General features: G+C 44.0%; 9 protein-coding genes and 1 pseudogene across 18 annotated transcripts in view; 8 read left to right on the top strand and 2 right to left on the bottom strand.

Moving 5' to 3' along the window:
- Window positions 1–16,713, top strand: part of LOC135527968 (FYVE, RhoGEF and PH domain-containing protein 3-like) — a 137,312-nt gene extending 120,599 nt beyond the window's left edge. The window contains exons 8-19 of the mRNA XM_064956677.1: window positions 1,764–1,902; window positions 2,634–2,692; window positions 3,850–3,996; window positions 5,672–5,776; window positions 5,919–5,998; window positions 6,176–6,206; window positions 7,555–7,659; window positions 9,902–9,955; window positions 10,638–10,739; window positions 10,900–11,034; window positions 13,263–13,409; window positions 14,586–16,713. Coding sequence (XP_064812749.1) covers window positions 1,764–1,902; window positions 2,634–2,692; window positions 3,850–3,996; window positions 5,672–5,776; window positions 5,919–5,998; window positions 6,176–6,206; window positions 7,555–7,659; window positions 9,902–9,955; window positions 10,638–10,739; window positions 10,900–11,034; window positions 13,263–13,409; window positions 14,586–14,831 — 1,350 coding nt within the window. The 3' untranslated portion in view covers window positions 14,832–16,713. The remainder of the gene's footprint in view (window positions 1–1,763; window positions 1,903–2,633; window positions 2,693–3,849; window positions 3,997–5,671; window positions 5,777–5,918; window positions 5,999–6,175; window positions 6,207–7,554; window positions 7,660–9,901; window positions 9,956–10,637; window positions 10,740–10,899; window positions 11,035–13,262; window positions 13,410–14,585) is intronic.
- Window positions 16,714–64,721: 48,008 nt separating this feature from the next.
- Window positions 64,722–73,667, top strand: LOC135527965 (uncharacterized). 2 transcript variants are annotated; one of them, XM_064956667.1, is made up of 5 exons: window positions 64,722–65,236; window positions 66,794–66,982; window positions 71,624–71,771; window positions 72,042–72,206; window positions 72,344–73,667. In XM_064956667.1, the coding sequence occupies exons 1-5, from the start codon at window positions 65,149–65,151 to the stop codon at window positions 72,696–72,698; spliced, it is 945 nt and encodes a 314-aa protein (XP_064812739.1). In that variant the 5' UTR covers window positions 64,722–65,148; the 3' UTR covers window positions 72,699–73,667. The 2 variants fall into 2 exon arrangements, with proteins under 2 accessions (XP_064812739.1, XP_064812740.1); XM_064956668.1 differs by having other exon boundaries at window positions 64,723–65,236; window positions 72,042–72,182.
- A 19,307-nt stretch (window positions 73,668–92,974) lies between these two features.
- LOC135527529 (caspase recruitment domain-containing protein 19-like) lies at window positions 92,975–97,259 on the top strand. The gene is made up of 6 exons (XM_064956028.1): window positions 92,975–93,115; window positions 94,516–94,673; window positions 94,994–95,153; window positions 95,357–95,425; window positions 96,023–96,088; window positions 96,424–97,259. Exons 1-6 carry the CDS (start codon window positions 93,109–93,111, stop codon window positions 96,534–96,536), a joined length of 573 nt encoding a protein of 190 aa, XP_064812100.1. The 5' UTR covers window positions 92,975–93,108; the 3' UTR covers window positions 96,537–97,259.
- Window positions 97,260–97,782: 523 nt separating this feature from the next.
- Window positions 97,783–198,023, bottom strand: LOC135527969 (ninjurin-1-like). Of its 2 annotated transcripts, XM_064956679.1 has the most exons (5): window positions 197,837–198,023; window positions 163,364–163,485; window positions 103,222–103,465; window positions 99,845–100,020; window positions 97,783–98,612 (listed from the first exon to the last, which is right to left on the bottom strand). In XM_064956679.1, exons 3-4 carry the CDS (start codon window positions 103,412–103,414, stop codon window positions 99,878–99,880), a joined length of 336 nt encoding a protein of 111 aa, XP_064812751.1. In that variant the 5' UTR covers window positions 103,415–103,465; window positions 163,364–163,485; window positions 197,837–198,023; the 3' UTR covers window positions 97,783–98,612; window positions 99,845–99,877. The 2 variants fall into 2 exon arrangements, with proteins under 2 accessions (XP_064812751.1, XP_064812750.1); XM_064956678.1 differs by having other exon boundaries at window positions 97,783–100,020.
- On the top strand, window positions 127,849–194,516 carry LOC135527966 (serine/threonine-protein kinase WNK2-like). 4 transcript variants are annotated; one of them, XM_064956669.1, is made up of 31 exons: window positions 127,849–128,178; window positions 133,652–134,437; window positions 156,390–156,562; window positions 156,901–157,121; window positions 157,244–157,401; window positions 163,418–163,506; window positions 164,051–164,270; window positions 167,679–167,949; window positions 168,191–168,306; window positions 168,701–169,654; window positions 170,605–171,972; window positions 172,199–172,237; window positions 172,634–172,795; window positions 173,521–174,027; window positions 177,139–177,468; window positions 177,808–177,857; window positions 178,471–178,633; window positions 178,715–178,831; window positions 182,388–182,558; window positions 182,764–182,815; window positions 183,387–183,485; window positions 183,771–184,540; window positions 184,922–184,973; window positions 185,106–185,167; window positions 185,377–186,023; window positions 186,361–186,581; window positions 186,835–187,053; window positions 187,763–187,861; window positions 189,769–189,813; window positions 190,435–190,733; window positions 190,886–194,516. In XM_064956669.1, exons 2-31 carry the CDS (start codon window positions 133,808–133,810, stop codon window positions 191,204–191,206), a joined length of 8,625 nt encoding a protein of 2,874 aa, XP_064812741.1. In that variant the 5' UTR covers window positions 127,849–128,178; window positions 133,652–133,807; the 3' UTR covers window positions 191,207–194,516. The 4 variants fall into 4 exon arrangements, with proteins under 4 accessions (XP_064812741.1, XP_064812742.1, XP_064812744.1 ...); XM_064956670.1 differs by lacking the exon at window positions 173,521–174,027 and having other exon boundaries at window positions 127,851–128,178; window positions 186,361–186,593; XM_064956672.1 differs by lacking the exons at window positions 172,634–172,795; window positions 173,521–174,027 and having other exon boundaries at window positions 127,851–128,178; window positions 186,361–186,593.
- A 160-nt stretch (window positions 198,024–198,183) lies between the features above and the next one.
- On the top strand, window positions 198,184–212,414 carry LOC135527967 (peregrin-like). 3 transcript variants are annotated; one of them, XM_064956676.1, is made up of 16 exons: window positions 198,184–198,513; window positions 199,824–200,596; window positions 201,425–201,614; window positions 201,777–202,064; window positions 203,540–204,057; window positions 204,167–204,365; window positions 204,726–204,857; window positions 204,995–205,123; window positions 205,210–205,627; window positions 205,773–206,081; window positions 206,239–206,508; window positions 206,665–206,812; window positions 206,960–207,093; window positions 208,601–208,716; window positions 208,872–209,026; window positions 209,740–212,414. In XM_064956676.1, the coding sequence occupies exons 2-16, from the start codon at window positions 199,869–199,871 to the stop codon at window positions 209,921–209,923; spliced, it is 3,918 nt and encodes a 1,305-aa protein (XP_064812748.1). In that variant the 5' UTR covers window positions 198,184–198,513; window positions 199,824–199,868; the 3' UTR covers window positions 209,924–212,414. The 3 variants fall into 3 exon arrangements, with proteins under 3 accessions (XP_064812748.1, XP_064812747.1, XP_064812746.1); XM_064956675.1 differs by having other exon boundaries at window positions 204,167–204,407; window positions 208,604–208,716; XM_064956674.1 differs by having other exon boundaries at window positions 204,167–204,407.
- Window positions 212,415–226,088: 13,674 nt separating this feature from the next.
- LOC135527964 (uncharacterized) lies at window positions 226,089–239,781 on the top strand. Of its 2 annotated transcripts, none has more exons than XM_064956665.1 (17): window positions 226,089–226,623; window positions 226,835–226,850; window positions 227,018–227,134; window positions 227,363–227,460; window positions 227,542–227,625; window positions 227,747–227,861; window positions 227,964–228,148; window positions 230,062–230,130; window positions 230,286–230,352; window positions 234,219–234,415; window positions 234,501–234,548; window positions 235,028–235,073; window positions 235,252–235,403; window positions 235,703–235,771; window positions 235,878–235,929; window positions 236,051–236,158; window positions 236,784–239,781. In XM_064956665.1, the coding sequence occupies exons 1-17, from the start codon at window positions 226,507–226,509 to the stop codon at window positions 237,758–237,760; spliced, it is 2,517 nt and encodes an 838-aa protein (XP_064812737.1). In that variant the 5' UTR covers window positions 226,089–226,506; the 3' UTR covers window positions 237,761–239,781. The 2 variants fall into 2 exon arrangements, with proteins under 2 accessions (XP_064812737.1, XP_064812738.1); XM_064956666.1 differs by having other exon boundaries at window positions 226,090–226,623; window positions 227,973–228,148.
- Window positions 239,782–240,753: 972 nt separating this feature from the next.
- Window positions 240,754–261,995, top strand: LOC135527963 (interleukin-17 receptor C-like). Its single transcript, XM_064956664.1, is given in 18 exon segments — window positions 240,754–240,856; window positions 241,064–241,471; window positions 246,265–246,289; window positions 246,406–246,534; window positions 249,377–249,487; window positions 249,675–249,781; window positions 249,931–250,039; window positions 251,878–251,919; window positions 256,344–256,483; window positions 256,589–256,645; window positions 256,785–256,842; window positions 256,944–257,182; window positions 257,286–257,336; window positions 257,464–257,515; window positions 259,033–259,128; window positions 259,286–259,324; window positions 259,564–260,208; window positions 260,211–261,995. Coding segments are annotated over 17 exon segments (2,223 nt in total). The 5' UTR covers window positions 240,754–240,856; window positions 241,064–241,354; the 3' UTR covers window positions 260,417–261,995.
- Window positions 261,996–265,760: 3,765 nt separating this feature from the next.
- LOC135527962 (protein disulfide isomerase Creld1-like) lies at window positions 265,761–277,967 on the top strand. Of its 2 annotated transcripts, XM_064956661.1 has the most exons (11): window positions 265,761–265,949; window positions 272,609–272,751; window positions 272,949–273,031; window positions 273,537–273,647; window positions 273,791–273,882; window positions 273,976–274,155; window positions 274,277–274,372; window positions 274,878–274,961; window positions 275,472–275,567; window positions 275,741–275,881; window positions 275,965–277,967. In XM_064956661.1, the coding sequence occupies exons 2-11, from the start codon at window positions 272,635–272,637 to the stop codon at window positions 276,183–276,185; spliced, it is 1,221 nt and encodes a 406-aa protein (XP_064812733.1). In that variant the 5' UTR covers window positions 265,761–265,949; window positions 272,609–272,634; the 3' UTR covers window positions 276,186–277,967. The 2 variants fall into 2 exon arrangements, with proteins under 2 accessions (XP_064812733.1, XP_064812735.1); XM_064956663.1 differs by lacking the exon at window positions 273,537–273,647.
- Window positions 277,968–286,484: 8,517 nt separating this feature from the next.
- On the bottom strand, window positions 286,485–288,046 carry LOC135527423 (uncharacterized; annotated as a pseudogene).
- Window positions 288,047–288,358: the final 312 nt, after the last annotated feature.

Raw genomic sequence — 288,358 nt, 5'->3', positions numbered from 1 at the left:
CAGTAGGCCTATTAACAGTACTGTGTGTTGTATACCTACAGTACAGTAGGCCTATTAACAGTACTGTGTGTTGTATACCTACAGTACAGTAGGCCTATTAACAGTACTGTGTGTTGTATACCTACAGTACAGTAGGCCTATTAACAGTACTGTGTGTTGTATACCTACAGTACAGTAGGCCTATTAACAGTACTGTGTGTTGTATACCTACAGTACAGTAGGCCTATTAACAGTACTGTGTGTTGTATACCTACAGTACAGTAGGCCTATTAACAGTACTGTGTGTTGTATACCTACAGTACAGTAGGCCTATTAACAGTACTGTGTGTTGTATACCTACAGTACAGTAGGCCTATTAACAGTACTGTGTGTTGTATACCTACAGTACAGTAGGCCTATTAACAGTACTGTGTGTTGTACACCTACAGTACAGTAGGCCTATTAACAGTACTGTGTGTTGTATACCTACAGTACAGTAGGCCTATTAACAGTACTGTGTGTTGTATACCTACAGTACAGTAGGCCTATTAACAGTACTGTGTGTTGTATACCTACAGTACAGTAGGCCTATTAACAGTACTGTGTGTTGTACACCTACAGTACAGTAGGCCTATTAACAGTACTGTGTGTTGTATACCTACAGTACAGTAGGCCTATTAACAGTACTGTGTGTTGTATACCTACAGTACAGTAGGCCTATTAACAGTACTGTGTGTTGTATACCTACAGTACAGTAGGCCTATTAACAGTACTGTGTGTTGTATACCTACAGTACAGTAGGCCTATTAACAGTACTGTGTGTTGTATACCTACAGTACAGTAGGCCTATTAACAGTACTGTGTGTTGTATACCTACAGTACAGTAGGCCTATTAACAGTACTGTGTGTTGTATACCTACAGTACAGTAGGCCTATTAACAGTACTGTGTGTTGTATACCTACAGTACAGTAGGCCTATTAACAGTACTGTGTGTTGTATACCTACAGTACAGTAGGCCTATTAACAGTACTGTGTGTTGTATACCTACAGTACAGTAGGCCTATTAACAGTACTGTGTGTTGTATACCTACAGTACAGTAGGCCTATTAACAGTACTGTGTGTTGTACACCTACAGTACAGTAGGCCTATTAACAGTACTGTGTGTTGTATACCTACAGTACAGTAGGCCTATTAACAGTACTGTGTGTTGTATAGCTACAGTACAGTAGGCCTATTAACAGTACTGTGTGTTGTACACCTACAGTACAGTAGGCCTATTAACAGTACTGTGTGTTGTATACCTACAGTACAGTAGGCCTATTAACAGTACTGTGTGTTGTATACCTACAGTACAGTAGGCCTATTAACAGTACTGTGTGTTGTATACCTACAGTACAGTAGGCCTATTAACAGTACTGTGTGTTGTACACCTACAGTACAGTAGGCCTATTAACAGTACTGTGTGTTGTATACCTACAGTACAGTAGGCCTATTAACAGTACTGTGTGTTGTATACCTACAGTACAGTAGGCCTATTAACAGCACTGTGTGTTGTACACCTACAGTACAGTAGGCCTATTAACAGTACTGTGTGTTGTATACCTACAGTACAGTAGGCCTATTAACAGCACTGTGTGTTGTACACCTACAGTACAGTAGGCCTATTAACAGTACTGTGTGTTGTACACCTACAGTACAGTAGGCCTATTAACAGTACTGTGTGTTGTATACCTACAGTACAGTAGGCCTATTAACAGTACTGTGTGTGTACTATCTGTACAGAAGCAGGATGTGTGTGGGAACCTGACTCTCCAGCACCACATGTTGGAGCCTGTTCAGAGGATCCCTCGCTATGAACTCCTGCTCAAGGACTATCTGAAGAAACTGCCTGACGATGCACTGGACAGGAAAGACACAGAGAGTACGTCTGTGTGTCTGTCTGCCTGTCTGTCTGTGTCCGTCTGTCCTTCTGTTTGTCTGTTTGTCTAGGTTTAGGTTTATCTGGTTGAGGTTGATCTGTTTGTCCCTCACTAACCTTCCTAAACTAGGGCTCATTACAAGCTCTATGTCTTGTGACCTTACTATAACCTTGTACTGTACATTGTCCTTGTTTGAAGTAGCGTCTAGGTAAAGCCTACAAAGCCCAGTGTTGTGGGTCAGTAGTCTGTCTCTGTGAGGCCCTGCGCTCCTAGGCCTGGTCATGTAGAGGGGAAAGTCAGCTCTGTTTATGTAGTTTGTGATTAAGATGGCTGCTGCAGGTGCACTCCCACATTAGTGCTCTGCTCCTCTGGCTTACAGTCACTTTAATGCAGTGTGTGTGTGTGCGCGTGTGTGCGTGCATTTAATGGATAATGTGTGTCTTTGACGTTGGGTAATGTACATGAATGGTATGTGTGGCCGAACACTTTATATCCCTGTCTGTGTAACACAAACACACACTGTTTGAGGTGTTCATTGTGTGTGTTTGATATATGGTAATTTACAATAGGCCCATAGTCTGATGATGCACAGGCTGGCTGCAGTGAAAGGTTGGACACTAGCCGATTTCTAACAGAGTATTCAGTTGAGTGTTTTGCCAAATGTAGGCCTGATGCATAGTTATGTAGAGGTTCTGTAGACAGGTCTAACAGTCTGTCTGTGTGTGTTTTACAGAGGCATTGGAGCTCATATCCACAGCAGCCAACCACTCCAATGCTGCCATCAGGAAAATGGTACAATTCTACTTACTTATGCTTGGAGTCCTCTCTGTTCCCTCCCTCTCCATCACTTTGAAACACCTTGCCTCTCCATCACTCTCTGACATGCGTCTTACTTTTTATGGTTTTTAAGGTGATGGTGATGTAGCTCACAACAGTGTATGAGGGAAGGAAGGAAGGAAGGAAGGAAGGAAGGAAGGAAGGAAGGAAAGAAGGAAGGAAGGAAGGAAGGAAGGAAGGAAGGAAGGAAGGAAGGAAGGAAGGAAGGAAGGAAGGAAGGAAGGAAGGAAGGAAGGAAGGAAGGAAGGAGAGAGAGAGAGGTAGCAAGGGAGGGAGAGAATTAGGGAGGTATGGAGGGAAGAAGGGAGGTTGTGAGGGCCCTGGTTGGTTTAGTACAGACAGGAAGTTGCTGTTTCCTGCCACTAGTTTTACAGTCTGCAGAAGAGTGACAGCTGTCTCTGAGACACACACACACAGTCCCACTTCAAATCAAATCAAATCAAATTTTATTTGTCACATACACATGGTTAGCAGATGTTAATGCGAGTGTAGCGAAATGCTTGTGCTTCTAGTTCCGACAATGCAGTAATAACCAACGAGTAATCTAACCTAACAATTCCAAAACTATTACCTTATACACACAAGTGTAAAGGGATAAAGAATATGTACATAAAGATATATGAATGAGTGATGGTACAGAACGGCATAGGCAAGATGCAGTAGATGGTATCAAGTACAGTATATACATATGAGATGAGTGATGTAGGGTATGTAAACAAATTGGCATAGTTTAAAGTGGCTAGTGATACATGTATTACATAAAGATGCAGCAGATGATATAGAGTACAGTATATACATATACATATGAGATGAGTAATGTAGGGTATGATATATTTTTACATCAATTTCCCTTATTAAAGTGGCTGGAGTTGAGTCAGTGTGTTGGCAGCAGCCACTCAATGTTAGTCTGATGGCCTTGAGATAGAAGCTGTTTTTCAGTCTCTCGGTCCCTGCTTTGATGCACTTCTGCCCCCTGGTGTGGCGTGTCCTCTAGCGCGTCTAATACGGCCTCAACCATTTTAGTTCAATAGCTTTTTTAAGGCTCCACTGACTTCTATTCATGCATCGTTTTATCTGCTCTCTGTGCGTTTCTCATCTATGGTGTTCCTCAGGAGAAGATGAACAAACTGCTGGAGGTCTATGAGAGACTGGGGGGAGAGGAGGACATTGTGAACCCAGCCAACGAACTCATCAAGGAGGGACACATCAAGAAGATGTCTGCCAAGAATGGGACGGCCCAGGACCGATACCTCTACCTGGTGAGTGGCAGGAGGAGCTGGAATGAAGAACGTGTAGGAATGGCATTACTATATGTGACCGACCTCCTCGATTCGGTCTTATGTAGCAACATTTGAAATTGTGTTTTTTACATTGGATGAAAGTAGAGACTCATAGATAGAAAATGGTATATCATATACTGCAGTTGAGGAACAATGGAAAGTAATTCTGCTTCGAAAGAAGATAAACTTGTAACACCACTTTTGAGAAAATGACACTTGAATGTTTTGGTACACCTACTGGAGAGCTCTTCTTTGTCTACACCCATTCAGCATCTTTCACCACCCTCTTAAGCCTTAGCCCCACCCATCTCTTTAAGGATTCACATGTGAAGCCATGTGGTAAACACACTCTATATCAAATACAACTTTATTTGTCACATGCACAGGATACAGAAGGTGGAAATGGTACAGTGAAGTGGTTACTTCCATAGTAGCAATATCAAAAACAGAAAGTGTCCCGATAAAAATTTGTTATAAATATGTGATGGAAATGCTATAACCACCCCCCAGCCACATCGAGCTAAGTGGATGGGTCACTATTGTCTAGACATGTACACATGTTCATGAAATACAATACATGGCCGTAATCACCCCAGACACACCTGGCTAATTTGATGGGTCATATAATAATCCGTCCGAAGTGGAGTCTTTTGTTTAGACATGTAGCTAGCGAGCTAGCTAAACAACGAACTGGCATAATCCCAACTCACAGTACTACCAATACAAACATTGTCATAATAGCTGTAGTATCAATCTGCAGGTAGCTAAAGCTAACAAACAAGGTTAAATGTTAGCTAGCTAACATTAGGCTATAACTAGCAATGCAAATGGTTTCTGATTCGAATAATACACTACAGAAAAGCGAACGTTTGCTAGCTAACTAACTGTATGCTTTAACTCAAAATGACTTTCTGACTAAATTAGAAACTTCTATCTGAAAATATATTTAGACTCTTGCCCGCCGTATACATGGATCAACACTTCACGGCCCGGGAAACATTTAACTCTGTTTTGTCTGTAGCTACATCTTGTTTGGTCAGCGTTGTGTCAAGTCACTCTGACTGGTTCACACTGACCGTGCATCATTTTTTCTAACTGATCTGTCGATAGTACCTGCTAAATTCAGGGAATCAATGTTGTTGAGAAAAGTAGCAAAACTTTAGTAGTTCTTGAAGGCTAACATTATATCTATCAAAAACGGTGTGGTAGAAAGGACTGTCAACACATATGGAACAGATCACGTTATCGACAGATGCATGCTACATGGCAGACCAATCCAAACTCATCTCCCGGCATGTCCAGCCCATCGATTATCTCAGCCAATCATGGCTAGCGGGAAAGTTCCTGTCTTTTTCTGTTGCAAAACTAACTAAGCTCGTATTGTCACAATTTTATTTGGATTTATGGATGGGGTACAGTTTTGTTATTAAGGCACATGAAAGTTCACATGTTCCAGAAGGCATTCCCACCAAAAAACGCATTTTGATTAAAAAAATTATGTTTACGTTAAAATTCCACTCCTGTGAATTAGTGACGTGCGACACATGCCTAGTTTCCTGAAACTATTCACATATCAAAGTGTGTGTGTATTCATCTGTTTATTATACTTATCTGTTTCCCCCTCTCTCTCGCTCCCTGTGTCTCTGTGCTGCAGTTTAATAACATGGTGCTGTACTGCGTTCCCAAGCTGAGGTTGATGGGTCAGAAGTTCAGTGTGAGAGAGAGGATCGACATTGCAGGGATGGAGATCAGGAAGGAGGTAATGGAAGCAAGGATACAACAAATTCAACCTAGCTTCCTTTTCTGCTGAAAACCAGATGTGGAAACTCCTCTCGGCGTATTTTTACTCCTGCTACATTAGGATAGAGGTAAAGTGACACTGTTCTCCTCTGTGTCTTCAGGTTCAGGAGAATGTGAAGCAGAATCTCCCTCTGACGTTTGCCATCATCGGCAAGCAGCGCTCACTAGAGCTGCAGGCCAGGTAAGAACTAAGGAGCGGTTACATGGGACAACTGTAGAACTGTGCATTTTGTAATGGGACACAACATTTCAGGCACAGCTAGAATACATAGTAGTATTTATAGCTATAGAGAGCCTTAATATTGGTGTTAAGTGTTGCAGTTAATACTATTGTTGAAACCTTCCATCTGCTTTTCAGCACGGCAGAGGAAAAGGAAGACTGGATACAGGTAAGGAATACCATCTCGACAGAAACACACTAACATGGAATGAGAGGGTTTGCAGAAGGATTTGTGCCCCCACAGTTTCAGTGTATTATGGACAGTATTAGTATTAGGGAGGCTTTCCTCCACACTGCCATTCTGTGAGTTGGGGAATTGTTTTCCTCTCATTATAGCTCATTTAGCCCATTAAAGCTGACTAAAGCTGATTAAAAAGGCTAATAGACAGGAGGGGAGGAGTGTGTGTCAGGCAGGGGGGCTGGGTATGTGGAAAGGACTGGAAGGGCTATTCAGCAATATGAAGACACAGGGAATGTGTGGTGTCACAAGAGACTTTGAAGAGGGGGGGAACAAAGATTGCACACACGTACATACACTGTCTATTTTTTTTGCATATGAATACAGAGCTCATTATTTGCACACGTGCACACACACACACACACACTCTCTGTTTAGTGCAATAGACCACTGGGCTGGATCAGAGGTTTGTGATGCATTTGGCCCTCTGGTGTCATGGATGATGTCATCAGTGTATAGCAGGGTCAGTCCAGTCTACAGCCAGGCACAGTATCTCTCTTTGTTCTCCTCTCTCCTACTTAGACAGGCAGAGGCCCCCTTTCTCTCTCTCTCTCTCTCTCTCTCTCTCTCTCTCTCTCTCTCTCTCTCTCTCTCTCTATCTCTCAATTTAAGGGCTCTATTGGCATGGGAAACACATGTTAACATTGCCAAAGCAAGTGAAGTAGATAATAAACAGTAGTGAAATAAACAATAAAAATTAACAGTAAAGGTGGTTGTAGAATTTAACGGCTTTTTTCTGGATTTTGATCATTAGTGGGTATCGGCCTAATTCTTCTCTGCATGCATTATTTGGTGTTTTACGTTGTACACAAAGGATCTTTTTGCATAATTCTGCATGCAGAGTCTCAATTTGGTGTTTGTCCCATTTTTGGGGATTCTTGGTTGGTGAGCGGACCCCAGACCTCACAACCATAAAGGGTTCTTTAACTGATTCAAGTATTTTTAGCCAGATCCTAATTGTTACGTCAAATTCTATGTTCCTTTTGATCGCACAGAAGGCCCTTCTTGCCTTGTCTCTCTGCTCGTTCACAGCTTTGTGGAAGTTACCTATGGCGCTGATGTTTAGGTCTCTCTCTCTTTCTCTCTGTCTCCTTGAGGCTGTAGATTGCCGTAGGAATGTTACTGTTGTAAAATCTGTTGCTTTACTTTCTCCCTGTCACTGCCTCTTGACTTTTATTATAAACCGGTGAAGAATATGATGGCCGTATGTAACTACAGGCCTTTATAAAGCGTTCAATCCCTCTCTGCTCTCCCTCTCCCCCGTCCCTTCCACTCCCAGGTGATCCTGGCCACCATAGAGAGACACAAGCAGAACAGTGAGACCTTTAACAAAGCCTTCAACAGCTCCTTCTCCAGGGAGGAAGACCACACGCCAGACTCACCGGTCAGTCTGCCTGCCTGTCTGTCTGACTGCCTGTTAGTCTGTCTGTCTAGCCATGAGTCAACGTGCACTATGAGTGTATATATATTCATATAAGAGCACTGCAGCTTGGTCAGAGAGTGTATATATATTCATATATATATAGTGTGTACAGTACCAGTCAAAAGTTTGGACACACCTTCTCATTCAAGGGTTTGTCTTAATTTTTACTATTTTATACATTGTAGAATAATAGTGAAGACATCAAACGATGAAGTATCACATTTGGAATCATGTAGAAACCACAAACAATAGTTAAACAAATCAAAATATATTTTAGATTCTTCAAAGTAGCCACCCTTTGTCTTGATGACTGCTTTGCACACTCTTGGCATTCTCTCAACCTGCTTCATGAGGAATGGTTTTCCAACAATCTTGAAAAAGTTACAACATATGCTGAGCATTTTTGGCTGTTTTTCCTTCACTTTGCGGTCCAACTCATCCCAAACCATCTCAATTGGGTTGAGGTCAGGGGATTGTGGAGGCCAGGTCATCTGATGCATTACTCCATCACTCTTCTTCTTGGTCAAATAGCCCTTACACAGCCTGGAGGTGTGTTGGGTCATTGTCCTGTTGAAAATCAAATGATAGTCCCACTAAGCACAAACCAGATGGAATGGAATATCGCTGCAGAATGCTGGGGTAGCCATGCTGGTTAAGTGTGCATTGAATTATAAATAATTCACTGACAGTGTCACCAGCAAAGCACCATCACACCTCTTCCTCCATGCTTCACGGTGGGAACCACACATGCGGAGATCATCCGTTCACCTATTCTGTGTCTCACAAAGACATCCAAAAATCTCAAATTTGGACACATCAGACCAAGGGACAGATTTCCACCAATGTAATGTCCATTGCTTGTGTTTCTTGGCCCAAGCAAGTCTCTTCTTATTGGTGTAGTGGTTTCTGTAAAGCAATTCGATCATGAAGGCCTGATTCACACAGTCTCCTCTGAACAGTTGATGTTGAGATGTCTCTGTTACTTGAACTCTGTGAAGCATTTATTTGGGCTGCAATTCCTGAGGCTGGTAAATAATTAATGTATCCTGGGTCTTCCTTTCCTGTGGCGGTCCTCATAAGAGCCAGTTTCATCATAGTGCTTGATGGGTTTTGCGACTGCACTTGAAGAAACTTTCAAAGTTCTTGACATTTTCCATATTGACTGACCTTCCTGCCTTAAAGTAATGATGGTCTGTCATTTCTCTTTGCTTATTTGAGCTGTTCTTGCCATAATATGGAATTGGTCTTTTAACAAATAGGGCTATCTTCTGTATACCACTCCTACCATGTCACAACACAACTGATTGGCTCAATGCATTAGGAAGGAAAGAAATTCCACAAATTAACTTTTAAACAAGGCACACCTTTTAATTGAAATGCATTCCAGATGACTACCTCATTAATCTGGTTGAGAGAATGCCAAGAGTGTGCGATGCTGTCATCAAGGCAAAGGTGGCTACTTTGAAGAATCTCAACTATAAAATATATTTTAATTTGTTTAACACTTTTTTGGTTACTACATGATTCCATATGTGTTATTTAATAGTTTTGATATCTTCAAAAATATAGAAAAACCTTGGAATGTAGGTGTGTCCAAACTTTTGACTGGTACTGTATATATTCAACTTTTTTGAGTTGGCAAACAAACTGAAAGGGTGCACACTGTCAGTGTGTTGTTTGAACAGCTGTAAAGCCAAAGTAGGCGATTTACTGCCAACTGCAATTGTGGAATATTTCCTCGTGAGTATAATAAATTGGCTAATCTCTCCTGGTGAAGTCAATGGAATGATGTGATTCTTAACCTATAGGAAGTCCCACTAGTTAACTATTTCAAAATTGTGAAAGTCCTCAATGGCGCTGCCCATACTAAGATGGGAGATTCCTCTATCTATCTGTATGACTGACCCACTATGAACCTGGACACAGGCCAAACTAGAAACACATGACAGACTACTACTGTCTTTCTCTCAGGCGTGGCTGCCATCTAGTGGGAGTAAACACACACTGCAGCTTTAGGGGATATTCAGTGGGTTGTTCTCATTCTCTGGCAATGTGGGAGAATGCTTTGTTAGTGGTTTGTTGTCACCTGACATGAAGTGCTATCCGTGTAATAACAAGGGGTGAACTTTCAATGTAACTCATACATCTCTCCCAGGGTTAAATACGTCACTCTGATCCTGTATTCATGTTCTGCTCTCCTCAGGGTCCCTGGAGCACCATATCCATAGACTCAGACAGTGAAAGACTGCATGAAAGGGTAGGTGTCAAAAGTCATATTACAATACATTTCCTCCAGCTCTATTACCTTTTGTGTGATGTTATGGACTCAGCTTTGGATTTCAAGACCATTGATCTCTCTTTGCTACAGCGCCAATGGCATCGCCCAACATAATACTAGAACCCATACAATGGGCAATAGAATGTGAATACATTGTACCATGAATGTCTGTCTGAGTTCATAACCAGAATTACATTGATCTCTCCTATTCTAAAGCCTGAATGTCTGTCAGTCTGGTATTACAATGGCAGTGGCTCTATAATCCACACAGTAGTCTGCAGTCTGTAAAATAGTAGGCAGTCTTCTCAATAACATCACTATCTCACTCTCTAGTAGCAGTGAGAGGTGTCTGTGGAAAGATGAGACATGATCAGGGGGTACATTTCACATTCCCTCCCACAATGCATCTGTGCTAAAGGGCTGGCAGCTGAAAAAGAAACGGGAGCGACTTTAATTTCCATTTTTCTGTTATGGAGGAGGGAAAAAATAGGGGAGATAACAGAGCAAGAAAATGGAGTGAGGACATGGCAAGATAGAAAGGAAATATTCCCCTTCACCCAACTATTTCAGGATTACTTAAGGCATTACGTAGATGCATTGAGATAAGATGACCTTGTGATTGGACAGATTTTGATAAGTTGTTTGTTTCTCTGTTTTCCAGAGAAGTTCCAAGAAGAAGGAGAAGGAGAAGCAGGCATGTAAAGGCTGCAACGAAAGCTTCAACTTCACCAAGCGCAAACACCACTGCAAAGCCTGTGGAGCGGTGAGCACGGAGAGGGAGAGGAGGGTGGGGGCGGGGGCGGGGGCGGGGGCAGTTAGTATGCTGCATTTTCGCCAGTGGATGTCTTGTATGATTGATTTTCAGTTGTCTAAATATCTTTCTCTCCCTCCATTTCTCATTCTCTCTTTCCCTCCCTCTGCAGGCCATCTGTGGTAAATGCTCTAAGATGTTGGAGAACAAGACGTGTCGACTGTGTCCTGAATGCTTTGAGACGAGCCAAGTCCCTGAAGGGCCTGCAGGGGCCCCAGGAGAGATGAAGAGGAAAGCTACAGCCGAGGTGAGGACCGTCTGACTCTCAGCTTATAGAATACAATAGAAAATAGTAGAATATAACTTCATTTAAATGAAGCTTCCCCTCACAAGTATCATAAGACAATCACACAGAACACTTATTGTATATGACACAGTGTTGCTGAGCAGCTAACATGGACAGGAGGGAGATGTGGTGTGTAAGGCTCACCAGAGTAGGTCTGGGGGGGGGGTTGAGTATAGAGGTTGGCAGTGGGTATATTGTTTCAGTGCCAGCCTCTGGGGAGAGCAGAACAATCCTGTTAGTCACCCCAGCATGGCAGAGGAGACGGAGCCCTGCCCAGACAGCCCCAAAGAGCGCGGTGCACCTCTTTCAATCTCACACACACACGCACTATAGAGACAAAAAGTGGTACACACAGTCCATAGTCCAGCAACACATCAGTAACAGTGGGGCTCCAGCAACACATCATTCAACGTTGATCTCCAGCATCACATCATTAACAGTGGGGCTCCGGCAACACATCAGTAACAGTGGGGCTCCGGCAACACATCAGTAACAGTGGGGCTCCGGCACCACATCAGTAACAGTGGGGCTCCGCCACCACATCAGTAACAGTGGGGCTCCGGCAACACATCAGTAACAGTGGGGCTCCAGCAACACATCAGTAACAGTGGGGCTCCGGCACCACATCAGTAACAGTGGGGCTCCGCCACCACATCAGTAACAGTGGGGCTCCGGCACCACATCAGTAACAGTGGGGCTCCGGCACCACATCAGTAACAGTGGGGCTCCAGCAACACATCAGTAACAGTGGGGCTCCGGCACCACATCAGTAACAGTGGGGCTCCAGCAACACATCAGTAACAGTGGGGCTCCGGCAACACATCAGTAACAGCGGGGCTCCGGCACCACATCAGTAACAGCGGGGCTCCGGCACCACATCAGTAACAGTGGGGCTCCGGCACCACATCAGTAACAGTGGGGCTCCGGCACCACATCAGTAACAGTGGGGCTCCAGCACCACATCAGTAACAGTGGGGCTCCAGCACCACATCAGTAACAGTGGGGCTCCAGCACCACATCAGTAACAGTGGGGCTCCGGCACCACATCAGTAACAGTGGGGCACCAGCAACACATCAGTAACAGTGGAGCTCCAGCACCACATCAGTAACAGTGGGGCTCCGGCAACACATCAGTAACAGTGGGGCTCCGGCACCACATCAGTAACAGTGGGGCACCGGCAACACATCAGTAACAGTGGGGCTCCGGCAACACATCAGTAACAGTGGGGGTCCGGCACCACATCAGTAACAGTGGGGCTCCGGCACCACATCAGTAACAGTGGGGCTCCGGCAACACATCAGTAACAGTGGGGCTCCGGCAACACATCAGTAACAGTGGGGCTCCGGCAACACATCAGTAACAGTGGGGCTCCGGCACCACATCAGTAACAGTGGGGCTCCGGCAACACATCAGTAACAGTGGGGCTCCGGCACCACATCAGTAACAGTGGGGCTCCAGCAACACATCAGTAACAGTGGGGCTCCGGCAACACATCAGTAACAGTGGGGCTCCGGCACCACATCAGTAACAGTGGGGCTCCAGCAACACATCAGTAACAGTGGGGCTCCGGCACCACATCAGTAACAGTGGGGCTCCGGCACCACATCAGTAACAGTGGGGCTCCGGCACCACATCAGTAACAGTGGGGCTCCGGCACCACATCAGTAACAGTGGGGCTCCGGCACCACATCAGTAACAGTGGGGCTCCGGCACCACATCAGTAACAGTGGGGCTCCGGCACCACATCAGTAACAGTGGGGCTCCGGCACCACATCAGTAACAGTGGGGCTCCGGCACCACATCAGTAACAGTGGGGCTCCAGCAACACATCAGTAACAGTGGGGCTCCGGCAACACATCAGTAACAGTGGGGCTCCGGCACCACATCAGTAACAGTGGGGCTCCGGCACCACATCAGTAACAGTGGGGCACCAGCAACACATCAGTAACAGTGGGGCTCCAGCACCACATCAGTAACAGTGGGGCTCCAGCACCACCGATCATCACTTTGAATTAGGAGTAGAGCAAATAATGAAAGTGAGCTCCCGTTCCAAACATTGTTTTTTTAATGGGTTAAAAATATAGTGTATTTCTCTGAATATTATGTGAGTACTGGCTCCCACTGCAGTGGATCAACATTGAGATTGTGCCTTTAACTCTGCCTCCTGTGTGTGTTTCTGTCCCTCCAGAAGCAGGTGTCTCCGTCTCTATTGGGGGACAACTGTCTGCAGTGTGGCCAGCTGCAGGTGCAGGAGAAGGGCAAGAGCTGGACAAAAACCTGGGTGGCCGTCACCAAGACTGAACCTCTAGTGCTGTACCTGCAGACCAGCGGACAGGTAAGGGTTAACCTCACACACACCTGAGGGTCTCTCTCCTGAGGGTCTCTCCTGAGGGTCTCTGTCCTGAGGGTCTCTCCTGAGGGTCTCTCTTGAGGGCCTGTCTTTTGACGGTCTTTCTCTTGAGGGTCTCTCTCCTGAGGGTCACACCTGAGGGCCTCTCCTGAGGGTCACACCTGAGGGTCTCTCTCTTGAGGTTTTCTCCTGAGGGTATTTTTCATGTGTCTGTCTATATCAGTGTCTTTGTGTGTCTGTCTGTCTGTCTGTCTGTCTGTCTGTCTGTGTCTATGTCTATGTACTGCTGTCTTGTCTACATCTCTTCTCCCTGCCCAGGTCACATGTATAGACCTGTCTGTATGTGTGCTTTACCTTACATTAACATTTGAGTCATTGGGGTGGCAGGGTAGCCTAGTGGTTAGAGCGTTGGACTAGTAACCGGAAGGTTGCGAGTTCAAACCCCCGAGCTGACAAGGTACAAATCTGTCGTTCTGCCCCTGAACAGGCAGTTAACCCACTGTTCCCAGGCTATCATTGAAAATAAGAATTTGTTCTTAACTGACTTGCCTGGTTAAATAAAGATAAAAAAAAATTGAGCAGACGCTCTTATCCAGAGCGACTTCCTAAGTGCGTTCATCTTATGATAGCTAGGTGGGACAACCACGTCATAGTAAGTTAATTTTTCCTCAGTAAAGTAGCTATCAGCAATCTTTTCACGCCCTGTAATGTACAGCATGTTCCTACTGTCTGTACGCAAGGTGTAATTTGAACCAAAGAACTGACCTTGTGTCTGTTGCTTGGGGAAACCTTTACCTACTTCTCCCCTCTCCTGAGGGTGCTTCACCAGGCTCCTTTATAGGATAGGTGTAGTGTGCAGGCATCTCCAGGGCTAAAACCCAGTCACTGTAGCCAGCCCTCCCCATTCCATTTTAGTGACCAAAATCCCATCTCTGCAACAATCCCAGGCAGGCAGAAAGCTGACATCCCCTGGCAGAAGATTAGGATTAATGATTGTTAGCATTTAATGATTAGATAGAAACTGGGGAATGAGGAGGAGAGGAGAGCGATCATGCACGTGCCTTATGAAATACAATCTAGCCCCCTGCATTAAATGAGAGAAACACTGGACTGTTATGCTTCCTCTTGATTCTGATTGGCCTGTTTGTTGTGTCACTTCAGGACTCTCGTGGGGTACGGGCCATACCCCTCCCGGGGTTTGAGGTGAACATGGCAGCGCCATCGGCAACAGAGAAGTCAGAGCTCAAACACGCGTTCCGGCTGAGTAACTCCCAGCAGGCTCTGCTGTTCAGCGCCCAGGATGCAGAGGTCCAGGACCAGTGGGTGGAGCTTCTCTCTAGAGCCGCCCGCGGGGAAACAACCACAGTCCCGCCCGTCAGCCTGACAGAGCACAGGAAGAGCCAATAGGGAGGCTCCGTTGAGGCCACTGGACCCTCCCCCTCCTTCCCACCTCTCCTGTGGACAGAGCACACATTACTTGAATTCACTTTACCTTGGCACTTTTTTTTTTGTTTTGTTTTCTTTGAAGAGAGGGAAGAATCATCTCCTCTCCTGCCCTTGCCTCCACCAGACACACACACACACACACACACACACACACACACACACACACACATTCACACACAGACTCGCTCTTTCCCTGGCTCTCTCGATCTCTCTCACTTACACACATACACAAGCACACACACATACATATGCACACACACACACACACACACACACACACACACACACACTTGTGCCACCAGTCCGACACCGTTGTATGCATGGTTACGTTGTATTTCTCTCAGTGTTCTCTGCAGTTCAAGAAGAACAGAAGACTCTTTGATTTAATATGTGTTGTATTATAGCCGAAGGCATTTATAAGATGAATCCTGTATGATTTTATAAAACAATGACGTTTGTTGTACATTATGTGACTGTGTTGTGAAGCATTAACCCCTGTTGGTCTGTCTGTCTGTCTACCTGTCTGTGTGTTCCTCCTGTGTTTTATTTCACTATTAAATGTTAGCGTATTGAACCCCAGACACAGACGCCACCTTTCCCCACCCCTGTGGTCCCTGTGGCCCCTGTGGTCCCAGTGGCCCCTGTGGTCCCAGTGGTCCCTGTGGCCCCTGTGGTCCCTGTGGTCCCTGTGGTCCCTGTGGCCCCTGTGGTCCCTGTGGCCCCTGTGGTCCCTGTGGTCCCTGTGGTCCCTGTGGTCCCAGTGGTCCCTGTGGTCCCTGTGGTCCCTGTGGTCCCTGTGGTCCCAGTGGTCCCTGTGGCCCCTGTGGTCCCTGTGGTCCCAGTGGTCCCTGTGGTCCCTGTGGCCCCTGTGGCCCCTGTGGTCCCTGTGGCCCCTGTGGTCCCAGTGGTCCCTGTGGCCCCTGTGGTCCCAGTGGTCCCTGTGGCCCCTGTGGTCCCTGTGGTCCCAGTGGTCCCTGTGGTCCCAGTGGTCCCTGTGGTCCCAGTGCCAGCTCAGTGGTGGTTGTACAGTATGAATACCAAATTGTGTCATTAGTATAAAGAGATCCATTTAACTTAAGAGACGTGAACGAATGCTTGTGGCTGGCCACCTGATGCTCCCACTATCAGCCCCCAACTCCTCACAGCCCTCCTACCAAACACTCCCACCCTCACCCCACTATCATCCCCCAACTCCTCACAGCCCTCCCCCAAACACTCCCACCTTCACCCCACTATCATCCCTCAACTCCTCACAGCCCTCCCCCAAACACTCCCACCCTCACCCCACTATCAGCCCCCCAACTCCTCACAGCCCTCCCCCAAACCCTCCCACCCTCACCCCACTATCAGCCCCCTAACTCCTCACAGCCATCCCCCAAACACTCCCACCCTCAACTTACTATCATCCCCCAACTCATCCCCCTGTCTCCTGGATGGGCTCTTTCCCTCCCTCCTCTCACTATAAACTCTGAATATACTAGAATATACTACCACTTCCTGTTTCTCCCTCTTACCTGCTTCGCCCCCATCTGGTCATGTGATAGAAACCTTAGCAACGATACAAGTACTGTACGATTGTGCGTTCTGCCTTGCCCCCCTCTACCCCCAACCCCCTGGCACCAGCTTGTAAAGAACCAGAAGATTGTTTAGTCATCTCTATGTGCATGTATAAACTTACTGATATTTATATACCGTGCTCTGAAAGCCCCAGCCCCTCTCTCCTCTGTAAAGTGAGCAGACTCAGTATTGCGTGTTTTAACCCTGGGTTGTGCACAATGGATAAGTAGTCAACACATCATCAATAAAGATACATATGGCTCACTCAATGTCATACTGTCCAACATGATCCTTTGAGTGTCATTTTGTGTTCACAATTCTCCCTAAATTCTCTCTCATCTCTGTCTATATTTATTTCATTCTCCTGTCTCCCACACAGACATTCTTTGAGTTGTTGAAGACCTTGGCTCTGTAAATGTGTTTCTTTCTTCTGCTATTTCTATTCCCCAACTTAATGACAGTGTTTAATCCGGTATGAATATTGCCAAGTAGGTATATTGTTGTGGAAATTCTTACACAGCGACACTCAAAGTCAATGTTAAATGAATCATTGTTTATTGTCAGCTCGCTGGAGAGGTTCCAACCAACGTAATGCACCATAGTGAACGTCTGACAGGAGCTCTGCTGGGGCAGTCCCGGCAGTTGTCTTAAATACTGCTATACACAGACAAGTTCTATTTGCATGATTTAGCATAATTCATTCATCATTACTGTTTTGTTTCATTCATGTGACCGACCAGTACTGGTTTATAACATGTGACAGACGAATACCTCACGAGGCTTCTCCTCTCTAAGTTGAGACCTTGAAACTGAGATATCTATCGTTCTCAAAACACGGTCTGGTGCTACTGCCAAATTGCAGATACTGATAAGTGAAGATTCGTTCAGTCAGTCACTTGCATGAACACAGAAATTGGTTATTAGAACAGCACATGAATAGAAAACAGAAATTAGTTAAAAGAAAAGCACATGTATAACATTTTCATCACACACTAATAGATGAAGAGAAGTACTGAATACTTACAAGCAAACAATGCATCCTTGATGTAAGTGACTTCTAATGTCTCTGGATTTAAGATGTTTATCGTGAGCGTAAAGTAATGGCCCAATCCTCTTGGGCTGTCCAAGGCCTGGGATGATAACTGAAGTAAGATCCTGCATTGACTGGATTAACAGTCACTCCTATCAGTGATATCATACATCAAACATTCATCAGATATAAAATGCCAGCAGATATTTGACCTTATCGTTGGCTAGGATGCCGAAGGATTAACTACTTTGTTCTGAAACCACAAAGATAGAATGATAGAGAGACAGTAATTTCTCAGAGTTTCTCTGCCTCAGTGTGTGTGTCCCTGAGAGAGTACTAGAGAGCAGAATGTCATGAATGACATCACTGACAGAATGTTATGAATGACATCACTGAGCAGAATGTTATGAACGACATCACTGAGCAGAATGATATAAATGACACCACTGAGCAGAATGTTATGAATGACATCACTGAGCAGAATGTTATGAACGACATCACTGAGCAGAATGTAATGAATGACATCACTGAGCAGAGTGTTATGAATGACACCACTGAGCAGAATGTTATGAATGACATCACTGAGCAGAATGTTATGAACGACATCACTGAGCAGAATATTATGAATGACATCACTGAGCAGAGTGTTATGAATGACATCACTGAGCAGAGTGTTATGAATGACATCACTGAGCAGAATGTTATGAATGACATCACTGAGCAGAATGTTATGAACGACATCACTGAGCAGAGTGTTATGAATGACATTACTGAGCAGAATGTTATGAATGACATCACTGAGCAGAATGTTATGAACGACATCACTGAGCAGAATGTTATGAATGACATCATTGAGCAGAATGTTATGTACGACATCACTGAGCAGAAGGATAGGAACAACATCACTGAGCAGAAATATAGGAACAACATCACTGAGCAGAAATATATGAACAACATCACTGAGCAGAAATATATGAACAACATCACTGAGCAGAATGATATGTACAACATCACTGAGCAGAAAGATAGGAACAACATCACTGAGCAGAAATATATGAACAACATCACTGAGCAGAATGATATGAACAACATCACTGAGCAGAATGATATGAACAACATCACTGAGTGGAAAGATATGAACAACATCACTGAGCAGAATGTTATGACATCACTGAGCAGAATGTTATGACATCACTGAGCAGAATGTTATGACATCACTGAGCAGAATGTTATGACATCACTGAGCAGAATGATATAAATGACACCACAGAGCAGAATGTTATGAATGACATCACTGAGCAGAATATTATGAATGACATCACTGAGCAGAGTGTTATGAATGACATCACTGAGCAGAGTGTTATGAATGACATCACTGAGCAGAATGATATAAATGACACCACTGAGCAGAATGTTATGAATGACATCACTGAGCAGAATGTTATGAACGACATCACTGAGCAGAATATTATGAATGACATCACTGAGCAGTGTTATGAATGACATCACTGAGCAGAGTGTTATGAATGACATCACTGAGCAGAATGTTATGAATGACATCACTGAGCAGAATGTTATGAACGACATCACTGAGCAGAGTGTTATGAATGACATTACTGAGCAGAATGTTATGAATGACATCACTGAGCAGAATGTTATGAACGACATCACTGAGCAGAATGTTATGAATGACATCATTGAGCAGAATGTTATGTACGACATCACTGAGCAGAAAGATAGGAACAACATCACTGAGCAGAAATATAGGAACAACATCACTGAGCAGAAATATATGAACAACATCACTGAGCAGAAATATATGAACAACATCACTGAGCAGAATGATATGTACAACATCACTGAGCAGAAAGATAGGAACAACATCACTGAGCAGAAATATATGAACAACATCACTGAGCAGAATGATATGAACAACATCACTGAGCAGAATGATATGAACAACATCACTGAGCGGAAAGATATGAACAACATCACTGAGCAGAATGTTATGGCATCACTGAGCAGAATGTTATGAACGACATCACTGAGCAGAATGTTATGACATCACTGAGCAGAATGTTATGACATCACTGAGCAGAATGATATAAATGACACCACTGAGCAGAATGTTATGAACGACATCACTGAGCAGAGTGTTATGAATGACATTACTGAGCAGAATGTTATGAATGACATCACTGAGCAGAATGTTATGAACGACATCACTGAGCAGAATGTTATGAATGACATCATTGAGCAGAATGTTATGTACGACATCACTGAGCAGAAAGATAGGAACAACATCACTGAGCAGAAATATAGGAACAACATCACTGAGCAGAAATATATGAACAACATCACTGAGCAGAAATATATGAACAACATCACTGAGCAGAATGATATGTACAACATCACTGAGCAGAAAGATAGGAACAACATCACTGAGCAGAAATATATGAACAACATCACTGAGCAGAATGATATGAACAACATCACTGAGCAGAATGATATGAACAACATCACTGAGTGGAAAGATATGAACAACATCACTGAGCAGAATGTTATGACATCACTGAGCAGAATGTTATGACATCACTGAGCAGAATGTTATGACATCACTGAGCAGAATGTTATGACATCACTGAGCAGAATGATATAAATGACACCACAGAGCAGAATGTTATGAATGACATCACTGAGCAGAATGTTATGAACGACATCACTGAGCAGAATATTATGAATGACATCACTGAGCAGAGTGTTATGAATGACATCACTGAGCAGAGTGTTATGAATGACATCACTGAGCAGAATGATATAAATGACACCACTGAGCAGAATGTTATGAATGACATCACTGAGCAGAATGTTATGAACGACATCACTGAGCAGAATATTATGAATGACATCACTGAGCAGTGTTATGAATGACATCACTGAGCAGAGTGTTATGAATGACATCACTGAGCAGAATGTTATGAATGACATCACTGAGCAGAATGTTATGAACGACATCACTGAGCAGAGTGTTATGAATGACATTACTGAGCAGAATGTTATGAATGACATCACTGAGCAGAATGTTATGAACGACATCACTGAGCAGAATGTTATGAATGACATCATTGAGCAGAATGTTATGTACGACATCACTGAGCAGAAAGATAGGAACAACATCACTGAGCAGAAATATAGGAACAACATCACTGAGCAGAAATATATGAACAACATCACTGAGCAGAAATATATGAACAACATCACTGAGCAGAATGATATGTACAACATCACTGAGCAGAAAGATAGGAACAACATCACTGAGCAGAAATATATGAACAACATCACTGAGCAGAATGATATGAACAACATCACTGAGCAGAATGATATGAACAACATCACTGAGCGGAAAGATATGAACAACATCACTGAGCAGAATGTTATGACATCACTGAGCAGAATGTTATGAACGACATCACTGAGCAGAATGTTATGACATCACTGAGCAGAATGTTATGACATCACTGAGCAGAATGATATAAATGACACCACTGAGCAGAATGTTATGAATGACATCACTGAGCAGAATGTTATGAACGACATCACTGAGCAGAATATTATGAATGACATCACTGAGCAGAGTGTTATGAATGACATCACTGAGCAGAGTGTTATGAATGACATCACTGAGCAGAGTGTTATGAATGACATTACTGAGCCGAATGTTATGAATGACATCACTGAGCAGAATGTTATGAACGACATCACTGAGCAGAATGTTATGAAAGACATCATTGAGCAGAATGTTATGTATGACATCACTGAGCAGAAAGATAGGAACAACATCACTGAGCAGAAATATAGGAACAACATCACTGAGCAGAAATATATGAACAACATCACTGAGCAGAAATATATGAACAACATCACTGAGCAGAATGATATGAACGACATCACTGAGCAGAAAGATATGAACAACATCACTGAGCAGAATGTTATAAACAACATCACTGAGCAGAAAGATATGAATGACATCACTGAGCAGAATGTTATGAACAACATCACTGAGTAGAACGATATGAACAACATCACTGAGCAGAAAGATATGAACAACATCACTGAGCAAAATGATATAAATGGCATCCCTGATATTGTGAGTTTTGTCCATGTGCTTTCTGCATGGTCTTTATTCATTCTAGTACAATACTGTACTGTACGTGACTGTTTGTATAGTGTGACTGTTAGTCTCCAGGACTCATCTTGTGTACGCGCTTCTGCTTTCATACCAGAAGACAAGTGAAGGTGTCTGGAACTACCACACAGACTGAGATGAGGGGAATGTGGTTTCAGTCAGAAAGCAGAGGGTGTGTGGTGATAGAGAGGGACAGCTATAGATAGATCGTTTAGATTGTTTAGTTTGGCACTTTAAAAAAATGTAGTCTAGTCTTAGTATTTTTGACTCAAATTGAATTAAGTCACATTTTTCTCAATTGAATAATGATTTAGTCTAGTTATTGTCAAAATGACAATAACAGTGGAACATTTTAGTCAACCTAAATTCCCTAAAATGTGGAAGACGCATCACATTTGTATTGCCTCGTTAACCTATATTAAACATAAATCACTGTCTTCCATATGCACAAATAAACATCAATCAATCAATCAATCAAATGTATGTAGAATGCCCTTTTTACATCAGCCGATGTCACAACGGGCTATACAGAAACCCAGCCTAAAACCCCAAACAGCAAGCAATGCCAAGTCAGACCAAAATATTTGATTATCTTTCCAACAGCCAAATTGTCAGAACACATTGCTCAGCAGCCCCTTGACAGGTCTCCAGGCTAACGTTTCCCCCAACAACGTTTTCAGTTGGTGACACCAGTCCATGATTTGGTCGCACAAATATTTTTACTGGAAAAAAGTAGTAATCACCTTAAAAAGTAATTCTGTATAATAGACTACTAATAGACTACTGAGATGTAAATAAATAAGGTGTTGCATCGAACATGTCCAAGCAGGAATGCATGATTCAAGATATTTTGATGTGCAACCTAAACCAGTGATATGCCATTAATTGTGGGTCGAAAATAGGGTATTGTTGATATATTTTCCTGTTAAAATATGGCTCCATTTTTTACATTTTGCTTTTCAATTGAGATGAATTTGCACTAATATTATAGGTACATTATTTTTGGGGCTAATTCACCACATGAGGAAAAGAAAACTCTAAACATATTAGCTAGATTGCTAACAATAATACCCACTGCTAGTAGTCATATATTAATTTAACAGTATTTTTTATATATTTTTAACTTGCAGTTGTAGCATGCTACCCTATGCACTCACAGTGTGATTTACATCCACCCACCCCCTATAAATACCTCAGCTGTCAAGCCCTGGCCTTAGTTATCTTTATTTTCTTTATTATTTTGATTAGGCCAGGGTGTGACATGGGTGATTTATGTGTTTTGTCTTGTCTAGGTTTTTTTTGTAGATTTATGGGGTTGTGTTCTTTTAGGTGTCTAGGTAAGTCTATGGTTGCCTGGATTGGTTCTCAATCAGAGGCAGGTGTTTATCGTTGTCTCAGATTGGGAGCCATATTTAGGCAGCCATATTCTTTGGGTATTTTGTGGGTGATTGTTTCCTGTGTCCGTGTTTGTGCCACATGGGACTGTTTTCACGTTTCTTGTTTTGTAGTTGTGTTCATGTTGAGTTTTTCTATTAAAACCATGGACACTTACCACGCTGCGTTTTGGTCTGCCTCTCCTTCACAGGAAGAAAGCTGTGACATCAGCGCGAGGCATCATTTCCTCGAGACTACAAGGGAAATGACATCTGGACTAGCATAGTCCCGAGCTCATAGAAATCAAATTTTATTGGTCACATACACATGGTTAGCAGATGTTATTGCGAGTGCGAATGCTTGTGCTTCTAGTTCTGACAGTGCAGCAATATCTAACATGTAATCTAACTCCACGACAGCTACCTAATACACACAAATCTAAGTAAAGGAATGGAATAAGTATATACATATAAATATATGGCTGAGCAATGACAGAGCGGCATAGGCAAGATGCATACTACTGGATTTATCGCAGTAGTATGGCATTGACAATCTTCTCCCTGTCTAGACAGAAGCAGAAATACAGATGTCTTACAGAACAGATAATTTGTTTAACACCCAATTAATACAATACTTTAATACCAGGTGTAAGTATAAAGTAGTTCTGTTCTCAGGGCAATATGTGAATTAAGTAATAATATATTCTATGGATATCAGAATATACTCAGGAAATTCCACTCCCAATCCCCAAAAGGTATGGATGTGAGGATCCAGACTCAACTGACACAGTAACAAACTAGGTGTGAGGAGAGGTCCTGAAAACAGACTGGCCAACTCTCATGAGATTAGTGAGGCGTGTGTGTGCTGATTCTCTCTCCGGCAAAAGCTGCAGCTCGAGCCAGTAAGAGAGTACGCTAGCTAGGATTCGAAGTCTGGACTTTAAAATAAGTTATTTTTCGTCTCTCTGTGTTTCATAGTTTTCCTTAAATTCGCAAGAGGCTGAATGTTTCTCAACGGAAAAAGCATCCGAGTGAGCGAAACAACGCCCCTTTGTCTCTGTATGTGTGATCTGATGCTGTCTGATCAAAAAGAGTATCATATTTCAGCCACTTGTAGCATTGAATGCTGAGATCATTTGGCCTCCCTTGATATAACATGTATTAAATAATAGACAATCACAGTTGAGCTAAACTGAGCAAGCTCCACTTTGAATGGTACTGGCGCACCAAAAAAAAAAATGTCAAGAGAAGCCAGTTTGGATTTGGCTTCACACCAATCACAACAAATCAAGCTAATATTCAGTGACAGAAAAAAATTGAATTGTCTAGTTGTGTTGTTGTCCTCCGGTGTCTAGCTAGCTAACTAAAATTGTCCCTTTCCTAAATTATCAATGGATTGGAAATGTATGTCCCTAAAGCTGACCAAATAATAGTACATTTACAGTACTATTAAAACTGGATAATAACTCAAAACAACTTGGGCTAGAGAATTTTATAGACAAACATTACCAACGCAGTGAAAACAAAAACACATTGGAAGGTAATGTTAGGAGTGTATATGTGAGGCGAAGTCAAGTGCAGGAGAGTGAAGTATTATAAACAGGCGCACTTGAATACCGGTCAACAACGACAGCACATAAAACATACCAGTGCCAAAAACACGGTCTAATAACAAAAGTGCAGCGCCTGACAAATATCCCACGTAACAATAAACAATAATACACAAAGACATGATGGGGAACAGAGGACTAAATACATGTAGATTGATTGGGGAATGAAAACCAGGTGTGTATGGAACAAGACAAAACAAATGGACATATGAGAAATGGAGCGGTGATGGCTAGAAAGCTGGTGACGTCGATCGCCGAAAGCCGCCCAAACAAGTCGTGACAGGTAAACATGGAAAAAAATCGAGAACCAACCTCTAAATAATGTTTAATAAGAGACTCTTTGACTGACACGGATGACCTATTTTCACCACCCTGTACAGTAAGCGTGGAAACCGAACTGGTAAAATCTATAAATGATCAATTAGGCATACTTGAGTTAGTCCGTAAATATGTACATGAGATGAAGGTGAGCCTTGAAATGAGTGATGAGAAAGCAGCGACATTGGAAAAAAAGAAACAGGGTACAGTCAATGTTATCGAAGCTGACGTTAATGAACTTAAAAGAGAGAACAAGTTGTTGAGAGACTCCCTACATGATATACAGACTAGATCAATGCACGAAAATCTGGTGCTTACCGGAATTAAAGAGGATGAAGGTGAAGACCCAGAGACAGCGGTTAAAGAATTCATGGTTAAATCACTACAGATCCCAGGCGACACTGTCGACCAAATTAAACTCGAACACGTACAGTGGGGCAAAAAAGTATTTCGTCAGCCACCAATTGTGCAAGTTCTCCCACTTAAAAAGATGAGAGAGGCCTGTAATTTTCATCATAGGTACACTTCAGCTTTGACAGACAAAATGAGGGTAAAAAATCCAGAAAATCACATTGTAGGATTTTTTATGAATTTATTTGCAAATTATGGTGGAAAATAAGTATTTGGTCAATAACAAAAGTTTATCTAAATACTATGTTATATACCCTTTGTTGGTAATGACAGAGGTCAAATGTTTTCTGTAAGTCTTCACAAGGTTTTCACACACTGTTGCTGGTATTTTGTCCCATTCCTCCATGCAGATCTCCTCTAGAGCAGTGATGTTTTGGGGCTGTTGCTGGGCAACACGGACTTTCAACTCCCTCCAAAGATTTTCTATGGGGTTGAGATCTGGAGACTGGCTCGGCCACTCCAGGACCTTGAAATGCTTCTTACGAAGCCACTCCTTCGTTGCCCGGGCGGTGTGTTTGGGATCATTGTCATGCTGAAAGACGCAGCCACGTTTCATCTTCAATGCCCTTGCTGATGGAAGGAGGTTTTCACTCAAAATCTCACGATACATGGCCCCATTCATTCTTTCCTTTACACGGATCAGTCGTCGTGGTCCCTTTGCAGAAAAGCAGCCCCAAAGCATGATGTTTCCACCCATATGCTTCACAGTAGGTATGGTGTTCTTTGGATGCAACTCAGCATTCTTTGTTCTCCAAACGCGACGAGTTGAGTTTTTACCAAAAAGTTCTATTTTGGTTTCATCTGACCATATGACATTCTCCCAATCTTCCTCTGGATCATCCAAATGCTCTCTAGCAAACTTCAGACGGGCCTGGACATGTACTGGCTTAAGCAGGGGGACATGTCTGGCACTGCAGGATTTGAGTCCCTGGCGGCGTAGTGTGTTACTGATGGTAGGCTTTGTTACTTTGGTCCCAGCTCTCTGCAGGTCATTCACTAGGTCCCCCCGTGTGGTTCTAGGACTTTTGCTCACCGTTCTTGTGAACATTTTGACCCCACGGGGTGAGATCTTGAGTGGAGCCCCAGATCGAGGGAGATTATCAGTGGTCTTGTATGTCTTCCATTTCCTAATAATTGCTCCCACAGTTGATATCTTCAAACCAAGCTGCTTACCTATTGCAGATTCAGTCTTCCCAGCCGGGTGCAGGTCTACAATTTTGTTTCTGGTGTCCTTTGACAGCTCTTTGGTCTTGGCCATAGTGGAGTTTGGAGTGTGACTGTTTGAGGTTGTGGACAGGTGTCTTTTATACTGATAACAAGTTCAAACAGGTGCCATTAATACACGTAACGAGTGGAGGACAGAGGAGCCTCTTAAAGAAGAAGTTACAGGAATGTGAGAGCCAGAAATCTTGCTTGTTTGTAGGTGACCAAATACTTATTGTCCACTGTTATGGATACAAGTATCCTGTGTGTGCATGGAGCAGCCAAAGCTGCCAGTCTGCATGGAGCAGCCAGAGCTGCCAATCTGCATGGAGCAGCCAGAGCCGCCAATCTGCATGGAGCAGCCAGAGCCGCCAATCAGCCAGGATCCGCCAGTCAGCCAGGATCCGTCAGTCAGCCAGGATCTTCCAGATCCGCCAGTCAGCCAGGATCTTCCAGATCCGCCAGTCAGCCAGGATCCACCAGTCAGCCAGGATCTGCCGGAACCGCCAGTCAGCCAGGATCTGCCGGAACCGCCAGTCAGCCAGGATCTGCCGGAACCGCCAGTCAGCCAGGATCTGCCAGAACCACCAGCCAGCCAGTATCTGCCAGAGCCAACTACCTGCTTGAGCCTCCTCTCAGTACTGAGCCTCCTCTCAGTACTGAACTTCCTCTCAGTACCGAGCTTCCTCTCAGTACCGAGCTTCCCCTCAGTCCCAAGCTTCCCCTCAGTCCCAAGCTTCCCCTCAGTCCCGAGCTTCCCCTCAGTCCCGAGCTACCCTCAGTCCCGAGCTACCTCAGTCCTGAGCTGCCCCTCAGTCCCGAGCTGCCCCTCAGTCCAGTGGAGTCCTTGGTGAGGGCTACTAGGCCAAGGTCGGTGGCGAGGGTCGCCAATCAAAGGACGCGATGCGGGTGGACTAAGACTTTATTGGAGTGGGGTCCACGTCCCGCGCCGGAGCCGCCACCGTGGACAGACGCCCACCCGGACCCTTCCCTATGGGTATAGGTGTGCGGCCGCACCTTGGGGGGGGTTCTGTCACGCCCTGGTCTTAGTATTTTGTGTTTTCTTTATTATTTTGGTCAGGCCAGGGTGTGACATGGGTTTATTATGTGGTGTGTTTTGTCTTGGGTTTTTTGTAGGTGCTGGGATTGTGAATTAGTAGGGTTATCTAGAAAAGTCTATGGTTGTCTGAAGTGGTTCTCAATCAGAGGCAGGTGTTTACCTTTGTCTCTGATTGGGAACCATATTTAGGCAGCTATATTCTTTGAGTGTTTCATGGGTGATTGTTCTTGTCTCTGTGTTACTGTGTTAGTTTGCACCAGTATAGGCTGTTTCGGTTTTCGTGTTACGTTTCTTGTTTTTGTATTGTTCGTGTTTATTCGTTATTAATTATGTATGAAAATTACCACGCTGCATTTTGGACCGATCCTTGCTACACCTCGTCATCAGAGGAGGAGATAGAAGAAAACCGTGACACTTATGTCATTCTCGCTGGTACCAAAAGTTAAGATTGTTGATAGGGGACAGAATGCGGTCGGACCATTAAATAATTGGTATTCACATTACTCTTACAGAATTTTTTGCAAAGGCAAGGATATTGGAAATTTTATCAAAGCCTACTGGATGACAACTTGCTTAACCAAGACAGAAGAATTTATTACTGACTTTTTCCTAAATAACATCCTAGTCAGACAGGTTTTTTTACATGGATGATACATTGGAGATAATATCAGACAAGTACTGGAAACAATAGAAAAATCTGGGAAACCAGGTCTGGAATTCATAGCTGACTTTGAAAAGGTATTTGATAAAGTACAACTGGAATTTATATTAAAATGTCTGGACTATTTTAATTTTGGAAAATCTCTTATACAATGGGTTAAAGTTATGTATAGTAGCCCTAGGTGTAAAATAGTAAATAATGGCTACTTCTCGGAAAGTATTAAACTGTCAAGGGGAGTAAAACAAGGTTGTCCGCAATCAGCATATCTATTTATTATGACCATCAAAATGTTAGCTATTAAAAGATCCAACAATAATATCAAGGGGACTAGAAATACAGGGCTTAAAAACAAAGGTGTCATTGTACGCGGACGATTCATGTTTTCTTTTAAATCCACAATTTGTATCCCTGCACAGCCTCATAGAGGATCTAGATCATTTTTCTAACCTCTCTGAATTAAAACCGAATTATGATAAATGCACCATAATACAACTTTTACATTACCATGTAGTTTACCGATAAAATGGTCCGACGATGAAGTGGACATACTCAGTATTCATATCCCAAAATAAATAAATGATCTCACTGCAATACATTTTAATACAAAGTTGGAAACATTTGATAAGATTTGCGACCATGGAAAGGACAACACCTGTCTATTTCTGGACAAATCACCCTGATTAATTCATTAGTCATATCCTACTTAACCTATAGACCTATGGCTTGGCCTACACCTAATTACTTTTTTTAAAATTCTGTGAGCAAAAAATATTCCACTCTATTTGGAAGAGCCAGGCAAAATGAATTCATTTTATTTTAAACATTTTGAAGAAAAAAAATTCTAAACGGTGTAAGTTTTGTCAATTCTATCATAAATAGGACTGTTGCAGTTATGACACACATGCAGTTAACAAAAATATATGGAAATGTCTGCTCTATCCAAAATTACAACCAACTGATTGCAGCATTACTGCAAAAATGGAGGAGGCAAGTGGAAAGGGGAGAAAGTATGGAACTTGTCTGTCACAAGTGTAGAGAAGAGTAGGCAGGAGGCAGTCACAGGTTTAGAACTACTGAATTTATTAAAACACTGTATAAAAGCATGACGAAACCCAAAGGGCAAAATAATAAAGTACTGAGGAAATAGTAGGAGCGATTCCTCTCAGGAAAACAAGCAACATGTACAATGACCAACAAAGACAAATGACAGAGGGAGTATATATACAGTGATGGAGTAGGGATTGGAACCAGGTGTGTGTAATGATGACGAGACAAGTCCGGGGTTGCTGAGTAAACGGCGTTTGCCAGCAGCAGGTTCGGCAGCAGCTAGAAGGCCGGCGACGCCGAACGACTGAGCCTGACAGGAGGGGGAGCCAAAGCGAAGGCTGGTGTGACAGTAACCCACCCCGAGGTTGCTGCTCCAGCAGTGGGCGCCGCCGACCTTGGGGACAACCCCGGAGACGCAGTGGGGGTCGGTCGGGACGACGCCTGTGGAAGTCCCGAATGAGAGAATGGTCCAGGACGTCCTGAGCCGGAACACAGCACCGATCTTCGGGACCGTGGGGGCCAGCACTAGCCAATGGACCAACTGCCACCGGCCTGAGGAGAGATACACGAAATGAGGGTGAGATACGGTAACTGACGGGGAGCTGTAATCTGTACGTCACCTCATTGACTCTCCTCAGGACTTTGATCTGCCGCACAAACAGCTTCTGGCAGGGCAGGTGTAGGGGCAGGTGAGGGCTCCTGTCGCAGGGCTCGACGGATGTCCGCATCCACATTCCACACGACAGGAGCCACAATGCGGGACAAGGGAATAATGGGTGTCACTTTCTCCCCCCGATCCTCTGTGTCATGTACCCGGGACAACACATGGGCCTTGACGTTCTTAGATCCCGGCCGGTAGGAGAGGGTAGAGTTAAACCTTAAGAGAGTTAAGAATAGGGCCCACCTGGCCTGATGCGGGTTCAGCCTCTTTGCTGCTCAAATAGTATAGATTGTGTAGGTTGTAGTATAATAGTATAGATTGTGTAGGTTGTATAGTGTAGGTTGTAATATGGCTGTTTCTTTGCTGGCTTGGCTTCCTCAGAGAATTTACCCACGCACCTCATCTGTCACATGGTGGTGAATATGCACAGTGATGAGCTGATGCTCTTTTCCAATAAATATTATTCTGGTGACATGATGATCAATGCTTGGCTGCCATTTGACAAATGCAAATAATATTGCTCTTATCGCTAATAATCTCATAATGTAGGCATAGCCGCACAAAGTAGTGGTGCTGAAGGTCCTGCAGCACCCCCTGATAAATCTGAAAAAGATTAATAAAATAAATATACTGTATATATTTTTTATTTGATTTGTTTCTTCACAACAGTAGTGCACTGTGCCTTTATCAGTCCTGTATTAGTGGATCGATACTAGAGAGCATGTGCCAAAGTCACTTTGATGGAAACATATCTGGTGGGAAAATGCACATATTGTTTTAGGCAGATTTGAGAATATTCACATGAAAATCTGTCGCAAATTGGATAGAAACCTAGCTATAGATGTGTTGCCGCCAGATTGGAGAACGTTATAATCTCCCTGAAAACTCTTGTCCAGTCCATTTACTAGACAGATTTTAGTCACAGAGATAACGAAATGAACACTGTTGTGAACCCTGTCTTTTTAAAGCACTTTGAGCTGCCAAAGTGCTGTATTACGGGTACTCTCCCAAGCTGTGAGCTGTGATGCAGCGAGATAGTCCCTAAAAATGCTGATGGTTACCTTCTGATTCATAGTTTAGAGTAAGAACAGAGAATTGGGTGCATTGTACCTACTCTGTTGCTGGAGAGAGACCATGTTGAGATACATTTTTGTCATCTCTCCCTTCAAAAGACATCTCACATCTCACACTTTCTTTCACTTATGAGTTGGTAGTTTTTGTAAAGCCAGATTTCGAGCTATCTATCTCCCCAGGCAAAAGAGGCCATTTCAAGGATCTGGAGGCTGGGACTTTGGAAGTAGGCCAGCAAAGCTGTTTCCATAATTATTCATAATTGCAGAATTGTTTTGAAGTATTAGGGATGCTACTGTTTCATATAGATGTAGGGTCTAATTTGATCACCTTGTTGCAGGATAACTTTCCTGCAATGCAGGACATATAGTGTATTTGAGGTTTAAAAAAGTTTTCTGAAGTCTGTAATTTTCACTTTTAAATTTCAGACTTGATTTTCCCCAACAAAAAATGTATCAACTCATACACAAATGTCATACTAATTAACATTTCCTGTTGCTGCAGGATTTATTTCATGCTGTAGGACACTGGCTCAAATTAAGATCCTACATCTATACTGATCCTTTCCCTCCTGCTCCCTGTAGGAACCAGCTGACTGGCTTATAAAATGAGTGCGTGCACACATGCTTGTGTGTGTACATTAGAAAATAGTACCGGAAGTGGGACAGAGTCCCTAACCCGGTTTCACTGTGTACAGTCCACCAAGGGGGCAGTGGAACCGTACCATACAGTGTGTTAGTTTGGCCTCTACCAGGATCCCCAAGGCTGGTCCTAATGGCTTCATTCATCAAGGTCACAAACCTGCTCTCATCAACACAAAAGACAAGGTCCAACATAGCTGCTGTCATTGCCAGCAACTCAATATAGAACTGCTTTAAGTAGGGTCAAAGAACACACATTTTCACACAGCCTTAATCCTGCTGTGAAATATCTCCCCATCCCATGCCAAGCAGTATTATTACACACTGAGCAGTGTACTGGGCTGCAGAGTTGCAGTGTGGAGTGGATGTTTCTCATTCTCCGAACACGGCTGATGAAAATGGAAGATGCTATGAAAGGCCATTGGAGCGTAACCCTCTTGCCAGCTGTGTGTGTGCCACATCATACCAGACACAAAACCAGTTATTTCCTGTTATTTTTGTGGCAACGTATGCTGAGATGTAAATGTCCTCAAATGTGTTACAGAAGCAGTTTTAGGTTCCAATCATGATTTCCTGTATGGTGTAAAAAAAACTTTATTCTCTGTTCTAATGTGTCACTAGGGACTCTCTCTACGACAAAGCTTCACAGGCGATTTGCCTTTACACAAAACAGTTTTGACCATGTACAGTTTAAACCCTAATCATAGAACTGGACTGGTTCATCACTTATTTATCAGACATAAATACATAGGATCTTAATTTGATCACTCTTTTGTTGCTGAGAGTTTTTGTGCACTGCAGGCAATGCAGATGAGCTTTGTGATTGACATAAATTCACTGAAAACCCTCATCAACACACGGTTATATTAACAGTATTCCACTTTTCATGTAGCCTCATTTTGACCAGCTAATAACCTAACCCCGGATCAAGCAACATTATGCACTAAACGTTCAAATCCTGTTGCTGCAGGATTATTTTGCTGTGACAATATAGGTCAAATTAAGATCCTACTGTACATCTGCACTGATTTAGTATTTTCCCTGATGCCAGTTTTAATCTAAGCAGACTTTCAACAGCTAAAGCCTTGCTCACCGCTTTCAGATCTGGGAATCACAAGCTTTGACCTCGAGGCCTGAAAAATGGGTCCTGTGTTTGAATATACATGGGACATTTACGAGATGGTAACATAATGACACAATACAACACCATCCCACGGCTCATGTATTCCCATCTGCAGACTCACAGCCTGAAGCAGGAGGCTTAACATTGCATCGGTTTGTGCTAATTAAAATCTGTTAAGCTGAATGTAATAATGATGTGTGAGGTCCATTTAATTTAACAGTGTGAGTCAGAGGAGGCTGGTGGGAGGAGCTATAGGAGGATAGGCTCATTGTAATGGCTGGAATGGTATAATTGGAACGGAGTGAAACGTGGTTTCCATGTGTTTGATGTGTTCGATACCATTCCATTTAAATAGTTCCAGACATTACAATGAGGCCATCCTCCTATAGCTCCTCCCACCAGCCTCCTCTTTCAGAGGGTTTCAGAGAGTAACCAGTGTTTTTTCTGCCCATTGAACTAGAACAGATTCAATTTCTCCAACTAAAGAAAGATAAATTGGCCGTATGTGTCTTTCTACACCCTAAGACTTAAAAAGCTACCCCGGTAAAGGGGAGACATTTATCAGGACAGAACCAGAGCAATTTCATGGGACATTAAGGCATCTGTCAACCGATTGAAGCCTCCCCCTAAGAGTTTTTCACCTGAAAACAACCTGCTTACTGCACAGTGCACAGACAGAAAATGCATGCACGCACAACTCCCCGCTGTAAAAATGTACCTGTGAATAACTTTGCTTGAAGATACAGAATGTAGACAGAACACATCTGGTGAGCAAGAATATAACACAAGACAAGCAGATAGTGAAACTTTCCCGGCCATCATCACCCAGTTGATACATTTTTACATTTGACAATTTTGTCTTTAGCAGACGCTCTTATCCAGAACAAATTACAGTAGTGAATGTATACATTTCTCATACTGATATGTAAGAAATAAATGAACCGTGCTGATTATCTGACATACAGTGCATTCTGAAAGTATTCAGGGTGGCTACTTTGAAGAATCTCAAATATAAAATATAGTTTGATTTGTTTAACTCTTTTTTGGTTACGACATGATTCCATATGTGTTATTTCATAGTTTTGATGTCTTCGCTATTATTCTACAATGTAGAAAATGTTAAAAATATAAAGAAAAACCCTTGAATGAGTAGGTGTGTCCGAACTTTTGACTGGTACTATATACACTACCGTTCAAAAGTTTGGGGTCACTTTGAAATGTCCTTGTTTTTGAAAGAAAAGCACATTTACTGTCCATTAAAATTTGATCAGAAATACAGTGTAAACATTTTTTTATGTTGTAAATAACTATTGTAGCTGGAAATGGCAGATTTGTTATGGAATATCTACAAAAGCGTACAGAGGCCCATTATCAGCAACCATCACTCCTGTGTTCCAATGGCACGTTGTGTTAGCTAATCCAAGGCTAATTTATCATTAGAAAACCCTTTTGCAATTATGTTAGCACAGCTGAAAACTGCTGTTCTGGTTAAATAAGCAATAAAACTGTCCTTCTTTAGACTAGTTGAGTATCTGGACTAGTTGAGTATCAAATGTATGTTATTTTAATGGACAGAAAAAAATGTATTTAACAAATTTAACCAGGTAGGCTAGTTGAGAGCAAGTTTGTAATGGTTTTCTTGTGGGGAAAGAGAGGCGGACCAAAATGCAGCGTGGTTAGTTTTGTGCATCTTTAATAAAGATGAAAGTACGACAATCTACAAAACAAGGAACGTGCAAAAACCAAAACAGTCCTATCTGGTGCCACAAACACAAAGACAGGAACAATCACCCACAAAACCCAACACAAAACAGGCTACCTAAATATGGTTCCCAATCAGAGACAATGACTAACACCTGCCTCTGATTGAGAACCATATCAGGCCTAACATAGAAATGGACAAACCAAACACACAACATAGAATGCCCACCCAGCTCACGTCCTGACCAACACTAAAACAAGGAAAACACACACGAACGATGGTCAGAACGTGACAGTACCCCCCCCTCAAGGTGCGGACTCCGAACGCACAACCTAAACCTATAGGGGAGGGTCTGGGTGGGCATCTGTCCGCGGTGGCGGCTCTGGTGCTGGACGTGGACCCCACTCCATAATTGTCTTAGTCCCCCTCCTTAGCATCCCTTGAGTGGCGACCCTCGCCGCTAACCTTGGCCTAGGAACCCTAACAACGGGCCACACTGGACTGAGGGGCAGCTCTGGACTGAGGGGCAGCTCGGGACTGAGGAAGCTCAGGACTGAGAAGAAGCTCAGGACTGAGAGGAAGCTCAGGACTGAGAGGAAGCTCAGGCAGGTTGATGAATCGAGCAGATTCTGGCTGGCTGGTGGTTTTGGCAGATCCTGGCTGGCTGGCGGTTCCGGCAGATCCTGGCGGAATGGCGGATCCTGGTTGACTGGTGGATCCTGGCTGACTGGCGGATCTGGAAGATCCTGGCTGACTGGCGGTTCCGGCAGATCCTGGCTGACTGGCGGATCCTGGCTGACTGGCAGTTCTGGCAGATCCTGGCTGAATGGCGGATCCTGGCTGACTGGCAGTTCTGGCGGATCCTGGCTGAATGGCGGATCCTGGCTGACTGGTGGATCTGGAAGATCCTGGCAGACTGGCAGTTCTGGCAGATCCTCGCTGAATGGCGGATCCTGGCTGAATGGCAGACCCTGGCTGAATGGCAGACCCTGGCTGAATGGCAGACCCTGGCTGACTAGCAGTTCTGGCAGATCCTGGCTAAATGGCGGATCATTGGCTGACTGGCGGATCCTGGCTGAATGGCGGATCCTGGCTGAATGGCGGATCCTGGCTGAATGGCGGATCCTTGCTGAATGGTAGTTCTGGCGGATCCTGGCTGAATGGCGGATCCTGGCTGACTGGCAGTTCTGGCAGATCCTGGCTGAATGGCGGATCCTGGCTGAATGTCGGATCCTGGCTGACTGGCGGATCCTGGCTGACTGGCAGTTCTGGCAGATCCTGGCTGAATGGCGGATCCTGGCTGAATGGCGGATCCTGGCTCACTGGCAGATCTGGAAGAGCCTGGCTGACTGGCGGATCCTGGCTGACTGGCAGTTCTGGCAGATCCTGGCTGAATGGCGGATCCTGGCTGAATGGCAGATCTGGAAGAGTCTGGTTGACTGGCAGATCTGGAAGAGTCTGGTTGACTGGCAGATCTGAAAGAGTCTGGTTGACTGGCAGATCTGGAAGAGTCTGGTTGACTGGCAGATCTGGAAGAGTCTGGTTGACTGGCAGATCTGAAAGAGTCTGGCTGACTGGCAGATCTGGAAGAGTCTGGCTGACTGGCAGATCTGGAAGAGTCTGGCTGACTGGCAGATCTGGAAGAGTCTGGTTGACTGGCAGATCTGGAAGAGTCTGGCTGACTGGCAGATCTGGAAGAGTCTGGCTGACTGGCAGATCTGGAAGAGTCTGGTTGACTGGCAGATCTGGAAGAGTCTGGCTGACTGGCAGATCTGGAAGAGTCTGGCTGACTGGCAGATCTGGAAGAGTCTGGCTGACTGACAGATCTGGAAAAGTCTGGTTACATTTACATTACATTTAAGTCATTTGGCAGACGCTCTTATCCAGAGCGACTTACAAATTGGTGAATTCACCTTATGACATCCAGTGGAACAGCCACTTTACAATAGTGCACCTGCCTCTGATTGAGAACCATATCAGGCCTAACATAGAAATGGACAAACCAGACACACCAGACACACAACATAGAATGCCCACCCAGCTCACGTCCTGACCAACACTAAAACAAGGAAAACACACACGAACGATGGTCAGAACGTGACAAAGTTCTTATTTACAACTGCGATCTGGCCAAGATAAAGCAAAGCAGTTTGACACATACAACTACACAGAGTTACACATGGAATAAACAAACATACAGTCAATAATACAGTAGAAAAGTCTATATACAGTGTGTGCAAATGAGGTGAGATAAGGGAGGTAAGGCAAGAAAATAGGCCATAGTGGCTAAGTAATTACAATAGAGCAATTAAACACTGGAGTGATAGATGTGCAGAAGATGAATGTGCAAGTAGAGATACTGGGGTGCAAAGGAGCAAAATAAATAAATAAATACAATATAGGGATGAGGTAGTTGGATGGGCTATTTACAGATGGGCTATGTACAGGTGCAATGATCTGTGCGCTGCTCTGATAGCTGGTGCTTGAAGTTAGTGAGGGAGATATGAGTCTCCAGCTTCATTGATTTTTGCAGTTCGTTCCAGTCATTGGCAGCAGAGAACTGGAAGGAAAGGCGGCCAAAGAGGAATTGGCTTTGGGGGTGACCAGTGAAATATACCTGCTGGAGTGCGTGCTATGGGAGTGTGCTGCTATGGTGACCAGTGAACTGAGATAAGGCGGGGCTTTACCTAGCAAAGACTTGTCGATGACCTGGAGCCTGTGCGTTTGGCAATGAGTATGAAGCGAGGGCCAGCCAACGAGAGCGTACAGGTTGCAGTGGTGGGTAGTATATGGGGCTTTGGTGACAAAATGGATAGCACTATAATAGACTGCATCCAATTTGCTGAGTAGAGTGTTGGAGCCTATTTTGTAAATGACATCGCCGAAGTCAAGGATCAGTAGGATAGTCAGTTTTACGAGTGTCACGTTCTGACCTTAGTTCCTTTGTTTTTGTCTTTGTTTTAGTATGGTCAGGGCGTGAGTTGGGGCAGTCTATGTTGGTTTTTCTATGTTGGTTTTTGAGTTCGGCCTAGTATGGTTCTCAATCGGAGGCAGCTGTCAATTGTTGTCCCTGATTGAGAATCATACTTAGGTAGCCTGGGTTTCACTTTTGGTTTGTGGGTGTTTGTTTCCGTGTGGGTGTTTGGGCCACACGGTACTGTTTCGGTTTTGTAAATTCACGTTGGCATTTACTGTTTAGTGTTCTGAGTTTGAATTAAACATCATCATGAACACGTACGACGCTGCGCTTTGGTCCTCCTTTCTTTCTTCCGACGACATTCGTTACAACGAGGGTATGTTAGGCAGCATGAGTGAAGGATGCTTTGTTGCAAATTGGAAGCCAATTCTAGATTTAATTTTGGATTGGTGATGCTTAATGTGGGTCTGGAAGGAGAGTTTACAGTCGAACCAGACACCAAGGTATGTGTAGTTGTTCACATATTCTAGGTCAGAACCATCCAGAGTAGTGATGCTGGACGGGCGGGCAGGTGTGGGCAGCGATGGTTGAAGAGCATGCATTTAGTTTTACATGCATTCAAGAGCAGTTGGAGGCCACGGAAGGAGAATTTGTATGGCATTGAAGCTTGTCTGGAGGGTAGTTAGCACAGCGTCCAAAGAATGGCCAGAAGTATACAGAATGGTGTTGTCTGCGTAGAGTTGGGTCAGAGAATCACCAGCAACAAGAGCGACATCATTGACGTATACAGAGAAGAGAGTCGGCCTGAGAATTGAACCCTGTGGCACCCCCATAGAGACTGCTAGAGGTCCGGACAACAGGCCCTCCGATTTGACACACTGAACTCTATCAGAGAAGTAGTTGGTGAACCAGGCGAGGCAGTCATTTGAGAAACCAAGGCTGTTGAGTCTGCCGATAAGAATGTGGTGATTGACAGAGTCGAAAGCCTTGGCCAGGTCGATGAATATGGCTGCACAGTATTGTCTCTTATCAATGGCAGTTATGATATCGTTTAGGACCTTGAGCGTGGCTGAGGTGCACCCATGACCAGCTCGGAAACCAGATTGATTAGCGGAGAAGGTACGGTGGAATTCGAAATGGTTGGTGATCTGTTTGTTAAGACCTTAGAAAGGCAGGGTAGGATAGATATCGGTCTGTAGCAGTTTGGGTCTAAAGTGTCTCCCCCTTCGAAGATGGGTTGACCGCAGCAGCTTTCCGATCAGTTGCACAACTGAGCAGGAGGACAAGTACATTAGAGTGTCTAGTTTGAGAAACAGATGCCTCACAAGTCCTCAACTGTCAGATTCATTAAATAGTACCCACAAAACATCAGTCTCAACATCAACAGTGAAGAGGTGACTCCGAGATGCTGGCCTTCTAGGCAGAGTTGCAAAGAAAAAGCCATATCTCAGACTGGCCAATAATAATAAAAGATTAAGACGGGCAAAAGAACACAGACACTGGACAGAGGAAGTTTGGAAAAAAGTGTTATGGACAGACAAATTTAAGTTTGAGGTGTTCGGATCACAAAGAAGAACATTCGTGAGCCGCAGAAAAAATGAAAAGATGCTGGAGGAGTGCTTGACGCCATCTGTCAAGCATGGTGGAGGCAATGTGATGGTCTGGGGGTGCTTTGGTTGTGGGAGATTTGTACAGGGTAAAGGGGATCTTGGAGATGGAAGGCTATCACTCCATTTTGCAACACCATGCCATACCCTGTGGATGGCGTTTAATTGGAGCCAATTTCCTCCTACAACAGGACAATGACCCAAAGCACAGCTCCAAACTATGCAAGAACTATTTAGGGAGAAATCAGTCAGCTGGTATTCTGTCTATAATGGAGTGGCCAGCACAGTCACCGGATCTCAACCATATTGAGCTGTTGCGGGAGCAGCGTAAGTAAGAAGTGCCCATCAAGCCAATCCAATTTATGGGGGGTGCTTCAGGAAGCATGGGGTGAAATCTCTTCAGATTACCTCAACAAATTGACAACTAGAATGCCAAAGGCCTGCAAGGCTGTAATTGCTGCAAATGGAGGATTCTTTGACGAAAGCAAAGTTTGAAGGACACAATTGTTATTTAAATTAAAAATTATTATTTATAACCTTGTCAACGTCTTGACTATATTTCCTATTCATTCATTTCATGTATGTTTTCATCGAAAACAAGGACATTTCTACGTGACCCCAAACTTTTGAACGATAGTGTGTATATATATATATTTCTGATGAATGGATCAAAGAGGGAGAGAAGTTGGATAAAATAAGTAATAATGAGTTATTGAACAGTCCATCTTGCTCGAACAACGTTATTATGTCTCACCTTCATGTCTCAGAGCTATTCAACAGAAGCAGTCGTATCACCATGGCAACTCAAGACACTGGTCAGGGAGTTCTTCACAGACACACAGCAGCTGGCAAACTGCCAGAGAAGAAGAGAGAGAAGTTCCCAGCAGAAGCATCTACTATTGTTCCCCAAAACAATCAGAGAGCAGGTACAAACGCTCTTAGTGAAAGAGGAATTTATCCTGGTAAGTGCACTTGTTAGTGGCGTATCAGAATTTGCTCTCTCTCTTGTGCACGCTCTCTCTCTCTGTCTGTCTGTCTCTCTCTTTCTCCCTATCTCTCTCTGTCTGTCTGTCTCTCTTTCTCCCCATCTCTCTCTGTCTGTCTGTCTCTCTCTTTCTCCCTATCTCTCTCTGTCTGTCTGTCTCTCTTTCTCCCCATCTCTCTCTGTCTGTCTGTCTCTCTTTCTCCCTATCTCTCTCTGTCTGTCTGTCTCTCTCTTTCTTCCTCTCTCTGTCTGTCTGTCTCTCTCTTTCTTCCTCTCTCTGTCTGTCTGTCTCTCTCTTTCTTCCTCTCTCTGTCTGTCTGTCTCTCTCTTTCTTCCTATCTCTCTCTGTCTGTCTCTCTCTTTCTCCCTATCTCTCTCTGTCTGTCTCTCTTTCTCCCTATCTCTCTCTTTCTGTCTGTCTCTCTCTTTCTCCCTATCTCTCTCTGTCTGTCTCTCTCTCTCTTTCTTCCTCCCTGTCTCCCTCTTTCTCCCTATCTCTCTCTCTCTGTATGTCACTTTCCATCCATCTTCATCACTTCTCTCACTTACAAAATGCCTCTGAAGTGAATAAGGGAGCCTGATAGCTAATGTAGCTGTTAGTCTGTGATACTGAAGTATTTACTGGAGTAACAGTTTCACTGTTTCTCCTCCACAATCCATCCCTATCCTGAGAATAACACGTCTTCAAATTGGTCATTCTGGAAACTAAGTCCCAGCCCTGTCTTTGCCATTGGCCTGTATTGTATCGTATGACCCTTGTTTCCAGTAACCTCATGTTAAATGTTATCACAACAGTCCTGCTGAGACAAAACCAGGCACACAACATACTCTACCTCACAACATTAGCGTATATCAATAGCATGAGGCTGATTAATAATAAGCGTGTGTGTTCTCACATGCATGTACAGTCGTGGCCAAAAGTTGTGAGAATGAGACAAATATTAATTTTCACAAAGTCTGCTGCCTCAGTTTGCATGATGGCAATTTGCATATACTCCAGAATGTTATGAAGAGTGATCAGATGAATTGCAATTAATTGCAAAGTCCCTCTTTGCCATGCAAATTAACTGAATCCCCCAAAAACATTTACACTGCATTTCAGCCCTGCCACAAAAGGAACAGCTGACATCATGTCAGTGATTCTCTTGTTAACACAGGTGTGGGCGTTGATGAGGACAAGGCTGGAGATCACTCTGTCATGCTGATTGAGTTCGAATAACAGACTGGAAGCTTCAAAATGAGGGTGGTGCTTGGAATCATTGTTCTTCCTCTGTCAACCATGGTTAACTGCAAGGAAAGACGTGCCGTCACCATTGCTTTGCACTAAAATGGAAGAGGACATTGCTGCCAGTAAGATTGCACCTAAATCAATCAATTATCAGATCATCAAGAACTTCAAGGAGAGCAGTTCAATTGTTGTGAAGAAGGCTTCAGGGCGCCCAAGAAAGTCCAGCAAGCGCCAGGACCGTCTCCTAAAGTTGATTCAGCTGTGAGATTGGGCACCACCAGTACAGAGCTTGCTCAGGAAAGGCAGCAGGCAGGTGTGAGTGCATCTGCACGCACAGTGAGGCGAAGACTTTTAGCGGATGGCCTGGTGTGAAGAAAGGCAGCAAAGAAGCCACTTCTCTCCAGGAAAAACATCAGGGACAGACTGATATTCTGCAAAAGGTACAGGGATTGGACTGCTGAGGACTGGGGTAAAGTCCTTTTCTCTGATGAATCCCCTTTCCGATTGTTTGGGGCATCCGGAAAAAAGCTTGTCCGGAGAAGACAAAGTGAGTGCTACCATCAGTCCTGTGTCATGCCAACAGTAAAGCATCCTGAGACCATTCATGTGTGGGGTTGCTTCTCAGGCAAGGGAGTGGGCTCACTCACAATTTTGCCTAAGAACACAGCCATGAATAAAGAACGGTACCAACACATCCTCCGAGAGCAACTTCTTCCAACCGCCCAGGAACAGTTTGGTGACAAACAATGCCTTTTACAGCATGATAGAGCACCTTGCCATAAGGCAAAAGTGATAACTAAGAGGCTCGGGGAACAAAATATCGATATTTTGGGTCCATGGCCAGGAAACTCCCCAGACCTTAATCCCATTGAGAATTTGTGGTCAATCCTGGACTAGGATTGGGTGGACAAACAAAAACCCAAAAATTCAGACAATTCCAAGCATTGATTATGCAGAATGGGCTGCCATCAGTCAGGATGTGGTCCAGAAGTTAATTGACAGAATGCCAGGGTGGATTGCAGAGGTCTTGAAAAAGAAGGGTCAACACTGCAAATATTGACTCTTTGCATCAACTTCATGTAATTGTCAATAAAAGCCTTTGACACTTATGAAATGCTTGTAATTATACTTCAGTATTCCACAGTAACATCTGACAAAAATATCTGAAGATTCTGAAGTAGCAAACTTTGTGGAAATTAATATTTGTGTCATTCTCTAAACTTTTGGCCACGACTGTATGTGTGCAGACTCAAGATTTCCCTCATAGGGCTGTTTGATGAACACCTTCATGTACAGACATAAAGCATATCAATCATCTCCACAACTATTGTATGCATCAGCTCAGCGGTTTTTACCATGTCCTTATGAATGTGAAGCTAATCTACAAACACTGTTCTCCATGCCTTTTCATTTACAACACAAAAAAATCTTATTTCCTATGCCCCTAAAATGCTTAATACACAGTTTTCTACCTTTCCGCCTGCCTCTGTGTATCCATCATCTCAGTGGTATAAAACAAGATCATCTTGCCTGCTGCACTGACACTGTTCTCAGCCTGGACTGTACTGAGATTGAGGATAGATTCGTTGCACAAAAATGCTTGATAGACTCGATTCCTTTTTCAAGCCTTATATTTCCCTCTACCCCAACACTCCTCCCACTCTCTCTCTTTCTATCCCTCTATACTTTTGTATCTGTTTCTCTTCCTCTCTCTCTCTCTCTCTCTCTCTTCATTTCCTAATCTGTACTGATCTGCCTGTGATATGATGGTGTTGTACCGTACAGTAGATTATTGATGTAGCAGTACATACTAGAGGTCTTCACAGGGCTTTTTGGACCCGTTTTGAAATGGACCTGGGGCTTTCCCACCCGGACCCAATAGGCATAAATAAAACATTTAAATATAGAGACCCGTTCCGAATGGACCAGAGGTCAACTAGACCCATTCTGTATAGACTAGGTCGATCCAGATCAGAGTGAGAAAAGCAGCAGAAAAGTAATTATTTAAGCTACTTTATTAACTGGAGAAGATAAAGTGGGAGAGGTCTCTCTCTCTCTCTCTCTCCTCCCCCCCCCTTCCAGACAAGTCAGTTAGGATTACACGTACAGGTGGATCCGTGAAGACCTCTAATACAGACGCTGGTGGGCAGTACAGACATTTGCTCCTAGAATCAGAGACACAGAGTGGGGATCCCGGCATTAATGATGCTGCATCTGGGTTGAAGGTGTGTGTGTGCATAGTGTGTGTAGCACAGAAAGGCAGTTACACTCTCAAATGACTACGTGAGGTTTTTAAATCTGATCTCTCAGTTCCCAGGTTTTCCTTTCTCCCTGGTAGCTGATTGGTTGAGTTATATCCAGTTCATCCATTGTGTGTCTCAGAATTTAATCAGGCCCTGATTTGGGTGAGAACTAAACGTTATGACTATAACTGAATTAGGGAAACAAGGGACAACATACTATGGGGAGTCGCACTTGTGACTTCGGTTGAAAGATCTACAATCTGACAAGGCCAATGAAATCTGCACCTCGCAGACGATAAGCGTGAGGCTCGGATTCATTGCTTCAATTTAATACTGCTGTTCACCGAGCCCAGGAACAGGCTACCTTGTGACTTTCCCCTGTCCCAGCCGTAACAACCTGTGGGCTACATTGAGAGCAGTGACATCCTAGCGATGAAACCTCATAGAAGTGTGTGGTGATGCCCAATTCAATTCACTACAAATATCCCCTATAGTGAGCCCTTTAAACAATGCCCAAGATGCTTCCAGTCATAACGTTACGTTCCCTTTTAGTCAGTTGGTGCCGGCAAGGGTACACCGCTAGGTAACCCTTACCCCATGCTACTATATGACAGGGAGCTAGCTTCCACACTCCAGTGGGAAAGAGGCTGTTTAAGGAGCACCCTACTGTAAACTGGATTAGCAAAACAGACAAAAAGCTAGTGGATAAAAAAGTTAGTGGATTCGGCAATTCCAGCCACACCCATTGCTGACGGGTGTATAAAATCGAGCACACAGCCATACAATCTCCATTCACAAACATTGGCGGTACTGGCCTTACTGAAGAGCTCAGTGACCTTCAACATGGCATCGTCATAGGATGCCACCTTTCCAACAAGTCAATTCGTCAAATTTCTGCCATGGTAGAGTTACCCCGGTCAACTGTAAGTGCTGTTATTGTGAAGTGGAAAGGTCTAGGAGCAACAACGGCTCAGCCAAGAAGTGGTAGGCCACACAAGTTCACAGAACGTGATTGCCAAGTGCTGAAGTGCGTAACCCGTAAAAATTGTCCTTGGTTGCAACACTCACTACTGAGTTCCAAACTGCCCCTGGAAGCATCGTCAGCACAATAATTTTTCATCAGTTAAAACTTCATGAAATGGGTTTCCATGGCCGAGCAGCCGCACACAAGCCTAAGATCACCATGTGTAATGCCAAGCGTCAGCTAGAATGGTGTAAAGCTTGCCGCCATTGGACTTTGGAGCAGTGGAAACGTGTTCTCTGGAGTGATGAATCACGCTTCACCATCTGGCAGTCCGACTCACAAATCTGAGTTTGGCGAATGCCAGGAGAACGCTACCTGCCCGAATGCATATTGCAACTGTACATTTTGGTGGAGGAGGAATAATGGTCTGGGGCTGTTTGTCATGGATCAGGCTAGGTCCCTTAGTTCCAGTGAAGATACATTTTGACACTACAGCATACAATGACATTCTAGATGATTCTGTGCTTCCAACTTTGTGGCAACAATTTGGGGAAGGCCCTTTCCTGTTTCTAAATTTAAAAAATCAAATCAAATTTTATTTGTCACATACACATGGTTAGCAGATGATAATGTGAGTGTTTGCGAAATGCTTGTGCTTTTAGTTCCCGACAGTGTAGTAATATCTAACAAGTAATCTAACAATTCCCCAACAACTAACTAATACACACAAATCTAAAGGGGTGAACGAGAATATGTACTTGTAAGTCAATTGAAGAGTGATGGCCAAGCGGCATAGGCAAGGTGCAATAGATGGTATAAATTACAGTTTACACTGTACATGTGATATGAGTAATGTAAGATATGTAAACATTATTAAAGTGGCATTATTTAGAGTTGCATTAAAGTGGCCAGTGATTGGGTCTCAATGTAGGCAGCAGCCTCTCTGAGTTAGTGATTGCTGTTCAGCAGTCTGGTGGCCTTAAGATAGAAGCTGTTTTTCAGTCTCTTGGTCCCAGCTTTGATGCAACTGTATCTGAAGTCCACGATCATCTCCTTAGTTTTGTTGACGTTGAGTGAGTGGTTGTTTTCCTGACACCACACTCATAGTGCTCTCTCGTCGTTGTTGGTAATCAAGCCCACCACTGTTGTGTTGTCTGCAAACTTGATGATTGAGCTGGAGGCGTGCATGGCCACACAGTCGGAGTACATGACAATGCCCCTGTGCACGAAGCAAGGTCCATACAGAATGGTTTGTCGAGATCATTGTGAAAAAAACTTGACTGGCCTGCACAGAGCCCCGACCTCAACCCCATCGAACACATTTGGGATGAATTGGAACGCCGACTGTGAGCCAGGTCTAATCACCCAACCTCACTAATCTATCTATCTATCGAGAGAGAGAATTTCAGTATGTTCTTAAAAAATATAGATTTAAACTTGGAATTTGTGTCAGGGACATATACAGGATGCTACCCTCTACAACATAACCTTCACTCCAAATCAAAACTCAAATCCTACAACCTGATTTTGGACGGAATTACAAAATCAAAGCTCTTTAGCCCAACAATGGCAGGAGAGTCGTACTGTCTACTCCAACCAAATGGAGAGGCCTTAGAAGCTGCCTCCTGCTGTTCAGAGGTCATTCAAATACAGTACCCTGTGTATGTAAAGAATGATAAGACTGTCACGCCCTGGTCTTAGTATTTTGTGTTTTCTTTATCTATTTAGTCAGGCCAGGGTGTGACATGGGTTTTTGTATGTGGTGTGTTTTGTATTGGGGTTTTTTCACATGTGTTGAGATGGTAGCTTCGTGGGGTGTTCTAGGTGAATCTATGGCTGTCTGAAGTGGTTCTCAATCAGAGGCAGGTGTTTATCGTTGTCTCTGATTGGGAACCATATTTAGGCAGCCATTTTCTTTGAAGGTTTCGTGGGTGATTGTCCTTATGTCCTTTTCCTGTCCTTGTTCGGTGTTAGTTTACACCAGTATAGGCTGTTTTTGGTTTTCTTGTTACGTTTGTTGTTTTTTTGTATTTTGATTTGTGTTTACTTTTGTTTATTAAACATGGATCGCAATCTACACGCCGCATTTTGGTTCGACTCTCCTTTGCACATAGAAAACCGTAACAAAGACACGAAAAGAGCACAAAATGAAGCTCCTTATAGAAAATCAAGAGACACTTTTTGCTGACTATTGTAAAAAAATAGGAACATCAGCAAACTCATCTTCCACACATACCATCCCCTGTAATGGCACAGTGCTATATTAGCACACTACCCCTCTGTTAAGAGGGGGGGGGGGGGTATTACCGAGGGGTGGAAACTCAGGATTCTAGACAACGAGGACTTTGAGTCAGCTAATATAAAAGTCTGGAACAGTATTGGTATAGGGTAACCCCAAACAGTTTCAGCTGGATTTTCACCTAATCAAAGAATTAGCTCAGCAGGAGAAGCTCTCCCTTGGGAAAGATACCCCCTCCCCGAGCGGGTCAGACCAGACCTATTAATTAACCCCACAGACGAGCCACCCCAAGCGGAAAGTCAACATCCCAGCACAGAGTCCTACTCCCTCATTGAAATAAAGGATCTATTTACCCACCTGGAGGTAAGGCAGGTGGAGCTGGAACAGCAGGTGATTACACTCCAGTCAGCACAGACCCAGACAACAGACCAGCACAACAGCACCCCCTTAACCAGATACGGAGAGCTGGAGGCGGAGAGAGACATATCTGCACTGCGCACTGTGGTGAGACAACTTCAACAGGAGAAAAAGCAGGAACACTAGAGGAGAGGATCACAATTCTGGAGGAGAGGGTGAAGGGGATGGAGTGTGACAGAGAACAACCCACTAGAGAGTAGGCCATCCCTGCAGAGAAGCCAGCAGAACAGCCCACCTCAGCTCCCGACAAAAGTCTCGACACCACAGCAGAACAGTCCACCCCAGACCATGTCGACATCACAGTGGGACAGACAAATGAAGAATCCCAGGGTATCTCACCCCCTCTGAGAACCGCCCCCCTGTCAGCCACGCTGATAGCCCTCCTGACAACCACTGAGGACATACACTCCTTATATATACAAGAAGAAAAAAAAATGTTTTCCCTAACACAGTGTGTCTAAACTCTGGTGCCCAAACACCCAGCGCACCCTAGACCTTCTGTCTGAGGACCAACTAGGTTCACCTAGCCACATAATACTACAGACAGGCAGAGAGCACAGCAGGAAAGAGTGGCCACAGCACTGAAGGGAGTGATTGAAAAAGCTTCTTCTACTTTCCCCATTGCACAAGTGGTTATATCCACCCTGTTACCACGAAAATACTTCCATCCTGCTACCATACAGCAGGAAAACGCAAGTATTTCCTGTGGCTGTGCCTCAAAACCAAGTGTTTACCTGGCCCACCACTCCATCCTGGACTTGAACAGCCTTTATGACCAGGTCCACCTATACAAGGCAGCAGTGCCCACCTTGGCCCGGACCAGCAGGAACAAGGACATCGCTCTGAAACACAACCCCAAAACTTCACACATGAGTAACAGATCAATACAATAGACACCCCTCCCAGGTGGAACCTACACATAGAGGACCCACATCCAGACCACAACACCACCAGCCACATCCACACCCCAACCATGCCTACACCCCATTTAGGCCCCCTCAGATCAGACCTATGCCCCTCCTGCCCACCCCATGCACCACACCCCCGCAAAGAGGGCCTTAACATGGAATTCCCACATACACCCAGGCCGTGAGTAGGCAAACAGGCCCAACTCCCACTCTTACACTAGGCCAAGCCAATGGCATATACCAGATGCTCAGTAGGCTCTGCTCACACTTACTGGCCTGAGGCCAAACAACATGACCAACAACATTGGACACTTTATGGAACACAAAGCCTTCATTATCTCATCCTGGAATATCCAAGGCCTGAGGTCAACTGCCTTTGGCCTAAAGAGCAGGAACCTGTACTTCAAAGAAATCGGAAATACAGACATTGTCATCCTAAGAGACATGGTATAGAGGAGACGGACCCACTGGTTGCCCTCTAGGTTACAGGGAGCTGATAGTCCCATCCACCAAACTGTCAGGTGTGAAACAGGTAAGGGACTCAGGGGGACCTATCTAACTCCATAAAATTAATCAAAACAGGAACATTCTACATTTGGCTAGAAATTCAAAAGTAAATTATCTTAACAGAGAAAAATGTCCTCCTGTGTGCTACCTATATGTTGCGGTATTCTTTGTGCGAAGGAGAGTCGGACCAAAATGCGGCGTGTAGATTGCGATCCATGTTTAATAAACAAAAGTAAACACGAATCAAAATACAAAAAACAACAAACGTAAACAAGAAAACCAAAAACAGCCTATACTGGTGTAAACTAACACCGAACAAGGACAGGATAAGGACAATCACCCACGAAACCTTCAAAGAATATGGCTGCCTAAATATGGTTCCCAATCAGAGACAACGATAAACACCTGTCTCTGATTGAGAACCACTTCAGACAGCCATAGATTCACCTAGAACACCCCACAAAGCTACCATCCCAATACATGTAATAAAAAAAAACAAGACAAAACACACCACATATAAAAACCCATGTCACACCCTGGCCTGACCAAATAGATAAAGAAAACACAAAATACTAAGACCAGGGCGTGACACTATATCCCCCCACTAGAAATCCATACTTTAATGAAGACAGCTTCTCCATCCTGGAGGGGAAAATCAATAATTTCCAGGACCAGGGACATGTACTAGTCTGTGGCGACTTACACACAAGAACCAGACAATAACCTGACATCCTCAGCACACAGGGGGACAAACACCTGCCTGGAGGTGACAGCATTCCTTCCCCCATATGCCCCCTTAGGCACAACTATGACAACATAACCAAAAAAAGGGGTCACATCTCCTGCAGCTCTGTCGCACGCTGGGTATGTACATAGTCAATGGTAGGCTTCAAGGGGACTCCTATGGTAGGTAGGCATATAGCTCATCTCTTGGCAGTAGTACTGTAGACTACTTTATCACTGACCTCAACCCAGAGTCTCTCAGAGCGTTCACAGTCAGCCCACTGACACCCCTATCAGACCACAGCAAAATCACAGTCTACTTGAACAGAGCAATTGTTAATAATGAGGCATCAAAGCCAAAGGAATTGAGTAGTAAGAAATGCTATAGATGTTCCACTGTAATAGTGAAGGTGTAAACTTGGCAGTAGAAAATCTTAACAGTATATTTGATCTTACAGCTTCCCTATCAAAATTAAAAATGTCAAACAGAAAACCAAAGACAAGGAACAACAATGACAAATGGTTTGATGAAGAATGCAAAAACCTAAGAAAGAAACTGAGAAACCTGTCCAACCAAAAACATAGAGACCCAGAAAATCTGAGTCTACGCCTTCACTATTGTGAATCACTAAAACAATACAGGCATAAACTAGGGAAAAAGAAGGAACAGCACATCAGAAATCAGCTCAATGTAATTGAAGAATCCATAGACTCTAACTACTTCTGGGAAAATTGGAAAACACTAAACAAACAACAACACAAAGAATTATCTATCCAAAATGGAGATGTATGGGTAAACCACTTCTCCAATCTTTTTGGTTCTAAAACAAAGAACAAACAGCAGAAACATATACATGATCAAATACAAATCTTAGAATCAACTTTTAAAGACTACCAGAACCAACTGGATTCTCCAATTACCTTGAATAAACTACAGGACAAAATAAAAACCCTCCAACCCCAAAAAAGCCTGTGGTGTTGATGGTGTCCTCAATGAAATGATAAAATATACAGACAACAAATTCCAAATGACAATACTAAAACTCTTTAACATCATCCTTAGCTCTGGCATCTTCCCCAATATTTGGAACCAAGGACTGATCACTCCAATACACAAGTGGAGACAAATTTGACCACAATAACTACAGTGGGATATGCATCAATAGCAACCTTGGGAAAATCCTCTGCATTATCATTAACAGCAGACTCATTTATTTCCTCAATGAAAACAATGTACTGAGCAAATGTCAAATTGTCATTTTACCAAATTATCATAAGACAGACCACGTATTCACCCTGCACACCCTAATTGACAAACAAACAAACCAAAACACGGGCAAAGTCATCTCATGCTTTGTTGATTTCAAAAAAGCTTTAGACTCAATTTGGCATGAGGGTCTGCTATACAAATTGATGGAATGTGGTGTTTGGGGAAAAATATACAACATTATAAAATTCATGGACACAAACAACAAGTGTGCGGTTAAAAAAGGCAAAAAACACCAATTTCTTCCCACAGGGCAGTGGGGTGAGACAGGGATGCATCTTAAGCCCCACCCTCTTCAACAAAAATATCAACAAATGGGCGAAGGCAACTAGAAAAGTCTGCAGCACCCAGCCTCACCCTTCTAGAGTCAAATGTACACTGTTTGCTGATGATCTGATGATTTTGTCACCAACCAAGGTGGGCGTACAGCAGCATTTAGATCTTCTGCAGATATTATGCCAGACCTGGGCCCTGACAGTAAATCTCTGTAAGGGGGGGGATAAAATCTCACCAAGCCTCACATTTATCACCAGTGGAAAAACGTGATTGCATTTCCTTCAACTGAGAGTGTTGTCCATAGTATGTTGCACCAAAGTTGACTGACTGAAAGCAAACCATCAGTGCTGCTTCAGGACCTTGAGTCGACATCCAAATTTGAAAACCCATTCAGTAGTGCATTCTCATCTATTAGCCTAAATGAAACAGAGAAACAGAAACACACTTGACAGGGAGAGAAACGTACAAAAGGACACGTTGGAAAGGGCACCTTCACTCCCCCTCCACCCAGGCCCCTCCTACTCCCTGTGTGCCGCCTAGTTGTTTTTAACTTATTTTGTACATAATGTTGCTGCTACCGTCTCTTATGACCGAAAATAACACCTGGACATCAGAACAGTGATTACTCACCATGAACTGGCAGAAGCTTTTTTTCCTTTTATGAGTCCGATGAGCCTGACGTGAATGACATACTGCTTTCCCGGGAACAGGCCCAAATCCCTGTTATTTGCGTGAAAAGACGACGGAGAAAAAGAGGACAGAGGTCAGGCTGCCTTCTGAGAATTTGTAGGTGATCGAATAAACCCCCCCCCCTGCCCTCCGTTCTACTACCTAATGTGCAATCATTGGAAAATAAAAGCAACGACCTACGAGGAAGATTAAACTACCAACGGGACATTAAAAGCTGTTAAATCTTATGCTTCACAGAGTCGTGGCTGAACAACAACATTATCAGCAGACAGCTGGCTAGTTGTCCGCTGTATCAGCAGGATAGAACAGCGGCGTCTGGTAAGACAAGGGATGGTGGACTATGCATATATGTAAACAACAGTTGGTGCACAATATCTAAGGAAGTCTCAAGGTTTTGCTCACCTGAGGTAGAGTATCTCATGATAAGCTGTAGACCTCATCTGTATTTTTCATAGGTGTTTACATACCACCGTAAACTGATGCTAGCACTAAGACCGCACTCAATGAACTGTATTCCGCCATAAGCAAACAGGAAAACGCTCATCCAGAGGTGGCGCTTCTAGTGGCCATGGACTTTAATGCAGGGAAACTTAAATCTGTTTTACCAAATTTCTATCAGCATGTTAAATGTGCAACCAGAGGGAAAAAAAACTCTAGACCACCTTTATTCCACACACAGACGCATACAAAGCCCTCCCTCGCCCTCCATTTGGCACCAGTGACTCGGTCAATAAAAAAGTGGTCAGATGAAGCAGATGCTAAGCTACAGGACTGTTTTGTTAGCACAGACTGGAATATGTTCCAGGATTCTTCCGATGGCATTGAGGAGTACACCACATCAGTCACTGACTTCATCAATAAGTGTATCGATGACATCATCCCCACAGTGACTGTACGTACATACCCCAACCAGAAGCCATGGATTACAGGCAACATCCGCACTGAGCCGCCGCTTTCAAAGAGCAGGACTCTAACCCGGAAGCTTATAAGAAATCTCGCTATGCCTTCCGACGAACCATTAAACAAGCAAAGCGTCAATACAGGACTAAGATCGAATCGCACTACACCGGCTCCAACTCTCGTTGGATGTGGCAGGGCTTGCAAACTGTTACAGACTACCAAGGGAAGCACAGCCGAGAGATGTTACCAAAATATAAGAATAAGTCATCACAACTATTTCAAGCTAGGGAGCTGGTCTCTTTTTAGGGGCTAACATGTTGATACCGTAGAACTAACTGTATTGATTTCATTGGAAGTTATTGCTTCCTCCTCTGCTGCTCTGTTCCCCTGCTGTGCTGTATTGAGCCCGCGTGGTTCAGAGCAGGATATAAAGATGGATAGATCAGAGGAGGATATGACTGGATGGATGATGCTGGGAGCCCAAACTGTGAGGACAGAAACCACGCCAGAACAAATCCACTGTTGCTGTGGCAACCTTCTCCAACACTGGAGAGGATAACACCAGAGCTGTACCGAGGGTCACCAGTGTGTGTGTGTGTGTACATGTGTGTGTGAGTGTGTTTGTGTGTGCATGTGTGTGTGTGTCCGTTTGTGCTCTGTCAAGCTCTGCACACTAACAAACACACATACACCTTGCCACGTGTCAATTATTTCCAGCTGGGTGAGGAAAAGTAAACCAAGCTAAAGGACTTCAATTAACAATAAACAGCAGATGTATTGATTAGCTGCATTTCTGTATTGTTAATGTTTCTTTTAGGGGATTCACTTTGAGCGTCAGCACAGTATAACGTTCAGCTCCCATTTTCTTTTCGATCCCATTTCACCAATCCTCTGGGAAATATCCCACCATTTATTACCAACAGCATGTGAGCCAGGTGTCTTTCTTGAGTTACACTATCTCTAGGACTGTATCTATGTGTAAAAATTAGGAAGTTAGAATGCCCCGGTTTTGTGATTAGAATGTCTGAGATCATCTCTTCAAAATCCTTTCTACTACTTATCTTCTTCCTTTCAACTGAGTTGTCATCATTCGATCCAAAAGCAATAAAAACACTCTCCTCAGAGACATATGATCGATCTCTCTGTTCAACCTGGACTCAGGGGTAGACAGGGGTAACATAATAAATGTAAATCCGATATACTCCAATTAGTATGATATGTTACGTTTCATATGTTACGAATTACAATTCGTTTGATATGTTACAAATTGCAATTCATACAATATGTAACGAATTGCAATTTGTACAACATGTTTCGAATTTGCAAAACGTACAGTATGATATGTTACAAATTCCAATTTTCTGTGGCTAATGTTAGCTAGGTGGCTAGGTGTCTAATGCTAATGTCAGCTAGGTGGCTAATGTTAGCTAAGCTAGGGGTTAGGGTTAAGGTTAGGGTTAAGGTTAGTAGTTAAGTTAAAGAGTTAAGGCTAGGGGAAGGGTTAGCTAACATGTTAAGTAGTTGCAAAGTACCTAATTAGCTAAAGTGGTCTGTGATGAGATTTGAACATGCAACCTTTAGGTTGCCAGTTTTGAGTTTTTCATTATACGCCCACCCATCCACCCTGACCAATAACCCTACTTTCATTTTTGCCTTACGTAACCTTCTGTCTTATTTAACCATACCAAACGTAACATATTATACTATTTTGAGTGTCCCAGAATTACGTTTACTATGTTACATCTAGTCTATAAGAACAGGCTGCTCTGTTGACTCACACAATTACTTTATTTTACTGCCCACCTCTGCAATAGTTGGAGAAAGAAAGTAAAGACACAGTCTCCTCTCATCTAGTGGGTCTATATAGCCCAGGGCTGGGGTTGCCTCTCGCCCACAGAGAAACGCATTGTGCTGCTGGGCAGGATACTTTAACTCTACTCAATCCATGGGTGACCATAACCATTGAGATCTGCCATCAAAACTCACTGACAAGTGACTCTAAAATTCTTGAGTTGTTATTTCAAATAATCAGAGTGTGTGTGTGTGTGTGTGTGTGTGTGTGTGTGTGTGTGTGTGTGTGTGTGTGTGTGTGTGTGTGTGTGTGTGTGTGTGTGTGTGTGTGTGTGTGTGTGTGTGTGTGTGTGTGTGTGTGTGGTGTCTGGGGTGGTGTCCGGTGTACCTCAGGTGAAAGGGGCTGTGCAAGTCTGAGGACTTATCAAGCAGAGCAGAGCAGCCCCATACCCACCCTGCATTCACAATGACCAGGAGTCAATAGAGAAAAGGGGCAAGGTGTGCCTTATCACTGTGGTTTCTGCATAATAAACACTTAGAAGTTTCTAAAAGGCTGTGTGACTGTCTGGTCTGTCTGTACAAATTGATGATCGTATGTTTGTGGGCAAGTACTTTATGTGAGCTACATGTTGTTGTGTCTGATTCTCAAATCAAGTTTTCTGCATCTGTCTGTCCCCTGAGGATCAAAACTTTCTCCGCCCTTTGGAGTTTATTTCCAAGGAAAACTTGACTGTCTGTTGACCTACAGTATAACTTTGTTCTCAACATTTATTATTTTCAGTTGGCAACCCTGGCTTCTCATTTTGTAATGAAGTCCTTGTTTCTGTATGATATGTTAGATAAAGGAATAAAGACAGACACCAATGTTAAGTTCAATAGTCTTGTTAAGCATTGGAGTCTGGGGAACAGTCTGGCTGGTCGAATACCTATCAACTGGACTCCGTAACATCAACCTTTTCGTTAGAAAGTGCAAACATAACGGCATGACAATAAGTTCTTAACAGTCAAGTCATAACAATTGAAAAAGCATTACATTTTCTTTTTACTTCAGTTGTCATCTTCCTTTTTAATTATTTTTTTTAATTAACAGAGGACATGTTGGGCCTCCCGGGTGGCGTAGTGGTTAAGGGCGCTGTACTGCAGCACCAGCTGTGCCACCAGAGACCCTGGGTTCGCGCCCAGGCCCTGTCGTAAGCGGCCGCGGCCGGGAGGTCCGTGGGGCGACGCACAATTGGCCTAGCGTCGTCCGGGTTAGGGAGGGTTTGGCAGGTAGGGATGTCCTTGTCTCATCAACTCCTGTGGCGGGCCGGGTACAGTGCACACTAACCAACGTTGCCAGGGGCACGGTGTTTCCTCCGACACATTGGTGCGGCTGGCTTCCGGGTTGGATGCGCGCTGTGTTAAGAAGCAGTACGGCTTGGTTGGGTTTCGACCTTCGTCTATCCCGAGCCCGTACGAGAGTTGTAGCGATGAGACAAGATAGTAGCTACTAACAATTGGATACCACGAAAAAGGGGGTCAAATAAAAAAATAAAAAACAGAGGACAAGTTAACAGTCTCTTGCTTACAGATTAAGCCTGTCCGGTGGCTTGCACAGCCAACCCACCCGTGAGTAAGTATTGGCTCTGACAGGGGTAAGATTAGGGCCACGAGCTGGAGAGCTTGGTGGGGTAGAAGCCTCACCTTCAGTTGGCTCATGTCTCAATTCTGCACCCCTTACCCTTAGGCCTGGACTGTGATCCAGCACATCTAGGTGAGTGTATGGCATGTTCTAGTTTGTCTGCTCTGCTACGCGCAGATACACCCGATTGCGACAATAGAGGGAGTCACCAACATCCATCAGATAAGAACGTGGTGCTACTCTCTGTATGCGTGTGCCCAGCCTCCAAAGTTTCACCCACCTCCAGCTCTGGTAGGTCTCGAGCAGTCCGGTCGTAGAAGCACTTAGCGAGCGGCTTTCTGTGACGCAGTTTGTCCGTGATGCCAACCATGATGCAGGTTGTTAGCTACGGGGATGGTAGTCTTCAGACGTCTGGACAGAAGGCGTTGTGTTGGGCTGCTATCCATGTTTTCGGTGGGTGTGTTCCTCCACTGTAAGATCGCTCTCCATGGGTCGTTGCTGTCGCGCAAGGCCCTGCTTAACAGGTTTTTTGCAATCTTGACAGCTTGACACCTTGCCATTTGCTTTTGGGTGTCTTGAAGAGGAGGTCATGTGGTCAAACTCCCATTCTGAGGCGAAACGCTTGAACTGTGCAATGAATTGTGGGCCATTGTCCGTGATTACCTTGTCAAGCTGACCTTGCCTTGCAAACTGCGCCTTGCAGAGCTTTATGACCGTCTCTGCAGACAAGTCAGGCAGCAGTTCAATTTCCCAAAAGTCAGAGTAGTGATCAACGATGAGAAGATAGTCCTTTTGTCTGTGGCTGAATAAGTCCATGCTGACTATTTGCCAGGTCCTTGTGGGCAGTTTGTGTGACATCATGGTTTCCTTTTGCTGTTCATGAGCGTACTCGTTACATGTGGTACAGTTGCTGACAAAGTCTTTAATTTCTGCTTGCATGTTTGGCCAGTATAATGTTTCACGAGCCTGGCGGTAGCATGCGTCACCTCCAACGTGACTGGAGTGTATGCGGGTAAGCATCTCTGGACGTAGTGATTTGGGAATAATGACCTTCTGACCTCTGAACAAGACGCCATTTTGCATGCTGATCTCATCTCGAAAGGTCCAGTATTCTCTCACTGTGAAAGGTGTCTCCTCTTTCAGGTATGGCCAACCTGCGAGAGCCATGGACTTCATTGACAGTAGGTGTTTGTCCTTGTTAGTGTGTTGCCTGATCTAGGCTAGGCGGTGATCTGTGACGTTTAAATAGTCTGCCTGATTGATCTGTTGAACATCTTGTTGTTCCTGCTGGAGTGAACAGATGGCCTGCTGCTGATAGACAGTGCATCTGCCTGTACATTGTGCTGTTGCCCTGCTCAGTGTGTGCTGTTGCCCTGCTCAATGACCTTCAGGCTGTAGTTTTGCAGAGTCAGGAGCATGCTTTGAAGCCTCTTGGGCGCGTTGAGGAGAGGTTTACTGAATATGGCAATGAGTGGTTTGTGGTCAGTGACCAGCTCTCAACCATATAAGTAGTGATGGAATCAGGAGAAGGAGAAGACAATGCTGAGGCACTCTTTCTCAATTTGTACATAGTTTTGTTCGGTGGGGGTGAGCGCTCACGAGGCAAACGCAACAGGCTGGCCTTCCTGCATAAGGCAGCATCCAAGTCGCCTTTGGCTGGGGTTGCTCTGGATTGTGACAGGCTTTGTGATGTCGTAGTAGCACAACACTGGCATGGATGATGCCAGAGATTTCATCTCCTGCACTGCGGCCTCGTGCTTGGGTAGCCAGTGCCATGGTGTATCTTTGTCCAGCAACCGGCGCAAAGGCTCACAGACTGCTGATAGGTGTGGCATGAACTTTGCAAGATAGTTTGCAAAACCGATGAGACGCTATACTCCTTTTGCATCAGACAGGTTTGGCATGTCGAGGATCGCTCGAACATTGTCTGGGTCCGGCTTCAGGCCTTTTGCCGAGAGAATGTGGGCATTGAAGTGGACGTCTTTCACCTTGAACTGCAGCTTCTTCAATCCAAGATGAAGCTTAACTGATCGGCAGCGCTCCATCAGTGCCAGGAGCTTCACATCGTGGTCCCGTTCTGCTTCTTCGTCTGTGTCACCACAGCCTACGATCAGGACATCATCGGCGATGGGTTTAATGTCCTTGAGCCCAGCCAGTTACTCGTGCTGCTTACGTTGGTATACCTAAGGTTAGGGTCACTGAGACACCAAATGGGAGCTTGAGTCAGCGTTTCCGACCCCAGGGGGTCCAGAAGGTAGTCATGAAGCTGCTTTCTTCGTCCAGCTTGCATTGAAGGAATGCATCTCGGGAATCCACCAAGGTGAAAATCCTGGTCTTGGGAAGCTTATAGAGGACATCCTCTAGTGTCGGCATGATGTAGTGGGATAGTTTCAGTGCTTGGTTCAGATGCTTTGGGTCGATGCAGATCCTCAGCTTCTCTGGGGGTTTTTCACTATGACCATATTACTGATCCAGTCAGTTGGTTCAGTCACAGATGTCATGTGGCCATCGGCCTCATACTCGTCCAGCTGGGCCTTCACGGCCACTTTCATTGCAATGGGCACATTGTGAGGAGCACACTGGACTGGAGTGACGCTCTCATCCACTTCAAAGTGTACCTCCCCAGGCACTGATTCAACGGGCCTGTTGAATACATCGTCATATCTGTTGAGTAGTTGTTCTTTGGACAGGGGTCCATTCTGGACACAATGTGCAGGTCATTTGGTACAGTGAACTGCATCAGTCCCAGGCATTCGCATGTAGAGCCTGAGAGGAGAGGATGTTGACTGGTTTTCACAATCTCAAACTCTAGCTTGTGTTTGCGTCCCCGAATAACACATTCGGTCTCAAAGGTGCCCATAGAGCTCATTAGCTCTCCTGAGTACAGCTTTAGACTAGTATCGCTGGGCAATGGATGTGTGTCAGATGCCAGATTGATTTTGTCTCTGGAGCTCATTACGTTGCATGTAGCACCGGAATCCAGTTGACATTGTTGTTGCTTGTTGTGTAATCGTAGTGTCACAACCCATTTCTTCCCTCTTGAGTGTACAGCCCCAATGGATTCATGCACGTAAATGTCACTTTCACTGTTCCACTCTGGACATTGAGTGACATCATCAACGCAGTGAATCTTGCCCTCACTCACCCTTCTTTTGCTTTTGAGACACACTTTTGCAAAGTGATTATTAGTTCCACAAGCTCTGCATAGTTTTCCGTAGGCAGGGCAGTGCTCTTTGCCACGTGTGTGTGTGTGTGCCCACAGTATTTTCATGCTACGGGGCTCTCTGTGTTCACCGTTCGTGGTGAATTACTCTGCCTCGATTGGTTTTGTCTGAATGTCTGCCTAGCAACAGCGTGAACAGTATCAATGTTGGAGCGTGGGGTTTCGATTTCCATTGCTCTCATTTTCATGTCAGTGACTTCAGCAGTGCGACACATTTCAATGGCAGTTACTAATGTTAAGCCTCTCTCTCTCAGTAGACGCCGGCGTGTATCCTTATTTGCAATTCCCAGTACTATTTTGTCTCGAATCAATTAATCTTTCAATCCCCCGTATTCACAAGTGACGGATTTGTCTCTCAAACGGGTTACAAAGTTGTGTACTGACTCACCGTCTTCCTGTTTGCAGCTTCCGAAAACGAACCGCTCGTAAATGACGTTTCTGGCAGGTATGAAGTAATTCTCCAATGCATCCAATATAGCCTTTGCATCACACTGATGTTGTGCTGTGAGGATGAGATTGTGCATCCAATATAGCCTTTGCATCACACTGATGTCGTGCTGTGAGGATGAGATTGTGCCGGAAGATATACCTGCATTCGCTGCCCATTAAACTCCTCAGAGTTGCCACTTGTACCTCGCTGGGTTTCTCATGTAGACCGGTCGCCAGCGCATAGTCCTTGAATTCATCCCTGAAGTTGTCCCAATTAGTATTCCAGTCCCCTGTGAGAACCACAGGATTTGGTGGCGGAATGTTCGCTGCCATAGCAATGGAATATGAGATTTCTTTGCCTTCAGTCATCGAGGTAGGTAGTGATGCTAGCTAGCCAGCTAACAACGAGTTGATCAGTGTTATGAGTAGGAAACAGCGTGTGTTTGCATATGGAACGTAACTGCTCCTATACTGTACTTAGCTACAAAAATAACAACGTGTGTTTTCCGAGCCACTTCTGATACCATGTTTCTGTATGATATGTTAGATAAAGGAATAAAGACAGACACCAATGTCAAGTTCAATAGCCTTGTTAAGCATTGTACAAATCCCTACACGTGGAGTCTGGGGAACAGTCTGGCTAGTCGAATACCTATCAACTAGACTCCGTAACAGTCAGAACTGGTGTGTGGCTCCCTCTATGATGTGAGCAGGGCATTGCTCTTGAGCTAAATGATTAATACCAGCCCAGGACCAATTAGATGGTTTACCATTAAACCAATTGAATTGACACATCAAAACAATCTGCCGAGGCAAGAAAGGAGAAGCAGGAAAAACAGACTCCTTTAATTAGGAAATGAGATGGACGCCTTGGACGTTAATTGGATGGAAGAAGATTATTTTTATGTGTATTTTAAATAATCCCATGAAACGCTTGCCCTTCTGATATATTTCATTGGGACTCCCTAAAAACATGCCACTTTGATATAGCTACGACCTGAAGTGACTATTCGTAGCAGGTTAGGTGTGCATTTTCGCTAACCCTATCTCCCAAGAGAATTTTCGTCAATAATAGCCACAGTGGTCTATATCCACCCGGATACCACGATGGCCCTCAAAGAACTTCACTGGACTTTATGCAAACTGGAAACCACATATCCTGAGGCTGTATTTATTGTAGCTGGGGATTTTAACAAAGCAAATTTGAAGAAAAAGCTCCCGAAATTCTATCGATTGATTGCTGTATTGATTGCTGTACTCGTGCTGCTAAAACCCTGGATCATTGCTATACTACGTTCCAGAATGCATATAAGGCTTTCCCCCACCCTCCATTCGGAAAATCGGACCACGATTCCATCTTGCTCCTCCCCTCCATTAGTAAGAAGCTCAAACCGGGAGCACCGGTGGTGAGGACTATTCAACACTGGTCTGACCAATCGGAATCCACACTTCAAGATTGTTTTGATCACGAGGACTGGGATTTGTTCAGAGTAGCTTCAGAAAATAATATTGACACATATACTTATACAGTGAATGGGTTTATTAGGAAGTGCATTGGAGATGTTGTACCCACTGTGACTATTAAAACCAACCCAAACCAAAAACCGTGGATAGATCGGAGCATTTGTGTAATGTCTGCGTCCAACTCACACTCCCAAACATTTAGATCCTCGGAAAACAGCCCACTTTCCAGCTCACTCTCCAGATCCCAATCACCGGAATTCTAATCACCTGTTCACACACCTGCATCATCCCACACTATTTAGTTCAGTTCCTTGCACCCCATCACTGTAAGGTATTGTTTGTTTTGAGATACACTTTTTCAGAGCTCTGTTATTTCCCGTTCTTCTCTCCTCCCGTGTATGATAGTTTTTGCAAGCCTCACTCATGACACCTTTTGCCTATTTTCTGTCTGTACTGTTGCCATTTTTGGACCTACCGTGTATGACCTTCTGCCTGCCCCTGGACCCAGCTACCTGCCTTCTCCTATGGTCCCTTTCATTAAACACCTGCTGCACCCTGCGCTTGAAACCAGCTCTCTGTCTCCCTCGTATTCATTACAATTTGCGCAAAACTGAAAGCGCGAACCACCACATTTAACCAGGGCAAGAACACTGGGAATACAGAAGAGTACAAACAGGGTAGTTATTCCCTCCGCAAAGCAATCAAGCAGGCTAAACGTCAGTATAGAGACAAAGTTGAGTCCCAGTTCAACGGCTCAGACACGAGACATATGTGGCAGGGTCTACAGACAATTACGGATTATAAAATGAAAACCAGCCACTTCGCAGACACCAACATCTTGCTTCCGGACAGGCTGAACACCTTCTTCGCTCGCTTTGAGGATAATACAGTGTCACCGACGCGGCCCGCTACAAAGGACTGTGGGCTCTCTTTCTCCGTGGTCGATGTGATTAAGACGTTTAAGCGTGTTAACCCTCGCAAGGCTGCCGGTCCAGATGATATACCTAGCCGTGTCCTTAGAGCACGTGCAGACCAGCTGGCTGGTGTGTTCACAGATATATTCAATCTCTCCCTATCCCAGTCTGTTGTCCCTACATGCTTCAAGATGGCCACCATTGTCCCTGTACCTAAGAAAGCAAAGGTAATTGAACTAAATGACTATCGCCCTGTAGCACTCACCTCTGTCGTCATGAAGTGCTTTGAGAGACTAGTCAAGGATCATATCACCTCCACCTTACCTGCCACCCTAGACCCTCTTCAATTTTCTTACCGCCCCAATAGATCCACAGACAATCCAATTGCCATCACACAGCACACTGCCCTATCCCATCTGGACAAGAGGCATACCTATGTAAGAATGCTGTTCATTGACTATAGCTCAGCATTCAGCACCATAGTACCCTCCAAGCTCATCAACAAGTGCAAGGCCCTGGGTCTGAACCCCACCCTGTGTGACTGGGTCCTGGACTTCCTGACGGGCCGCCTCCAGGTGGTGAATGTAGAAAACAACACCTCCTCTTCGCTGATCCTCAACACTGGGGCTCCAGAAGGGTACGTGCTCATCCCCCTCCTGCACTCCCTGTTCACCCATGACTGCGTGGCCAACCACGCCACCAACTCAATCATTGAGGTTGCCAATGACACAACATTATTAGGCTTGAGATTTCTAACAAAGATGAGACAGCCTACAGGGAGGAGGTGAGGGCTCTGGGAGTGTGGTGCCAGGTAAATAACCTCTTACTCAACGTCAACAAAACTAAGGAGATGATTGTGAACTTCAGGAAACAGCAGAGGGAGCACCCCCCTATCCACATCAATGGGACCACAGGGGAGGAGATGGAAAGCTTCAAGTTCCTTGGCATACACATTACTGACAAACTGAAATGGTCCACTCACAAAGACAGTGCGGTGAAGAAGACGCAACAGCCCTCTTCAACCTCAGGAGGCTAAAGAAATTTGTCTTAACGCCTAAAACCCTCATGAACTTTTACAGATGCACAATTGAGAACATCCTGTCGGGCTGTATCACCACCTGGTACGGCAACTGCACCGCCCACAACCGCAAAGCTCTCCAGAGGGTGGTGTGTTCCGCCCAACGCATTACCAGGGGCAAACTTCCCGACCCTCCTGAACACCTACAGCACCCGATGCCATAGGAAGGCCATAAATATAATCAAGGACATCAACCACTGCCTGTTTACTCCACTACCATCCAGAAGGCGAGGTCAGTACAGGTGCATCAAAGCTGGGACCGAGAGACTGAAAAACAGCTTCTATCTCAAGGTCATCAGACTGCTAAACAGCCATCCCTAGCACATCAGGGACGGCTGCCTATAGACATAGATTAGGAATCACTGGCCACTTTAAGGAAATTAAATACTAGTCATTTTAATAATGTCTCCTCCTTATCTTGCATTACTCATCTCATATTACTCATATGTATAAACGGTACTCTATACTATTCTACGGTATCTTAGTCACTTTAATTGTGTGTAAATATTGCATCACCCATCTCATATGTATATACTGTACTCTATACTATGTCACTGTATCTTACTCCAATGCCACTCTGACATATATGTATATATATTCTTAATCGATTCCTCACTTAGATTTACCTATATTTTGGGTATATGTTGTGAAACTGTTAGATATTAATTGTTAAATATTACTGCACTGTTGGAGCTAGAAGCACAAGCATTTCGCTATACCTGCAATAACATCTGCTAAACACATGTATGTGGCCAATAAAATTGGATTTGATCTTAACCTTATTATCTTAACTTGCTAGTTAAATAGCCTAACCTGCTGTGTAGATTATCATAATCTGCTTTGAAAAAATCACTTCCAGTCATAGCTGTATCGAAGTGGCCTGCTTTTAGGGAATCTCAGATTTCACTGACCTTGATTATAAACTCAGATTAATCTGCCCCCACCCCCAACCCCCACCCTCTCTTTCTCAAGACCTGCGAAATGCATTTTTTTTTAAATCCTGAATGTCGCACTAATGCAAATCGACAGAATCCCCAACATGCACAGCAGCAGATGATCCAAATGTAAATAGCACACTATCCAAACAGGTTGCTGCATGGAAGCCTTTGCTGCATGGAAGCGGTATTTAAGTCGCCATAAATTCAAAACACACGCACAATTTACATTAACGGACTGCACACGAGACACGAATACTGTTTAATAAACCTTAAAAAAATGCGTGTTGCTATTTGTGTGTGTGTGTTTGACAGGCCTATACACAATTCAATACATAGGCATCTCTGTCACAGATATGAAGTATGTTAACAATTCAGAAATAATGTATGTAAACGTGTTTAAACTCAGTTCTCTGTATGTCTCAAATGTATTTCACTAGCAACACCATACCACCAAGTAAATCTCTGAGCATGTGTAAATGCACTTGGGGAATACATCTTCTCAGTCTAGGCTATTTTCCTATCCAGTCTCAATCCCGTGAAGCCAAAAACCCGGACTCCTGTCTGTCTCCCTCGCATGAAAATTCCTAATTTCATTCTGTAATATATATGTTACATTATCAAAGCACGTTTCTCGCCGATGCATGTCCAAATACCGCTTCTCTGCGCCGTCTCATACTTGCTGCCCATGAGAGAGCTTCCGTAGATAATGTGTAATCAACAAACTGTATGAGAGACATGGATATTTTAAAAAAAGTTGGTCCCTTGTGATACACTGATATTTCAAATATTTACACTCTTCACCTCCCCGTTACTCATGAGCTGATCTGCAATCTGTATAATGCTGAGGCCACAAACACATATCGGACCAGACTGATTTGAGAACTGAAACTTTCCCGGACAACACGCCTATAACCGTGACATCGAGTGAACCAAGTGAAGGTAGTGACATTCTGACAAACACACCGAATAGTATTGCAGAATTTCTCACAGAAAGAAGGTCGGATTTTAGCTCGGGAAAGTCAGTGCATTGTCAGAGCGCAGCGTGACAAGCCGTGCCGATAGACCAAACAACACACTGCTGGGTTGGTGGCCAGAGAACTACAGTATGCGCCCTGAAAAGAGAGAAGCTTACGCTTGAGCATCAACAGCCGGTGAGACGGAGCGCGAACACAATCCAGCACAGTCACCGCAATTCTCCAGCTCTAGGCTACTGGAGCATCATCCTGTGGGCCTCCTTTTCGTTTTTACGCGCGTCCTGCAGGGGTTGTCGAGGGTTGGGTAGATCTACATCCGACATGTCAACGGTTACAGCTTCGGTGGTTGATGTTTCCAGAAATATTTATTCAACCGAAAACGGAAACCGTGGCGGCCGTAATTATACAGGTAAGTGAGATTCTATCCAAGATGGGCATAGGTGTCATGTCATTCGTGCCGTGGCTGAAATTAGAGCTTTATTGGAGGCATTATGAATTTGTTAAATGCATTTGTTATGAACCATTTATAGCTGCAAACTGTGTGCGTACACCATCACAGAGTGGACCTGCCAACATGTCATTTTTTAGGAGAAAATGCATTCCATGACACACAAACATATATAAACTAATTTATATGATGTACTGTGTCTGTAATGCTCAATTATTTACAAAGCAGCATAACTACATTACTTTCTAAAAGCTACGCATAATTTGTTTAGGCCTACAAAGTATCATATGACAACAAAGAATGAAAGCCATAGGCTGTGGTTTCAAATCAAATCAAAGGTTATTCGTCGCTACACAGATTTACAGATGTTTTCCCAGGTTCAGCGAAATGCGTGTGTTTCTAGCTCGAACAGTGCAGTAATACCTAGCAACAAAAAACACAATACACCAAGAGAATAGTCTATTGTCTATTCCGAGTCTGCGTTGTGTAAAAGGGTGAAAGAATCTAAAAGAGGAAGTGAGAGTGTGTTCCTGTAGATCACATGGTCTGAGAAGCTGCAGGTGGCTTTCAGAATGGCAGGATTCTTAGTTTCACATCAACTAACACTGCGGCTGTACTGAGATATCAGATGTACAGTCTACACTTTTAAACACATACACAATTACACACACACACATGCACACACACGCTAACACACCCACAGGCATGCACACACCCACGCTCGCGCACACACACGTATACACCCACCCACACGCGCGCACACATACACACACAGCGCTGTCTATCATAAATGATGGTTTATGAATTTGCCTAACACCCAATACTCAGTCAGCAATATAACTCTCTTGCTTGCTGACTCTCTCGGTCTCTCTCGCGCTCTCTCTCTCTCTCGCTCTCTCTCTCTTACTAGCATTCATTCAAAGGAATACTCAGACGTTTTAGATTTACTAACGCTATTTCAAACTTTATCTAAATTAACTCGGTCCCTCTTTCAGATACCGTTGAAGTGTTCAGACATGATTTCTCCAACATGTAGGACCTCTTGTGGTGGCAAAGAGATACTACATCAATTTGTCCTCAATCGTAATAGGCCCAGGCTACATGATTTCACAGACAATTTTCCTCAATGACATTTCCATTATACCTAAGGTTATAAGGTGATATTGTAAACAGAGAATGTACTATCATTCTGTGAATAGTCATATTTCAGTGTGTAAACCAGCTGTTTAACATGGCTCCAGATGGGTCCTGAGTTTCCGCCAAGCTATCAGGCCTTTTGTTTAATCATGTATCATCTTTCCTGCTTTGAGATAATCATCATTAGATAGAGCAAAGCACTGGGTTGCAGATGGGGTGTTTTTGTTGTTGTCACAATGCTGGGCAGCCCCCTACAGGGCTTCTATGCAGAGTGTTCTGTAGTGCCATGTTCTGCACTGTCGTGTTCTGTAAAGTAGTGTTCTCTTCTGCTTACATATGGCTGGATATACTATAGTGACCATCTCCGTTCTCCCCCTCCAGGCCAGTGTACCCCAATGCCCCTGCCTGCGCTGGGGACCCAGAGGATTATCCAGGGGAATGGCACCAACGTGGGAACGGTGATCACCTTGCAGTGCCCGTCCAGACACCATCTGGTTGGGGGCAGTGAGGTGTCCTGCATCTGGGGCAGCAACAGCACCCAGTGGTCAGGAGGTTCTCCCTGGTGTAAACGTATGTATCTAAGGCTGAGAGGATACCTACCCACTGGGCACAAACTGGCTGGATCAACATAATTTGTTAATGATTATGTCATCATGGTAACCAAATTTCAACTTAGACAGATCTTCTATAAAATATGTTGAATTTGTACCTTTAAAACAACTTCAGATCTTCAGAAGGATATCCACTATCAGAAAAAAAACATGCTGGGCAGAACCTACTACTGGAGAATATATCTATTTATAGCTACCATTTGGTCTCCCATCCAGGGTTTTAACCAAGCCCAGACAGCTATGATGTCACTGACTATTACCAATGTGCCGTCATGAGAATGACCAGTTTTCTATGACATAGACTGATCAGGTGAATCCACGTGAAAGCTATGATCCCCTTATTGATGCCACTTGTTAAATCCACTTTAATCAGTGTAGATGAAGGAGAGGAGACAGGTTAAAGAAGGATATTAGGAAGGTGTTCTTAATGTTTTGTACACTCAGTGTAGCTTCATTGTTGCTATCGAAGTAAGTAGTTTAACGGAGCAAATGAAATGTGGCCATCCTTTATCACTCATAGATCATCAATGATGGCTTTTAGCCCTATATAGCATTTACAATGTCATCAACAGCTATAGTTTCAATTCAACCTAGAATTCAACTAAGAATAGACAATACAATAGGCATCGGGTTTCATGCTCTGGTTGATTTCAAATGTAAGATCATTTTGTGATATTACATTGTATTTGGTTGTCAATTTGGTTGTCAATATAGTTTGATTTGATTTAATCCAAATCTTTTAAAAAGACAGCAATCAAAGGAAACAGCATCAGTACATTGCCTGTTAAGTTTGTTCTTGAAATATTCCTAGACATTATTTTCATATTTCTAATCCTCTTATGTAAAGCATATTTGTATTTGATGAGGACCAGAAAGCCAAATGAGAGACTGTCAGGTTTGTCCCTCTCACCCTGTCTGCCTGACTCTGGCCAATCAATGGCTGAGAGCATGTGGAGACAGCCTTCACTTCAGTCATACATTATGAATGAGCCAAGCTCAACTCTACTGTGAAAATGAAAGTTGTCCTCTTCGGACAGTGTGTGTCTCTCTGTGTGTGTGGACTAAATTAAAAGATTCAGAATGCATTGAGTGGAAAAAGTGCAGGGATTGCAAACTCCCCCAGAGCTGTGTCTGCCTGCTTGTCAGTCTCTTCATTATTCTGAAGAAGAGGAATATAGAGGAATATATTGGAGATCCCCAGCAAACCAGAATTGGTTCAGTGAAAGTTCCAAGAACATTCATAACACAAAAACTGTCCAATCGTGTTGATGATTATAGAATGTTTGATTAAAACATTCACATGATGTTGCAAGACCATTCCTAGAACACAGTTGTTCTTTGAAGGTTATTTAAAGGTTCCCAGAATGTTTCATAAGGTTGTGGGAACAGTCTAGTAAGAACATTGTGGGGACATCATAAAATATATGTTCCTAAAACACAAAAACTGTCCAGTTGTGCAGATTATTCTACAATGTTTATTTTAGGATGCAAAAAACATTAATCTGATTTTACAAAAACAATATTTTGTCTGTTCTTTAAAGGTTCCCACAATGTGACATTAGATTGTGGGAACCGTCTGGTGAGAGATATCTTCCCAAAACACAAAAAACTATCCAGTTCGTTAGGTTGTGGGAACATTATGGGGAAATGTCAAGAGGCACGTTCCCAAAACATTACAACTGTCCAGTTGTGCTGACATTTAGATCATGTTTGTATCAGGGAGCACAAAACACTACAACTGTCCAGTTGTGCTGACATTTAGATCATGTTTGTATCAGGGAGCACAAAACACTACAACTGTCCAGTTGTGCTGACATTTAGATCATGTTTGTATCAGGGAGCACAAAACACTACAACTGTCCAGTTGTGCTGACATTTAGATCATGTTTGTATCAGGGAGCACAAAACACTACAACTGTTCAGTTGTGCTGACATTTAGATCATGTTTGTATCAGGGAGCACAAAACACTACAACTGTCCAGTTGTGCTGACATTTAGATCATGTTTGTATCAGGGAGCACAAAACACTACAACTGTTCAGTTGTGCTGACATTTAGATCATGTTTGTATCAGGGAGCACAAAACATTCCTTTGATGTTGCAAGAATCTTTGCAGAATAGCCTTTCTGAGTTCTTTAAAGGTTCCCAGAACATTTAATTAGGTTGTGGGAACAATGTGGGTATGGTAAGAGAAAAGTTCCCAAAACACAAAATATGCTTAGTTGTGATGACATTCATGCAATGTTTAAATTAGGTTGCACAGGATATTCTCTTAATGTTGTTAGAATGAAATAAGTTTATTTTTACAACGTTCATAGCATATTTGTTTTAGGTTTAACATAATATTCCATTGACGTTCACACAATATACATTTTACCTTGTCTTGTAGGTCCTCAGAACATTTCAAGAATATTTAGAAAATGTTATATTTAGGTTTTACCTAATGTTACCACAACATTAAAATTTGTAGCTCCTTAAAGCAGATTGGAATACATCCCAATTATTTTCCTCTCCAGATTTAATGGCAATTCACATTGAGGACTGTGTTGTTGCCGATATAGTGACACACATTTGAACAGTATTTCATCATAAACATATTTTTCCAAATTCATATGTTTACAATCTGCACATTATTTCATTCAGAGGACACTTAAACAGCATGTACTCATACAAACAGAACCATCTATTTTTTCAATGTGTTTACAGTCAGCCCTTGTGGGGTTTCAATTTATCTTCTGCTCCAACAGCGAAGCTCTTTTATTTCTTATTTTTTTCAGTATATAGCTGTTTGGCAATCAGGAATTCCATGCTTCCTTTTGAACCTTCTTAGACATAGCTAACCCAGGGAAATACTGGCCACTGGGTTATTCACCCTCTGTCACGTCTGACCTAAGTTCCTTTGTTTTGTCTTTGTTTTAGTATGGTCAGGTTGTGAGTTGGAGTGGGCAGTCTATGTTTGTTTTTCTATGTTGGTTTCTGTGTTCGGACGAGTATGGTTCTCAATCAGAGGCAGGTGTCGTTAGTTGTCTCTGATTGAGAATCATACTTAGGTAGCCTTTTTCTACCTGTGTTTCATGGGTGATTATTTTCTGTCTTTGTGTATGTCGCCAGACAGGACTGTTTGGTTTTCGTTCGTTCACTTTATTGTTTTTGTAGTTCAGTGTTCAGTTTGATTCATTAAATATTACATCATGAACACTTACCACGCTGCGTTTTGGTCCTCCGATCCTTCTTGCTACTCCTCCTCAGAAGAGGAGGACAAGATCCGTTACACCATCACTTCACCCATACTCTTTATATGCTCATATTTACAAGGCTATGAGTGATGAGGATCACTTGCTTTTCAGATGAAAGTAGGAATTTTCAGATCGTCTTTTCAAATCGTCTTAAAGTAGGAATTATATCGCATGCATTATATTGAGTGTCAGCACAACTGGACAGTACATTTTTACAAAATGTTTTATTTTTTACAGTTAGTTTAAGTTCTGGATTTCAGACTGGATTTATTCAGTGCTTCGGAAAGTATTCAGACCCCTTTTGTCTTGGGGTGCCACGGTGTTCTTGGGGACTTTCAATGCTGCAGACATTTTTTTGGTACCCTTCCCCAGATCTGTACCTCGACACAATCCTGTCTCGGAGCTTTACGGAGAACTCCTTCAACATCATTGGCTTGGTTTTTGCTCTGACAAGCACTGTCAACTGTGGGATCTTATATAGACAGGTATGAGCCTTTCCAAATCATGTCCAATCAATTGAATTTACCACAGACGGACTCCAATCAAGTTGTAGAACATCTCAAGGATGATCAATGGACACAGGATGCCCCTGAGCTTAATTTCGAGGCTCATAGCAACATTTCTAAAAACCTGTTTTCGGTTTGTCTTTATGGGTTACTGTGTGTAGATTGTTAAGATAAAAATACTATTTAATCCATTTTAGAACAAGGCTGTAACTTAACGAAATGTGTAAAAAGTCAAGGGGTCTGATGCTTCCCGAAGGCACTGTAAATATGGACAAACAAAAAACATCCTCTCCTTTAGTAGATCGTATTTCACAGAGGTTTTCAAAAGCAACATGATTAAAGAACATGTGGGATTGAACCTACAATCTTTAGCTTTGCAGCCAGATCATTATAAACTTCTGCACCACCAGGGGATGTCTGTGTTATTGTGGGGGGTTTCAGTCTCTTTATGGTCAGTCAGGGCATAGAACTATTTCTGAATTAATTCAATGTTCCCATTCTCTTCATATGCCGTGTACTTGTAACCCTGTAATGATTTAGCTGGGTTTTTTAAACATTTTTAATTGAAAACAATCACAGTAAGGTACTTTATTGTTACCCAGAAATTATTTTAAATTGAGATAAAAATGTCTGTATTGGACCTTTAAATCAGTAAAAGATGTTCCCACCAGACTGTTCCCACAACCTAATGAAACATTCTGGGAACATTTAAAGAACAGAAAGACCACTTGTCTATTTTAGCTGAATGTAATACAGTGAAAAAGGCATTCAAATATATGATATAGCCATCACTTTCTGTAGGCAGATTTCCTAAATAGATTGATTGATTTTTAAAATGCTTTTTCCCTCTATCTCCCAGCGTTGTCCATGTCGGATGACTTTGGGTTCAGTGTGGCAGTGGTGTCCTCTATCATTAGCTGTGCCATCATCCTGCTCATGTCCATGGCCTTCATCACCTGCTGTCTGCTCGACTGTGTCAAGGAGGAGGAAAGGAAAAAGGAGGAGAGGTGAGAGGAGAGGAGGAGGAAAGAGGAGAGAAGTATAAATTATAGGAGGGGAGATGGGAAGAAGAGTCAGAAGAGGTGAAAGGAGACGAGGTAAGGGAAAGACGTGATGAGAGGAGAGGAAAAGAGGAGGCAGGAAAGGTGAGACAAAGCGTGTAAGATGTCAGGAGGTGCGATAAAAGATGTAGAGCCATAAATTATCCCATGTGGTTGAGTACTGCACTATAGGGATTCATACGGATATTGAGATGTACAGCTTTTTTGCATTGCCAGGGAGACGGATCTGTGGCACCAGCCAGAGCGAGCAGAGCAGGAGGAGAACAGGGCCTCTCACTATGACCACAAGGGCAGAAACAACAATAACAACACCCAGGAGAAGACACTGCGACAATGGGACCACCAGGACCCTTCAATGTGTGACCAAAGGAGACCCAGCTTGTGTGTGTGTGTGTGTGTGTGTGTGTGTGTGTGTGTGTGTGTGTGTGTGTGTGTGTGTGTGTGTGTGTCTTCTGTATGTTTGTGTCTGTGAGTTTGCCTTGAGAAGCTCAATGTCGCTGTCTCTGTCCTCTCCACAGGTGCATTCAGTACCCCTATGCTCTGACTAGTCCAGCCCCTTCCTCCACCTTCGGCCAAGCCCTCAACTCAGCTCCTCTCCCCTGCAGAGGCTACGACCAGCCCATTCTTCTGCACAACTCAGGCCTGTACCGCAACCCAGGTCAACCAAACAATCCAGGCCTACTTCAAAACCCCATCCCACCCCAGTATCCAGGTTCAACTCGGACTGTGGGGTACCGGAACCCAGAGGCACCCCCTGGCTCAGGCTTGGCCAGACTGTATGTAGGACAGGAGGGCAGTGTGTCCGTGGTGAGCACTCCACTTCTGGAGGACTGGAGTGCCCAGGAGCGCCCCATACGGGTCATATCCGTGTGAGGTCACAACCAGGAAGTGACTGGACATAGACCACATGGGCATGGATAAACTGAACATCAATCAAGAAACTGGATCCAAAACGGAGAGGACCACCTCAATGGGGACCACGCCTATGTCATTATCAACCAGGCACCAATGACTGAATAATTAGGTGGCGCTCATATAGTCCTGTTTTACTGTATGTACAAGTGGGTAACCTGTACAAGTGTGAGGTGTGAAATGGAAATGTATTTTTTGCATATCCCACTCCCCCTGAGACACCCTTGGAGAGTGGGGTCACAGCCAGGCGATCAGCCATTATTGACAGCAAACCTGGAGCAATTAGCATTAATTGCCTTGCTCAAAGGAAGAATGACATATTTTTACCTTGTCGGCTCGGGGATTCAATCCAGCACGCCAGTAGCGGTAGACCATTCAGTGACAAAGCAGCATTTTTAGGTTGCATCAGACATGTGCCTTAAACGCAGACCCTATCCCTCTGGACACTGCCAGAAGCCGAGAGTTGGTGAGGACATTCATTATTCCATAGAAATCACTTATTGTGTTACTGATTGATTTCACTGTGTTCTTCTGGGAAATGTACAGTAGTAAACATGTTCAGTTCAGAAATATCCCGTATCTCTGAGTTATTAAATATCGAGTAATTCTGCTTCTGGAAAGAATCCTTACAACGTTGTACATTATTCTGCATTTTTAGGTTTGATGCTACTGCTTTGTTGGATCCAGGGATAGCATGTGTAGGGCTACAATTCCCAATCCTGTTGTGTATAGTATGTGATGGTACTTCATGGTACAAATAACTGTTAAATGTTATTCTGTACTATTGGAATGAAAAGGGAATTTTCTGAAGCTTTTTTTATATTCCTATACCCAACTGATACTGACATTGATGGTACATTATGCAAGTTGTGCAAATCCCACTGCAGATGGATTGACAATGAATCATTTAATAAATTCTACATTCTTGAACTTGTGCTGTCATCAGTTAGGAATACGATTGTAAGGGAGTTTTGCCAAAGAAATAGAATCCGACCTAAATAGCAGCCTACATTTGATGTCAGCCACCACCGAGTTAGGATGAGTGGTTTGCCATTAATAAAATAACCAATTATTGAAAAGACTGTATTTTCAACCTCAGGGGTAGATGGGGTAGATGTAGATGTAGACTCAGGGGTAGATAACATAACATAGTAAACAGAAATCTGATATGATATGTTACGTTTGATATGGAATGTATTAATTTGTGGATATCCATCATCCATTTTGGATTGAAATTTGTATGATATGTTACAAATTTGCAATACGTAGGATATGTTATGAATTCCAATTTGTTGTGGCTAACGTTACCTAGGTGGCAACGTTAGCTAGGCTTGGGGTTAGGATTAAGATTAGGGTCAGCAGTTATATTAAAAGTCAGGGGAAGGGTTAGCTAACACATGCTAAGTAGTTGCAAAGTAGCTAAAAAGTTGTAAGTAGTTGCAAAGTTGATAATTAGCTAAAATGCTAAAGTTGTCCATGATGAGTTTTAAACACACAACCTTTTGGTTGCTAGACATTTGCGTTATATAGACTTTTTCATTATATGCCCACCCATCCACCCTTCACATACCAAACATAACATACTCATTTAAGTGTTCCGGATTTTCGTTTACTATGTTACCTCTAGTCTATGAGACAAGCTTGGTATTTTTGAGGGATTCAAGTCTCAAAAGCAGCTTGTCATATGACATGTAGATACTAATTCTGCGCTCCGATTGTTAACAATCCCTTCTTTCCTCATCATATATAGACAATGGTTTTAAGAATTGGTACAAAGCTGGAATTACTACATTGAATGATTTGTTTTATGATGGTTCCCTTAATCTTTCCTGCAATTGCAACAATAATATAGTTTAACAGACAAAATGTTCCTGTTTTCTTCAGTTTCAAAGTTTTATCAATTCAATTTCCTTTTATAAGGAGGAATCTGGCATTAATAAACTGGAAAAACTCATACTCCATGTTAGCTCCTGAAAAAAGACAAAAATAAGATACATATGAACTCAGCAAAAAACTAAACATCCTCTCACTGTCAACTGCATTAATTTTCAGCAAACTTAACATGTGTGAATATTTGTATGAAAATAACAAGATTCAACAACTGAGACATAATCTGAACAAGTTCCACAGACATGTGACTAACAGAAATGGAATAATGTGTCGCTGAACAAAGGAGGGGTCAAAAAAAGAACTTCCAGCGCCGACAGAGATGGCCGCCTCGCTTCGCGTTCCTAGGTAACTATGCAGTTTTTTGTTTTTTTTACATGTTATTTCTTACATTAGTACACCAGGTCATCTTAGGTTTCATTACATACAGTCGAGAAGGACTACAGAATATAAGATCAGCGTCAACTCACCATCAGTACGACCAAGAATATGACTTTCGCGAAGCGGATCCTGTGTTCTGCCTTTCAACCAGGACAACGGAATGGATCCAAACTGGCGACCCAAAAAAACGACTTCGTAAAAGAGGGAAACGAGGCGGTCTTCTGGTCAGACTACGGAGACGGGCACATCGTGCCCCACTTCCTAGCATTCTTCTCGCCAATGTCCAGTCTCTTGACAACAAGGTTGATGAAATCCGAGCAAGGGTAGCATTCCAGAGGGACATCAGAGACTGTAACGTTCTTTGCTTCACGGAAACATGGCTCACTGGAGAGACGCTTTCGGATGCGGTGCAGCCAGCGGGTTTCTCTACGCATCGCACCGACAGAAACAAACACCTTTCTGGTAAGGAGAGGGGTGCGGGCGTATGCCTTATGGCTAACGAGACGTGGTGTGATCACAGAAACATACAGGAACTCAAATCCTTCTGTTCATCTGATTTAGAATTCCTCACAATCAACCGCGCCCTCAGAGCATGCGCAGACCAGCTGGCTGGTGTGTTTACGGACATATTCAATCAATCCCTATACCAGTCTGCTGTTCCCACATGCTTCAAGAGGGCCACCATTGTTCCTGTTCCCAAGAAAGCTAAGGTAACTGAGCTAAACGACTACCGCCTCGTAGCACTCACTTCCGTCATCATGAAGTGCTTTGAGAGACTAGTCAAGGACCATATCACCTCCACCCTACCTGACACCCTAGACCCACTCCAATTTGCTTACCGCCCAAATAGGTCCACAGACGACGCAATCTCAATCACACTGCACACTGCCCTAACCCATCTGGACAAGAGGAATACCTATGTGAGAATGCTGTTCATCGACTATAGCTCGGCATTTAACACCATAGTACCCTCCAAGCTCGTCATCAAGCTCGAGACCCTGGGTCTCGACCCCGCCCTGTGCATCTGGGTACTGGACTTCCTGACGGGCCGCCCCCAGGTGGTGAGGGTAGGCAACAACATCTCCACCCCGCTGATCCTCAACACTGGGGCCCCACAAGGGTGCATTCTGAGCCCTCTCCTGTACTCCCTGTTCACCCACGACTGCGCAGCAACGCACGCCTCCAACTCAATCATCAAGTTTGCGGACGACACAACAGTCGTAGGCTTGATTACCAACAACGACGAGACGGCCTACAGGGAGGAGGTGAGGGCCATCGGAGTGTGGTGTCAGGACAATAACCTCACACTCAACGTCAACAAAACTAAGGAGATGATTGTGGACTTCAGGAAACAGCAGAGGGAACACCCCCTATCCACATCGATGGAACAGTAGTGGAGAGGGTAGTAAGTTTTAAGTTCCTCGGCGTACACATCACAGACAAACTGAATTGGTCCACTCACACAGACAGCATCGTGAAGAAGGCGCAGCAGCGTCTCTTCAACCTCAGGAGGCTGAAGAAATTTGGCTTGTCACCAAAAGCACTCACAAACTTCTACAGATGCACAATCGAGAGCATCCTGGCGGGCTGTATCACCGCCTGGTACGGCAACTGCTCCGCCCACAACCGTAAGACTCTCCAGAGGGTAGTGAGGTCTGCACAACGTATCACCGGGGGCAAACTACCTGCCCTCCAGGACACCTACACCACCCGATGTTACAGGAAGGCCATAAAGATCATCAAGGACAACACCCACCCGAGCCACTGCCTGTTCACCCCGCTATCATCCAGAAGGCGAGGTCAGTACAGGTGCATCAAAGCTGGGACCGAGAGACTGAAAAACAGCTTCTATCTCAAGGTCATCAGACTGTTAAACAGCAACCACTAACATTGAGTGGCTGCTGCCAACACACTGACTCAACTCCAGCCACTTCAATAATGGGAATTGATGGGAAAGGATGTACAATATATCACTAGCCACTTTAAACAATGCTACCTAATATAATGTTTACATACCCTACATTATTCATCTCATATGTATACGTATATACTGTACTCTATCATCTACTGCATCCTTATGTAATACATGTATCACTAGCCACTTTAACTATGCCACTTTGTTTACATACTCATCTCATATGTATATACTGTACTCGATACCATCTACTGTATCTTGCCTATGCTGCTCTGCACCATCACTCATTCATATCTTTATGTACATATTTTTTATCCCATTACACTGTGTATATTAGTTTTGGAATTGTTAGTTAGATTACTTGTTGGTTATTACTGCATTGTCGGAACTGGAAGCACAAGCATTTCGCTACACTCGCATTAACATCTGCTAACCATGTGTATGTGACAAATAAAATTTGATTTGATTTGAATCAAAATTAACAGACAGTATCTGGTGTGGCCACCAGCTGCATTAGGTACTGCCTGCAGTGCATCTCCCCCTCGTGGACTGCAACAGATTTGCCAATTCTTGCTGTGAGATGCTACCCCACTCTTCCATGAAGGAACCTGCAAGTTCCCGGACATTTCTGGGGGGAATGGCCCTAGCCCTCACCCTCTGATCCAACAGGTCCCAGACGTGCTCAATGGGATTGAGATCCAGGCTCTTCGCTGGCCATGGCAGAACACTGACATTCCTTTCTTGCAGGAAATCACGCACAGAACGAGCAGTATGGCTGGTGGCATTGTCATGCTGGAGGATCATGTCAGGATGAGCCTGCAGGAAGGGTACCACATGAGGGAGGAGGATGTCTTCCTTGTAACGCACAGCGTTGAGATTGCCTGCAATGACAACAAGGTCAGTCCGATGATGCTGTGACACACAGACCATGACGGGCCCTCCACCTCCAAATCGATCCCTCTCTAGAATACAGGCCTCAATGTAACGCTCATTCCTTCAACAATAAATGCGAATCCAATCATCACCCCTGGTGAAACAAAACCGTGACTCGTCAGTGCACAGCACTTTTTTCCAGTCATGTCTGGTCCAGCGACGGTGGGTTTGTGCCCATAGGCGACGTTGTTGCCGGTGATGTCTGGTGAGGACCTGCCTTCCAACAGGCCTACAGGCCCTCAGTCCAGCCTCTTTCAGCCTATTGCGGACAGTCTGAGCACTGATGCAGGGAATGTGCATCCCTGGTGTAACTCGGGCAGTTGTTGTTACCATCCTGTACCTGTCCCGCAGGTGTGATGTTCGGAGGTACTGATCCTGTGCAGGTGTTGTTACACGTGGTCTGCCACTGCGAGGACGATCAGCTGTCCGTCCTGTCTCCCTGTAGCACTGTCTTAGGCGTCTCACAGTACGGACATTGCAATTTATTGCCCTGGCCACATCTGCAGTCCTCATGCCTCCTTGCAGCATGCCTAAGGCATGTTCACACAGATGAGCTGGGACCCTGGGCATCTTTCTTTTGGTGTTTATCAGAGTCAGTAGAAAGGCCTCTCTAGTGTCCTAAGTTTTCATAACTGTGACCTTATTTCGTACCGTCTGTAAGCTGTTAGTGTCTTAACGACCGTTCCACAGGTGCATGTTCATTAATTGTTTATGGTTCATTGAACAAGCATGGGACACCTTGTTTAAACCCTTTACAATGTATATCTGTGAAGTTATTTGGATTTTTACTAATTATCTTTGAAAGACAGGGTCCTGAAAAAGGGACGTTTCTTTTTTTGCTGAGTTTACTATAGGCAAGGTCAACACTGATAGTAGCAAACATGCACGGCAGCAAGACTTTAGGGTGACCAGCATGTTCCAGGTCCCACCAATATCCAGCAACTCTGCACAGCCATTGAAGAGGAGTAGACAACTTTCCACAGGCCACAATCAACAGCCTGATCAACTCTACGCAAGGGGATGTGTCACACTGCATGTGGCAAATGATGGCCACACCAGATACCGATTGGTTTTCTGATCCACGCCCCTACCTTATTTGTTAAGGTATCTGTGATCACCATATGCATATCTGTATTCCCAGTCATGTGAAATCAATAGATTAAATTTATGTCAATTGACTGATTTCCTTATATGAACTGTCACTCAGTAAAATCATTGAAATTGTTGCATTTTGCATTTACATTATTGTTCAATTTATATATCTTTTATATATATGTTATAGATATATTCATGTTATTATTTAACATTTTCCATATAGACAAAACAAACAATAACACACACACTATACAGTTTACATACACCTTAGCCAAATATATTTCAACTCAGTTTTTCACAATTCCTGACATTTAATGCTCGTAAACATTCCCTGTCTTAGGTCAGCTAGGATCACCACTTTATTTTAAGAATGTGAAATGTCAGAATAATAGTAGAGAGAATGATTTATTATTTCTTTCATCACATTCCCAGTGTGTCAGAAGTTTACATACACTCAATTAGTATTTGGTAGCATTGCATTTAAATTGTTTAACTTGAATCAAACATTTCGGGTAGCCTTCCACAAGCTTCCTACAATAAGTTGAGTGAATTTTGGCCCATTCCTCCTGACAGTGCTGGTGTAACTGAGTCAGGTTTGTAGGCCTCCTTGCTCGCACACACTTTTTCAGTTATGCCCACAAATGTTCTATAGGATTGGGGTCAGTGCTTTGTGATGGCCACTCCAATACCTTGACTTTGTTGGCCATTTTGCCACAACTTTGGAAGTATGCTTGGGGTCATTGTCCATTTGGAAGACCGATTTGCAACCAAGCTTTAACTTCCTGACTGGTGTCTTGAGATGTTGCTTCAATATATCCACATGATTTTCCCACCTCATGATGCCATTAATTTTGTGATGTGCAGCAGTCCCTCCTGCAGCAAAGCACCCCCACAACATGATGCTGCCACCCCCGTGCTTCACGGCTGTGTTCTTCGGCTTGCAAGCCTCCCCCTTTTTCCTCCAAACATAATGATGGTCATTATGGCCAAACAGTTCTATTTTTTTTATTTTTGTTTTATCAGACCAGAGTACATTTCTCTAAAAAGTACGATATTTGCCCCCATGTGCAGTTGCAAGCCCGTAGTCTGGCTTTTTTATGGCGGTTTTGTAGCAGTGGCTTCTTCCTTGCTGAGCGGCCTTTCAGGTTATGTCGATATAGGACTCGTTTTACTGTGGATATAAATACTTTTGTGCTTGTTTCCTCCAGCATCTTCACACGGTCCTTTGCTGTTGTTCTGGGATTGATTAGCACTTTTCGCACCAACGTTCGTTCATCTCTAGGAGACAGAACTCGTCTCCTTCCTGAGCGGTATGATGGCTGCATGGTCCCATGGTGTTTATACTTGCATACTATTGTTTGTACAGATAGATGTGGTACCTTCAGGTGTTTGGAAATTGCTCCCAAGGATGAACCAGACTGTGTAGGTCTATAATTTTTTCTGAGGTCTTGGCTGATTTCTTTTGATTTCCCCATGATGTCAAGCAAAGAGGCACTGAGTTTGAAGGTAGGCCTTGAGATACACTCACAAGTACACCTCAAATTGGCACAAATTATGTCAATTAGCCAATCAGAAGCTTCTAAAGCCATGACATCATTTTCTGGAATTTTCCAAGCGGTTTAAAGGTACAATAAACTTAGTGTATGCAAACTTCTGACCCACTGGAATTGTGATACAGTGAATTATAAGTGAAATAATCTGTCTGTAAACAATTGTTGGAAAAATGACTTGTGTCATGCACAAAGTAGATTGCCAAAACTATAGTTAGTTTACAAGAAATGTGTGGAGTGGTTGAAAAACTAGTTTTAAAGACTCCAACCTAAGTGCATGTAAACTTCCGACTTCAACTGTACACTACCGTTCAAAGGTTTGGGGTCACTGAGAAATGTCCTTGTTTTTGAAAGAAAGGCACATTTTTTGTCTGTTAAAAATAACATCAAATTGATCACAAATAAAGTGTAAACATTTTTTATGTTGTAAGTAACTATTGTAGCTGGAAAAGGCAGATTTTTATGGAATATCTACATAAGCAGAGAATATCTACGGAGGCCCATTATCAGCAACCATCACTCCTGTGTTCCAATGGCATGTTGTGTTCGCTAATCCAAGGAAAACTGTTGTTCTGATTAAAGAAGCAATAAAACTGGCCTTCTTTAGACAAGTTGAGTATCTGGAGAATCAGCATTTGTGGGTTCGATTACAGGCTCAGAATGGCGGAAACAAAGACTTTCTTCTGACACTCATCAGTCTATTCTTGTTCAGAGAAATTAAGGCTATTCCATGCCAGAAATTGCCAAGAAACGGAAGATCTCGTACAACTCTGTGTACTACTCCCTTCACAGAACAGCGCAAACTGGGTCTAACCAGAATAGAAAGAGAAGTGGGAGGCCCCAGTGCACAACTGAGCAAGAGGACAAGTACACTAGAGTGTCTAGTTTGAGAAACAGACGACTCACAAGTCCTCAACTGGCAGCTTCATTAAATAGTACCCGCAAAACACCAGTCTCAACGTCAACAGTGAAGAGGCGACTCCGGGATACTGGCCTTCTCGACAGAGTTGCAAAGAAAAAGCCATATCTCAGACTGGCCAATAAAAATAAAAGATTAAGAAAGAACACAGACACTGGACAGATGAACTCTAGACAAAGGAACTCTGCTTAGAAGGCCAGCATCCTGGAGTCCCCACTTCACTGTTAACATTGAGACAGGCTGCCCGGGAGTTACTCCAGCTTCGGCAGGACACCCTCAGTGTGGCAGACTATGCGGTGGAGTTCCGCACGCTAGCAGCAGAGGGTACCTGGCACCCGGAAGCACTGTTCGACACGTTCCTGCATGGATTATCAGAGGAGGTAAAGGATGAGCTGGCAGCCCAAGAACTACCGATGCATCTCGACTCAGTCATCGCTTTAACCATCCGGATCGATGGTCGGCTACGGGAATGTAGGAGGGACAAGAGGTCCGATTGCGGTCCCAGTCACTCACTCTGGGATCCCAACTTGCTGCTGATAAACTCCAGAAGTCCCTGGTGTCTACATCCCCCAAAGCATCTGTGTTTACCCGAGTCCCTCCAAGAACCTCTGGAGACTGCCGATTCACCTCTTCCCGAGCCGATGCAGCTCGGCAGGGCTGTCTCCAGCCGAACGCGTACGCAGACTTGAGACCCAGAGTTGTCTGTATTGCAGTTCTGCCGGTCATTTTGTGTCTACTTGTCCCTTCAAGAGAGCTAGCTCATTCGTTGGAGTGAGTACACTGGTGGGTCTGAAAGATAATTGTTATTGTCTCCTTACTCGCCCCCCTCTCTATGCCACCATGCTGTGGGGCGACCTGTCTCTCCAGGTAGTGATCGACTCGGGGGCCGATGTGAGTCTCATGGACATTACCCTGGTGTCAGAGCTGGGCATCCCCAGTGCTGGATGGGCGCTCTATAGGCCGGGTCACCCACCAGACCACCCCCATCAGCCTACGAGGGTCGGGGAACAACAGCGAGGCTATCCAATTCCTGCAGGTTGAGTCTCCGCAGGTTCCCGTGGTATTGGGATTCTCTTGGCTCCAGTGACACAATGCCTCTATTGACAGGGCTACAGGTGCCATCGTGGGCTGTAGCCCGTCCTGCCACACTCATTGCCTGAAGTCAGCTCTGCCTGCCCCGGGATGTCTTCCGGGGGGCTTCGAAATTGCCCCGGACCTCTCCGCCAGCTCCACAGAGTACCAGGACCTCCGGGAGGGGTTCAGTTCGCTTCTGCAGCACCGACCAGTATTCAAGAAGGTCAAGTCTGAGGCACTGACACGTTGCCATAGGGCTGAGGCACTGGCACACCGCTACACCCCCGGAAGCCAAGACCTGTCCCCCCCGGTTCAAGATCATTAGCCGCTCTGCTGTTCATCCTCTGTTGACCTGTATCCTCCATATTTGTCCTACCTTTTCTGTGTCTAGAGTCAAAACCATGTCTGACTACCCCATGTCTTCTGTTTCTAGGCCCATCCTTCCCCCCGTGTCATCGAGTGCCAGCCAGCGTACACGGTGAGACGCTTCCCGAGGGTTCGACCATGGGGCAGGGGTTTCCAGTACCTGGTTGACTGGGAAGGTTATGGCCCGGAGTAGAGGTGCTGGGTTCCTGTTACGTTCCCCAGTTTTCCCCAGTTTATGTTGTAGTTTGTGTATTTGCATGTGTTTGTTTCAGGAAATGGCTTCCTGAAATCCCTCAAGCAGCTGATTGGTCGACTCCATGGCTAATTGGAGAGCTGACCCCGCCCCCTCGTCAAGACGCAGCTGTCTCCAATTACCCATTCATTCTGAAGCTATATAAATGCCCGTGTTCTGTTCAGGAGAGAGATTTGCTGGGAGGTCATTGCAGAGATTTTGCTAGAGAGATTTTGCTAGAGAGATTTTGCTAGAGATTTTGCTGGGCTGAGAGTTGGTATGTTTTGTGAGTTTGTTGCTCAGATAGAGCTTATTTGATGTCCTTTGTTTCTTAGTTTGTTTGTGAAATTGTTTAATATTCTGTTTCATTTGTTCCCAGGGGGGAAGGGGATGGCACCTAGGGAGTGCTTAGGCAAGAGGCCCGCGGGCATACATATACCCGTAGCATATTCGCTGTCTAGGCACACTAGGTAAGACCTGGGCGGACCACCCCCTTGTATTTTGGTTAGGGCACCAGGTGGTGCTAAATTAGGTAAGTAGTGGGTAGGCAGGTAAGATAGGAGAGGGGGGGCTTTGAGATTTACTTTCTTTGCTTTGGTTCCATCCAGCCCCTTTTCCCCATATTACCGTGTGAAGGAATGAAGTCCTGGTAAACGGTACCACATTCTGCCTGTTGTCATTCTTTCTTGCACCTACAGTCCATACCCTTTTCACTTCACGGAGAGTTTAGTTGTAGCAGGGTGTTGCGTTCCCTCTTCATAGAGGCGTGCGTAACATAATGGGGGCTCATCCGGGATTTTTCCATTAAACCCACCGGACCCTGCTGCTCTGAGCTCTCTGTGGTTAGTGATTGAGGTGTGATGGTAGGTTGTGAGTTTGGATGACTTGTTTAGTTAGTGTGTTCAGGAGACTGCATTGTATAAGATGGCTGCCTCAGCCATCTCCAAGTTTTTTGAAGCGCCCTCTATTGATTGTTTGGTGAGGTTTCGTAAAGTAGACCTTATAGCTATAGCTGACCATTATGGATTTGTTGTCCCTGAGAAAGCCCTAAAGGCTGAGCTTTTGGTGCTAGTCAGGGAGGGTTTAGTGAGAGAACGGATTCTCTCATTGCAAGGAGAGGAGACGGGTAGACCTTCTAATGCCAAGTCAGAGGACGGGGCAGAGGAAGGGGTTCCTCGTACCCCTTTTACATTGCCCCGATTTGATCCTTTATCTTCTGCTTCTATTCGTTCAGATGGGACTGCTAGGCTGAAGGTGAGGCTGGCTCGGTTAGAAATGGAGCAAAAAGATAAAGAGAGACAGATGAATTTTGAACTTGAAATTAGGAAAATAGAAGCTGACAAGTAGGTGAGGATCCGACAACTGGAGCTAGACGCTGCCTCCAGTGCGACTCCACAAGCTGCTCATCATCAAGCCCACTTCGATGTGAGTAAAAACATAGCTTTATGCCCTCCATTCCGAGAGTCGGAAGTTGATTCTTATTTCTCTGCGTTTGAGCGTGTGGCCGCTGCGCTGCATTGGCCACTTGAGGTTTGGCCGCTCCTGTTACAATGTAAATTGTCTGGGAAAGCCCAGGAAGTAGTAGCTGCTCTCTCCCTGGAAGACAGTTTACACTACGATACAGTTAAAACTACCGTGTTGCGGGCTTATGAGTTGGTGCCTGAAGCTTATAGGCAGAGCTTCAGGAACCACAAAAAAACATCTCACCGTACATTTGTTGAATTTGCTAGGGACAAAGAGTCTCTGTTTAGTCGTTGGTGTTCAGCCAGCAAAGCTAACACCTTTGCTGATATTCGGGAGTTGGTGCTGTTGGAGGACTTTAAAAGCAACCTCCCAGATAGAATTGTAGTTCATTTAAATGAACAGAAAGTGGCGACATTGGCCCAAGCAGCAGTGTTGGCAGATGAGTACGCTTTGACACACAAGACTGTCTTTGATGCACCACGTTTTGAAGGCCGGACGATTACGTCATCAGTTCCTCGTTCAGGTCGTTTTTCCTCTAACAACCCTAAGCCTTTTCATGAAATCCGTGAATGTTTTTACTGTCACCAAAAGGGTCACGTGATTGCGGACTGCCCAGTTTTGAAAAATAAACCGCAACAGTCCCAGTCACCGTCCCCAAAAATGAAAATTTTGGGTTTAGTCAAGTCTTTGGCTCGTCCCTTGGATCGAGTTATTGATTCAGCATTTGAGAAACCGGATCCTGTCTATGCTCCGTTTATCTCTGCCGGTTGTGTTTCCTTAACAGGAGAACAAGCTGATCAAAAGTCTATCCAAATCCTACGAGACACCGGTGCGGCGCAGTCAGTAATCGTTACTGATGCTTTACCCTGGTCTCCTGAAACGTATTGTGGCTCGCATGTCATATTACAGGGGATAGAGACAAACCGTACCTGTACCATTACACTGGGTCCACTTAGTGTCAGACTTGGTATCGGGACGTTTCCGTGTTGGTGTAGTGTCTACACTGCCTGTATCAGGAGTCACATTGCTACTAGGGAATGAGATTGCTGGTGGTAATGTCACTCCTGTGTTAGAGGTAGTAGACAACCCAGAAATCAGAACTACAGATGAGTAATTGGTTCAAGCATTTCCACATGTTTTTCCTGCTTGTGTGTTAACGAGGGCACAATCTCGCAAGCTAGGAGATGTGGTGGATTTGGCTAGTTCCATTTTTGAGAACGTTGAGGTAGAAGACAATGCCCTGAGTATGCCTTCTGCAATGCCGACAGTTTTTACCCCCGTAAAAACTAAGGCAGGGGAAAACGAAATCGCGCCCCAATTACATGACATTCTTTTTCTGTCACCCCTGAGAAGGTGATTGAATGTCAAAAAGAAGACACCAGTCTTCGCAAGTGTTTTGCTTCGGTGATTTCCATTGAGGAAGCTAAAACTAGAGAGACCGCCTACTTTATGGAAGCAGGAGTTTTGATGCGGAAATGGGCATCTCATGACACCATTAATGACTGGAGTGAAGTGTGTCAAGTGGTTGTTCCTACACCGTTCCGACAGCAGGTGCTGTCACTCGCCCATGACCAGCCGTGGTCTGGACATTTGGGGATCACAAAGACTTATAACCGGGTCCTTCGTCATTTCTTCTGGCCAGGTTTGAAGTCTGACGTGGTCCAATTTTGTAAAACATGTCACATATGTCAACTCACTGGGAAAGTGAATCAAACAGTTCCACGAGCGCCACTCTGCCCGATTCCTGTGGTGGGGGAACCGTTTGAAAGAGTGATAATTGATTGTGTAGTTCCATTGCCGAAAACCAGGTCAGGTAACCAGTTCCTACTAACAATAATGTGCAGTGCTAATCGATACCCAGAGGCTATTCCTCTCCGTACTATAACGGCTAAGACTGTGGTGAAGGCACTAGTGAAGTTCTTCTCTTCGTTTGGACTCCCTAAAGTAATCCAAACTGATTAGGGATCTAACTTCATGTCTAAACTGTTTTCAAATGTGTTAAAGACATTGTGTATTTCCCATCAGGTCTCCAGTCCGTATCATCCAGAGAGTCAAGGGGCTCTAGAACGCTGGCATCAGACACTGAAGGCAATGCTACGCAAGTATTGTATGGATACCAGTACTGATTGGGATGAGGGGGTGCCCTTTGTCCTATTTGCTCTAAGGGAAACGATACAAGAGTCCTTAGGGTTCAGCCCTAAAGACCTTGTGTTTGGACACACCCCACGGGGTCCGCTGAAAGTTTTGAAGGAGCATATCTTATCTCCTACACCCAGTAGTGCCCCTAAAAATGTTTTGGATTATGTCAGTAAGATGCGGGAGAGACTGCACGACGCATGTGCGTTAGCCCAAAAGTCTCTCTCCTCGTCTCAAAAACGCATGAAGTTGCATTATGACAAAAAGGCTGTTGGCCGTTCATTTGCACCAGGGGATCAAGTTTTAGTTGTTGCCAATCCCTGGCTCATCTCTGTCAGCACGTTTTTCTGGACCATATCTGGTGGAAAAGAAACTCAATGACACCAATTATGTGATAAAGACACCAGATCGTTTGAAGGAGCATATCTTATATCCTACACCCAGTAGTGCCCCTAAAAATGTTTTGGATTATGTCAGTAAGATGCGGGAGAGACTGCACGCCGCATGTGCGTTAGCCCAAAAGTCTCTCTCCTCGTCTCAAAAACGCATGAAGTTGCATTATGACAAAAAGGCTGTTGGCCGTTCATTTGCACCAGGGGATCAAGTTTTAATTTTGTTGCCAATCCCTGGCTCATCTCTGTCAGCACGTTTTTCTGGACCATATCTGGTGGAAAAGAAACTCAATGACACCAATTATGTGATAAAGACACCAGATCGAAGGCGTTCTTCCCGTGTGTGTCATGTTAACATGCTGAAAACATATTATGTGCGTGATTCTCCCGACAGCTCCTCAAGTAAGCCGGTCCAGCCCGCCGTCTCCAGTGTGGCTGCGGTGGTGCTGAAGCCTGGCTGGGACCTAGATGAGGATAAGGAGGACGGGTTGGAGTTACGCCATACGTTACAGCAAGGTGAACGCCTTGTAATTCAGAGATGCTGAAGAAGTTACCCTCTCAAATGGAACATTTGGATAATGAGCAAACTAAGGATCTTATCCTGTTGATCAACAGTTTTCTCAGTGTGTTTCAGGACATTCCAAGTCGCACATCCATCTTGGAACATGACGTGGATGTGGGGAACGCTGTTACTATACGTCAGCATCCGTACCGGGTTAATGCTAAGAAAAGGGAAGTAATGAAAAGTGAGGTAACTTATTTATTACAGAATGACATGGCAAAACCCAGTAACAGCTCCTGGAGTTCCCTATGTATTCTTGTTCCTAAGCCTGACGGTACGTCCCGCTTATATACGGACTATCGTCGCGTAAATGCAGTTACAAAGTCTGATTCTTTTCCTCTACCTCGCTTAGATGACTGTATTGATAGAATAGGCTCTGCTGCTTACGTTAATAAGTTAGATTTGCTAAAAGGTTATTGGCAGGTGCCTCTGACCTCTCGAGCTTCTGACATATCGGCTTTCGTTACGCCAGATAACTTTGTACAATACACTGTGATGCCCTTTAGCATGTGTAATGCACCTGCTACTTTTCAGCGGCTAGTTAACATTGTGTTTGCAGATGTGCCAAATTGTACTGCTTACCTTGCCGATGTGGTGATTCATTCGTCTACTTGGTCTGATCATCTCTCCACTTTGAAAAGTGTGTTTCAGCGGTTGGAGAAGGCTTCTTTAACCCTCAATTTGGCCAAGTGTGAGTTTGGGAAGGCTACAGTGACTTACTTAGGGAAACATGTGGGACGAGGTCAAGTGCGCCCAGTAACTGCTAAAGTGGAAGCAATTGTTGCTTTTCCTGCTCCCACTACTCGCCGCCAGTTGCGCAGATTCCTGGGGATGGTAGGGTACTATCGTACCTTCTGTAAGAATTTCTCAACGGTAGTAGCTTCCCTTTCATCTCTGCTTAGTCCCAAGGTACCATTCAAGTGGTCCAAGGACTGTAACTACGCTTTTGAGTCCGCTAAAGCGCTACTTTGTAGTGCCCCAGTGCTTGCCGCCCCCAACTTTGAAAAAACTTTTAAGTTGGAGGTAGATGCTAGTATAGTGGGGGTGGGTGCGGTTCTCTTACAGGAAGATGAAGACGGAGTGGATTGGCCCGTCAGTTTCTTCTCCCGTAAGTTCAACTCGTGTCAGTCAAGGTACGCTGGCTTTATTGCTTGCCTTACAGTTCTTTGAGGTATATGTGGGCTCCAGTGCCTTGCCTGTAATAGTCTTCACGGACCATAATCCATTGGTGTTCTTGAAACAAATGTACAACCAGAACCGCCGCCTTATGCGGTGGGCTCTGATTGTACAAGGATATAATGTACAGATAGCTCATGTGAAGGGCTCGGCGAATGTAGTTGTTGACGCTCTATCGCGGGTTTACTAACTGGGGATGCGTTGGCTTTTGTTATTGCAAAACTAGGTTTGCAATTTTTGTGGTGGGCGTGTTACGTTCCCCAGTTTGTGTTGTAGTTTGTGTATTTGCATGTGTTTATTTCAGGAAATGGCTTCCTGAAATCCCTCAAGCAGCTGATTGGTCGACTCCATGGCTAATTGGAGAGCTGACCCCGCCCCCTCGTCAAGACGCAGCTGTCTCCAATTACCCATTCATTCTGAAGCTATATATATGCCAGTGTTCTGTTCAGGAGAGAGATTTGCTGGGAGGTCATTGCAGAGATTTTGCTAGAGAGATTTTGCTAGAGAGATTTTGCTAGAGAGATTTTGCTAGAGAGATTTTGCTAGAGAGATTTTGCTAGAGATTTTGCTAGAGATTTTGCTGGGCTGAGAGTTGGTATGTTTTGTGAGTTTGTTGCTCAGATAGAGCTTATTTGATGTCCTTTGTTTCTTAGTTTGTTTGTGAAATTGTTTAATATTCTGTTTCATTTGTTCCCAGGGGGGAAGGGGAAGGCACCTAGGGAGTGCCTAGGCAAGAGGCCCGCGGGCATACATATACCCGTAGCATATTCGCTGTCTAGGCACACTAGGTAAGACCTGGGCGGACCACCCCCTTGTATTTTGGTTAGGGCACCAGGTGGTGCTAAATTAGGTAAGTAGTGGGGAGGCAGGTAAGATAGGAGAGGGGGGGCTTTGAGATTTACTTTCTTTGCTTTGGTTCCATCCAGCCCCTTTTCCCCATATTACCGTGTGAAGGAATAAAGTCCTGGTAAACGGTACCACATTCTGCCTGTTGTCATTCTTTCTTGCACCTACAGTCCATACCTTTTTCACTTCACGGAGAGTTTAGTTGTAGCAGGGTGTTGCGTTCCCTCTTCATAGAGGCGTGCGTAACAGTTCCCGCTAAAGACATCTTGGACCCGGCCCTTTTGCCAACCTCCCCTTGCCGGAACCCCAGTCAACCAGGTATACGCCCAGGCATCCTCCCACACTGTGAAGCCCATGGAGAACAAGAGCACCTCCTCCCAGCTGCCCACTGCACTGAGGCTAGGTAACACGGTCACCACCGATAAATCCATGATTATCGAAAACTTCAACAAGCATTTCTCAACGGCTGGCCATGCCTTCCCCCTGGCTACTCCAACCTCGGCCAACAGCTCCGCCCCCCCCCCGCAGCTACTCGCCCAAGCCTCACCAGGTTCCCCTTTACCCAAATCCAGATAGCAGATGTTCTGAAAGAGCTGCAAAACCTGGACCCGTACAAATCAGCCGGGCTTGACAATCTGGACCCTCTATTTCTGAAACTATCCGCCGCCATTGTCGCAACCCCTATTACCAGCCTGTTCAACCTCTCTTTCATATCGTCTGAGATCCCCAAGGATTGGAAAGCTGCCGCAGTCATCCCCCTCTTCAAAGGGGGAGACACCCTGGACCCAAACTGTTACCGACTTATAGCCATCCTGCTCTGCCTATCGAAGGTCTTCGAAAGCCAAGTCAACAAACAGGTCACTGACCATCTCGAATCCCACCGTACCTTCTCCACTGTGCAATCTGGTTTCCGAGCCGGTCACGGGTGCACCTCAGCCACGCTCAAGGTACTAAACGATATCATAACCGCCATCGATAAAAGACAGTACTGTGCAGCCGTCTTCATCGACCTTGCCAAGGCTTTCGACTCTGTCAATCACCATATTCTTATCGGCAGACTCAGTAGCCTCGGTTTTTCTGATGACTGCCTTGCCTGGTTCACCAACTACTTTGCAGACAGAGTTCAGTGTGTCAAATCGGAAGGCATGCTGTCCGGTCCTCTGGCAGTCTCTATGGAGGTGCCACAGGGTTCAATTCTCGGGCCGACTCTTTCTCTGTATATATCAATGATGTTGCTCTTGCTGCGGGCGATTCCCTGATCCACCTCTACGCAGACGACACCATTCTGTATACTTCCGGCCCGTCCTTGGACACTGTGCTATCTAACCTCCAAACAAGCTTCAATGCCATACAACGCTCCTTCCGTGGCCTCCAACTGCTCTTAAACGGTAGTAAAACCAAATGCATGCTTTTCAACCGTTCGCTGCCTGCACCCGCACGCCCGACTAGCATCACCACCCTGGATGGTTCCGACCTAGAATATGTGGACATCTGTAAGTACCTAGGTGTCTGGCTAGACTGTAAACTCTCCTTCCAGACTCATATCAAACATCTCCAATCTAAAATCAAATCTAGAATCGGCTTTCTATTCCGCAACAAAGCCTCATTCACTCACGCCGCCAAACTTACCCTAGTAAAACTGACTATCCTACCGATCCTCGACTTCGGCGATGTCATCTACAAAATAGCTTCCAATACTCTACTCAGCAAACTGGATGCAGTTTATCACAGTGCCATCCGTTTTGTTACTAAAGCACCTTATACCACCCACCACTGCGACCTGTAAGCTCTAGTCGGCTGGCCCTCGCTACATATTCGTCGCCAGGCCCACTGGCTCCAGGTCATCTACAAGTCTATGCTAGGTAAAGCTCTGCCTTATCTCAGTTCACAAGTCACGATGGCAACACCCACCCGTAGCACACGCTCCAGCAGGTGTATCTCACTGATCATTTGTCCACCTTTCCTTCCAGTTCTCTGCTGCCAGTTACTGGAACGAATTGCAAAAATCGCTGAAGTTGGAGACTTTTATCTCCCTCACCAACTTCACACATCTGCTATCGCTGCAGCTGTACATAGTCTATTGATAAATAGCCCACCCAACTTTACCTACCTCATCCCCATACTGTTTATATTTATTTACTTTTCTGCTCTTTTGTACACCAATATCTCTACCTGTACATGACCATCTGATCATTTATCACTCCAGTGTTAATCCGCAAAATTGTAATTATTCGTCTACCTCCTCATGCCTTTTGAACACAATGTATATAGAGACTCTCTTTTTTTTCTTTTTTTTCTACTGTGTTATTGACTTGTTAATTGTTTACTCCATGTGTAACTCTGTGTTGTCTGTTCACACTGCTATGCTTTATCTTGGCCAGGTCGCAGTTGCAAATGAGAACTTGTTCTCAACTAGCCTACCTGGTTAAATAAAGGTGAAATAAATAAATAAAATAATGTCCTCTGCAGCAGAGGTAACTCTGGGTCTTCATTTCCTGTGGTGGTCCTCATGAGAGACAGTTTCATCATAGTGCTTGATGGTTTTTGCGACTCCACTTGAAACTTTCAAAGTTCTTGACATTTTCCAGATTGACTGACCTTCATGTCTTAAAGTAATGATGTACTGTAATTTCTCTTTGCTTATTCGAGCTGTTCTCTCCATAATATGGACTTGGTATTTTACCAAAAAGTGCTATCTTCTGTATACCACCCCTACCTTGTCACAACGCAACTGATTGGCTCACACGCATTAAGAAGGAAAGAAATTCCACAAATTAGCTTTTAACTAGGCACACCTGTTAATTGAAATGCATCCAGGTGAAATGCATCCATACCTCATGAAGCTGGTTGAGAGAATGCCAAGAGTGTGCAAAGCTGTCATCAAGACAAATGGTGGGTACTTTGAAGAATCTGAAATATAAAATATATTTTGATTTGTTTCACACTTGTTTGGTTACTACATTATTCCATATGTGTAATTTCATAGTTTGGACGTTTTCAGTATTATTCTACAATGTAGAAAATAGTAAAAATAAATAAAAACCCTTGATTGAGTAGTTGTGTTCAAACTTTTGACTGGTACTGTACAGTGTGTGTTATTGTTGGTTTTGTCTGTATGGAAAATATTGTTGGTTTTGTTTGCTATTGTTGGCTTGGTTTGTATGGAAAATGTTAAATAAATGAGTTACATTGGTAGGTAGGCTGCCGCGTAATAACAGTGTAGGTACACGTTATTTAATAGTAGCTTAGACATTTAACTATTTTGGTACATTTATCAGTCAGTGACGCCACTCTTTAATAGTCCTTCGTGCAGAGCTACAGAGCACGGCCGGTTGTGGTGTCAACATGGGAAGAGCTTCAAAGTAGGGAGAGCAGGAAGTTAGCTAACAGGTAGTCATCGGTCGAAAAGGGGGAAGCCTCAAGCCTTATCTCCGTTATCTTCCATGGCAGGTTAGTGATTTTGAATAAATCTTTTGAGGCTTTTGCTTTGGTTATGTGTGAATCATGCGTAGCAGAGGACAATCTGCCACTCACTATCGCCACCATGTCGCGTCGCCGCCACGACCTGGTGGCTGGCTGTTGCTGACCTTCTCAATCTCAATAACAAATCAAGATAGAGTAGACTATTGGTCGTATTTTACTTGGTTATTTTTTACCAACATTTGACCTACACTTATCACAAACACTGTAAATATGATTTACATTTGAGTAGACCTCGCAATAACATACATTAATATTCTGTATATGCCAATAGCAATTTGATACTTTGTACCAAGGGTTATGCGTGCAATGCTTCAACTAATGTTGCCATGCATGCAACACTGTAACCAACGAGCGTAAATACAGAATGTAAACACTTTCTCTTTTGCATGGTGCATCTTCACTAACGCAGTGTGCCCCTTGCGTGGCAAGATCAATTAATACTTCTAAAAAGGGACACTAAACCTCTTAACCCATGTTTCCTCTTGGAGGACTACTGCCTACAACCATGGTTTACATAATAGACTAGTGTAGACAGCCAACAGTGCTGTTCAGTGCCAAGTATTCAGAGTTACAATTAGACCTGCCTCTTTAATCTGACCTCAGTGAGACTAGTTCAGTTAAAGCATGTAGGGGTGTGCGTTGTTCACTCTATTTGAGATTTATTTTAAACTGTAAAACCCTTACGCACCACTGCACTTTGTATACCAGGGTTGGCTGGCCTTCTCTAGTCACTCGTAGGCTCAGTCACTGGTATACTTTTATTTACAAAGCCATTTTGGGTTTACAACCTTTTTATTTGGGCATTTTTATTGTTCCGAAATGTAGTGGGTACTCTCTTCGTTCGCTGGACTTTATCCTGCTAACTGTTCCAAATGCCCGAACTGAATTTGGTAAAAGGGCTTTTAAGTACTCTGCGCCATCGTCTTGGGACGCCTTACAAAATACTTTTAAACTGGAAGAACTTGTCCCGATTGCTATTTTTAAATCACTGATGAATGATCTTGAGACTGATTCCCTGACCTGACATTGTTTTTAACTTGCTGTTTTTGATTTTGTTATACTCGTGTGAATTATATGGTTTTTACTATATTACTTGTAGTTTTTCATGTTGTTTGTCTGTAATTTTTGTAATGACTTGGTGCTGCCTATCTTGGCTAGGACGCTCTTGAAAAAAGAGATTTTAAATCTCAAAGCCCTTCCTGGTTAAATAAAGGTTAAATTAAATAAATTAAAAATTGTTTTGCAAGAGACCATTTATGTGCTTCTGAAACAAAAGTCCTATGTTTGCTATACATTGTAAAACTAAATAAATAAATAGTTGAATTAAAGTGTGTATTTATTTGTGCCTTATCTCCTGTATTCCCTAGCTCCCTGGTCATACTCAGACGGCTACCATGTGCAGCTGCAGAGAGACTCCCAGTTCCTGTGTTCAGACCAGAGGATGCACACTGAGCTGGTGGACAAGCTGGTGCTGCAGCTCAACAGGACCTACCCTCAGATACTGACTGACAAGGAGGCCCAGAGGGTAAGTAGCCTAGTGAGTATGCTAACTGTCTGAAGGGATTGAGTACTTCACTACAGGGTGCACACAGCTTTACATCACCACTCTCACCAGGGAACCCTCACCATCCAGGCCTCTACTTTTTCAGCCACAAATGGTCATGCAATTTGAAATTATTCTGTTTTTGATACGTGTTGTGTAGTATTTTGTGATTCTAGGGAATAATTGACAATAACAGTCAGGATGAAGTACTTATTATAGATCCATGAATGCACTATGGATAATTGGGCATAAGGCAGCTGTGTGGACACTTGTGATTGGAGGCAAGTCTAATTCTGCTCCAGTTCAGGAACCTGAGTGTGCCCACTGTGGTGCGATTGGCTGAGCTGCTGGTGCACCTGCAGGGGAAGGGAGAGGAGGCGTGTCATGAGTTCTACAGGGGGCTTCAGATCCACGCCTACAATGTCTATTTCAACCTGCCTACCAGAGTCAGCCGCAGAAGAGGTACAGCGCTGAGGAGATTTACTGATCTCTTGCTGTGTGTGTCTGTCTGTCTGTATACCGGTCTTTTCTCTCTCTCTTTCTCTGTGTGTTTCTATATCTGTCTCTTTCACTGTCAGTTTCCTATTTACAGATGTTTGCCAATTTGTGTGTCTGTGTGTGATGCTGTGGAGACTGACTAACAGTGTTCCGTGTTTCTGTTCCAGAGCCTGCAGACCCAATGGGGACTAACACTGTGGCCCGCCGCATGGAGAGATATGTACTTAATGACAGGGGTAAATCCAATATTACACTAGTGCTAAGGATAACTAACGACTTGACTGGATACAAGTTGACAGTTCCTTCAGAATGCAAATGTTAGTGAACAACTATATTTCTTCTTCGAAGTTGAACGAATGACCTGTTTGGAATAGAATTTTGTGGAACTGTTGCTTCTTATGAGTAGGTTAAGCACATTTTTCAGTCAAGCATCCATCCCTGTCACCTCCATAACCTCAGCTAAGCATCATGTGGCCATTTAGTAACCTCCATTCAGTGTGATCAGCCCCAGTTCTCTGCTTTTATAGGTCAGACCAGCTCACGTGTCACTCACACGCCCGCGAAACAACCTCTATCCTAATTCCTTTGAATACTTTGATATGCTTACAATAGGTCAATGAACAGTTCTAATGAACCAGCAACTACCGATCACATGGTCGAGGGAGATATTTTTTTTTCTTTAGAGGAAGCCATGGGTATAACATCACTCATTATGATGATGCCTGCTTGTCTCTGTTTGTCTGTCTACCATGTTATGAGATTGTCTTACCATTTACACGGTCCAGTGCCCCCTCATCAAGACGATGCATACTATCTCTCCCCTCTCTCTGCAGGACCTCTGTTCTTCCTGAGTTGCTTTAGCCTTGCAGTGGGCTTAGCTCTGCTCTATTATTATGGAGGTAAGTCCTTCATTCAGGAAGAAAAGGTTTCTCATTGAATGATTAAAAATACCTTAGAAGTAGATGTTCACTGCACAATGACGTGCACTGATTTGGTAATTATGGAAGGAAAAGAAGGTTGTGTCTTATACGTTTTAACATTTCATGTCCTTGTGTCATCGATGTATTCACCCTCCCTCTCTCTCCACTTTTATTCCCCAATACTTTTGTACTTGACCTGTCATGCTCTTGCTGTCATTCACGTTTATCCATTTTTCTCCATTTCTTTCTTCCCGTCTCTCCATTCCTCCTCTCCTCTATTCCTCACTTCCTTTCCCTCTGTCTCTGTCCGACAGAGGGTAATTTGAGTGCTACTGGTCCATTTCTGAGCTTCTCAGTGCTGGGACTGGGCAGAGGGACCAGTGAGGTTCTCCTTGCCCACGCCAAGGATGGATCCAAAATTCAATAAGGCCATATTCAGTGGGAAATGCTAAAACAATTATCTTTGCAATGCCAAACATTTACCTGCAGGGGGAACTAAAATGGTGCTATTTAAAAAATATATTTGTACATACTTGTAAGTAGTATTGTATTTCAACAGTACCCCTGCATTTTTAAGTGAAAATTTGACTTATTTATTGAATATGTCTTTGTATAATCAGACATAGTGCCTCCATGCTCTTTGTAAGAGTGTCATATAGGATTTCTTAAATATCACAGGGAATCAAAATGCCCTGGTTAACTTAATCTGAACCTTTAATTCTGGGCTAACTTGAATATTTAATTTGAAGTTCTACAGCTCATTCCAAATGGAGGGCCTTTTTACTGAGGGAATGGATGACTTTTAAACATCCGGAGTGGAGGGAGACTGTAAGTCTGCACTGCACCCCAGTTTGAAGCGAAAGACTGAAAGCCTAACCAGTCTGTTGTTTGAATGTTGTCACGGTGTTGTCATACTACATTTACATGCTACCGTTTCTGAGTGTCCTTAGCAACACATCCATTTTCACCGCTCAGTGCCTTCTAACACTGTGATTGACAGTCAACAGCTTATTCACAGTCTCCAAGTCAACCTTACACTACCCCTTGCACGTCTTCACATGTAGTTGCACTGAGAGACTGACAATTACAGCTCGTTTCTATCCCATTGTTAACAGAGAACTGAGGAATATCACCATAATAAACTAACAGAATTCTTATCTTGAATGTTGTTTTCTTTTGATGGGAAGAAATGTGAATGTGCTATAATACTGTAAAGTGTTTGGTTGCGTATTGATAGTTGCACCAGTTTAAGAGAAAAAAAGTTGAAGCAAAGATCAGGCAAATTCCGTGACCCCACTCTCAGGGATGTCTCGGGTAGAGTGGGAAATGCACAAAAAAACACATATCCAATTCACACATGCATATTAGTACACACATGTACATGTGTGAAATAGGACAAATAAAGAATAACTATTCTATTTAAGAAAAATACATTTCATAATTAGGAATGTAGAATGTTCTGGGGAAAAAAACAAGAATAGACTAGTGCACATACCTGTACACACATGCTAAAACATTGCTAATGTTAGTAACAGCTGTTCTTTTTAACATTTCATTTTGGTGTGACTTGTTTTAGGAGTAAATCAGGGGTGGGAAACAATACAAACATCACAAAAAAATATATTTGGTTTACACAAATAACATACTTACACATTACAGAAGCCAGCAGCACTTCAGGCAGTATGGTGCTTTTTGGATGTTCATTTATTACCAGAACAGGGCGTATCTGTGAGAGTGGTAACCTGACAATGTAATACAAAGATCTCACATCATTGCAATAGCACCAAAAATACCACTAGAGGGCACTCCTGACCTAGCCCAGAGACATCTGCAGGCCAGATAAGAGGATAATGAAATGAGCTGCTATGAAGATGATCACAAGTGCCATAGCAGCTTTACACGACAGGTGTGGTTACTATTCTGCAGTTCAAGTGAACATGTGTATTTCTCTATGGAATCTTCTCTAGTACCCTTACTGGTTACAGTAAGATAGATGATGAGTGACGTCTGGTAGATGATGATTCTCTGTGGCAGTTAAGAGTCCTGGTGTCTATTCTCAGTAGCTTTGCTTCAGTGAGCTGTGTGTTTCTATATCTGTTTCTGTCTGTAGGGAGACCCAGATCAAAGAGCAGATGGGGAGGAGGGGTGAGTGGCGGATTGGAGGGGTGAGGGAGTGGGGAGGGTGTCACTAGAGTGATTGTTCTGTTTGAATCCCAGTACTCCCAGTCCCAACAGACAGACAGCTATTAGTCCCAATTAGAATGATCTGCAGCCATGATGATGATGAAGCGCATCTGAATATGAAATCCTTCAGAAGTTCTTTTCATTCCAGACTCCTCCAACCAACTCAGGGGTATTACACTAAGTTAGAGCCAGATACAGTGCATGAGAGCAATTGATATACAAAATGTTTATAGATCTGTCTATTGTCCTGGTTAGTGGATTTGTGTGTCACTATCTGGATCATGGTCTGTCTGTGTGATTCCATGGTTAGCAATGGAAGCTATGGGAAAGAAAGGGGAATGTATCATTAGTTTATGATGTCATGTTCCCTCAGACTCCATCAGTACATAGCTACAATAGTAATTATGAGTGTCCCTGCCAAACCTAGGATTACAATGCCATATGATCTTATTTTGAGCGGTAAGAACAGAACCGTCAAACTAGATTTTTTTTTATAGCTATTTCTATTACATTAAGCTAACCAATGAAATTCTTCACCATGAGCTGTGTATTCAATGCTGGAGACTGAATGGTACAAGGATGTACAGAGTCTGAGAAAGTGAGATGTTAATTGTGTATGCGGTAACAGTACTGAGTCTAATCAAGGCCTCAGCTTTAATGAGCAGTTCTTTCTCTATCTGCATCTGATGATAGTGAGTCACCACACAGCCAAAATAACCATGCACTCTTCTCACAGCTCTTCTATGTGTCTTGGTCTGAGACGAGATTATCAGTGGCACATCTAGCCGGGATATTGCAGATCCTTGATGTAGTGCAATGCTAGCTCTTTTATTGATCAAGTTTCACATCAACTGCTGTTCAATGCTGCAACGATTTGTTCTATTTAAATGTAGTAAATGCAGCATACTACAAGACTACGACACAAGCTGAATGTGTTCTCTATGATTTGAGAGTGAGGCACAGACTCTTTTTCCATACATGTGCCCTTCAGACCCGTCAGGCACAGTGGCCCAGGCTGTCTGAGCAAGACCCATGACGTCCTCCTTTCACCTCATAAATGTGATAAAAAATTTACATTCGGTGCTCAGCCTTCCTCAATGCTGTGGCTTGGAGTATTTGTGTGTGAGAGTGAGCGAGAGATAGGGAAAGTGTGTGTGCTTGCTTGCTGGGGATAACTACAGTACAGGGCAGGAGGCAGACACGGAGGTCACATGATCCCTGGCTGTTGTCTCTGTTTTCCTGTTGGTCTCCTACACAAACACACAGTGTTGTTTATGAAAGCAAACCTCTCTCTCATCGGGACAAACGGGTTCTGGAATGGTAAAAAGACAGTAGTTGAGTTTTGTTGGGGGGTGTTTTCTAGTGGAAGTTTCTGTCGAGTCCTGGAACAGTGCGTATTTATGGGTCAGGTTGGGGGAGCATGGGCGTTTAGGAAGGTCAGGAGATACGGAGAACAGGACAGCTGCTGAGTCATGGACAAACTATTGGGGGAAAGTGCAAACAATTCCTGTTTGCGTTTGAGAGAGGGGAGAAGAGAGAACGTGTGTGTACCTAACGGGGTGGTGATGCATTTCTGTGTCCTGGTCAGGCCTTCTGATTGGGTTTCTGTACTCCAAAGGCAGTGATGAAGACGTTGACTACTACGATGACGAAGACGAGGCCTGTGGCCAGGTTCTCCATTACATTCAGCCTGAAGTGTTTACTCTGGTCATTCAGGTTCCACCGCACTGTGGAGAGAACAGGGGAAATTGGTACAGATGAGCTTTACAAACACTCACAGCATGCACTCGCAAACACACACGTATGCAAACATAGACTCCCTCTCTCTCTCACACATACACACAGAGAACTCTACACACACATGAAAAGAATCATCCTGATTGAGTGATAGCGGCTAGCCCGGGACTGGAGCCAATCCATAGTGACATACTGCTTTGTACTCGGTGCTCTGTATAAGTGTCTCTCAGGCCTGGTCCTCATGTACCCCGGACTGAACTCTGCCAACTCTCTGCTGCTCAGCTCAGAGGAAACATATGTGTGACCAGGACACAGTGAGTATAAAGAACAAAAAGAATAGCTTAACACTGCAGTGGGCTAAAATCAGGGTCACACAGTGTTTCTTGGTAGTCTTAAACAAAACTACTTTGAAACAAACACATACTGTACACCACACACACATGGTTATGGGCTGTGCCATGTCAGATATAGAGTTGAAATGTATTACATTGAGTTTGCATCCCAATATTAAGATTTATATACATCACAGAAGACTGAAATATAACAAAAGCGTTTGACATAGAAACACCAGATTTTCGTTGTTTAACTGTTTTTTTTATGTTTATTAATTATGAAATGATGAAAAGTATTAATAACATTCTACCCAGGAGACCACTAGAGGGCGATTTGATCATTTGACTGCTGGAAAGAGCTACGTCTATTCTTTTACAGAGGGGCATGGTTAATGGTATCTATGAATATGTGTGTCGTGGATGTAGATGTTCTGATAATGTTATGTGTTTGTGTACCACAGGAGGCTGCTGAGGGGAGGACGGCTCATAGTAATGTCTGGAACGGAGCTAATGGAATGGTATCAACCTACTGAAAACCAAGTATTTGATACCATTCCACCTATTCCAATCCAACCATTACCATGAGCCCATCCTCCCCAATTAAGGTGCCACCAACCTCCTGTGGTGTGCACGTGTATGTGTGTCTGGGGGGCAGATTAGAAGATGTTAAACGTTGTGAGAAACCCTGCCTGTGTCTCTGGTTGTGTGTGTCTGGCCCAGGCCAGGGGGGAGGGTATGTAAGGCATTCACAGCACACACCACCAATTGAGTATTTAATAGAACTCCCATTAGCCAAGGCAGCAGCTACTCTTCCTGGGGTCCAAACAAGAATAAAACAATTGCATCACAACAAAACAACAGCCTACATCATAAATAAAACTATACATCATACAAGACATGACTACATTATTTATCTATTATAACAAATGTACAATATAAAATGTACAATACTACAATAATACAACACCACAATGTATGTGTGTGTGTGTGTGTGTGTGTGTGTGTGTGTGTGTGTGTGTGTGTGTGTGTGTGTGTGTGTGTGTGTGTGTGTGTGTGTGTGTGTGTGCGAATGCGTGTGTCTCTTCACAGTCCGTGTTGTGAGGTGTTGTTTTATACGTTTTTTAAATGCGATTTTACTGCTTGCTTGAGTTACTTGATGTGGAACAGATTTCCATGTAGTCATGGCACTATGCAGTACGTTGTGCTTCCCAGAGTCTGTTCTGGACTTAGGGACTGTGAAGAGACCCCTGGTGGCATGTTTGGTGGGGTATGGGTGTCTGAGCTGTGTGTTAGTTGTTTGAACAGTCAGTTTGAATGGTCAAAGACATGGGGGGGGGGGGGTCAGAGGGAAAGAGAATGGGAGAGAAGGGGGGTAGAGGGGGAAGGGGGAGGCGAGGTTCTAGGGTCACATGGGTTTTGAATGAGGAGCAGATGCATTATGGGTGAAGAAGAGAGGAGAGAGGGAGAAAAGCAGGGCAAAGGGAATAGTAGAGGAGATATGGAAGGTGGAGAAGGGGGGGGGGGGTTGGGGAGGAACAAGAGAGAATGGGAGGATGGGGGAGTGGAGGTATGGGTTGAGCAACAGTCAATGGGGAGAAGAGGGAGGGCTCTGGATAAGAGCGTCTGCTAAATGACTTAAATGTAAATGTGAGAGAAACAGGGAGAGTGTGATGGCTCTGACATGCAGGTTCAGTGCATGATCCCTTCAAATGGAGTTCACTAGTGGAAAAGTAAAGCCTTGTGACTTAGTGAATTAGTGTTAATTCAGAGAGAGAGTGGTTAAAAACATATGGGCTGGACATACTAAGTGTTTTCCTACTGGGGACTGTAAGAGATGAATTACAGTGATGTGACCTGCACCATTCATTAACTATCTGGTTTCACAAGAAAATACAATTTAAACCAGAGTGACATGGTGCAGAAATCATGGGAGCAAATGTGAGGGCAGTGATGTAGACATGATGAAGAGCAGTCTCTGTGATGTAGACATGATGAAGAGTAGTCTCTCTGATGTAGACATGATGTAGAGCAGTCTATGTAATGTAGACATGATGAATAGCAGTCTCTGTAATGTAGACATGATGAAGAGTAGTCTCTATGATGTAGACATGATGAAGAGCATTCTATGTGATGTAGCCATGATGAAGAGCTGTTTCTGTAATGTAGACATGATGAAGAGCAGTCTCTGTGATGTAGACATGATGAAGAGCAGTCTCTGTCCAGTACTGAAGATCAAGGTCACTGTCAGCCTGTACGGTCACACCTGAAGAATTCAATCTTCAACAGCATAGCATTTGACCTTGTGGGAACCAACTAAATGTTCCCAGTTGGTCACATTTTTGTTTGTTTACTATTCTTGTGGGACTTCTGGTTCCCACAAGAATGGTTAAACACATCCACACGCACACACACACACACACACACACACACACACACACACACACACACACACACACACACACACACACACACACACCTGGTCACATGCCTAGTTGCCATGGCTACAGCACCTTAGCAACGCCGCAGTAGGTAATTGGTTGTATGTCAGGAAACATTGGACTTGATAGGTATGAGGTCATCCTCAGTTAAGGTCAACACAAAGTGTTGAGGAGGAGGAAGTTATAAAACACATGTTCACTGATGAAGATGAGACACAAAAGGCTCATGAAGATTGAGAGACAGAAGCGGCTCCATTTAGATAGCGTGCTAGTGTCAAAAGAGTCCATAATACAGCAATCATTACGCAGGTTTAGAATGCAACTGTCTAATGTAGGCCTATTTAATGCAAACACAAAAGCGTTGCATTCAATACACTTCTTGTAAAAATGTCCTCCAGAGATACAATGTTGTTATACTCACCGATGAAGATGAGGAGGACCCCCACAGTGACCTGTAGGCTGAGGGAGATGCTGATGAGAGTGATGAGGGGAGTGTACAAGGAGAAGTCTGGCCCCTGCTCCAGGACAGCCTTCAGCTGGGAAGCGTTGGCCATGAGCAGGGCTACGTCCAGCATGCTCTCTGCTGCACTCTTCTTATTGGCATAGTGGTTCATGTTCAGGGGATCAGAGGGGCTGCCACCGTGCCAGACACCTGTATGGGGGACCTGGAGACACAAACTCATGTCAACAATACAATCAGATACCTGGTTATATTGTTGAAGAACACGCACATAACGCACATTTTCACATAAACCTCCCATTGACATCAATTTATGATTTAGACTTGCTTTTTAGGTGGAAGTTTAGCTTACACAATGAGACAAAACACAGTCAGTGATCATCTATGATGTGTTAATGCTGTTATCATATGCACCACTATCATATCTATCATATTATAACAGTAAAGGCATTATGAAAAACACATCCATGTTAGTAAACAAACACTCCCATTAAGTGCAGGCGAACACACACACACACCTTGGCTAAGTCCCAGACTATGAGCTCATCTCTGCGGGTATCCCCCCACCCCCAACAAACACACTACGCACCTACACCCCTTCACCTAGTTACACTGAATGCTATCTATATGTTTACATTGCAAACCTGTCTATGTTTACAAGCACACTCTAGTGGCCCAATACTGTGGCTGTGGGGTTAGTGAGGACTTTCCGAGGCACAGAGGAACAACACCAGGTGCAGGTCGAGGACACTTCAGGACAGGGATCTCTGGTCGTGAAGGGATACTGCTACTTTGTTCCTGCCCTGTGTGGGAACTGTCCATTAACTTTGTCAATCTGATAATTTAAGTAGCCTACTGAATGTGAATGCATCATATTTTTGTATATGTCATAAAATGAATAATGAATACATTAAAGCCATATTATATGTCTCAGATGAATGAAGGATGTATGATTAAATGAATCAATTCCTCCAGGTATTGATTCCTCTATGGCTGATGATGTTAGATAGCAGGTCATATGGGGAGTTCGGGACTGCTCTGATGACTACGTCCCATTCAGCTCCCCCCGAATTCTGTTCAGGGGCCTCAGTTATCAAAGTGCGTGCGCACAAAAAATACGTGCATCAGTTTTCCCACAAATGTTGGTATTTATCCATTTTGAACTTGACAGGAAAGTGTGCGCTTCTCCACGCAAATCTCAAACCATGTGTGCACACTAGTTGATCAACTGCATTGCAAGCAAATATTGTTCTTTAGGTGTACATGAAGATGCTTGATGCACGGGAATTATAATAATGGTAGGCTAATAAAAACATTAACTCGTTTGCCTAGTGATAAAACATATGCATTTGCAGTTGGTAAGGAGATCGCATAACAGCATCTCGCCTAATATATTAATTGTTTAGGTCTTCACGACCTAAATCATAGTCATATTGCAGGGCATGTCTCTCTTTTTCTGACATGACTTGTTTATTCCCGCTAAACATCAAATATTAGGCTACCATTTATCCATCACTCATTCAATAGCCACCTATGCGCGACAGTAAACATACTGTAGGCTACAGTATTGCTGTGCGATAGGAGCGGAACATAATAGCCTATTTAATCTCAGAGCCTATATACCAAGGCAGGAGATAGAACTACAATCTATTGATAAACTAAATATTGAACAGGAATTCGTATTTTGTATAGACGTGGTGGCTGTAGTAGCATTCACTTAGAAATTGTTCGAAAGGTCAATCAATCTTGCAGAATGCGCAGCCAGTGATTTGGCACTCGCTACACGTGGCAAAAGATTAAAACATTCTGCCCACGCCTCTACAGAAATCTGATGACATTTGCCATTGCGATATATATATATGTTTAATGATCATTGTCAAGTTCCAACACCTCCAAATCATACAGCAAATGAGGGCGTTATGTTACCTTAAAATAGTGAATGGAGGGCGTTTTCCAGGCGGGGTTGTAGCGCTCGTTCACGAGCCCACAAATATATAATGGTCGGATTATTCATTGAAAACATTCATACAGTATATGATGCGTGCGGCAGTTTGATAAATCCCAATAATTTGTTGCGCACGCAAATCATAGAATCTCCATGTACGCCAGAATTTAGTACAACATTTACGCGCGGTTGATAAATGAGGCCCCTGATCTTAAAGCTGGAATCCTTCATGGTGAAACTGCCACATCCGCCTGGGATGCTACAACAACAAAGCAGTTCCTGCAAACAACGAACACCGTTTTTCCCCCTTGGCCATCATTGTCTGGAGATACAACAGCAGAATAGACACTGATTTTTTTTATCACACTGCTCAATGCACCACACCTCTGATAAATCCACAGAACAAAAACTAGATGAAAGCTGCTGGGGCGGACAATGGCGCTGTTCCCCTAATGCAGATTCCATCTTTAAAGTGCTGCTGACTAAATGTTTTGCAATGACTGAACAACTAGGCCTCCTGAGGAAAGTGAACTTGAAGTCATGCTAAACCATCTCCAATGCATTAACAACCATTCAATGACATTGAACCATTGGATGCATGTATCCCCCCTCTCTCCAACAGCTGTGGAGGACTGGCTGTTAAATTGTCAGTGCTGTGTCACAGTGCTGTGTACAGACAATCTTCCTTCCTTCCCTCTGTTCCAGGAATAGAGACAGTGGATGAGAGGGGCGGTAGGCTTTACAGCAGAGAGAGACAGTCAGAGGTTCTGTTTTAGGAAGGGGAGAACAGAACCCTCTAATTTACCACAGAGCTGAGCTGAATTACCATGCCTTCAGGAAGAAACTGGCAACATTGGTGCAGTAACCCGAGAGAGAGAGAAGGGTGTGTTCTCTGCAGTAGCTGGTGTGTTGATTAGCCACCCAATATCCCTTAAATGTTGAGGTGGTTAGGCTATATGATGAGCTTTACAATTATGTGAGGAAACTGTACCCGGCTAGATGCATTTAAATATCTAAAGTACCCCTGTGCTTTTTGGGGTGTGGCCTGACCTATTTATGGCAAGGCTCCTACTGTGCTGCACATCTGTGCAATGTTCACAAAATATCTGGATCCTTCCCATCAGGATGTACTATTGAATCAATCCTGAATAGACATATTAAACCAAGATAAAAACCCTTACAACCCAGACTGTGAGCCTTTATAGAGTTGGTGCACTAAGAATTGCAAGGTCACACAAACTAAACAACTCTTAAAAACATGCCCTCTGTGTTCCTAAAGAACTGACGTCACACTTGTGTCCTTGTGATAAGTGACAGATACTCATCTGTACAACACAAGACACGCAAACAGATAAAATAACACCTTACTGCACAAAGGGGACTGTGAAGAGACACAGCCATTTTCTACAGTGCCTTGCGAAAGTATTCGGCCCCCTTGAACTTTGCGACCTTTTGCCACATTTCAGGCTTCAAACATAAAGATATAAAACTGTATTTTTTTGTGAAGAATCAACAACAAGTGGGACACAATCATGAAGTGGAACGACATTTATTGGATATTTCAAACTTTTTTAACAAATCAAAAAATGAAAAATTGGGCGTGCAAAATTATTCAGCCCCCTTAAGTTAATACTTTGTAGCGCCACCTTTTGCTGCGATTACAGCTGTAAGTGGCTTGGGGTATGTCTCTATCAGTTTTGCACATCGAGCGACTGAATTTGTTTCCCATTCCTCCTTGCAAAACAGCTTGAGCTCAGTGAGGTTGGATGGAGAGCATTTGTGAACAGCAGTTTTCAGTTCTTTCCACAGATTCTCGATTGGATTCAGGTCTGGACTTTGACTTGGCCATTCTAACACCTGGATATGTTTATTTTTGAACCATTCCATTATAGATTTTGCTTTATGTTTTGGATCATTGTCTTGTTGGAAGACAAATCTCCGTCCCAGTCTCAGGTCTTTTGCAGACTCCATCAGGTTTTCTTCCAGAATGGTCCTGTATTTGGCTCCATCCATCTTCCCATCAATTTTAACCATCTTCCCTGTGCCTGCTGAAGAAAAGCAGGCCCAAACCATGATGCTGCCACCACCATGTTTGACAGTGGGTATGGTGTGTTCAGGGTGATGATCTGTGTTGCTTTTACGCCAAACATAACGTTTTGCATTGTTGCCAAAAGGTTCAATTTTGGTTTCATCTGACCAGAGCACCTTTTTCCACATGTTTGGTGTGTCTCCCAGGTGGCTTGTGGCAAACTTTAAACAACACTTTTTATGGATATCTTTAAGAAATGGCTTTCTTCTTGCCACTCTTCCATAAAGGCCAGATTTGTGCAATATACGACTGATTGTTGTCCTATGGACAGAGTCTCCCACCTCAGCTGTAGATCTCTGCAGTTCATCCAGAGTGATCATGGGCCTCTTGGCTGCATCTCTGATCAGTCTTCTCCTTGTATGAGCTGAAAGTTTAGAGGGATGGCCAGGTCTTGGTAGATTTGCAGTGGTCTGATACTCCTTCCATTTCAATATTATCGCTTGCACAGCGCTCCTTGGGATGTTTAAAGCTTGGGAAATCTTTTTGTATCCAAATCCGGCTTTAAACTTCTTCACAACAGTATCTCGGACCTGCCTGGTGTGTTCCTTGTTCTTCATGATGCTCTCTGCGCTTTTAACGGACCTCTGAGACTATCACAGTGCAGGTGCATTTATACAGAGACTTGATTACACACAGGTGGATTGTATTTATCATCATTAGTCATTTAGGTCAACATTGGATCATTCAGAGATCCTCACTGAACTTCTGGAGAGAGTTTGCTGCACTGAAAGTAAAGGGGCTGAATAATTTTGCACGCCCAATTTTTCAGTTTTTGATTTGTTAAAAAGTTTGAAATATCCAATAAATGTCGTTCCACTTCATGATTGTACAGTTTTTTATCTTTATGTTTGAAGCCTGAAATGTGGCAAAAGGTCGCAAAGTTCAAGGGGGCCGAATACTTTCGCAAGGCACTGTATATCTTGCATTGTAATTTCCACTGTGCTATGTACAGTGGTCTTCCGAGTGGCGCAGTGGTCTAAGACACTGCATCTCAGTGCAAGAGGTGTCTCTACATACCCTGGTTCGAATCCAGGCTTGTATCACAACCGGCTGTGATTGGGAGTCCCATAAGGCGGTGCACAATTGGCCCAACGTCATCTGGGTTAGGGTTTAGCTGAGGTAGGGCGTCATTGTTCTTAACTGACTTGCCTAGTTAAATTAAAAATGTATTAGACCTGAATATTGTGTGTATGTAGGCTATGTGTGGCATTTTAAATGTGGATTCTAATGAATACCAAATACTTGAGCGAAACACAGTGATCTCTGTGCTGAACACTGTCACGATCTGCCATGGTCACCTGCTCTCTTCTCACACACTGAACCCACTGAGGGCATTCAAGGACAGCCCTTATACCTTAATCAATAGGTCTTACGTGAGACCACAGGTTCTGAAGGTGTAGGCTATCCATAGGACTGACTGACACTGCAGTCTGGGAAACCTGCCTCATTCAATTTCTTCATTGCTGGCTGAGGCTGGCTGACACAACAGAATGATAGTGGTAATTTGGCATGATTGAGCATAAGCAATGGCATAGGTCATAAAAAAGTGCACACCCCGCACACACACACACACACACACACACACACACACACACACACACACACGTGCACACACACATACTTAACTTTTTATTAAAAGTACAGAAAGCAACCGACTGACTGACGCAGTTCTGTATTTGAATAGAACTCTCGATTGAAAAGTATAAATGAACAAAGCATGTATTAGCATATGATTGCGCTGACGTTCTCTACTGGAGAGGCAGTGTTAGTCAATCACTCTGCAGGTCCATTGTTATTCTGCCTGACCAAAAAACGGACGGTCCACTATTTTGTTACTATGAATTATTCAGCTCAACAATCCCTGTGTAAGGGAAAGACAGAGAGAAAACAAAGGGATATGTATATATATTTTAAAAAGCTTTTATTGTAAATGTAAGAAGTGCACAGAGATTCAGTGCAGCATCCATGATATAATTTATTTGATTTCACCTTTATTTAACCAGATAGGCCAGTAGAGAACAAGTTCTCATTTACAACTGCGACCTTGCCAAGATAAAGCAAAGCAGTGTGACAAAAACAACAGCACAGAGTATATATGGGATAAACAAACGTATAGTCAATAACACAATAGAAAAATCTGTATACAGTGTGTGGAAATGAAGAAAGGAGGTAAGGCAATAAATAGGCCATAGTGGTGAAGTAATTACAATTTAGCAATTAACACTGGAGTGATACAGTGGGGCAAAAAAGTATTTAGTCAGCCACCAATTGTGCAAGTTCTCCCACTTAAAAAGATGAGAGAGGCCTGTAATTTTCATCATAGGTACACTTCAACTATGACAGACAAAATGAGAAAAAAAATCCAGAAAATCACATTGTAGGATTTTTATGAATTTATTTGCAAATTATGGTGGAAAATAAGTATTTGGTCACCTACAAACAAGCAAGATTTCTGGCTCTCACAGACCTGTAACTTATCCTTTAAGAGGCTCCTCTGTCCTCCACTCATTACCTGTATTAATGGTACCTGTTTGAACTTGTTATCAGTATAAAAGACACATGTCCACAACCTCAAACAGTCACACTCCAAACTCCACTATGGCCAAGACCAAAGAGCTGTCAAAGGACACCAGAAACAAAATTGTAGACCTGCACCAGGCTGGGAAGACAATCTACAATAGGTAAGCAGCTTGGTTTGAAGAAATCAACTGTGGGAGCAATTATTAGGAAATGGAAGTGCACTGATAATCTCCCACGATCTGGGGCTCCACGCAAGATCTCACCCCGTGGGGTCAAAAGTATCACAAGAACGGTGAGCAAAAATCCCAGAACCACACGGGGGGATCTAGTGAATGACCTGCAGAGAGCTGGGACCAAAGTAACAAAGCCTACCATCAGTAACACACTACGCCGCCAGGGACTCAAATCCTGCAGTGCCAGACGTGTCCCCCTGCTTAAGCCAGTACATGTCCAGGCCTGTCTGAAGTTTGCTAGAGAGCATTTGGATGATCCAGAAGAAGACTGGGAGAATGTCATATTGTCAGATGAAACCAAAATATAACTTTTTGGTAAAAACTCAACTTGTCGTGTTTGGAGGACAAAGAATGCTGAGTTGCATCCAAAGAACACCATACTTACTCTGAAGCATGGGGGTGGAAACATCATGCTTTGGGGCTGTTTTTCTGCAAAGGGACCAGGACGACTGATCCGTGTAAAGGAAAGAATGAATGGGGCCATGTATCGTGAGATTTTGAGTGAAAACCTCCTTCCATCAGCAAGGGCATTGAAGATGAAACGTGGCTGCGTCTTTCAGCATGACAATGATCCCAAACACACTGCCCAGGCAATGAAGGAGTGGCTTCGTAAGAAGCACTTCAAGGTCCTGGAGTGGCCGAGCCAGTCTCCAGATCTCAACCCCATAGACAATCTTTGGAGGGAGTTGAAAGTCCGTGTTGCCCAGCAACAGCCCCAAAAAATCACTGCTCTAGAGGAGATCTGCATGGAGGAATGGGCCAAAATACCAGCAACAGTGTGTGAAAACCTTGTGAAGACTTACAGAAAACGTTTGACCTCTGTCATTGACAACAAAGGGTATATAACAAAGTATTGAGATAAACTGCTGAGTTCATTAGAACGTGCGTTGAAGATGTCGTTCCCATAGCAACGATTAAAACATTCCCTAACCAGAAACCGTGGATTGATGGCAGCATTCACGTGAAACTGAAAGCGCGAACCACTGCTTTCAATCAGGGAGAGGTGTCTGGTAACATGACTGAATACAAACAGTGCAGCTATTCCCTCCGCAAGGCTATCAAACAAGCTAAGCGTAAGTACAGAGACAAAGTAGAATCTCAATTCAACGGCTCAGACACAAGAGGCATGTGGCAGGGTCTACAGTCAATCACGGACTACAGGAAGAAATCCAGCCCAGTCACGGACCAGAATGTCTTGCTCCCAGGCAGACTAAATAACTTTTTTGCCCACTTTGAGGACAATACAGTGCCACTGACACGGCCTGCAACGGAAACATCCGGTCTCTCCTTCACTGCAGCCGAGGTGAGTAAAACATTTAAACGTGTTAACCCTCGCAAGGCTGCAGGCCCAGACGGCATACCCAGCCGCGCCCTCAGAGCATGCGCAAACCAGCTGGCTGGTGTGTTTACGGACATATTCAATCAATCCCTATACCAGTCTGCTGTTCCCACATGCTTCAAGAGGGCCACCATTGTTCCTGTTCCCAAGAAAGCTAAGGTAACTGAGCTAAACGAATACCGCCCCGTAGCACTCACTTCCGTCATCATGAAGTGCTTTGAGAGACTAGTCAAGGACCATATCACCTCCACCCTACCTGACACCCTAGACCCATTCCAATTTGCTTACCGCCCAAATAGGTCCACAGACGATGCAATCTCAACCACACTGCACACTGCCCTAACCCATCTGGACAAGAGGAATACCTATGTGAGAATGCTGTTCATCGACTACAGCTCGGCATTCAACACCATAGTACCCTCCAACCTCGTCATCAGGCTCGAGACCCTGGGTCTCGACCCCGCCCTGTGCAACTGGGTACTGGACTTCCTGACGGGCAGCCCCCAGGTGGTGAGGGTAGGTAACAACATCTCCTCCCCGCTGATCCTCAACACTGGGGCCCCACAAGGGTGCGTTCTGAGCCCTCTCCTGTACTCCCTGTTCACCCACGACTGCGTGGCCACGCACGCCTCCAACTCAATCATCAAGTTTGCGGACGACACAACAGTGGTAGGCTTGAATACCAACAACAACGAGACGGCCTACAGGGAGGAGGTGAGGGCCCTCGGAGTGTGGTGTCAGGAAAATAACCTTCACACTCAACGTCAACAAAACTAAGGAGATGATTGTGGACTTCAGGAAACAGCAGAGGGAACACCCCTCTATCCACATCGATGGAACAGTAGTGGAGAGAGTAGCAAGTTTTAAGTTCCTCGGCATACACATCACAGACAAACTGAATTGGTCCACCCACTCACGCCTCTTCAACCTCAGGAGGCTGAAGAAATTCGGCTTGTCACCAAAAGCACTCACAAACTTCTACAGATGCACAATCGAGAGCATCCTGGAGGGCTGTATCACCGCCTGGTACGGCAACTGCTCCGCCCTCAACCGTAAGGCTCTCCAGAGGGTAGTGAGGTCTGCACAACGCATCACCGGGGGCAAACTACCTGCCATCCAGGACACCTACACCACCCGATGTTACAGGAAGGCCATAAAGATCATCAAGGACATCAACCACCCGAGCCACTGCCTGTTCACCCCGCTATCATCCAGAAGGCGAGGTCAGTACAGGTGCATCAAAGCTGGGACCGAGAGACTGAAAAACAGCTTCTATCTCAAGGCCATCAGACTGTTAACAGCCACCACTAACATTGAGTGGCTGCTGCCAACACACTGACTGACTCAACTCCAGCCACTTTAATAATGGGAATTGATGGGAAATTATGTAAATATATCACTAGCCACTTTAAACAATGTTACCTTATATAATGTTACTTACCCTACATTATTCATCTCATATGCATACGTATATACTGTACTCTATATCATCGACTGCATCCTAATGTAATACATGTATCACTTGCCACTTTAACTATGCCACTTTGTTTACATACTCATCTCATATGTATATACTGTACTCGATACCATCTACTGTATCTTGCCTATGCTGCTCTGTACCATCACTCATTCATATATCCTTATGTACATATTCTTTATCCCCTTACACTGTGTATAAGACAGTAGTTTAGGAATTGTTAGTTAGATTACTTGTTGGTTATTACTGCATTGTCGGAACTAGAAGCACAAGCATTTCGCTACACTCGCATTAACATCTGCTAACCATGTGTATGTGACAAATAAAATTTGATTTGATTTGAATAAAATTTGATTTGATTTGAACTTTTGTTATTGACCAAATACTTATTTTCCACCATAGTTTGCAAATAAATTAATTAAAAATCCTACAATGTGATTCTCTGGATTTTTTTCTTCTCATTTTGTCTGTCATAGTTGAGGTGTACCTATAATGAAAATTACAGGCCTCTCTCATCTTTTTAAGTGGGAGAACTTTTTGGTGGCAATTGGTGGCTGACTAAATACTTTTTTGCCCCACTGTAGATGTGCAGATGAGGATATGCAAGTAGAAATACTGGTATGCAAAAGAGCAGAAAAACTAAAACAAATATGGGGATGAGGTAGGTACTTGGTTGGATGGGCTATTTACAGATGGGCTATGTACAGCTGCAGCGATCGGTAAGCTGCTCTGACAGCTGATGCTTAAAGTTAGTGAGGGAGATATAAGTCTCCAACTTCAGTGATTTTTGCCATTTGTTCCAGTCATTGACAGCAGAGAACTGGAAGGAAAGGTGGCCAAAGTAGATGTTGGCTTTGGAGATGACCAGTTAAAAATACCTGCTGGAGTGTTTGCTACGTGTGGGTGTTGCTATGGTGACCAGTAAGCTGAGATAAGGTGGAGCTTTACCTAGCAAAGACTTATAGATTACCTGGAGCCAGTGGGTTTGGCGACGAATATGTAGCGAGGACCAGCTAACGAGAGTATACAGGTCGCAGTGGTGGGTAGTATATGGGGCTTTAGTGACATAACGGATGGCAATGTGATAGACTGCATCCAATTTGCTGAGTAGAGTGTTGGAGTCTATTTTGTAAATGACATCGTCGAAGTCAAGGATCGGTAGGATAGTCAGCTTTACGAGGGTATGTTTGGCAGCATAATCAATTAAAGGAAAACAATAAATGTACAGTTAATGTACAGTTAATTGTCATCCCCTCTGCACTCATCCACAAAACCAAGTGCTCCCTCCACCTCTGAACAAAACACGTCCCTGTAACATGTTGGTCTCAAAGCCCAGATCTTTCAGTGACAGGATGTGACAATATCAAGCATAATTCTTCAGTCATTAGACCTTAGAGAACAATCACCACATCCTGCCTTTGACTAGACTCAACTGTGTGTTTATTGCCTAGGTTAAATAAACAGCTGTCTTAGCCCGAGAGAGAGGGAGAGAGGGCTCTGTTCACAAACACAAACACACCCTACAGAGCCCCAGGACAGCAGCACAATTAGACACAACCAAATCATGAGAAAACAAAAAGATAATTACTTGACACATTGGAAAGAATTAACAAAAAAACAGAGCAAACTAGAATGCTATTTGGCCCTAAACAGAGAGTACACAGCGGCAGAATACCTGACCACTGTGACTGACCCAAAATTAAAGAAAGCTTTGACTATGTACAGACTCAGTGAGCATAGCCTTGCTATTGAGAAAGGCCGCCGTAGGCAGACATGGCTCTCAAGAGAAGACAGGCTATGTGCTCACTACCCACAAAATGAGGTGGAAACTGAGCTGCACGTCCTAACCTCCTGCCCAATGTATGACCATATTAGAGAGACATATTTCCCTCAGATTACACAGATCCACAAAGAATTCGAAAACAAATCCAATTTTGATAAACTCCCATATCTACTGGGTGAAATTCCACAGTGTGCCATCACAGCAGCAAAATTTGTGACCTGTTGCCACGAGAAAAGGGCAACCAGTGAAGAACAAACACCATTGTAAATACAACCCATATTTATGCTTATTTATTTTATCTTGTGTCCTTTAACCATTTCCCATGCCAATAAAGCCCTTGAATTGAATTGAATTGAGAGAGGGGTAGAGAGAGAGAGCGAAAGCGAGGGAGTGAGAGAGCGGGAGAGTGAGGGAGAGAGAGAGAGATCCTGAGAGAGTGTAGAAGGTAGCTGCAGCAGTCATTTAGAATAGCTGGAGATAGCTGCCCACGTAGTTGAGTAATAACGCTCAAAGGAAATCATATGTTGTCACTCTCTGTCTGCATACCTCTCAACACCGCCTGCCCAACCCACTACAGTAGGTGTGAATTAAATGTGTCACTGACTGCAGCCCAAGCAGTCCCTAGTGATAACTGTCATAACTGTTTCCTATGCTCTAGTCCGTTACAGCACAGTTACCTGATCTACCTGGAAGACAGCTAACCTATGTGCTGAGGTAGCCTGGTCCCAGATCTGTAGCCTATACTTTAGCCAACTCTTCTGGCTATCATTGACATGCCACACCTGTTAGTATAGCCTAGTAGCCTACATGTCTCACTTTTGTTTGATTGATTCTGTAGGTTGTCTGTCTTTTCTTTACAGGGGCATTGAAAAAGCCCAGCAGAATCCATCTGGTCCTAGTAAATACTGGCAGCAGTGCCTGGCTTGCAGCACTCTGGTAGGACCCCCCTCTCCACAACCTCAAACTCCCATTGAAAGTGCTTCTATTCAGTTCAAGTAAGCACTAGCTTTCACAGACTCCAAAACATTTTCCACACAATGTTCTCAGCTTAGTGAAGCCAGATGAAGAAGAACAATTACAGTTGTGAATGACACTATTTTTGTGAAAATAGATGAAGCGTCTCATCCAAAAACATGCATCGTCTTCACTGTAGATCAAGCTTTCGCACAATGTTCTCGGGGGTTACCGCACCAACGTTGTCAGTTTCTACCTGAAGGCATGGTAATTCAGCTCACCTTAGGGAAGCCTGTTGAAGACAAGTCACAGTTGTGAATACTACACTATTGTTGTGAAAATGTATTAGTCAAAAAACATGCATTTTCCTTCATCTGGGTACCCAGACTAGGCTGTTGATATTTACCATACAAGCACATAGACTTTCAGACTTTAAGCTCATCCTCACTTTGGGCTGACTCTGACTAAAAGAATCCACTGTGTGAGAAGTGAACTCATTTAACCCCAGGCCAGCATCAATGAACAGCTATGCCTACTCTCGCTGTTTTCATCTGTGAATGGGTTTTTTCTAAACTGCCAGACAGTTGTGGTGCTCGTCTGCTATTCCCTAGTTGACTGAGGGGCAGGTTGGGCTCTAGGCTATACAAAAGGGACACTCTGGGATACGTCCTGTACACTATGGTTACAAATCTGTCTCTTTAGCCAACTGCATTGGCAGGAAAAAGAATGGCAACCAGACTAGGCGACATCCTGAAAATTCCAGACTTATAACAGAGTGTAGCATTTATGCAGACAAAGTTGCATTTATCATCAGAATGTATTTTATTCTGTTCTTGCTTGACTTTCAGGATGCGTGGCTGGGTTTTAAATGAAGAGGATGCTGCTACAGGATGTGTGTCACTCTTTGCCTCTCTATCTCTCCGCATCAGCACTTCTGTGTTCTCCATCCATCATGTCCCATCAGTCTCCTCTGCTCACCTCAGAGACTGGCCTGTGTCCAGCCCAGGGATCGACACAACTGTATTTCATTTTCATGGTTCTCTGAAGGGCTTTTAGTTTAACATCCCACCGGAAACATGCAAACACTGCTATTCCAAAGCACAGTATACTGTAGCTTACCTACATTACAATGGTAATACAATGCAACCAACGCAGCCTGTAACCTATAGCCTGTAGCTCCCATTATTAAATCCGGCCCTCAAGGCTTCGCAGCACTGTTGGTTTACCATAGTCCAAATTGGTGAAGTGAAATAAAAAATGTCCACCTGTGTGCAATCTAAGTGTCACATGATCGGTCACATGATCTCAGTATAAATATATATATATTATACACCTGTTCTGAAAGGCGCCAGAGTCTGCAACACCACTAAGCAAGAGGCACCACCAAGCAAGCGGCACCACCAAGCAAGCGGCACCATAAAGACCAAGGAGCTCTCCAAACAGATCAGGGACAAAGTTGTGGAGAAGTACAGATCAGGGTTGGGTTATAAAGAAATATCCGAAACGTTGATCATCCCACGGAGCACCATTAAATCCATTATTAAAAAATGGAAAGAATATGGCACCACAACAAACCTGTCAAGAGAGGGCCGCCCACCAAAACTCATGGACCAGGCAAGGAGGGCATTAATCAGAGGCAACAAAGAGACCAAAGGTAACCCCGAAGGAGCCGCAAAGCTCCACAGCGGAGATTGGAGTATCTGTCCATAGGACCACTTTAAGCCATACAATCCACGGAGCTGGGCTTTACGGAAGAGTGGCCAGAAAAAAGCCATTGCTTAAAGAAAAAAACTAAGCAAACACGTTTGGTGTGTGCCAAAAAGGCATGTTGGAGACTCCCCAAACATATGAAAGAAGGTACTCTGGTCAGATGAGACTAAAATTGAGCTTTTTGGCCACCAAGGAAAACGCTATGTCTGGCACAAACCCAATACCTCTCATCACCCAGAGAACAACATCCCCACAGTGAAGCATGGTGGTGGCAGTAACATGCTGTGGGGATGTTTTTCATCGTCAGGGACTGGGACACTGGTCAGAATTGAAGGAATGATGGATGGTGCTAAATACAAGGAAATTCTTGGGGGAAACCTGTTTCAGTCTTCCAGATTTGAGACTGGGACGGAGGTTCACCTTCCAGCAGGACAATGACCCTAAGCATACTGCTTAAGCAACACTCGGGTGGTTTAAGGGGAATTATTCAAATGTCTTGGAATGGCCTAATCAAAGCCCAGACCTCAATCCAATTGAGAACCTGTGGTATGACTTAAAGATTGTTGTACACCAGCAGAACCCATCCAACTTGAAGGAGCTGGAGCAGTTTTGTCTTGAAGAATGGGCAAAAATCCCAGTGACTAGATGTGCCAAGCGTATAGAGACATATCCCAAGAGACTTGCAGCTGTAATTTCTGCAAAAAGTGGCTCTATCAAGTATTGACTTTGAGGGGATGAATAGTTATGCACGCTCAAGATGTAATATTTTTGGTCTTATTTCTTGTTTGTTTCACAATAAAAAAATATGTTGCATCTCAAAGTGGTAGGCATGTATGTGGACTGTATGTATGTATATATATATATATATACACATATATATGTGTGTATATATATATACAGTGGGGCAAAAAAGTATTTAGTCAGCCACCAATTGTGCAAGTTCTCCCACTTAAAATGATGAGAGAGGCCTGTAATTTTCATCATAGGTACACTTCAACTATGACAGACAAAACGAGACAAAAAAATCCAGAAAATCACATTGTAGGATTTTTTATGAATTTATTTAACTAGGCAAGTCAGTTAAGAACAAATTCTTATTTTCAATGCCGGCCTAGGAACAGTGGGTTAACTGCCTGTTCAGGGGCAGAACGATAGATTTGTACCTTGTCAGCTCGGGGGTTTGAACATGCAACCTTCCGGTTCCTAGTACAACGCTCTAACGCTCTAACACTCTAACTACTAGGCTACACTGCCGCCCTTAAATGTAATGTTACCGTAGCGCCGTGGAGCTTCGGTTGGCCCGGGATAGCCTGCCTCTTTTGGCTGGTGAGTAGAGCCATTCGTGCGGCCGAATGAGTTGCCGCCCCTCTCCTGATGCGCACCGCATGTTTGTGGAGAACCTGGTGCCAAATCACTCGTAGACGACCTGATAACAAAAGTTTATCTCAATACTTTGATATATACCCTTTGTTGGCAATGACAGAGGTCAAACATTTTCTGTAAGTCTTCACAAGGTTTTCACACACTGTTGCTGGTATTTTGGCCCATTCCTCCATGCAGATCTCCTCTAGAGCAGTGATGTTTTGGGACTGTTGCTGGGCAACACGGACTTTCAACTCCCTCCAAAGATTGTCTATGGGGTTGAGATCTGGAGACTGGCTAGGCCACTCCAGGACCTTGAAATGCTTCTTACGAAGCCATTGCCCGGGCAGTGTGTTTGGGATCATTGTCATGCTGAAAGACCCAGCCACGTTTAATCTTTAATGCCCTTGCTGATGGAAGGAGGTTTTCACTCAAAATCTCACGATACATGGCCCCATTCATTCTTTCCTTTACACGGATCAGTCGTCCTGGTCCCTTTGCAGAAAAACAGCCCCAAAGCATGATGTTTCCACCCCCATGCTTCACAGTAGGTATGGTGTTCTTTGGATGCAACTCAGCATTCTTTGTCCTTCAAACACGACGAGTTGAGTTTTTATCAAAAAGTTATATTTTGGTTTCATCTGACCATATGACATTCTCCCAATCTTCTTCTGGATCATCCAAATGCTCTCTAGCAAACTTCAGATGGGCCTGGACATGTACTGGCTTAAGCAGGGGGACACGTCTGGCACTGCAGGATTTGAGTCCCTGGCGGCGTAGTGTGTTACTGATGGTAGGCTTTGTTACTTTGGTCCCAGCTCTCTGCAGGTCATTCACTAGGTCCCCCCGTGTGGTTCTGGGATTTTTGCTCACCGTTCTTGTGATCATTTTGAACCCACTGGGTGAGATCTTGCGTGGAGCCCTAGATCAAGGGAGATTATCAGTGGTCTTGTATGACTTCCATTTCCTAATAATTGCTCCCACAGTTGATTTCTTCAAACCAAGCTGCTTACCTATTGCAGATTCAGTCTTCCCAGCCTGGTGCAGGTCTACAATTTTGTTTCTGGTGTTCTTTGACAGCTTTGGTCTTGGCCATAGTGGAGTTTGGAGTGTGACTGTTTGCGGTTGTGGACAGGTGTCTTTTATACTGATAACAAGTTCAAACAGGTGCCATTAATACAGGTAACGAGTGAAGGACAGAGGAGCCTCTTAAAGAAGAAGTTACAGGTCTGTGAGAGCCAGAAATCTTGCTTGTTTTTTAGGTGACCAAATACTTATTTTCCACCATAATTTGCAAATAAATTCACAAAAAATCCTACAATGTGATTTTCTGGATTTCTTTTCTCATTTTGTCTGTCATAGTTGAAGTGTACCTATGATAAAAATTACAGGCCTTTCTCATCTTTTTAAGTGGGAAAACTTGCACAATTGGTGGCTGACTAAATACTTTTTTGCCCCACTGTATATACATACATATGTGTGTGTATGTTTTTTCATATGCCTGTTTTGCATGTTATTTTGGCATTAACATGTGTCACATATCAGTTTGCAAACAATATAAAAAAAAAATCTTCTCTGGTTGCGCAGTGATTGGCTCAGTGTTCTGTCACTCATGGGGACACTACGTCACCGCAAAATCTACAGGGAGAGCTAGGAAATTCAAGCCCCCTTGGGTGCTGCCATAGATTTACATTATCAGTGCCTGTTATATCTACTGTAGCTTTGATTGGACTGATCATGTCAACGTCATACCTTCAAAATCTTAGCTAGCAAGCTAGACAAGCAGTCATCATCAACAATCTACTGGCAAATCCTTGTCATATGAAGAGAAATTATAGATAAAATGTATTGGTGCTCATCAGACATTGGAAATAAACATTACGCAACAAGTTGGAAATCGCAAATTCAACAATGAGTGGTTTGGAAGGAATCAGTGGCTAACTGCAAGCGATGCAAAGCAATCACTATTTTGCTTCCCCTGCCTTCTATTTGGTGGAGAGGGGGTGTGGTCCAAGTCTGGGTTTAAGGGTCTCTTTTCCAAGCTTAAAAGGATAAACATTCACACACAACACCATGGGCTAGAAAAAGTTGAATATATTGGTCATGCTGTCAATCAAGTATGACTTCTGCTGCATTCAAAACAACTGGAAACTCAGAACTGGGAAATCTCTAACTTCAGTGAGTTCGAGACAACTGGGAACTCTGAAAAAAATGTGTTCCGACTGGGACATACATTTTGAACAGTCATCCAACTCGGAATTCCAAGTTGGGAACCCGGACCTCTTTCTAGATCTCCGACCTGAAGCTCACTGACGTCATGATTCAACCTAGTTTTTTTCAGAGTTCCTAGTTGTCTTGAAAGCACCATAAATCCAGAGAATGCCAGACTTCGATGACAAAGTTACATGACAAAATTTGTCCACAAGAAGGACCTTCCTGTTCAAGTGAGCACAGCACAACGGTGAGTCCAAAAATGTATTGTATGTTGCTGCATAAATAATGTAATATGCCAGGGAGATATGTATACTGTAGCTAAGAAATGAATACTAAGTGTATGTTGGCTGACATCAGTAGCCCATGTGCCTCACCCTAATAATTTGGTCCCTTAACCCCATTAGTAGCCCATATGCCTCACCCTAATAATTTGGTCCATTAACCCCTTCATAATTTAGCCTACTGTTCTGAATTGGTGGTGCACATGTAGCCTACAGCCTGTTTTAGACAAAAGTCATAATCGAATATTGTAAGAGCTTTCATTGTCTACTTATATGCCCCCTTTATTTATCCTATGGTTTTGGCTTGGTGTACAGGGAGAATACTGTAAGAATGGCCCATGTTCTAAATTCTGTTGATGTACATTTCAAAAGTGATTTACAAACAGTTATATTGACTACGTCCATCTTAGCTCGTTCATTAATGTCTTAATCGAAATGACGGATTGCCTCCTATCCGCTCATTGTTCCCTTATGCCATAGTTTGTACATCTTAATTGTCAGTAGAAACCACATTTGTTTACACAAGTCAGTCATATCAGCTATGTTTTTTTTAAATCAGTAAATGAGGCTGAATGAACTGTTTAGCTGCCAGACAAGGCTCCGCTGATAGCAAGTTGTAGCGGTGGTAAGGATTCACTCCATGGCGCTGAAAAGCAAGCTCTGCTGTTGGGACAGCTTTATGTAGGCCCTAACAGTTTGTGGGCTCCGTTTGTCACCGTTGTAGTGCAGTTAATATATTGTTTAGTGGCTTTGTTGCCATGCATCCCCCCAAAAAATGCTTTTGTTTGTCCCACCAAGATCGACATGATAAAATCGCCACTAGCTATACCTAATCAAGAACATTTATCAGTCGATTAACTACCAGGTAGAAAATAAACATAGTAGTTCTGCGGATCTCCAGGCTCGGATTTGAGCTCAGGCAGTGCAAATTAAATAAAGTCCTCTGAGAGGACAGAAAGCAATTTACACAGCGTCCATGAGGTATTATTCACTCTCACTGTGGGGAGACATATTGTAAATGACACCAATTGCACATTGAATCGAGTGTAAAGATATCAATATTCTGTCCTCTGTGACTCAACTGTGACAGTCTCAGGACAGTAGCTAGACATACTGGCAAGCACGCACGCATGCATGCGCACACTCTATCTCTCTCTCTCTCTGAAATTTAAAGGAGCTATATGGGGGACAGGGCCAGGCTGTTGGGATGACACAATGAAGCTCATTTCCTCCCTCTGTAAAGTGTTATTGCTTTATAAGTAGCACTAAACTACCTCCCAATAACTGGGGAAATGGGAACACACAATGTCATTAAAAACACTTTACAGGGGTCTAGTTAACACAAAATTGCTAATGAAAGTATTTGATTGAGCACCATCATATCAATACCATAAATGCATTAAGCAAAATGCGTACACCAAGCCCTTTAGAATTATTTCCACTAAAATTGGATGTGTGATGAAAGAAAGAAAACTGTTTCTTATTGGAACATTGTGTCAGGGATACAACACAAAGGGCATTCATTATTCACTGGGCCACTTAGGTGCATAGAGGCACAACTCCTCAAGGGATGCAGACTTTCACCGGAAACCTGGCCAAAAGATGTCAGCCATTTCAGGAAAGGCCAAGTCTTGATCTGATCCGTAGACTGTCCCAAAACAAAATCATAATTTCAACTGACTAACCTCACCTATACAATCTATCCTAAGCACTAAAGGGCTCTGCTAACAAGGATTATAATCATTTTTTATTATAACAATAGCCAAGGTTACATTGTGGGGTGCCCTCCAAAACGTTTCTAAACTGAAAATGTGTTGATTACTAGTTAGATTTTAATGGTGTTATGTATCTGATCTCTGTGCTATAAAAGGGTATTGTAAAATGGTGTTATAAAAGGTTGTAAAAAATGAAGCATTTCTTAAAATGCATCCAATATGGTTCCAAATAAGGCTTAATTGGTGGAGATCTTGTAGACACAAAGAAATGTAGAGAACATTATGGTGCACGATATTACAACAGGTTGTTTTGTGTTGATAAAATATTTAGTTAAGCTACAATGTTGTGTTTTTCTTCTTTATATCATGGCATCGCCTTCGATGCTTACATCCCAAGAATGAAAGGTGATGCAGTTGTCTGAGGGATCTCACAGCCTCTGCCTCTTTAAGCGCAGCAGCCTATAAACTCACACTGGCACCATGGTAACCAATTTTAGAGCAAGATTAGCTGACTAGCCGCTATTACATTTAGGGAAACTATAATAAGAAATATTGTGTGCTTCAGTAAAAGTGTATTTTGTGTCTACAAACATGATTATATTGTTAGTTATATTGTTAGGCCTACATTGGCAGGTTTGTTAGCCTAGCTAAACGGGCGACAGTGGCTAATGTGGATGGCAATGGCAACATTGCTGCCAGTCCATTACCTCTCTTGGAAGTGAGATAACTTGTTACTTTGATGCTAAGTATGTTGCAACTACAGATCATCACTTACCCCCCCTCCATTTTCTCTGTCGGCGCTGCCGTTCATTTCCATATTGATGGCAATGTCAGGGGTAAAAAAACAAAAAACAAGATGCAAGTTAAAAAATTAAAAAAATTATTAATTAAAAAATGTGGAACCAACTTGTCTGCTCCGCGAAGGAAAGTGAGCTCTTGGGTCGCGAGTGCTGTGGAATAGGGGATGGATTAATTTCCTGATTTGGATCAACTGCATAAATCCTGCTGTATGTATCCTAGTATTATACACCCCATAATAATAGCTTGCCTGGGGACAAAAAGTTGCTCTGGCATAGCTGCTACATAGATTGAAATTATCACATTTGAAGACCAAAGTCCAGGGTTGTTGTCTACAAATAAAATACATTATTATTGAAACATAGGCCTGGGTGTATATTTATGATCATGTTAGTACATTTTTTTTAAATATCAATTAATTATACAAACAAAGATGTATGTAATATTAGTTAGAGCAGGGAACTCAAATTAATTATTAAATTATTAATTAATCATATCTACAGGGTAACCTGGATCGGATGACAGTTGAGTGGATTGTCTTTTTGCAGGTTAGGTTAATAATTTTCACAATGAGAAAGGCACTCATTTGTTTTGCTATGTTTGTTATCATAGATGGGCCTACTGCAATTCATGCACAGGGTGCACTCTTGCAGGTCTTTCTTTTAGTGTAGGGTTCAGTGGAAAGTATGCCTCCCTCTGGTCACTTCTTTGTCCAGAAGAGTAGATTATACAAAGACTGTCTAGAAAACTTAATAGAAGACTGTTTTCAACCATGTTTGTTTTCAAGTATGCATATTCAATATATACATGTCTGTTTGGCCCTCTCTTGTTTTTTTTATTTACAAATCTGGAGTTTGAGGTTCCTTTGTGTGTGGTGGTGACGCATCTACAGTAACCTATTTGCTTTGTAGTTATCTTGAGCCAACGCCAAGCCAAGGAATGATAAGGTGTACATTTAATTTAGCTTCAATGCTGGGAGGGACTCACAGTTTTACAAAAGAACATCACTTATTATATGGATTAGGGGAATCAGATTTCATCATTAATCTTTCATCCTATCCACAGTTATGTCAGTCAGTTGACTCAAGAGGGAAGTGGTGACTCAAGGAAGGCTATGGGAGGCAGTTTTTTTGCATTTTGCTGTTCACTCTCTACCTCTCTCTCTCTGACACACACACGAACACACACACACACACACACACACACACACACACTTTTACTCCACTACATTCCTAAATAAAAATATTTATTTTTTACTCCCATATTTCCCTGACACCCAAAAGTACTCTTTACATTTTGAATGCTCAGGCAGTACAGCAATATGGTCATAGGTAGAGATGTAGACCAGATCATTTCATAGGAAATAGCTACTAGCTGTCTTTAATCAAAATTAATAGTCTCCTGCCCATATAGCTCAAAATAAATTGAATGCCATGTGATCAGTTTTTCAGATGAGACGTTAACCTGTGTCCTGACTCTCTGTGGTCACTAAAGATCCCATGGCACTTATCGTAAGAGTAGGTGTGTTAACCCAGGTGTCCTGGCTAAATTCCCAATCTGGCCTTCATACCATCATGACCATACCCAGTTTAGCTTGTCTCATTCATCCCCCCTCCTTTCCCTTGTAACTATTCACCAGGTCGTTGCTGTAAATGAGAATGTCTTCTCAGTCAATTTACCTAGTAATTTTTTTAATTTATTTTTATTTATTTCACCTTTATTTAACCAGGTAGGCAAGTTGAGAACAAGTTCTCATTTACAATTGCGACCTGGCCAAGATAAAGTAAAGCAGTTCGACACATACAATGACACAGAGTTACACATGGATTAAAACAAACATACAGTCAATAATACAGTAGAAACAAGTCTATATACGATGTGAGCAAATGAGGTGAGATAAGGGAGGTAAAGGCAAAAAAAGGCCATGGTGGCAAAGTAAATACAATATAGCAAGTAAAACACTGGAATGGTAGATTTGCAGTGGAAGAATGTGCAAAGTAGAAATAAAAATAATGGGGTGCAAAGGAGCAAAATAAATAAATAAAATAAATACAGTAGGGAAAGAGGTATTTGTTTGGGCTAAATTATAGGTGGGCTATGTACAGGTGCAGTAATCTGGGAGCTGCTCTGACAGCTGGTGCTTAAAGCTAGTGAGGGAGATAAGTGTTTCCAGTTTCAGAGATTTTTGTAGTTAGTTCCAGTCATTGGCAGCAGAGAACTGGTAGGAGAGGCGGCCAAAGAAAGAATTGGTTTTGGGGGTGACCAGAGAGATATACCTGCTGGAGCGCCGGCTACAGGTGGGTGATGCTATGGTGACCAGCGAGCTGAGATAAGGGGGGACTTTAACCTAGCAGGATCTTGTAGATGACATGGAGCCAGTAGGTTTGGCGACGAGTATGAAGCGAGGGCCAGCCAACGAGAACGTACAGGTCGCAAGGGTGGGTAGTATATGGGGCCTTGGTGACAAAATGGATGGCACTGTGACAGACTGCATCCAATTTGTTGAGTAGGGTATTGGAGGCTATTTTGTAAATGACATCGCCGAAGTCGAGGATTGGTAGGATGGTCAGTTTTACAAGGGTATGTTTGGCAGCATGAGTGAAGGATGCTTTGTTGCGAAATAGGAAGCCAATTCTAGATTTAACTTTGGATTGGAGATGTTTGATGTGGGTCTGGAAGGAGAGTTTACAGTCTAACCAGACACCTAGGTATTTGTAGTTGTCCACGTATTCTAAGTCAGAGCCGTCCAGAGTAGTGATGTTGGACAGGCGGGCAGATGCAGGCAGCGATCGGTTGAAGAGCATAAATGTAGTTTTACTTGTATTTAAGAGCAATTGAAGGCCACGGAAGGAGAGTTGTGTGGCATTGAAGCTTGCCTGGAGGGTTGTTAACACAGTGTCCAAAGAAGGGCCAGAAGTATACAGAATGGTGTTGTCTGCGTAGAGGTGGATCAGAGACTCACCAGCAGCAAGAGCAACATCATTGATGTATGCAGAGAAGAGAGTCGGTCCAAGAATTGAACCCTGTGGCACCCCCATAGAGACTGCCAGAGGTCCGGACAGCAGAACCTCCGATTTGACACACTGAACTCTATCAGAGAAGTAGTTGGTGAACCAGGCGAGGCAATCATTTGAGAAACCAAGGCTGTCGAGTCTGCCAATGAGGATGTGGTGATTGACAGAGTCGAAAGCCTTGGCCAGATCAATGAATACGGCTGCACAGTAATGTTTCTTATCGATGGCGGTTAAGATATCGTTTAGGACCTTGTGCGTGGCTGAGGTGCACCCATGACCAGCTCTGAAACCAGATTGCATAGCAGAGAAGGTATGGTGAGATTCGAAATGGTCGGTAATCTGTTGTTGACTTGGCTTTCGAAGACCTTAGAAAGGCAGGGTAGGATAGATATAGGTCTGTAGCAGTTTGGGTCAAGAGTGTCCCCCCCTTTGAAGAGGGGGATGACCACAGCTGCTTTCCAATCTTTGGGAATCTCAGACGACAGGAAAGAGAAGTTGAACAGGCTAGTAATAGGGGTGGCAACAATTTCGGCAGATCATTTTAGAAAGAAAGAGTCCAGATTGTCTAGCCCGGCAGGTTTGTAGGGGTCCAGATTTTGCAGCTCTTTCAGAACATCAGCTGACTGGATTTGGGAGTAAGAGAAATGGGGAAGGCTTGGGCGAGTTGCTGTAGGGGGTGCAGTGCTGTTGACCAGGGTAGGGGTAGCCAGGTGGAAAGCATGGCCAGCTGTAGAAAAATGCTTATTGAAATTCTCAATTATAGTGGATTTATCAGTGGTGACAGTGTTTCCTATCCTCAGTGCAGTGAGCAGCTGGGAGGAGATGTTCTTATACATGGACTTTACAGTGTCCCATAACTTTTTTGAGTTAGTGTTGCAGGAAGCAAATTTCTGCTTGAAAAATCTAGCCTTGGCTTTTCTAACTGCCTTTGTATAATGGTTTCTAGCTACCCTGAAAAGCTGCATATCACGGGGGCTGTTCGATGCTAATGCAGAACGCCATAGGATGTTTTTGTGTTGGTTAAGGGCAAAATAAGGGTTAAATAAAATAAAAACGGCTAAAGACGTAGCGTATTTTTGTTGTTGTTGTTGCGGGATATATCGTTTCACTGGTGGACAAAGCAAATGGGCTGGGTCAACACGTATCGCCTCCTCTGTTGTCGCAAGCTAAACGTGCGCTTTAATTGGGTGGCCCTCCAGTCATTACTATGGGCGTGGAACCTGTAAAAAGGGGACCTCGCAGCAGTAGACAGTAGTAGCATTTACCGGGCTGATTTATTTTGTGATGGGAAACTCTGACGACCTAATAACGTTTCAAGTTAAATACTGAGGATATTTACCCGGACTCTATGGACATCAGCATAACAACTCTTGAAGATTCATCGCCTCTGAAAGTCGTATGACAGACACTCGCGCAGGTAAGCTGCAGAAAGATCAACGGCACGCGTATTTCCCACATCGGATGAGTCGAGGCCGGGAAGCAAGGTTGGTGACATTCCGTCCGAATTGGCAACAGTTTTCTCGTTTATAATTATTTACGGCTTGGACCTAACAGCTATATGGAACGAAAATAAGCAATTGTGGATAAACCGATAAACTGTTCTTGTTTTGCTGTCTCGTCGTGGTTCAACATTTCTATATACTGTCATTGGGTTCAACGTTGTTTCATTTGGGGCTAGCATCAGTCGGCTAGCTAGCATCATCAGCCGGCTAACTAGCATCAGCCAGCATCATTGCCTGCTCAAACGAGTTACGTTAGGCTCCAAACAAATTACCACGAATGTAATAACATTTTGAGTGGGTGTTAGGTAGCTACCCGTTGAGAACATAACTAACCAGATCACATTGTCAATTATTTCACAAGCTCTTGCTGATGTGAATCTTATCAGGCTACATTTTATTTAAGCCTGGTCTCTAAGACTACACGTAGCATGGTAAACGAAAACCCTGAACACTCAATTTGTATGATGTGGTGTTTGGTATGGTTACAAAAGATAGGCTACTTAAGCCAAAATGAAGGGAAGGGTGGTTGGACAGGTGGGCCTATAACAAGTGTCTAGCATCCCATAGGTAGTGTTCAACTCTCCTCACAGACCACGTTTACATGTGTACAGTATTCTGGATAGTAGCTCATATCCCACTTAAGGTATTATTCGGGATCATCTGTTTAAATGCACCTTTGATATTCTGCTCATGAGTGTCCCTGTATCCATGAACAAACAGAATATTCCTAATTTAAGGTAATATGGGTTAAATAGAAATAGTAACTGAAATATGGACACTGACTGTAGGACTACAACTTCTCACATGTAATAATTCCTGCACAACTATGCATTTCTTGCAGTGAAATTATACAAGTTAATTTTGTCTCCACAGGAGTGGAGTAAAATCTTTCAGCGTCCCTTGAGAGAATGCGAGTGTAATGTGTTCATCTTTGACACTGTTATGCAAGCAGACAGTACAGCACATGACCAAAAGTATGTGGACACCTGCTCATTGACCATCTCATTCCAAAATAATGAACATTAATATGAAGTCCCTCCCCCCTTGCTGCTATAACAGCCTTTGCTCTTCTGGGAAGGCTTTCCACTAGATATTGGAACATTGCTGTGATGACTTGCTTCCATTCAGCCACAAGCATTAATGAGGTCAGGTACTGATGTTGGGCGATTAGGCTTGGCCTGCGTTCCAATTTATCCCAAAGGTGTTTGATGGGGTTGAGGTCAGGGCTCTGCAGGCCAGTCAAGTTCTTCCACACCGATCTCGACAAACGATTTCTGTATGGACCTCGCTTTGTGCATGGGGGCATTGTCATGCTTAAACAGGAAAGAGCTTCACTAATCTGTTGCCACAAAGTTGAAAGCACAGAATCGTCTAGAATGTCATTATGCTGTAGCGTTAAGATTTCCCTAACATGAAAAACAGCCCCAGACCATTATGTGGGTGGACACGTGATCATTCAGCCCCCCCCCCCTCCCCCTACATTGTAGAATAATAGTGAAGACAAAGCTATGAAATAACACATGGAATCATGTAGCAACCAAAAGTGTTAAACACACATATATTTTAGATTCAAAGTAGCCACCCTTTGCCTTGACGACAGCTTTGCACACTCTTGGCATTCTCTCAACCAACTTACCTCGACTGCTTTTCCAACAGTCTTGAAGGTGTTGCCACATGCTGAGCGCTTGGCTGCTTTTCCTTCACTCTGTGGTCCAACTCATCCCAAACCATCTCAATTGGATTGAGGTTGGGTGATTGTGGAGGCTAAGTCATCTGACGCAGCATTCCATCACTCTCCTCTTGGTCAAATAGCTCTTACACAGCCTGGAGGTGTGTTGGGTCATTTTCCTGTTGAAAAACAAATGATAGTCCCACTAAGCGCAAACCAGATGGTATGGCGTATCGCTGTGGTAGCCATGCTGGTTAAGTGTGCCTTGAATTCTAAATAAATCAGTGTCACCAAAGCACCATCACACCACATCCTCCATTCTTCGTGGTGGGAACCACACATGCAGAGATCATCCATTCACCTACTCTGTGGCTCAGAAAGACATGGTGGTTGGAACCAAAAATCTCAAGTTTGGACTGAGACCAAAGGACCAATTTCCACCAGCAATTTGACCATGAAAGCCTGTTTCAAGCTGTCTCCTCTGAACAGCTGATGTTGAGATCTGTTTTACTTGAACTCTGAGGCATTTTATTTGTGCTGCAATTTCTGAGGCTGGTAACTCGCATGAACTTATCCTCTGCAGCAGAGGTAACTCTGGGTCTTCATTTCCTGTGGCGGTCCTCATGAGAGCCAGTTTTATCATAGCGCTTGATGGTTTTTGCCACTGCACTTGAAGACACTTTCAAAGTTCTTAATGTTCTGGATTGACTGACCATGTCTTAAAGTAATAATGGACTGTCTTTTGCTTATTTGAGCAGTTCTTGCCTTAATATGAACTTGGTCCTTTACCAAATAGGGATATCTTCTGTATACCACCCCTACCTTGTCACAACACAACTGATTTGGCTCAAATGCATTAAGAAGGAAAGGAATTCCACAAATTAACTTTTAAACAAGGCACACCTGTTAATTGAAATGCAATCCAGGTGACTACTTCATGAAGCTGGTTGAGCGCTTTGCACACTCTTGGCATTCTAACACTTGGTTACTACATGATTTCATAGTTTGTCTTAACTATTATTCTACAATGTAAAAAATAAAGAAACCCTTGTGTGGTATGTACAGTGCATTTGGGAAAGTATTCAGACCCCTTTTTCCAAATTTTTGTTATGTTACAGCCATATTCTAAAAGGTATTAAATTGTTTTCCTCATCAATCAACACAATACCCCCATAATGACAAAGCGGCAGGGTAGCCTAGTGGTTAGAGCGTTGGACTAGTAACCAGAAGGTTGCAAGTTCAAACCCCTGAGCTGAACAGTTAATCCACTGTTCCTAGGCCGTCATTGAAAATAAGAATTTGTTCTTAACTGACTTGCCTAGTTAATTAAAGGTTAAAAAACAACAAACAAAACGGGTATAGAAAATGTTGCAAATGTATAAAAAAGTTTACTCAATACTTTTTGAAGCACCTTTGGCAGCGATTACAGCCTTGATTTTTTTTTTTTTGCGGGTATGACGCTACAGGCTTGACACGCATGCATTTGGGGAGTTTCTCCCATTCTTCTCTGCAGATCCTCTCAAACTCTTAGGTTGGATGGGGAGTGTCGCTGCACAGCTATTTTCATGGTCATTGTCCTGTGGAAGGTGAACCCTTTTCCCCAGTCGGAGGTCCTGAGCGCTCTGGTGCAGGTTTTTGTCAAGGCTCTCTAAGTACTTTGCTCTGTTAATCTTTCCCTCGGTTCTGGCTAGTTTCCCAGTCCCTGCCTCTGGAAAAACATCCCCATAGCATGATGCTGCCACCACCATGCTTCACCGTAGGGATGGTGCCAGGTTTCCTCCAGATGTGACGCTTGGCATTCAGGCCAAAGAGTTCAATCTTGGTTTCATCAGACCATATAATCTTGTTTCTCATGGTCTCAGTCCTTCAGGTGCCTTTTGGAAAACTACATGCAGGCTGTAATGTGGCTTCCGCCAAGCCACTCTACCATAAAGGCCTGACTGGTGGAGTGCTTCAGGGATGGTTGTCCTTCAAAGGTTCTCCCATCTCCCCAGAGGAACTCTAGAGCTCTGTCAGACTGGTGATCGGGTTCTTGGTCACCTCCCTGACCAAGGCCCTTCTCCCTTGATTGCTCAGTTTGGCTGGAGGGCCAGCTGAAGGAAGAGTCTTGGCTGTTCCAAACTTCTTCCATTTGAGAACGATGGAGGTCACTGTTCTTGGAGACCTTCAATGCTGCAGTTATGTTTTGGTACCCTTCTCCAGATATTTTCTTTCGACACAATCTTGTCTTAGAGCTCTACGGTCAACTCCTTCAACCTCGTGGTTTGGTTTTTGTTCTGACATGAACTGTCAACTGTGGGACCTTATGTAGACAGACGGGTGTGAGCCTCTCCAAATCTTGTCAAATCAATTTAATTTACCACACGTGGACTCCACTCAAGTTGTAGAAAAAGCTCAAGGATGCTCATTGGAAACGGGATGCACCAGAGCTAAATTTAAAGTCTCCATAGCAAAGGCTCTGAATAGTTATTTAAATATTATTATTTTTTATTTTTTTTAAATTTGAAATAAATTAGCAACAATGTCAACCTGTTTTTGCTTTGTCATTATGTGTGTAGATTAAGGAAGGGAAAAATAGAAAACGTAACAATGTGGAAAGGGGTCGGAATACTTTCTCATGTTTCAACCAATCAAAATATGCACCCAAGACAAACAGGTCTTATCAGAAACGTGTTGTCGTTTTTCACAGATTAATTTCCTTAACCGGTGAAACTGACGTTTTGCACAGGACTAATTTTACCATTCTTTTGGAGTTACCTTTTTCTCCCTGTTCCCTAAACAAAACAGACAATTTTACAAGTGTTAACAAGATTACCAATGCATTCATTCTATTGACTTAAGACCTTATTCTGGTGAGCACTTTATTTAGTCTACTGGGGCAAGAAGTTATGACAGAGAAGCTGCATGTATCAAAGTTATAGTTGACAGACAAATGGCCTACCAAATGTCGGAAATTATAATATGGCATACGACATGTCAGAAATGATAAGCAGAAACGTAACGTAAATTAATTATAGTAGGCAAATTATGGACTTCACACAACACCCCACGATATGGGAACCTGAGCCTGCGCAGACCTTTTTAAAAACAACAGTAAACGGGATAAGATGTTTACATGCCACAGTATCCGGTCTTAGATCAGCATATCCCAGGGGTCTTATCCAGGTTTTTCATAACCCGGATACAAGCCTTTTTGAGTTATTGTAAATACTTGAGTATAATAATGGGATATTGGTGTGCATGTAAACGTGGTCACAGACTACTTTAGAATGTTTGCTAATTTGCAGCTTGCAACTACTTAACTTTTGTCTTGATACTTTGCAACTACTAGACCGTCCCCTAACCCTTTAACTATTTTTATCCACAAATTTTAATATGTAACATATTATACAAATTGTAGTGGCCCAGATTTGTCTACTATGTTACATCTACCCTTAAGTCCAGGTTGTTTATTTAGTTAAATGCTAGCTAGCTCTTTATGTTCACCTGCTAAATGCTGTAAATTACGTTCATTAAATAGCTATCTGGCTAGATGCATCTTTCAGCCAGCTTTTACAACCATTTGTTTTTCAGTGTCATCTTTCCTCTCTAGCATTTTTAATTTCTCAAACTTTTGCTAGTTATTCCTATGTCAGTATGACTGAGCCAGGAACCAGAAAACAACAAGATTTGGTTTATATATTTTGAGAAATAAACTTTGCAAGTCTATGTTAATGTTTTCGGCTTCCACTCCTTTTAAATCTTTCAACACTGTTTTTGAAACATTTCTTTTGTGCTTCTGTTTAGATTGATGTGCACACTGACATCGTTCCGTTGATACCCCCATGCTGAAGAATTGTCACCGGGCGTGTGCTGCAGATATTCGGCCCCCACTCCATCTTCACTTTGGGAATAGCCATGGCAATCATCTGGAAACGTCAGTGACTCAACAATTAAATCGCCATGGAATCGGGTGCCGAGCCCGATGGATTTAAATACCCATCTCTTCCCAATTCACAATGCGAACTCAACATAAATATGTATGAGACTATCAGAGATGGAAACGTCACTAATATGGACACTTCGACGGTCGTGAGAGGTGGGAGCGACCCAAGTGCATATCCTCCATCGAATTATCAGCGGATCGTGCGCCAAAGATTCATCAGGAGAAGTTTGTGGTTCTCAGACTCTGATGAGCAGGCCTTTGAGGTGCCAGAATGTGACAACCGGAGTAAAATCCTCAATGTAAGCCTGCGCACGATAGTTGACAGGACACGGGGGGCTCAGTTAGGGCCACAGGAGAGCTCCAGTCCCGAGAGTCAAGGGGGGAAGAAAGACAGCGCCACAGAGAGCGCCAGCGCTGATGAGAAGGAGAAGACTGTGGATAAATTGAATGTTGCATCCACCGACGGCAGTAAAAACACTGTCAGAACTGCTAGCGAGGAGGAAGAGGCTGAGATGAAAGCTGTTTCCACGTCCCCTGGGGGACGGTTTCTCAAGTTCGATATCGAGCTCGGGAGAGGGTCCTTCAAGACTGTCTATAAAGGTCTGGATACTGACACCTGGGTGGAAGTTGCCTGGTGTGAACTTCAGGTAAGATGCTGTACCTTCTTTTTTTTTTTTTTTTTTGACCATAGTGTCCTGATGCTCAAGCACTTCACTGCAGTTTGTTGTGAATAAGAAGACTTATTCGATCTGCTCAAACTTTTAATACATTTAAAACATTTATAGTAATGCAGCTATGGGTTTAATTTGGACAACTATAGATTGGGACATTTCAATGCACTTCTGTCTATGAAACATCATCGCATATTAAGTATCAACATGCCTCTGTGAGTCCTCTGGCTCTCTCTGATGGGTGTCCTACTCGACTGGTTGGTTTCACCGAGTGATTTCCATTAGAGGGCTGATGCATGGCTCACAGTCCTCTCTCTTACGCTGTCAGTGAATGTTCACACTTCATGACAGCATAATGGTGATGTCTACGGGGAGCTGTCAATCAGCTAGACTACTGTAGGGAATGGGAATCTACTAAGTTGTAAATGGGTTTCCACTAAATTTTAAATGGTTATAAGAGGTCTGTAGGATTGACAAGCATTTGTCTCTGCTATTGACCAAGAGGCCTTTGTAGGCTACACTGACTCTATTCTTAGGGTCTTGTTGAAACAAGGAGACTAACTGATCTAAGTGTGTTAGACACTGGAAAATCACAAACTAATTATTTTTGACCTCAATCCCGTGCTGCAGACTTCACTACTTCTCTCTCTCACAGGAAGCGTGGTTTTAAATGAATGACCATCAGTAACCATGACTAGGCTCCTCATGGACCTAGTGTCCCTAGTGCAGACCCAAACAAACCCATATAACAATACAAGTGTGCCTGTGTGCTGGATAGCCTATATGCAAATAAAATTTCATATAACACTAAAAGAAGAATTTCCATATTGGGCTGTATTTAAGCAGTCAGACAGTATAGGGTAGAGTGCTTGCGAGTTTTGTCCCAGCAGTATGCAGATGAGGGGTAAATCCCCTGCTGTGCAACAGGAGGGCTGCTGACAGGAAGCAGCTGAAATGTGCTTATGCATGCTGGGAGCGGTGTGGTGACCCTGTGGCCTTGATGAAGCTCTTTCAGGTGTGTGAGTGAGAATGTTGCTTGGCCTACCTCGTGGGATCATGAAAAGTTAGCCCAGAAGTGAAATCTCAGGAGTGCAGCTGTATGTCTCCCTCCTAGTCAGAGGAGGGACATTCAGCATTGTTCAAGCAATGACACGCTTGGCCCTGAGAGACAGATTCCTCTTTTCACTGGGATGATGATGCCATATAGGTGATCATGGAATAGAGGAAGCCAATATCTACTCAAACGAGCAAACTCATAATTGGACACCGGATGTGGAACAGTAAATCATTCATTCTATAGCCTACTGTTTTCCCATAGATGTGTGCACACACTCCCTTTAGTGGGCAGTTTGCTATTAAAAACACAAACCACCATTCAAGGTTCCATTTTCCCACTACCATTTTCTTCCTCAATTCTCTATGTAGGCCTATTGTATTGTCGGTTTTAACAGATTGTTCCTCATAAATGGCATTGTTGAGAGAAATGCTGCCCTGCTCAATGGTTTTCATCAGAACGCTGATGCTTTCTGGTTCTTCCCTAGGACTTTTAGCCTAATTTATTAGAAGCATTGATTAGAGCTTGAGGTGGCCCTGTTGATTGAGTCACATGTTGGTGCCTGAAGTCATTGGAAATGGTAGTGTTGCATGCATCCTATAGGACAGCGGTGCTGAACTCTTACCCTACGAGGTCCGGCGCCTGCTGGTTTTCTGTTGTACTTGATTATTAACTGCACACACCTGGAGTCCCAGGTCTAAATCAGTTCCTGGTTAGAGGGGCGCAATGGGAAAACATGCAGTGGAACTGGCTTCCAGGTCCAGAGTGGAGTTTAAGGGATATAGCACCTAATGTGGGTGGGTGTCTCTGTGTAATCTAATTATGGACAGGCATGTGAAATTGAACATGGATCCACTTAGACTGTGCTGCAATACAGTCTACTAGCTAAGTTAGATTCAGCAGCTTTAACAGTAATGCTGGGTACTAGGGATGAAAGTGCCCGGATGGCCTATAAAGGGCCTGTTTTACAGCTCACTGTCTGAAGGGCCCAGACAAGCCTCTGGAGTTTAATGAGAAAAAATGCCCTCTACTCTGCCGTCACCCCGACGCCTCATTCACCCTCAACAGCAGTGCATGGTAGGCTCAGCTACTGTGCACGTTAATCAGTGTGCACATTTGGCCCTCAACCGGGCACGTGGGTGGTGCCAGCCCTGTGTTCAGTGTACTCTGGTGCTATGTGAATGTTGCTGGAGCATTTCTTGTTTGGGATAGAAAGAGGGGAACGTCTGTGATTTTCCACTGTTTCCCTCCCTCTGTCAGTCATGTGGCCCTTCTGCCTGGAAGTTTAATCTGGTCCTGTGCTATCTCTCTCCCTGTTGGTCATTTTTCCCCCTCACTTACTCTATCTTGCTCTTTCTCTCTGCTACTGGCTTTCTCTTGCTCTCTTCTCTCAGGCTTTTCTCACTACTCAGTCTGCCACTATCTACATCACTTTCTCTGTCTGCCCTGGCACCACACAGATGGCAGAGTGCTAATGTGTGCTGATAAGGGAGAAATTCCATTCTCACATACATGTATGTGTACCTGAGGTGCACACACACACGCATCCTACATGTTAATGTATGTAAATTGTAAAGTCTAATTTTCGTTGTCGGACTCTTACTCGGCTACTAATCATCAAGGTCTGTCACTCACTCTTGGAAGTTCTTTGGTTCTGACTCACTCTAGCTCAGTTCTGTTTTAAGATGGTGTATAATCAGGTCTTGCACACATACAGGGTTGCGTGTGCGCTGGTATTTGGCAGGGTGCACGCTGCTCTGCAGATAAAATCTGCTGTTGTGCTTCTGAATGCAGTGATTGTGCTGACACCATGGCAGCGGAATGAAACTTGCTCTCGCTGAGATAAGGACAGTAACTGCACACCCTCCTGTCACCAGTTCTAATGGGCGTTGAGCATACTCTGACCAAAAGTCTGGACTTCCTGTTTTGGATTGAGGCCTATTGTTAAAGGCCCAGTGCCTTCAAAGTGTGTGTGTGTGTATGTATGTATGTATATATTACACACACACACGGTTGGAATAATAGTGTGAAAATGATAATGCCCTTTTAGTGTAAGCAGTTTGAAAAGGCGGCATAAAATGTTTTGGTGGGATGGAGTTTTGGCCTGCCTGGCGACCACCAGGTGGTACGTTTGTTAATTGACCAATAAGAAAGAGTTCTAAACCTCTCTGCCAATAAAGGCTAGTTTGTAGTTTTCCACTCCAAGGCATTCCTAGGTAAATTCTTGCTTGAGAAATTATTTGACGAAGAAGCTATTTTTGTTTTTTGACCATTTTTAATTGAAAACAAATACAATAAGGTAGTTAGTGGTTTGTAGTGTGTGCACTGCAAGTTAAGAAAGCAATTTACAAGTTAGACAACTTTTGTTTTATTTTTCCAAGTTTGTTATTGGTCACAGCCCATGGGGCAGTGAGAGAGGTACACAATGGCTCTAACTGTGCCTCGTTAGTGCCTGTGTCCTCCAGCATGTCAGAGCTCCTTTGTCACAAAGCCATGGTGAAGTGGGCCAAGCCCGTTACAGGTGTCCTGTTGGCTAAAGAACATACATGACCAGGCTATGCTCGGGGGTAGCTGTAGCTAGAATGTGTGAACTGTGACCAAGGCACAAAGGCAGTGTGTGAACTGTAGAAAAGGCCTTGACTAGTTCATGACAGAGTTAGTCCTTGTCATATGTATGAAATGGTGAAACTCACACTGACAAAGCCTAGCAGGTGTAAAGAAATGGTAGGCCTAGTCACTGACAGAAGTTTCCTTAGTGGGCCAACCGTATCACAGACCTGGAGTCGTTCTCTCTGAAAGCTACTGTCGGATCCTGCAGTCCACAGTTTTTACCACAAAGGTTATACATGTACATCGCCTTGGGAAAGTATTTAGACCCCTTGACTTTTTCCACATTTTTGTTACGTTACAGCCTTATTCTAAAATGGATTTAAAAAAATATATATATATATATATAATCCTCCGCAATCTACACACAATACCCCATAATAACACAACCGAAAACAGGTTTTTATAAATGTTATACACACAGTTGAAGTGGGAAGTTTACATACTTAGGTTGGTGTCATTAACTCATTTTTCAACCACTCCACACATTTCTTGTTAACAAACTATAGTTTCTGCAAGTCGGTTAGGACATCTACTTTGTGCATGACAAGTCATTTTTCCAACAATTGTTTACTGAGAGATTATTTCACTGTATCACAATTCCAGTGGGTCAGATGTTAAACACTCTAAATTGACTGCCTTTAAACAGCATGGAAAACTCCAGAAAATGATGTCATGGCTTTAAGTTTGATAGGCTAATTGACATAATTTGAGGCAATTGGAGATGTACCTGTGGATGTATGTCAAGGCTTACCTACAAACTCTGCCTCTTTGCTTGACATAATGGGAAAATAAAATCAGCCAAGACCTCAGGAAAAAAAAAATGGTAGACTGGTTCAAGTCTGGTTCATCCTTGGGAGCAATTTCCAAACGCCTGAAGGTACCACATTCATCTGTACAAACAATAGTACGCAAGTATAAACACCATGGGACCACGCAGCCGTCATACCGCTCAGGAAGGAGACACGTTCTGTCTCCTAGAGATGAACGTACTTTGGTGCAAAAAGAGCAAATCAATCCCAGAACCGCAAAGGACCCTGTGAAGATGCTGGAGGAAACAGTTACAAAAGTATCTATATCCACAGTAAAATTATTCCTATTACGACATGACCTGAAAGGCCGCTCAGCAAGGAAGAAGCCATTGCTCCATAACTGCCATAAGAACCAGACTACGGTTTGCAAATGCACAAGCCGAAGAACACCATCCCAACCGTAAAGCATGGGGGGTGGCAGCATCATGTTGTGGAGGTGCTTTGCTGCAGGAGGGACTAGTGCACTTCGCAAAATAGATGGCACCATGAGTAGTAAAATGATGTGGATATATTGAAGCAACATCAAGACATCAGTCAGGAAGTTACCCTAGAGAGGTTGTGGGACGCTAGTGTCCCACCTGGCCAACATCCAGTGAGATTGCAGAGCGCCAAATACAGATACTCATTATATAAATTCAGAAAAGACAACTATTTTACATGGATTCACAAGAAGTTAATCTTTAAACCTAACAACGGTGTCAGATTTCAAATGCTTTATGGCAAAAGCATACCGTACAATTATTTGAGAACTTAGCCCAGCAGACAAATCGTTACAAACAGTAACCAGCCTAGTAGAAGAGTTACACAAGTCAGAAATTGAGAAATTAATAATTTACCTTTCATCTTCATATATTTGCACTCAGACATTCATTTATTCAATAGATGTTCCTTTTGTTTGATAACCTCAGTTTTCGGATATAAAGAGACATTTTCTTCAGTAATCCACAGGCTCAAATCCAAATTGTATCCGTGGAGTTCATAGAAACATGGCAAACGATGTTTATATTCAATCCTCAGATTTGTTTTTAGCCTAAATAATCGATAATATTTCAACCGGACAATAACGTCAATATAAAAGGTAAACAGAGGCACTCTCCCGGTCACGTACATGAAAAAGGTCTGTGACACGGCAGGGTCTACTCATTCAGATTGCTCTTACTCCCTCATTTTTCAGAATACAAGCCTGAAACCATTTCTAAAGACTGACATCTAGTGGAAGGCATAGGAACTGCAATTTGAGTCCTAAGTCAATGGATACTGTAATGGCGTTGCATAGAAAACTACCCAAAAAAAGAAGTCCAACTTCCTGAATGGATTTTTCTCAGGTTTTCGCCAGCCAAAACAGTTCTGTTAAAATAACGTGAGTATAACCGTTTTGGAGACTGTAGTGTTTTCTATCCAAATCTACTAATTATATGCATAGCCTTTCTTCTGGGCCTGAGTAGAAGGTAGTTTAATTTGGGCACACTTTTAATTCCAAATGCTGCCCCCTACCCTAGAGAAGTTAAAGCTTGGTTGCAAATGGGTTTTCTAAATGGACAATGACCCCAAGCAGACTTCCAAAGTTGTGTCAAAATGGCTTAAGGACAACACCGTGAGGGTATTGGAATGGCGTTCACAAAGCCCTGACCTCAATCCCATAGAAAATTTGTGGGCAGAACTGAAAAAGTGTGCGAGCAAGGAGGCCTACAAACTTGACTTAGTTACACCAGCTCTGTCAGGAGGAATGGGCAAAATTCACCCAACTTATTGTGGAAGGCTACCCAAAACATTTGACCCAAGTTAAACCATTTTAAAGGCAATGCTACCAAATACACTCAATTAGTATGCAAACTTCTGACCCACTGGAAATGTGATGAAATAAATAAAAGCTGAAATAAATCATTCTCTCTACTATTATTCTGACATTTCACATTCTTAAAATAAAGTGGTGATCCTAGCTGACCTAAAACAGGGAATTTTTACTAGCATTAGTTTCACAATTCCTGACATTTGAGTTTAAATGTATTTGGGTAAAGGTGCATGTAAAACTTCTGACTTCAACTGTGTGTGTAATATATAAAATAAATGCCTTAAGTATTCAGACCCTTTGCTATGAGACTCAAAATTAAGCTCATGTGCATCCTGTTTCCATTGATAATCCTTGCTGTTTCTACAACTTGATTTGTTGGAGTCCACCTGTGGTAAATTCAATTGATTGGACATGATTTGAATTTGTCTAGATACAGTACCTGTCAAGTTTGGACACCTACTCATTCAAGTTTTTTTTATTTTATTTTTTACTATTTTCTACATTGTAGTAAAGACACACAACCCTATGAAAGTAAACGTATGTAAAAATGTAGTAACCAAGTGTTAAACAAATGCAAATGTAGTTTAGATTCTTCAAAGTAGCCACCCTTTGCCTTGACAGCTTGCATACTCTAGGAATTCTCTCAACCAGCTTCACCTGGAATGCTTTTCCAACAGTCTTGAAAGAGTTTGCACATGCTGAGCACTTGTTGGCTGCTTTTCCTTCACTCTGCGGTCCACCTCATCCTAATTGGAAAGGCCCACTAAGCGCAAACCAGATGGGACGGCCGGCGTATCGCTGCAGAATGCTGTGGTAGCCATTTCTGGTTAAGTGTGCCTTGAATTCGAAATAAATTACAGACCATGTCACCATTAAAGCACCCCCACACCATCACTCCCCCTTCATGCTTCACAGTGGGAACCACACATGCAGAGATCATCTGTTCACCTACTCTGTGCCTCACAAAGACACGGCGGTTGTAACCAAAAATCTAATTTGGACTCATCAGCCCAAAGGACAGATTTCCACTGGTCTAATGTCCATTGCTCGTTTCTTGGCCCAAGCACGTATCTTCTTATTGGTGTCCGTTAGAAGAAATTTGACCATGTCCTGATTCACTGTCTCTTCTGAACTGTTGTGTCTGTTACTTGAACTCTGAAGCATTTATTTGGGCTGCGATTTCTGAGGCTGCTCTAATGAACTTATCCTCTGCAGCAGAGGTAACCCTGGGTCTTCCATTCCTGTGGTGGTCCTCATGAGAGCCAGTTTCATCATAGTGCTTGATTTTTGTGACTGCACTTGAAGAAACTTAATGTTCAGTATTGACTGACCTTCCTGCCTTAAAGTAATGATGGTCTGTCATTTCTCTTTGCTTATGTGAGCTGTTCTTGCCATTTATAAAGACTTGGTCTTTTACCAAATAGGGCTATTTTCTGTGTACCACCCCTACCATGTCACAACACAACTGATTAGCTCAAATGCATTAAGAAGGAAATAAATTCCACAAATGTACTTTTATTTATTTATGCCTTGACAGCTTTGCACACTCTTGGCAAAGGGTGGCTACTTTGAAGAATCTCTAATATGAAATATATTTTAATGTCTTAAAAAAAAAGTGTTTAACAAACTATTTTGATTCCATATGTGATTTTCATAGTTTTGTGTTCATTGTTTTTCTACAATGTAGAAAATAGTGAAATCGAGAAACCCTTGAATGAGTTGGTTTTGACGGGTACGTTAAGTAAATTTTAATATTTTATTTTTAATGCATTTGCAAAAATGTCAACCTGTTTTTGCTTTGTCATTATGGGGTATTGTGTTGTGTGTAGATTTGGGGGGGGGGGGGGGGGGGGTTAATTCCTTTTAGAACAAGGCTGTAACATAACGGAATGTGGAAAATGTCATGGTCTGAATACTTTCCGACTGCACTATACTTGCTATCAGAGAGCCTGGAGCACCTGAGCACCGGTCTTCTTCCCTCCCCCCTGAGTCAGGACGTGTGACTTTTTTTTTGTGGTGGAAATACCATCTGAACAATGCAACTTGACTGATACGAAGCCTGTCTAGCCTGTCAACCAGCTTGCGGACGAGTGCTGGTCTGGCTGACGCCAACAAAATGGCAGCCATCACTGGCCTACTTGTACAGGAGGCAAACACTTATTTGCTTCTTTAGGAATTACCCCCCCCCCCACCTTGGCTGGTGTACATTATTTTTTTTGGGAGGGGGGGTTAAATTTCCTGCAATTGCCAACATAAAATCAAATGTCCTCATGCTACACGTTTTGATATGGCTCTGAGAAAATGTTGCAATAATAACAATACTGCTGTTTAAAATGTTCTAATTCTCCCTCACTCTCTAGCTTTTATTTTGATTTGTTAGTTCTCAAAGATGAGAATACATATTTTATCATGTACTTTATCTGGTTTTAGTGGGGTAAGTTTCAGGGATCTCTTTAACACAGAACTCAAGCTTTTTAGATCTGCATTTACAAACAACGCACTAAGATATTTCTTTATTTTCTGTTTGGCATCAGACACATTTTGTGCTTTAGTTGTACTTCTCCAGTCGGATGAGAATTCATGAACAGGCATTCTATCAGCAGTCTTTTCACAGGTAAAATGCAATGTTAACTTCAAGCAAAACATTAGGCAATATAGCTGGCTACACTATTTCTATGATCAACATTAGAAATATGATGGCCAAGCATTGTTTTTGCAGCAAATACCATGCTTTTTCATTGTAAGCTCATTTACTTGTGTGGCTCCTAGCCAAATAGTGTTGCACTTCTGTTAACTGATGATAATTAAGCTATTTTCTGCTGAAATGTGTTCTCTGTGAAGGAAAACAAACTTCCTCCTTATTGCGGACAGATTTATAAAATGAAGTCCAGAAGTTCATCTGACTCTGGGTAAGAAGAACAAGGGATTAAATGCTAGAATCTTGTATCCCTTTAACCCTCTCCATTGCAAAACCCCTCAAACTCCTCTCACAGATCATTTATCAAACCTCCATTCCACATCATAGGCCTACCTGTTGACCACAGGCTCCCACAGACCACTCGCCTGCCCTACCTCAAGCACATTGAAAACTCAAACAACCCTATAGAAGAGGACTGTGCCACAATAGTGTTCAAAGTAGGCCTAGACCCTACAGTCGTGTTCAGTGTTACAGTGCAATACAGTATGACTGTTAATCCACTCGGACTATCTGAGGCATCATTGAGAGCACGAGACATGATGTAATGTATTTTCCTCCACACTCCCTTTTGTGCTGTGTAAGAGTCTCCAACTGTCAGGCCTGGTATGAGGGCAAGGGTTGCTTTGCTTATGGCTACTGCTGCTCATTAAGTCATTTTACGTAACAACACAATGCCTTTGGAAAGTATTCACACCTCTTGACATGCATCCTGTTTGCAATAAGGCACTTAATACTGCAAAAGCAATTGTCAAAGCAATTCACTTTGTCCTGTTATGTTTGGGGCCAATACAAAACATTACTGAGTACCACTCCATATTTTCAAGCATGGTAGCTGCATCATGTGATGGGTATGCTTGTCATTGGTAAGCTTTTTTTTTTTTTTTTTTAGGATAAATTAAATGGAATAGAGCTAAGAACAGGTGAACAGAGTTCAGTCTGCTTTCCAACAGATGCTGGGAGAATTCACCTTTCAGCTGGACAATAACCTAAAACAAGGCCAAAAGTACACTGAAGTTGCTTACCAAGACATTGAATGTTCAAATCAAATTTTATTTGTCACATACACATGGTTAGCAGATGTTAATGCGAGTGTAGCGAAATGCTTGTGCTTCCAGTTCCGACAATGCAGTAATAACCAACAAGTAATCTAACAATCCCAAAACTAATTTCTTATACACAGTGTAAGGGGATAAAGAATATGTACATAAAGATATGAGTGATGGTGCAGAGCAGCATAGGCAAGATACAGTAGATGATATCGAGTACAGTATATACATATGAGATGAGTATGTAAACAAAGTGGCATAGTTAAAGTGGCTAGTGATACATGTATTACATAAGGATGCAGTAGATGATATAGAGTACAGTATATACGTATACATATGAGACGAATAATGTAGGGTATGTAAACATTATATTAGGTAGCATTGTTTAAAGTGGCTAGTGATATATTTTACATCCATTCCCATTATTGAAGTGGCTGGAGTTGAGTCAGTGTGTTGGCAGCAGCCACTCAATGTTAGTGGTTGCTGTTTAACAGTCTGATGGCCTTGAGATAGAAGCTGTTTTTCAGTCTCTCGGTCCCAGCTTTGATGCACCTGTACTGACCTCGCCTTCTGGATGATAGCGGGGTGAACAGGCAGTGGCTCGGGTGGGTGTGGTCCTTGATGATCTTTGTGGCCTTCCTGTAACATCGGGTGGTGTAGGTGTCCTGGCGGGCAGGTAGTTTGCCCCCGGTGATACGTTGTGCAGACCTCACTACCCTCTGGAGAGCCTTACGGTTGTGGGCGGAGCAGTTGCCGTACCAGGCGGTGATACAGCCCGCCAGGATTCTCTCGATTGTGCATCTGTAGAAGTTTGAGTGCTTTTGGTGACAAGCCAAATTTCTTTTCAGCTTCCTGAGGTTGAAGAGGCGCTGCTGCGCCTTCTTCACGATGCTGTCTGTGTGAGTGGACCAATTCAGTTTGTCTGTGATGTGTATGCCGAGGAACTTTAACTTACTACCCTCTCCACTACTGTTCCATCGATGTGGATAGGGGGGTGTTCCCTCTGCTGTTTCCTGAAGTCCACAATCATCTCCTTAGTTTTGTTGACGTTGAGTGTGAGGTTATTGTCCTGACACCACACTCCGAGGGCCCTCACCTCCTTCCTGTAGGCCGTCTCGTCGTTGTTGGTAATCAAGCCTACCACTGTTGTGTCGTCCGCAAACTTGATGATTGAGTTGGAGGCGTGCGTTGCCGCGCAGTTGTGGGTGAACAGGGAGTACATGAGAGGGCTCAGAACGCACCCTTGTGGGGCCCCAGTGTTGAGGATCAGCGGGGTGGCGATGTTGTTGCCTACCCTCACCACCTGGGGGCGGCCCGTCAGGAAGTCCAGTACCCAGTTGCACAGGGCGGGGTCGAGTGACCTAGCTACAGTTTTGACGTAAATCTACTTGAATCTATTGTAAGACTTGGATGTCTAGCAATTATCAACAACCGACTTCACAGCTTGAAGAATTTTAAAAATGATGTGCAAATATTGTACAATCCAGATGTGCAAGGCTCCAATACTTCTAACATGTATTTGTTTTTTTTCCCCAACTACCGGTAGTTTTTATTGGGTAATTCATAAAGACCATTCAGGGTAATCACCATGAGAAATATTTAGCTGAAACCTCTAATCGCTGGGGTTGGGGGCAACCGAGTTGGGCTGTTCATTAATTGTGTGTGTTAGGCTTGACGCAACAACACTGTCTGTCTCTCTGGCTCTGTGCCGCTTCACTGCAGCGGGCAATAAAATTGGCAAGGGGGTGAGTTAGACTTCCGGTTCAGCTTAGGTCCCTAAAGCCCCAGTAGTGCTCTGACACCCTCAGACCAGGAGGACAGGCAATCATACTGAATAATTGCTCATTTTTCTTATTCATAAAGGCTTCAGCATCTGAAAGGTCTTGACAGATGCTGACTCTACGGTGAAAACCTTTCCAGACCTTATGGTACTGTAATTTGGACGCAAGCTTGGTCTCAAGATGACTGACCTGGAAGTGGTGTCCAAGACGTCTGAGTGTCCCCTGTCATACTGTGACTGATTTTCAGATGGTTCATATTCTCTTTGTAGGCCGAGTATCCTCCTACCTGAGAGTTGAGCTGACCCTGAACAGATAGTTGGAGCTAAGGCCTCATCACTGGGTTTCGTGGTGCCTCAGTTATTCCATGTAAACCAAAACACACTCACAGGTAGTTAACTTCAGGATGTCAACACCAGCTGGAACATGCTATGATGTACGGCTGTACACATCCAGATATCTGGCTCCTGCACCCCCACTGTCTGGTGGATTGGCAGTGGCACAGTGGGCTTTGTTGCTGGGGTTGTCTTATTAAAGAAACATGAGCTGGCTGTTGAGCACCATGGAGAAACAACAGAACCCCATGGGCAGGATCATCTGCCCTTGTCAATCAGTGGTTCAGTCAGCTACAGAACTCGGGTCCCCACCCACATCAGTATTTAACCCTTTGAGGTGGGTGCATTACGCCGTCCTGTTCTAAATAGGTGCATATGGCTTGCCCAGTGCGCCAGTGACCAGAAGTAGCACCTAGAACCAATGGAATTGTTCAAAATGGTGTAAACTGTCCACAAGGTGCCCGGCTGCTGCTCAGCAGAAGAGCAGTGGAGAGGGTGAGAGTGGAGCAGGCTAATTTGGTTTTCTAAGGCCTGCTGCCCTCTTGTCCATTGGCTCTAATCCTCCCATGGTGGATGGAGAGGAAGCCCCTGTTCTGTACTGCAGAGAGACTGACCGTCTGAGGCTCTGATCGGCCCTTTTCTCTGATCCTGTCCAAACAGCACTGACGGCAACATGGCTCTTCCCCTGTAGGCCACAGGACCCCGTTTGGTAATACACCAAGCTGAGGACTTTTTTTTTTTTTTTTTCCCACTCTGTTACGCTCCCTCATTTCTCGCTGTCTGTCACAGGCACTGTAAGCTGTCAGACACATTCTCTTTCTCTCTTACACACCGCTCTAATCAGGCAGAATTTCCTCTTGTGACCCTGTCATTGCCGAGCTCATTACATAAGCAGCATTAGTTTGGGGGTGGGGTGGGGGTAAAAGCTTATTATCACCAATGTTCAGCTGTGTGTCAAAGGCAGTACTTTTGCCAGCCTCCACATTTAGTCTGTGACTGGAGAGGCTTATTGGGAGGGCTGTGTCATAGTCCAGGCGATACACACTTTCGCCACGGCCCCTCACACACGCACACATCCGGTAGAGTAGCTGGCACGTCATTGGACTGAAAATGGTCAGTGTTTTTAATCAGTATTTAGGCTCAGGTTAGTTTTGTAAATTTGTGTACTGCATCGGCCCATTTTTCATTTTAAAAGGACAGATGTGCCCGTGTATGTTTGGATGTGCACACTCCTCCTCTCCTGGCCTTTTACTGTTGCTGTAGTCAGTCTCACCATCTCACCTCTGAATTTAATAATTCCATGGGCCACCCTAGATGCCAATGTGTCAATTATAAGTAGCCCTCAGCCCAGCTCCATGGCAACAGAGATGACAGGTACGCTGTTGCCGGCCAAAACTTTCTGCACTGGATGACTGATGGGACAGAATGCAGGGGCGGATGTCGTCTTACTATGTTATATGATTGGACAGATACATTAAACATTCGGTGGGATTAGTATTACTTTTTTTTTCAGGAATTTTATTTGTCTACTTGTTAAATGTGTGTAATGTCTTAATGTAATTGGTTGTCTTTTAAATTCTGTGTTGGACCCCAGGAAAATGAGCTGATGTTATGGGGATACTAATTAAAATGTGAATTACCCCTAGCTGGCCCAGGAGTAGGCCAAGCCCTATGATTAATGGTAATGTAGGGTATTGATGTTGGGATGTGTAAAAGGCTTGTGTCCTAATAGTCAAGTAGCAGTGGCTTCCTTGTCTCTTCTCCTGAGTGGCGCAGCGGTCTAGAGGTGTTGCTACAGACCTTGGTTCGATTCCAGGCTGTATCACAACTGGCTGTGATGGCGGAGTCCCGTAGGGCAGTGTACAATTGGCCCAGTGTTAGGGTTTGGCCGGGGTAGGCTGTCATTTTAAATAAGAATTTGTTCTTAACTGACTTGCCTAGTTAAATGAAATAAAAATAACTACATATCTGATCCACTGACCTGATGGCACAGATGTTATGCCCCAGTCTTGTTATGCTGGCGTGTCTGTTCAGCTCATTCCGATGTAAAACATGAGCTACTAAACTCAAAGACAAGTAGATATTTTTTCAAAAGAGTTGATGGCACAGATGTTATGCTGGCATAACAAGACTGGTGAATAACAAGACTGGTGAATAACATCTGTGCCATCAACTCTTTTGAAAAAATATCTACTTGTCTTTGAGTTTAGTAGCTCATGTTTTACATCGGAATGAGCTGCAGGCTAGATCATTATTAGTGAACTAGAAATGTTCTGTGAATGTTGGAATGTATTGGGTTTTCTGGAGGTCTGTCTCAACTGTTGTGCTATTTTTTTTTTTAAATCTTCATTCCTGTCTTCAGGTTAGATTCTTCACATTGCTGCTGTTAAATTGAATGGATCCATCTTGATAAATAAAAGTGTATTTTTTTTCTATTGCCTTCACAGAGCAATGTGTGTGTGTGTGTGTGTGTGACTGTCTGTTAAGAAGTGCGCACAATTAAAGGTGTAGGGGAGTCCTTTTTAATACACAACCCATGTTTTTCCAGCAGCCCCATGGCAGGATTAAGGTCATTCTGCCACAGCAAGCCATCATTCACTGTGTGTGTGTGCACGCATGCGCGTCATCTGAACATCGTGTGGATATTTTTTCCGATTATGGATCCTCCAGCGAGACGGCCAAGGCCCATCGCTGACTGAGTCCAACCCCACAGACAGCCCTCTTCCTGGGTTAGATATGCCTTTAAATGGTTGGATAATCCTGGCGGCCTGCCACTAACCCAGTTAGGCCTTGCAATGATGCTTTCGTTTATTCCTTCCTGCCCTCTTCTGCTTTGGTTCAATTGATTTAAGACTTCATTTATCCAGCTATGTCCTGGACGAAGCAGTTTAAATTTGATACATAAAAAAATTCTGTAGGTCACACATGAATATTGGCAATGATAAAGGCTGTTAACCTTTTTAACAAGCAACTTTCCCCACTGAGCTCTGTTATTGTACCCTCACTGACCCTGTGGTGGTCTAATCAATGGAACGACATGCTGGAAGTCACTAGAAACTACAGACTACTTTCTCCCACCAGTGTTTTTAGTTCCTACTTCAAAACACATGGTCAGGCTCAAAGAGCAGGCCTGGTCTTTGTCCAGCTGGAGCAGGCCTGGTCTTTGTCCAGCTGGAGCAGGCCTGGTCTTTGTCCAGCTGGAGCAGGCCTGGTCTTTGTCCAGCTGGAGCAGGCCTGGTCTTTGTCCAGCTGGAGCAGGCCTGGTCTTGATTAACTTTAACTTGGTCTCTTAACGAAATGACCACTTGGAACAAGATAAACAACATTGAAGGCAAATTTGGCTTTTTGTTGTTCAGGTCCTCAAAGGCATAAAATAGATTTTACCATCCATTCAGTGGTGGAAAAATCCCTTTGGTGTCGGTAACCTTAGGAAAACTAACGACCGCTGGAAAGGTGTGTGTGTGATTTATTTTTTATAAAAAAAAAAAATAATAATAATAATTTTTTATTTATTGTGTCCTGTTCTTGAACAGAAAGCCTAGGAGACCACTGGAATGGTTACGGTTTTTACGAGGACTGTTTCTCATGGATCTTCAGAGCGTCTCTCGTTCCAGCATCCCCTCTGTCTGTAATTCCAGTTTCTCTGATCTTTGACTCAGATGGATCACTAATAATTGCTTCCTGTCATGCTGCTCAAGTGACACATCAGGTGATCTTTTCATGTTTGCCACTACCATTCTGAACTTTTGTTTGTGAATGGGCCATATTATGTGTAGTGACCCAGCCATGTGTTTGCGTTCATAAGACTTGAGTGGTAACAGAACTTTAACCAATCATCGGAATTGTTAGACATGAAGCACTGGACATTGGCCTGGTTAAGCTGGTGGTGATTTAGTTTTAAGGCATTATGTTAGGGCTCTGTAGTTATACTGGTAGTATAACTATGTTTCACCTACTTCTGGGATGCCAGGTGAGATTGTTTCATGAGTGAGGACAGTCGCACCTACAATCTTGTACGAATAGAGTTAAAGCTCAGAGGGCGCATGGCCCGATGGGATGGCTCTGTGTGCCTTCAACTCTGCCTGGCTCACTCTGGGCTACTCTATACAGCATGTTCTGGAAAATGGCTACATTAGCTGGGTCTCTACACACATTGAGATCACACACACGTATGTGTATGTACACAATGTTTACAGCACAGCTATTTGAAAATGGCAGAATTTGAGTTTAATTCATGGATGCATTGGTTACAATACAATTTCAGGGACTGCTACAGCTCTATTAAAACAAAAAAAACACTTTGGTTTTTAGGATGTACAGTGCCTTGAAAGTATTCACACCCATTGAGACTTACTCAACATTTCTGTTTAAAGCCTGAATTCAAAATTTATTTAAATAGTTTTTCTCAACAATCTACACCAACTAAACATGTTTTTTTTGAAATATTTGCAAATTTATTAAATTACATAAGTATTCACACCCCTAAGTCAATACGTGATAGAATCACCTTTGGCAGCAGCTACAGCTGAGTTTTTCTGGGTAAGTCTCGAAGAGCGTTGCATGCTTCGATTGTACAATATTTGTGCATTATTATTTAAATTCTCCAAGCTCCGTCAAGTTGATCATTGCAACCATTTTCAAGTCTTGACATAGTCAACTGTAACTAGGCTACTCTGGAACATTCAATATCTCTTGGTAAGCAACTCCTGTGTATATTTGGCCTTGTGTTGAAAGCTGAATTTGTCTCCCAGTGTCTTTTTGAAAGCAGACAACCATGTTTTCCTCTAGGATTTTGCCTGTGCTTAGCTATATTTTTTTTATCCCCCCCCCAAAAGCACTCCCTAGTCCTTGCTGATGACCAGCATACCCATAACATGATGCAGCCACCACCATCCTTGAAAATATGAAGTGTTACACTGTGTTGGAGTTTCCCGAAGCATAACGCTTTGTATTCAGGACAATGTTAATTTCTTTGACACTTTTTTTTTTTTTTTTTTTTTTGCACTTTAGTCCCTTAATGCAAACAATATTTGTATTCTGTACAGGGTTACTTTTTCACTGTCATTTAGGTTAGTATTGTGGAGTAACTGCAATGTTGAGCCATCCTCAGATTTCTCCTATCACACTCATTAAACTCTTTAAATGTTTAGTCACCATTGGCCTCATGGTGAAATCCCTGAGTGGTTTCCTTCCTCTCCGGCAATTAAATTAGGAAATATGCCTGTATCTTTTGTAATGACTGGGTGGCTTGATACATCATCCAAAGTATAAATAACTTCACTGTGATCAAAGAGCTATTTAATGTTTGCTCTTTTTTTTCTTCTTTACCCTGTCTACCAATAGGTGACCCTCTTTGCAAGGCATTGGAAAACCACCATGGTCTGGTTGAATCTGTGTTTTGAAATTCACTGCTCGACTGATGGTCCTTACCGATAATGATGTGTTGCGTACAGAGATGAGGTAGTCATTCAAGGAGGGGGATATAGTGTACAGGGATCCTCCTGTGCAGCAGCATTTGAGGACAGCCCCACTCAGCCCATCCCCTGCCACCTACCATAGTACAGCTCAGCCTCTCTGCAACTGTCAATTATTTATTGGACTTCAGAGTGCAGTGAAAAAATCCCCCCCCCCCCCCACACACACACACACTGCACAATTTAAACACTTGCCTCCCAATCCACTGTTCCCCAAAACGCGTGTAAATATTGGACTAGAATTTGTGCCTTCCTGTATTGTACATATGCTAAAATCTGTATTCTGAGCCATATACTTTTGTATTTATTGTTTTGCATTGTCGAAGGACCCTGCAAGTAAGCATTTCTTTGGACGGTGTGTGTATCCCATACATACGACTAATAATACTTGACACACACTCCTCCAGATCACTCCCCCTCATTGAGCGTGATATTGTATCCGAGGCCTACTAAAATACCCTCTGTTTTTCTCACGCACACACAGCCTCTGTTTAAAATAATCTTCACTTTGTTTTACTAGTCTCAGGCTCACTCATTGAATTCCTCATCACTGTTCTCACTCGCTCCAATTTCCAATCCGTAGGTTGAATAATTGAATGGATTTTGATCTCTTGGTTTTATGTTCATCAGATCTTATCGTTAAGGGGGTCTGCTTCTCTGTGTGGCGCTTGTTTGGGTGACTACTCTCACTGTGTTCTAAAGGGAAAGCAAAGCGTCACACTCAGGAACCCAACGGACCTACTGGTGCTTCTTTTTCTATGGTGCGCAGATGGTGGGATGGGGAAGGATGCATAGAGAACAGAAAAGGATGGAGAAGATGAGGGGAGCTTAGGTGATGGGAGCAGAAAAGAGTGGTTGATAAAAAATGGGGGAGCAGAGGTGTAAATGGAATGGAGAGGGGGTGGGAGAAAAAGGGAAGATATTGATTTAATGCTTTCTCTCCCCTGCAGTGGGATGTGTCCCCCCCAGGGACATCAGATCCTCACCCCTGGTGGGGGGGTCCAGAACTGGCATGACTACGATACCAATTATTCCTTGGCAAAATGTTTTAAACTAAACTGTTTTTCTTTTTTTAAAGCCCACTTTTGTAAAATATTGTGTGCTTTAGCTTCCAAAATAAACATGTGGCCCTGGGTGATGGCTTTTTTTTTCTTTTTTCTCCCAACATTAACTTTTTTTCTCTTCTCATTCAGTCTGCTTTATGTTGGGTTTTCTTTGCTTCCTTCCATCCAAGTATGATGATACTGGTATCATGACAACACTAGTCACAGCCTTAGTTCATAGAATGTGTGCTTTCAATAGAGCTCTATGGTGTCTAAGAGTCTATATGTTGTCCCTGACCCAGTGGTATCTATCACTTCAACACTATGCACTCTCACACTGACACGCACACTGTGAAAGAGCCTTTGGTCCTACTGAAGTAAACCACATGGTGTCTGTTGAGCTATGCTTACACCCCATATTCTCCACGACCATATTTATTTTTTATTTATCTAGCCAAGTCAGTTAAGAACAAATTCTTATTTATAATGACGGCCTACCAAAAGGCCTCCTATGGGGCTGGGATTAAAATATAGGACAAAACGCACATCATGATGAGACTTAACAACACTACATTAAAGAGACCTAAGATGACAACACATGGCAGCATTACAACGCGGTAGCAGCACAGCATGTACAAACATTATTGGGCACAGACAACAGCACAAAGGGCAAGAAGGCCAGTAAGAGTATCCATGATTGAGAACTGTCCAAAGACAGTTTAGTGTTTTTGTTGCAGCTCGTTCCAGTCACTAGCTGCAGCGAACTGAAAACACCAGCGACCCAGGGATGTGTGTGCTTTAGGGACCTTTAACAGAATGTGACTGGCAGAACAGATGTTGTATCTGGAGGATGAGGGCTGCAGTAGATATCTTGGATAGGGGGGAGTGAGGCCTAAGAGGGTTTTTATAAATAAGCATCAACCAGTGTGTCTTACGACGGGTTTACAGAGATGACCAGTTTACAGAGGAGTATACAGTTGTGGCCAAAGGTTTTGAGAATGACACAAATATTAATTTCCAAAGTTTGCTGCTTCAGTGTCTTTAGATATTTTTGTCAGATGTTACTATGGAATGCTGAAGTATAATTACAAGCATTTCATAAGTGTCAAAGGCTTTTATTGACAGTTACATGAAGTTGATGCAAAGAGTCAATATTTGCAGTGCTGACCCTTCTTTTTCAAGACCTTTGCAATCCGCCCTGGCATGCTGTCAATTAACTTCTGGGCCACATACTGACTGATGGCAGCCCATTCTTGCATAATCAATGCTTGGAGTTTGTCAGAATTTGTGGGGTTTTGTTTGTCCACCCGCCTCTTGAGGATTGACCACAAGTTCTCAATGGGATTACGGTCTGGGGAGTTTCCTGGCCATGGACTCAAAATATCAATGTTTTGTTCACCGAGCCACTTATCACTTTTTCCTTATGGCAAGGTGCTCCATGCTGGAAAAGGCATTGTTCGTCACCAAACTGTTATAGATGGTTGGTAGAAGTTGCTCTAGGAGAATGTGTTGGTACCAATTCTTTATTTATGGCTGTGTTCTTAGGCAAAATTGTGAGTGAGCCCACTCCCTTGGCTGAGAAGCAACCCCACACGTGAATGGTCCCAGGATGCTTTACTGTTGGCATGAGACAGGACTGATGGTAGCGCTCACTTTGTCTTCTCCGGGCAAGCTTTTTTCCTGATGTCCCAAACAATCAAAGGGGATTCATCAGAGAAAATGACTTTACCCCAGTCCTCAGCAGTCCAATCCCTGTACCTTTTGCAGAATGTCAGTCTGTCCCTGATGTTTTCCTGGGGAGAAGTGGCTTCTTTGCTGCCAGGCCATCCTCCATCACTGTGCGTGCAGATGCATTCACACATGCCTGCTGCCATTCCTGAGCAAGCTCTGTACTGGTGGTGCCCCGATCCCGCAGCTGAATCAACTTTAAGAGACTCTTGGCGCTTGCTGGACTTTCTTGGGCGCCCTGAAGCTGCCTTCACAACAATTGAACAGCTCTCTTTGACCTTCTTGATGATCCAATAAATGGTTGATTTTAGGTGTAATCTTACTGGCAGCAATATCCTTGCCTGTGAAGCCCATTTTGTGCAAAGCAATGATGACGGCACATGTTTCCTTGCAGGTAACCATGATTGACAGACGAAGAACAATGATTCCAAGCACCACCCTCCTTTTGAAGCTTCCAGTCTGTTTTTCGAACTCAATCAGCATTCGAGTGATCTCCAGCCTCGTCCTCGTCAACATTAACACCTGTGTTAACGAGAATCCCCCTGACATGATGTCGGCTGGTCCTTTTGTGGCATGGCTGAAATACAGTGGAAATAATTTTTATGGGGGGGGGATTCAGTAAATTTGAATGGCAAAGAGGGACTTTGTAATTATTTGCAATTCATCTGATCACTCTTCATAACATTCTGGAGTATATGCAAATTGCCAATATACAAACTGAGGCAGAGTTTTTGAAAATGTAATATTTGTCATTCTCAACTTTTGGCTACGACTGTATGCCCAAATGGTAAAGAACATTTAGCCGCTAAATGTGTGTACCTGTACCAGACGGGGAGCCAGGCCAGGGCAGACGGAACAGATCGCCTGGTGGAATACAAGCAGTAGGCAACGGGAGTAGGTGTCACATCCACTTTGGAGAAGCTTTTATTTCTGGAAGCAGATTTCTTGTAGAAAATGCCAGTGAATGGTCTCTGAACAGCAGAAGGGGACTTCAAAGGCCTCTGAATTTGGGTGGGGCAGGTTGTGAGAGACTCCTACCACTTGTTGGGCCCGAAGGCCTCGACACTTCTTGCTTCACACCTTGGTGCTAATTGAAGTTGTATCTGGTCTGTCCTAGCAAATCTGGCAGCCTTCAGTCCCCATAAAATATATAATTTGTAATTAACTTTCATTTTCCCGTACTGGTCCTCACTGCCCAAAGTAGTCATTGCCCTGGGGTGACCAGCTGGGTCAAACTTGTTTTTCAATTAGTGAGCTGAATATGGCGCTCAGACACACTAATACCAGACGGACAAACAGACGGGAGCAAGGGAAGCGCTTCCTGCACATACTATAGGCCCACTCTCCCATCCTGCGTATAGGTCCCTCTGGAAATGCTCTGATGTTAATTACCTCTTCATTTCACATGATCTGTCCACAGTTTGTATAGTGTTGTAACGTTTGATTGTGAAGAACATTGGAAATTACCAAGGTTCAACCAGGCATATTTTCCTAATTTTCTTTGATCTCCTGGCCACATTGCCTGGATTTGACCTCTGTCACCTTCCTCCCCCTCCCTCAGGACCGTAAGCTGACCAAAGTGGAGCGTCAGCGGTTTAAGGAGGAGGCCGAGATGCTGAAGGGGCTGCAGCACCCCAACATCGTCCGCTTCTATGACTTTTGGGAGTCACCCCTCAAAGGGAAGAAGTGCATTGTCCTGGTGACGGAGCTCATGACCTCCGGAACACTCAAAACGTGAGTGTGCTGTCAGACTTGCTGGAGATGGGAGAGATGATGGTCAACGGAACAGGCTATAACTGGGCTGCATCTATTCATAAACGCAACACACAAATATTTTTTGTAATGCATTCCCCCCCAACAAACCAGTCAATGTGTGCTGGAGTGTTATTTATTATTGATCAGATGACTATTTTTGTTTTTATCCCTAGTACTGCAAAAAGAGGCAAGGGGTGATATGCACATTTTAATAGTTGCTCCAAGTTAGCCCCAAGTTACATTTTATTTGAGTCAATTATCAATCCCAAGACTGTAGAATTTATGGGTGGTGATACTGATGTCCTTCCCTCCTGTAGCTATCTGAAGCGCTTCAAGGTGATGAAACCCAAGGTCTTAAGGAGTTGGTGTAGACAGATCCTAAAGGGCCTCCACTTCCTCCACACCCGGGACCCTCCTATCATCCACAGGGACCTGAAGTGTGACAACATCTTCATCACGGGCCCCACCGGCTCTGTAAAGATAGGAGACCTGGGCCTGGCCACACTCAAGAGGGCCTCCTTCGCCAAGAGTGTCATAGGTAGGAGATCCAACCTGACTGCATCAGTAACACATGGTGTCTCGTCGTTTCTTAGTTTTTCTCAATAGCCTCCAGATTCTAATAGTGTCCTCCTTTCTAACCTTTGACCCCTGTCCTCCCAGGAACCCCAGAGTTCATGGCCCCAGAGATGTATGAGGAGCACTATGACGAGGCAGTGGACGTCTATGCCTTTGGGATGTGTATGCTGGAGATGGCCACCTCAGAGTACCCCTACTCGGAGTGCCAGAACGCTGCACAGATCTATCGCAAAGTTACCAGCGTGAGTCCACATTTTAACATGTACACCAATTCAGCTATAGAGGTAACACTCTCACAACTAGGGTAGACACAAAAATTGTGGCCCTGTGACTACTGTGAATGGCAGACACATATAATGCCTTGCAAAATTATTCAGATCCCTTGGTTTTCACATTTTGTTACAAAGTAGTATTAAAATGTATTTAATTTTCATGTTTTGTCAACAATATACACAAAATACCTTTAATGTTAAAGTGGAATATTTTTTACATTTGTAATAATAAAAATATGTAACTAAATTATAGTTGTTGAACAAGTGTTTAGCCTCTTTGTTTAGGCAAGCCTTATTAAGTTCAGTTAAATGTGGTTTAGCAAAACACAAGTTACATGGACTGACTCTGTGTGACATAAGTTGATATTAGGGCCTAAAGTTAACACCGGCCACCTGCCAAATGCGGGTAGATTTTATCATTGGCAGGCAAGATGTCTATTTCACCAGCCATGTTGTCCACAATGTGAGCATTTCACTTGCATTTGTGCATAAATAGTCAATTGTGGTCCCATTTATAGTAAAATAAGTGCTGCAGTAGACGTTTCAAAGTATTTCTGCCTTTTTTTGGGGGGGGGTTCATAGCCGGTAAATTCATTGCACAAAGTCAAAACTAAGAATCCTATATAGCCTATTTCACTTAGCGCTGCAACACTGTCTGGCCGGGCTGTACGCACGTGAAGAGCTGAGTGTAATATATATATATATATTTTTTTTAGAAGCGCTGTGCACAGGTAAGTCTTATTTACTTGAAATGAAAGTATTGTGTTTCTTGGCCATTTACATTTGTTCAAAAGCTAGGTACTTTTTCTATGTTTTAGTTTCTACTGCTAGGGAAGAGAAGACAACGCTTCTACTACTAGTCCGACTCGGTTTCCAGATCCTACTAAAATTGTGTCAATGACTACTCTCAACCTGTCCAAAAGGCCTGAAAACTAGCACAATTTTATTTTCCCCAAAACGTTGCCATATTTATACAATAACCTTTTTCATAACTGTATCTTGACAATCAAGGAATAGCGTAGGAACTTGTAACGACATTAGAAGAAAGAATTGGTTTCCCTCAAAATAAGAATTATTGAGAGCTATGACATGGTGTAATAAAATTATTTGAATGTCTTTAATTTAATAAGGGCAAATTATATTTTCTATCAATGGATGTCGACTAAACTTGTTTGACTGCTATGATTAAGCAATAGGGCACAAGAAGGTATGGTATATGGCCAGTATACCACGGCTAAGGGCTCTTAAGCATGATTCAACACTGACAGCCTGGATCCATTCGTTGGCCACAAACACCCGGGGTGCCTTATTGCTATTATAAACTGGTTACCAGTGCATTTTTTTTGTTGTCATACCCATGGTTTAAGGTCTGATATACCACAGCTTTAACTATAGATAAAGGAGAAGGGAATTCAAATTATTATATGCAGGCCAAGGGCACAACAGCCACAAAAGGCATGGATTTGTTTTAAGGGGCATTAGGCCACACAAAGGGGATGCTGCTGGGAAATTTGAAGCATTATCAAGTGCTTGTCAAATTGTGAATGAGACTGATGAAGTGTGTACAGCCTGCTCAAGAAACAAAGCAGAGCTCCTGCCTTTCATGCAACTTTTTTCAAACCATAATTAATCGCATCATGTATCTTTTTAGAATATATTAAAAATCAAAATATATATATATAGTGGAGGTTTGTAATATATATATATATATATATATATATATATATATATGCCAAGGTTTGTGCGCATACTTTGGTAGGCTGGTCATGGCTCACATCAACACCATCATGTCAGAAACCCTAGACCCACTCCAATTTGCATACCGCCCCAACAGATCCACAGATGATGCAATCTCAATCGCAGTCCACACTGCCCTTTTCCACCTGGACAAAAGGAACACCTATGTGACCTATTATTCATTGACTGCAGCTCAGTGTTCAACACCATAATTCCCACAAAGCTCATCACTACGCTAAGGACCCTGGGACTCCCTCTGCAACTGTATTCTGGACTTCATTACGGGCCGCCCCCAGGCGGTAAGAGTAGGTGACAACACATCCACCGCGCTTATCCTCAACACTGGGGTCCGTCTGGGGTGCATGCTTAGTCCCCTCCTGTACTCCCTGTTTATCCCAAGACTGGGGTCCGTCTGGGGTGCATGCTTAGTCCCCTCCTGTACTCCCTGTTTATCCCAAGACTGGGGTCCGTCTGGGGTGCATGCTTAGTCCCCTCCTGTACTCCCTGTTTATCCCAAGACTGGGGTCCGTCTGGGGTGCATGCTTAGTCCCCTCCTGTACTCCCTGTTTATCCCAAGACTGGGGTCCGTCTGGGGTGCATGCTTAGTCCCCTCCTGTACTCCCTGTTTATCCCAAGACTGGGGTCCGTCTGGGGTGCATGCTTAGTCCCCTCCTGTACTCCCTGTTTATCCCAAGACTGGGGTCCGTCTGGGGTGCATGCTTAGTCCCCTCCTGTACTCCCTGTTTATCCCAAGACTGGGGTCCGTCTGGGGTGCATGCTTAGTCCCCTCCTGTACTCCCTGTTTATCCCAAGACTGCGTGGCCAAGCATGACTCCAACACCATTTAGTTTGCTGATGACACAACAGCGTTAGGCCTGATCACTGACAATGATGTGACAGTCTATAGGGAGGTCAGACACCTGGCAGTGTAGTGCCAGGACAACAACCTCTCAATGTGAACAAGACAAAGTAGCTGATTGTGTACTACAGGAAAAGGAGGGCTGAACACGCATCCATTCACATCGATGGGACTGAAGTGGAGCGGGTCGAGGGTTTCAAGTTCCTTGGTGTATATCACCAACAAACTATCATGGTCCAAACACACCAAGACTGTTGTGAAGAGGGCACTAAAACACCTTTTTCCTCTACAGGAGACTGAAAAGCTTTGTCTTGGGTCCCCAGATCCTCAAAGTTCTACAGCTGCATTCTGACCAGTTGCATCACCGCCTGGTATGGCAACTGCTCAGCATCTGACCGTAAGGCGCTACAGAGGGTAGTGCGTACGACCCAGTACATCACTGGGGCCAAGCTTCCCGACATCCAGGACCTATATACTAGGTGGACTAAAAGGCTCCTTTTAGAGCTACTACCCCCAAGCCATAAGGCTGCTGAACAATTAATCAAATGGCCACCCGGACTATTTGCATTGACCCCCCCCCCCCTAGCTTTGTTTTTTTCCACTGCTTCTACTTCCTGTTATCTATGCATAGTCTATTGAATGACCTCGACTAACCTCTACCCCCGCACATTGACTCAGTACCCCCTGTGTATAGCCTTGTTATTATGTACCTTTCCTGTGTTTTATTTATTTACTTTAGTTTATTTAGTACATTTTTTTTTAATCAACTCTTTCTTGAACTGCATTGTTGGATAAGGCCTTGTAAGTAAGCATTTCACGGAAAGTTCTATACCTGTTGTATTCTGCGCAAGTGACAAATACAATTTGATTTGAGGAAAGTATCCTTTTATATTTTTCTGCTTTGTTCAATTGTATTCTTCATACTATGTAAAAAGTTTAAATTCAAAGGTCTGCATCATTGGGCTTGTACGCTGTGTGTGCAAGCCTGGAGATGCTGAATGTGTTTGTTAATTAACGGCCAGTTACCTTGAGACTGACAGTTATTTGCTTGACAATCACCGTCTGACTAAATTCCGTGACCGCCCCAGCCCCATCTAGAACCCCCAGCAGTTCTTCACAGATCCAGCCTTGAGGGTGTTTTCCACTATATGCCAGTGAGGAAGAACGCATGCAGCAAACTGTTTTTAGATGGGGGTGGGTTTGGAGTCATGATATATTTGATGACGGGTATTGATTTTGCGCTCTTTAAACTTGGCAGGCACTGCTGGAATGGAGTGACTCACCTTATCCTGGTTTCAGATCTGTGCTTTAGCTGACTTCTGACAAGCCTTATCAATGATAATCAGAGGACGTGTCTCTAAAGCACATGCCTATGCTAAAGATAGTCAGAGCAGTTAGCTAAGGCATATACACTGTATTCAGACCCTTTTTTTCAACTTTTTCTACATAACAGCCTTCTAAAATTGATTTAAATATTTTTTTGCAAATGTATTTAATATATCAAACAGACTTACGTTATTTACGTAAGTAATCACACCCTTTGCTATGAGACTTGAAATTGAGCTCAGGTGCATCCTGTTTCCATTGATCATCCTTGAGATGTTTCACCAACTTGATTTGGAGTCCATCTGTGATATATTCAACTGATTTGGAAATGCTCACACCTGTCTATAAGATCCCAGAGTTGACCGTGCACGACAGAGCAAAAACAAAGCCATTGCGGTTGAAGGAATTCTCCGTAGAGTTCCGAGACAGAATTGTGTCGAGGGAAAGAATTGAAGGTCCCCAAGAACAGTGGCCTCCATAATTTTTAAATGGAAGCAGTTTGGAACCACCAAGACTCTTCCTAGAGCTGGCCAAACTGAGAAATCTGGGGAGAAGGGCCTTGGTCAGGGAGGTGACCAAGAACCCAATGGTCACTCTGACAGAGCTCAGTTCCTCTGAGGAGATGGTTGTCCTAGAAGTTCCTCCCATCTCTGCAGCATCCACCAATCAGGCCTTTTATGGTAGTGTCCAGATGGATGCCATTCCTCATTAAAGGCACATGACAGCCTGCTTATGTCAGTTTGCCAAAAGGCACCTAAAGGACTCTGACCATGAGGAACAAGATTCTCTGGTCTGATGAAACCAGGATTGAACTCCTTTGGCCTGAATGCCAAGCGTCATGTCTGGAGGAAACCTGGCACTATTCATATGGTCAAGTGTGGTGGCAGCATCATTCTGTGGTGATGTTTTTCAGTGGCAGGGACTGGGAGACTAGTCAGGATCGAGGGAAAGATGAACAGAGAAAAGTACAGAGATCCTTGATAACCTGCTCCAGTGCTCAGTACCTCAGACTGGGGCGAAGGTTCATCTTACAACAGGACAACAACCCTAAGCACACAGCCAATACAATGCAGGAGTGGCTTCGGGACAAGTCTCTGGATGTCCCTGAGTGGCCCAGCCAGAGCCTGGACTTAAACCTGATCAAACATCTCTGGAAAGACCTGAAAATAGCTGCGCAGCGACGCTCCCCATCCAACCTGACAGAGCTTGAGGATTGCCAAGCTTGTAGCGTCCTACCCAAAAAGACTCGAGGCTGTAATCACTGCCAAAGGTGCTTCAACAAATTCTGAGTAAAGGATCTGAATACTTATGCAAATGTGACATTTTTATTTAATGCATTTGCAAATATTTCAAAAAAAGTTTGATTTGTCATTATGGGGTGTGTGTGTAGATTGAGGGGAAAATAATTTAATCCATTTTAGAATAAGGCTGTAACTTAACAATGTTGAAAGTGGGAAGGGGTCTGAATACTTTCTGAATGCACTGTACATATCTGGGACCAGGCTACCACGTTACCAGGCTATGTCCACCTGCTATTAAACACACAACCCCCTCTTTCTGGAAGCAGCAGTGTTTCACTGAGTCTTCTTTACTCTATGCATATCAGTGCCCTAGAGAGACCAGAAGGTTATTTATAGCTCCTTTATCAAAGGGAAACCTCAATCGCTATAAACCAGACTACATGCAGTACATATTTGCATCTGTAAGAATGTGCCAGTTCCTGAAAAGCCTTTTTTATTTTTGTCCATATAGTTGCGGAAAGGGTCTTGATTAAAACATTAACGATCTGGCAAGTGATATAGGTTTTTAAGGACTCGTTTTGTGCATGTCTCCATGTTAAGTTATTGCATCCTGACTTTGGGAGTTAACTTAAAATGAGGTGTGCAAACTAAGACCACATTTGGAAACCATATAACCTTTGGTCATATTATCATGCTGTTCTGGTGACTGTATGTGGCCATCTCGCTCTGTTTTCACCCTTTTCTCCCCCCCCCCCCCCACAATACTTACTCACTGAATCCGGCCTTCCCTCTGAATGATTTGTTTTCCTTTTTCTGTTCTCAGGGAGTGAAGCCTGCCAGCTTCAACAAGGTTGTGGATCCTGAAATCAAGGAGATCATTGGCGAGTGCATCTGCCAAAAGAAAGCGGAGCGGTGAGTGACTGTACCCGCCTCTCGGCCACAGGGCCCCCAAGGTGCCCTGCCGTCCCTCCGCACCTCGCATCATCCTGCCCACGTCCTATCACCACAGCGATGATAGTCGGTGCTCTCAACAACATTGCAATCTACCCTCCCGATCTGTAGGGTGTCCTCTGCTAAGTTGAATAATTGGTTTGATACGGAGGAGAAAATACCCCTTAAGAACCCCCTCTCTTGCAGGTTTTCATACTGAGGTTATTGTGTGCTGTGCTCTCTGTCCTTGTCCTGGCAGCTAATAAATGGAGGGTACTCTTAGATAAGGGCTTATCTGGTTCTTATGGCTGTGTACAGACGGAAACACTGAAAACATTGGTGCCCAGCGGAGTCTGTTTTTCAGCTCGTGCATGACATAACTATTGAGTCACTTTGTACTTTCAGACTGACTTTCGTCTCATTAATTTATTTAATGTTGGCCTAATCTCTGAAATGACAACAGAAGATCAGTTGGAGCCATGTTATCACAGTGATGAAGGTTGTTTTTCTTGTTCCTTTCTCCCAGGTACTCTATAAAGGACCTGCTGAACCATGCCTTCTTTGCGGAGGACACAGGGGTGCGGGTGGAGCTGGCAGAGGATGATGATGGGAAGAAGGAAGCTATCGCCCTGAAACTGTGGGTGGAAGACCCCAAGAAGCTGAAGGGGAAGTACAAGGAGAGTGGCGCAATTGAGTTCACCTTTGAGCTGGAGAAAGAGACACCAGAGGGCGTAGCCCAAGAGATGGTAAGATGGATGGTTGAAGACGTGTGTATTATAGTGTTGGATTGTCTGTTCAACCAGTCTAAGTTAGAGAATGAATTTGACCTGCATAAGAATATATTTTAGAATTTCTGATTCTTTGATCCTCATCACAATATTTCTCAAGTCAGTGTGGTTGTCATTATTTATCAAATGTAACCATGTTGGGTTATTTGTCGTGGAGGGCAGCAGAGGTCTGTGTTGGGTTATTTGTTGTGTAGGGCAGCAGAGGTCTGTGTTGTTGGGTTATTTGTCGTGGAGGGCAGCAGAGGTCTGTGGTGTTGGGTTATTTGTCGTGGAGGGCAGCAGAGGTCTGTGTTGTTGGGTTATTTGTCGTGGAGGGCAGCAGAGGTCTGTGTTGTTGGGTTATTTGTCGTGGAGGGCAGCAGAGGTCTGTGGTGTTGGGTTATTTGTCGTGGAGGGCAGCAGAGGTCTGTGGTGTTGGGTTATTTGTCGTGGAGGGCAGCAGAGGTCTGTGGTGTTGGGTTATTTGTCGTGGAGGGCAGCAGAGGTCTGTGGTGTTGGGTTATTTGTCGTGGAGGGCAGCAGAGGTCTGTGTGGAGTCCAGGCAGACAGTGTGCCAACAGTGCTCTGATCTCATCAGGGAATGTGCCCTCATGCAGATTGGCAGTGATACGATTTGTACTTCCAGGAGTTTTCTTTTTTTTTCTGTTTGAATGTTTTTTCCAACAAACATCCACCATCAGATAAGACCTGGTCATGCCTTGTGACAAAATACTGGGCCAGAGAGGCAGCATATTTCTCTCTCTGTACTTAATTAACCCAGCGATAACATTAGTGCTCAGGCCCTTGGTGTGGTTTTACATTTCTGATGGACCTAGCTACTGTTTTCTCCTGTAGATTGTTCTCAGACCCCACATCTAACTTATTTCAGACTTTGTTCAAGCTGTTTAAGTGAAAGCAGGTATGGGCTTTGTACCAGGTTGAGGAGCACTGGGCTAAAACACTGCCTCTGTAGTGAAACTAGAAATCGTCTCACTGGATGCTTGCAGAGGGTTATGAAGTGCAAAAGAGTAGTGGATTCGGCAGTTTGTCACACCCGTTTCTGACAGGTGTGTAAAATCAAGCACACAGCCATGCAAACATGACAAACATTGGCATTAGAATGCTTTACTGATTTAGCTCAGTGTCTTTCAACGTGGCACCGTCATTGGTTGTTGCTTTCAACCTCATTTTGGAATTAGATGTTTGACAAGCAGGTGTCCACATACTTTTGGTCATGTACACCTGTCTGTGGTGTTAATTGTATAAAAGGAAGAAGTGTTGGTCTGGATTAACTCCATCTGTTTGTCCTCTTATGTTGTGTAGCGACTGTTCAAAACGGCCATGAGAAGACTTCTCTTCATTTGCATTCTTCATAACTCATTGTGATGGTCACCAGAGATGTGCTTGGTTTGAATCTCTCTTCTTGTGCCTCAGCATCACGGTCTATTCCATCAAGTCAGGAAGAACAGCCACTAATCATTGTCATTGTTTGACCATGTCTGGGTGACCTTCATTTTATAGTTGTCTGTGTTTGTATTAGTGAGCTCATGAGTTTCTGGTGTTTTTATGCTGTGACTAGATTCTATAGTGTTTATTTTACCCTGTAGGCTATTTGTGTTTGGGACAGGCTTGGGTTTGTGTGTGCTTGACCATAGTTTTGTGTGTGTTCAGTTTGTTAAGCTGTCCTTTTGTCAACGGGCCAGGCTGTCGTGAGTGTTCATTTCCATTGTGAATGGGTCTGGCTGCAGTGCTTAGTGTTCCTGAGAATCAGGGCCATCGATTATTTTGTCAGACAGCAAGCTGACCTGCTTGCCTCCCTCTATCCTGACATCTCCCCATGCTGGGGGAATTATGGTCTAGCTGTAACGGTCGTTTTGGAGGAGAGGGGGAATGTGGCCCACAGCACATTGAGGATGCACTGTCTGCACGCTCCATCTCCAATCACCCCGTGTCACCCTACGATGACTAATTTCTCTACAGACGGGCATCATGGGAGATGGAGTTTATTAACGGGGCTCTTGTCTCCGGTCATGCACTCTGCTACTCAGAACTCCTTTGGTTTCTTATTCAGGACATGGTTTATGTCAGGTTTTATTCAGTTTTGTGTTGATTAAATTACTTCATCTTAAATTACTGTGAACAAAGGTCTTAAAAGCAAAATGATCGTGTTAAAGATATGGGACTCGTACTCAATGAAATAAATACATTTGCCCGCCTGTGCCAAAACGGAAAGCTTTTTCAAACTTTTTTTTAGCAGGCCATGCTTCCTATTAATGAGTCATTTAATTCCAAACCTCTAAAAAAATAACTCCTTATTTTAGCCTTCCATATCTTCCATGGTCTAAATACAAGGTTGGCAACAGGCGGCCCTTGGGCCACCACAAAGTTTTTAGTCAATTTAAACATCAAAAACTTTTAGGAAATCTGTTCCCAAGTATCCCAACAAATTAACATGAAATGCTATATGTGTTATGTGAGTTGAATGCTGTAAACAACACAGAATAACTGCCCGTTACTACCTATTTACTATTTATTCACATTACTTTCACATTTTTCAGTTGTGTATATTACATTTGTTTTATTTTAAGACTTATTTCTTTCCAAGTCATCATCTCATCTCTGTAGAGCTGATGTCTGACAATCACTATTTTAGTTGTTCTTCAGAATAAATAAGGCAACCTTTTATGACTGAATACCAACTATCAATCACTTAGATCATGTATTTTCATGTAGAGAGCAGTTGCTTCGTGAGTTGTCTTTCGTTCGTGCATTCTTCTGTCTTTTACGTAGGAGGCGTAAAAGAAATCCAGACTGGACAAGTAGGCGCGCAATGGATTATAGCCTTTGTATTTAGTTGCCACATTTTCCTACTACATGGCAGTTTGTGCTTGATTGAATTTATCTCTAGAGAAACTGTGTATTGAGCGCACAGAAGGGAAGAAAAAAAACAATGTTAGTCAATTGTGTAAAAAATGAAAAATAACTGACATTTCGGTTAATCGCGCAGTACTACTGTTTGGGTTGTGGTCAATTTGCAGTGTACAAATTATAATTATGTTCTTGCCCCACATATTTTCTCCAATAAAAATTGGCCCGCGGCTGAGTCTAGTTGCCTACCACCTGGTTTAAATGCACCTGTCCTGTATCCTGTAGTATTCTACACAGAGGCAGACTATTCTGTCTGAACTATCTGAACCCAGCTGCTGACAGTATTTAAAAAAAATATATATATATATTTAACCCCCACCCCCCCTTCATTCAAAATAGATTCTCCAACTCTACCCTTTCCTGCTCCCTCCTCCCATCTCTCTCTCCTGTTTTCTCAACTCTTCCTCTAACACATTGACTCTAAAAATACTCTTCTTCCTACACTCCTCTCCCCGATAGGTGGAATCTGGGTTCTTCCATGAGAGTGATGCTAAGATTGTGGGGAAGTCTATCCGAGACCGTGTAGCGCTGATCAAATGGAGGAGAGAGAGGTCCGTATTGGCAGGACCCCCAGTGGACATAGGAGAGGCAGGACTCGGGGCCCAGTCAGCCCCGGCCCAGGGGGCCTCTGCTGGGGCTACACAGGCAGTACAGCCCCCTCTGCTGGAGCCAGAGACAGACCAGCACGCCAGGCTGCGTAACCTTCCAGCCAGCGCCACCTCTGTCACATGTGAGACCCCACTGACACACACATCATGCGGAATGACATGCAAAGAGTGAAATCCCACTAGACTTACACCTTCCACTGTCACATACACTTGACACCGTGCTCTCTGTGGCATGTGGTGGAATTAATATTTGACAGTAGTTTCTATTATACGGTGGTTAGTGCATGTTTGTGTCTGAGTAAACTCTCTTGCTAAGTCTCCTTTGTGTGTAAAGACTAACCCCCAATCCTTGTATGTCTGTAGCAGACAGTACGTTTGACAGCGGCCTAGGCTCCGCTGTGTACTCTGACTCCAACAGCAGCCAACACAATGTCCTCTACCAGTCCCTAGTGGAGCCCATCACCAAGGCAATGCAGCAGGTCTGTACCACACACACTCGCACCTAGGGCACGTGCACTATACACAGGGTCATTATCATAAATATACACACACAGGACATACCATACATTCACTCTACACACTGTGCACATAAAGTACATCCTCATTCGCACAGTAATACCCATCACATATGTGGCATATGCTCACACACATTTGGATCCTCATTTTATTACAAATGTAATAACATAGGTACATTTGTGTTTATTCCCAACCTAAAGAGTCACTGCAGCTCATTTGCTCAGAATTCTCCAATTAATCTCCACCCTATTCCATTTTCATGTTTTTTTTTTTATTGTGTGTCGAATTTCTTCAATCTGTTTTTGATTGTGTTTTGAGTAACATATGTTTTGCCCGTGGGTCCCTGTTTGGGCTCAGCGTCACCGCAGTGGTCTGTATTTGGCTTCAGCACGCCCCCGCTCCTGTGAAAAGGGCGAGGGGTGGAAAGGAGCCCTCGGGCCAGAGCTCCAAATGGGGGTAGGAGCAGGGGCAAGGAGAGGGAGTGCCTCTGTCATTGACACTCTGAGGGGCAACAACGTCACTCTTCATATGCTCCTGCAACCTCTAACCTCTGGGCCCTGCAGCCCACAGAGAGCTGCCAGTCCTGCCCCCACATCACCAGACAACCAAACAGAGAACAGCCCATCTGAGTTCTGCTCCGAGGCAGAGGACAGCACCCCTTTTCCAAGTGCGTTGCCTGCCCCCCTCCTCCTGGCCCTCCCTGACCCCACACACTCTGAGGCCCGGCGTCTTAGTGACTCTTCTGTTGAATCCCAGACATTGGAAGCCACCAATGCGAGCAGGGTTAAATCTGTGTCAGGTGGGCGGAGGCATTCAGACTTCAGCACCCTGCTGAGTCGAAACTATGCCTATCATCATCACCACCACCACCAAGGCACACCCAGAAAGCACCTCTGCCAGGCCTGCTTCTCTCTGCTGCTGCAGAAGTCACAAGAAGGGGGGCACAAGCAGCAGCACATCGCCTTTCCCTTCCCACCACACCCCTGTGGGGTAGCGACAACTGCAGGATCAGGAGGGGTGAAAGGTCAAAGTCAAATAGGAAGTGACTGCTCTGACCTCTTCTTACTACAACAGAACCTGATGAACATCATCAGCCGTAAAACCACCATATCCAACAAGGGCCAACCCTCCCTCCTCCACCTGCCTGCAGCCCAGCAGCCTGCCAAGAACTATGGGGATGGGAGTCTGAACTTACCCCAGAGAGGCAGCTTCAGTGGTGGCCACACTACACCTCCTCTGGCCACGCCCACACAGGACCGCAGGGCCAGCTACTGCGCTGGGGAGCACAGAGCCACCGGGCCCCTGGGAGTGGTAGGTCACACAGGAAGACTAGGGCTGCATCTCACAATAGTCTAAAGTAGCTTTGGCTCAGTATCTTTCATTCATCTGCACTGAACAGACAACAAAGGATAGGTGAAAGTAATATGGCAGATGCCAACAAAGAATTTGCTTTCATTTGTCCAATTCATTGATGTCAGTGCAGATGTAGTAAAGCAGGTGAGGGGAGGAAGTTACTTTAGACTACTGAGAGACCCTCAGCTCAACCTGTAGAGCTGACTCCTGTAGTCTTCACTTCCTGCTTAGACCTGTAGAAGGGGCTCTGTTTTAGTGCTGTCATGGGACTGGACCCTGCTGTCTCTTCCGCTCAGCTTCAAACTATCATAGAAGTCCATGGTTCTACTGGTGTGCTTTGGGACAAGCTGGTTTTCTGGAGAACCATAGATACTGCTGACTGACTAACACTCTAACCCGCTGCCAACTTGAGCTGGCCTGTTAATGTCTTCTCTTTCTGCTTTACTGACCGAATGCCAGAATGCAAAACCCATCCTTCTACACTCGCTCATATCAACTTACCCATGGAACGTCCTCGGTGAATGAACAGATGGCTGCTGTATACCAAGGGAATGAATGCTGCTGTGTCTCCTCTAACCTCCCATATCCCCTCTTCCCTTTCCCATACCTCCTTATTGTAGTGCACACCTGCTGCCTCTTCTGTTAACTCTGCCATTGTCTGGGTGTTTTTAAAAACTTTATTTTAATCCTTCATCCACTCATTATCATTGACATCCTGTGTATTTGTTTTGGCTCATATTGTTTTTTCCTCTTGTAGAGGATGTCTATCTATATTGTTCCAAGTTTGTAGATTTAGATATAAAATATTTCTGAATGAACACATCACTGTCAAATACAGTACATTTTAACGAGGGCCTTAAAGCGCCCCCAATGTGTCTGTCCTTTAACATGTCTCTCTCTCCTCTCAGTCCAGTGCTGTGCACACCTTGCTCCAGAACCATGCGTCTCTCCAGAGCCAGCCTGCCCCGGCCCCGCACACCCACCTGCAATACCTCCAGCCTGGCCACAGCTACCCCATCGCTCCCCAGGTCATTCAACAGACACCCACCACAGCCAGCTTCTCAGCTGTAGCTTTACATCACACCCCAGCCTCAGCAAGTTACTCTGCATCAAACATTCCCCTGCAACAGAATCATACCGGACAGAGCTACCCAGCTCCACCTCAGCAACAGACAGCAACAAGTTATACAACTGCAAATGTACCACTTCAACAGCCTGCAGCAAGCTTTTCAGCGACAACCATGCCCCAGCAGCAGCCACACAACGCAGCAAGCTACACAGTAGCAACAATGCCAATCCAGCAGACACCAACTCCACAGAGTTATGTTGCTCCAGCTCTGCAACAGCTGACTCAAACTGCAGCGAGCTATGCAGCTGCAGCTCTGAAACAAAACCCAACACCAGCAAGCTTCTCAGAAGCAGCAGCCTTGTCTGTCCAACAGACTGTATTGGCCGCTACCATAGCAGCAGCAACAAAACCCTCTCAACCAGCTGCACAGAACTACTCCACTCCAGTGGGGCATCTCCAACAGACTGCACCCACACAGAGTTATGCATCTGTAGCCTCAACTGTGGTCCACACCGTACCTATACCCAGTCTCCCTACTTGGACCCCCAGTGTAGCAACACAACCTCTAGCTTCTGTTGTGCCTCCCCCAGTCCAGCCTTGCCCAGCCCCACACAGCCTCACAGACAAAGCCATGCCTCCCATTCTGCAGCCTGGCCAGTCTAGTCCCATGCTTCACAGACAACAGACAATGCAGGTCCCCATTCAGCAGCAACACTGCCAGCAAATGGCACAGACCGCTGTCCAACAGGATAGTCCCATGCAGCACAGCCAACCGACAGTGCAGGTCCCCCTACCCCAACACAGCCAGCCAATGGTCAAGCCTACTGTCCAACAGGCTCCAGTTGTCCAGCGCTACCAGTCACCTGCCCATACTGAGCAGCAAGGTTCAACCCTCCAGAGTTACCCCAGTTCTGTACCCCTGATAGGGCAACAGAACTCGGCTTCACAGAGCTACCCACCCTCAGACCCACACACACAACAGGCTGCTTCACAGAGCTACCCACCCACAGCCACACAGGCTGCAATGGTGCAAGGCTACACATCACTCCAACCCAGTGTGATGGGTCAGGCCTATCCATCTGCTCAAGCTCCACAGCAGGTCGCAGACCCACAGACCTACCCAGTGGCCCCCATAGTGCAACAACAGACTGGGACTACTGCACAGCACAGCCAGATCCAGGTGGCCCCGCTACCCCCAGGCCAGCAGGTGAGTTCAATATGAAGTTGAAGGAGTCTTCAGTAACTTAGCAAGTTGCCAATTTCAACCTGAGGCGTTCTCTTCATGGAGTGCTTAAGGCTAGGGATCGATATATAGTTGGGCAAAAGTAATTACCTCTCCCTGGCCAAAGCTAACCTGGTGGAGAAACTGCCCAGTACAGTGCTCCCCTTTGAGTAAAGTTCCAGTTCTCTGATCCTCTTTTCATTTCTCATAGAGTTGGTACTATCTCCACAACCCAGCTTTCCCGAACCAGGTAGATCTCCCTTCGTCTCAATACACACGGTCAAAATCACTTAAATAACACTGTCGGAGGAAGAGAAAACGAATGCACTGTACGTCCTTTGTGTCAGATGAACAGTGTTTAGTTAGGCAAACCAACAACAGTATTGTCATATCTGTTGCTCCTGGGATGAGGACGTTGGGGTTGTTTAGGTGCTCCTGGGATGAGGACGTTTGGTCAATCACAGAGCAAGTAGTAGGAGTTTCATCTGAGCGTGGCCAAACGGAGACATAATGGGAACTATAATGAAAACAATAGTGTTTTTATCCACTGCATCTGCCAGGCCGACCCCTCACCCCACTTCTTGTTCTCTCTCGCTCTTGTTCTCGCTCTTTTTCTCTCGCTCGCTCTCTTGTACTCTGTCTGTAGAATGTCCCTGGGGGTCAAAGCCTTCCCCAGCACCACCAATCATTATCTAGTCTGCCTGCCCAGGCACTGCCTCCTCAGAAGCCATTGGCTCAGGCCTCTGACCCTCTGCAGTTGCAGCCACTACAGATGTCCACTTCTCTTCCACCAACACACCTTTCACAGGTAACCCCTCCCTTTCACTGCTACCAGGGATGGATTGTCCTTTATTCACTTTTTTTTTTTTTGGTTCCATACTGTATGTAGCAACTCTATGTACGTAGATGTGCTAATTACATTTTGCCACTAAAGTATAGTGCCAGTCAAAGGTTTGGACATCTACTCATTTAAGGGTTGAGATGCTTTGGACCGCAGAGTGAAGGAAAAGCATATGTGGGAACTCCTTCAATACTGTTGGGAAAGCATTCCAGGTGAAGCTGGTTGAGAGAATGCCAAGAGTGTGCAAAGCTGTCAAGGCAAAGGGTGGCTACTTTGAAGAATCTAAAATATATTTTTTGGGTTACTACATGATTCCATATGTTATTTGATAGTTTGCTTCTACAATGTAGAAAATAGTGAAATAAAGAAAAAGCCTTGAATGAGCAGGTATCCAAACTTTTGACTGGTACTGTATATATTTTTTTAACTGGCCTCCTCAAGCTGAGAGTATTTTGGTTCTTAGTTGAGTATAGCTTGGGGTATCTCTTTCTTTGACTGATGGCATCCTATACCTCATATAGTGCAGTGCTTTTGTCAAAAGCTGTGCACTATATTGGGAATATGGTATGTTTGCCTTTTGCTTGCCTGATCGGTTTGCAGTATGGAACATAACTGGAAACACCATTGGGTTCCATACTCCAGACCCTGGTTTCTGATTGCTTTCATATTCTACCCTTTTCTTCTCCTCCCAGTTTCCCTCACTGTATCCCAACATCCAAGTGGTGACACCTCTGGCTGGATGTGACTCCTACCCTCACACCTGCCATGTTCCCCAGTCCTACCCCTCCTCCACTGCCCCGTCTCTGCCCCCTCTCTACCTCTCCCTAGGCCAGCCTGCCACTCTGCCCCCCTCTGTCTCGCCCCTTGCCCCCCTGAACGCTCTGGTGCCACCCACCTCTGTGTCCTTGATACCCTCATCCACAACCCTGCTGGCCATGGCAGCACCCACACTGCCACAGCACCTGCAGATGTACCCTGCTGTTTTGCACCAGAGTGTTATGACACACCCCCACACACAACAACCTACTCACTCACACTCTGCCTCACTCCCTAGACAACAGAACACACAACTGCAGAATACGCACCACATGAACCCAGACCATTCTGCCCTACCTGTTCAACACAACCCACACCCCACATACTCACACCATGCCGCTGCACCTGAGCTTGCTCTGCACAGCTCTCAGCCATTAAGACAGGTAAATATACAGTGCCTTCAGAAAGTATTCATACCCCTTAATTTATGCCACATTTTGTTGTTACAGCCTGAATTCAAAATTGATTAAATAGATGTTTTTTCTCACCCATCTACAGACAATACCCCATCAGTTTTTGCATATGTATTGAACATTAAATACATACATATATAATTTACATACAGTACAAGTTGAAGGTTTGGACACCTACCCATTCAAGGTATTTTCTACATTGTACATTTCTACATTAAATAACACATATGGGATCATGTAGTAAACAAATGTTAAACAAATTAAAATATATTTTAGATTCTTCAAAGTAGCCACCCTTTGCCTTGACATCTTTGCACACTCTCGGCATTCTCTCAACCAGCTTCACCTGGAATGCTTTTCCAGCAGTCTTAATGGAGTTCCCACATATGCTGATTGTCAGGTAATTGTGGAGGCCAGGTCATCTAATGCAGCACTCAATCACTCTCCTTCTTGATCAAATAGCCCTTATACAGACTGGAGGTGTGTTGGGTCATTGTCCTGTTGAAAACAAATTATAGTCCCACTAAGCCCAAACCAGATAGTATGGTTTTGCTGCAGAATGCTGTGCCTTGAATTCTAAACAAATCAGTGTCACCAGCAAAACACCCTCACACCACCTCCATGCTTCACGGTGGGAACCACACGTGGAGATCATCCGTTCACCTACTCTGCATCTCAGACACGGTGGTTGGAACCAAAAATCTAAAATTTGGACTTCAGACCAAAGGACAGATTTCCACCGGTCTAATGTCGTGTCCTTTGGTAGTGTTTTCTTTGCAGCAATTCATGAAAGCCTTATTCACACAGTCTCCTCTGAACAGTTGATGTTGAGAGGTCTGTTACTTGAACTCTGATTTGGGCTGTAGTTTCTGAGGCTGGAAACTCTAATGAACTTATCCTCTGCAGCAGAGGTAACTGGGTCTTCCTTTCCTGTGGCGGTCCTCATGAGAGCCAGTTTTGTCATGGTGCTTGATGGTTTTTGTGACTGCACTTGAAGAAGTGTTCAAAGTTCTCTACATTTTCCGGATTGACTGCCCTTCATGTTTTTAGAGTAATGATCCTGTCCTTTCTCTTTGCTTATTTGAGCTGTTCTTGACAAAATATGGACTGTCTTTTACCAAATAGGCTATCTTCTGCATACCACCCCTACCTTGTCACAACACAACTGATTGGCTCAAACTCATTAAGAAGGAAAGAAATTCCACAAATTGACTTTTAACAAGGCACATTATTTATGTTATTTGAAATGCATTCCAGATGACTACCTCATGAAGCTGCTTGAGAGAATGTCAAGAGTGTGCAAATAGATGGCACATCTCTATTCAACGCTGGTTTGACCAATCGGAATCCATGCCTCAAGATTGTTTTGATAATGAGGACTGGGATATGTTCCAGGTAGCCTCTGAGAATAACATTGACGAATATACGGTGGCGGAGTTCATCAGGAAGTGTATAGGAGATGTTGTTCCCACTGTGACTATTGAAGTCTACCCTAACCAAAAACCTTGGATAAATGTCAGTATTGGCGCAAAACTGAAAGCTTGGGTCTGAATCCTGTCCTGTGCAACTTGGTCCTGGACTTCCTGACTGGCCAGACCCAGGTGAGGAAGGTAGGAAACACCTCTTCACTGATCCTCAACACAGGGGCCCCACAAGGGTGCGTGCTCAGCTCCCTCCTGTACTCTCTGTTTACCCATGATTGCGTTGCCACATACGCTTCCAACTCAATAATCAAATTTGCAGATGACACAACAGTAGTAGGCCTAATTACCAAGAATGACTAGACAGCCTACAGGGAAGAGGTGAGGGCCCTGGGAGAATGGCACCAGGAAAATAACCTCACTCAACGTCAACAAAACAAAGGAGCCAAATGTGGAATTCTGGAAACAGCAGAGGGAGCACGTCCCTATCCACATCAACGGGACCGCAGTGAAGGTAGAAAGCTTCAAGTTCTTTGGTGTACACATCACTGATGATATGAAATGGTCCACCCACACAGACGGTGTGGTAAAAAAGGTGCGACAGCACCTCTTCAACCTCAGGAGGCTGAAATTTGGCTTAGCCCCTAAAACCTTCAAACTTTTACAAATGCACAATTGAGAGCATCCTGTCAGGCTGTGTTATGGCAACTGCACTGCCCGCAACTGCAGCGCTCTCCAGAGAGGTGGTGCGGTCTGCCCAACGCATCACCTGGGGCCAACTACCTGCCCTGCAGGACACCCACAGCACCGTTGTTGTGCCATCCTCAGTTTTCTCCTACCACAGCCATTAAACTATTTTAAAGTCACCATTGGCCTCATGGTTAAATCCCTGAGTGGTTTCCTTCCTCTCTGGCAACTGAGTTAGACAGGAAGCATGTGTCTTTGTAGTGACTGGGTGTATTGATAAACAATCTAAAGTGTAATTAACTTCACCATGCTCAAAGGGATATTCAATGTCTTTTTGTTTTGTGTGTGTCCATCTACCAATAGGTGCTCTTTTGAGGCATTGGAAAACCTCTGGTCTTTTGTGGTTGAATCTGTTTGAAATTCACTGTTTTGACTGCGGGACCTTAAAATTATCTGTATGTGTGGGGTACAGAGATGAGGAAGTCGTTCAAAAATCATGTTAAACACTTATTGCATATAGAGTTAGTCCATGCAACGTATTATGACTTATTAAGCACATTTTTAATACTGAACTTATCTAGGCTTGCCATAACTAAAGGGATTGAATACTTAATCAACATTTTTAGCTTTTCATTTTTCATTAGCTTGTAAAAATATCTAAGAACAATTCCATGTTGACATTATGGGATATGTGTAGGCCAGTGAAAGCAAATATCAATTTAATCCATATTATATACTGGCTGTAACACAACAAAATGTGGAAAAAGTCAAGGTGTGAATACTTTGAAGGCACTGTAAGAGGGCTGGAATTTAACCAAGGTTTTTGTGGTATAACTGAAGTCGGGAACCATATCTGTTTTTCCATACCTAGCTATTCTTTTTGTGTATTTTTGTTGACATGATAATGTTGACAGCATGTTCATGTGGCATCCTCCCCTACTATAATATACTTTGTTCCTCCCTACCTCAACAGGTCAAGCAGCAGACCCAGCTTCCAGATCCAGTCCACCCCTCCCAGCCTACCCATCCTGCAGTTTTCTCCACTCCAATACGTAGTGGGCCGGACAGGGGCACAGTTGCTGCCGCAGCCCAGCTTGACCAGAACCTCAGCCAAAACCTGTCGCAGCGTCAGGCACTAGGCCAGAACCAGAGCCAACCCCAGGCTCCAGCGTCACAGCCACTAGGCTCCCAGACAGCAGGACCTGGGCCTGCCAGCACCAGCTTGACACAGCGGAACCAGGCCAGTGCCAGCACAGGGACCAGGGTCACCTCAGCACAGCCTCTAACAGAGTCCAATCTGGAGGTATGGAGGACTGACCTGACCTATACGTCCCCACCCTAAGCCCTCAAACCCCCCCCCCCACCCACCCACCCACCCACCCACCCACCCAGTCCTTCAAATATCCCCTCCGTATGTCTAAACATTTGGGGGCACAGAAAGAAAGGATAGTTTCTTTTCAGGAGATCAAAGATAATAGGAAGTGGTGCTTTTTACACGTTGTAGAAACCTAATATTACACAACTCTCCCTCATCTCTGTTTATGACCTAGCTAGTAGTGACACACTCAATGTTTCCATGCTCTGTTCACAGCATGAAGAGCCCTTCATCCTGTTGTACTCCCTTTGTTTGATTTGTCTGCAGGATCTTGGTGCAGAGAAGCAGGCGTCAGGGGCCAGCTACTCCTACGACAGGTATGATGGCTATTTGGTGGTGTGGTAGGAGACTTGTTCAGTGACGCTGATCATCCTCTTCTCTCAGGATAAGGGTAATTCAACTATAGTAAGGTTTGGTGGTGGGGCATCAGTGGTAGTTGCTTAGCAACGGGCATCCCATAGACCTCACTTATGGTTTTGGAGAGTGCTAGCAAGAGAGCGTGTGTTGCCCAGGCTTGTTGTGATGCAGGATGTGGTGGTTGATGAATGAAATGAAGAGGGATTGAGCGTTGTGGAATGCAGCCTACAGTCTAGTACTGTAGTATAGAGGCACACCAATTTGACAACTGGGAAATCTGGATACTGTTTCTGCTCCCTAATTTAATTGTTATAAAGAACGGTGTGTAACAAGACCCTTGTATCGCTTTATTATAACCAATTTCTCTTGAAGCAAAACGTGTGGGCTTTCCCTTAATCCACCACCTGGTTTAGTTTCAGTACGCAGCTGACCCTTAAAGTGCACATCGGAGAAGTGTACACACTGTTCAGTACTCTGGTTTCGTGCAGGATTTTAGTACTGTCTCAACCCACTGCGTTTGACTGAGTTGGTTGACTTTTCCTTAACATGGTCTCCCGCTCTTCTGTAACCCAGTGTGAACTCCGATGCCACCTCAGGGAAGGAGATGAGCGACGGTAATGAGGGGGGACACGGGTCAGGGAAGGGCGAGGGCAAGGTCCGGAAACCCCACCGCCGCTCCACACGCACCCGCTCACGCCAAGAGAAGATCAACAAGCCCAAACTCAGCATGCTCAACGTAAGCACAGCACATGCATACAGAGTCTATCAATCTGCACACCACACATCCATGTCTGACCTCTGTTCCTCCCTGGTCCAGGTGTGTAATACAGGGGATAAGATGGTGGAGTGTCAGCTGGAGACCCACAACCACAAGATGGTCACCTTCAAGTTTGACCTGGACGGAGACGCACCTGAGGAGATCGCCACTTACATGGTATGGTTAGTGGAAACGCTTGCAATGGCACATGCAGTGTGTTCTGAAAGTATTCAGTCACCTTCCCTTTATCCAGATGTTATGTTACAGCCTTCTACTAAAATGGATTAAATAAAACATTTCCCTCAATCTATACACAATACATCATTATGACAAAGCAAAAATGGGGTTAATACTTATTTACATAAGTATTCAGACCCTTTGCAATGACTCAAAATTGAGCTCAGGTGTAACCTATTTCCATTGATCATCATTGAGATGTTTCTACAACTTGATTGGAGTCCACCTGTGGTAAATTTCAATTGATTGGACATGATTTGGAAAGGCACACACCTGTCTATATAAGGCCCCACAGTTGACAGTGCATGTCAGAGCAAAAACCAAGCCATGAGGTCGAAGGAATTGTCCGTAGAGCTCCGAGACAGGATTGTGTAGAGGAACGGTACTGGGGAAGGGTACCAAAACAACTTAACTGTAGCATTGAAGGTCCCCAAGAATACAGTGGTCTCCATCATTCTTAAATGGTGGGAAGTTTGGATTCACAAACTCTTCCTAGAGCTGGCTGCCCGGCCAAACTTAGCAATCGGGGGGAAAAGGGCGTTGGTCAGGGAGGTGACCAATAACCTGATGGTCATTCTGACAGAGCTCACAAGTTCCTCTGTGGAGATGGGAGATCCTGCAAGAAGGGTGACCATCTCTGCAGCACTCCACTAATCAGGCCTTTATGGTGGCCAGACAAAATCATTCCTTAGTAAGGCACATGACACCCCACTTGGAGTTTGCCAAAAGGCACCTAAAGGACTCTGAGAACATGAAACGAGATTATCTGGTCTTTGGCCTGAATGCCAAGCTTCACGTCTGGAGGAAACCTGGTACCATCCCTATGGTGAAGCGTGGTGGCAGCATCATGTTGTGGGGATGTTTTTCAGCGGTAGAGCCTGGGAAACTAGTCAGGATCTAGGGAAAGCTGAACAGTGCAAAGTGCAGAGGTCCTGAGTGCTCTCAAGCAGGTTCGCAGACTGGGGAAAAGGTTCACCTTCCAACAACGCAGGAGTGGCTTTGGGGCAAGTCTCAATGTCCTTGAGTGGCCCAGCCAGAGCTCAGACTTAAACCTGATTGAACATCTCTGGAGAGACCTGAAAATAGCTGTGCCGCAATGCTCCCCATTCAGCTTGAGAGGATCTGCAGAGAAGAATGGGAGAAATTCCCCAAATACAGATGTGCCAAGATTGTAGCGTCATACCCAAGAATGTAATTGCTGCCAAAGGAGCTTCAACAAAGTACTGAGTAAAGGGTCTGAATACTTATAGTACCAGTCATATGTTTAGACACCGACTCATTTAAGTTATTTTTTATTTTTACTATTTTCTACATTGTAAAATAATAATAACGGCATCAAAACTATGAAATAATACATATGTAATCATGTAGTAACCAAGTGTTAAACAAATCAATATATTTTAGATTCTTCAAAGTAGCCACCGTTTGCCTTGACGACAGCTTTGCACACTTGGCATTCTCTCAACCAGCATCACTTGGAATGCTTTTCCAACAGTCTTGAAGGAGGTCCCACATATGCTGAGCACTTGTCGGCTGCTTTTTTTTGTCAGTGGTCCAACTCATCTCAATTGGGTTGAGATTGGATGATTGTGGAGGCCAGGTCATCTGATGCATTACTCTATCACTCTCCTTCTTGGTCAAATAGACCTTACACAGCCTGAAGGTGTGTTGGGTCATTGTCCTGCTGAAAAATAAATTATATTCCCACTAAGCTCAAACGGGATGGAAGGCGTATCGCTACAGAATGCTGTGGTAGCCATGCTGGTTAAGTGTGCCTTGAATTCTTAATAAATCACTGACAGTGTCACCAGCAACGCACCATCACACCACCCCCATGCTTCACGGTGGGAACCACACATGCCGAGATCATCGGTTCACCTACTCTGAGTCTCACAAAGACATGGCGGTTGGAACCAAAAATCTCAAATTTGGATTCATCAGACCAAAGGAAAGCTTTCCAACGGTCTAATGGCCATTGCTCGTGTTTCTTGGCCCAAGCAAGTCTCTCTTATTGGTGTCCTTTTAATAGTGGTTTCTTTGCAGCAATTTGACCTTGAAGGCCTGATTCATGCAGTCTACTCTGAACTGTTGCTGTTGATGTGTCTGAAGCATTTATTTGGACTGCAATCTGAGGTGCAGTTAACTCTCTAATGAAGTTATCCGCTGCAGCAGAGTTAACTCTGGGTCTTCCTTTCCTGTGGCGGTCCTCATGAGAGACAGTTTCATCATAGTGCTTGATGGTTTTTGCGACTGCACTTGAAGGAACTTTCAAAGTTCTTGACATTTTCCAGATTGACTGACCATGTCTTAAAGTAATGATTGACTGTCCTTTCTCTTTGCTTATTTGAGCTGTTCTTGCCATAATATGGACTTAGTCTTTTACCAAATAGGTCTATATTCTGTATACCACCCCTACTTTGTCTCAAACTCATTAAGGAAAGAAATTCCACAAATGAACTTTTAACAAGGTGACTACCTCATGAAGCCAGTTGCGAGAATGTCAACAGTGTGCAAAGCTGTCATCAGAGCAAAGGGTGGCTACTTTGAAGAATCCCAAATAGAATATGTATTTTGATTTAACACTTTTTGGGGGGGGGGGGTTACTACATGATTCCATATGTGTTGATGTCTTCACTATTCTGCAATGTAGAAAATAGTAAAAATAAAGAACACTTGAATGAGTAGGTGTCAACTTTTGACTATTACTGTATTTAATTGTGAAATTCCTGGGGTTTTTTTTTTTTTTTAAATTTGAAAATATTTCTAAAAACCTGTTTGTCCTTATGGAGTATTGAGTGGGGGGGAAACTATTTAATCCATTTTAGAATAAGGCTTTAAAGTAAAACAATCATGGTGTCTGAATACTTTCCAAATGCAAGGTAAAGCCATGGGATTTGTGGAGAAACTATTTGTTCCTTACATACACTTCTACAGGCTTTTGAGACACACAAGCACAGACCCACTGATTGACACCCCTACACACAAGCTTGTGTAGTCCTGAATATCCTTATGAACACCCACTTGTGTTGTGGGGCTGCTGCACCTACAGATGCACACAGTAGCTCCAAATGTTCCACCACGCCCCAGAGAAAGTGTTACCTCTTTCAGCCAGCTTCCTAAACTGTGTTTGTGCTCTCTGCCTGCTAGCTCCTAGTGAGGGAGATGCTCTTTCATGTCTCAAGGCACTGAAACTCCCTATGATGCTGTTCTTTTCCACTGCATTGCAGCAAACTGTCTCCTCTCTCTCTAAAAACTCCTGCCCTGTTCATTTTGAGTGGGTACACTTTTTTCTTTTGTATGTGGATTCCTATTTTATTGCACATGATTTGTTTCAATCCCCCAACATCCTATAGAGGTTTCCAAAACTGATACATCTGGCCCAGTTTTGGAAAGGCAGGTTTCAAACACTTTTTAGTGACTTGTTCAATTCACATAGGCCTAGTCCATTTATCAACTTACGGGGATCTAATACTGATGGATGGTCTCTGTCCCTCAGGTGGAGAATGACTTCATCCTGCTCCTGGAGAAGGAGATGTTTATAGAGCAGCTGAAGGACATTGTGGACAGGGCTGAGGATCTGCTGAGTGAAGACACGGAGGGCGAGAGGAGCTCTGACCACGTGGGCAGTCCTCAACAGAGCCACGGAACAGTCATACTGGGGGGAGAGGTGAGGAGGGTAGGGGGGGGGACAGGAGATTTGGGGGGTGGCAATTGGCATCCTCAAAACACTCAAGATGACTCTGAGCAGGGCTGCCAACAAACCATCCGGGGGCCAACATGGCGACATTGTTGAGAGAATCCGGTCAAGCTTCGTTATCTAGAAGTTATACTCTTTAGCGCCAGCCATTTATAATGATTATTTTCCTTTCTAGGGTTCAAAGACTGCTACACCTAATTCACCACAGCTTGTTTACCAGCAGAACGGTAAGGTTTCGCTACCTCCTTGCTACACATTGTGTGCAGGCTTTTGCTCAAGCCCAGCTGTAACACATTGATTCAGGAAAATCAACTAATCATGGTTTTCAAATGATTTTTAATTATGCATGTTAGAGATAAGCTGGAACAAATGCCTGCACTCCCTGAGGTCTTCTAGGACCACTAATCTTCTAGTTTCTCAACCCACTTCAGATGCATTACATAGCACATTACAGCCTCTCCCTGAACCTCCAGACACAGCAGATTAAAATGTTCTGGGAGGTTGTGGTCAGGAGTGGCGATGAAGAGGGTGACTGGTTGTTTCACAGGGACTGCAATCTCTCTTCAGCTCTCAATCGCTCTTATTTCACATCTCTCTGTCATATCTTTTCATGTCTTCCCCAATCAATCTCTATCCCCTGTTCTCTTCATCTAAACATAATTTGGTAGTTTATGAATTTGACTCCTTTTTCTCCTGTATTTGCAGTTCATCTGAATTTCAGTGCATGGGTCTCTTTCTAGCTCTTCTGTTGTTGCTAGTAGATCTAGGAGTGTGTCTTTGTCTCTGTGTACTTGGCAGTCCTCCACACTGGGAAGCGCTGGTTCATTATCTGCCCCGTGGCCGAGACGCCCACGCCAGACAGGGAGAAGACCTCATCAGACGCCTCTACAGCCAAGGGTGCGTGTACACACACACACACGTGGGTGAATAAAGCTGCGTGTGTGAGAGAATGAGCTAATGAGCGTGTGTTGTAGGGGTCAGTTATGTAATGCCAGTGTTGCAGTGGCTGTGGTGAAGGGCAGGCTTTGTGCTCCAACTGACAGAGCTCTGATGGGGGAAGACAAGTGATGATGTAATACCCTCACACACCCACAGGACATCTCTCTCCTTGACTCCACTCTTTAATTTCATCATCTCTTTCTTTAACGCCTTCTCTTCTCTCTCCCCTGCTCTCTGCTACAGAGGCTCCTGATATGTCATTGTCTAGGTCCAGCTGCAGTACTACTCCTCCTGTTCCTGCCCTGACCACCACAGCCCCTACTCCAGCCACTTCTGCCCTCCCTGCACCCCAGAGCTCTATTCAGCCTCAGGACCCCAATGTGGGCAAGGCCAGAATGCAGCAGCCCCAGGCCTCTGGAACCAAACCCACCACCAATAGTACCACTGCTGCTGTGGGCCGCCACGAGCCCTGTGTCTCCATGGTAACAGACATCCCATGCTGCCCCATTGTTCCACCCGTGTCTCTGGATGTGAATGGGGTGGAACATAAAGGGGCGAGCAGCTCTTCCTCCTGTCTACCCAATCAGGGGGCCAGCCTGTCAGGAGACCCGCCCCCTCTGGGCTCCCACCAACCTGTGGTCTTGCAGCAGCCCTACGCCACACCTAGCATGGTGGGTGGAGGAGGTGGAGCCACAACACCATCACAGCCCCAGAGTCCAGCCCACCAGGCCTCCCAGCAGCAGGATGGACCTGGTGGATCCGGGAGTGGAGGTGGTGGGGGCCTGGGGGAGTCTGATGGAGAGGGCCCCCCCAGGGTGGAATTTGTGGACCGCACGATCAAGACTCTTGATGAGAAGCTGAGGAACCTGCTGTACCAGGAGTATGCCCCATCTGCTCCCTCCAGCACCGCCTCAGACCTCCAGGGCTTCAGCACAGAGGGGGTCAGCTCTCCCCTTGTCTCTGACAGCCAGACCATCACAGAAGGGGGGCTCCCCAGGAAGGGAGAGCTGCTGGTAAAGATGCACCTTGTGTGTGCGCACGCGTATTCCGATTGGGGCAGCTGCAGTGTTTGATCTGATGTATGTGTGTGAATCCCTAGTGTGATATTGATTCAGCCATTGACTGTAATCACTGGCAATTATAACTCGTAGCCTTTAGTGAGACTGGTACTGTGTTTAGCAGAGGAAGTAGAGCTCAGGGTTGCTGGCCAGATAAAAATACATTATACCCTGCACTCATGGCGGTTTGATCTCTGATGCGGGTTGTGTGGGTGGGATGGCCGTTATATTTAGACACGGCAGCGGTCAGAGAAGGACAATGGCTAGACAAACACCCTGTAACCCTCATATACTATTGACCAAATAACCCCCCCCCCCTTTCCCCCCCACTCTCAGCCTCAGATCCCTGAGCGTACAGATAGTTTGGATACCCTGAGTGACACTGCAGGTAAATAACATCCCAAAACACACTTTTCTATGAAATGATCCTATGTATTGTGTATCTATTTCTGACTATTTAGGGAGACCCCAAAGTGATTAAATTGTTTTAATGTTTCAATATTTTGTCACGCCTGTAAAGGTGTGCTGAACACTGACATGATGGGCGGTTCCAGTTCCTATGGCTCCAAGAGCCGTTTTCAGGTAACTTTACCATCGCTAAACATTCTGAAAAGAGAAACCATCATGAGTAAACCAAAGTTGACTTGTATTTTATTAGATTGAATTATTTTTGACGTAGGTAATATTTTTCTCAAGATTTAGATCTAGTTAACAGTTTATTCAATACGATATTAAATGTTTAAATAGTTTACTCAGTTTCAATTTGATCATGGTCTTTTCTCCCCCTCCAGATCGTCCCCACTCCTCCAGACGTCATCATCCGTCGTTTAGAGAAGGGCAGAAGTCGCAGCACCTGCAGCTCCACGGCTCCCTCTAGTGGCTCGGGGGGCTCTCACGCTGCAGCTGAGGGGGGAGGATGGCGAGACCAGGGGTGTATGGCCGTGGGCAGGTTCTCAGTGATAACCACCGAAGAGGGGCTGGAAAACACAGCCAAACCTCACTGTAGCCACCGCTACTCAGCCCCGCCAGACTTCTACCAGGACACTCCCACCTCCAGCCCCAACGCCACCCCCACCCTGCTCCCACGCGCCCACACTGCTGATGCTGCCACAAACTACTCCTTCCACTTCGACTCTGACTCAGGGGAGGAGGACACCAGTAGTTTAGCCCCTACCCCTGCCCACCACAAGCCTCCAGTCCACGCACTCTCGGAACACGGCGGAAGTGACCTCATGAAGAGGGCAGTGGCCTTCCTACGCCGCACGGGCCGCAGCAGCAGTGTGCAGAGCTCTGATTCGCCGAGCCGGCAACCAGCGGTAGCGAATGGCCACGCCCTCTCGCTGCCTGGACCCGGCCCCGCATCGTACATCAGCAGTGACAACGATTCTGAGTTTGAGGATGCGGACATGAGGAAGGAGCTGCAGAGGCTGAGGGAAAAGTATGTGCACACACACACACAAATATGAATTCATACAGGGTCAATGTTAACCCATTTGAAATATAGCAAACTATCAACCACTGTAACCTTCATAGCCCATTACACGGCAGGTAGCCTAGTGGTTAGAGCATTGGACTAGTAACCGAAAGGTTGCAAGATCCAATCCCCGAGCTGACAAGGTAAAAATCTGTCGTTCTACTTAACTGCTATGTAGTGACCTTTTTTAAATCGTATGAGTCAATATAAACAACAGTTCTCTCCAACTGGGGGAGGAAATGGAATACATTCTTCCATATTATTGCATGTAGATTTTCTCTTGCACTCTCTTCCTCCCCAGACACATGAAGGAGATCTCAGAGCTGCAGGCGTTCCAGAGGAATGAGATCGAGCATCTGTATAAAGAGGTGGGGAAAGCCCTGCCGCCTGGTGTAGGCCTGCTGCACGCTGCGCCCCCTAGTGGCCGCAGACGTAGGGCCAGCAAACACAAGCTGAAGGCGGGCAAGCTGCTCAACCCCACGGTGCAGCAGCTGAAAAACAACCTGAACACCACCACTGCCGGTGAGAGGAAAGGTGTGTGTGTGTGTGTGTGTGTGTGTGTGTCAGACAGTAGTGAGAAGATGGGAGAGAGGTGTGATTGATAGAGGGGGATGAGAGTAGGTGTGAGTGGGAGAAGAGTAAGAGAAAGGTGAGTTTGTGAGCAGTCTTGAGGCAGATTTGGGAGGATTAGAAATGTGGTAATAATAAATGAAAAATGTACCCCCACTTCACCATAAAGCTGGCTCTGTGGCTTATCCAGTATTTCTCTCTGAAGGTGAGAGTGCACCAGGCTTGTCTGGCTCTCCAGCTAAGAGCTCCATCATGTCTGATGGCTCTGCCTGCTCCAGTGGCAGCAGCAGTAGTACCAGCAGCACTCTGCCCAGCACGGCCCCACAACCCGTTCAGACCCAGCAGCCCTGTTCTCTCAAGGGCTCCCTCTCCTCTGACAGCATCTATGGTGGTGGCATGGCCACACACGCTGGCCCAGGGCAAGGTACCTACACACACATAAAGGACAAGGTATACACACTGTGGCATAGCACACACATTTGGCGTATACCCGTACCTAAGAATGCATCTCTCACCTCTCTCACCTCTCACTCACTGGATTCACATAATATACCAAAAGAAAACACACCCAAACGTGTCACTCAATGAGATGTGGACACATACTCAAACACACTGATTTGTACTGAGGAACAACTGAACAAGAAGAACAACACAAGACCATCAGCTTCAGTATTCTAAGCTCTAATATTCTAAACTGTCTGAATCGGAAGTCTCATAAGGAGACCTGGTAATTGCTGCATTGTAAATAGTCATGATTTATCAGTCTTTCATCCAAAGCAAATGTTTTTAGGCAAATGTACACAAGGTGAGAGTTGCATCACACGTCTCCCATGCCAAAATACTGCCACTATACTGCATACAGCTTCCATTGAGGTGTCAGCAGTTTAACACTCCTCATGGTAAAGGTCTGGATAGGTTTGGGAAAGGTAATCTGACCAGTGCATAGTGACAACTTGTTCCTGTAGTGAATGTGCAGGCTGTCTCTTGTTGCTGGTTTAGCCCATGTGGCTGTACCCTGTACACTGGTGCTGCTGCTGTTAGTGGTGGGGGTTTCTCATCCCAAGTCTCTGTGCACTTTTACAGAAGTGTCTCTTTGTTTCTTCTCTTCTTCCCTCTTATATTAATTTTTACAGGATGGACGGTATACCACCAAACGTCAGAGAGAGTGACCTATAAATCTAGTAGCAAACCGCGTGCTAGATTCCTCAGTGGACCCGTGTCTCTGTCCATCTGTTTGTATTTGTTATTTTCTACTTTTCTTCACACATCCCTCTCCTCTTTATTTCACCTCTATCTTTTTCTTGACCAGAATGTATGTCTTGATCAGAATGTATGTTTTTAGATAGTGGATCCTCTCCCCTCACCCTCTTCACTACTCCCTATTCCCAACACAAGCGTATGTCTTTTGTGTTTTGTCCTCATGGCTTTCTCCCCTCAGCCCTAAGTGGTTTTGGGTTTAGACCTTCCTCCATACAAATGCTTTGTGCACTGCTTTAAACAGACTCCAAAAGCATCCCAGCTAACAACAAATATTCCCACAACTTTAGAGAACGTTCCCTTAAGTCTCATTAGGAAATTAACATTTCAATAGGAATGTTTCCAACAGACCATTCCCTTAATGTCAAATAGAACATACCCCAGAACGTAATTATATTCTACAAACATTTGTGTCCAGTTAAGAGAGTGTTCCATCAACGTACCACCATACACAGAACATGGTTGCCATGTTCTCAGCATATAAAATATTCCTGTTCTGGATACGTTAATTAGTATGTTGCAAGAATATTCCTGTGTCCAGTTTTCTGTGAGTTAGGAGAATATTCCATCAACGTCCCACCAAATGGCAACTATGTTCTGTGTATGTTTGGATGTGACGTTGAAGGAATATTCTCATAACCCACAGAGAACTGGACACAGGAATGCTCTTGCAACATTCTCATGAATCATGTCTAGAACATTTTAATATTGGCAACAATGTTCTGTGTATGTTTGGTGGCATGTTCTAATAACCCTCTGAAAACTGGACACGAATGTTCTTGCAACCTCTTCATAAAACACGCCTAGAACATTGTATATTCTAAGAACGTTGTAACCACGTTCTAGATAAGTTCTCTTTGACATTAAGGGGATGTTCTACCTTTAACACCAAAACATGCGAAGAGATTCTCAGAAGGATTTTGCTAACATAGATCAAATGTTCCTTGAACTAATGAAAAACTGGACACTCAAACTTTAGGGGAACATTACAGGTTATTTTACAAAATCATTCTCTCCCTAGAATTGTTAGCTGGGATACTGTATTGTCATAGAGCTAGTCTTCTCCAAACATGAGCGACGCTAGATCTGAAACCTGAGCGAGAGTGTATCCTATATGTGTTTTCATTTAATCACTTCCTTAATTGTATGTCTCGAATTGAGGCGCATCGGCCCACAACCCCTCTGTATACCAAGAGAAAAGCCAGCCCTTCCCCTGATAGCCAGCCAGGTTCCAGAGAGGCTTGCGTTGGTCGAGGTCCCTCTCTCTCATATTTGGACTGGGAGGACGGTGCAGGCAGGCGGGGGGCAGGGCACTGAAGGAGACTGGCTCCTGCAAAAGGGCTGTATCATCAATATTATCTACTTTCTCTTCTCCCCCTTTACCTGCATGTCTTGATAAGTGCTGACTCTGATGTGCTCCGGCTATAGTCTCTATGTGCTTTTTTTGGTTCCTTTATGTTATGTTTCACAGGCATTGTTGTACTTACTGGTAGTTGAACTGTTTAGAAATTAGCTTCAGGGGACTTGTTACTCCAGTAATTACAGTATTGATGATTCAGTGATTCGACTCTCCACTCATCGTGTGTGTCTTAGCTGTACTATCAACACTGTATTTTCCATTATAACCTTTAACAAGCCATGTAATAACAGAAATAATACAAGCCTGGAGCCTAAAACATGGAATAAGTCAAAATAGGACCTAGTCTTTCCCCCACTCCCATTACGTCTCACTGATTTTTAAACCCCCTTCTCCTCTCCACTCCTTTCTCTCCTTAACCGATTTGGTAGCTGTGTGTGGCTTGAAGCAGCTTGTCCACAGACCTGTGGTGTTTAGTGTGTCCTGGCCTAACTGTTTCTGTCTCTGTGCTGTTTTACCTTATAGGGTCCACACTGAAACGACTATGTCTAGGCAAAGAACGCAGTAGTAGTAACTATCTCATTTACTTCTTTCTGTCTTCTTCGCTCTTTTTTTCTGTTTGCATGCGCACCCGTTTATATTCACGTGTTGTGTTTGGCACTGGAAAAAAACATGCCAGATGTTGTTGAAAATGTTGGGCACTGCTGCACAAGGAGTGTCACCTTCATAGATTGATTTGAATCCTTTTTTAAATTTGGTAGTGCATGGCGTTTGGCCTAAATGTTAGTGCTCAATAATGAGACTTGTGTGGTTGTCAGCATTAATGGTTTCTTTTTGTCTTACTGTGGTAGATCGGTTGGGTGGGTGGTTGGGGTTCAACCATGCTGTAATCGTTTGGCTGTTGGGTTTGAGAGGGAAAAAATAACATTTGCTGACCAGTAAAATAAGATCACATTTCAACTTTCTCCAGAAAATGATTACCAATCAAAGGGACATTTAAGGTACACTGAAAAACAAACTCCCTCATTCCCAATTGGAGTTGGCCAATTTGAGTAAATATACAGGCTCTACCCAGGCTGAAAGTAGTTAAAGTGACTTAATGGACAACTGTAAAAGGCCTAACAAACAGCAGCCAATCGATTCCATCGGTAGGGTGTAACTGGGCAGAGTTTACAAATCTTTCTGTTCTAGGGTCTTCTCACGGCACCAGTGCAACACAGACAGCGTCCAATCAGCAACAGCCACCAGCTGTTCCCACCCCTTCGTCATCTCCTCAACCAATGGCGGCTCTAGCTCAGGCCCAGACGAACAACAGCAACAACAAGAAGCCAGGCACCTTCACGGACGACCTGCACAAGCTGGTAGATGATTGGACGAAGGAGACGCTGGCGGCCAATCAGCCACGGCCCTCTCTGAACCAAATCAAACAGCAGAGACGCAGGCAGGACCTGGAGGGCCGAGCCACGCCCATGGGAGGAGCCACACAGGAGGTAAATGGCATAGAAAAACACATCAAAAGTCTTAAGACTGTATCACCAGTGTGGGAGTTGCAGCCTACCCTGCTCTCTTTTAGATTTTCATCAAAAAGCAGTTGACAAAAGTCCCTGTACACAATGTTAAACATGCCCTTTGGTTCTTTCAGGTGAGATGTGCCATCCTTCCAAACAAGTTCCAGCTGCCTCTGTCCTGTCCACTGACAGTTGTAGGCCTAGCCATGCCCACTGACCTGGGCTCCAACCCCTCTGCCATGCTCCAGCCTGGGTACCTGGTACCCGCAGGTCCTTATGGAGGGGTTGTGCCCGGCCCCTTATACCCCCAGCAGTGGTCTGGTATGCCCAGTCCTGTGGGGATGATTGGGACAGCGGGAGGAATGCCCTACCCCACCATGGCCAACCCAGGGTTGCAGGCATACCCCCTTACCCTGCACAGCCCTGAGAACGGCCCTAACACCAGGACTACCTAATGTGACAAATGGCACCATCTTGCACCCAGCAACCCCCCCACCCCATTGCACCTGATGCTCAAAACAGACTGCCCCCAGTGTTCCCCTCTATCTCAGCACCCTCACATCAGGTCTTACCTAATTCTGTGCTAATAAACCTAACTCCACTCTGTCCCCCCTGGTTCTCACTCCAGGGTTACAATTGTAATGAAATCAGTCTAATCACTTTTAATGGGGTGATGGGATGGAAAATAGAATAAAGGGCCCACACATTTAGATGCACCAACAAATGGCTTATGGGTTGTTCCACCTTAAAAAGCACGAGGATTTTGACAACCACCATCTCTGATTGTGCTAAAATTGTTTCTGTAGTTAGAAACATAAGATTAGCATTCCTCAAACAATTTGTTGAAGTATAATTTATTGCAACACCCTTTTTTTAAATTTCACTGATATTTAAGTGTATTAAATGGATCACATTTTCTTTACAACATTGGGTAGAAAACCAATGGCTTTGGCTCAAGGGAATATGTTACATAGGATGAAGAAGCAATACTCCAAGTCAGACATAGAGAACTGTTGCTGTAAACTGGGTGGGATTGGTGTGGGGGGTCCGTGGGTGGTGTTTGACCATTTTTATTGGATTCCTTGTGTCTTACTTAATTGTTGGAAGAAGTTAGTACCAAACATACGATTTGGGTCAATGTGAATCCTATAAATTTAAAAGGGCCAATTTGGGTACAATCAATTAGCTTAATTTCTCAAATTTAAACAATGTTGCAAGAATGCCAATCTTATGTTTCTAACTACAGAAACGATTTCAGAACAATCTGAGATGGTGTCATGGCTTGCTGGGATGACTCTTGTGTTGAGTACACATAAGAGTGTGTCTGAGTACTGGCCTCGACTTGACTGTACTACTCAACCCCTCCAGTGTTCCTATATGCAGGATAGTCCTGCTCCGCTCTGATTATGTGGTTTGATGCTTTATCAAAGAGTAACATGCATGTAAATAACCTGTGAGCTTGTAAATCTCCAGTGTGCAGGTAGATGTATAAACTACAACACCTGAAGTTTTACTGTGTGTGCTTGTGCACAGTATAAATGTGTGTGTGTGTGTGTCAGAGTACCTACTGCTTTGGTCTTGACTAAACTCAGTCATACAAATAATATTAGCGGTCACCAATGCGACGTTTTCACCAAATCCATAAACCAATAAGCAGTAATGTTTTCAGAAAGCTTTTTATCGTTTAACGTTTTGTCAACCTTAATACACTACATTAGAAATGAGAATACAAGGGTTTAAGATGACAGGATACCTGTATTTAAGGTGAAATTCTCTGGAGGAGTGCCTTGAACATAGCTTTTTCTGTGAAATGAAGCCTGTCCAAATCACATGGATTTTATTTAATGGTGCCTTGAGTGCCACTTAATTGTTTTAATGCTTTGCAGACACTTTTTGGTTTACATTTGAATGCCCTTGTAGCACTGCACTATTAACACAGTATATGCGTTCATTTAAGTAATAAAATCATGTTTTTAATCTTTTGTTTATGCCACCCTTGTGAAATTTAGAACGCCATAGACGTGAAATGGACACTTGCCTTGCGAGAACAGGCAGTTGATGTAGCTACAGTTAATAAGAGTGAACATAAATCAAAACCCACTCATTGGGCAGTGGTTAGTGGCATAGAGTTAGAATTCATAGGATTAACTTTCCAATTCAAGTCAATGTTCCCCAATGGATGGATCAATTGAATTCTCATTCAATATTTGTAGGTCTGTTTTTAGAGGGGAGCCAGTAGTGTCCAGCTCAGAATGTAGCAGAGGCAGGTTTGCCGAGCGAGACTTAAAGTGCAATTTCACCCCTCCACCTAGCTTTCGTAGTGGCCTTGCCACAAGCCTTATCCAGGAACCTGCAACGGGAGCTAGTTTATTTTGTTGCCTTTTTAGTTGAACGTAAGTTACAAATCACAAAGAGAACACTAACTGCATTTACAACTGCAAACTATTTTCTGTTGGGCCAAGAGCATGGCTCCTATTATTAAACACGTGATTTAATTAGTGGAATTACCAGTTATTTACTCGTCTAATGTATTGTTTTGTGTTTCTTGAGCTTGATGTCGATGCTGCTAGTGTGTCTGGTTGATCCATTAAGAAGGAAAGGAGGAGTTAGGGTGTGTAGCTTGATAACACGACACAAGCTGATACACATCCCTCCAGTAATAAAGACCTTTTTTAGAGGATAAGTTTTCTCAATGAGATCTTCATGTGAAGCAGTGTTATTATATTGCCTTGTTGACATTATTAAATGATGGATCATTTCCCAGGTGGTTTTTGATACCCTGGCTTTCTTTTCTTTATGGTTTTGAGTGTTTGATTCCTCTGTTCAGAATGAAACATGGATACTTGATTGAGGAGAATTGCACATGACCTGTGTTCTAACCATAGCCTGTATGAAATGGATTCCCAACTTGTAAAAATATGATCGTGTGCCATTTGGCAGACGCTTTTATCCAAACTGACTCAGTCATGCGTGCATACATTTTTACATATGGGTGGTCTGGGAAATCGAACCCACAATCGTGGCATTGCAAGCACCAACTGTTCAATATGTATCCCAACATACCTGTACATAATGGGATTAACCTCCTCCTTATCCTCCTGACCATTGAAAGAGCAGTTCAGAACAGTTCAAACTGTTCAAATATTGTCCATACAGCAAGATTATTATTACACCGCCAGCTAGAAATCTCACAACCACCACACCAGTTAAAGGTTGCAGCACTCCAGTCCTGCAAAGCTGTGAATTGTACAGTTTTCCTGTAGTTAGTATTTGTACATTTTCTTTGTCTGTTTTGAAATTTCACATCAGTGTTTGTTATTCCATCAATTCGGTTTGAATTGGACTTTTATAGGATATTATGCAGTCTTCTGCTTTGGTGAAATACTTCTAGTATTAAGAGATTTCTGTTCTCTGTTACTCGTCTCTAACAGTAATGCTACACCTCCCTGTCTTATGCTTAGTGAGCAGAAAACCTCTGGAATATTCACTGGGAGGCAACATTCAGATCCATAGAAATGGATTGTATAGAGCCAATACGAGGAATAGCGCACTGTGCTTCTACTGATCATTGCAGTACTGAGCAACATTGCCTCCTGTTGAATATGCACCACCTTATGGAAGGCTTGCAAAAAAGCTCTGTGTGGGATTTGCTTCTGCCTGCTGTGCATTTCCCACTATACTACCTTACCAACCCAGTCAGCCCCACTCTAATCACAAAGACTGTACATGTTTTAAAGAGATAAATAAACATTATTTTGTGCTTGATGATGTCCTCCCTTTATTCCTCAAGAATCTATTAAATCTAACTGGTGGTTTTTATTAGGTAAAGATTTAATCATATTATTGAACAGATGTGATAAATTATCAGGTTCCCTTTCCCCAATAAAGTGTTGAGGGTAAGTGCATTATATTATGCGCATTGCATATTTTCACAAGTTCTGGGTTGTGATTTGTCCATCTGACGCACCAGTAGTTTCCATCTGCATTGCATAAATCATTCCACTTCAAATCCTTGACCATTGAACAAAAATATAAATGCAACATGCAGCCAATTTCAAAGATTATACTCCGTTACAGTTCATAGAAGGAAATCGGTCAATTTAAATGAATTCATAAGGCATAAATCTAAGGATTTCACATGACTGCGAAGTTGTTGGATATTGGCAGGAACTGGAACATGCTGTTCACATCAATCCAGACCATCCCAAACTTGCTCATCAGATGACACGTTTGGTGAGTATGCACGCCATGGAAGAACTGGGACATTTTTAGCTTCCAGGAATTGTGTACAGATCCTTGCGACATGGGGCCATGCATCATCACACTGAAACATGAGGTGATGGTTGCGGATGAATGGCACGTCAATGGATCTTGTCACGGTATCTCTGTGCATTCAAAATGCCATCGATAAAATGCAATGTGTTCATTGTAGCTTATGCCTGCTCATAGCATAACCCCACGGGCACCATGGGTTCATAACGTTGAAATCAGCAAATCGCTTGCCCACATGATGCCATACACGCTGTCTGCCATGGAAGAACAGGTGACTCAATAAGGAAGTGGTCAGGTTACGCGAATGCTACGCTACAGGACTGATTTGCTAGCACAGACTGGAATATGTTCAGGAATTCATCCAATGGAATTGAGTACACCACCTCATTCACCGGCTTCATCAATAACTGCATTGACAACGTCATCCCCAGAGTGACTACGTACATTTCCCAACCAGAAGCTATGGATTACAGGCAACATCCACACAGAGCTGGAGCAGCCGCTTTCGAGGAGCGGGACACTAATCTGGAGGCTTATAAGAAATCCCGCCATGCCCTCAGACAAAGCGTCAATACAGGACTAAGATTGAATCCTACTACACTGGCTCTGATGCTCGTCGGATGTGGCAGGGTTTGAAAAATATTACAGACAACAAAAGGAAACCCAGCCACGAGCTGCCCAGTGACATGAGCCTTCCAGATGAGCTAAATGCCTTTTATGCTCGCTTTGAGGCAGGCAACACTGAAGTGTTTCACGAGGGCACCAGCTATTCCGGATAACTGTTTGATCACGCTCTCCATAGCCGATGTGAGCATGACGTTTAAACAGGTCAACATTCACAAAGCTGCGGGGCCAGATGGATTACCAGGATGTGTACTCAAAGCATGTGTGGACCTACTGGCAGTGTCTTCACTGACATTTTCAACCCCTCCCTGACTGAGTCTGTAATACCTACATGTTTCAAACAAACCACCATAGTCCCTGTGCCCAAGAAAGCGAAGGTAACCTGCCTAAATGATTACCGCCCTGTGGAACTCACGTTGGTAGCCATGAAGTGCTCTGAAAGGCTGGTCATGGCTCACATCAAGCCGGAAACCCTAGAACAGGGGTGGGCAATTCCAGTCCTGCCTGATTCGTGTAACAGTTTTGCCCCAGCCCCAGCTAACACACCTGACTCCAATAATCAGTTAATCATGATCTTCAGTTTAGAATGCAATTTGATTAATCAGCTGTGTTTGCTAGGGATGGAGAAAAAGTGTGACATCAATCAGGTCCTCGAGGACTGGAGTTGCCTACCCCTGCCCTAGACCCACTCCAATTCGCATACAGCCCCAACAGATCCACAGATGACACAATCTTAATCACACTCCACACTGCCCTTACCCACCTGAACAAAAGGAACACCTATGTGAGAATGCTGTTCATTGACTACAGCTCAGGGTTCAACACCATAGTGCCCACAAAGCTCATCACAAAGCTAAGAATCCTGGGTCTAAACACCTCCCTCTGCAACTGGATCCCAGACTTCCTGATGGGACGCCCCCATGTGGTAAGGGTAGGCAACAACACATCTGTCACGCTGATCTTCAACACTGGGGTGCCCTCAGGGTTGCATGCTTAGTCCCCTCCTGTACTCCCTGTTTATCCCATGACTGTGTGGCCAAGCACAACTCCAACACCATCATTACGTTTGCTGACGACACAACAGTGGTAGGTCTTATCACCGACAACGATGAGACAGTCTATAGGGAGGTCAGAGACCTGGCAGTGTGGTGCCAGAACAACAACGTCTCTCTCAATATAAGCAAGACAAAGGAACTGATCGTGGACTATAGGAAAAGGAAGGCCGAACAGGCCCCCATTAACATCAATGGGCTGAAGTGGAGCAGGTCGAGAGTTAAGTCCGGGTGTCTGGTCTCAGACGATCCCACAGGTGAAGAAGCGGGATGTGGAGGTCCTGGGCTGGTGTGGTTACACATGGTCTGATGTTGTGAGGCCGGTTGCACATACTGACAAATTCTCTAAAATTATGTCGGAGGCGGCTTATGGTAGAGAAATTAACATTCAATTCTCTGGAAACAGTTCTGGTGGACATTCCTGCAGTCAACATGCCAATTTCATGCTCCCTCGACTTGAGGCATCTGTGGCATTGTGTTGTGTGACAAAACTGCACATTTTAGAGTGGCTTTTTATTGCCCCCAGGACAAGGTGCACAACATTTGAGAGAAATAAGCTTTTTGTGCATATGGAAAAGTTCTGGGATATTTTATTTCAGCTCATGTAATATGGGACCAATAATATACATGTTGCCTTATATATTTTATTTTATTTGCACCAAAGAAAAGTGATAGACAACAATACAGATGTAAAAAATATATATATATATTACAAAACAAAGAAACAGTTTGCAGGTGTGGTTGGAAGCCCATGGGCTTATATGAAAACCACACCATGAAAATAAATACAACACATCAGTATATTTCAAGGCCTAATTATCTTTCCTCCAGAAATGAGTCTGTTCAAATTGACCTCCAATGAAAATTCCACCCACCACCACTTTTTGATAGTGTGCCATCTTTTATTTGTATTAGCATCATGATAAAATTACATTTTGGCCTACATTACTACTGTATAAATGTGAAATTAATGTAATCACAATAGATGATTTGCATTAAGCCTATAATAAACAGACATAGCCTATAGTGAACAATGAAAATCTACATTTGACTGTAGAACTATATATATTTTGTCTTCCTTTGCCAGGCTGTATGAAAATGTGTGCATACTGATCAAATAATCAATTTCAAACCTACCGTGCACATGTAACTCTGATCTGTCGTTTTCATATTCAAATTTATGGCGGAAACCCTACATATATGATTTACGTTTCCACATTGGCAGATTCGCAAGTAACAAAAATAAAAAACAACGATCTTAGAAGTTTTCATAAAATCGAATGCAGCGTATTTTATCCGTATGTTTTTCGTCTTTGGACATTCCATTCTTTATAGTGCATATTTATCCAGATGTATATTAAAAGGTGTGAAACTGATAGTTAGATTCGCCACACAAAAAAATAACAACAAAAGGAACCAAATTACATTTAACGGTGAAAACGTGACGCCACTTCCCTAGGTTTCCATTGGTTTCAAAAGTACACCTTCCTCAAACACCAAAGAATGGTACACATCGAAATTGGGGCCTTATTTCGACAAATACACCATAAAACAAATAATTTTGTATTTGACGAAAGTGCCCACACGCGCCTATGCCGTACAGCAGTGGCTGCCCCTTTTGTTCGCTGGAGTTCCTGAATTATTCCTATCACAATGAAATTACTAGGATATTGTGTTGTCGTGTAAACCATTTACCCCACATTTCTTGTGATACTATAGTATTTTATATGATTAATACATCGATCTGCAATCGTCCCATTTACCGAGCTGGAGTGAGAGATTTTGCAGCACGCAAGCTTGAGGAGCCCTGAGTAGTAAGTGTTTATTAATTCAGAGCTACATTGACTATGTATTCGTGGTGTCTAGAGAGAAATAGGCTTACATTTGTAAGGTGTTTTATGACTTTTTTGTTTGTGCTTTGATGTATGTTACAATTTGCTTTTCGAATAGTTTCTTATCCTATGTAGGTAGCGAGATAAGACCCAGGATTCTGAGTGCTACATTATCATAATTATGATATATTTATCTTTCCCTGTTAGTAAATGTAATTCCCCTAGAACCACATTGATGACTAAGGAAATGGATTTGCTTTAGTTATATTAATAGGTTGCAATCAGGTAACACGGGGTGTTATTTTGTAGTGGCTTGGTTGATCAGGGTGAGGTCTAAACATTGTGGAGGGAAACATTGTATCAAGCTAATACATCATTTGAGCAGTTACATTGTATTACATCGGGTTGTCACCTGTAAGAATGGTTACAATGTTTCTCAGGCTTCTATAGATACAAATGTATCATTTTTCTGCCAACTAGCAACCATTAGTTGCAATTTAGTGGATATAGCTTTCTGGTTGCATTTGCAAGCTATAGTAAATTGCTACACATTTCCTTGGATCTTTGAGCACGTGAATAGAATAACATAAGATTACGCTATCCAAATGAATACAGGGGCTAAACATTCGATCGATCAAGAGTCAGAGTCATTCATATGATTTATTATCTTATACATTGATTAACTTGCCAGGGTTTTATCTGGTACTTCTGGTGAATATGTTTATTCAATGACAGTGGAGGCTATCGGCAGGTGTTTAGAAGTCTACTTTATGATTTATATGAAGCACCTGGTCGAATCAACCTTTGAATTTATCTGTTATCTGTTATCTGTAATCCAACATTCCAAACGTGTAATTTATCTCGGCTGTTAAATCGATCCGGTTACTGGCTATCTAGCTAGCTTTTTGTGGCTTCAGTTTAAGATTTTAATCAATCTTTTATTCGCAAACATTGTTACTTGTTACAGTAAGTAAACAGTATTCCAAGTCAAATTTAATTTGCATTGATTTAGCTAGCACGAAAAATTGTCAGATGCACCTGTCGTTGCCATGGTAAAGTTGACAGCTATCCAGCCACGTGCCTGCTGTTTGCAGGGGTTTGTTTCCCTGAAACCAGCAAGACAACAAGGGATAGCTTTTAGGATTCCAAAGGGCTAAAGGCAATGGACACAACTGTGATGTTTTCAACATAGACAGACTTTTATTTTGACATAATACCCATCTGCATGTATGTGTTTCAATAATGTTGGCGTGAGAGATGCCAACACCCTCCCCCTCCCCTCTCTGTCTTAGATGTAAGCTTGAACAGCTCCTGTCCCAGCAGTGGCCATCGGCACAATGGGGCTGGACTTTGACGTGAAGACTTTCTGCCACAACCTCCGAGCCACCAAGCCCCCTTACGAGTGCCCAGTGGAGACCTGTCGCAAGGTCTACAAGAGCTACAGCGGCATTGAGTACCACCTCTACCATTACGACCATGACAACCCCACGCCTGCACAGGGCATGCCCCAGAAGAAGAGGAAGGGGCGCCCCCCTCGCATGTCCCTGGTGGGGACCGGGGACGGGGAGGGAGGGCTGGGAAAGGGAGGTGGACCAGGGCAGGCAGGGAACACCCCTGGGAGTCCTAATCAGTCAGAGCACTCCCACTCCCCAGGTAGGGAGACGATGACCTATGCCCAGGCCCAGCGCATGGTGGAGCTGGAGATCCATGGACACATCCACCGCATCAGCATTTTTGAGAACATTGACGTGGTATCGGAGGATGACAGTGGGGCCGAGGACCCTCCATCCTCGGGCGGAGGTGGGGGAGGGTTGTGTAATGGTGGTGACAGCGGGGGAGGAGGGAGTGAGGTGGGGGGCAAGGACAGGCCAGACACCCCTGCTGCTAACGGGGGGAAGGCCACACCCAAGTCCGGGAAGCACAAGAGTAAAGAGAAGAAGAAGGAGGGATCGTCACACCACCACAGCGCTTCCTCTGGCCCAGCAGTCAAGCTGCCTGAGGTGGTGTACAGAGAGCTTGACCAGGAGAGGCCCGACGCACCCACACGACAGTCATCCTACTACAGGTCAGTCACAGTACTGCACGGCCCTCATCCTACTACAGGTCAGTCACAGTACCGCACGACCCTCATCCTACTACAGGTCAGTCACAGTACCGCACGACCCTCATCCTACTACAGGTCAGTCACAGTACCGCACGACCCTCATCCTACTACAGGTCAGTCACAGTACCGCACGACCCTCATCCTACTACAGGATAGTCACAGTACCGCACGACCCTCATCCCACTACAGGTCAGTCATAGTACCACACGACCCTCATCCCACTACAGGTCAGTCACAGTACCGCATGACCCTCATCCCACTACAGGTCAGTCACAGTACCGCACGACCCTCATCCTACTACAGGTCAGTCACAGTACCGCACGACCCTCATCCTACTACAGGTCAGTCACAGTACCGCACGACCCTCATCCCACTACAGGTCAGTCATAGTACCACACAACCATCATTCTACTACAGGTCAGTCATAGTACCACACAACCATTCTACTCCAGGTCAGTCATAGTACCACACAACCATCATTCTACTACAGGTCAGTCATAGTACCACACAACCATCATTCTACTACAGGTCAGTCAGTCCTCTGTAGTTTAGTTGGTAGAGCATGGCTCTTGCAACACCAGGATAGTGGGTTCAATCCCTGAGACCACCCATACGCAAACAATGCATGACTAAGTCTCTTTGGATAAAAGTGCCTGCGAAATGGCATATATTATACTGTTATAGTCAGTCACAGTACCCTGCCTCAGCTGATGGTATTGAAGTTCTAAATATCCATACTCTGTCATTCCATTCCTCTCTGCTCTCTCCCCACACTTTCCTCTCCCTCAGGTACATAGATAAGTCGGTGGAGGAGTTGGATGAAGAGGTGGAATATGACATTGATGAGGAGGACTATATCTGGCTGGACATCATGAATGACAAGCGGCGTAGTGACGGGGTGACGCCCATCCCCCAGGAGGTGTTTGAGTATCTCATGGACCGGCTGGAGAAGGAGTCCTACTTCGAGAGCCACAACAAGGTGTCTCGCTCTCTCGCTCTCTCGCTCTCTCTCTCTCTCTCTCTCTCTCTCTGATCAGTAGGATGTAAAATGGCGTTAGCTGTGTGTCTGTTCCCCTAAATAGTTATCCCTTTACTTACCCTCTTGTCCATTTTCTACTCCACCTTTCCCCTCCTTGCTCAGACGGACCCCAGCGCCCTGATCGACGAGGACGCCGTCTGCTGCATCTGTAACGACGGCGAGTGTCAGAACAGCAATGTGATCCTGTTCTGTGACATGTGTAACCTGGCCGTGCACCAGGAGTGTTACGGCGTGCCCTACATCCCTGAGGGCCAGTGGCTGTGTCGCCGCTGCCTCCAGTCCCCCAGCCGCGCCGTCGACTGTGCCCTCTGCCCCAACAAGGGTGGGGCCTTTAAACAGACAGATGATGCACGCTGGGCCCACGTGGTGTGTGCCCTCTGGATCCCCGAGGTGAGTGTGTGAAGGTAGAAGTGTGTGTGAGAGGGTAGGTGTGTGTGTGTGTGTGTGTGTGTGTGTGTGTGTGTGTGTGTGTGTGTGTGTGTGTGTGTGTGTGTGTGTGTGTGAGAGGGTAGGTGTGTGTGTGAGAGGGTAGGTGTGTGTGTGTGTGAGAGGGTAGGTGTGTGTGTGTGTGTGTGAGAGGGTAGGTGTGTGTGTGTGTGTGTGTGTGTGTGTGTGTGTGAGAGGGTAGGTGTGTGTGTGTGTGTGGGAGGGTAGGTGTGTGTGTGGGAGGGTAGGTGTGTGTGTGTGTGTGGGAGGGTAGGTGTGTGTGTGTGTGTGTGGGGGGGTAGGTGTGTGTGTGTGTGTGTGTGGGAGGGTAGGTGTGTGTGTGTGTGTGGGTAGGTGTGTGTGTGTGTGTGTGTGTGTGTGGGGTAGGGGGTGTGGTGTGTGGTGTGTGTGTGTGTGTGTGTGTGTGTGTGTGTGTGTGTGGGAGGGTAGGTGTGTGTGTGGGAGGGTAGGTGTGTGTGTGGGAGGGTAGGTGTGTGTGTGGGAGGGTAGGTGTGTGTGAGGGTAGTGGTGTGTGTGTGTATGTGAGGGTAGGGGTGTGTGTGTGTGAGGGTAGGGGGTGTGTGAGGGTAGGGGTGTGTGTGTGTGTGTGTGTGGGAGTGTATGAGTGTGTGTGTTTGTGGGAGGGAGGGTATGAGTGTGTGTGTTTGTGGGAGGGAGGGTATGAGTGTGTGTGTGTGTGTGGGAGGGTATGAGTGTGTGTGTGTGTGTGTGGGAGGGTATGAGTGTGTGGGAGGGTAGGGGTGTGTGTGGGTAGGGGTGTGTGTGTATGTGAGGGTAGGGTGTGTGTGTGTGTGTGTGTGTGTGTGTGGGAGGGTTTGAGTGTGTGTGTGGGAGGGTAGGGGTGTGTGTGTGTGTGTGTGTGGGTAGGGGTGTGTGTGTATGTGAGGGTAGGGGTGTGTGTGTGTGTGTGTGTGTGTGTGTGTGTGTGTGGGGGAGGGAGGGTATGAGTGTGTGTGTGTGTGTGTGTGTGTGGGAGGGAGGGTATGAGTGTGTGTGTGTGTGTGTGTGGGAGGGAGGGTATGAGTGTGTGGGAGGGTAGGGGTGTGTGTGTGTGTGTGGGTAGGGGTGTGTGTGTATGTGAGGGTAGGGGTGTGTGTGTGTGTGGGAGGGTTTGTGTGTGTGTGTGTGTGAGGGTAGGGGTGTGTGTGTGTGAGGGTAGGGGTGTGTGTGTGTGAGGGTAGGGGTGTGTGTGTGTGAGGGTAGGAGTGTGTGTGTGTGAGGTTAGGTGTGTGTGTGTGAAGGTAGGAGTGTGTGAGGGTAGGGGGGTGTGTGTGAGGGTAGGGGGGGGGGTGTGTGCATGCTGTGCTTGAATGTATTGACAAAAAGTTTTGATGCTGTGCATGTCTCTAGTCTGTCCTGTTGACAGTCCTGTTGCAATGAATGTGAATCTCCTCATCCCTCTCCTTATCTCTCCCCAGGTGTGTTTTGCCAACACAGTCTTCCTGGAGCCCATTGACAGCATCGAGCACATCCCCCCGGCGCGCTGGAAGCTCACCTGCTACATCTGCAAGCAGCGCGGCTCAGGGGCCTGCATTCAGTGCCACAAGGCCAACTGCTATACAGCCTTCCACGTGACCTGTGCCCAGCAGGCCGGCCTCTACATGAAGATGGAGCCCGTCAGGGAGACCGGCGCCAATGGCACCTCATTCAGCGTCCGCAAGACCGCCTACTGCGACATCCACACCCCGCCTGGCTTAGCACGCCCACTCGGAGGGGTGGGAGGGGCTAGCATGGGCTCCTCCCACAGTGAAGGCGAGCTGGAAGAGGACGATGAGCCCAGTATAGGTCACGATGACGACACCAAGGGCTGGAGCTCAGAGCGGGCAAAGAGGGCCAAGGCCAAGTCCAGGCTGAAGATGAAGAGAGCCAGGAAGATACTGGCTGAGAAGAGGAACGCTGCGCCCGTGGTGTCTGTGCCCTGTATACCCCCACACAGGTACTTACTCACACATACTCACTGCAGACACAAAGGCATACAGATTCAGACCTCACATACTCTCCCAGTCTCTTCAGTCCTACCATCTTCCCTATATGTTCCTCCCCAGGCTCAGTAAGATCACCAGTAACCTGACAGTGCCCAGGAAGAGCCAGTTTATGCAGCGACTGCACAGTTACTGGACCCTGAAGAGGCAGAGCCGGAATGGTGTCCCTCTGCTGCGCCGGCTCCAGACCCACCTGCAGTCACAGCGCAACACGGAGCAGCTTCAGCCACAGCCGCAGGCGCCACAGTCGCAGGTTACCACGGTAACCACCACACAGTCTCTGTCTGGTGTTGTTATCACAGCGGTAGGGAGAATACTACTAGAAGCTCTGCATGTGTTTGGAATGAAGTGTGCCGGCTTTTCAGAGACAGAAGGAAAGAGGGAGTGTGTGCTCTGTTTATGTAAATGCTAAGGTTGCATTGTCTCAGGCGATTGCTTTGTTTGATTCTGCTGTGATGTAGTGGGTGTGGTGCTGCGTCCTGATTTAACTATGTAGGCTTACTGGTGTGTAACACTGCCGAACTAACCAGTTTGTGTGCGTTTATTTTGTTTGTGTGTTATATTGCCAATCTAACGTTTGTGTGTGTGTGTGTGTGTGTGTGTGTGTGTGTTGGGGCCCCAGAGGGACAGTGAGGAGAATAACTTGGCTCTGAAGGAGCAGCTGAAGGCATGGCAGAGACTGAGACATGACCTGGAGAGAGCCAGACTACTGGTGGAGCTCATCCGCAAGAGAGAGAAACTCAAGAGAGAGACGGTGAGACACACACACACTCCTCACATCCTTACTTCATGCACACTTTTGTATATTGGCACATGAACACACACTTGACATCTGGCAGTTTGCACAGTGAGCAGGTGTGCTTACACATGTTGATCTGTCTGTGTGTTCAGATCAAGGTGCAACAGATGGCGCTAGAGATGCAGCTGACTCCCTTCCTGGTCCTGCTGAGGAACACACTGGAACAGCTACAGGACAGAGACACCAGCAACTTCTTCACTGAGCCTGTCCCCCTGGCCGAGGTAACTCACACACACTCTGACACCCCTTTGTGTTATCTCACACATACTGTGGCTGATGGGGTTTAACCCCTAACCTCTCTCCTCAGGTGCCAGACTACCTGGACCACATCGAGAGGCCCATGGACTTCCAGACCATGTGGAACCTACTAGAGGCTCACCGCTACCTCAGCTTTGAAGCCTTTGAGGCAGACTTCGGCCTCATCGTCAACAATTGCCTCAAATACAACGCCAAGGACACAGTGTTCTACCGCGCTGCTCTGCGCCTCAGGGAGATGGGTGGGGCTGTGATCAGGACTGCCCGCAGACAGGCAGAGCGAATCGGCTTGGACTATGACACAGGTATGCACCTCCCTCGAGAGCCCAGCCCGGACAGCCAACGTGACAGAGAGAGGGACAGGGACCAGGAACGAGAGAGGGACAGGGACCAGGAACGAGAGAGGGACAGGGACCAGGAACGAGAGAGGGACGGAGACGGAGACAGGCCACTCTCTTCCAATGAGGATGGTGAGTGTCTTAGAGTCCTGTATTATCACAATGTTCTACTCCCGCCTTCTCCTTTTCTTACAGTTGTACTCTTCCACTTAAGTTATTATGTTGCTCTATAACCGTGTGGGATTCTGTGGTTGTTAAATTTCTCTCTGTCCCTTAGACCTGCTCTTACCAGAGAACCGGCGGAGGCTGCCATTGGAGGAGCAGCTGTGTTTCCTTCAGGCGCGCTTTGATGAGGTCAGCTCAGGGAAGCACAGCATTGGTCGGTCGCGGCGTGCCAAAGCCCTGAGGAAAGAAATGACGGTCATCAAGAGGAAACTTGCCCACCAGAGAGAGGGAGGCTCGGGCATGGGGGGCAGGGACTCAGGGGGCGGGGGGGACAGGGGACCATCCCTCCCCCATCACCCCTCATCCACGGGACGCCACGACGAGGGGGAAGAGAGCAGCAGTCAGGAGATCAGTGGCAAGGGTGAGACTGAGGGGATATCTAAACGAAGCTCAGTGTACACGCTCCAGAATTCATTTACAAATTGATCTCACATAGGCCTAGCCATACTTATCATGTGTAACTCTCATTATGTTAGTTCAGTTTCTCTGCTTCTCCCTCCACCTCTCTCTCTCTGCAGATTTAAGTGCATCGTCCTCGGCTCTAGCTCCAGAGGTTGGACGTCGTACCTCTGTCCTCTTCTCCAAGAAGAACCCCAAAATGGCCGGACCCCCCAAGAGGCCGGGCCGCCCCCCTAAGAACAGAGACGCGGGACACGGAGGGGCAGGGGTGAGCCCCAGTCCAATAGGTCCCCCTCAGCTGGCCCTCTTGTCTCCCCCTCGGCAGAGGAAGAGACCCCACAGCAGCTCCAGTTCCGAGAGCGACAGTGATATCGACAACCTCCTCCCGAGTAAGACACACACACACGCACAATCAAACCAATCACATACACAATCACACTAGGCCTGTAACAACATTGTTACATTGTCATTACTCTAATCTTTTAACAGTTACGACTCTCTAAGGTCAGTCTAGTAACTGTAACGGTTATGACGGTATCTCCTAGGCCTGCCCACTAACGGTTTTGGCGGGGCCAACCAGCCGGTGACTGAGAGTTTTCGGGTGTACAGGAACGAGAGGAGCCTTCCTCGATCCAGCTCTGACTCTGAATCCACCAGCAGCAGCAGCAGTAGTGCTGCCTCTGACAGAACCAGGTAATTATAGACACACACTGTGGTATTTACACACAGCCACATAGTCAAACACAACTGCACTGTCTATGATGCACACATTTGGTTTAGGATGAATGAATGACTCTCTTTTCGTCTTTCTGTCTCTCGCCCTCTTTCTCTCTCTCGCAGTACCACTCCGTCTAAGCAGGGGCGGGGGAAGCAGTCGTTCTCTCGTTCAGCCTTCCAGGAGGACAGCAGTGAGGAGACATCAGGGACAGAGAACGACTCCTACTCTGTGGGAGGGTCACGCAGTGTCTCACACTGTGAGTGCCACACATACATGCATAGGCATGCATGCACTTATCTGTCTTCGTCAATCTCATCTATCGTGCCACCTCTACCTCTCGTTTTCCCAAAGTGTGTGTGTTTAGGAGGTATACACAGTGCCTTTGGAAAGTATTCAGAACCCCTGACTTTTTCCACATTTTGTTAGGTCTTATTCTAAAATTGTAAATTGTTTTTTTTCCCCTCATCAAGTTACACACAATAACCCATAATGACAAATCAAAAACAGGAATTGAAAAATTAACTATCACATTTGTATAAGTATTCAGACCCTTTACTCAGTACTTTTCTGCAATCTTGGCACAACTGTATTTGGGGAGTTTCTCCCACTCTTCTCTGCAGATCCTCTCAAACTCTGTCAGGTTGGATGTGGAGTGTCGTTGCACAGCTATTTTCAGGTCTCTCCAGAGATGTTCGATCGGGTTCAAGTCCGGGCTTTGGCTGGGCCTTTCAAGGACATTCAGAGACTTGTCCCGAAGCCACTCCTGCGATGACTTGGCTGTGTGCTTAGGGTCATCGTCCTGTTGGAAGGTGAACCTTCGCTCCAGTCTGAGGTCCTAAGCACTTTGGGACAGCATGATGCTGCCACCACCATGCTTCATCATAGGGATGATGTCAGGTTTCCTCCAGAAGTGATGCTTGACATTCAGGCCAAAGAGTTCAATCTTAGTTTCATCAAACCAGAGAATCTTGTTTCTCATGGTTTGAGAGTTCTTTAGGTGCCTTTTGGCAAACTCCAAGTGGGCTGTCATGTGTCTTTTACTGAGGAGTGACTTCCGTCTGGCCACTCTACCATAAAGGGAGGACTGGTGGAGTGCTGCAGAGATGGTTGTCCTTCTGAACGTTTCTCCAATCTCCTCAGAGGAACTGAGCTCTGTCAGAGTGACCATCGGGTTCTTTGTCACCTCCCTGACCAAGGCCCTTCTCTCCCGATTGCTCAGTTTGGCCGGGCGACCAACTCTAGGAAGAGTCTTGGTGGTTCCAAACTTCTTCCATTTAATAATGATGCAGGCCACTGTGTTCTTGGGGACCTTCAATGCTTCAGAAATGTTTTGGTAGCCATCCCCAGATCTGTTCCCTCGACACAATCCTGTCTCAGAGCTCGAAGGACAATTCATTCAACATCTTGGCTTGTTTTTTGCTCTGCCGTGCACTGTCAACTGTGGGACCTTATATAGACAGGTGTGTGCCTTTCCAAATCATCAAGTTGTATAAATCTCAACGATGAATCAATGGAAACAGGATGAACCTGAGTTACATTTCCAGTCTCATAGCAAAAGGTCTGAATACATATGTAAATAAGGTATTTCAGTTTTATTTTGGTATAAATTAGCAAAAATGTCGAAACCTGTTTTCGATTTGTCATAATGGGGCATTGTGTGGAGATTTTCGAATAAGGCTAAATGTGGAAAAAGTCAGGGGGTCTGGATAGTTTCCGAATACACTGTATGTGTGTGATTGTGATGTATTGGGTGTTTCTCTCAGTAGGGTGGGGCCGGGGCCGATCAGGTTGTAGGACGCCATCAGATGACTACTCTTCCCTTGATGCTCTGGACCTGGTGTGGGCCAAGTGTAGAGGCTACCCTTCATACCCTGCTTTGGTAATCCAGCCATGGCTTGGACACACACACATGGATGTACACACATACACACACATTAGGATAAACTACGATTGAAATTTCCATTCGGCCACAAGTTGCTAGTATCTCATACCAACCAAACCATAAAACTTAAAACTGTTCCCCTCCCCCTGTAGATCATAGATCCTAAAATGCCCAGTGAGGGGGTATTCCACAGAGGGGTTCCTATCCCCGTGCCCCCTCTGGAAGTCCTGAAGCTGGGGGAGCAGATGACCCAAGAGGCCCGGGAACACCTCTTCCTGGTTCTCTTTTTCGACAACAAGAGAACCTGGTCAGTACACTGTCTGTCTCTCTCTCTCAGTCCTTTGTGTTTGTCTTTCTCTGCCCCTCGCTCTCTCTTCCCCAGCTCTCTTCTTTCCTCCCTCTCTCTCTTCTCTTTGTCTTTGTTCTCACTCATTATCCCCCTTCTCTTTCCCATGTGAACCTCTATCCCTCTCTCACACTAGTGGAGAAGTGTTGTTTTGAAGGCTTCTCCTTCTATATCTCAGTGGAGGCAGCGGAGAACCCAGAATCAGAGTGTAGCAGCAAACTTCATTCTGTAGACCAATGTGCAGCTCAGCAGCATTAAATCATTCCAAAAGGCTGTCTGCACGTAGTACAAGAGCAAAGGATGGGGGTTTTTACATAGAAATGCAAGAAAGCAACAAAAAAAATCCATCTCCCGCTAGCAGAAGTGGGTCAGGAGTGATTGAAGAGGACGCTTTGAGAGAGAACAAAGAGAGAGAAAAGACACTTTGTTTTAGGTCACAACACATAAAACAACTCACAGCAGTCAGTGCTGCACTGTGGGTGGATAATAATTACCTGTGAGAAAGTGTTTCTCACCCTGTGTGTCTGTCTCTGTGTCTGTCTCTGTGTCTGTCTCTGTGTCTGTGTCTGTCTCTGTGTCTTTCTCTGTGTCTGTGTCTGTCTCTGTGTCTGTGTCTGTCTCTGTGTCTGTGTGTGTCTCTGTCTCTGTGTGTGTCTCTGTGTGTGTGTCTGAAGGCAGTGGCTGCCGCGTTCTAAGCTGGTTCCTCTGGGAGTGGACCGGGAGCTGGACAAGGAGAAGATGCTGGAGGGAAGGAAGTCCAACATCCGCAAGTCAGTGCAGGTGGCCTACCACCGCGCCATGCAGCATCGCAACAAGGTCCAGGGAGACCCCAGCAGCGACACCAGCGACAGCGACTGAGCACTCGCACACATATGCACACTCACATAGATATGCCCAACACACACACGTCTTTGCTGGCCTCCCCAGGTATTGATAGGGTATTGGTTTCAGATCTGTGGGTTTTGATCTACCCTGTGGCCTTGGAGAGCCTAGCACCCAGCACACAGAACAATATGCCAGTAATACCTATTGGAAAGCACATGCAACACTCTCTTTCCAACACACACACGTTGTTGGCACACACAGTGGTATTTAATCTGAGATGTAAAATATGTATCTAAGAGAATTGAAACAAAGGTATTAAGAAAAAATGATATTCCCAGAATCATGATTCTGATATGAGTGTTTACCAGTGACTGAAGAACATGGGCTGCAGAAGGTCGCATCTCACAGATATATGCACACACACACACACACATGCATATATACAGTTGAAGTCAGAAGTTTACATACACTTAGGTTGGAGTCATTAAAACTCGTTTTTCAACCACCCCACACATTTCTTGTTAAAAATTATCATTTTGGCAAGTCGGTTAGGACATATACTGTGTGCATGACACAAGTCATTTTACCAACAATTGTTTACAGACAGATTATTTCACCTATAATTCACTGTACCACAGTTCCAGTGGGTCAGAAGTACACTAAGTTGACTGTGCCTTTAAACAGCTTGGAAAATTACAGAAAATGATGTCATGGCTTCTGATGGGCTAATTGACATCATAAGTGTCAATTGGAGGTGTATCTGTGGATGTATTTCAAGGCCTACCTTCAAACTCAGTGCCTCTTTGCTTGACATCATGGGAAATCAAAAGAAATCAGCCAAGACCTCAGAAAAAATGGTAGAACTCCACAAGTCTGGTTCATCCTTGGGTGAAATTTCCAAACGCCTGAAGATACCACATTCATCTCTACAAACAATAGTACGCAAGTATAAACACCATGGGACCATGCAGCCGTCATACCGCTCAAGAAGGAGACGAGTTCTGTCTCCTAGAGATGAACGTACTTTGGTGCGAAAAGTGCAAATCAATCCCAGAACCTTGTGAAAATGCTGGAGGAAACAGATACAAAAGTATCTATATCCACTGTAAAACAAGTCCTATATTGACATAACCTGAAAGGCCGCTCAGCAAGGAAGAAGCCCCTGCTCTAAAACGTCACAGCAAAAGCCAGAATACAGTTTGCAACTGCACATGGGGACAAAGATCGTACTTTTTGGAGAAATGTCCTCTGGTCTGATGAAACAAAAGTAGAACTGTTTGGCCATAATGACCATTATGTTTGGAGGATAAAGGGGGACGCTTGCAAGCCAAAGAACACCATCCCAACCGTGAAGCACGGGAGGTGGCAGCATCATGTTGTGGGGGTGCTTTGCTGCAGGTGGGAAAATTATGTGGATATATTGAAGCAACATCTCAAGACATCAGTCAGGAAGTTAAAGCTTGGTCGCAAATGGACAATGACCCCAAGCATACTTCCAAAGTTGTCCTTAAGCCATTTTGCCACAACAAAGTCAAGGTATTGGAGTGGCCATCACAAAGCCCTGACCTCAATCCTATAGAAAATTTCTGGGCAGAACTGAAAAAGCGTGTGTTCTGAGCAAGGAGGCCTAGAAAGCTGACTCAGTTACACCAGGTCTGTCAAGAGGAATGGGCCAAAAATCTCCCAACTTATTGTGGCAAGCTTGAGGAAGGCTACCCTAAATGTTTGACCCAAGTTAAGCAATTTAAAGGCAATGCTACCAAATAATAATTGAGTGTATGTAAACTTCTGACCCACTGAGAATGTGATGAAATAAATAAAAGCTGAAATAAATCATTCTCTCTACTATTATTCTGACATTTCACATTCTTAAAATACAGTGGGGATCCTAACTGATCAAAGATGGAATTTTTACTGGGATTAAATGTCAGGAGTTGTGAAAAACTGAGTTTAAATGTACTTGGGTAAGGTGTATGTAAACTTCCGACTTCAACTGTACATTCAAATAGGGCAATGCATGTGCACACACACACACGCATCCACACACCCTTTGGTGTGAGCTTATGGTTCCACAGTATCACTGGTCCAACACCCTCTCTGCACCACTCCCTCTGCCCGCCCCCTCTGATCCCCGTGTCCAATCACGGCTAAATGGAGCACGGGGTTGGCCGGCATGGCCAATCGACTGTAAGCAAAGCAGCTTCCTCTGTTATTTATTCCGTCTCCCAAGGACCTCCAGTCTTCTTCTCTCTTCTAGTCTGACGGACCGTCTACACAACATTGAATTGTGTAGTCGTTTCCTCTATTCTTCCGTATGTGTTTATTTTGTTTCTTTAGTTTACGTCTCTTTTTGTTCTTGTCTGTTTGTACTATTCTGGCCACTGCCGAATAATGAAGACTAATGAAAATGTGATAAGAAACACACGCCAGCCTCACTGTTCTAGTCTCGGGCCAATGGCTTTAGAACTTTTTATATATACAGATTACATAAAATAGAAGTTTAATAAAATAATTGAGTTTTGTACACCTTGGTCCTGTTCAGGTCTCTTTCAGCTCTCTTTTGCCTGTGTTTGTGCATCTGTGTTTGTCTGTGAATGTGTGTACAACATGCTGCCTTTCCTTGTTAAATTCAAAGGTCCTCTCATTCAAAATATTTTTGCAGATATGATATCTAATTACATGAGTACATACAGCAGGGCCTGGACTGGTTGCACAACCTTCATTAACCAGTTGTAAGAAGGAAGTTATGTGGAATACCCCTGTGTGTTTTAAGGAAGCCCTGTTCTGCCTTTCAACCAGGATGAATCATGAGTGAGTGTATTTAGTTACCACGGTAACTGGGAGAAAAGACTCAATATCTGTATAACTTTATCTATATATTTCCCGTATATCTGACATTTTATCAGATATGAGTAGACATGCTCCAGATACGCATGTTCCTTAATTTCATATGGAGCTAGGATATTCTCCGTAATGGGACAGTTTCTACATGCATACAATCAGTACCTCAGAAATCTAGCTACCATATCAATCCAGGTAAATACAGTTGAAGTCGGAAGTTTGCACACACTTAGGTTGGAGTCATTAAAACTTGTTTTTCAACCACTCTACACATTTCTTGTTAACAAACTATCGTTTTGGCAAGTCGGTTTGTGCATGACACAAGTAATTTTTCCAACAATTGTTCACAGACAGATTATTTAATTTATAATTCACTGTATCACAATTCCAATGGATCAGAAGTTTACATACACTAAGTTGACTGTGCCTCTAAACAGCTTGGAAAATTCCAGAAAATTATGTGATGGCTTTAGAAGCTACTGATAGGCTAATTGACATCATTTGAGTCAATTGGAGGTGTACCTGTGGATGTACACTGCTCAAAAAAATAAAGGGAACACTAAAATAACACATCCTAGATCTGAATGAATGAAATATTCTTATTAAATACATTTTTCTTTACATAGTTGAATGTGCTGACAACAAAATCACACAAAAATTATCAATGAATTTGGAGTCACTCGAAATTAAAGTGGAAAACCACACTACAGGCTGATCCATCTTTGATGTAATGTCCTTAAAACAAGTCAAAATGAGGCTCAGTAGTGTGTGTGGCCTCCACGTGCCTGTATGACCTCCCTACAACGCCTAGGCATGCTCCTGATGAGGTGGCGGATGGTCTCCTGAGGGATCTCCTCCCAGACCTGGACTAAAGCATCCGCCAACTCCTGGACAGTCTGTGGTGCAATGTGGCGTTGGTGGATGGAGCGAGACATGATGTCCCAGATGTGCTCAATTGGATTCAGGTCTGGGGAACGGGCGGGCCAGTCCATAGCATCAATGCCTTCCTCTTGCAGGAACTGCTGACACACTCCAGTCACATGAGGTCTAGCATTGTCTTGCATTAGGAGGAACCCAGGGCCAACCGCACCAACGTATGGTCTCACAAGGGGTCTGAGGATCTCATCTCGGTACCTAATGGCAGTCAGGCTACCTCTGGCGAGCACATGGAGGGCTGTGCGGCCCCCCAAAGAAATGCCACCCCACACCATGACTGACCCACCATCAAAACGGTCATGCTGGAGGATGTTGCAAGCAGCAGAACGTTCTCCACTGCGTCTCCAGACTCTGTCACGTCTGTCACGTGCTCAGTGTGAACCTGCTTTCATCTGTGAAGAGCACAGGGAGCCAGTGGTGAATTTGCCAATCTTGGTGTTCTCTGGCAAATGCCAAACGCCCTGCACGGTGTTGGGCTGTAAATACAAACCCCAGCTGTGGACGTCGGGCCCTCATACCCCCCTCATGTAGTCTGTTTCTGACCGTTTGAGCAGACACATGCACATTTGTGGCCTGCTGGAGGTCATTTTGCAGGGCTCTGGCAGTGCTCCTCCTGCTCCTCCTTGCAAAAAGGCAGAGGTAGCGGTTCTGCTGCTCTGTTGTTGCCCTCCTACGGCCTCCTCCACGTCTCCTGATGTACTGGCCTGTCTCCTGGTAGCGCCTCCATGCTCTGGACACTACACTGACCGACACAGCAAACCTTCTTGCCACAGCTCGCATTGATGTGCCATCCTGGATGAGCTGCACTACCTGAGCCACCTGTGTGGGTTGTAGACTTCGTCTCATGCTACCACTAGAGTGAAAGCACCGCCAGCATTCAAAAGTGACCAAAACATCAGCCAGGAAGCATAGGAACTGAGAAGTGGTCTGTGGTCACCACCTGCAGAACCACTCCTTTATTGGGGGTGTCATGCTAATTGCCTATAATTTCCACCTGTTGTCTATTCCATTTGCACAACAGCATGTGAAATTTATTGTCAATCAGTGTTGCTACCTATGTGGACATTTTGATTTCACAGAAGTGTGATTGGCTTGGAGTTACATTGTGTTGTTTAAGTGTTCCCTTTATTTTTTTGAGCAGTGTATTTAAAGGCAATGCTACCAAATACTAATTGAGTGTATGTAAACTTCTGACCCACTGGGATTGTGATGAAATAAATAAAAGCTGAAATAAATCATTCTCTCTACTATTATTCTGACATTTCACATTCTTAAAATATAGTGGGGATCCTAGCTGATCTAAAATTCAGAATTTGTACGAGGATTAAATGTCAGGAATTGTGAAAAACTGAGTTTAAATGTATTTGGCTGAAGTGTATGTAAACTTCAGACTTCAACTGTATCTGAGCTGAGATACTCAACTGATGCGCATAGCCCCCGTTTACATATTTATAGAATATTCAAACTCTGGAAAGGTGTGTGCCTTTATACTTAGGCATGAACGAATCCACATATTTTCAGAAATGTATAATCTCTAGTCATTACCTGATAATTTATGTATCCATATTTTTTTTAATGCATAAATTCAATAGATATCCTTACATGATATTTCATTTTTAATATTCATCCTCGTATGTTAGATCTGAGCATATGTTTGCATAATATTCAGTAGTAGGTTAGAAGGCACGCAAAGGCCAACATCGTCATATTTAATCCAAGTTGCTAATTCCAAAGCACATCTCTGCTATTTGTTTAAAAAATGCAGCACAGCAAGTCCAGAGCTCCTATCACAACATACGTTTTCTGTAAAGATGCAAATCTAGACCTATCTTTGCTATAAGTTTTTTAAAATATATATATTGAACAAAAATATAAATGCAACATGCAATAGTTTCAATGATTTTACTGAGTTACAGTTCATATAAGGAAATAGTCAATTGAAATGAATTCATGAGGCCCTACCTAATCTTGGGATTTCACGACTGGGCATAGGCCCACCCACCTGGGAGCCAGGTCGTTTTTCCCCACAAAAGGGCCTAATTACAGACAGAAATACTCCTCAGTTTCATCAGCTGTCCACATGGTTGCAGGTGGCTTATGGTAGAGAAATGAACACTCAATTTTCTGGCATCAGCTCTGGTGGACATTCCTTGAGACATCTTTGGCATTGTGTTTTGTGACAAAACTGCCCATTTTAGAGTGGCCGTTTATTGTCCCCAGCACAAGGTGCGCCTGTGTAATGATCATGCTGTTTCATTAGCTTCTCGATATGCCACACATGTCAGGTGGATCGATTATCTTGGCAAAGGAGAAATGCTCACTAACAAGGATGTAAACAAATTTGTGCACAACATTTGAGAGAAATAAGCATTTTGTGCGTAATGAACATTTCTGTGATCTTTTATTTCAGCTCATGAAACATGGGACCAAAGCTACATGTTGCATTTAGTTCAGTATATTTAACAGAAAATAAAAATGGATGGATGAGATGGGTGCAGATTGGGTCATCATGTCAGTGGTGGTCCCTCACAATCCAGACCCAACGTGGTGGTAGTGTCGGACTGTGATCCACTCCAAACAGTAAATGCATAAATCATTAATAATTTCACGTAATCATAACATAAGGTAGCTACTCTACCGTCTTCATTCATGACGAGAAAACTATCTAGAACAAGCTAGCTAGCGAAGTTGCTAGCTAAGTTAGTTAGCTAACTGGAAGCCTAGCCAGCTAACAACAAAATTGCGTTCCTTAAAACGTTTAGGTGTATTTCGTATTACTGGTTAGTATACGCTAGCTAAGTTAGTTAGCTAGCGTATACTAACCAGTAATACGAAATACACCTAAACGTTTTAAAACTTTATCTGTCACCTTGAGGCAGGAAGGCAATTTTGTTGTTAGCTGGCTAGGCTACCAGTTAACTTTTGCCCCCTATCATGCCTCGCTAGTTAGCCCTACTGGCTGCAGGTCAAATTAGCAAATTCTTTTGATTCTAGTTATTAAGGTAAATTAAACATCTCAAATTAGCTACTCAGTTTTGAGATAACTTATTTTAGGTATTTTCTGAACAGCTTCTCACTTCTTTGTTTCTCCAGTTGTGAGTTCAACACACTCATTTGTGGTGTCCAAATTCAAAAATGACATTTGGAACTCCACAGAAGAAAAGAGTGATTATTGTTGCTAGGCTACCAGTTACAGTGCTGGCCAAATTAGCTAACTTTCTTGTTTCTAGTTATTAAGATATATAAAACATCTCAAATTAGCTACTCAGTTTTGCATGAACTTATTTTAGGTATTTTCTGTACAGCTTCTCACTTCTTTGTTTCCCCAGTTGAAATGGACCCTTTTTGCCCAGTGCATGCCTAACATACAGTACACTCCCCCTGACCTCCTTCATTGTGTGTCTCTCTCTATCTGCCTGTCACTCACACACTGACGCACTGAGAGATGACAGGATGTCTAAACTAGGCCATTGGAACTGGTACAACTGGTTAGAATTTCCTGTTAACACTAGGGATTCCTTCGCTCTAGGCCCACTATATCATGTCAGATTTACAGTCTTTCAAAACATAGTTTTACAGGGACATTCAGATTATCTTTTCGATACGTAGGGATGGACTTGTAGCCACATGCAATGTATCACAGTAGAAATCACCAAGACTTGTCCTTCCATGCCCTGCATATTGTTTCTTATCAGCAAGTGTGGGCATATGTGTGTCATATTTTCTTTACAAGTTAAAGATCCCCCAGCCACCCAGATCACCCACTCAACTCAACTTCACAGGTTAAAGATCATCCACTCAACTCAACTTCACAGGTTAAAGATCACCCAGATCATCCAATCAACTCAACTTCACAGTTTAAAGATCACCCAGATCATCCACTCAACTCAACTTCACAGGTGAAAGATCCCCAGCCACCCAGATCACCCACTCAACTCAACTTCACAGGTTAAAGATCATCCACTCAACTCAACTTCACAGGTTAAAGATCACCCAGATCATCCACTCAACTCAACTTCACAGGTTAAAGATCCCCCAGATCACCCACTCAACTCAACTTTACAGGTTAAATATCCCCAGCCACCCAGATCACCCACTCAACTTAACTTCCCTTAGTATTTCCATTCAGGCTAAAGACTCACAGATAACTAGAGGGCCCACTTCTCTGACGATCTCTGTTTCCTGCCCTAAACCCCCCACTCCTGTTTACAGTCATATGCAAGATGAGTGGGAGCCGGAAGAACTGATAGATATCACCCAGTAGTGAAAGGACAGATGACATGAGAGATAAGCTCAGGATGTCGACATGGAGGTTTTTCTTCATCTGACAGTTCATGAGTTCTTTGATCTTTCTATGCAAACATACACCCTGCTACCATTTCCACAACAATTCTGTGTGTGTGTGGAAACCTTAGAACGTAAGCCTGTGATGTTATGTTGTAATGTTCTCTCACAGCAGTAATAGCATATCCTGAAGTGAAACTCAAAGGGTTGGGTTTCTGAAAACACTCAACAGTGTTTGTCTCCTAGCTGTTGGAACTTGGGTATGATGCTACAAGCTGGGAACACCTATAATTGGGAAGTTTCTTCCATTCTTCTCTGCAGATCCTCTTAAAATCTGTCAGGTTAGATGGGGAGCGTCACTGCACAGTTATTTTCAGGTCACTCCAGAGATGTTAGATCGGGTTCAAGTCCAGGCTCTGGCTGGGTCACTCAAGGACATTCAGAGACTTGTGCTGAAGCCACACCTGCGTTGTCTTGGCTGTGTGCTTAGGGTCATTGTCCTTTTGGAAGGTAAACCTTCGCCCAAGTCTGAGGTTCTGAGCGCTCTGGAGCAGGTTTTCCTCAAGGATCTCTCTGTACTTTGCTCCGTTCATCTTTCCTTCTATGCTGACTAGTCTCCCAGTCCCTGACGCTGAAAATCATCCCCACAGCATGATGCTGCCACCACCATGCTTCACTGTAGCGGTGGTGTCAGGTTTCCTCCAGATGTGCCCCTTGATATTCAGGCCAAAGAGTTAGTTTCACCTGACCAGAGAATCTTGTTTCTCATAGTCAGAGTTCTTTAGGTGCTTCTTGCCAAACTCCAAGTGGTGTGTCTTATGCCTGTCACATGTGCTCCCTCACTGGCTTCTCGGTCACCATGCTGCTCGTGATGGCGCACACCTGTCACCAGCGGTACACGCTTAATGACACTCACCTGGACTCCATCACCTCCCTGAGTACCTGCCCTTTATATGTCACTCCCTTTGGTTCCTTCCCCAGGCATCATTGTTTCTGTTTCATGTCTGTGCGTTGTTCGTGTTTTCTTGTCTTATATTATGTTACGTTTACTTATGAAAACACTCAATCCCTGAACTTGCTTCCCGACTCTCAGCGCACATCATTACAGTGTCTTTAACTGGGGAGTGGCTTCCATCTGGCCACTCTACCAAAAGACCTGATTGGTGGAGTGCTGCAGAGATGGTTGTCCTTCTGGAGGCTTCTCCCATCTCCACAGAGGAACTCTGGAGCTCTTTCAGAGTGACTAGGGTCTTGGTCACCTGAACAAGACCCTTCTCCCCCGATTGCTCAGTTTGGCTGGGCAGCCAGCTCTAGATCTGTGCCTCAACACAATCCTGTCTCTGAGTTCTACGGACAATTCCTTCAACCTTGTGGCTTGGTTTTTTGCTATGACATGCACTGTCAACTGTGGAACCTTATATAGACAAATAATTTCCAATCAATTGAATTTACCACAGGTGTACTCCAATGAAGTTGTACAAACATCTCAAGGATGATCAATGGAAACAGGATGCACCTGAGCTCAATTTCAAGTCTCATAGGAAAAGGTCTGAATACTTTTGTAAATAAGGTATTTCTGTTTTTTATTTTTAATACATTTGCAAAAATTTCTAAACCTGTTTTCGCTTTGTCATTATGGGGTATTATGTATAGATTGATGAGGAAAACACTTTTTTAAATCCATTTTAGAATAAGGCTGTAACGTAACAAAATGTGGAAAAAGGGAAGGTGACTGAATTCTTTCTGAATGCACTGTATTGTGACAATCAACACTACTATGAAACCTTTGACCCAGTTAGAGACCCTGTTTGCCATCAACAACAGTTAACAATTAACACGTTATAGCGTGTGTTTGAGATAGATAGAATTGGAAAAAATCGGACTATTTCTGTACAAAAACTAATAGACAGATCCCCACACATCAAATATTGTTAGAAGACCTATAGATGGGTTTGTTAGCTGACCTCACGAAAACAATGTGTGCACTTCCAGGGGCAGAAGTCAGCATGTTGTTGTGATTCTGGATGGCCAGATTGCTAACAATAATGACAAGAAACTGCCATCTGGGAAATCGTAAGTGGCTCAATTCAGCTCGTTTCAAATTAATACCATATCTTGTTTTGAGGTGTTTTAACTGGCTAAATTTAGCTAGCTAGCTAACCAATAACTGTAATGATGTATTTGAGAGACAACAAGTGTTCAATGTGCAAATGTATTTATGTTTTCAATAAACATTGAAGACTAAATATAGCTTACATATTGTCAACAATCTATGCCAACCCTGTCTGTGTTGGCCCATAGTTGTGCATGACTCAGTTTTGTTGCTAAACAACCAACAGTCTATCTAACATTATAAACTGGGTGGTTTGAGCCCTGAATGCTGATTGACTGACAACCATGGTATATCAGACTGTATACCATGGATTTAATAAAATATATATTTTTACTGCTCTAATTACATTGGTAACCCGTTTATAATAGCAATAAGGGACTTCGGGTGTTTGTGGTATATGCCACGGCTAAGAGCTGTATCCAGGCACTCTGCATTGAAGCAATATAGCACCAACAGACATGGCAGCTCTGCTTCTAGCTCCTAAGCAACTTTGCAGTATTTTCTTTCTTTTGTGTGTTATTTCTGTCGTGTTTTTGGCTATGCCGGGTTAAGTGATATGACATGCTATTCTAAAAAATGATTTCTCCGTAATTAATATTACCTGATTGAGCTAATCATGTAAATGTAATTAACTAGAGAGTCGGGACACCACAAAATAATATTTATAGAGCTGTTATCTTCCGAATAAACTCTTAAATACCTAGTAATATTTTACATCAATAGCAGTCAATATTAATTGTCATCTTAATTCAGTCTCATCTGAAAGTTGTAAATTCTTAGTTATCTGCACGAAACCTGGCTAACAAGTTGAATCGGCAATACAAAATTGTGTTTAATAATTTATTTACTAAATACCTAACTAATCACACAGAATTACACATACACATATTAGAATCATAACTTGATTACAAATTACGTCATAAAGGAAAACGGCCCTAGCGGGCGGAACAGATATGACAGCTGGTTACACAAAAGAAAAGGGGCTGGGTTTGAGTGAAAGAGCGGGAAGACTGAGGAACAAAGGGTGAAGCTGTGCTATCGTAAATACAGTATCTTATGCATTCTAAATTACCGCCCATTTGGAAACGGAAAATACAATAAATATTTACTTTGAGCTGTGCTTTGGAAGGTTGGTGGTAGATGGAAGGCCGTGTTGCCCAACCGAGTCCTTTGAAGAATGTCTCTGGTGGTAAATATAATACGCTGTAGTACCGTCATTGTGTGGTAGATGGGACATTCTGTCGGCTCCTTCCTAACCCTCGTTTGCAGCGGCTGTTGCTAACTCAACAGCTAGGAGGTATCACTTCTGTAGTGAATAAGAGTTCAAAGTTCATACCATTCGCAACCAAAGCTCACGCTGATGTTGGCTTCGTTCTGTAGTTATTATCTGAACCATTCTGACATCAGACCGTCATCCTCACATCCTCGAAACAGAAGGTTATATTGTCCTCAAGGGCTTATATTGGAAGGGAGAGGAGGGCGTGTTTGAAAAGTTTTATAGCCCATGTCCCTTCACAGGGGCGGGCCACTGATTGAGCAGAGCCCTATCTTATGAAAACCCAAATCTCACATTTTAGAAGCTAAAATCACATTTCATCCCATCACGAATAATTCCATATTCAAACATTTAAATTGAACAACAATTCCATGTGAATCTGAAAACTCTGTGTAGACTTTCCACTGTAGAGTTTGTCATCTTATCATTGATGAGAATGTCTCAGATGACAACCGAACTGACATCATATTCATTAAGTACCACGCATATGTTCAATTGGTCGCATTACCAGAATATAGTTCATTTCCCCCTACCTTCTGATGTTCCCAGAATCTCTATGTTAACCAAGGGTTTTGCAAATGTAACCTCAGTAGGGTAGAGAGAGGAAAAAGGGGGGAAGAGGTATTTATGACTGTCATAAACCTACCCCCAGGCGAACGTCATGACATTTCTTACATTATTAGCCAAGTTTTTTTGTTATTACATACAGCCCGAAATAACTTTTGATGATTAGAGTGGCAGTAGCTCATCAGCATTACAACCAGGAATACGACTTTCCAGAATTGGATCCTTTGTTCGTACCCCCCAGGGCAATTGAACTTATCCCGACTTGCTGTCCCCAGTCCACCTGGCCGTGCTGCTGCTCCAGTTTCAACTGTTCTGCCTGTGATTATTATTATTTGACCATGCTAGTCATTTATGAACATTTGAACATCTTGGCCATGTTCTGTTATAATCTCCACCCGGCACAGCCAGAAGAGGACTGGTTCCTCTCTAGGTTTCTTCCTAGGTTTTGGCCTTTCTAGGGAGTTTTTCCTAGCCACCGTGCTTCTACACCTGCATTGCTTGCTGTTTGGGGTTTTAGGCTGGGTTTCTGTACAGCACTTTGAGATATCAGCTGATGTACGAAGGGCTATATAAATTCATTTGATTTGATTTGATTTGATCCCAGAGGCTGCTCCAAGATGCTGCCTGCGGAGAAGAGGTATTCGGAGTGGACTTCTAGTCTGACTCAGGAGGCAGGCACACCATCCAAGGCTTCCAAGTATATTACTCGCTAATGTTCAGTCTTTGGCCAATAAAGTAGACAAGCTCAGGATGAGGATCTCCTTCCAGAGAGACATCAGGGACAGTAACATACTCTGTTTCACGGAATCATGGCTCTCTTGGGATATACTGTCTTCGCTCATACAGCCAGCTGGGTTCTCAGTTCATTGCGTAGACAAGAATAAAGAACTCTCCGGGAAGAAGAAAGGCAAGGGTGTATGTTTCATGTTTAACTACTCATGGTGTGATTGTGATAACTTACAGAAACTCAAGTCCTTTTGTTCTGTCACGGTTGTTATGATAGACGAACCAAGGCACAGTGTGATTCGAGTTCCACATCTTTATTTAAAGTGAAACTTCAGCAAAATAATAAACAAACAACGAAACGTGACCTACGTGGTGCTACATGCACATACACAAAAGAATATCCCACAGTATCCCACAAATACAGGTGGAAACAGGGACACCTTAAGTATGATCCCCAATTAGAGACAAAGATAATCAGCTGCCTCTAATTGGGAACCATACTCAAACCCAAACATAGAAATACAGCAACAAGAACTCTCCCTAGTCACGCCCTGACCTACAACACCATAGAGAACCAAGGGAGAGCATCCTGTAGGGCTGTATCACCGCATGGTACGGCAACTGCACTGCCCGCAACCGCAGGGCTTTCCAGAGGGTGGTGCCGTCTGGCCAATGCATCACCGGGGGCACACTACCTGTCCTCCAGGATGTCACAGGAAGGCCAAACACATAATGAAGGACATAAACCACCCGAGCCACGGCCTGTTCACCCCGCGATCATTCGGAAGGCGAGGACAGTACAGGAGCATCTAAGCTGGGACCGAGAGACTGAAAAACAGCTTCAAACTGTTAAATAGTCATCACTAGCCGGCTATCACCCGGTTACTCAACGCTACACCTTCGAGGCTGCTGTACATAGACATGGAATCAAGGACCACTTTAATAATGGAACACTAGTCACTTTAATGTTTACATACTGCTTTACTCATCTCATATGTATTTACTGTATTATATTATTGTCACGCGGGACGAGGTGGGTAAGGAAGGAGTCAGGCGCAGAGAGTTCCACAGGGAAAAGGTGCACTTTAATGTGGCACAAAATAACAAGCCCACACCACAGGGCGCGGACAATAATATGGACCACCCAAAACACAGGGTGCCAGGTCCAGAACACGAACACCTCTACCTAACGCACACATGTAACACAAATTCAATCCCGCACTAAACAAGAGCGGGTACGCGTACTTTAAATAAGGAAGCCCATCAAGCACATACAACAGGACACAGGTGAAACTAATAAGACAAAACAAACAGACAACGAAAAAGGGATCGGTGGCGGCTAGTAGGCCGGTGACAACGACCACCGAGCACCGCCTGAACAGGCAGGGGAGCCAACTTCTAGTAGGACGGTGACGACGACCACCGAGCACCGCCTGAACAGGCAGGGGAGCCAACTTCTAGTAGGACGGTGACGACGACCACCGAGCACCGCCTGAACAGGCAGGGGAGCCAACTTCTAGTAGGCCGGTGACGACGACCACCGAGCACCGCCTGAACAGGCAGGGGAGCCAACTTCTAGTAGGACGGTGACGACGACCACCGAGCACCGCCTGAACAGGTAGGGGAGCCAACTTCTAGTAGGCCGGTGACGACGACCACCGAGCACCGCCTGAACAGGCAGGGGAGCCAACTTCTAGTAGGCCGGTGACGACGACCACCGAGCACCGCCTGAACAGGCAGGGGAGCCAACTTCTAGTAGGACGGTGACGACGACCGCCGAGCACCGCCTGAACAGGCAGGGGAGCCAACTTCGGCGGAAGTCGTGACAATTATAATATATTCTACTGTATTTTAGTCAATGCCACTCTGACATTGCTTGTCCTAATATTTTTTTCAATATATTTCTTGGTTCTATTCTTTTACTTTTAGATTTGTGTATTGTTGTGAATTGTTAGATATTACTGCACTGTTGGAGCTAGGAACACAACCATTTCGCTACACTCGCAAACATCTGCTAAATATGTGTATGTGACCAATAAAATTTGATTTGATATTGGTCATATTCCACACCTCCTCGTGCCTTATTGCTTAATTGGAAAACAACACATGAGCCTAACCAGAGGCGGCTGCAGGCATGGGTTGAAATGTTATCAAATTATTTTCTATAAACAGAAAACTATCTGAAACTATTTTCGAATACTTCTTTACAAACATTGTCAAATACCATAACCAAACAGACCAGGTTCAAATCTGTCGTTCTGCCCCTGAACAGGCAGTTAACCCACTGTTCCTAGGCCGTCATTGAAAATAAGAATTTGTTCTTAACTGACTTGCCTAGTTAAATAAAGGTTTAAAAAATGCATGAGATTATTTAAATATTTCTATTTCCACATACTTCAAATAAAATGAAAAATATTCAAATATTTAGGGTGCGTTGGTAAATTCACTCTGGCCATCTACTCCGATTTCAGAGCACTCTAGTCTCAAATCAAATCAAAGTTTATTTGTCATGTGCGCTGAACACAACAGGTGTATAACTTAAAGTGAAATGGGGGGCAGCCCGTCAGGAAGTCCAGGATCCAGTTGCAGAGGGAGGTGTTTAGTCTCAGGATCCTTAGCTTAGTGATGAGATTTGAGGGCACTATGGTGTTGAACGCTAAACTGTAGTCAATGAGCTGTAGTCAATGAATAACATTCTCACATAAGTGTTCCTTTTGTCCAGGTGGGAAAGGGCAGTGTGGAGTGCAATAGAGACTGCATCATCTGTGGATCTGTTTGGGCGGTATGCAAATTGGAGTGGGTCTAGGGTTTCTGGGATAATGGTGTTGATGTGATGTGTGCAAGAGCGCAGAATAACTGAAAGATTTACAACCGTGCAACACTCTTGTTGGATATGACCTAGTTTCAGTAAACGTAGGCAAAAATTTTTTAATTAAATTGTTGCCAGCAGCAAAGTTACAGTCACCAACGTTCTAGAGAACATGAAAACTGCTTTTAACCAGCTCTGATAGGGCGAGTAAAATGGTCAGAGAGAGGTGGTCTCTCATTTGTTTCTGGAAGTAGCTAGCAAGCTAGACAACTTTGGTCAGTTAGCTTGGTTGCTTGATTGCCAGTTGTGAGGTCAGAACACTCGGATCAACCGTAATCCTCGGCCAGAGCGTCCAGTGTGCGCTCTGAACTCTCCGAGAGCCGAAACACTCTGAATTTACGAACGGACAATCTGACAACACTCTGAATTTACTAAGCCTAGAGCGCTCTCTGAGCACGCTCTGGCACTCCTGCGTGATTTACGAACACACCCTTACTTCCAAATGTCTTAGAAAGTTACTGAATTACCCTAAATATAGTTTGAACCAAGGTCTGTTTCAGAAAAGATGCGGTATTTATGATTAACAGAGGGGTCAGTGACTGCAAGGGGGACTGCAATGTTTGCCAATACACGTTTCCTTCTGGATGTAACGTTAAAAAATAAGTAATTCTTAGCATAGTCTGACTGTTATTTCCTCGTTGTCTGAGGCAGCTGGAAAGGTGGAGCTGTACTAAACTACCCACTCACTCACTCACTCAATGCACAACTTGATACACATGGAACAATTATTAATGAGTCATTTTTTCTACCGCTCTTATTGGGAACAGACAAAACAACATAGCACTGGAACTTATCATGTAGGCTACGTTTCCGTTTTCTTGGATTTCATTTAGTTTATTTTAATATGCAAGTAAGGCTAAACATATTGAGTGTGGTCTGTCGTTCTGCTGTTTTTTTGCGCATTTACTTTTTTTGTCCCTTGGCCAAAGTTGTTCAAGCATCATTGGATACGCCGTGACTTTTTACACGTGCCTCTGTTGTGAGTAAGCTCGTGGTCACCCGTCATGATGAAGAGTCGCGGGAATGGACCTGCACTTGCTGTGCTCCTGCTCCTGTTGTGCCTGCTGCAGCTCCTGTGCGCCTCCGAGGAGATAACACGCGCCAGACTAACTGTCACCGAGGTAAGGGACTAATTCATACCATCTTTGGGGCCCACCACCATGGACATAATGTAACTAATATGTAAAAGAGACATTATACTCAGACTGTATATAATGGAAATACTGTATTGGAAATTGATTAGCCTATGTGAACCGGTCCTGCATCAAGATTCACTTCACTAACCCAGTCTCTTTTTCTTCCTCCCTTTCTTCCTTTATTTCTCCACAATAGATTCAATACCAAAACGGTAAGTGTTACTTCAGTCCATGGTCTCTATGGGATAACTCATGTTGTACACAATATGAAGAGGAACCATTTATTTTGCATTTTCAGACTTCACTTGTATACTTATTTTACTGCATATATTGTTTTGAGTGTCCGTATGTTCTGTGTTTCTGTCTTTTTTTCCTGTAGGTTCCAACTGGAACCCTGAGAGTCTTCCTCAGCTGAGTCTGTCCACTCTCGGGTTCTCTCCATCACAAGGCTCCTGTTTTGCCTGTGTCCATGTACGTGTCAGAATGAAAGCGGCAGGTAAGACTGTTTCCCATCCACAACCAATCTCTGTCTCTCCGCACCATCCTCATCCCATTTAGAACTTTCTTCCATCCCATCCTCCTTTTATTTCAAGTCTCAGTCTCCCTTTCTCTGGCCTTGTGTTTGTTTCAGTCTATATCTTTCTTCCTGATCCTGACTTCCTCTCTTTCTCTCGTTCTACCTTTACTGCCACGATTCTTTAATCTGTCCTCTGTGTTCCTCTAGACTTCACTGGGACACTGACCATTAAATACCTGGAGCTGTCAACTACAACTCGCAGAACCATCTCAATAAAAAATGGAGTCAATAATGACACTTTACAGGTAACATTCCCCTTCCCTTTCAGTTAAAAAGGATCAGATAGATGGATACAATAAATTCACTTTATTCATTTTTATTTTAAGTGGAGTGACCCGTTTCGATCCATCATAGTAGGAAAGACCAACATTAAGCGCTTACATCCCCATGACATTGGCCACATGATTGTGGTAAGATCTGATACTTTCATACATGCATGCACAGACACACACACACATACACACACACACAGTAGAATGATGAAAGTGAGCTTCTGATCATGTTGCTGTGTGTGTCTCTGCTGCCTTCCAGTGGGAGTTGGCGTATGACTGTTTCCCTGCTGACGCAGGGCGAGAGGTGTATGTGTCTTTGTCCTCTAAACCACAGAGACAGCACAGGTACATCGTACAGAAGGACATCTGTCCAGGTACTAATCTCACCTTTCACCTCCATCACTTATCCCCATCCCTCACCTGTGATGTGATGAGAATGACATCATAATACTAATCATACTATGACTCTGTCTGAGGTGATGCAGATTCAGATCCAGTACCAGAGTTTGATCTGTCTGTGGATGAGCTGGCTCGATCCCTCAATGTAACAGTAGCAACTGGAGACCACATATACCAACCGGCTCTCTCATCTGATGTATACACCAGGTTGTGCTACAGACACACAGATGCAGAATGCTCCAACCTTTCTGCTCTTTCTACTGTAAGCTATTTTGCATGTGTGTATTGTGTGTGTGTGGGTGCGTGCGTGCGTGCATGTATAGAGGTGTTTTAAAAAGATGAATGTTGTTTATAACATACACTACCTGTCAAACATTTTAGAACACCTACTCATTCATGAGATTTATTTTTACTATTTTTTACATTGAGGAATAGTAGTGAATACATCAAAACTATTAAATAACACATGGAATCATGTAGTAACCAAAAAAGTGTTAAACAAATCAAAATATATTTTATATTTGAGATTCTTCAAATAGCCACCCTTTGCCTTGATGACAGCTTTGCACACTCTTGGCATTCTCTCAACCAGCTTTATTAGGTAGTCACCTGGAATGCATTTAAATTAACAAGTGTGCCTTCATTTGTGGAATTTCTTTCTTCTTGATGGGTTTTAGCCAATCAGTTGTGTTGTGACAAGGTAGGGGTGGTAAACGGAAGATATCCCTATTTGGTAAAATATATATTTTTAATTTAACCTTTATTTAACTAGGCAAGTCAGTTAAGAACAAATTCTTATTTACAATGATGGCCTACACTGACCAAACCTGGACCAATTGTGCACCACCCTATGGGACTCCCAATCATGGCCAGTTGTGATACAACCTGGATTCGAACCAGGGTGTCTGTAGTGACGCCTCTAGTACTGAGTTTCAGTGCCTTAGATGGCGGCGCCACTCGATATTATAGCAAGAACAACTTAAATAAGCAAAGAGAAATGACAGTCCATCATTACTTTAAAGACATGAAGATCAGTCAATATGGAACATTTTAAGAACTTTGAAAGTTTCCTCAAGTGCAGTCGCAAAAACCATCAAGCGCTATGATGAAACTGGCTCTCATGGGGACCGCCACAGGAATAGAAGACCCAGAGTTACCTCTGCTGCAGAGGATAAGTTCATTAGAGTTACCAGCCTCAGAAATTGCAGCCCAAATAAATGCTTCATAGAGTTTAAGTAACAGACACATCAACATCAACTGTTCAGACGAGACTGTGTGAATCATGCCTTCATGGACAAATTGATGTAAAGAAACCACTACTAAAGGAAACCAATAATAAGAAGAGACCTACTTGGGCCAAGAAACACGAGCAATGGACATTATACTGGTGGAAATTTGTCCTTTGGTCTGGAGTCCAAATTGGAGATTTTTGTTTCCAATCATCATGTCTTTCTGAGACACGGTGTGGATAAACAGATGATCTCTGCATGTATATTTCCCACCTTAAAGCATTGAGGAGGAGGTGTTATGGTGTGGGGGTGCTTTGTTGGTGACACTGTCTGTGATTTATTTAGTTTAAGGCACACTTAACTAGCATGGCTACCAGAGCTTTCTGCAGCGATACGCCATCCCATCTGGTTTGGGCTTAGTGGAACTATCATTTGTTTTTCAACAGGACAATGACCCAACACACCTCCAGGCTGTGTAAGGGCTATTTTACCAAGAGGAGAGTGATGGAGTGCTGCGTCAGATGACCTGGCTTCCATAATTCCCCGACTTCATCCAAATTGAGATGGTTTTGGGATGAGTCGGACCGCAGAGTGAAGGAAAATCAGCCAACAAGTGCTCAGCATATGTGGGAACTCCTTCAAGATTGTTGGAAAAGATTTCCAGGTGAAGCTGGTTGAAAGACTGCAAAGAGTGTGCAAAGCTGTCATCAAGGCAAAGGGTGGCTATTTGAATAATCTCAAATATGAAATATTTGGATTTGTTTTAACACTTTTTTGGTTATAACGATTCTATGTGTTATTTCATAGTTTTGTTGTCTTTATTATTCAACAATATAGAAAATAGTAAAAAATAAAGAAAAACCTTTGAATGAGTAGGTGTTCTAAAACTTTGGACCGGTAGTGTAGGTTGATAATCTGTTAATGAATATTCTGTTGTTCTCTCCAGATTGACACCAATCAGAATCGGTCAGTGACTCTCAGTTTCCCCTACCTGCTACCCTGTGTCTGTGTACAGGTAAGAAGGTCTCACTCAGTGACATATCACAATGAGTTAACTATCAGATAATGTGCACTAGACAGTGACAGTACTGCATGGCTAAAACTACAGTATGTCTCATGTTTGTGTCCTTGCATGTCTCTCTGCCTGTCTGTCTGTACATATGCCTGCAGGTATATTACACACACCTAGACGCAAGGCGAACCACAGTTTGCCCGTTTGTGAATGGCTCATTAGATGGTGAGTATCTAATCTAAAATGGTGCCGGAGAAGAAGGCAGACGTTTTACGTGCCCCCAACCGATTGTGTTTTTTGTTAGTTTATTTGCGTTATTTGTAACTTCTTTTGTACATAATGTTGCCGCTACCGTCTCTTATGACCGAAATAATTTCTGGACATCAGGACTGCGATTACTCACCACGGACTGGCAGAATCCTTTTTTCCATTAACGAGCCTATCGCGAACGATATACTGCTTTCTCTGGAACAGGCCCAGATCCCCGTGATTTGCATGAAGAGGAGGTGGAGAAAAAGGGTCCGGAGGGCGGGCTGCCTTCTGTGAATTCGTTGGCGATCTAATAACCCCCCACTTCCATTCTGCTAGCAAACGTGCAATCTTTGGACAATAAAATAGATGACCTACGCGGAAGATTGAACTGCCAACGGGACATTCAAAACTGTAATATCTTAGGCTTCATGGTGTCGTGGCTGAACGACGACACTATCAATATAACATACAGCTGTCTGGCTATACGCTACACCGGCGTCTTGGAAGACAAGGGGCGGCGGACTATGTATTTTTGTAACAGCTGGTGCACAGACTAAGGAAGTCTCGAGCTATTGCTCGCCTGAGGTAGGGTGTCATGATAAGCTGTACACCACACTATCAACCTAGAGAGTTTATCTGCATTTTTCGTAGGTGTTTACATACCACCACAGTCAGAGGCTGGCACTAAACAGCATTGAATGAGCTGTATTCCGCCATAAGCAAACAAGAAAACACTCACCCAGAGGCGGTGCTCCTAGTAGCAGTTTTACCAAATTTATATCAGCATGTTAAATGTGCAACAAGAGGGGGGGAAAAAGAGAACTGGACCACCTTTACTCCACACACATACAATGCTCTCCCTCCATTTGGCAAATCTGCCCATAATTTTATCCTCCTGATTCCTGCTTACAAGCAAATATTGAAGCAGGAAGCAACAGTGACTAGATCAATACAAAAAAGTGGTCAGATGAAGCAGATGCTAAGCTACAGGACTGTTTTGCTACCACAGACTGGAATATGTTCCGGGATTCCTCCAATGGTATTGAGTACACCACATCAGTGATTGGCTTCATCAATAAGCGCATCGATGACGTCGTCCCCACAGTGACCGTACGTACATACCCCAACCAGAAGCCATGGATTACAGGCAACATCTGCACTGAGCTAAAGCTGCAGCTTTCAAGGAGGAGGACTCTAAACCCGGAAGCTTAAGAAATCCTGCTATGCCCTCCGACGAACCATCAAACAGGCAAAGCGTCAATACAGGACTAAGATCGAATCGTACTACATCTGCTCTGACGCTCATCGGATGTGACAGGGCTTGCAAACTATTACAGACTACAAAGGAAAGCACAGCAGAGAGCTGCCCAGTGATACGAGCCTACCAGACAAGCTAAACTACTTCTATGCTCACTTCGAGGCAAATAAACACTGAAGCATGCATGAGAGCCTCATCTGTTCCGGAAGACTGTGATCAAGCTCTCCACAGCCGATGTGAGTAAGACCGTTAAACAGGTCAACATTCACAAGGATTACCAGGATGTGTACTGCGAGCATGCACTGACCAACTGGCAAATGGCTTCTTTTATGCAGGCCTCTTGGAGGGAGCGCAACACCCTGCTACACTCAACTCCCCATGAAATGTGAAAGAGGTATGTGATTGTAGGTACGGGTAAGGATGACAGAGGCAGAGAATATTACCGTTTACTGGGAATTTATTTCCTTAACACGGTAATGTGGGGAAAAGGGACTGGACGGAACCAAAGTAAAAGTTGAGTCCCCTCTAATACCTTACCTGCCTACCCACTACTTACCTAACCTTAACACCACCTGGCGCGCTAACCAAAACACAGGGGGTGGTCCACCCAGGTCTTACCTAGTGTGCATAGACAGAGTACACACTACGGGTATATGTATGCCCACAGGCCTCTTGCCTAACCACTCAAGGTGCCTTCACATTCTCCCCTCGGAACAAATGAAACAGAATAATACAATTTTAATAATCAAAACACAGTCCTTTTGACCTAAACACACCTCAGCAGGACCAGCTACAAAATACTTTCCAAAACCTGTCTGCACAACAACCAACACAGGACATCAAAGAAGATCTCTCTCCTAACAAAGGAACACTGGCTTTTAAGGAGCTTGTAATTGGTGACAACTGTATCCCCTAACGAGAGGGCGGGATCAGAGTTCCAATCTGCCATGGGGCTGACCAATCAGCTGCTTGGGGGAATCCAGGAAGCCATTTCCTGAAATACACACAAACACATACAAACCCACAACAACGCAGAAGCTGGGGCATGTAACATCTTCACTGACATTTTCAACCTCTCTCTATCCGAGTCTGTAATACCAACATGTTTTAAGCAGACCACCATAGTGCCTGTGCCCAAGAACACTAAGGTAACCTGCCTAAATTACTACCGACCCGGAAGCACTCGTCTGTAGCCATGAAATGCTTTGAAAGGCTGGTCATGGCTCACATCAACACCATTATCCCAGAAACCCTAGACCCACTCCAATTTGCATACCGCCCAACAGATCCACAGATGATGCAATCTCTATTGCACTCAACACAACCCTTTCCCACCTTGACAAAAGGAACACCTCGGTGAGAATGCTATTCATTGACTACAGCTCAGTGTTCAAAATCATAGTGCCCTCAAAGCTCATCACTAAGCTAAAGACCCTGGGACTAAACACCTCCCTCTGCAACTGGATCCTGGACTTCCGGACGGGCCGCCCCAAGGTGGTGAGGGTAGGTAACAACACATCCACCACGCTGATCCTCAACACAGTGGTCCCTCAGGGGTGTGTGCTCAGTCCCCTCCTGTACTCACTCTTCACTCATGACTGCACGGCCAGGCACAACTCCAACACCATCATTAAGTTTGGCAATGACACAACAGTGATCACCGACAATGTCGAGACAGACTATAGGGAGGACGTCAGAGACCTGGCCGTGTGGTGCCATAACAACAACTCAATGTGATCAAGACAAAGGAGATGATTGTGGACTACAGGAAAAAGAGGACTGAGCATGCCCCCATTCTCATCGACTGGGCTGCAGTGGAGCAGGTTGAGAGCTTCAAGTTCCTTGGTGTCCACATCACCAACAAACTATCATGGTCCAAGCACACCAAGACAGTCGTTAAGAGGGCACAACAAAACCTATTCCCCCTCAGTAGACTGAAAAGATTTGGCATGGGTCCTCAGATCCTCAAAAGGTTATACAGCTGCACCATCAAGAGCATCCTGACCGGTTGCATAACTGCCTGGTATAGCAACTGCTCGGCCTCCGACCGCAAGGCACTACAGAAGTTAGTCCGAATGGCACAGTACATCATTGGGGCAAAGGTTCCTGCCATCCAGGACATCTATACCAGGCGGTGTCAGAGTGTGTTCTCTCTGCTACTGCACGGCAAGCGGTACCGGAGCACCACGTCTAGGCCCAAGAGGCTTCTAAACAACTTCTACCCCCAAGCCATGAGACTATTTGCACCCCCCCCCCTGCACATTGACTCTGTATTGGTGCCCCCTGTATATAGTCTCGCTATTGTTATTTTACTGCTGCTCTTTAATGACTTATTTCTTATTGAGTACACCTCTGATTTTTCATGTATTGTTTGTCTCTTAGACCTGTTTGAGATGCTGTAGCTGATGATTAGCTTCAGTTTCTATGTGTGTTGTTTCCTGTATATTTTCCAGTGAATCAGACCTGGGGATAGCAGGGGCTTTCTGCTGGAGCAATTATTAATATGAGTCACAGACAAACCAGCAGAAGATGCAGTCCTCACACTATCAGTAACAGTGCACTGTCTGTGTTTGACCACCAGGGGGCAGAGACGTGTGGCGCTCCAGTAATGTGACTCTGTATGGTGAGTTGGGTTCAAGCATGGCCTGGAGTGCCCTGTGTCCGGCTGCTTACCTGAAGCCCTCTGCCTCCCTCTGCTGGCGACACCAGAGAAACACACCACAATGCACTCCCATCCTAAACTCCACACTGGAGGACATGGAGGAGAAGGGAGATCTGGTGAGTGTTGATGATGACGGTGATGATGATGAAGATGATGATGATGCTGCTGCTGCTGCTGATATCTTCCCTCTATCCTTGACAGAAATATAATGTTTCTGCTGTGGATAAACACCCTCAGATGTGTGTGCAGGTAAGATAAGGCAATCAAATCAATGTTATTTGTCACATGGGCCAAATGCAACATGTGTAGACCTTACCGTGAAATGCTTAACCAACAGTGCAGTTGAAGACAGAGTTAAGAAAATATGTATCAAATTAACTAAAGTAAAAAATAATTAACAGTAACACAATAAAATCACATTAATGAGGCTATATACAGGGGGTACCGGTTCCGAGTCAATGTGCAGGGGTACAGGTTAGTCGAGGTAATTTGTACATATAGGTAGCGGTGAAGTGACTATGCATAGATAATAAATAGTGAGTAGCAGCAGTGTAAAAAACAAATGGGGGGGTGTCAATGTAAATAATCGGTGGCTATTTCATCAATTGTTCAGCAGTCTTATGGTTTGGGGGTAGAAGCTGTTAAGGTGCCTTTCGGTCCTAGACTTGGCACATGTGGATTTCAGTCACTGATCTCTCTCTCTCTCTCTATCTCTCTCTCATCTGTAGTTTTCCTTCAGAGGCAGCCATGATGTCCACTGTCCATTCCAACCAGGTGAGAGACCACAAGACCACAGTGATAGAAGTACTGCACTTGATATTGTTAATATCATAAACATAATCTCTCCCTCTTTCTTCTCACTCTATCTCTCTCTCTCTCTCGCCTTCACTTGTTCTCCCTTCCTCTCTCTCTCTGCTCTCTCTCTCTATCTATCCCTCCCTCCTTTCCTCAGGGATGTCTAAGTGGGAGGCATATGTTGGTCCTGGTTCACAAAGTCTCTGTGTCTATCTCACCTCCACTATCCCAGCATCCTTTGCTGCACAACTCTGTGTCTGGCAGGAGAAAGGATGTGTGTCCAGAGGAGCTATCTACTTAGTAAACATGGTAAGATAAGAAACTATCACCCCAATATAGAGACATAATAGCCTCTATAATATGCTGTCTTGCGTGCTCCGGCCTAACTGTGCTATTTTGTGATTCTTTGAGTGTTTATCTTTACTATTTCGTGTTCTCTTTATTATATATTTTGCATTTTTATTAGTTATACTAGTTTTGATTACTGCGCTGTTGGGTAGAGCATGCAAGTTAAGCATTTCACTGTACTTGAACATGTCACAGTAAAACCTGAATTTAATAGACACTGCTGGCTCATGTTGTTAAGAGTGCAGTTTTCTGTTCAACAGGGTGGGGCCACCAGAGAGACACAGCTGAACCTGCCCTTATCATCCCTGACTGAGGGTCTATGTGTGCAGGTACGAACTAACTAACTATGAATTGCTTTTGTATTACGTGAACGCATCTCTAATCTTACTTTTAATTTGTCTTTATTTCAATTTCACTCTCTATATATCTCTGAAGGTCTGGCGGTCAGATCCTGCACAGTATGGGAGGAGACTACTGTGTCCTGACTGTGAGCTCAGCCTCAGCCTCAGCCACACACACACACACACACACACACACACACACACACACACACACACACACACACACACACACACACTTATACATAGTATCCTCATATGCCTCCTCAGATTCTAACAGGAGACGGGGTCTCTATGCTGTTGCAGTCTTGACACTTCTGGTTACTGTGGCAATGCTGGGAAGCCTCATCCGCTATGTGACCAAGAAGGGAGTCACAGGTCAGTTGTTCTTGTACTGTACGTACACCTTTGGAGCCCCTTCTTGGGTCCTCAGTCATATTACATTGCATTAATATTGAGTGCCATCCTTAACCTATCTGCTCTATCTGTGTGTCTATCTGCTCTGTCTGTGTGTCTGTCTGTCTCACCTTATCCTTCAAACCTAGCACACTTAATTTAATCCATTGATTTAATATCCATTGATTTAAATAATTGAGAAATCAGTGAATAAATACAAATAATTTCCAATATCTTTTTTGTCTGTCTGTCTGTCTGTCTTTGTTTCTCTCGCAACTCCACCATACTCATGTCTCCCTCTGTCTCTCTCTGTCTCTCTGTCTCTCTCTCTCTCTGTCTCTCTGTCTCTCTGTCTCTCTGTCTCTCTCTCACTGTCTCTGTCTCCCTCACTGTCTCTGTCTCTCTGTCTCTCTCTCTCTCTGTCTCTCTCTTTCTCCGTCTCGGTCTCTGTCTCCCTCCCTCCCTCCCTTCGTTCGTTCGTCCGTCCGTCCGTCCGTCCGTCTGTTTGTCTCTCTCTCTCTCTCTCTCTCGCTCTCTTCCCTTGACCATCTTCTTCTTTGTATGTCTTTGTGTGTGTGTCTCTGCCTCCCCCTCTCTCTCCCTGCAGATTGGCTATTCATCCAGAGGCCTGTGTTGTTGGTGTGTTCATCAGAGCAGTCAGCCCATGTGTCTGCCGTGTGCGCTTTGGCTTCCTTCCTACAGGGGGAGTTATGTGCTGAAGTGCGCATGGCTTTGTGGACCCAGAGCTCCATTGGGGCTTGTCCTGGGGCTGTGGAGAGGTCTTGGGCTGGGGTGGCTGAGCTAGGCCCTGTGCCCTGGCTGTATGGACAGTGGGAGGCAGTCAGAGAGGCAGGAGGCCAGGTGCTGATCGTATGGAGCGCAGTGGCTAAGGAATCCTACAAGAGCTGGAGAGAAGAGAGGGAGGGAGGGGATAGGAGGGAGGGGGAAAAGACAGGAGGGAGTAAAGGAGAGGAGATGCAACAAGGGGAAAGGGGAGGAGAAAATATTGAAGAACTTAAGAAAACAAGAGTGGAACAGGATCAAGCAGGATTGAAGAAAGGAGAGGAATGGAAAGAGGAGAGTAGGATCAGAGAGGAGAGAGAGCCCTCCTCAGTGATAGGGCCAGTGTTCAGGGCTGCCCTGTCCTGTCTGCAGGGGGCACGACAGGGGGCAAGCAGGGTCAACGGCTTCACCATTGTCTACTTCCAGGGCCTCTGTCACAGTCGAGACATCCCCAAGGATCTCAGAGGAGTCCCACGCTACTGCCTGCCTCGGAACTTCGGAGGCCTGATACGTGAGCTGGATGGGACCGCTAGAGGGAGGAACAGTGTGATTGGCAGCTGGGCCTGTTGGCCCAGACTCCTTTCCAAAACACTGTCACGTTGGTTGGCACGACGACTAACTCACAGGCTCAGAGTGTGGTTGTCACAGGAAGAGGAGGGGCTAAAACCGAAATCATCACAGGAAGTGATATCAGAGAGGACACTGAACAGGCATGTGTTGTCGCTGTCAATTAATGAGGAGAGGACAGAGCCAAGCACTTTGCAGCAGAAGGAGTTGCTTAGTGGGTCACCATGGCAATGAAGCTTGGCATCTCAGGTTTCACCTTTATACAGGAACCAGACTTTTGTCTTGACTGTAACATGAGGCAGAGCACATGGGTGGTGTAGTGACCCAAACAGTGGAGCAGAGACACTGAGCATTTCATAGGGCTTATTACCACAGTCAAAGGGGGTATTGATAGAACTACTAAGAGAACTCACCACTTGATTTGCCTGTGGTGAAGAGTAGGTAAATATTATCCTCTGGGCTACATCCCACATATGTCCACAGTTTATGCTTTTTATGCTGAGTGTACAGTTTGAACCTGAACGTAAAGCCACACATCAGCCTTATCTAAGTGGGTATGTCTGAAAGTCAGGTTGTAACTTCCACTTAGTGTATAGAACTGGATACCCTCACCACAGGTGCTCCACTGAAGCGAAAGGATATACTTCATCATTCTCAATGTCAACAGTAGATGATCAAATAATGTGATATCTTTGCTCTGAGGGCACATACTGTACATCCAAACTGTTGTTTTACCCAAGCCTCCACTTTCCACATGACTGTCAGATCCTTTCAAGAACATTTCAAAATGTATTTGTACTGAAGTACACAGCATCAACGTGCCCCATCTTGAACCAGCACCTGTCCATCTCTCAAACTGGTTGGCTGTAGAACTGCTTGGTTATGCACAGTGCCATAGAGGATTATGGATGCTATATTATCTATGTATGGGTATAGAGACCATTCCTACACAGCTCTATAACAACCGGTCTACTCCAATGAGCTCCTATGGACTGTGTACTGTAACCTATTGTATATAAGAAATAGACACCTTAGTGACTCATTCTTTAGTCCAAGGATATTATGGTTTTAATTTCAATAATTTAAGACTTTGTTCTCAGAATATTTCACATTGCAGTATATAGTTATTATCAACATAGCATTCAACAAAGATAAAATTACTTCTGTATTAATAATGTATTTTCTCATTGCACCTCTTATTAATTCAGATAGCCTGTTGTTAAAATTAAAATGAATATTTAAGTGTTGATATACTTAATGGACACACGTAGTACAGACTTAGAGCCTGTTATAGTATCAAAGCCTGACATCTATAATTTGAATATAAGAAATTAGCAGATGCTTTTATCCAAAGCAGCTTACAGTCATGCGTGCATACATTTTATGTACAGGTGGTCCCAGGAATCGAACCCCCTATCCTGGCATTGCAAGCACCATGCTTTACCAACTGAGCTACAGTTCTTTAATATTATACTACTGTTAGTAAGCACCTACAGATTGGCAGTGAACAAATATTATTCAAATATCACCAACGACTCACATTCCATTCTCCCACCAAGTCAGTGAAGCCACGGGCTCCAACGGTAGACTGTATGCAAAGCATCTGGAGCCTTACACCATAACACAGACGTTTTCTAGACGCGCTTTTCAGTAGGAGGTTATGTTTGGAAATAAGCAGTAAACAGAGACAGAGCAGTTTTCCTTCAAGTTTAAAGGTGCAATATGTCATTACTATATATTAATTATATATACCCATTTATTCTTGAAGAATATAACCTAATAAGGCCTGATGAGCTTAGTTCAACTGGCATACCCCATCAGAAACCAAAATAATATTTTGCTTGTTTTACTGTACTTTTTCGAAACACGGTTATTGTAAACATCCACTGCATAACCGAGCCTCAAAACATGCTTAAAAGGATCACTGTGATGTCATGGATGGTCAGCTCTTGCATCCATAGCTCTGAGAGTGGTTATGTTTCTTCAGCCCTATCCCCCAGGTTGTTTACTGAAACAGTGGCGCGGAAACACTTTGTTGTTGTTTGAACTGCAGATTGCCCCCTTTAAAATGAACTGTATTCAGAACAAATGTTTATGCGTTTACCCTATCTATCATTCTACCATTGTGTGTGGGCTTATAAGTGCCTGTTGCATACATTTTGAAATGCTCTTTTGTAAAATAAAATAAATGTGTATTATTTTGTAAATATCCTTCACTTTGATATTAGCTGATGGCCTCATAAAAATAACTTCTGCATTTATGCTTTCTATAAACGTTCTTGTTCTATGTATTATCTATGGTAAGTTGGTCTTAAAGTCCATCATGCTTATCTTTCTGACAGCAGCTAAGCAAACATACATCAACATTATTCCCTGAGGCATCTGTGTGGAAAAGGTGCCTAATTAAAGCTTGTCAACATTGCAGGTGCGTGATGATAGATTCTTTCCATTAAACTGAACTCAGAACAACCTGTAATTTCTGCCCCACTCAACCGGTTGATGTTATCAGTAAAACAAATGAGCTGACAGCCGGTTGATGTTGCGAAACAACAAGCCAGACTTACAGGACTGATCAGATGAAAAAAATGTAAAAACTACTGTATGTATGGCATAGAGTACATACTGTACCTGGCATAGCCCATCTCTAACCCACATCTAAGTCAACAAGCTAACTAACAAACAGTCTGTTTCAACATTTTCCAGATATGTGAAACAAACTAATGCAAAAGAATAATAAAATGTGTGTGTGTGCCTGTGCCAATGAATTCCTGGGATCAGACCATAAAGCATGAAACAGCTGAAACCTGACAGCCTGCCCTGAGAGTGGCTATGGAACAATGACTGCCTACTTGAGCTATTTACCTCTGTTCACCTCTCATGCCAATCTCAGGTCCCTAGTTAATGGTTAAGCTCTTATGGAAAAAGAAAAGCTAACAATGTTTAATTTCAATCTTATAAGACTCGACCTTAGGGGTTTAGCCTACTGCAACTGAACTTCTGTAAATTCTGTGCCTGCCTGTTAATGGACTATGGAAAGCAGCAGAGTCTGTATAAGCATCATTTTCAGAACTACTGGACTCATGGTTTACTTAAAAAGCTAAATAGCAAGACATCTAACTGCCAACCCCATGCAGTGAAATTGAGCCACCTTTTCAGGTAAACACACCTCCCCTCTGTCCTCCTCCTGACTGTCACACACTCACTCTACATTCATAGAATGCCATTTGAGATATTTTCAGGAGATTGGGTGTAGTGTCACAGAGCACCTGCATCACTAGCTAGAGAATTGTCCATCAACCTGATACAGGAGGTGCATGTCCACACACAACTGTAAGTCAAATTGAAATTAACCTTTGAAATTGAAATATTAATTAGTTGCTCTGCATTGATATATGAATTACATACAGTTATTAGTTAGTTCTGTGCTTGCGAAATGTATCTTATTCAATACAGAAATGTAGCCTGCTTAAAGTTTTAGTAGCCTACTTCAGCTAGCAATTTATTAACTAACCCCCCCCCCCCCCTTCTCTCTCTCAGCCAGGTTGGATCCTGTTAAGCCTACCTGTCTCCAGTAGCCCAGGATCTTTGGCAGGTCCTGTTTCAGTGCCCAGGAAGAACTCACTGAGAAACACTGTGACTTTGGAGGACTGCCAGTACATGTTGGGTTGTGACAAGTATAATTATCTTGCCTCTATGTAATGGTGTTAGAATCAGCCTGATCTGCGCAACTACCTCCACTTTTCCAGACAGACTTTCCGGACAGGGCACTGGCACAAGAAAGACTGGACCTTGGACGCAGAAGCGCTGTACGGGGGTGTTGTAGTGCCAATGGCTCGCCTGTTCCCTTGCACTCACTTTGTCCTACTGTTACTGCTGCAGCTAAGGTCCCCATCTGCAGGTGCACTAGAGATGATAGATGGCGCACATCGACTCACCTGCGACCAGGTAAAAGAAAGAGCAAATTTACATGAGGCCTGTCAGGTTTTCTTAAATTGTTGATAGATTTTTTTATTATTTCAATTATGAAGCTAATAGTGCAAGTACTGTATTTAGACTACATACTGATAAGGTATAGCTATTGCATAAAAGTATGATTGGTAAGTATCCTTAGGACGTCCTTACTCCATTGAAGTTGACATTTAAAATGGTTACGGTAAGGGTTAAGGGTTAGCTAAGGGTTATGGTTAAGGTAGGGTAGGGTAGGGGTTAAGTTTAGGGTTAGGTTTTAGAGTAAGGACGTCCCAAGGATCCCAGATAGTGTAATTACACTATAACAATAAGGACCCCTTAAAATGAAGCGTTACCATATGGTTGTATAGTTTTAGCATTATGACAGTCTACTCAGATTGTTCTCTGATGATGTTGGATGGGGTCATGGAATGTTTTGGCCTGTAGTTTCAATTATGTCGCATGTTGTGCATGTTGGTGTGATCTGTACTACAACAATGTTTGAGTATAACTGCTTATGAGAATCCCACCTGTACCAGCCTATTTATTTTGTGTACTCAGGACAGCCTCAGGTCAGCCATATATGTGTGTGCTTGTGTGCTTGGATGTGCATGTGCACACTTGTGTTGCTTTCTTTACCACATGTAAATGAATGTGGACTTTGTATGTGTTTATATGAGTGTGTGGGGGGTGAGCTGTCATATGTGGAGGACACATGCAAAACCAACCACACAGACAAGCTTTAGTTCACGTGCACGCACCATGCACAGCCATATGTCGTATCTAGCAGGAGGCTGTCAGAAAGAAATCACAACTAGAGTACCTGCAACTAAATTCCTGATCTAGTCTGGGATACAGTGCATTCGGAAAGTATTCAGACCCCTTGACTTTTTCAACACTTTGCTACATTACAGCCTTATTCTAAAATATTTTTTTCCCTCTTTAATCTACACACAATACCCCATAATGACAAGCAAAAACAGGTTTTTATAAATATTTGCAAAAAATAATAATACATTTGCATAAGTATTCAGACCCTGTTTTGGCTATGTGCTTAGGGTTGTTGTCCTGTTGGAAGGTGAACCTTCGCCCCAGTCTGAGGTCCTGAGACCTCTGGAGCAGGTTTTCATCAAGGATATCTCTGTACTTTGCTCCGTTTATCTTTCCCTTGATCCTGACTAGTCTCCCAGTCCCTGCTGCTGAAAAACACCCCCACAGCATGATGCTGCCACCACCGTGCTTCACCGTAGGGATGGTGCCAGGTTTCCTCCTGACGTGACGCTTGGCATTCAGGCCAAATACTTCAATCTTGTTCATCAGACCAGATAATCTCTTTTCTCATGGTCAGAGATTCCTTCAGGTGCCTTTAGGCAAACTCCAAGTGGGCTGTCATGTGGCTTCTGTCTGGCCACTCTACCATAAAGGCCTAATTGGTGGAATGCTGTAGAGATGGTTGTCCTTCTGGATGATTCTCTCATCTCCACAGAGGAACTCTGGAGCTCTGTCAGAGGAACCATCAAGTTTTTGGTCACCTCCCTGACCAAGGCATTTCTCCCCCGATTGTTCAGTTTGGCCAGGTGGCCAACTCTAGGAAGAATCTTGGTGGTTCCTGTCAAGTGTCAGTTGTGCAGAGGTGAGGACGGAGTCAGACGCAGGACACAGAACCGAGTAAAACAACGTACTTTACTCTGGAAAATAATCTGCCAATAAATCCACGCAGGGAATAACAAACCCTAACACAAAATACTAACGCAAGACCAGGAACAATGATGCACAAAACATAATGAGAACCAGAGGGTTAAACAGGGAAATAATAATAATGTAATGGGAACCAGGTGTGTACAATCAAGACAAAACAAATGGAAAAAGAAACGTGGATCGGTGGCAGCTAGAAAGCCGGTGACGACGACCACTAAACGCCGCCCAAACAAGGAGAGGCACCAACTTCGGCGGAAGTCGTGACAGTTCCAAACTTCTTCCATTTAAGAATGATGGAGGCCATTGTGTTCTTGGGGACCTTCAATGCTGCAGACATTTTTTGGTACGCTTCCCCAGATCTGTACCTCGACACAATCCTGTCTTGGAGCTCTATGGACAATTCCTTCGACCTCTTGGCTTGGTTTTTGCTCTGACATGCACTGTCAACTACGAAATCTTATAGAGACAGGTCTGTGCCTTTCCAAATCATATCCAATTTTTTAATTTACCACAGGTGGTCTCAAATCAAGTTGTAGAAAAATCTCCAGGATGATCAATGGAAACAGGATGAGCTCAATTTCGAGTCTCATAGAAAGGGTCTGAATGCTTATGTGCAGTTGAAGTTGGAAGTTAACATACACTTAGGTTGGGGTCATTAAAACTCATTTTTCAACCATTCCACAAATTTTTTGTTAAGTCGATCAGGACATCTACTTTGTGCATGACGCAAGTAATTTTTCCAACAATTATTTACAGACAGATTATTTCACTTATAATTCACTGTATCACAATTCCAGTGGATCAGAAGCTTACATACACTAAGTTTTTATTTAATTTTTTATTTTACCCCTTTTTCTCCCCAATTTTGTGGTATCCAATTGTTTTTTTTTTTATTAGCTACTATCTTGTCTCATCGCTACAACTCCCGTACAGGCTCGGGAGAGACGAAGATTGAAAGTCATGCGCCCTCCGATACACAATCCGCACTGCTTCTTTACACAGAGCGCATCCAACCTGGAAGCCAGCCGCACCAATGTGTCGGAGGAAACACTGTGCACCTGACACTTGGCAACACACTGCGCCTGGCCCGCCACAGGAGTCGCTGGTGCGCGATGAGACAAGGACATCCCTACCTACCAAACCCTCCCTAACCCGGACGACGCTAGGCCAATTGTGCGTCGCCCCACGGACCTCCCGGTCGTGGCCGGTTACGACAGAGCCTGGGTGCGAACCCAGAGTCTCTGATGGCACAGCTGGCGCTGCAGTACAGTGCCCTTAACCACTGCGCCACCCGGCCCAACATACACTTTACAAGTTGACTGTGCCTTTAAACAGCTTGGAAAATTCCAGAAAATTATGTCATGGCTTTAGAAGTTTCTGATAGGCTAATTGACAACATTTGAGTCAATTGGAGGTGAACCTGTGGATGTATTTCAAGGCCTACCTTCAAACTCAGTGCCTCTTTGCTTGACATCATGGGAAAATCCAAATTAATCAGCCAAAACAAATGTTAGACCTCCACAAGTCTGGTTCATCCTTGGGAGCAATTTGCAAATGCCATGTTCATCTGTACAAACAATAGTATTCAAGTATAAACACCATGGGACCACGCAGCCACCATATCACTCAGGAAGGAGACGCGTTCTGTCTCCTAGAGATGAACGTACTTTGATGCGAAAAGTGCAAATCATTCCCAGAACAACAACAAAGGACCTTGTGAAGATGCAGGAAACAGCTACAAAAGTATCTATATCAACAGTAAAACAAGTCCTATGTCGACATAACCAGAAAGGCCACTCAGCAAGGAAGAAGCCACTGCTCCAAAACCGCCATAAAAAATCCAAACTACGATTGCAACTGCACATGGGGACAAAGATCGTACTTTTTGGAGAAATGTCCTCTGGTCTGATGAAACAAAAATAGAATTGTTTGGCCATAATGACCATTGTTATGTTTGGAGCAAAAAGGGGGAGGCTTGCAAGCCAAAGAACACCATCCCAACCGTGAAGCATGGTTGGCAGCATCATGTTGTGGAGGTGCTTTGCTGCAGGTTAAAGCTTGGTCGCAAATGGGTCTTCCAAATGGACAATAACCCCAAGCATACTTCCAAAGTTGTGGCAAAATGGCTTAAGGACAACAAAGTCAAGGTATTGGAGTGGCCATCACAAAGCCCTGACCTCAATCCTATAGAAAACCTGTGGGCAGAACTGAAAAAGTGTTCGCGCAAGGAGACCTACAAATTACACCAGCTCAGGAGGTCAGGAATGGGCCAAAATTCACCCAACTTGTTGTGGGAAGCTTGGGGAAGGCTACCCGAAACGTTTTACCCAAGTTAAACAATTTAAAGGCAATGCTACCAAATACTAATTGAGTGTATGTAAACTTCTGACCCACTGGGAATGTGATGAAAGAAATAAAAGCTGAAATAAATCACTCTCTACTATTATTCTGACATTTCACCTTCTTAAAATAAAGTGGTGATCCTAGCTGACCTAAGACATGAAATTTTTACTCAGATTAAATGTCAGGAATTGTGAAAAACTGAGTTTAAATGTATTTGGCTAAGGTGTATGTAAACTTCAGACTTCAACTGTAAATAAGGTATTTCTGTTTTCACTTTGTCATTGTGGGGTATTGTGTGTAGATTGATGAGGATTTAAAAAAAAATCTAATCCATTTTAGAACAAGGGTTAACGGGAATGGGTCAGCGCTGGTTAAACACTTGATCAGTTTGAGTGAGCAGATTTATGTTTTGATTGACAGATGTGATGTACCTCAGTCTGTACTGTAGCACACACAGACACATCAAAGTTTTAATGCTCATTATGTATTCATGACCAGGCTAGAGCGTGACACCCAATCCTAGGGCTTGAGTGTTCCATCTCCACTGCTGTTGACCATTTCCAAGGATACGTTTCTGGGAGCAATGTCATGAGAATTGACCTCTAGTGTAGTTGTGTGCAGTTAAGCGGAAGAACATGTGTCACGTATATCAAGTGGAAGTATTACTATGTATTTAAATAATAATTACACAATCATATGTCTGGTCTGGTATGTTGTAAGAAATCACTCTTTCTGTGCTCTTTTCTTAGGGCCTGACTGACTGCAGTGTAAAAGGTGAGACCATACAAAGCATCATATATAGTCCATCATAAGCCAAAATATATTAGAACACTTATCATGGCATTGACATCTCTCTCTCTATCGATTTCTCTGTCCATTCTGCATCTTAGATGTTGCCTTTCCTGGCATGATGGGTCCTGTGAAAGTTAGCCGGCTGGAGCTCAGCGTGTTTCTGTGTTGCACCAACGGCCAATACTGCAAACCCTGCCTGCGAATCACGGTCTACTTCACAATCAAAGGTAGCCCTATGGCTTCAACGATTCAGTTGCAGCAGACACTATCATCATAGGCAACTGTGATGTCTGGATGCTATTCCACAGTCTTTAGTGCATACTCTACCATACCACTATCCCTAACTACACAAATAACCTTAACTCCAACAGGAAGTCACTGTGCCTGGGACAGGAGCATGCCATACCTACAGCAGGATTGTATTGATAGATTATATTGATAGGTTGTATTGATGTATTGATAGATTATATTGATACAGTGCCTTGCGAAAGTATTCGGCCCCCTTGAATTTTGCGAACTTTTGCCACATTTCAGGCTTCAAACATAAAGATATAAAACTGTATTTTTTTGTGAAGAATCAACAACAAGTGGGACACAATCATGAAGTGGAACGACATTTATTGGATATTTCAAACTTTTTTAACAAATCAAAAACTGAAAAATTGGGCGTGGAAAATTATTCAGCCCCCTTAAGTTAATACTTTGTAGCGCCACCTTTTGCTGCGATTACAGCTGTAAGTCGCTTGGGGGTATGTCTCTATCAGTTTTGCACATCGAGAGACTGAAATTTTTTCCCATTCCTCCTTGCAAAACAGCTCGAGCTCAGTGAGGTTGGATGGAGAGCATTTGTGAACAGCAGTTTTCAGTTCTTTCCACAGATTCTCGATTGGATTCAGGTCTGGACTTTGACTTGGCCATTCTAACACCTGGATATGTTTATTTTTGAACCATTCCATTGTAGATTTTGCTTTGTGTTTTGGATCATTGTCTTGTTGGAAGACAAATCTCCGTCCCAGTCTCAGGTCTTTTGCAGACTCCATCAGGTTTTCTTCCAGAATGGTCCTGTATTTGGCTCCATCCATCTTCCCATCAATTTTAACCATCTTCCCTGTCCCTGCTGAAGAAAAGCAGGCCCAAACCATGATGCTGCCACCACCATGTTTGACAGTGGGTATGGTGTGTTCAGGGTGATGAGCTGTGTTGCTTTTACGCCAAACATAACGTTTTGCATTGTTGCCAAAAAGTTCAATTTTGGTTTCATCTGACCAGAGCAGACCTTCTTCCACATGTTTGGTGTGTCTCCCAGGTGGCTTATGGCAAACTTTAAACAACACTTTTTATGGATATCTTTAAGAAATGGCTTTCTTCTTGCCACTCTTCCATAAAGGCCAGATTTGTGCAATATACGACTGATTGTTGTCCTATGGATAGAGTCTCCCACCTCAGCTGTAGATCTCTGCAGTTCATCCAGAGTGATCATGGGCCTCTTGGCTGCATCTCTGATCAGTCTTCTCCTTGTATGAGCTGAAAGTTTAGAGGGACGGCCAGGTCTTGGTAGATTTGCAGTGGTCTGATACTCCTTCCATTTCAATATTATCGCTTGCACAGTGCTCCTTGGGATGTTTAAAGCTTGGGAAATCTTTTTGTATCCAAATCCGGCTTTAAACTTCTTCACAACAGTATCTCGGACCTGCCTGGTGTGTTCCTTGTTCTTCATGATGCTCTCTGCGCTTTTAACGGACCTCTGAGACTATCACAGTGCAGGTGCATTTATACGGAGACTTTATTACACACAGGTGGATTGTATTTATCATCATTAGTCATTTAGGTCAACATTGTATCATTCAGAGATCCTCACTGAACTTCTGGAGAGAGTTTGCTGCACTGAAAGTAAAGGGGCTGAATAATTTTGCACGCCCAATCTTTCAGTTTTTGATTTGTTAAAAAAGTTTGAAATATCCAATAAATGTCGTTCCACTTCATGATTGTGTCCCACTTGTTGTTGATTCTTCACAAAAAAATACAGTTTTATATCTTTATGTTTGAAGCCTGAAATGTGGCAAAAGGTCGCAAAGTTCAAGGGGGCCGAATACTTTCGCAAGGCACTGTAGGTTGTATTGATGTATTGATAGGTTCTATTGATAGGTTGTATTGATAGGTTGTATTGATGTATTGATAGATTATATTGATAGGTTGTATTGATGTATTGATAGGTTGTATTGATAGGTTGTATTGATGTATTGATGTATTGATAGGTTGTATTGATGTATTGATAGGTTGTATTGATAGGTTCTATTGATGTATTGATAGGTTGTATTGATGTATTGATAGGTTCTATTGATAGGTTCTATTGATATGTTGTATTGATGTATTGATAGATTATATTGATAGGTTGTATTGATGTATTGATAGGTTCTATTGATATGTTGTATTGATGTATTGATAGATTATATTGATAGGTTGTATTGATGTATTGATAGGTTGTATTGATAGGTTGTATTGATGTATTGATAGATTATATTGATAGGTTGTATTGATGTATTGATAGGTTGTATTGATGTATTGATAGGTTGTATTGATGTATCGATAGTATGTATTGATGTATTGATAGGATGTATTGATAGGTTGTATTGATAGGTTGTATTGATGTATTGATAGGTTGTATTGATAGGTTGTATTGATGTATTGATAGGTTGTATTGATGTATTGATAGGTTCTATTGATAGGTTGTATTGATGTATTGATAGGTTCTATTGATAGGTTGTATTGATGTATTGATAGGTTCTATTGATCGGTTGTATTGATGTATTGATAGGTTCTATTGATAGGTTGTATCGATAGGTTGTATCGATAGGTTGTATCGATAGGTTGTATCGATGTATTGATAGGTTATATTGATAGGTTGTATCGATAGGTTGTATCGATAGGTTGTATAGATGTATTGATAGGTTGTATTGATAGGATGTGGGGTATTTGCAGGTTATTCTTAACTCTTGCTGTTCTCATTTGTTGATGCTGTTTCTGCTGTTTTCAGCACATGACATGTTGTTGCTGTTTCTGCTGTCCCAGATATACACGAGGACCAGGAAGTGTCTGGTGACTACAGTGACGAACATGACAGCTCTAACCAGAAGGAATTAAGAGAAGAGAGTCTCCTAGGAATGCCACGCAGCACAACAGGTAATCAAAAAGTGTGTGTCAAAAGAGAGAAAACACACCCACACGCACCCCTTGGGCGTACAAGTTGGTCAAGTAAAATAAATGAAAGTCACTCAATCTAAAGTTGTGGTTGACTGTTCATGTGTCTTTTGCAATTTCTCATGGTAAATAATACAATGTTTGTTATCTCACCTACTGTGTGTTCCAGCAGCTTCTGTAACTGTGTGTTACAGCTACCCAAACATTTTGAATCGCTACAAAGAAGTGACATTTACATTGATCCATTCAGCTCTGGGGGACCAGCACCCTCCTGAGGTACACATTCCCTTTATCGCCTGTCATTAAACTGTTGTCTATTAAATATGTTAGAGTTATTTTGGGTAACTTTGGGCACTGCTAGGGTTGTTTTTAGTGGAAAGAACATATAGCCTAGTGTGTAATAGGTTCATGTTTGACTTCTGTAGCTGTGGCTGTCCATATTGTTGGAGCCAGAGCCAGGACAATATGGAAGTCCAGTCAACGTCCAGGCATTACATACCTCCGTCACCACCACTATCCCCTCCTTAGAAGATGGTAAGTGGCATTCTTTATACCACAATACCATAGCTGTACTATAAAGATGTTATTGATATGCATACACTACCAGTCAAAAGTTTTAGAACACTTACTCATTCAAGGGTTTTCCATTATTTAAAAAAAACTATTTTCTATATTATAGAATAATAGTGAAGACATCAAAACTATGAAATAACACATATGGAATCATGTAGTAACCAAAAAAGTGTTAAACAAATCAAAATATATTTAATATTTGAGATTCTTCCAATAGCAACCCTTTGCCTTGATGACAGTTTGCACACTCTCGGCATTCTCTCAACCAGCTTCACCTGGAATGCTTTTCCAACAGTCTTGAAGGAGTTCCCACTTATGCTGAGCACTTGTTGGCTTCTTTTCCTTCGCTCTGCGGTCCCACTCATCCCAAACCATCTAAATTGGGTCAAAGTCAGGGGATTGTGGAGGCCAGGTCATCTGATGCAGCACTTCATCACTCTTCTTCTTGGTAAAATAGTCCTTACACAGCCTGGAGGTGTGTTTTGGGTCATTGTCCTGTTGAAAAAAAATGATAGTCCCATTGAGCCCAAACCAGATGGGATGGCGTATTGCTGCAGAATGCTGTGGTAGCCATGCTGGTTAAGTGTGCCTTAAATTCTAAATAAATCACTGACAGTGTCACTAGCAAAGCAATCCCCACCATCACACCTCCTCCTCCATGCTTCACAGTGGGAACCACACATGTGGAGATCATCAGTTTCCATACACCGCGTCTCACAAAGACACGGAGGTTGGAACCAAACATCTTCAGTTTGGACTCATCAGACCAAAGGACAGATTTCCACTGGTCTAATGTCCATTGCTTGTGTTTCTTGGCCCAAGCATGTCTCTTCTTATTATTGGGGTCCTTTAGTAGTGGTTTCTTTGCAGCAATTCGACCATGAAGGCCTGATTCACGCAGTCTCCTTTGAACAGTTGATGTTGAGATGTGTCTGTGACTTGAACTCTGTGAAGCATTTATTTGGACTGCAATCGGAGGTGCAGTTAATTCCCCCTTTTCTGAGGCTGGAAACTCTAATGAACTTAACCTCAGCAGCAGAGGTAACTCTGGGTCTTCCTTTCCTGTGGCAGTCCTCATGAGAGCCAGTTTCATCATAGCGCTTGATGGTTTTCGACAGCCCTTGAGCAAACTTTAAAAGTTCTTGAAATGTTCCATATTGACTGACCTTCATGTCTTAAAGTAATGATGGACTGTCATTTCTCTTTGCTTATTTGAGCTGTTCTTTCCATAATATGGACTTGGTCTTTTGCCAAATAGGGCTATCTTCTGTTTACCACCCCTACCTTGTCACAACACAACTGATTAGCTCATTAGCTCATTATGAAGGAAAGAAATTCCGCAAGTTAACGTTTAAGAAGGCACACCTGTTAATTTAAGTGCATTCTAGGTGACTACCTCATGAAGCTGTTTGAGAGAATGCCAAGAGTGTACAAAGCTGTCATCAAGGCAAAGGATGGCTATTTGAAAAATCTCCAATTTAAAATATATTTTGATTTGCTTAACACTTTTTTGGTTACTACATGATTCCATATGTGTTATTTAATAGTTGTGATGTCTTCACTATTAGTCTACAATGTAGAAAATAGTAAAAAATAAAGAAAAACCCTTGAATGGTTAGGTGTTCTAAAACTTTTGACTGGTAGTGTACATTCCTCAGATCATGAATTTTGACTACCCCTCTCCCTCTCTCTCTCTCTCTCTCTCTCTCTCTCTCTCTCTTTCTCCTCTCTCTCGCTTTCTCTCTCTCTCTCTCCTTTCTCTCTCTCTCTCTCTCTCTCTCCCCCACTCTATCTCTTAGTTTGTTCCCCTGACCTAGATAGTGTTGTGAAAGAATGTGATGGTAAGTCACTGTAATTTGTAATGCAACCCTGCATCCCCATAGTATTATACTGTACCTGCTTTAGTTTTTAACCTTTACATCTCTTATTGATTGACATTTGATATACAGCACCAATCAAATGTTTGCACACACCTACTCATTCAAGGGTTCTTCTTTATATTTACTATTTTCTACATTGTAGAATAATAGTGAAGACATCAAAACTATGAAATAACACATGAATTCATCTAGGAACCCAAAAAGTTTTAAACAAATCCAAATACATTTTAGATTTGAGATTCTTCAAAGTAGCCACCCTTTGCATTGATGACAGCTTTGCACACTCTTGGCAGTCTCTCAACCAGCTTCACCTGGAATGCTTTTCCAACAGTCTTGCAGGAGTTCCCGCATATGCTGAGCACTTGTTGGCTGCTTTTCCTTCACTCTGCAGTCCAACTCATCCCAAACTACCTCAATTTAGTTGGGGTTGGGTGATTGAGTAGTCTAGGTCATCTGACGCAGCACTCCATCACTCTCCTTCTTGGTCAAATAGCCATTACCCAGCCTAAAGGTTAATGTCCATTGCTTGTGTTTCTAGGCCCAATCAAGTCTCTTCTTATTATTGGTGTCCTTGGAAGTGGTTTCTTTGCAGCAATTCGACCATGAAGGCCTGATCCACGCAATCTCCTCTGAACAGTTGATGTTTAGATGTGTCTGTTATTTGAACTCTGTGAAGCCTTTATTTGGGCTGCAATCTGAGGCTGGAAACTCTAATGAACTTATCCTCTGCAGCAGAGATAACTCTGTGTCTTACTTTAATGTTTCGGTCTGGTGATGGACTGTCGTTTCTCTTTGATTATTTGAGCTGTTCTTGCCATAACATAGACTTGGTCTTTTACCAAATAGGGCTGTTTTATTTTATTTCACCTTTATGTAACCAGGTAAGCTATTTGAGAACAGGTTCTCATTTGCAACTGCGACCTGGCCAAGCTAAAGCATAGCAATTCGACACATACAACAACACAGAGTAACACACGGAATGAACAAAACATAGTCAGTAATACAGTAGAACAAAAGGAAACAAAAAGTCTATTTACAGTGAGTCTATATACAGTGAGTGCAAGATAAGGGAGTTAAGGCAATAAATAGGCCATGGTGGTGAAATAATTACAATATAGCAATTAAACACTGGAATGGTAGATATGCAGAAGATGAATGTGCAAGTAGAGATACTGGAGTGCAAAGGAGAAAGATAAATTAATAAATACTGTATGTGGATGAGGTAGGTAGATAGATGGGTTGTTTACAAATGGGCTACGTACAGGTGCAGTGATTTGTGAGCTGCTCTGACAGCTGGGGATTAAAGCTAGTGAGGGAGATATGAGTATCCATCTTCAGAGATTTTTGCAGTTCGTTCCAGTCATTGGCAGCAGAGAACTAGAAGGAAAGATGACCAAATTAGGATTTGGCTTTGGGGGTGACCAGTGAGATATACCTGCTGGAGCGCATGCTACGAGTGGGTACTGCTATGGTGACCAGTGAGCTGAGATAAGGCTTTACCTAGAGGAGACTTGTAGATCATCTGTAGCCAGTGAGATTGGCGACGAGTATGAAGCGGGGGACAACCAACGAGAGCGTACAGGTTGCAATGGTGGATAGTGTATGGGGCTTTGGTGACAAAACGGATGGCACTGTGATAGACTGCATCCAGTTTGTTGAGTAGAGTGTTGGAGGCTATTTTATAGATGACATCACCGAAGTCGAGGATCGGTAGGATAGTCAGTTTTACGAGGGTATGTTTGGCAGCATGAGTGAAGGATGCTTTGTTGTGATTTCGGAAGCCAATTCTAGATGTAATTTTGGATTGGAGATGCTTAATGTGAGTCTGGAAGGAGAGTTTACAGTCTAACCAGACACCTAGGTATTTGTAGTTGTCCACGTATTCTAAGTCAAAGCCGTCCAGAGTATTGATGCTGGACGGGCGAGCAGGTGCGGGCAGTGATCGGTTGAATAGCATGCATTTAGTTTTACTTGCATTTAAGAGCAGTCGAGGCCACGGAAGGAGAATTGTATGGCATTGAAGCTCGTCTGGAGGTTAGCTAACACAGTGTCCAAAGAGGGGCCAGAAGTATACAGAATGGTGTCGTCTGCGTAGAGGTGTACCAGAGAATCACCAGCAGCAAGAGCAACTTCATTGACGTATACAGAGAAGAGAGTCGGCCCGAGGATTAAACCCTGTGACACCCCCATAGAGACTGCCGGAGGTCCGGACAACAGACCCTCCCATTTGACACAGTGAACTCTATCAGAGAAGTAGTTGGTAAACCAGGCGAGGCAATCATTTGAGAAACCAAGGCTGTCGAGTCTGCCAATAAGAATGTGGTGATTGACTGATTCGAAAGCCTTGGCCAGGTCGATGAATGCGGCTGCACAGTAATGTCTCTTATCGATGGCAGTTATGATGTAGTTTAGGACCTTGAGCGTGGGTGAGGTGCACCCATGACCAGCTCTGAAACCAGATTGCATAGCGGAGAAGGTAGGGTGGGATTCAAAATGGTTGGTAATCTGTTTGTTAACTTAGCTTTCGAAGACCTTAGAAAGACAGGGTAGGATAGATATAGGTCTGTAGCAGTTTGGGTCTAGAGTGTCTCCCCCTTTGAAGAGGGGGATGACCGCGTCAGCTTACCAATCTTTTGGAATCTCAGACGATACGAAAGAGAGGTTGAACAGGCTAGTAATAGGTGTTGCAACAATTTTGGCAGATCATTTTAGAAATAGAGGGTCCAGATTGTCTAGCCCGGCTGATTTGTAGGGGTCCAGATTTTGCAGCTCTTTCAGAACATCAGCTATCTGGATTTGGGTAAAAGAGAAATGGTAGGGGCTTTGGCAGGTTGCCGGGCAGTTGACCGGGGTAATAGCAGCCAGGTGGAAAGCATGGCCAGCCATAGAGAAATGCTTATGGAAATTCTCAATTATAGTGGATTTATCGGTGGTGACAGTATTTCCTAGCCTCAGAGCAGTGGGCAGCTGGGAGGAGGTGCTCTTATTCTCCATGGACTTTACAGTGTCCCAGAACCTTTTTGAGTTAGGACTACAGGATGCACATTTCTGTTTGAAAAAGCTAGCCTTCGCTTTCCTAACTGCCTGTGTGTATTTGTTCCTAACTTCCCTGAAAAGTTGCATATCACGGTGGCTATTTGATGCTAATGCAGAACGCCACAGGATGTTTTTGTGCTGGTCAAGGGCAGAAAGGTCTGGAGTGAACCAAGGACTATATCTATTCCTAGTTCTACATTTTTTGAATGGGGCATGCTTATTTAAGATGGTGAGGAAGGCACTTTTAAAGAATATTCAGGCATCATCTACTGACGGGATGAGGTCAATGTCATTCCAGGATACCCCAGCCAGGTCAATGAGAAAGGCCTGCTCGCAGAAGTGTTTTAGGGAGCGTTTGACAGTGATGAGGGGTGGTTGTTTGGTCGCAGACCCATTACAGATGCAGGCAATGAGGCAGTGATCGCTGAGATCTTGATTGAAAACAGCAGAGGTGTATTTGGAGGGCAAGTTAGTTAGGATGACATCTATGAGGGTGCCCGTGTTTACGGTTTTGGAGTTGTACCTGGTAGGTTCATTGATAATTTGTGTGAGATTGAGGGCATCAAGCTTGGATTGTAGGCTGGCCGGGGTGTTAAGCATGTCCCAGTTTAGGTCACCTAGTAGCACGAGCTCAGAAGATAGATGGGGGGCAATCAATTCACATATGGTGTCCAGGGCACAGCTGGGAGCAGAGGGAGGTCTATAGCAAGCAGCAACAGTGAGAGACTTGTTTCTGGAAAGGTGAATTTTTAGAAGTAGAAGCTCGAATTGTTTGTGTACAGACTTGGATAGTAATACAGAACTCTGCAGGCTATCTTTGCAGTAGATGCAACACCGCCCCCTTTGGCAGTTCTATCTTGGCGGAACATGTTATAATTAGCGATGGACATTTCAAGGTTTTTGGTGGTTTTCCTAAGCCAGGATTCAGACACGACTAAGACATCCGGGTTGGAAGAGTGTGATAACTTCTGTATACCACCCCTACCTTGTCACAACACAACTGATTGGCTCAAACCTATCAAGAAGGAAAGAAATTCCACAAATTAACTTTTAACAAATCACACTTGTCAATTTAAATGCATTCCAGTTGACTGCCACATGAAGCTTGTTGAGAGAATACAAAGCTTGTGCAAGGCTGTCACCAAGGCAAAGGGTGGCTACTTTGAAGAATCTCAGATATAAAATATATTTTGATTTATTTAAACGTTTTGGTTACTACATGGTTCCATATTATTTCATAGTTTTGGTGTTTTCACTATTATTCTACAATATCAAAAAATTGTAAAAACAAAAAAAACCTTTGAATGAATAGGTGTGTCCAAAATTTTGACCGGTACTATATGTCTCAGTGCCCAAGCTCAGAGCTGTGATTGATAAGAAGAGAGGTGTGGCTGTGCTCCAACTGGACAGTTCTAACAAGACACGGACCAGTGAGATGGGCATGTGCCAGATGTTCGGGACTGGAGAACCTTGCAGATACCAGAAGTGGGTCAGTATGTTTAAAGAAAGTCACACATGCTTTTTACAAGGTCCAGCTGTGACCTCCTTACTCACTGTCACCTTCTCTTTCTCACACCCTTTCTTCTTCTTTCAGAGCCAGAAAGAGATGAGCATTCCTTTGAGGTCTATAGCGCCCTGTCTGTGCTTTCAGGTAAAGATTGCTTGATTTTTCTGCAGCTCGGCATACCGAATCTGAGGAACAACTTGTTTCCAAAGCTGAATTGAATATTCATGATCCTTGTCATGCAGGAGTCACTTGTGCACATTCCTTGTATGTTGCTTTACAACAGGTTTGGTGGAAGGGACATAATCTACGCAGAGAGATCTGCCCATTCATGAACAACAAAGGTAAGGAGTTCAATCAGATTCCCTCCCTACCGCAGAACTCTTGACTCTGGACTGGAAACATTTGTTATTGTAACAACCAAATGTCTCCATTCATCTCTCAGAGCTTTTCAGAAGAATGTGGGACAACAACGTGTCCTTGTCAGTGGAGGAGGCTCAGACGAAGGTGGGGAACGGCACAGTGCTGAGTTGGAACGTGACTGCCCCCTGTCGCCTGGAGGGGGAACTGTGGCTGTGTAGAAGGGGCTCAGCGGGGGGGCATTGCGAGGAGTTGAAGGGCTCCAGGCAGAGGATGCACAAGGACACACATGCCGGGTGGACGCCCACTCTCCACGGACACTGGGTAAGGCCTACTGTGTGAGGTCGACTTACCCTTCACCTTTGACCTTACTGAGGACCTTACTGAATATAACTGTTGAGTTTCTGTTTCTGTTGTTTTTTTTCAGAAAAGAGGAGAGTTCATCAATGTGAACCCTCATCCTGCTCTGTGTGTCCAGGTAAACACTTCTCCACTGATCTGTGGACAGAGTGCACTGTTTGAATGAAATTGTGAGCCTGTACTTACTCTGAAATGCAGTAGTGTAAGTGTTTATGCCTGACACCACACTGTTTCTTGTTGTCTAGATGAAATTACAGGGGATGGATACAAAGCTGGATCCCGTGTGTCCATTTGCAAGTATGCATTTCACCCCTGAGGGTCAATATGTTACATTTTATAAGGTTTACCTATAGTTCTAAACTGGTTGTATGCTGTATTTGGCTGTACTAAGGATTGGTTAAATGGTCATCAATTCTCCCCATCCCGGATCCGGGATCGTGAATAAAGCCTCAGGCTCATTAGCATAACGCAACGTTAACGATTTCTGAAAATCGCAAATAAAATGAAAATAATGCGCCTGCTCTCAAGCTTAGCCTTTTCTTAACAATACTGTCATCTCAGATTTTCAAAATATGCTTTTGAACCATAGCAAATCACTAATTTTGTAAGAGTATGCTAAGCTAGCTTAGCATTTTGAGTAGCATTTAGCACGCAACATTTTCACAAAAACCAGATAACCAAATAAATAAAATCATTTACCTTTGAAGAGCTTCGGATGTTTTCAATGAGGAGACTCAGTTACATAGCAAATGTTCAGTTTTTCCTGAAAGAATCTTTGTGTAGGAGAAATCGCTCCATTTTGTACATCACATTTGGCTACCGAAACAAACTGAAAATTCAGTCACCAAAACGTCAAACTTTTTCCGAATTAACTCCATAATATCGACCGAAACATGGCAAACGTTGTTTAGAATCAATCCTCAAGGTGTTTTTTCACATATCTCTTCATTGATATGCAGTTCGTAGAAGCCTGCTTTCCCCTCAGAATCGCATGGAAAAATACCAGCAGCTGAAAAAGACGCACCAATTTCGACGGAGGACACCGGGCGGACACCTGGAAAATGTAGTCTCTTATGGTCAATCTTCCAATGATATGCCTACAAATACGTCACAATGCTGCAGACACCTTGGGGAAACGACAGAAAGGGCAGGCTCATTCCTCTCGCATTCACAGCCATATAAGGAGACAATGGAAAACGGAGCCTCAAAAATCCTGCTGGTTTCCTGGTTGCCGTTTCATCTTGGTTTTGCCTGTAGCTCCCGTTCTAGGGCACCCACAGACAATATCTTTGCAGTTCTGGAAAATTCAGAGTGTTTTCTTTCCAAAGCTATCAATTATATGCATAGTCGAGCATCTTTTTGTGACAAAATATCTTATTTAAAACGGGAACGTTTTTCATCCAAAAATGAAATTGCGCCCCTAGAGTTTCAAGAGGTTAATGCAACTGACCCACACTCTTAGAAAAAAGGTGCTATCTAGAAACCAAAATGGTTCATTTGCTGTCCCCATATGAGAACCCTTTACAGAACCCATTTTGGTTCCAGGTAGAACCCTTTTCACAGAGGGTGAACCAAAAATGGTTCTCCTATGGGTCAAAGGCGAATAACCTTTTTGGAACCTTTTTTACTAAGAGTGAAATATACTGGATTATTAACAGGTTAGGTCTTTGGTTAATCTGTGTCTCTATAACGCGCAGCATAGAGATTAGTGCTAAATTAGCTAAAGAGGATATTTGGCAGAAATAATGGATACAATGATGGATTATGAGGCATTGGTCCACAGCTGTATGTAATCAGACTGACTTCCCATATAGCACCACGGAACCGATGGCTCCTGACTCTCCTGATAGGGCTGCTACTAATCTGTTTGGCAATACTTGGGGCCTACGTCATACATGGTGCTCTCAAAGGTTAGTGATGCAGCTATATATTATCAATATTATTACATATCTCTGAAGCTATCTAATCACTAAATGTATTAACTATATATGAGTATAATATTACTAGCCTGACATTTTCGGCACACACATCTCATCATTATCCTTGCACTTTTTATCTCCCCCACAGGATACGTGTGGAGATGGTTGAAAGATGAGGACATAAAAGGTAAGATAAGCCTTTAAAACATTCCCTCACAATTCACTGTCTCCAATTATTTCTGAATCCAATTATATTATTTCTTCATTCTCTCTCTATCCCTTTTTTCTCTCTCTTCTTGGATCTCATTTCCTCGGCCGCTCTTCTCTTTCTGTCCTCCCCCTCTCCCTCTCTTTTCTCTACCTTCTCTCTTTCTCTCGTTTCTTTCTCCCCCCCTCTCTCCCTCTCCCTCTCCCTCTCTCTCCCAGGTGCAGTAGGAGGTGGCCACATTGTGTTGCTGTACCCTCCTGACAATGATCAGGCTGTGCTGGGTCTGGTGTGTCGTCTGGGCTTGTCCCTCTCCTCTCTGGGCTTCAGTGTATCTCTAGACCTGTGGAGCCAGGCCGAGCTCAGTGTCCTGGGACCAGTTCCATGGCTCCACTCCCGGCTTGATCGCCTGCAGAGACAGGGGGGGAAAGTGGTGCTGGTGCTGACCCAGGCAGCCTGGGAGAGGGCTGAGGAGTGGGGCAGTCGGGGCAGCCGGGGCTGGGAGAGGGATACTCTCTGGGGGAGGGGGTGTGACGAGGATGGGGAGTCAGGGATGGGGTGTCGTTCTCCGTATTCGGATGTCTTCAGTGCCTCGCTCAGCTGCATTCTAGCGGACTACTTGCAGGGCCGCGCCGGCGAACGCTTCACCCTTGTGCAGTTTGAGTGTCTGCCTCCTGGCGGCTGCCGCCCCCTACCTGAGCTCTTCAGGGGGCTGCCGCTCTTCAGCCTCCCCTCCCAGAGCCTGGGCTTCCTGACTGAACTGGCTTTGGGGCGAGGTAGGGGGGCAGCATCAGGGCGACGAAAGCGGGCAGGGGGGCTCAGGGCAGCCTCACGGGCACTGGCTGGGGGGCTGAGAGGGTTTGCGGGGGTTCGGCAATGTTACGGCTGGCCGGGCTGCCCCAGGACTGTGTTGGTGCAGGGGTTGAGGACCCCTGGGAGTCTGTGCCGCTGCAGCCATGTCTCACCACCTCACCGTCCAGCCCTGACACCTTCCCAAGACCAGCGGGATGGACTGGGTCTAAGAGGGCAGGAGAGGCTGAGGAGGAACCAGGGGCCTGTTCCGCAGGATACTAACTGTGGCACTGACATACTATAATCCGATACTGGACATTAGGGTTTCAGGAGATGGTAGTTTGAAACTGTGTCTCATGTACCTTTGGAACTACTGTCCAAAGTAGAGCATGACCTGTTAATATTGTAAATGATTAACTTTTCTGGTCCTGAAAAACTACTGTCAACTCCAGTTTAGAGATTGCTCAGTTTGGCTGGGCGGCCAGCTCTAGAGAGATTCTGGATGGCTCCAAAGTTCTTCCATTTATGGTTCCAAAGTTCTGTCCTATGTACAGTGCCTTCAGAAAGTATTCAGACCCCTTGAATGTGTCCACCTTTTGTAACGTTACAATTCAAATCTAAAATGAATTAAATAAAAACAATTCCTCAACAATCTACAAACAATACCACATAATGACGAAGCTAAAAACAGGTTTTTAGAAATGTTTGCAAATAAAATAAATACAAATAAAAAACATACAAAAGTATTCAGACCCTTTGCTGTGAGACTCGAAAAGACACACCTGTCTATACAAGGTTCCACAGTTGGCAATGCATGTCAAAGCAAAAACCAATCCATGAGGTCGAAGGAATTGTCCGTAGAGACCCAAGAGAGCATTCTGTTGTGGCACAGGTCTGGGGAAGAGTACCAAAAATTCTGCAGCATTGAAGGTCCCCAAGAACACAGTGGCCTCATTATTAAATGGAAGAACTTTGGAATCACCAAGAATCTCTAGAGCTGGCCGCCCAGCCAAACTTAGCACTCGGGGGAGAAGGGCCTTGGTCAGGGAGGTGACCAAGAACCTAGTGGTCACTCTGACATAGCTCTAGAGTTCCTCTGTGGCGATGGGAGAACCTTCCAGAAGGACAGCCATCTCTGCAGCACTCCACCAATCAGGCCTTTATGGTATAGTGGCTAGATGGAAGCCATTCCTCAGTAAAAGGCACATGACAGCCAGCTTGGAGTTTAGCAAAAGGCACCTAAAGACTCTCAGACCGTGAGAAACAATATTCACTGGTCTGATAGAACCAAGATTAAACTATTTGGCCTGAATTCCAGGCATCACATCTAGAGGAAAGCTGGCAACATTGCTATGGTGGTGGCAGCATCATGCTGTGGGGATGTTTGTCAGTGGCAGGGACTGGGAGACTAGTCAGGATCGAGGGAAAGATGAACGGAGCAAAGTACAGAAAGATCCTCAATGAAAACCTGCTGCAGAGCGCTCAGGACCTTAGACTGGGGCAAATGTTCACCTTCCAACAGGACAATGACCTTAACCACAAAGCCAAAACAACGCAGGAGTGGCTTCGGGACAAGTCTCTGAATGTCCTTGAGTGGCCCAGCCAGAGCCCGGACTTGAACCCGTTCGAACATCTCTGGAGAAACCTGAAAATAGCTGTGCAGCGACGCTCCCCTTCCAACCAGAGCTTGAGAGGATCTGCAGAGAAGAATGGGAGAACCTCCCCAAATACAGTTGTGCCAAGCTTGTAGCTTCATACCCAATAATGTCTAAAAAATGTTTTTTGCTTTGTCATTATGCGTTATTGTGTGTAGAATAATGTGTGTAGATTGATGAGGGAAATAAATATTTCATAAATTTTAGAGTAAGGCTGTAACCTAATCAAATGTATAAAAAGTCAAGGGGTCTGAATACTTTCTGAAGGCACTGTACATAGTCATTGAACACTGGTCACTTTTATAATGTTTACTTCCTGTTTTACCCATTTCATATGTATATACTGTATTCTAATCAAGGTCCACCCTATATAAATACTGCTGTACACACCTTTCCTTTCCTATTCATATACTGTCAATACTGTCCATACCCTCCATTATATATACAGTGGGCAAAAAAGTATTTACTCCGCCACCAATTGTGCAAGTTCTCCCACTTAAAAAGATGAGAGAGGCCTGTAATTTTCATCATAGGTACACTTGAACTATGACAGACAAAATGAGAAGAAAAAAATCCAGAAAATCACATTGTAGGATTTTGAATGAATTTATTTGCAAATTATGGTGGAAAATAAGTATTTGGTCAATAACAAAAGTTTATCTCAATACTTTGTTATATACCTTTTGTTGGCAATGACAGAGGTCAAACGTTTTCTGTAAGTCATCACAAGGTTTTCACACACTGTTGCTGGTATTTTGGCCCATTCCTCCATGCAGATCTCCTCTAGAGCACTGATGTTTTGGGGCTCTTGCTGGGCAACACGGACTTTCAACTCCCTCCAAAGATGTTCTATGGGGTTGAGATCTGGAGACTGGCTTGGCCACTCCAGGACCTTGAAATGCTTCTTACGAAGCCACTCCTTCGTTGCCCGGGCGGTGTGTTTGGGATCATTGTCATGCTGAAAGACCCAGCCACGTTTTATCTTCAATGCCCTTGCTGATGGAAGGAGATTTTCACTCAAAATCTCACGATACATGGCCCCATTCATTTTTTCCTTTACACGGATCAGTCAACCTGGTCCCTTTGCAGAAAAACAGCCCCAAAGCATGATGTTTCCACCCCCATACTTCACAGTGGGTATGGTGTTCTTTGGATGCAACTCAGCATTCTTTGTCCTCCAAACACGACGAGTTGAGTTTTTACCAAAAAGTTCTATTTTGGTTTCATCTGACCTTATGACATTCTCCCAATCTTCTTCTGGATCATCCAAATGCTCTCTAGCAAACTTCAGACAGGCCTAGACATGTACTGGCTTAAGCAGGGGGACACGTCTGGCACAGCAGGATTTGAGTCCCTGGCGGCATAGTGTGTTACTGATGGTAGGCTTTGTTACTTTGGTCCCAGCTCTCTGCAGGTCATTCACTAGGTCCCCCCGTGTGGTTCTGGGATTTTTGCTCACCGTTCTTGTGATCATTTTGACCCCATGGGGTGAGATCTTGCGTGGAGCCCCAGATCGAGGGAGATTATCAGTGGTCTTGTATGTCTTCTATTTCCTAATTATTGCTCCCACAGTTGATTTCTTCAAACCAAGCTGCTTTCCTATTGCAGTTTCAGTCTTCCCGGCCTGGTGCAGGTCTACAATTTTGTTTCTGGTGTCCTTTGACAGCTCTTTGGTCTTGGCCATAGTGGAGTTTGGAGTGTGACTGTTTGAGGTTGTGGACAGGTGTCTTTTATACTGATAACTAGTTCAAACAGGTGCCATTAATACAGGTAACGAGTGGAGGACAGAGGAGCCTCTTAAAGAAGAAGTTACAGGTCTATGAGAGCCAGAAATCTTGCTTGTTTGTAGGTGACCAAATACTTATTTTCCACCATAATTTGCAAATAAATTCATTAAAAATCCTACAATATGATTTCTGGATTTTTTTTTCTCATTTTGTGTGTCATAGTTGAAGTGTACCTATGATGAAAATTACAGGCCTCTCTCATCTTTTTAAGTGGGAGAACTTGCACAATTGATGGCTGACTAAATACTTTTTTGCCCCACTGTATATATATATATATATATATATATATATATATATATATATATATATATATATATATATATATATATATATATATTACCAGTCAAAAGTATGGACCCATCTACTCAAGGGTTTTCCTTAATTTTTTACTTTTTCTATATTGTAGAATAATATTGAAGACATCAAAGTAGCCTAATGGTTAGAGTGTTGGACTAGTTCAAAGTTCAAAACCCCAAGCAGACGTTCTGCCCCTGAACAGGCAGTTAACCCACTGTTCCTAGGCCGTCATTGAAAATAAGAAGTTGTTCTTAACTGACTTGCCTAGTTAAATAAAGATAAAATAAATAAAAAACTGGCTCTCCACAGTAAAGGAAGACCCAGAGTTACCTGTGCTGCAGAGGATAAGTTCATTAGAGTTTCCAGCCTCAGAAATGGGGAATTAACTGCACCTCAGATTGCAGTCCAAATAAATGCTTCACAGAGTTCAAGTAACAGACAGAGACTGCGTGAATCGGGCCTTCGTGGTTGAATTGCTGCAAAGAAACCTCTACTAAAGGACCCTACTAATAAGAAGTGACATGCTTGGGCCAAGAAACACAAGCAATGGACATAAGACCAGTGGAAATCTGTCCTTTTGTCTGATGAATCCAAATTTGAGATTTTTGGTTCCAACCGCCGTGTCTTTGTGAGATGCAGAGTATGTGAACGGATGATCTCCGCATGTGTGGTTCCCACCGTGAAGCATGGAGGAGGAGGTGAGATGGTGTGGGATTGCATTGCTAGTGATACTGTCTGTGATTTATTTAGAATTCAAGGTACATTTAACCAGCATGGCTACCACAGCATTCTGCAGCAATACGCCATCCCATCTGGTTTGGGCTTAATGGGACTATCATTTTTTTTAAACAGGACAATGACCCAAAACACACCTCCAGAATGTGTAATGGCTATTTGACCAAGAAGGAGAGTGATGGAGTGCTGCATTGTGGCCTCCACAATCACCTGACCTCAACCCAACTGAGATGGTTTGGGATGAGTTGGACTGCAGAGTGAAGGAAAAGCAGCCAACAAGTGCTCAGCATATGTAATAACTTCTTCAAAGTTATAACTTCTGGAAAAGCATTCCTCATGAAACTGGTTGAGAGACTGCCAAGAGTGTGCAAAGCTGTCATCAAGGCAAAGAGTGGCTACTTTGAAGAATCTAAAATATAAATGGATTTGGATTTGTTAAAAACTTTTTGGTTGCTACATGATTCCATATGCGTTATTTCATTGTTTTGATGTCTTCACTATTATTCTACAATGTAGTAAATAGTAAATATAAATAAAAACCCTTGAATGAGTAGATGTGTCCAAACTTTTGACCGGTACTGTGTATATATGTGTATATATATATATATATACTGCACTGTTGAATGTTGAAACGTAAGCATTTTGCTGCACTTGTGATAACATCTGCAGAATATGTGCACTGTATGCGACCAATTAAAATGTGATTCGTTTTTGTATTCATCCCTGAACTGTAAATGGGTGACATTGTTGTACTCAACAATTATCTTCGTTTCAAAATGTTATATGGTTAATTTGTAAAGTCATTTTTTTTACTAAGTAGTTTGTTGGTTAATTGCATAACATTTTATGCATTTGTGCGTTCTGTTATGGTGCAGTTCTTTGTCGTGATTGGGTTATCCATCATCAGTAATAGGTATAAAGTGGTTTGCTTCTATTTTCTGTGTACTTTTTGTACTGTGCGTTTGTTGGCTATTTAGATATTATTATGTTTTAAGTGTTGAATTTTGCAGTTTTTCTAATCTTGAATGATTTACCTGTCTGACAGTCTATCAGCGCAAGGACCCATTCACTTCTTTAAAACAAGACCCGCCCTTATTTGTACTCGCGGGTAATGATTGGTTGAAGACTGAAGTCCCAGTGGGATTGGGCAGTTTCCTGCCAGCTGCGCCTCAGTTTAACAGAGTCTGGGAAGAAGAATCAACAAGAACCACTGCATCAGCACCGGTCAATGAATGGCACGGATGAAGAACTAAACTGGTGAAAGACCGTGAAATTGTATTAAGGTGCTGAGGACGCTCCAATCGTTTGTCTACAAGCTCTTGAGAGTTTATCAAGCTGAAGGTAGGATGCAGCGCAGCATAATTTATTGGGAGCTAGCTAGCGTTAGCAGGGTAACGCTAATTTAGCTAACATTAGCTATCCATCTAAATAGATTGCTAGTTTGCCATAGCAGTGCGTTAGCTGAGTAACTAACTAGTTATCACAGACAATTTACTGCCATGCAATGAAGCAATAGACAAGAAGAAATGGCTTCTTATAAATGGATTTGATGACGTTTAAGATGGATAATCATGTCATTACTTGTACTGACCTGATGATGGGTTACCTGATTTGACTTTACCTGACTTTACAGTAACTAGCTAACGTTAGCTGACCACACTAGCCAGTCTAACTGATTATGAAGATGCTATTCAGAATGATGATGATCCTCATTTGACCACGGCCTAAATAGTTCAGTCAAGGCAACAACGTAGTGAGCTCCATACCTAGCTTTCTAAGAATTTAACTAGCTATATTTTTTTTGTCAGGCAGCAGAGGTAATGGAGCTTAATCATCACTAGGCATACCCATAACAGGATCCAACTCGGTTTGGATTTGTCAATGAACATTGACTATGTGAGCGATACAGGAATTCAGTGGCTCTGTGTTGTTTACTGAAACATTGATATAACTCATCCTCTTATCTTTTCACACACATTTAATGTGTGCCCATCATGATAATCAAGTCAAATGTATTGGTCACATACACATGTTTAGCAGATGTTATTGTGGGTGTAGTGAAATGCTTGTGCTTCTAGCTCCGACAGTGCAGTAATATCTAACAAGTAAATCTAAGTGAGGAATGGATTAAGAATATATATACATATACAGTGCCTTGCGAAAGTATTCGGCCCCCTTGAACTTTGCGACCTTTTGCCACATTTCAGGCTTCAAACATAAAGATATAAAACTGTATTTTGTGTGAAAAATCAACAAGTGGGACACAATCATGAAGTGGAACGACATTTATTGGATATTTCAAACTTTTTTAACAAATCAAAAACTGAAAAATTGGGCGTGCAAAATTATTCAGCCCCTTTACTTTCAGTGCAGCAAACTCTCTCCAGAAGTTCAGTGAGGATCTCTGAATGATCCAATGTTGACCTAAATGACTAATGATGATAAATACAATCCACCTGTGTGTAATCAAGTCTCCGTATAAATGCACCTGCACTGTGATAGTATCAGAGGTCCGTTAAAAGCGCAGAGAACATCATGAAGAACAAGGAACACACCAGGCAGGTCCGAGATACTGTTGTGAAGAAGTTTAAAGCCGGATTTGGATACAAAAAGATTTGCCAAGCTTTAAACATCCCAAGGAGCACTGTGCAAGCGATAATATTGAAATGGAAGGAGTATCAGACCACTGCAAATCTACCAAGACCTGGCCGTCCCTCTAAACTTTCAGCTCATACAAGGAGAAGACTGATCAGAGATGCAGCCAAGAGGCCCATGATCACTCTGGATGAACTGCAGAGATCTACAGCTGAGGTGGGAGACTCTGTCCATAGGACAACAATCAGTCATATATTGCACAAATCTGGCCTTTATGGAAGAGTGGCAAGAAGAAAGCCATTTCTTAAAGATATCCATAAAAAGTGTTGTTTAAAGTTTGCCACAAGCCACCTGGGAGACACACCAAACATGTGGAAGAAGGTGCTCTGGTCAGATGAAACCAAAATTGAACTTTTTGGCAACAATGCAAAATGTTATGTTTGGCGTAAAAGCAACACAGCTCATCACCCTGAATACAGCTCATCACCCTGAATACACCATCTCCACTGTCAAACATGGTGGTGGCAGCATCATGGTTTGGGCCTGCTTTTCTTCAGCAGGGACAGGGCAGATGGTTTAAATTGATGTGAAGATGGATGGAGCCAAATACAGGACCATTCTGGAGGAAAACCTGATGGAATCTGCAAAAGACCTGAGACTGGGATGGAGATTTGTCTTCCAACAAGACAATGATCCAAAACATAAAGCAAAATCTACCATGGAATGGTTCAAAATAAACATATCCAGGTGTTAGAATGGCCAAGTCAAAGTCCAGACCTGAATCCAATCGAGAATCTGTGGAAAGAACTGAAAACTGCTGTTCACAAATGCTCTCCATCCAACCTCACTGAGCTCAAGCTGTTTTGCAAGGAGGAATGGGTAAAAATTTCAGTCTCTCGATGTGCAAAACTGATAGACATACCCCAAGCGACTTACAGCTGTAATCGCAGCAAAAGGTGGCGCTACAAAGTATTAACTTAAGGAGGCTGAATAATTTTGCGCGCCCAATTTTTCAGTTTTTGATTTGTTAAAAAAGTTTGAAATATCCAATAAATTTCGTTCCACTTCATGATTGTGTCCCACTTGTTGTTGATTCTTCACAAAAAAATACAATTTTATATCTTTATGTTTGAAGCCTGAAATGTGGCAAAAGGTCACAAAGTTCAAGGGGGCCGAATACTTTTGCAAGGCACTGTATGTCAGAGTGGCATTGGACTAAGATACAGTGACATAGTATAGAGTACAGTATGTACATATGAGATGGGTGATGCAATATTTACACACAATTAAAGTGACTAAGATACCGTAGAATAGTATAGAGTACGGTTTATACATATGAGATGGGTGCTGCAATATTTACACACAATTAAAGTGACTAAGATACCGTAGAATAGTATAGAGTACAGTTTATACATATGAGATGGGTGATGCAAGATACGGGGACATTATTAAAGTGACTAGTATTTCATCTCCTTAAAGAGGACAGTGATTCCTAATCTATGTATATAGGCAGCAGTCTCTGATGTGCTGTAAATGGCTGTTTAACAGTCAGTGGTATAGTCTAAAATAAAATACAGTATATACATATTAAATGATGATGCAATATGTAAACACAATTTAAAAGTGACTAAGATACCTTAGAACAGTGTGAAGTGCAGTTTATACAGTTGAAGTTGGAAGTTTACATACACCTTATGTCTTATGACTTATGTCTTGAGATGTTGCGTCAATATATCCACATCATTTTACTCCTCATGAAGCCATCTATTTTGTGAAGTGCACCAGTCCCTCCTGCAGCAAAGCCAAACAGTTCTATTTTTGTTTCATCAGACCAGAGGACATTTCTCCAAAAAGTATGATCTATGTCCCCATGTGCAGTTGCAAACCGCAGTCTGGCTTTTTTATGGAGCAGTGGCTTCTTCCTTGCAAAGCGGCCTTTCAGGTTATGTCACTATATGACTCGTTTTACTGTGGATATAGATACTTTTGTACCTGTTTCCTCCAGCATCTTCACAAGGTCCTTTGCTGTTGTTCTGGGATTGATTTGCACTTTTCGCACCAAAGTACGTTAATCACTAGGAGACAGAACGCGTCTCTTTCCTGAGCGGTATGACGGCTGCGTGGTCCCATGGTGTTTATACTTGCGTACTATTGTTTGTACGAATGAACCTGGTACCTTCAGGCGTTTGGAAATTAATCCCAAGGATAAACCAGACTTGTGGAGGTCTACAATTTTTTTTCTGATGTCTTGGCTGATTTCTTTTGATTTTCCCATGATGTCAAGCAAAGAGGCACTGAGTTTGAAGGTAGGCCTTGAAATACATCCACAGATACACCTCCAATTGACTCAAATTATGTCAATTTGCCTATCAGAAGCTTCTTAAGGAAGCTTCCACTGGGGTGGCAGGTAGCCTAGTGGTTAGAGCGTTGGACTAGTAACTGAATGGTTGCAAGATCGAATCCCCGAGCTGAGAAGGTAAAAATATATCGTTCTGCTCCTGAACAATGCAGTTAACCCACTGTTCCTAGACCATCATTGAAAATAAGAATTTGTACTTAACTGACTTGCCTAGTTAAATAAAGGTAAAATAAAAAATAAAGCCTTGACATAATTTTCTGGAATTTTCCAAGTTGTTTAAAGGCACAGTCAACTTAGTGTATGTAAACTTCTGACCCACTGGAATTGTGATACAATTATAAGTGAAATAATCTGTTTTTAAACAATTGTTGGAAAAATTACTTTTCATGCACAAAGTAGATGTCCTAACCGACTTGCCAAAACGATAGTTAGTTAACAAGATATTTGTGGAGTGGTTGAAAAACTAGTTTTAATGACTAGTAAATTTCCGACTACAACTGTACATGAGTAATGCTAGATACGGAACATTATTAAAGTGACTAGTGATTCATGTCCTTAAAGTGGCCAGTGATTTCTAATCTATGTCTATAGGCAGTCGCCTCTGATCTGCTAGTGACGGCTGTTGAGCAGTCTGATGGCTTTGAGATATAAGCTGTTTTTCAGTCTCTCGGTCCCAGCTTTGATGCTCCTGTACTGACCTAGCCTTCTGGATGATAGCGGGGTGAACAGGCAGTGGCTCGGGAGGTTGATGATCTTTTTGGCCTTCCTATGGCATCGGGTGCTGTAGTTGTCCAGGACAGCGTGAAGTTTGCCCCCGGTAATGTGTTGGGCGGACTGCACCACCCTTTGGAGAGGTTTGCGGTTGTGGGCGGTGCAGTTGCTGTACCAGGTGGTGAAATAGCCCGACAGGATATTCTCAATTGTGCATCTGTAAAAGGTTGTGAGGGTTTTAGATGTTAAGCCAAATGTCTTTAGCCTCCTGGGGTTGAAGAGGCGTTGTTGTGCCGCCTTCATCAAACTATCTGTGTGGGTGGACCATTTCAGTTTGTGATGTGTACGCTGAGGAACTTGAAGCTTTCCACCTTCTCCATTGTGGTCCCATCAATGTGGATAGGGGGGTGCTCCTTCTGATGTTTCCTGAAGTCCAAGATCATCTCCTTAGTTTTGTTGATGTTGAGTGAGAGGTTATTTTCCTGGCACCACACTCCGAGCCCTCACCTTCTCCGTGTAGGCTGTCTCATTGTTGTTGGTAATAAAGCCTACTACTGTTGTTATCTGCAAACTTGATGATTGAGTTGGAGGTGTGGTTGGCCACGCAGTCATGGGTGAACAAGGAGTACAGGATGGGGCTCAGCACGCACACTTGTGGGACCCCAGTGTTGAGGATCAGCGAAGAGGAGATGTTGTTTCCTACATTCACTACCTGGGGACGACCCGTCAGGAAGTCCAAGACCCAGTTACACAGGACGGGGTTCATATCCAGGGCCTCGAGCTTGATGATGAGCCTGGACGGTATTATGGTGTTGAATGCTGAGCTGTAGTCAATGAACAGTATTCTTACATAGGTATGCCTCTTGTCCAGGTGGGACAGGGCAGTGTGCAGTGTGGTGGCGATTGCATTTTTTGTGGATCTATTGAGGCGGTAAGCAAATTGAAAAGGTTCTAGGGTGGCAGGTAAGGTGGAGGTGATATGATCCTTGACTAGTCTCTCAAAGCACTTCGTGATGACAGAGGTGAGTGCTACGGGGCAATAGTAATTTAGTTCATTTACCTTAGTCCTTGTCCCTAAGAATGCAATGGTGGCCATCTTGAAGCATGTGGGGACAACCGACTGGGATAGGGAGTGATTGAATATATCTGTGAACACACCAGCCAGCTAGTCTGTGCATGCTGTGAGGACGCGGCTAGGGATTCCTTCTGGGCCGGAAGCCTTGCGAGGGTTAGCCTGCTTAAATGTCCTACACACGTCGGCCAGGGAGAAGGAGAGCCCACAGTCCTTGGTAGCGGGGCGCGCCCGAGGCACTGTATTATCCTCAAAGCAAGCGAAGAAGGTGTTCAGCCTGTCCGGAAGCAGGATGTTGGTGTCTGTGAAGTGGCTGGTTTTCCTTTTATTATCCGTGATTGTCTGTCGACCTTGCCACATATGTCTCGTGTCTGTGCCGTTGAACTGGGACTCAACTTTGTCCCTATACTGACATTTAGCCTGCTTGATTGCTTTGCGGAGGGAATAACTACACTGTTTGTATTCTTCTATATTCCCAGTCTTCTTGCCCTGGTTAAATGTGGTTGGCGTTCAGTTTTGCGTGAATGAACCATACAGTATGATGGTGCCGACGGAGATGGCAGCATCGCGACAAACTCTTATTCAACTCGGCAGTATTTTTTTGTTCATGTACTATTTATTTTACGTTATTAGCTCAGGAATTGTCATTACATACAGCCAGGAAGAACTGTTGGATATTAGAGTGGCGGTAACTCACCAGAACTTCCAGCGTTATGACCAGGGTTACGACTTCCCTGTAGCAGGTCTTTTGTTTGCTCTCCCCAGTGCAGGCCGACCCAAAACCACACCGGTGGAGAAGAGGTAATTAAGGTGGTCTTGTGGTCCAACTTAGGAAGCGTGCACGCCACCCATTGCTCACAAGTATTTTACTCGCTAATGTCCAATCTCTGGATAATAAAATTGATGAACTCAAGACAAGAGTTGCTTTTCAGAGAGACACCAGGGATTGTAACATACTCTGCTTCACGGAAACATGGCTCTCTCGAGATACTCTGTAAAGCCAGTTGGGTTCTCAGTACATCGCGCCGACAGGAACAAACATCTCTCCGGGAAGCAGAAGAGTGTTGGTATATGTTTTATGATTAACAACTTATGGTGTAACTGTGATAATATACAGGAACTCAAGTCTTTCTGTTCACCCGACCTAGAATATCTCACATTCAAATGCCGACTGTACTATCTCCCGAGAGAATTGTCATCATCAATAATAGCCACAGCGGTCTATGTTCCTGCTCTGTCTGAATCCACTGTCTCTGTTCTCAGTGGCTGAGTGGTAGGTAGTCCAAGCCATGTGGTGGTCGTGGCCCCTGCTCCCTGGCCTGGTACTCTTCTCTGTGCTGTCTGTGGTACAAGTACAGACTGCACCATGTCAGACCTGCCGCAAACTAACTGACAGCTTCATCAAGGTAGGAGTCTCTATCTCTGTCTCTCTCATTCCCTCAGTCTGTTGATTAGTTTTGTCGGTCATATTGTCATTTTTGTATCTATTGGTATCTCTTTTGCTTATTGCTTATGTTTCGGTCAATAGCTGCCATTTTACTCTCCTTGCTGTTCTGTTTCTGTCTTCACCTGGTGGTCTTTCATTAAAACACATTTTTTTCAGGGCCTGGAGAAAACATCCAATAAAAACTTTGGGGGTGGGAACACTGCTTGGGAGGAGGAGAAGCTGGCTAAATATGCTCGCAGGTACTTATGGCCCCACTAGGCCTGTCACTAGAATCTCCACAAATATACAGTCATAGGAACTGCAGCCTTTGGGACTTGCAGTCTTTAAGACCTGCAGTCTAACATCTGTGTTTCTGTAGAGGAAAGCCCAGGAGGCCTGCTAATCCCTGACCAGCCTTAGCATGTTGTTGAATGGCCAATGCACCTTTATTGTGTTGCTATGAAGGCTTGTTACCTGATGCCTCTGACCTGAATTGGACTCCTCATGACTGAGCCAAGGCGATGCTGAACCAGTACAGTACTGACAAGACTAGGGCTCTACACCACATATGTCCTTACACAATATGACAGCCTCTCAAAACTAGGCCACACTGTGTGTGTCTGTGAGAGTGAGCGAGCGAGCGTGTGTCGAAGATCCTCCTAGAGTGCATAATGGAGAATAGGAGGGTGTATTTGTTTTCTCTGTGCTCTGTTCGCTAGTGAAGTGTTCCACATTACTCACATCTCCTCTCCTCCTGGTTCTCAGTGAGACCAGGCTGTTGGAGATAGTGGAGGCAGCATGTGAGAAATCTGACTTTGACTGTAACAAACTGCTGGAGCAATTAGAGGACCAAGTGGAGACATGGTGGTTCCACCGGTATGTGTGTGATCATGTAAATGTGGTATATGTATAATCACTTTTGTTTTACTGCTGTATTTACACACCTGTGTATTATATTGTTATGTGTGTGTGTCCTTCCCCTCTCATCACTGACCTCGTGATTGTCTCTGTGTGTGTAGGCAGCAGGAGGCTCCAGATCTATTTGAGTGGCTGTGTATAGAGGAGCTCAGACTCTGCTGTCCCCCAGGACGCTTTGGCCCAGACTGCAAAGGTATTGAACACACACACACACACACACGATAGTTCTCTCTATAGTTCTCTCTCTGTTGTCACATTATTAACCCTGTGTGTTGTTGTGCTGCAGAGTGTCTGTCCGGTCCTGGAGGTGTGTGTGGTGGTCTGGGTCGCTGTGAGGGAGAGGGTACCCGTCTGGGAGATGGAGAGTGTGTGTGTGATCCGGGGTACTTTGGTAAGCTGTGTCAGAGCTGTGCAGATGGCTACTACAGAGAGAAGAGCTCCAATCACAGCACACCAGCCTGTGCAGGTACCCAATCAGAAAAAGTTGTGCCTGTCTGATCATGAACCAGACAGCCTGGCTTATTCTCAACCAATCTCATGTAGAAGTCTCACAGACTAATCACTTCTTCTCTGTGTGTGATGTCTAGCATGCTACCACTCCTGTAAAAAATGCTCAGGGCCAGAGGACTACAAATGTGTGGACTGCAAACCTGGGTGGATCCTCCATGACAACAAGTGTGTTGGTGAGTATTTGGCTTTTGTGTGTGTATTTGAGAGAGCATGTGTCTTCTGTTAGTTTTCTTTCTTTGTATCTGTGTTTGTAATGGAGAAATTCAGTTTCAGTTCCAAGTAATTATTAACACAATGCTTTGTGACACCCATTTGTGTACAGGTTGATGGTCATTAGACTTGATACTAAATGTTATGGATTGTTCTCATATCTGGAGGTAAAAGGACCAAGGACACTGATTGTTGTTGATATCTGTGACACTGTGATTCTGTGACACTGTGATTCAAGCCTGTTAGTAGGTGGTTTCAGAGCGTTGGTTCTGTGAGAATAGATTAGAATATAAGGGTCTGCTTAGAGACAACAGGTTAGACATGGTCTCTTTCTGTGCTGGAGGTGTCTCCCTGTTTCAACTTGTATTAAACCAGATTGATTTTGATTGACTTCATCTGTTACTGCCCTTCTTTTTTTCACTTTGAAAATCCCTACTACAGTGTGTAACTTGTGAATGTTGTTTCCAGACACTGATGAGTGCGGCACAGAGCTGGCTCGATGCCTCTCCAACACATATTGCCACAACACAGATGGATCGTACGAGTGCAGAGGTACTGTAGGCTCTCCCTCTACTATCTGCTAGTAACAGAGGTACTGTAGGCTCTCCCTCTACTATCTGCTAGTAACAGAGGTACTGTAGGCTCTCCCTCTACTATCTGCTAGTAACAGAGGTACTGTAGGCTCTCCCTCTACTATCTGCTAGTAACAGAGGTACTGTAGGCTCTCCCTCTACTATCTGCTGGTAACAGAGGTACTGTAGGCTCTCCCTCTACTATCTGCTAGTAACAGAGGTACTGTAGGCTCTCCCTCTACTATCTGCTAGTAACAGAGGTACTGTAGGCTCTCCCTCTACTATCGGCTAGTAACAGAGGTACTGTAGGCTCTCCCTCTACTATCGGCTAGTAACAGAGGTACTGTAGGCTCTCCCTCTACTATCGGCTAGTAACAGAGGTACTGTAGGCTCTCCCTCTACTATCTGCTAGTAACAGAGTAATGATGGTTTGTGTTGTTGGTAAACCTGTGTTCTGACCCAGACCTCTGTTCTCTTTCCTCTGTGCCAGGCTGTGACCAGGCATGTGTGGGCTGTATGGGCAGTGGTCCTGCCCGCTGTAAGAAATGTGCTAGGGGATACAAGCTCAGAGGAGCCAAATGTCTTGGTGAGGGAACGCGGCTGTGTTTTAATTTGTCTGTGTGGTTCTCTTTTACTCGTCTATAGATGGTTTGGCCAATCAGATGAACCTTCTGTTACAGCAGCCTGACTACTTACTTGTAGTGTACATCTGTCTTGGTATGGGTGTCACTCTGTCCATGTTCTCTCTCTCCCTCCTAGATGTGGATGAGTGTAGTGAGAGGGTGATCGCGTGTCCAGGGCTGAATGAGGCTTGTTTCAATGAAGAGGGCTCCTTCCGCTGTGAATGTGCTGACGGCTTCATCCGAAGGGACAGCATCTGTGTGGAGAACCAGCCTTACAGTAGGACACGCGAGCACCCTTGATAGTTCTCTCTACTTGGCACACTCCTATATACACAGCATCTCTCTCTCTCTCCTCATCAGGTGGTCCAGAGAAGGGCCTGTTTGATGACATGACTGATGATGAGGTACTTGTCCTGCAGCAGATGTTCTTTGGCGTGGTCATCTGTGCCCTAGCAACGCTTGCCGCTAAGGGTGACATGGTCTTCACCGCCATTTTCATCGGGGGCGTGGCCGCCATGGCCGGATACTGGCTGTCAGAGAAGGGTGATCGCATGCTGGACGGCTTCCTGAAGGGACGCTAGCCTATCAGGAGCCAGGGATACGGGAAAGATGAAGGAACTCATTGAATGCAAGCCGATGCGGGTGACAAAGTCTGGGGGTGGGACGGCTACAGGAACGCCTGCCATTCAGGAATGTACTATACTACTTTGGGGTGGGAGAAGAGGGGTCCTAAAGGATGCCTTGAAAAGGTTTGGGATTATTGTGGGTCTTCTGGAATATGAACTTTCCAAATGTTAGAGGGAAGTGAATAAGAGAACATGGACCTCAGAGGAAGGTCAAATCAGAGAGCTCAATGGAGGGAGTGAATATAGAAGAAGACCAGGTACTACTTGATCCAAAAACACTGAGAAGACACTAAGGAAACTGGAGTGTCTGTCTGCACTGATATGGGAGACAACCCAACCCTCTTGCCTTGACTCTGGGGTAGGGAAGGGACGGAGTTGGGGTAGGATAAGACCACTACTGATTGTTACCAAGTTATTATGCATTTGTATCTTCCACTGGACAAAATGTTGCTCTAAAATTATATATGATTCAAACCAGGTCACAGGTTAGAATTCTCAAGCCGACTAGGTGAAAAATATGTCAATGTGCCCCTGAGCAAGGCTCTTAACTCTAATTGCACCTGTAAATTGCTCTGGATAGGAGTGTTTGCTAAATGACTCAAATGTTCATGTCTATCCATTTCCACTCATCACAAATCAAACTTCTTAGGCACCCCTTACCTCATCAGCATCTCCTGTTCATCATTTCACCTTTTACTGAGGAGCAGAGGGTGTTCCCGTGGTGATGGGAGATGCAGGGTGAGATGGGATTGTCATTGGGGCTTTGCACTGAAGGCTGCTGCTATGGTGGACTTGTTAAGGAAATAACTGATGTATCCTGTTGCGCCAGTTGAATTCCATCCCATGTTAAAACACTGTTTATTTATAATCCTGTTCATATTATGACTGTTTATCTGTGTTTCTGCACAGACAGATTCTTGCTGTATGAATGCACGAGAAAAGGATCTGGGAAAGGCTATACTGTATGTATTATCCTATGATTGGCATGGAAGACTTTATAGAGCTGCTTGTTTCCCTCTAAACTGTACAACCAGGATACAAGGATAATCACTACTGCTTCACCACCCCCTAAATCTACTGCCTGAGCAATCTGCGTGTGTATGTGAGAGTAAAATACTCTAGTCCTCTTGAAGATGTCTCCCATTTCATTGTTTTGCAATAGGTCCTTTCTAAATGTATTTTTTTTTGTTTTTAGCAAAGACCTTTTCTGATTTTAATTCTGCATCTGTGTGTGTGTGTGTCTGTGATACATTGAGTTTGATCAGCACCAGGTAATATGGGGTACTGTACTGTACTGAAATGCACAATTGTATTTTATCAGAGGTGTCAACATTTTACAGTTGAAGCAACTAAATTATATCTGATCAATCATATCCCTCCTCATTATTACCCCCTCATCCTCAGTAGCTACTAGATCTAGCACAATTGTTATTCAAATTTTCCATTTTTTTTCATTTTCAACCTTCCAGATTTTGTTTTCAATAATATCCATTTTATCTGCTAATAATCATGTCCTTTTGTTATATAACGTGTGTGTGTGTTATGCCTACATTTCAACTGCAGTTCTTTGCATTATGATCATTATTAAAAAGGAAGAATTCTGAGTTTAGTGTTCTGTTTTTAGCTTTCCAATAACCTCTCTTACCATTTTATTTTGGCATGCTGTTGAAAGAAATGTAATGTGAACTCATGCTGCTCATTGCTGAAGACCTTAATAAAATACTGCCGTTGCATGGAGACGATAGATTAAAGCCATTCAAGGAAACAGATACTGGAGAAACCCCCTAGAATGCTAGCGATGTAAGACACTGTGAGCAGAGGTGTGTGTGTGTGTGTGTGTGTGTGTGTGTGTGCTTCTATTTCAGTGTGCCGCTCCAGTTAAATTGTGGTTGTGGCACAGCAGTTCTCTCTCCATCAGGATCTCCAGAGAGCAATGTCCTGCTCCATCAGCTGCGCATACACACAAACACGAAAGAGGAGTGTGTGTATATATATATACTGTATATATAAGTACAAAATCTCACATTAGGAATAAGTGCCTGTGTGTGTATTACCCTCCTATTCTCATTTCTGTACTAACTCCTCTCTTCTGTGTTGTATCCTTTGCTCTCTCTGACTGGACAGAGCCAAGCGATCCACATCCCATAAAAACTCTGCCTTACTGTCCAGCTGCAGCATCAGCCCCCCGCCCTCTTCTCCTCCATTCAGCTGCTCACATACCTCCTTCCTGGAAAATCGAGAGACGGAGAGATACATAAACATGACAGATGCTCAGCTTGGTATAGGAGGGAAAGGAGTCATTCAGACGAGGATGCTTTTACCTGTACCCTCTCAGTGCAGGTTCTGTAGAATAGCTTCTGACACATCTGGTGACACCTAACGAAGCCCCAGAGAAACATTTATTATAAAAAAATCACATTTGATTTGTCACATGCAGGTGTAGCCCTTACAGTGGAATGCTTACTTACAAGCCTTTAACCTACAATGCTTTAAGAAGTTTTTAAGAAAAAAAGTTAATAAAAAATTGAAATTAAAAGTAACAAATAATTCAACAGCAGCAGTAAAATAACAATAGCGAGGCGATATACAGGGGATACCAGTACAGAGTCAATGTGCAGGGGCACCAGTTAGTTGAGGTAATTGAGGTAATATATACATGTAGGTAGAGTTAAAGTGACTATGCATAGATAATAAACGGAGAGTAGCAGCAGTGTAAAAGAAGGATCTGGGAAGCCCTTTAATTAGCTGTTCAGGAGTTTTATGGCTTGGGGGTAGAAGCTGTTAGGAAGCAGTTTGGACCTAGACTTGGAGCTCCGGTACTGCTTGCCGTGCAGTAGCAGAGAGATGACTAGGGTGGCTGGAGTCTTTGACAATCTTTTGGGCCTTCCTCTGACACTGCCTGGTATAGAGGTCCTGGATGGCAGGAAGCTTGGTCCCAGTGATATACTGGGCCGTATGCACTACCCTCTGTAGTGCCTTGCGGTTGAAGGCCGAGCAGTTGCCATACCAGGCAGTGATGCAACCGGTCAGGATGCTCTCGATGGTGCAGCTGTAGAACCTTTTTAGGATCTGAGGACCCATGCCAAATCTTTTTTGAGCGGGAATAGGCTTTGTCATGCCCTCTTCACGACTGCGTTAGTGTGTTTGGACCATGATAGTTTGTTGCTGATGTGGACACCAAGAAACTTGAAGCTCTCAACCTGCTCCACTGCAGCCTCGTCGATGAGAATGGGGGCGTGCTCGGTCCTCCTTTTCCTGTAGTCCACAATCATCTCCTTTGTCTTGATCACGTTGAGGGAGAGGTTGTTTTCCTGGCACCACATGGCCAGGTCTGATTTCATCCCTATAGTCTGTCTCATCGTTGTTGGTGATCAGGCCTACCACTGTTGTGTCATCGGCAAGCTTGATGATGGTGTTGGAGTTGTGCCTGGTCATGCAGTCATGAGTGAACAGGGCATACAGGAAGGGACTGAGCACGCACCCCTGAGGGGCCCCGTGTTGAGGATCAGCGTGGTGGATGTGTTGTTACCTACCCTTACCACCTGGGGGTGGACCATCCGGAAGTCCAGGATCCAGTTGCAGAGGGAGGTGTTTAGTCCCAGGGTCCTTAGCTTAGCGATGAGCTTTGAGGGCACTATGGTGTTGAACGCTGAGCTGTAGTCAATGAATAGCATTCTCACATAAGTCTTCATTTTGCCCAGGTTGGAAAGGGCAGTGTTGAGTGCAATAGAGATTGCACCATCTGTGGATCTGTTGGGGTGGTATGGAAATTAAAGTGGGTCTAGGGTATCCGGGATGATGGTGTTGATGTGAGCCATGACCAGCCTTTCAAAGCACTCCATGGCTAAAGACGTGAGTGCTACGGGTCGGTAGTCATTTAGGCAGGTTACCTTAAGTGTTCTTGGGCACAGGGACTATGGTGGTCTGCTTGAAACATGTTGGTATTACACACTCAGTCAGGAACAGGTTGAAAATGTCAGTGAAGACACTTGCCAGTTGGTCAGCGCGTACACGTCCTCGTAATCTGTTTGGCCCTGTGGCCTTGTGAATGTTGACCTGTGTAAAGGTCTTACTCACATCGGCAAAGGAGAGCGTGATTACATAGTCTTCCCGGAACAGCTGATGCGCTCATGCATGCTTCAGTGTTACTTGCCTTGAAGCTCATGTCAATGGGCAGCTCGCGGCTGTGCTTCCCTTTGTAGTCTGTAAAGGTTTACAAGCCCTGCCACATCCGACAGGTATTGGAGCCGGTGTAGTACAGCAGAAATGTGCCATTTTCGGCCTCCCGGGTGGTGCAGTGGTTAATGGTGCTGTGCTGCAGCGCTAGCTGTGCCACCAGAGATTCTGGGTTTGCGCCCAGACTGTGTCGTAACCGGCCGCGACCGAGAGGTCCGCGGGGCGACGCACAATTGGATTGTGCTAATTGTGCTATCGCGTACCTTGTCTCATCGCGCACCAGCGACTCCTGTGGCGGGCCGGGCGCAGTGCGCGCTAACCAAGGTTGCCAGGTGCACAGTGTTTCCTCCGACACATTGGTGCGGCTGGCTTCCGGGTTGGATGCACGCTGTGTTAAGAAGCAGTGCGGCTTGGTTGGGTTGTGTACCGGAGGACGCATTACTTTCAACCTTCGTCTCTCCTGAGCCCGTACGGGAGTTGTAGCGATGAGACACGATAGTAGCTACTAACAACTGGATACCAAGAAATTGGGGAGAAAAAGGGATAAAAAAATTTAAAAGATGTACAAAAATGAAATGTGCCATTTTCATATCAGTATCGGGCTTATGTTTTACTACTGGGCAAACTCTCCTGTCGTGCTCCTTTCTGTGCATGACTAGAGCCCTCTGGTGGTTGTGGTGATGCACATCAGGGGTCTCCAGGCTGACCGTCTGCCTACGGACCAGAGGGGTTACAGTCTGGGGACAAACTGCCAGCCAGATTGGAAGTTTTCACACAAAAGCAGGCTAAAATAATGTAAACACTGGAATTTGCTGTATCTTGGAGTCAATTCACACCTGGCTGACTGTCAGTGCTGCAGAGGCAGGTCAGATGATGGGCAATGTTAGGGGAATGACCATATGGTAGCGACTTTGTAGGACAGGTGTGCATCGAGGAATAGACACAGGTGTGGAATTCTGGCGAACAGCAGCTGTGGTGATGTTGAGAAACATAAATCAAACATGCACAGTACAAACACTGAACGTTCAAATAGTCAAACATGCACAGTACAAACACTGAACGTTCAAATAGTCAAACATGCACAGTTCAAACTGAAAGTAAACCATTCCTTCGATACATCAAAGTTTCATTCCATAGACAGAGTTGTGCTTTGGGTTTCCCCAGCAGTGGTTCAGTCTTTGTGCGTTAAACACTTCTAAAGGGTCAGTCAACTTTCACACATAACAGAAGTACATTTTCATAACAGTAAATTGTTGAATTAAACATGCAAACTACTTCCTTTTCAAATATTTACTTTCAAGACTATGATAACTTGGATTTAAATAGGAATAGTACAAACAAATGCAATCACCTGGGTCTGGCAAGGTTGCCTTGGGAATCAGGTTACTTGTGTACAGACCTGAGAAAAAGCTGGAGCCGAGCGTAGTTCAATGCACCGGAGTCCTATTGAAGAATGTTTATTAGCATGTGAACTAGGGCTGGGTGAGCTATAGCCAGAGGATGGCTGTACAGAGCTAGATTGATGGAGAGTATTCAGTACCCTCATAAAGGAACACATTCATCTCCACTAGAAAAAGGGGGCACGGTTTATCAAAAGGGGCCAGGCTTTTTTCACTATACTCGACTTGAGTGGGTTGAGTCAGTGACGTTATCTTCCGGTACGGACCCATTCCAAAACAGACTGCAGTTTGTGTATCAGCGCTGTGTGTAAGTTGACTATGCAAACAATTTGGAATTTCCAACACATTGTTTCTTATAAAAACAAGAAGTGACGCAGTCAGTCTTTCCTCAACTCTTAGTCAGGAGAGACTGGCATGCATCGTTTTAATATTAGCAGTCCTTACATTACAGTGAAGGACAAGACATGCATCTCTGTTCTGGACCAGCTGCAACTTAACTTGGTCTTTCTTTGCAGCACTTAACTATATGACTGGACAATAATCAAGACAAGATAAAACTAGAGCCTGCAGGACTTGCTTTGTGGGGTGTGGTGTCTCTTTATTACGAACAGACCTCTCCCCATCTTTACAACCATTGAATCTATATGTTTTGACCACGACAGTTTATAATCTAAGGTAACACCAAGTGATTTAGTCTCCTCAATTTGTTCAACAGCCACACCATTAATTACCAGACTCAGCTGAGGTCTAGAACTTGATTTGTACCAAATACAATTATCTTAGTTTTAAAGATGTTCAGAACCAGTTCATTATTGGCCACCCATTCCAAAACAGACTGCAATGCTTTATTAAGGGTTTCAGTGACTTCATTTGCTGTGGTTGCTGATGCATATATGGCTAAATCATCACCATACTGCAGTACCAGTCAAATGTTTGGACACCCCTACTAATTCAAATTTCTTTAATTTTCTACATTGTAGAATGATAGTGAAGACATCAAAACTATGGAATAACACACATGGAATCATGTAGTAACCAAGAAAGTGTTAAGCAAATCAAAATATATTTTATATTTGAGATTCTTCAAATAGCCACCCTTTGCATTGATGACAGCATTGCACACTCTTGGCATTCTCTCAACCAGCTTCATGAGGAATGCTTTTCCAACAGTCTTGAAGGAGTTCCCACATATTCTGAGCACTTGTTGGCTGCTTTTCCTTCACTCTGCGGTCCAACTCATCCCAAACCATCTAAATTGGGTTGAGGTCAGGTGATTGTGGAGGACAGGCACTCCATCACTCTCCTTCTTGGTTAATAGCCCTTACACAGCCTGGAGGTGTGTTGGGTCATTGTCCTGTTGAAAAACAAATGATAGTCCCACTGAGATCAAACCAGATGGGATGGTGTATCGCTGCAGAATGCTGTGGTAGCCAGGCTGGTTAAGAGTGCATTGGATTCTAAATAAACCACAGACAGTGTCACCAGCAAAGCATCCCAATACCATCACACCTCCTCCTCCATCCTTCATGGTGGGAACCACACATGCATAGATCATCCGTTCACCTACTCTGCGTCTCACAAAGACACAGTGGTTGGAACCAAAAATCTCAAATTTGGACTCATCAGACCAAAGGACAGATTTCCACTGGTGTAATGTACATTGCTCGTGTTTCTTGGAACCAAGCAAGTGTCTTCTTCTTGTTGGTTTCTTTTGTTAGTGGTTTCAGCAATTTGACCATGGCCTCTGTGAAGCATTAATTTGGGCTGCAATTTCGAGGCTGGTAACTCTAATGAACTTATCCTCTGCAGCAGCGGTAACTCTGGGTCTTCCTTCTAGTGGTTGGAGCATTGGGTCAGTAACCAAAATTTTGCTGGATTGAATCCCCGAGCTGACAAGGCAAAAATCTGTAATTCTGCCCCTGAGTGAGCAGTTAACCTAGTGTTCCCCGAGCGCCAAAGATGTGGATGTCGATTAAGGCAGCCTCCTGCACCTCTCTGATTCAGAGGGGTTGGGTTAAATGCGGAAGACACATTTCAGTTCAAGGCATTCAGTTGTACAACTGACTAGGTATCCCCTTTCCCTTTCCTGTGGCGGTTTCATCATAGCGCTTGATGGTTTTTGCGACTGCACTTTTTTTGCGGCTATAAATTTCAGTATTGTCTAATCTTTATGTCTAAAAAGTAATGATGGAATGTAATTTCTCTTTCGAATTTCTTGCCATAATATGGACTTGGTGTTTTACCACCCCTACCTTTTCACAACACAACTGACTAAAATTCATTAAGAAGGAAAGAAATTCCACAAATGAACTTTTAACAAGGCACACCTGCCAATTGAAAAGCATTCCAGGTGACTACCGCATGAAGCTGGTTGAGAGAATACCAAGAGTGTGCAAAGCTGTCATCAAGGCAAAGGGTGGCTACTTTGAATAATCTAAAATATAAATATTTGTTTAAAACTTGTTTGGTTACTACATGATTCCATATGTGTTATTTCATAGTTTTGATGTCTTCTCTATTATTATACAATGGAAACAATAGTACAAATAAATAAAACCCTTGAATGAGCAGGTGTGTCAACTTTTGACTGGTATTGTACATGGACACACATGATTTGTTTAATGCCAGTGGCAGGTTATTGGTAAAAATACAAAAGCGTAGAGGGCCTAGAGAGCTGCCCTGCTGAACACCACACTGTACATGTTTGACATTAGAGCTTCCATTAAAGAAAACACTCTGAGTTATATTAGATAGACAGGTCTGAATTCACCCTATGGCAGAGGTTGGAAAGCCATAACACACATTTTCTCAACAACAGGTTATAGTAGTCAATAATATCAAAGGCTGCACTGAAATCTAACAGTACAGTTTCCACAATCTTTTCTTTCAACCAATCATTAGTCATTTGTGTCAGTGCAGTACATGTTGAGTGCCTTTCTCTAAAAGCATGCTTAAAGTCTGTTGTTAATTTGTTTACAGAGAAGTAGCATTGTATTTGGTCAAACACAATTGTTTCCAAGAGTTTGCTAAGAGCTGGCCGCAAGCTGCTAGGTCTGCTGTTAGAACAAGTAAAGACCGCTTTACCACTCTTGGGTAGTGGAATGATTTTGGCTTCCCTCCAGGCCTGAGGACAAAGACTTTCCTTTAGGCACAGATTAAGGATATAACAAATAGGAGTGGCTATAGAGTCAACTACCAACCTCAGTAGCTTTCCATCTAAGTTGTAAATGCCAGGGGATTTGTCATTATTTATTGATAACAATATTTTTTCCACCTCTCCCACACTAACTTCAAATTTTTTTTTAAATGCTTTTCTTTCATTATTTGTTGTTTTATACATGAGTACGATGGCTTACTGTTCGTTGTTGGCTTTTCCTGCTTAAGTTTGCCCACTTTGCCAATGTCATAACTCTCCTGTGACGATTTGAAGGATCAGGTTACAGTAGGTCCGCTCTACAGCGTGCTCTCTCTCTCGTACAGGGGGTAGAGCGGGAAGTCGGCTGTTTTATGGTGGGTAATAAAATGCGCAGCCTCTATGCTCTGTAGTGTTTGAGATTGAAATGTAAACTGTGGAACACAGAGAGACACATGGACATTCAAAAGTTTGAATAATTAAACAATATTTCTATTTTTGAGAATGTGAGAATGGTCTGTGGTTATTTATTAAAGAACAATCCTGCCAAAGTTGTTTAATTTGGTGACCTCGTGAAAGACAGGAGACCCACATTTTTTAATTTTTAATTTAACCTTAATTTAATTCACCCCTACACTGCTACTCCAGCTGCTCTTTCTTCATCTGACTATGTTTTATCTCAAAGTCTGAGATCATCTGGTCATTGCGGTGGTGGCACACGGCTACTCAAAATCTCCACTGATTTCTCCAAATTTAAGTATGCCCCCTCTAATTCTCACATCTCATTCTCTGACTCTTTATCTCTCTCCTCCCGGAGGACTTGAGACCTAGGACCATACCTCAGGACTATCTGGCATTGACGACCCCTGGCTGTCCCCGTCCGCAGTCCACCTGGTTGTGCTGCTGATCCAGTTTCTGCTGTTCTGCCTGTGGCTATGGAGCCCTGACCCGTTTACCAGATGTGCTAACTTGTCATGCTGCTCATCTAATTTCTGCTGTTCTGCCTGCGGCTTTTGAACCCTGACCTGTTCACTGTACCTGCTACCTTATCCCAGACCTGCTGTTTCCTCCGTCCCTCTCCCTCTCTCTACCGCACCTGCTGTCTCGACCTCTGAATGCTCGGCTATGAAAAGCCAACTGACATTTATTCCTGAGGTGCTGACCTGTCGCACCCTCTATAACCACTGTAATTATTATTTGACCCCGTTGGTCATCTATGAACATCTTGAAGAACAATTTAGCCTTAATGGCTATGTATACTTACAGTATAATCTCCACCGGCGCAGCCAGAAGAGGTCTGGCCACACCTCTGAGCCTGGTTCCTCTCTAGGTTTCTTCATAAATTCCTGCCTTTCTAGAGAGTTTTTCCTAACCACTGTGCTTCTACATCTGCATTGCTTGCTCTTTGGAGTTTTAGGCTGGGTTTCTGTATAAGAACTTGGTGACATCTGGTTATAGGTTATAAGCCTAATGAATAATAACTAGAATATTCTTCCATTAATAAAACAGGTTGTGATAAAATGTGACATTGCAGTTCCTCATAGTTCAGATTCCCAACCTCCCATGGTTCTCCCACAACCAGGCATGGTACTTGTTCAGTTTATGGTCCTGAGGTTTCACCTATGTAAACACACACACACACAAATATACACACAAAGTTAACCTTATCTAAATCCGTCACTTACATCCAATATTCTTTTTTTTAGTATAAAATATTTGCATTTCATCCTGAAATGAAAAATGGAAAACCTGGTCTTGTTGAGGAAGATGGTGGCCACCAGGAGCTTCCAGGGGTCATGGAACAGGGTCTCCTGCACCAGCTGGAAGGGGGAGCGAAGAGTGGTCCACTTCCTCCTGGGGGTCTCAGACCTGTGCCGGGACAGACTGCAGATCTAAGAAAAAGGCGTTTTGATAACAAATAAACACTGTTTTTTATTAAACTGACATTTCTCTCCAAGAATGGCAAGTTCTGTTAAGCTCAACCATTTATTAAATTATGACCATCTCTCAGTTACTTCCCGCTGAAAGAAGGACTGGTCTTCTGTTTCTCTCCTAATAGTTCTGTGCAGAACAGGTACAACAGGCACCTAAAGCATCACTACAAACATTGAACATGTCATTGGTCAATACACTGAAACCAGGTCCAAGAAGATGTAAAACATTTTCTATCCTCTAGGCATCATAGTGAATACACATTATGCATCATAACTCATAGCACAATGCACATACACACTGCTCTGGGGATCTTTTAGTGGTGTACAGCGTCCTCTAGTGGTCTGGGGAGATGATAGCAGCGCTTCATCATTCACCGCTGCCTCTATATCCCCCACACACTTTCCCTCTCCATTCTCTCACCCTCAGCCTCCCCCTCTCAGAGGCAGACTGCACCCTAAGGACTGGGACATGTAAAGGTGACACAGGAAACCACTCACCTAGACCAATGAGAGCGTCCTGTAGCTCAGTGGGCGGGGCCAGCCTGACCAGCTTTTCTCTCAGGAGCCCTGGCCTCCTCTGGGGGTTCTTCTCAAGTACGACATCATCAACTGGCTCCGCCGACACAGCCTGCAGACGCCTCTCAGTCTCATTGTCATAACCATCATCATCACCCCTTCTCACAGAGGTTTGTATGTTTCTCTCGTTAATGTCCTCATTGGTGTCTGATGTGTGGCCAGTTTCTGTGTCTCTCCCAGCTGCCTGTCTATGATTCACCTGGCCAAGGGAGGTCTGTCAGGGGTATACTGAATTGACAAAGTGCCTTTTCCTCTAACTCTGAGTTCTCTGCTTGTAGGATTTTGCGAAAGAGGCTCTTTTTGTGTTATTTGGGGAAAGGCGTAATATTCAACCCTCCTCTTCCATATTCTCCTCTGTGTCCTGCCTGTATGTGTTTTACCTGTCACCAGTGACCTCTTAGGTGTGACGTGTGTGTTCTTGATGACCATTCCTCTGTCTCTCCTGGCTGGGCTGTGGGGTCACAGCTACACTGCCACTCCTGGCTGTTGTGGCATCAAAGTTGTCTATCTGTAGATCCCCTCCGCCATTTTTAAGGAGGAAGGCTTGATGAGACACTCTGGACGGAACCTCTGTCCCTGGGGACTGCAGAGGTAGACAGATCAGTCACCTCATGTGGAATTATTGATCTGACTTTATGATCTCACTCTGCAATGCACTTAGCCCCTAGCCCTGACAGTAAGATACAGACATACTTCAGTGATGTTTACATGCAACAAGACTTGAGAATGAGAGCATATGATGGATTGGACCCAGCTTGTTTCCTAACCGTCATATCTGAACCAGGAACAGCCATAGCGTCTGCCTCTCCATCAGGATTAGTGTGTGCCAGTGATGGTGTTCTCTGTGTTGAGGTCATTGTTTTTTAGCCTGGTTGTGACCGTGTTGTTGGTGTCAGTAGGTTGAAACAC

Source organism: Oncorhynchus masou, chromosome 33 (assembly GCF_036934945.1).
Source record: "Oncorhynchus masou masou isolate Uvic2021 chromosome 33, UVic_Omas_1.1, whole genome shotgun sequence".
Lineage (NCBI taxonomy): Eukaryota > Metazoa > Chordata > Actinopteri > Salmoniformes > Salmonidae > Oncorhynchus > Oncorhynchus masou.
This window is presented reverse-complemented; position numbering and strand designations above follow the sequence as displayed.

What these genes read in the sequence shown, in the direction of transcription:
- LOC135527965 (XM_064956667.1), top strand. Translation starts at nt 65,149, where the DNA reads ATGTCAACGGTTACAGCTTCGGTGGTTGATGTTTCCAGAAATATTTAT. An exon ending in GAAAGGAAAAAGGAGGAGAG is followed by an intron (nt 71,772 to 72,041) that starts GTGAGAGGAGAG and finishes TTGCATTGCCAG; the next exon opens with GGAGACGGATCTGTGGCACC. An exon ending in GACCAAAGGAGACCCAGCTT is followed by an intron (nt 72,207 to 72,343) that starts GTGTGTGTGTGT and finishes TCCTCTCCACAG; the next exon opens with GTGCATTCAGTACCCCTATG.
- LOC135527529 (XM_064956028.1), top strand. An exon ending in ATATGTACTTAATGACAGGG is followed by an intron (nt 95,426 to 96,022) that starts GTAAATCCAATA and finishes CTCTCTCTGCAG; the next exon opens with GACCTCTGTTCTTCCTGAGT. An exon ending in TCTGCTCTATTATTATGGAG is followed by an intron (nt 96,089 to 96,423) that starts GTAAGTCCTTCA and finishes TCTGTCCGACAG; the next exon opens with AGGGTAATTTGAGTGCTACT.
- LOC135527969 (XM_064956678.1), bottom strand. Translation starts at nt 103,414, where the DNA reads ATGAACCACTATGCCAATAAGAAGAGTGCAGCAGAGAGCATGCTGGAC. An exon ending in GGTCCTCCTCATCTTCATCG is followed by an intron (nt 100,021 to 103,221) that starts GTGAGTATAACA and finishes TTCTCTCCACAG; the next exon opens with TGCGGTGGAACCTGAATGAC.
- LOC135527966 (XM_064956669.1), top strand. Translation starts at nt 133,808, where the DNA reads ATGGAATCGGGTGCCGAGCCCGATGGATTTAAATACCCATCTCTTCCC. An exon ending in GCCAGCTACTCCTACGACAG is followed by an intron (nt 177,858 to 178,470) that starts GTATGATGGCTA and finishes TCTGTAACCCAG; the next exon opens with TGTGAACTCCGATGCCACCT. An exon ending in GCTCCAAGAGCCGTTTTCAG is followed by an intron (nt 185,168 to 185,376) that starts GTAACTTTACCA and finishes CTCCCCCTCCAG; the next exon opens with ATCGTCCCCACTCCTCCAGA.
- LOC135527967 (XM_064956674.1), top strand. Translation starts at nt 199,869, where the DNA reads ATGGGGCTGGACTTTGACGTGAAGACTTTCTGCCACAACCTCCGAGCC. An exon ending in GTCACGCAGTGTCTCACACT is followed by an intron (nt 207,094 to 208,600) that starts GTGAGTGCCACA and finishes TGTTTCTCTCAG; the next exon opens with TAGGGTGGGGCCGGGGCCGA. An exon ending in TTCGACAACAAGAGAACCTG is followed by an intron (nt 209,027 to 209,739) that starts GTCAGTACACTG and finishes GTGTGTCTGAAG; the next exon opens with GCAGTGGCTGCCGCGTTCTA.
- LOC135527964 (XM_064956665.1), top strand. Translation starts at nt 226,507, where the DNA reads ATGATGAAGAGTCGCGGGAATGGACCTGCACTTGCTGTGCTCCTGCTC. An exon ending in ACATTGGCCACATGATTGTG is followed by an intron (nt 227,626 to 227,746) that starts GTAAGATCTGAT and finishes GCTGCCTTCCAG; the next exon opens with TGGGAGTTGGCGTATGACTG. An exon ending in ACCTTTCTGCTCTTTCTACT is followed by an intron (nt 228,149 to 230,061) that starts GTAAGCTATTTT and finishes TGTTCTCTCCAG; the next exon opens with ATTGACACCAATCAGAATCG.
- LOC135527962 (XM_064956661.1), top strand. Translation starts at nt 272,635, where the DNA reads ATGTGGTGGTCGTGGCCCCTGCTCCCTGGCCTGGTACTCTTCTCTGTG. An exon ending in CTTTGGCCCAGACTGCAAAG is followed by an intron (nt 273,883 to 273,975) that starts GTATTGAACACA and finishes GTTGTGCTGCAG; the next exon opens with AGTGTCTGTCCGGTCCTGGA. An exon ending in CAGAGGAGCCAAATGTCTTG is followed by an intron (nt 275,568 to 275,740) that starts GTGAGGGAACGC and finishes TCTCCCTCCTAG; the next exon opens with ATGTGGATGAGTGTAGTGAG.